At 40.5% G+C, this 284,394-nt stretch overlaps 21 protein-coding genes, 1 long non-coding RNA gene and 1 other non-coding gene across 38 annotated transcripts; 12 read left to right on the top strand and 11 right to left on the bottom strand.

Annotated features, from left to right (window-relative positions):
* The first annotated feature begins 3,361 nt into the window (after positions 1–3,361).
* Positions 3,362–34,993, top strand: abcc9 (ATP-binding cassette, sub-family C (CFTR/MRP), member 9). 5 transcript variants are annotated; one of them, XM_046872852.1, is made up of 42 exons: positions 3,362–3,505; positions 3,941–4,180; positions 6,837–7,004; positions 10,727–10,868; positions 11,071–11,192; positions 11,319–11,485; positions 11,936–12,178; positions 12,320–12,514; positions 13,889–14,059; positions 14,163–14,318; positions 15,085–15,219; positions 15,314–15,476; positions 15,550–15,590; positions 15,684–15,832; positions 16,749–16,857; positions 18,313–18,420; positions 19,254–19,326; positions 19,928–20,033; positions 20,849–20,887; positions 21,200–21,235; positions 22,084–22,185; positions 22,325–22,409; positions 22,533–22,613; positions 22,922–23,059; positions 23,183–23,308; positions 23,455–23,554; positions 23,779–24,065; positions 24,189–24,340; positions 24,442–24,511; positions 24,738–24,895; positions 24,976–25,068; positions 25,292–25,394; positions 25,499–25,609; positions 26,531–26,651; positions 27,598–27,728; positions 28,709–28,787; positions 29,761–29,869; positions 30,462–30,565; positions 32,506–32,639; positions 32,898–32,960; positions 33,679–33,858; positions 34,179–34,320. In XM_046872852.1, the coding sequence occupies exons 3-41, from the start codon at positions 6,860–6,862 to the stop codon at positions 33,814–33,816; spliced, it is 4,785 nt and encodes a 1,594-aa protein (XP_046728808.1). In that variant the 5' UTR covers positions 3,362–3,505; positions 3,941–4,180; positions 6,837–6,859; the 3' UTR covers positions 33,817–33,858; positions 34,179–34,320. The 5 variants fall into 5 exon arrangements, with proteins under 5 accessions (XP_046728808.1, XP_046728805.1, XP_046728809.1 ...); XM_046872849.1 differs by lacking the exon at positions 33,679–33,858 and having other exon boundaries at positions 34,179–34,993; XM_046872850.1 differs by lacking the exons at positions 3,362–3,505; positions 33,679–33,858 and adding an exon at positions 3,563–3,725 and having other exon boundaries at positions 34,179–34,993.
* A 1,290-nt stretch (positions 34,994–36,283) lies between these two features.
* kcnj8 (potassium inwardly rectifying channel subfamily J member 8) lies at positions 36,284–41,133 on the top strand. Of its 2 annotated transcripts, XM_046872855.1 has the most exons (3): positions 36,284–38,449; positions 38,740–39,091; positions 39,838–41,133. In XM_046872855.1, the coding sequence occupies exons 2-3, from the start codon at positions 38,742–38,744 to the stop codon at positions 40,736–40,738; spliced, it is 1,251 nt and encodes a 416-aa protein (XP_046728811.1). In that variant the 5' UTR covers positions 36,284–38,449; positions 38,740–38,741; the 3' UTR covers positions 40,739–41,133. The 2 variants fall into 2 exon arrangements, with proteins under 2 accessions (XP_046728811.1, XP_046728810.1); XM_046872854.1 differs by lacking the exon at positions 36,284–38,449 and having other exon boundaries at positions 38,459–39,091.
* Positions 41,134–44,133: 3,000 nt separating this feature from the next.
* Positions 44,134–44,274, top strand: LOC124401909. The gene has a single exon (XR_006928631.1). It is a non-coding gene; the product is annotated as a U4 spliceosomal RNA (small nuclear RNA).
* Positions 44,275–45,161: 887 nt separating this feature from the next.
* Positions 45,162–47,993, bottom strand: LOC124401666 (N-acylneuraminate cytidylyltransferase-like; the record flags this gene model as incomplete). Its single annotated transcript, XM_046874097.1, has 5 exons — positions 45,162–45,868; positions 46,116–46,307; positions 46,979–47,154; positions 47,301–47,395; positions 47,901–47,993. Coding segments are annotated over 5 exons (756 nt in total), but the record flags the coding sequence as incomplete, so codon positions are not given.
* A 14,413-nt stretch (positions 47,994–62,406) lies between these two features.
* LOC124400965 (N-acylneuraminate cytidylyltransferase-like) lies at positions 62,407–67,267 on the bottom strand. 3 transcript variants are annotated; one of them, XM_046872828.1, is made up of 9 exons: positions 67,100–67,267; positions 66,599–66,998; positions 66,356–66,498; positions 65,825–65,980; positions 65,557–65,684; positions 64,718–64,812; positions 64,453–64,624; positions 63,579–63,744; positions 62,407–63,331 (listed from the first exon to the last, which is right to left on the bottom strand). In XM_046872828.1, the coding sequence occupies exons 1-9, from the start codon at positions 67,125–67,127 to the stop codon at positions 63,132–63,134; spliced, it is 1,488 nt and encodes a 495-aa protein (XP_046728784.1). In that variant the 5' UTR covers positions 67,128–67,267; the 3' UTR covers positions 62,407–63,131. The 3 variants fall into 3 exon arrangements, with proteins under 3 accessions (XP_046728784.1, XP_046728785.1, XP_046728786.1); XM_046872829.1 differs by having other exon boundaries at positions 65,557–65,681; XM_046872830.1 differs by lacking the exon at positions 67,100–67,267 and having other exon boundaries at positions 66,599–67,070.
* Positions 67,268–71,788: 4,521 nt separating this feature from the next.
* Positions 71,789–76,857, top strand: LOC124401284 (N-acylneuraminate cytidylyltransferase-like). The gene is made up of 9 exons (XM_046873453.1): positions 71,789–72,032; positions 72,525–72,837; positions 72,938–73,080; positions 73,256–73,411; positions 73,552–73,679; positions 74,755–74,849; positions 74,961–75,132; positions 75,924–76,089; positions 76,337–76,857. The coding sequence occupies exons 2-9, from the start codon at positions 72,599–72,601 to the stop codon at positions 76,555–76,557; spliced, it is 1,320 nt and encodes a 439-aa protein (XP_046729409.1). The 5' UTR covers positions 71,789–72,032; positions 72,525–72,598; the 3' UTR covers positions 76,558–76,857.
* Positions 76,858–88,647: 11,790 nt separating this feature from the next.
* LOC124401283 (N-acylneuraminate cytidylyltransferase-like) lies at positions 88,648–99,147 on the top strand. 2 transcript variants are annotated; one of them, XM_046873452.1, is made up of 8 exons: positions 88,648–89,095; positions 91,340–91,482; positions 91,661–91,810; positions 91,961–92,085; positions 93,490–93,584; positions 93,678–93,849; positions 94,559–94,724; positions 98,421–99,147. In XM_046873452.1, exons 1-8 carry the CDS (start codon positions 88,839–88,841, stop codon positions 98,627–98,629), a joined length of 1,317 nt encoding a protein of 438 aa, XP_046729408.1. In that variant the 5' UTR covers positions 88,648–88,838; the 3' UTR covers positions 98,630–99,147. The 2 variants fall into 2 exon arrangements, with proteins under 2 accessions (XP_046729408.1, XP_046729407.1); XM_046873451.1 differs by having other exon boundaries at positions 88,650–89,095; positions 91,958–92,085.
* Positions 99,148–100,000: 853 nt separating this feature from the next.
* LOC124401285 lies at positions 100,001–105,854 on the bottom strand. The gene is made up of 3 exons (XR_006928551.1): positions 105,780–105,854; positions 105,009–105,115; positions 100,001–101,365 (listed from the first exon to the last, which is right to left on the bottom strand). It is a non-coding gene; the product is annotated as an uncharacterized LOC124401285 (long non-coding RNA).
* A 26,843-nt stretch (positions 105,855–132,697) lies between these two features.
* Positions 132,698–152,872, top strand: shisal1a (shisa like 1a). Of its 2 annotated transcripts, XM_046872458.1 has the most exons (5): positions 132,700–132,971; positions 142,733–142,906; positions 146,312–146,525; positions 148,581–148,892; positions 151,539–152,872. In XM_046872458.1, coding segments are annotated over exons 2-5 (594 nt in total). In that variant the 5' UTR covers positions 132,700–132,971; positions 142,733–142,839; the 3' UTR covers positions 151,540–152,872. The 2 variants fall into 2 exon arrangements, with proteins under 2 accessions (XP_046728413.1, XP_046728414.1); XM_046872457.1 differs by lacking the exon at positions 151,539–152,872 and having other exon boundaries at positions 132,698–132,971; positions 148,581–148,896.
* A 4,445-nt stretch (positions 152,873–157,317) lies between these two features.
* Positions 157,318–162,656, bottom strand: si:dkey-14k9.3 (C2H2-type zinc finger protein). 2 transcript variants are annotated; one of them, XM_046874337.1, is made up of 9 exons: positions 162,424–162,656; positions 161,494–161,762; positions 161,271–161,366; positions 161,063–161,158; positions 160,647–160,757; positions 160,427–160,550; positions 159,586–160,177; positions 158,849–158,904; positions 157,318–158,687 (listed from the first exon to the last, which is right to left on the bottom strand). In XM_046874337.1, the coding sequence occupies exons 2-9, from the start codon at positions 161,722–161,724 to the stop codon at positions 157,420–157,422; spliced, it is 2,574 nt and encodes an 857-aa protein (XP_046730293.1). In that variant the 5' UTR covers positions 161,725–161,762; positions 162,424–162,656; the 3' UTR covers positions 157,318–157,419. The 2 variants fall into 2 exon arrangements, with proteins under 2 accessions (XP_046730293.1, XP_046730292.1); XM_046874336.1 differs by having other exon boundaries at positions 161,494–161,693.
* Positions 162,657–163,325: 669 nt separating this feature from the next.
* Positions 163,326–169,803, bottom strand: si:zfos-932h1.3 (zinc finger protein 497). Of its 2 annotated transcripts, XM_046874457.1 has the most exons (9): positions 169,668–169,803; positions 169,262–169,464; positions 168,099–168,197; positions 167,899–167,994; positions 167,691–167,801; positions 167,377–167,518; positions 165,995–166,709; positions 165,872–165,900; positions 163,326–164,829 (listed from the first exon to the last, which is right to left on the bottom strand). In XM_046874457.1, the coding sequence occupies exons 1-9, from the start codon at positions 169,717–169,719 to the stop codon at positions 163,445–163,447; spliced, it is 2,832 nt and encodes a 943-aa protein (XP_046730413.1). In that variant the 5' UTR covers positions 169,720–169,803; the 3' UTR covers positions 163,326–163,444. The 2 variants fall into 2 exon arrangements, with proteins under 2 accessions (XP_046730413.1, XP_046730414.1); XM_046874458.1 differs by lacking the exon at positions 169,668–169,803 and having other exon boundaries at positions 169,204–169,329.
* A 3,183-nt stretch (positions 169,804–172,986) lies between these two features.
* On the bottom strand, positions 172,987–177,103 carry LOC124401904 (zinc finger protein 664-like). Of its 2 annotated transcripts, none has more exons than XM_046874461.1 (3): positions 176,973–177,103; positions 175,556–175,828; positions 172,987–174,673 (listed from the first exon to the last, which is right to left on the bottom strand). In XM_046874461.1, exons 2-3 carry the CDS (start codon positions 175,686–175,688, stop codon positions 173,571–173,573), a joined length of 1,236 nt encoding a protein of 411 aa, XP_046730417.1. In that variant the 5' UTR covers positions 175,689–175,828; positions 176,973–177,103; the 3' UTR covers positions 172,987–173,570. The 2 variants fall into 2 exon arrangements, with proteins under 2 accessions (XP_046730417.1, XP_046730418.1); XM_046874462.1 differs by lacking the exon at positions 176,973–177,103 and adding an exon at positions 175,956–176,247.
* si:ch211-214j24.10 (uncharacterized protein LOC558894 homolog) lies at positions 176,481–180,171 on the top strand. The gene is made up of 4 exons (XM_046874466.1): positions 176,481–176,637; positions 177,879–178,619; positions 178,761–178,793; positions 179,459–180,171. The coding sequence occupies exons 1-4, from the start codon at positions 176,622–176,624 to the stop codon at positions 179,494–179,496; spliced, it is 828 nt and encodes a 275-aa protein (XP_046730422.1). The 5' UTR covers positions 176,481–176,621; the 3' UTR covers positions 179,497–180,171.
* Positions 180,172–180,440: 269 nt separating this feature from the next.
* Positions 180,441–184,792, bottom strand: LOC124401906 (O-sialoglycoprotein endopeptidase). Its single transcript, XM_046874464.1, has 12 exons — positions 184,662–184,792; positions 183,588–183,707; positions 183,356–183,475; positions 183,109–183,284; positions 182,924–183,019; positions 182,510–182,559; positions 181,970–182,048; positions 181,124–181,189; positions 180,962–181,052; positions 180,812–180,887; positions 180,640–180,738; positions 180,441–180,545 (listed from the first exon to the last, which is right to left on the bottom strand). The coding sequence occupies exons 2-12, from the start codon at positions 183,700–183,702 to the stop codon at positions 180,506–180,508; spliced, it is 1,008 nt and encodes a 335-aa protein (XP_046730420.1). The 5' UTR covers positions 183,703–183,707; positions 184,662–184,792; the 3' UTR covers positions 180,441–180,505.
* A 111-nt stretch (positions 184,793–184,903) lies between these two features.
* apex1 (APEX nuclease (multifunctional DNA repair enzyme) 1) lies at positions 184,904–187,666 on the top strand. Its single transcript, XM_046874465.1, has 5 exons — positions 184,904–185,006; positions 185,317–185,418; positions 185,914–186,080; positions 186,204–186,396; positions 186,668–187,666. The coding sequence occupies exons 2-5, from the start codon at positions 185,358–185,360 to the stop codon at positions 187,180–187,182; spliced, it is 936 nt and encodes a 311-aa protein (XP_046730421.1). The 5' UTR covers positions 184,904–185,006; positions 185,317–185,357; the 3' UTR covers positions 187,183–187,666.
* A 571-nt stretch (positions 187,667–188,237) lies between these two features.
* si:dkey-14d8.1 (zinc finger protein 587) lies at positions 188,238–193,608 on the bottom strand. The gene is made up of 7 exons (XM_046874460.1): positions 193,451–193,608; positions 192,847–193,049; positions 192,309–192,398; positions 191,843–191,938; positions 191,630–191,740; positions 190,865–190,988; positions 188,238–190,274 (listed from the first exon to the last, which is right to left on the bottom strand). Exons 1-7 carry the CDS (start codon positions 193,476–193,478, stop codon positions 188,674–188,676), a joined length of 2,253 nt encoding a protein of 750 aa, XP_046730416.1. The 5' UTR covers positions 193,479–193,608; the 3' UTR covers positions 188,238–188,673.
* Positions 193,609–200,186: 6,578 nt separating this feature from the next.
* Positions 200,187–202,357, top strand: LOC124401905 (tetraspanin-7-like). The gene is made up of 2 exons (XM_046874463.1): positions 200,187–201,442; positions 201,567–202,357. The coding sequence occupies exon 1, from the start codon at positions 200,296–200,298 to the stop codon at positions 201,430–201,432; it is 1,137 nt and encodes a 378-aa protein (XP_046730419.1). The 5' UTR covers positions 200,187–200,295; the 3' UTR covers positions 201,433–201,442; positions 201,567–202,357.
* Positions 202,358–204,001: 1,644 nt separating this feature from the next.
* LOC124400795 (fibrinogen-like protein 1) lies at positions 204,002–207,311 on the top strand. Its single transcript, XM_046872556.1, has 6 exons — positions 204,002–204,241; positions 205,788–205,881; positions 205,985–206,076; positions 206,182–206,299; positions 206,629–206,814; positions 206,959–207,311. The coding sequence occupies exons 1-6, from the start codon at positions 204,239–204,241 to the stop codon at positions 207,264–207,266; spliced, it is 801 nt and encodes a 266-aa protein (XP_046728512.1). The 5' UTR covers positions 204,002–204,238; the 3' UTR covers positions 207,267–207,311.
* Positions 207,312–209,611: 2,300 nt separating this feature from the next.
* mapk11 (mitogen-activated protein kinase 11) lies at positions 209,612–223,495 on the top strand. The gene is made up of 12 exons (XM_046872628.1): positions 209,612–209,898; positions 215,392–215,521; positions 217,155–217,213; positions 217,428–217,539; positions 217,662–217,691; positions 218,545–218,592; positions 218,673–218,787; positions 219,547–219,618; positions 219,817–219,896; positions 220,069–220,147; positions 221,121–221,294; positions 221,763–223,495. The coding sequence occupies exons 1-12, from the start codon at positions 209,786–209,788 to the stop codon at positions 221,831–221,833; spliced, it is 1,083 nt and encodes a 360-aa protein (XP_046728584.1). The 5' UTR covers positions 209,612–209,785; the 3' UTR covers positions 221,834–223,495.
* An 864-nt stretch (positions 223,496–224,359) lies between these two features.
* mapk12b (mitogen-activated protein kinase 12b) lies at positions 224,360–230,255 on the top strand. The gene is made up of 12 exons (XM_046872627.1): positions 224,360–224,806; positions 225,910–226,039; positions 226,121–226,179; positions 226,268–226,379; positions 226,520–226,549; positions 227,846–227,893; positions 228,001–228,115; positions 228,796–228,867; positions 229,470–229,549; positions 229,636–229,714; positions 229,805–229,978; positions 230,066–230,255. The coding sequence occupies exons 1-12, from the start codon at positions 224,616–224,618 to the stop codon at positions 230,140–230,142; spliced, it is 1,167 nt and encodes a 388-aa protein (XP_046728583.1). The 5' UTR covers positions 224,360–224,615; the 3' UTR covers positions 230,143–230,255.
* atp23 (ATP23 metallopeptidase and ATP synthase assembly factor homolog) lies at positions 227,783–247,486 on the bottom strand. Of its 4 annotated transcripts, none has more exons than XR_006928448.1 (7): positions 245,871–246,347; positions 245,008–245,053; positions 244,849–244,930; positions 244,318–244,455; positions 244,148–244,231; positions 243,209–243,505; positions 227,783–227,800 (listed from the first exon to the last, which is right to left on the bottom strand). XR_006928448.1 is itself a non-coding variant. In XM_046872631.1 (7 exons), the coding sequence occupies exons 2-7, from the start codon at positions 246,019–246,021 to the stop codon at positions 243,302–243,304; spliced, it is 705 nt and encodes a 234-aa protein (XP_046728587.1). In that variant the 5' UTR covers positions 246,022–246,121; positions 247,452–247,486; the 3' UTR covers positions 243,081–243,301. The 4 variants fall into 4 exon arrangements, 3 of the variants coding, with proteins under 3 accessions (XP_046728587.1, XP_046728586.1, XP_046728585.1); XM_046872631.1 differs by lacking the exon at positions 227,783–227,800 and adding an exon at positions 247,452–247,486 and having other exon boundaries at positions 243,081–243,505; positions 245,871–246,121; XM_046872630.1 differs by lacking the exon at positions 227,783–227,800 and having other exon boundaries at positions 243,081–243,505; positions 244,849–244,925; positions 245,871–245,966.
* On the bottom strand, positions 234,654–242,127 carry rpap3 (RNA polymerase II associated protein 3). The gene is made up of 16 exons (XM_046872626.1): positions 241,904–242,127; positions 240,967–241,139; positions 240,476–240,622; positions 240,277–240,387; positions 239,853–239,980; positions 239,520–239,641; positions 239,322–239,392; positions 239,096–239,227; positions 238,870–238,997; positions 238,288–238,409; positions 238,001–238,149; positions 237,674–237,909; positions 237,070–237,277; positions 236,884–236,981; positions 236,683–236,783; positions 234,654–235,081 (listed from the first exon to the last, which is right to left on the bottom strand). The coding sequence occupies exons 2-16, from the start codon at positions 241,117–241,119 to the stop codon at positions 234,996–234,998; spliced, it is 1,992 nt and encodes a 663-aa protein (XP_046728582.1). The 5' UTR covers positions 241,120–241,139; positions 241,904–242,127; the 3' UTR covers positions 234,654–234,995.
* Positions 247,487–264,517: 17,031 nt separating the features above from the next.
* On the bottom strand, positions 264,518–281,353 carry lrig3 (leucine-rich repeats and immunoglobulin-like domains 3). The gene is made up of 19 exons (XM_046873963.1): positions 280,900–281,353; positions 277,265–277,339; positions 277,109–277,183; positions 272,257–272,385; positions 271,692–271,835; positions 271,466–271,609; positions 271,194–271,337; positions 270,683–270,826; positions 270,007–270,087; positions 269,851–269,922; positions 269,692–269,763; positions 269,428–269,591; positions 268,913–269,242; positions 267,560–267,841; positions 266,562–267,035; positions 266,318–266,476; positions 265,857–265,997; positions 265,562–265,756; positions 264,518–265,458 (listed from the first exon to the last, which is right to left on the bottom strand). Exons 1-19 carry the CDS (start codon positions 281,103–281,105, stop codon positions 265,202–265,204), a joined length of 3,288 nt encoding a protein of 1,095 aa, XP_046729919.1. The 5' UTR covers positions 281,106–281,353; the 3' UTR covers positions 264,518–265,201.
* Positions 281,354–284,394: the final 3,041 nt, after the last annotated feature.

Genomic DNA, 284,394 nt, shown 5'->3' with positions numbered 1-284,394 from the left:
TTGAGGAAGTATGGAGTTCAGTTAGTGTTCCAGTTCATTATAAAGGTGTTCAGATGGGGTTCTTCTTTCACTCCAACCTTCACACAGACAAATCATGTGTAAAGGAGCATCATCATGCTGGCACACTGTGCAGAATTGTAAAGCCAAAGTGTATTTAAACGTGTTATACAATTTAGTACATCAAAATGTTTTGCAGCTACAGTTTAGGAAACAACTGCATTCAAACAACTGCATGATCAGAAAAGTTCAGTCCAGATTAAACAACAGTCAGAATCAATGCCAGTAATAACGACAAGCTCTGAGATGTAACTAGTAAAAGTGTCTGAACAGACAGTCAATCTATCCAGGGAGATGTGTTTGTTTTCTCAGATAAGCCCCTCAACAGCTTACGTGTTTCATTTTCCTAAGACGATGATGACGCATGTTAGACATGTCATCTGATGAGAATCAGGAAAGTTCTCAAAGTTTCTGGGTTTGAACCCTGAACCCTGCAGCCCAGTTTGGGCCTGCATGGGTATCACCACAAGCCCCTTTGATGGGTCACACATGGTTCGCTTCCTGTTTCACTTCCTGTGTCATTGGAAAGAGGAGTTCGAACTTAAGAGGGGATGTGAATGTCTGCACACACACAAACACATGCGCAGAATCCCAGCTGACCTGTTGACCCTTTTCCCTCCTCCGACAAGCACCCTCGCTTCCTTTAATCACACACACACACACACACACACACACACACACAGAGCTTTGTGAATACACAAAACTCTGAAAGATTTCATCTTTAGTAGAAGTCCCCAGGCAATTGATGACCCCTTTGACCCCTGTCCCTGGAGGCCAATTCTCTTTGTGTATCTTCCATACTTCATTTCCATCAGTTCCACCAAACTAGACTTTTTTCAGACTTTGTGTTTGAGTAGTTATACACTACCACAGGAAGACAATGGTTTAGTTTCAGATTGTACTTACATTCCAGCCTCATCACTTTACTGTTCTCATTTCTTATAGATGATTCATCTTTTACATTGAGAACTTGTTCAGGTCAAGAACATCATCATGATCATCAGGGAATATGTGGATTCTTTTTAAATTAAGTGCGAATGAAGTGTTGAGATCTATTGACTTTAGTCTTGTTTATTGCCAACTAGTGACTCAGCTGACCGGGCATCAAGGTGTCAGGAAGAGAAGAACCGTGATGCGTACATCGAGAGAAATCAAACACCTGATCATTTATTTTCTATCCATTTTTTGTTTCTGAACAGCAGAAATTCTGATTCGAAAAATCTCACCAATCGTGGCGAGTTCTGGATCGCTGACTCGTGTCTGTTCTCATTTGATGAGATTCAGAATCTTCATGGTTTTGATTAAAGAAAATAAAAGAATCTGGATTTAAAAGGAACATTCTGTAGGTACATTAATAGCTCATTCTTGCAGTTTTTCAAATATATAAAAATAACACACAATGCCACTGATGTGAAACCAGAAAAAATAGAGCAAACTTTTGAGTAAAGTGAAAATGGAACTATAATTCCCATGTCTCGGTTATTTGGCAGGGGTCATGATGAGGGCATGGGAGCACTGGATTTCTCCCAGTGGCAGCATGTAATAAAAACTAACATGCTACAAAACAGTGTAAAAAATGTATAGGTATTTATAGAAGAGGCTTTATTATTATTATTATTATTATTATTATTATTATTATTATTATTATTATTATTAATATTTTCTGTTTATGTATAAGCCCTATAAATGTATGATCTGTTACCATTCAAACATTACCACAATTCTGCTACAGCAGTTCATCCAAATAAAACCAGATGCAGCCATTTTAGAAATCTAGAGTGTAAAAGGGAATAAAATGCTCCTGTTCTCAAATCCGTTCTTCACCTGACCAACATTGAATGTGACCCACTGGCTCCATTCTTCTACAGCACATCCTTCATCCAACTGTCGCAATCACGCGGACTGAGCACCAGAGAAAAGAGGAGGAGGGACGAGGAGAAGGAGGAGGGATGGAGGAGAAGGAGGAGGAGTGGAGGAGAAGGAGGAGGGATGGAGGAGAAGGAGAAAGAGGTGTCTGGTATGAAAAGCCTCGGGGGCCAAAGCATTTTTATTGTCCATGTGAAATAATCTTTATACATGCAATTATATATACAGTAGCAGTTAGACATTTGGACACACCTTCTCCTTCAGTTTCAGTTTCATTGTACATTAATATTGAAGAATCCAAACTATGAAAGAACACAAATGGCATTAAGTGGAAACAAAAAAAAAAAACGGAATATATTTTATACTTTTAATTATTCCAACTAACCACCTTTAGGTTTGATGGCTGCTTTGCACACACTTTGAATGTTCTCAGTCTGCATCATGAGGTTGTCACCTGGAATGGTTTTTCAACGGGCTTGAGGAGATCCCAGAGGTGTTGAGTGCTTGTTGGCTGCAGAGAAAAAAATCTCTGCATCACTGGATTTAGATCAGGTGCTTCTAGAGACCAGGTCATCAGGTTATGCTTCACGGTGGAAACCACACATTCAGAAACCATCCAATTACCATCTGTCTGTCTAACAAAGTCAAAGGACTCCAAATCTACCACTAATTTAATGTCTATTTATTGTGTTTCTTTGCCAAAGTTCTTCCCAAGTAATAGTTTTTTTTGCACAATTTGACTATGAAGATCTGATACAGTCTTCTCTGAACAAAGGATGAGGAATGAATGTCTGCCACAGGAACTCTGAGAAATATTCTTTTTAAATTGGTGGTTTTTGAGGCTGGTAATTCTAATAAACTTCTCCTCTGCAGCAGAAGAAGCTCTTGGATATGGCTTGTACAGTAATACAAAACAATAGCACTAATAGCTCACACTTTCCTCTGGTGCTCTTAAATACATGAAAGATGCAAGAAATGTCACAAATGAACTTTTGTTAAGACACCTGTGATCTGAAACCATTCCAGGTTACGACCTCGTGAAGCCGATGAGAGAACGCTCCGAGTTTGTCCAACTGGAATCAAAGATAAATGGAGCGACTTTGGACAACTGAAAATATAAAACATATTCTGGGAATGAGCAACATGTGTATATATATATATATATATATATATATATATATATATATATATATATATATATATATATATATATAATTTATTCAGCATCAATAAATCAGATCTTTGTTCATTCATGTAGTTTATTTTGTGCACAAAAGACAGTAATATTTTTTATGAACTGCTCTTCTGAACCACATCTGTACTGAACTACATGTCTGTCCAGAATCAGTCCCACTCTCAACACCAAGCCAATAGACTTTCAACATCTCCCACCGACCACATGCTCCAAATCCACACGCCAAAGCAGTCACGTGTTTAAAATAGGCGGGACGAAAGAAAAAAAATTCACCAGCCAACCAGCACCGGTTTTGACCCTAAGGGCCTTCCACAGCGTGTACCCGTGGAGGACAGGACGCATCATCTGCGCGCTGAGAGTGAGGAATACCACCGGGACCTGGTGGAGGTGAGTGTCCAGGTGTTGTAGATGGAAAGGCTAGGTGTCTGATCAGAACAGATGCAGTGTAATTTATGCGTTCCGACACACGGATCCGTTCAGGCTTCATATGAGCTGCAGCACCGTGGCTCAGGGGCAAATACAGGAGGAACCGGAGATGGTGGAGGAACCGGAGATGCTGGATAAAGATGGAAATGTTTAGATCGTTTTGTCTGTGTGTGTAGTGGAGGTGGGGATTGTGTATATGTGTAATTGTGTGCATGTGTACGTTTGCACGTGTCTGTGTGTACGTGTGTAGGTGTATATCTCATCATCTACACAATCTCCATTCTAAAGAGTGAAGTCAGGTGTCATTGTGTTGGTAGTGATGCTTCTTACCTGTGTGTGCGCGTATACCTGTTTAAACGGCGGCTCGCACGTGTGTGTGTGTGTGTGTGTGTGTAGGTGTGTGTGCCTATATGTGTGTGTATGTATGTGTGTGTGTGTGTGCAGGGGTCGTTGGTGCTTGTGAAGGTACTTGGTTGTAGTTACTTTGCCCCCACTTGGCTCAGTGCAGAAACCCAATAGGAGGCACTGCGAGCGGCTAAAAATACCCCTGTGTACTGTGGTGTGTGCGACATTCCCCTTCTGCCTCCACCAAACCCTGAGCTCTGGGAATGAAACCCTGATCACCACCATCTTTCTGTAAGTACTCATCTATCTATCTATCTGTCTGTCTGTCTGTCTGTCTGTCTGTCTGTCTGTCTATCTATCTATCTATCTATCTATCTATCTATCTATCTATCTATCTATCTATCTATCTGTCTATCTATCTATCTGTCTATCTGTCTAGCTCTTCTGAAGCTTCTCTCGAGCTCTGGTCCATCTGCTGCTGTGTGTGTGTGTGTGTGCGTGTGTGTGTGTGTGTGTGTTGTCATCCAGCAGGAGTAAACTGATTTTCTTTTCCAGTTTGATGTGAGAGATGTTTCAGTAGACGTGTCTGTACTTCAGCAGGTTTCAGGCCATTACACACCCAGGCGGTGTTCAGTGTTCAGCACTTTGGTTTTGTGTCTGAAGAAATGTTATGGTTTTCATTTACAGTCAAATAGGAATAAATGTAAATACATATAGGAATTAAAGCACATGCATTTATACTACAGACTTCTGAGACTTCCATAATGTTGCAGTACCCTGGATACAAAACAGATACTACACTATACTATACTACTCTATACTATACTATACTACTCTATACTATACTATAGTATACTATACTATACCACACTATACTACACTACACTATACTATACTATACTACTCTATACTATACTACTCTATACTATACTATACTATAGTATACTATACTATACCACACTATACTACACTATACTATACTATACTATACTATACTCTATACTATACTATACTATAATATACTACACTATACTACACTACTATACTATACTATACTACACTATACTATACTATAATATACTACACTATACTACACTATACTACACTACACTGTACTATACTATACTATACAACACTATACTATACAACACTATACTACACCATACTATACTATACTATACTATACTATACCACACCATACCACACCATACCACACTATACTATACTATACAACACTATACTTTACTATACTACACTATACTACACTATACTATACTACACTATACCATACTACACTATGCTATACTACACTATACTATATTACACTATACTATACTAAAATTTACTATACTATACTATACTACACTATACTATACTACACTATACTATACTACACTACACTATACTATACTACTACACTATACTATACTATACTACACTATACTATACTAAAATTTACTATACTATACTACACTACACTATACTTCACTATACTATACTACACTATTTTACAGTATACTATACTACTCTATACTACACTATACTACACTATACTATACTGTACTACACTACACTATACTATACTATACTATGTCTGATACAACTGTCACTGCTAATACTACTACAAATACTACTGTTAACTACTACTACAATTATCTACTACTACATATTATACTACTGTCAATACTATTACTGTCATTACTACTACTGTTATTACTACTACTGTTATTACTATTACTTTTAATACTACTGTCATTACTACTACTGTCATTACTACTACTGTTATTACTACTACTGTTACTATTACTTTGACTGTTAACACGACTGTTATTATTATTACTTTCAAAACTACTATTACTACTACTGTTATTACTGTTACTTTTAATGCTACTGTTATTACAACTGTTACTACGTCTATTGTTATTAATACTGTTATTACTACTACAGTTGTTACTACTACTTTTTCTACTACTATTATTATTACTACTGTTATTAATACTACTTTTACTACTGCTATTATTACTACTGTCATTACTTATACTGTTATTACTACTATGTTTACTACTACTGTTATTACTACTACTGTTATTACTTATACTGTTATTAATAGTACTGTTATTACTACTACTACAATTTTTACTGATATTTTACTACTTCTACTGCTACTGTTACTAGTTTCTAATATTACTACTATCACAATTACTACTACTATAATTAATATTATTTAGCATTTTTCTATAATTGCATATTCTACTGCTGAAATAAAACTAGTTATAATAATAATAATGATAAGAAGAAGCAGAAGAAGAAAAAACCCTGTATAGTGTGACATTTCTCTGTGTGAATTGTGAATTAAATTAAAATTATATGCTACATATATATATATATATATATATATATATATATATATATATATATATATATATATATATATATATATATATAAAACAAATATTATTTGTTTCTAAGATCACAGCTGGTGTGTTAGAGGACTTAATAAAACTTTCCCGTGTATGTTGTGGAATCTGTTTTTCAGTTTAGTTTTTCCCAGTGGGATATCTTAAATGGCACCATTGACTAATTTTAGGTTACGATGTAACTGGTGCTTTCACACAAAACCTGCCGACTTTATATCCTGCTGATGTGAACTTGGCTCTGGAATCGTGGTTAAAAATAAAAACAAAATCAAGCAAAAACAAATGCTACAGAATAAACAAATTAATAAACACGTAACAGCTGTAGATTCAAGAGAATAATTTCCGATACCATGAAAGCACTGTTTCTGCGACTATGGATACATCAGTACCTGACTTTACTAAACACCAACCTCCACATGTCTCTTACTGATTATTCTGATCACAGTAATTTATCTGTTTTTTGGTTCATTGTGAAGTTCAGTGACATGTTACACAGTTAATGTCTGACGGTTGTGTGTTTTCTCTTTTAGGATCTTTGCCCCAGTCCGGCAGCATGTCCTTGTCATTCTGTGGTAACGATCTCAATGACTCCTACAGCGTCACCAAGGGAGTCCTGAACAACGGCTGCTTCGTGGATGCGCTCAACCTCGTTCCCCACGTCTTCTTGCTCTTCATCACCTTCCCCATCCTCTTCATTGGTATGAAAGCATTTTACATTATTTATTAACCGACTGTGCATAAAAACACCAAGCCATTGTATTGAGAGGATTTATACTTATTTTAGTAGGAACACATAAAGTACTATCAGGATACTGCTATATCCCAGACCCTTACAGATGTACAGTACAGTATAGAGTGCACCTTAGTTTGTTCAGTTTCATAATGACGGGCAGCAGTAATGTTCCACAGAGTGTTCAGCTGCCATATGTTTCTCTGGAAGATCCCACAAAGCTGCATGTCAATGCTGATCTACTGTATAAACAATTGTTACATAAATAATGTTTCAAAACACAAAAAGAACCTCCTGCAATACATTTCCTGAAATCGACAGTATCAACATATGTTTATATCGAGCTTCTTAGCATAATACAGAGTTTACAAATTACTAAAATACAAGACCAAAAAAAAAGCATGAGCGAATGCTAAATGTAGCAGGATTTAGCAGGATCCTGTATAAGGAAAAAAAACGCTGAGGAAGATTAGTGAGCAACCTCTTTTTATCATCATGACAGAATCTCAGGCAGCCATATCTTTAGGGTTCTTATTCCCAAAATGTTCTAGTGAAACTCGAAACTGTTCAGTGAGCGACATTCAGGATGAGAGACAGAAATAGAAAAAATGCCTGTGTAAGAGCAGACGTGTGTGTGTGTGTGTGTGTGTGTGTGTGTCACTTAATGGCAAATGTTTGTGGACACACCAGACCTTCTTGCCAGAAATCAGCGTCTGATCTCAGTAATGTAGCAGAATGATCATTAAGCTCCACCACCACACCGCAGGTTCTAGTGGAGAGCTGTAGAAGAGTGGAGATCATTACATCAGGAAACACAGTGTGAATCAATGTGGAATGAGACGTCTAACATGGTCATATAACAGACATAACAGCAAATGGACATAACTTTGGGCCGTGTTGTCATTCTGAGATCCAGACACGAGACTAGCGTTAACACTCTGAGAAAGTAGCAGGGCAGATGAACACACTCGGAGGAGAACATTAATCAGTCTCGCTGATTGAATCGTGTCAGAAATAAGGCTGTGAGATTTTTTGATCGTGCAGCTTGTTTGTGGTGAAAGACAGCATGGTTTCCTCCACCCTGCTACCCATAGAGATAAAAGTGTAGAACTCAAACAATAAATGGTTTTTTATTATAATTTTTTTCTTTATTAAAAAATTATTTGTAATTTTTGGCCCCCTTATAAGTGAGAGAAACTAACACTAAAGTTAGATAGAGAATTAAGCTGATCAGACATTAGTACTATCCTAGAATACTCCGAATCTGACTTCCCCAGCAGTCTGAACAGGTCATAATGAACACATCCCAACGCCATCATGTGTGTCGATATTTTCCTTTTCGTCTGTGTCAGCACACACAGCCATCAACAACAACAGCTGCAAGCTGTGGCACCTCCATATTGGTTTGGCTATTGCAAACTCCTGGTAATGTGCCCTAACAAAGACAGCGTGGGATTTTCTGTGTGCGTGTTTAGATCGATTCAGCAACACACTGAAGTTGTGTGAGGTGCAATCTTCTGTCAACAATGTACATGAATGAGTTAGAAGGTGTGCAGCCTGCAGATGGAGCTACAGTTGCCTCCTCAGGTGCAGTTCATGCATTGGAGTTACTTTTGAGCAAACATTTTTGTATGTAGTACATTATTCATTTCAGCTCAAACTCTCATTAACTCTAAAGTGTAGATTAGATTAGATTAGATTAGATTCATCTTTATTGTCATTGCACATGTTACGGTACAAGGCAACGAAATACAGCCAGCATCTAACTGTAGATGGTCAGGTTGTAATATATGATAAATATAAATAAATAATGATAAATTAATGAATAATATATGAATTATGAATATAAGGAAACAGTCCACAGAAAAGGGGATTATATACAATCAGTACAATTATCATAGAAGCAAAATAAAGTGCAATGAAGGAGATATTGTATAGATATTGTATAGGGTTTTATATTGTATAGATATTGTTTAGGGTGTTATATTGTATATTGTATAGATATTGTATAGGGTGTTATATTGTATATTGTATAGATATTGTATAGGGTGTTATATTGTATATTGTATATATTGTATAGGGTGTTATATTGTATATTGTATAGATATTGTATAGGGTGTTATATTGTATATTGTATAGATATTGTATAGGGTGTTATATTGTATATTGTATATATATTGTATAGGGTGTTATATTGTATATTGTATAGATATTGTATAGGGTGTTATATTGTATAGATATTGTATAGGGTGTTATATTGTATATTGTATAGATATTGTATAGGGTGTTATATTGTATATTGTATAGATAATGTATAGGGTATATCCTGGTTTACCTCCAAAACTCCAACTACTCATTTACTTTCTGGTTACTAGTTTTTCATGAAGCTTCATGTATGTGTACGTTATGAGTGGTTTCATATCCAGGGAACGTTGAAATTCATCCAGTAAAACAATTTTCATTACTTTGAATTTGAAGGGAAAAGACAAAGAGCATGGTTTAACGAGAAGGTGTGTGTGTGTGTGTGTGTGTGTGTGTGTGTGTGTGTGTGTGTGTGGAGCATGGGTTCTCTCACTGTGTGTGTATAGAATCCTCTCTCCTTATAAAGGTCTGAATGGAACTCTGACCTACATACATTATTTACACAGAGTTCTCATGGATCACCACCATCCATACTGAAGCTGAGAACTTTTTGTACTTTAGTAGAAATGTAAAAGGAGGAGGTTCACTGATACTGAAGGAGTATTGAAGCAGAAAAATTAGTTAATCGTCCAGAAACATCTACTTCATTCACCACTGCTGTGATGGGATACATACAAGTGTTTTGAGCACTGATAAAAACTGATGAAGTTTGGGAACCTTCTCTCTTCTCACATGTATAATTAGTGGCACAACAAAACCTGAACATCAACAAAATGTCTGGTTTACTCAAGTATTTATGCAGAACTCTTGCACATGGACTTCAGTTCCCTAATGCACAATATCATTATTACACCCTCTCATATCCTCCTTAACCCTGTAATGGTGGACCTGCTCCTGCTCCTGCTCCTGCTCCTGCAGTGTCCTAGAGTCCTACAGGGTTTTTTACGCCCGACTCTATTTCACTAAGGTTCTAATGAAAACGTCTTCCTCGTCACTGTCCTTTTGACCTGAACGTTTTTTTTATATCTTATGATGTGAGATCTCGGAGCTTGTCCTTTCAAATCTCTGCGCAACGAATATGAATGACTTCATCCAGTTAGGGAAATGAGGTACTCGTAAATCAGATTAGGGCACGTCTGAAGATTTGTGGTAAAATGTAGATATCCAGCCAATCAAATTAGGTCTTTAATTGACAGATGTACTGATTGCATTCTCACTACCAGTGGAAAACAAAGTGACGTGAAACCGAACGATTCTTTCATTTTTTTATATGTTTATTTTTTTATAACACATGTAAAGAAGCTCTTTTTGTCCCCTCACGTAAACTCGTTCAATCAACTCTCATAAATTGTTTTATTGGATCGACGTCTATCATCTGGACACCGACTGTCTCACGGCTGTGTGTGTGTCTGATGCAGCGGTTATTAGAAACAGGAGAGGCTTTGTGTTGGGAATGTAATTGAGATCGTGTAATGTGTGTCTGAGGGTAAGTGAGTGTCTTTGTGTGTGTGTGTGTGTGTGTGTGTGTGTGTGTGTGTGTGTGTGCAGGTTGGGGCAGTCAGAGTTCGAAGGTACAAATCCACCACAACACCTGGCTGCACTTCCCTGGCCACAATCTACGATGGATTCTGACCTTCACCTTGCTTTTTGTGCACGTGTGCGAGATCGCCGAGGGAATCGTGTCCAACACGTACTTTTCACCCCCTCACACACTCACACATACATATACATATACATATACATATACATATACATACAGACACACTCTCACACACACACTCACACACACACACACACACACACACACACACACACACACACACTTGCAGTCAGATTTCCCCCGTACTAATGGAAATGGTTGTATTTGTACTATCCTGTGTTTTTCCTGACAGGGAAATGAAGTCAAATCACCTGCACCTTTTTCTACCTGCATTAATGGGCTTCATAGCAGCTACTACATCAGTGGTTTATTACCACAATATAGAAACCGCCAACTTCCCCAAACTGCTCCTCGGTAAGTCATTATTAGAGCTGTTTTAAATGACAAACAAGGAAAACTATCAAATTTGCACATGAATCGAAACAAAACACCATTATTGTGTTTGAGAATTCTATTATTATTCTATAAATCACTACACAGCACTGTTCATCTACTGGGTGCTGGCATTCAATACCAAAATCATCAAGCTGTGGAAGTTTGCGGAGGAAGGAGTGGGCATACAGCATCTCCGCTTCTGTATCACAACTCTGCTGGTGGTGCTGTACGGCCTGCTCATGGCTGTGGAGATCAACGTGATACGGGTCAGGGTAGGTACTTCCTGTATCCTGACACACACCCACACACACACACACACACATACATATATATGTGTATATATATATATATATATATATATATATATATATATATATATATATATATATATATATATATTTTACCAACTTTATTATTAGATATTGGGACACTGTATGGACAAAAGTTGTTGGGACATTTTGACATTTACATTGCCGTATAAGAAGGTTAGTTCAGTGGTTAGAGCTCTGGGTTACTGATCAGAAGGTATCTTAGGTCCAAGTTGGAATACTACAGACTGAGAGGTTAATATTTATGTAAAGTCGGATATTTTTGACTACTAAATGAAAATAAAGTGTAGTGTGGCCCAGTACCTAGGAACAGTTTGACACCACTGGAATGTGGACTGAGACTCAGTGGTTCCATAAACATTTACAGCTCATGTTTGCCTTCTTTTCCTGCAGAAGTATGTGTTCTTCACCAACCCTCAGCGAGTTAAACCACCGGAGGACCTGCAGGATCTGGGTGTACGATTCCTCCAGCCTTTTGTGAACCTGCTCTCGAAGGCCACATACTGGTGGATGAACCCACTGATAATGGGTGCTCACAAGAGGCCCATCGAGCTGAAGAAGATCGGCAAGCTGCCCATCGCCATGAGGGCTCTGACCAACTACCTGCATCTGAGGGATGCTTATGAGGAACAGAGAGTGAGCTTAGCTGGCTTAGACATGTTTTATTATATTTGCTTTTTTAGTTTTGCTTCAAATGAGAAATGAATTTCTAGCCAGATGTTCATAATCTACAATAGTTTCCATTACAGTTGTGTGTGTGTGTGTGTTTGACTACAGGAGAATGCTGAGGAGATGGAAAAGACACCATCCATCTGGAGGTCCATGTACCATGCATTTGGTCGGCCCATCCTCCTCAGCAGCAGCTTTCGCTATATGGCGGATCTCCTGGGCTTTGCTGGACCTCTCTGCATCTCTGGAATTGTAGAGAACTTGAACCAGGAAAACAAGACCGAAGTTTTCAACATGACCGAGGTGGGCTGGTTTGGTATCTTTGAGCTGTAAGTTATATATAATATATAATATATACCTACATATGTAATGATGTTATATGATGGAACATGAAAACAGAAGATTCTTTAAAAATAACGATGTGCTCAATTCCAGTTTAGCTTGTGACTATTAATATGGCTTTGTGTAGGTGTGCGTGAGAATGTCAGTGAGAAGATGCACAGCGCTGTACAGAATAACAGACATGCTACATGTGCGAGAAGAAAATAACAAGCTGTTTAAACGTGAGAGAATTGAATATACACAGAACCATAATGCAGGGGTCGAGAACATGAGCTGAGCTGAAGAGCAGATGGAAAAAGGAATCAGAGGAGTAGAAATGGTGCTTAGGATTGCGTTGGTAATGTGTAATGTGGTAATGCATGAATTTATTGTTGTACAAGCTGTAAATGGGGACATTATTGATCACAGGGGTGGAGATCAACAGGCTAAAACAGGACGGTTCTGTGACAGGACACTCCAGGTCCTGCCTCGGTCACTAGCTGTTTTTTACAGTGATATTAAATCATTATGTTTTTAAGATTTGTACACAGCGTCTGTGGAAGGCCATAAAAATACGAAAAGCCCGAATGTTCTCAGGGACACTTTGCATTCCAGTTCGTCCCTATTGTCAGTTAGGTGAGATATGATCTTAATGGAATATATAATGGGACGTAACTTGGTGTTTGTTATCGCTCAGTCAGTTCCACCCTCATTTTTAGTAATTAACATATCAGATGACCTCATCATCTCATCATATCATCAAGAGACTCGCCAGCGTCATCTGCCGTGATTTATTTCTGACATCACATCCTCGCTTTTAGCAAAGTCACATTCACACGCCAAGATCGGAATACCAGACGTGTTTTTTTAGTGTAGAAACATCTACTGTGACATTTCCTCACCACTCCAGTCAGCATAATATCAGACGACGCCTTTATTAGGTTTATTAGATATCAGAGACACAAGGCTGAGAGCGAGGCATGTGGAATGACATGAGCGATGACACAGAGACCTAATGAATATCGTAGTCATTTCATGTCTCGAGCAGATTAAAGGTGAAGAATAGGGCGACAATTTAAAAGGTAGAAGGCGTAGAGTGAGAACAGATGCGCATATCTGTGTGACCTGGACAATTCTACACTCGCGTCCCACCCGCTCGCACACACTCTGGATTCTCCCTGTGATGCCACTGACAAAACAGACGTTTACAAAGACGTGTATTTTATGGCTCTGCTCAAACGAATATCTTTCCATATTTGAAGACGACTGTCTTTGTGGAGTACAGATTTCCTGTTAGTTCCACGGTGTTTGCGTATTGTTCATGTTTTAACCTTGTGTATGTCTTGTGCCTGTAAGACAGAGGATCTACCGTTTGGCGTGTACTTCATGTCCTCTACGGAGCTGTTCAAAAAGGCGTATGTCCTGGCAGTTCTTCTCTTCCTGGCTCTGGTACTCCAGCGTACCTTTTTACAAGCCTCCTACTACGTCACTATAGAAACAGGCATCAACCTACGAGGAGCATTGCTGGTAGGTCATGCAGGGGTTCAGGAACATTTAATAGATCAATGAAAAAATAGCTTTATAGATTTTGTCACTTTCACGTTGCTCTACTGACACGCTCTGTTACTAGGCGATGATCTACAACAAGATTTTGCGCCTCTCCACCTCCAACATGTCTATGGGAGAGATGACCCTGGGACAGATCAACAACCTGGTGGCCATAGAAACCAACCAGCTGATGTGGTTCCTGTTTCTGTGTCCCAACCTGTGGGCAATGCCTGTGCAGGTAAATGAAGTGTTGGAGTCTGGAAAGTGTCTGGAAAGGATTAAATGTCTTTATTTTAAACATTATAGCCAGAGTGAAGAGTCCTTTAAACCACCACAAGCTCACAGTGCGGTATTAAATTGGTACATCACATTGTTATACCCTTCTATTGCCTTCAAATTCCGTTTTAGCAGGAATGAGTCCACTTTGAGTGAGAGAGACCTTCAGACACTTTGTTATGGGCATTATTCATTGTTTCCATGAGGAGGTTTCTTTATGTAAACCAGTTAAAGGTGAAATGTCTTTTCTCCAGGGCTGGAAATAAATCACATTTAGCTCTTACATGGCCTGGATTGTTTTAGCATAATGCTGGGCTTTCCAGACACTGTACCACATTTTCATTAGATTTATCAGCATAATTCCAAGATTGGAAATACTGTAGAAATGACTCCTTTCTTAGTGAGCTTTCAGGTCATCCATTTATCAGTGTATATGTTTGTCCATGTGTCTTTCTTTGGTCTGATGCCTCAAATGAAAGAACGAGATTGTTCATCTTCCAGTGATCATTAGGAAATATTGGCGATGCAGCTTAATCTTAAACATTGCACATGGATTATTGGAGATATCTCATAGGGGTTGATGTGTTCAGTAGATCTGGGTGTGTGAATGTTTTGCCATTAGGACACAACCAGATTTTAAACATAAAGTGTGGAAATGTCTGATCGCTGTGCAGTCATTGTCCAGCTGAGTATCAAAGCTAATAACTTACGGTCTCCTCCTTATTCAGATCATCATGGGCGTGATCCTGCTATATTACTTGTTGGGGTCCAGCGCGCTCCTTGGTGCCCTGGTCATCGTGCTGCTGACCCCCATTCAGTACCTCATTGCCACTAAGCTGGCCGACACACAGAAAAACATGCTGGTAACTCCTCCTGATTGGTCTGGTCCTGTTTGTACATGCTGATAAAACCCTGTCATATTTGAGCGTTTAAACATCTGATTTCGTTCTCTGTTAGGATTACTCAACCGACCGTCTGAAAAAAACAACAGAGATCCTGAAAGGCATTAAGCTTCTGAAACTGTATGCCTGGGAGAACATTTTCTGCGACAGTGTGCTAGAAACCAGGAACAAGGAACTCATGAGCCTCAGGATGTTTGCATTCTACACGTCTATGTCCAGTAAGCACTGTTTCATAACGAATTTATTTTGATTGTAAAATGGAGAAAAAAATGTATCATTTTTTCCTTTCAGTCTTTATGAATGCAGCCATCCCCATTGCTGCTGTGTTAGTGGTAAGACCCCCTACTAATGTGATATCCATAAAGTCTTATTATATATGTATATAATTTCAGTTTCATAAGAGGCATTCCAACATTTTCTTTCAGACCTTTGTTACTCATGCATACATCAGTGATCCTGAGAACAAGCTGAGTCCAGCCAAGGCCTTCGCCTCTCTGGCTCTCTTCAACATCCTGGTCACGCCGCTCTTCCTTCTCTCCACCGTGGTGCGATTCGCAGTGAAAGCCCTGATCAGGTATTGGGTCCTTCACACAGCAAAGTCGTTTTAGAAACTTTTGTTTTGTTGGAAAAGACATTTTAGATTTGGAGACAGATTCTCTGAAATGGAGAATGTTTTCTTTCTGTAAACAGTGTCTGATTTTATCCTAGAGCGCCACACCTGGCTGTAAAACCAATAGCTGAAGATAAGGACCTTGATATAACCCTTAAGCTATTTTAGCTCATTCTACGCCATATCACTCTGTGTTTAAAGCAGCTGAATCTTGATTTGAACTGTTCCTCAGCTGATTCAGGCCTGCTGCTAATCCGGAGAATCACCGAGAACCACAGCTCATCTGGAAGAACAATATATTCCTTAAATCGGTTTTAAACTCTGGAATATCGGTCGAGAGCACTTTAGAAACCTGAGCTGTGTGAATGTTTATAGCACCAGATGCTTACTGTGACGTCCCGACAGGAGGCAAGAGCCTGAGGGGAGTGCAGGAACAATAACAGTTTAGTGTTGTGGGTTGTTTGGACAGAAGATGTGGTGTGTATAAGTAGGACAGGAGTTTAAAGGTATGGTTATTCGTCTTTTAATTGCTTTTTCAATGTTCAGTATACAAAAAAATGACTGATATAAGGACAGGGAAGACACAGATTTGGAGGACAGTGCTGAAGAATTGGACATAATAAAGCTGCTATCATTTATATATCCAACCTGATTAACAAACAGAACAAAACTAGCTAAGCTAGGCTACGCTAAAGAAAAGAACGAGGGGTGGCACCTGTCCCGAATAGGCACATGCACATTCTGTTTCCAAGCAAAAAATAAAAGAACAGTAATCGGTTAGAAAAGCAAAAGAAGAGGCAGAAAAAGGCGCACACAAGGGCATCATTTAATCCGCTGGGTCTTTGACTTCACGGCTGGTCATTTGGCTTGTTTCCTAAAGTGTTCAGAAGCTTGGCGAGTTCCTGCAGAGTGAAGAGATCGGGGATGACAGCTGGAGAAATGGAGACATCGCAATGGCTTACGAGCCCAACAAGAAATCCACTGGGGGTGTAAGTACACACACAAACTCAGTCACAGATTCATATATGGATGGATGGATGGATTAATGGAGTGTGAGAAATTTCAGGAACAGGAATATGGGAACAACAATGAATTAATGAGATATTAGTGGTCAGCAGCTTGTACATGTCCACTTTATTTTAAAGCTGCACATTTATTTATTCACAATTATTCATTCAGCCAATCAACAAAGCAACAGAGCAATTCACAAAAACGTGAAACTCCTGATGTCCTGAGAATTTTCATGAAATAGCCAAGGAAAAAAAAACAATATCCAGTGAAATGCCTTTTTGAAGAGAAGTCAGAGGAGAACGCTTAGACTCACTCTTCACACCTGAAGAAAAGCATCTCAATCCCACTGTATATCATCTGCTCTGCTGCTCAGAAGTCAGAAAGATCTGGATCTGTCAGAGAGAGTCAGTGCTGAGTGTCTCCTGGGGACGGAGTTGTAAGGGGAGAACATCAGAGTGTGAGTTTTGGGCAGATTGAAAACCCATAAACATGCTAAAGAATTCTGGTGTTCTGACATGTGCTCCATGCAGGGTATGAAAGTGGGGCAGAGGGAGAGGTATGGGAGGGTGGGTACAAGAATAGGAATACATGAAAAATTCAACCTATCAGGAAGCTTGTGATTTCCTGAATTAAGTATTAACAGAAATATAACAGCATGAGTTTTATTTCTGAATACCTGATCGGAATTAGTGCAGAAGAATGAATCTCAGGGTCCCTGGTTCTCGCCCTGACCATGAGTGTGTTCAGGCTGGTGCTGAAATAGAATGAGGATGTGTTTTTGATTGAGGACATCACAGACATAGATCTTTTGTACAGTAGGTCTGGATAATCATCTTGATTCCATGTGCTCAAGGTTCCCAGAAGATCCATCACCAACGTATAACTGTTTTTTGAGAGTTTGTTGCTAAAAAGCTCTGTTTGTGTCTTCTCTCTTATCTGAGTGCAGAATTCTCCTGGTATCTCATTGTGTTCCTAGTGTCAAGAACCTCCAGGCACATACGTTCATGCTTGAGGTTTCTCAAGCACCTTTGAAATAGTTTGGCACAGAGCAAGTCTGTAATTGTTCATTTGGCCACTTTGTGACCTTAAAATGTTCCTTTTTCCCCTGAAGTCATGACCCTTAGGGAATATTTATCCTACATTTACATTCTTAGATGTTTACCCTGGCAGTGGATATGGGCTTTTTCAGTCATGCTGCTATTTTTACAGTCTTTAGGATGACAGAAATGCTGGAACTGAATGTAAATGCTGAAAGATCTTTCAATAAAGAGGAGTCTCTCTCCTATAGAGAAAATGTCGTGGCTTAAATCAAAGGAAAATGATTTTCAGCTCTCTAATATTCATATTTATTAGCATATTAAGCATGTTTGGTGTTTGGTGAATTCTTGTTCCATGCCTGAATTCAAAATCCTGGTTAATGTGTGTCTCTGCAGACGAAGGTGATAAATAGGAAGCAGCCGATACGTTATCAGATGGATAACTACGATCAGCCCGTGCGCAGGCAGCTGCGCCCCACCGAGACCGAGGACGTCGCCGTGAAGGTCAGGGTTCACCAGCCTCCACAGAGGTTCCATCAGCTCAGATTCTCAGGCCCTTCTCACACACTCACAGAGCACATCCTGCTACTGAATTACCAGAGCGCTCCACAGGGTCTGCTTGTTCTCATCTCAGCTGCTTTTAACCTCTGTCCCATGTATGTGTCACGTCTGACACGTACAGGGTTGAATAGGGACGTATGTTCTCACATTCAGACATTGCATAATATTACCAATGCAACTTAAACAGAGAAGCTACATACCGAAAAAAAAAGAATTCTATGACAGACTTGAACTTACTCTTCAGATGGATTGGTTTGGGTTTGGTTTCTCTTCAGAACCGCAGCCAGAAAAATGTCTAAAATTCTCGTGAGAAGAATTTAATAGTCATTTGTTTTATAGTTTGTTTTATTTTGTTGTTCTTCTGGCTTAAGGTCCCTGAAGGGCCCATTTCCTTGAAGCCTCCCTATGGGCCAAACTAGCCTCCTAACTAATGAACTCAATAACAACAAATCCAAATAATGCACTGGACCTGACTCTGTGACCCATGTCACATCCGCTCGCTCCCAATCTCTAGCGCCGCTCCCAGCTGCTTTCGATTCTCCGTATTGCCCTTTTCCCACTGACTCTGAGGCCTGCTGTGGATTTGACCCACGCATGTTTTCTTATTCTTTTTCTTTTCTTTTTTTTGATGGATAGGAACAATATTGTCATAGTAAATGAACATTTTGTTCCCAAAAGCATTGGAGGTGGTTTGAAGCGAGATACAGAAGGGTCAATTTTGCTGTGTGGTTATTTTTAAACGATCCGTTCACGTGTTGTGGTTTCGCTTTATTCAGGTGAATAATGGATACTTCACATGGGGGAGCAACCTGTCAACCCTGTCAGACATCAACATCTGCATTCCTTCAGGTGAGATGATATAAAACAAGCCTGGTTCAGAGTTTGATTCATTAGTTACGGCTTAAAATCTCTATTTTTTTATTATATTATATTATACAAAAGAATGTTTATTACATATGTTTATTATGTATTTATGTGTATATACATAATATGGACAAAAGTATTGGGACATCTGTTTTATTTGTGAGCAAAGTTCGAGTCACACAGTTGTGTCTGAGCTCTTTGGATGCTGTAGCATAAAATTGTCCCTTTACTCGAACTAGGAGTCTCAGACCTGTTCCACCATGACAGTGCTCATGTACATGAAGATCATGGTTTATAGTGGAAGATCTCCTGCTATAGAGCTGTAAACACTATTAAACACCTTTGAAATAAATGTGAACGTTGACTGCACCCCAGACCTCCTCACCTTCTCACCTACACCAGTAAATAAGACAAATATCCACATAATCTTGTGGAACTAGTCAGGTGTCTACAAACTTTTGTACATACAGTGTATGTATATTTGTATAATGTCGTTCCTTTGGCCCCTGGTCGAAGTGATCTGCAGTAACAATGGAAAAATGTGTTAATTACATCTCCTGCTGTGACCTTGGCTTGCCCTCTGCAGGTCAGCTAACCATGATTGTTGGCCAGGTGGGTTGTGGGAAATCCTCGCTGCTGTTATCAATGCTAGGCGAGATGCAGACTCTCAGTGGGAAAGTCTACTGGAGCAAGTAAGAGCATCTTCCAGTCCAATTATGTTCTGTGAATGTTATCTCCACCAATGTTCTAATACCTGATGCTAATCAAAGGTTGTTTCATAAAAACATTTCACACACTTATTTTTATCCACCGTATGCACCACAGTGTGTGTAGTGAGTGCATACTTTTGGTGTGTGTGTGTGTGTGTGTGTGTGTGTGTGTGTGTGTGTGTTTGTGCTCCATCTTCACCTTTGTGTTAATGGGGTTTTCTTGTGAATGTTTTCTGTGCCTTTGTGTAATTCCTGTGCAGTTTTTCCTTAACAATTCATCTCAGCTGTAAGTCATGGTTCGGTCTCATTTGGTGCTGATCACTAACAGTGTTGGTGTTCTCTTTTGTTTCCTGTTACTGGTAAGAACGCTCATGCCTCCATCTTTCAGTACTTCCATACTGGAGATGGTCTCTGATTAGCATTTCAACAGTCTGACACAAAGTCTGTAAGTTTGCCATGTGCTTTTTTTTTGTGCTGCATGACATCACCTAACCGCCTGCTATAGTCAGGTTATGATCTTTTATATAGTAATTCAACATTTGTTAGAACTGAGAAGTCAGGCTTTGCTTAATATCTCATGCTCTGCTCTCCTTATGAAGAATTTATGATGCGATATTTCTTTCTCTGAAGACACTGACAGCACTCTTCACACAAAGCTAAAAATATCACAGTAGTCAGAAATGAAGAAGAGACTGTTATTGTCCTTGCAGAGATTTTCCCAATGGGCTGCGACTAACTCTCTTTCCACGTGTGTTCTGTCTTTCTCTGTGTCCTCCTTCAATGCTACGCTCAATCAGTCTTCCTGATTGTGAGATACTCCATGATGGCTGCATAAGGTATTCCATAAAGATGTTTGTGCACACGTGAGCACATGCACAAACACACACACCTTGGAGCTCCTTCCCAAGGTCGCAGTCATTACTGTCACCACACAGAATGAATCCTTTAGTGTGTGTGTGTGCGTGTGTGTGTGTGTGTGTGTGTGTGTTTATGAGAATTTATGCTTGCTCTAAGAATAATCAGTAAAACAAGATCAAGCTTCTGAGGTTTTTTTCCCAATGAGAGAGCATGAGGATGTGTGAATGTGCTCTTTGAATTTCTTCTAATTTCCATGACTTACAAAACGATGTTTTGACCCCTGTCTACAGCGAGTATGAGACAGATTTTTCCCACGCAGGACGGAGGTATTTATTTTGAAAGTTGTGTAACAGCAGTGCAGTGGTCCATCCATCTATACATCCATGTATCTAACCATTCATTCTTTGATGTACTGTGTAAAATGTCCATCGATATCTGATGTGTGTTGGTGTATGTAAAATGTCGGGAGTCTTTCAGAAATTTTTTTCAGAAAAGTTTTTGTAAACGCCAGAAAATGATCACCATATTTCAGAGAAGTCTAAATAATAACCTGGATCACTTATTCTCAGGAGGGAAATATTGGTAAAGATTCTCAGGTGTTTAAACATTTTGTTGTTAATTAGGATAAGAAATTACAAATAGGTTTCTCTGTCACTTAGAACCATTCCAGAACTAGAAGGAACTCCAGGTGTAGATGGCCATAGTTGTTGCTCATTCAGTGGCCTGATTCGTGCCTCTGATGCCACTTCCTCTGGTAGTTCTGTTGATGTTCAGAGTTTGCTCAATCCACTCCTATCCATTTATATTAAAGTGTCTTTATTGTTCCAAACAAAACCTCCCTTGTGTAATGTTTTACAATTTTTAGTATTTTTCTTACTCATTTTATTGTCTTGCGAATGTTTTTTTCTCTTTTAATTAAACAGCATCTGGGACAAAAACATTTTCGACTGTTCGTAATAAACCTAAAATAAGAAATAAAACATGTAAAACAAGCAACAAACAAGCCATGGTCTAAATCCTCACTCATTACCAGTGACATGACTCCCTGCATTTTTTTTTTTAATCTTCATTAACTTGTGTATTTTGTCTTTTTTTTTTAACCCTCGTTGTGTTGTGCTTCTGATCGCTTCATATCGGCGTCATTGTTCACGTTCATCTTCGTTTCCCCTCGCAGTAAGAACAGGTACTCTGTGGCATATGCAGCTCAGAAGTCTTGGCTGCTGAATGCTACCGTCGAGGAGAACATCACGTTTGGTAGTTCCTTCAACAAGCAGAGGTGAGAGATGCCTGTTTAACGATCATGTGTAGCTGCTGACACGTTTAAATGGAATTTTACTTTGATGACCTTCTCACTGTCTTGTTGAAGAATCCTGTGCATGCGATTAGTGGAACTAGCATTATTTTTGATCGTACAGATACAAGGCTGTGATTGACGCGTGCTCGCTGCAGCCAGATATTGATCTCCTTCCGTTCGGGGACCAGACTGAAATTGGAGAAAGGGTAAGAGATGCATCTGAAAGTGACAAGTTCATTTTCACTTAATATTTCTTTGTGCTTTGTGTAAAACTGAGCATATTTAACATTAAGATAAATATTTCTTGGTTTGTGTTTGATACTGCACAGGGGATAAATCTCAGCGGAGGTCAGAGACAGCGGATCTGTGTGGCCAGAGCTTTGTATCAAAACACCAACATTGTTTTTCTGGTAAGAATTATTGATTAGCAATTGATCATTAATTTTACAATTAGAGTTTTAGTAAGACTGTATTACACATATATGTGTGCTGGTCTGGGAAAAAAAAATTAGCTGAATTTAATAAACAGATAAAACAGAAAAAGTATTCTATGCACATATTTTAATAAACTATTTAAATAATAATTTTAATATTTTAGGTTATATACATAAATATAGCATAGTATATATAGAATCTATGTTATATATCTACCAATGTGCATTCGCCTTGGTTTTCTGTCATACACGCTGAGAAGCTGTGCATCTTGTCCCCTTTGTAGGATGACCCATTTTCTGCTCTGGACATCCATCTAAGTGACCATCTCATGCAGGAGGGCATTCTGAAGTTCTTGCAGGATGATAAGCGCACTACAGTCCTGGTCACACACAAGCTGCAGTACCTCATCCATGCAGACTGGGTCAGTGTCAGTAACATGAGGAAGAGCATTTTTAAATTCACTGACTTGAAGCTACACTATTATCCAGATGATGATTTATTGAGGCAGGAGTGACGTTTAACGTTCTGACGTTCTGCTGATCAGATCATAGCAATGAAGGATGGCTCTGTGTTGAGAGAAGGTACACTGAAGGATATCCAGACACATGATGTGGAGCTCTATGAGCACTGGAAGACCCTCATGAACAGGCAGGACCAGGAACTGGAAAAGGTCAGGCTGCTTCATTCATATCCCAAAAATCCGTTTAAAATCTAACATTAAGCGTATTCATTTTGCTGCTTATGCAGTAGTGTAGACAGAAATTGCAGGTAAAATGCTTTCAGGCCAATTTTGATGTTTTTTTTGATATATTCCAGGACACTGATATTGAGAGTCAGACGACTCTCGAGAGGAAAACGCTGAGAAGAGCTTTCTATTCCAGAGAAGCCAAGAATCAAATGGATGATGAAGATGAAGGTAATTCACCCTACATTTTTTTTAAAGCCCTTTCATGACCAGAGCAGTTTCTAGCCTTTTTTGGAACCCTGGACAAGATTCCTAGTGTCACAAATCATTTAAATGAGCCAGGGTGAGGGCGGGGGGGCAGGGTTTCACTGGCGCCCCCAGCTGGTTGCACCCTATGCCTGGAAACGGTGCTATTTCATGTCATTCACGATTTCCTGATTTATTTTCTTTTACAGAAGAGCAAGAGGAGGAAGATGAGGATGACAACATGTCCACTACCACCAGCCGCCGGTCAAAAATCCCATGGAGGGTTTGCTGGTGTTATTTATCCTCTGGTGGCTTTCTCTTGGTGTTTATGATGGTCACCTCCCAGCTGGCTAAGCACTCCGTCATGGTGGCAATTGATTACTGGCTGGCAGCTTGGACCTCCTCAAGCCAAAACAATATCAGTGACTTCAGCATCAACCTGGATGGCAACGCCACCAACTACACACAAGGGTACAGCGGCATGCAAAGTCCTGAGGTGAGGTGAACAACATGAATGAAGTGATCGATTGCAGTAAGGAGAAGATATGAGCAGCTCCAGGTGTGCATGCTTGTGTGAATAATTTCCTTTTTGTATTTTTGTGTTTTTTTTCTCCCACAGCCACAAACCTACGTGCCAGTCTTTATTATACTCTGCGGAGCAGGAATCCTTCTCTGTCTCATCACTTCTCTGACTGTTGAGTTTCTGGGTCTTGCTGCTGCCAGTAATCTTCACCATGACCTACTCAATAAGATCATCCATGCACCTATAAGGTACACACACTTACATTCATACACAGAATCAGGCACTAATACATTTACATTGAAGCAGTTACAACCCTTTATTATCTTATTATTATTTCTGCTCGTGTCAGATTCTTTGACGTTACTCCACTCGGGCAAATTCTCAACCGCTTCTCTGCCGACACCAACATCATTGATCAGGTGAGAAACACAACTGTTTTAATCAGTTACTGTGAACTTCTAAACACATTGATGCTCTGGGATTTAAGGACTATCACATGGAGATGCTACTATAGGCTTTATCTCTGAGAGAGTACCTGTGTGATTCTGCTGTAACGTGTAGAAATGTAACATGCTAACGCTAATGCTCTCTCTCTCTCTCTCTCTCTCTCTCTCTCTCTCTCTCTCTCTATACTTCTCCCTGCAGCACATTCCACCTACACTGGAGTCTCTCACTCGATCCACTCTTCTCTGTCTTTCTGCTATTGGCATCATTGCTTCCGTGACACCGGGTTTCCTTTTAGCCCTGGTGCCCCTCGCAGTGGCCTTCTACTTTATCCAGAAGTACTTCCGTGTCGCATCCAAGTGAGTTCTGATCTGAAAAGTCAGAAGTCAGTGTTGAGATTTTGCACCGTTGTTTTACTCTCTTACTCTCTAAAACCCAGAGATCTGCAGGACCTGGATGACTCCACTCAGCTTCCTTTACTCTGCCATTTCTCTGAGACTGCAGAAGGTCTCACCACCATACGAGCATTCAGGTCAGTGCTCTGGGTGCTAAAAGATCTCCAGCTCCAAGAGTCCTAACTTCTGATTGGGAGATAACTGTGAGAACTTTGTGGAGGATGCTGTAATGTTTTCTCTGTCCTCCCTAAACCTCCCTATCTGATATCTGGGAAGAAAATGTGGGGAAATTCTGGCAAGTTAAATGTTTGACGGGAAATGTATGGAAAAAAATTTTCAGTGTTTCATGTATTTCATCAGACATGAAGCACGCTTCAGGCAGAGAATGCTAGAGCTGACTGACACCAACAACATAGCTTACCTCTTCCTCTCTGCTGCCAACCGGTGGCTGGAAGTCAGAACAGTAAGTAAAAAGACTTTATGAAAAACAGAAGCAGGTCTTTATTGTGTTGTGAGAATTTGATCAGAGCCCTGTGACATAATACACTCTGTTTTTTTTCTTCTCAGGATTATTTGGGTGCAGTTATAGTCCTAACTGCTGCAGTAGCTTCCATCTATATGTCTTCTTCTGGAACTCAGGCTGGTCTGGTTGGACTTGGTCTCACATATGCTCTCACAGTGAGAACAAATTTTAATTAAAACATCAGCGTTTAGAATTTTATTGATTATTTAACTGTTGAAAAACTGTCGATTATTACAGCTGCGTCTGAAACACTGGTGATCGGAAGATCGCCTCATTTTACTGACTTGGCTTTTTGAATCTCGTTCATGAAAATGAGTCCTTTGATAAGAAACAAAATAAAAGGTCAAATTTCTAATAGCAGATCCACAACACGTCTACATACACCAGCTTTAACTAGTCATGAACATCACTAATATACAGTACACATCAAACCGCACGTCAGTTAACAGCCACATACAGGCCATAAGTTACATTGTTTTTCTGTTAATTAATGAATAAATCAGTGCAAGAAACATGAAATCAGTTTACTATATAACAACTGCAACAATAATACTATATAAGTTCTCCAAAGTTTCCAAAATCATTGCATCTGTAATTGAGACTGCACAGCATGGAAGCTCATAGCACAGAAGTATGCTGTATCAACATGAGCATCTGGAACGTTTTTTCCACCATGTTCAACTCTGACCACAGTAGCATCTAAAAACAATCTCGGAATGGCCTTTGTCAGCTAGCACACTGTTAATCTGACTCTAAACTAGATGAATGGATAGGATAGTGATTAGCAACCCAAATACATTCCTTCACACACACAACACTGATCAACGGAATTAAATATACAACAATTCAATACTTGTGGAGAACAAAATGAGTGAGAGGAGTTTGGAATTAAACATTAAGCTACGCATAAAAGTGATATGCATGATATTGAAACCAAATATTTCCATGAAATGTAATATAAAATAATCTCATGTTTCCTTGCTGCTGTTTTATTGCTGCTGTTATTATATCAGTGCTGTTTAGATCAATTTATATAGCAATGCTTAATTAGTTTTTTATTTCTGTGTTGTCAACAGGTGACTAATTATTTGAACTGGGTCGTGAGGAACCTGGCTGATCTGGAGGTTCAGATGGCAGCAGTGAAGAAGGTTAATAGCTTCCTGAGCATAGAATCGGAGAACTACGAGGGCTCCATAGGTAAATCCATCTTTTATGAATAGTGTGATCAGACTCAGGTAGCACATGTTCATAAGGGGACTAGTAATAATTCATTATAAAAGGTTACTTCACGCACATCAGATAGACAAATACTGAGACATCATACTGTATGAGGAATGTTGCCTAATTCTGGATTTTAAATGAGCCATCCCGATCCCAACCTCAAAAAACCCCAGATTTCCTGTTTCCTGTTGTATTATCAGCATGTGGGAATGTATGAAAGATTCCCCAATGAGGCCCAATTTCCAAGCTGACATATGCAGTTTATTCTGCCTTTTGTGCAAATGTAAACATGTTGACTCTAGAGAGTGACGGAGGATTGAGTCGGGAGGACGAGGAGGGACAATACAGCAGGAGCATGTCTGGATCTTTACTGATTAGCCCATCAGACTGCCAGAGAAAGTCCATGTCTATCCACGTCCTCCTCCTTCTCCGTGACGCAATGGAAAAAGGAGCTCTATATCAGCGAATGAGACGAAACGCAGGAATTTGTCCCAGTGATAAAAACTAGTGATGATTTCAGCTTCTTCAAGTGCTTTCTTCTCATCTAGTGTATCTCTCTGCTGTAAGTCCACTGTGGGGTTTAATGGATCTGCTTCAAAAGTCACTGCCTCAGGAGAACAGCTGTGTCTGAGTCTGTGTTATTCCAGAAAACATAGCAAACCTTCCTGAGAGCTCACATACACCAGCTAAACAGTTCTTACGGCTTTTATCTGTGTTTAGAAAGTGTACTTAGAATTCTTTTGACCCTGTTTCGGTAAACGCACCGCATATGAATCTTTTCGTGTTCCACCAGACTGTTCAAACGAAGAGCTGTGATATCAGAGAAATATGTTAAACATTGACATGAAACATTTTAGTTCAGGATTTAAAAGAAAAATGAGACAGGTGAAGCCTCATACGACTGTCCCTTTTTCACCCATAGATGTCTCCCAGGTGGCAGAAGACTGGCCTCAGCATGGAGAAATTAAGATCCAGGATTTGTGTGTGAGATACGACCTCATGCTGAAACCTGTTCTTAAACATGTTAATGCTTTCATCAACCCTGGGCAGAAGGTACGTTTGTTTGGATTTATGATAATGATAGTTCCGAATTTATACCAAAATAGTTTTACACCAAAATATAACTGTATGTAATTCCATCTACAAATACACAACATAGCAAAAGTATTGGGACACATGACTTTTTCGGCTATATGTCGTCCTTCTCTAAACTGTTCCCATAAACTTCCCACGACACACAGTTGTATCGCACATCTTTGAACTAGGAGACTCAATCCGTGACAATGCCCCTGTGCACAAAGCCAGCTTCATGAAGATATGCTTTCCATGGGTTGGAGTGGAAGATATCCTGCTATAAAGCTATAAACCCTATTAGAATGTGACTGCAACCCTGCAGGCCTCCTCACCTTATCTACATCACTATACAAACACTCTTACAGCTGAACGACGATCTCCACAAATCTAGTCCATCTTCCCAGAAGAATGGAGGGTATTATAACAGCAAATGAGCACTTAGTTTGGAATGTGATGTTCAAAAAGCACTTTTTTTATTATCATGCCCATTTAACATATTTGTTGATTTTACAAAAAAAAATGTTTTTAATGAAAATACAAAAACCCAAATATTGTGTTAGTGTAGAAAAGGAGAAAGAGCCATGTGATGTTAATGAAATCGTCTCCACTTCATCACCCAGCTGGCGGTTTTGTCACAACAGTGTTTATTTCCTCACGTATCTGCCATGCACAGGTTCACTTTTTTGTGTGTCTCATCACTTTAATCAGTTCCATGCCTCAGTTTTACTGTGTATCTTTGAAAAGTGCATAAAACTCGTCCTCTGTTCTGATGTTTTGATGAACAGGCATATTATTTACACAAAGGCTTGTCTGGTTTATAACTGCAGTCTGGTACATGAAGGATTGTGACTGTATAAAGGTGGCACATGGGAAAATGATTCTCTCTCTCTCTCTCTCTCTCTCTCTCTCTCTCTCTCTCTCTCTCTCTCTCTCTCTGTATCACTCTCTCTTTCTCTCAGGTGGGCATTTGTGGGAGAACAGGCAGTGGAAAGTCTTCACTGTCTCTGGCCTTTTTCAATATGGTGGATGTTTTTGAAGGTGAAGCCTCCTCGTATTTCTTCTCTCAAAGGGAACTAAAGTGCGCTGCCATTCTGTGTAGAAGTGGATAAGATTTAAGGAGGATTTTTTTTGATAAATGTCTCTTCATCTCTTGCTTTAAGGAAAGAGCTCCAAAAGACTAAAGCATTCATTTAAACTTCAGACTTCTTCACACTGATTGCTTACCCAGCTCCAGAAATATTTCAGCTAGTCTTTTGCTTCCTTTGTTTATGCAGCACCACTTACGGTTTCTGTCACGTTGACAAGCGACAATGATGCCACGTCGAGGCATTAGCTTTTAGAGAACTCGGACACTTCACATTGAGCCTTGTTGATATTTCTAGACATTTTGGACATCACCTCTTTGATTTATGTATGTCTGTGAAGCAGCTGCACTTAAGACTCATTGAGATTAGTCCAGCCTAACAGAAAAGAACAGAGCACCTGCAAACATAAGACATGATATAAAACATTCAGAAATAATGGGAATGCTTTATTCAGTAATCGAGTTAGTTCATACCTTCATTCCGTAGCCTCACGGTACGTTATCTTTTGTTCTTTACGTTTGTCGATTCTTTTCAGGTCAGTGAGTTGACATTTTTGTGAACTTGCGGCCAAATCCAAAAATACACACAATCAGTTTTTGAGCATGACCAGTGCTTAATAAAATGTCTTAAACTTCAGATTGAATAAGCACACACTCACAGCGTATCCATATAAAGCTAAAATGAGACGTGCGACTGATTTCACATCACATCTTTCAAACTTTCCACTAAAAAAGTTGGAAGCAGAATAATGCAGTATTATCTCTCTCCACATTCAGTTCAGTTTAATATGAATAATAAATGGATCCTGGTTGTCTTTTTATTTCATTTTCAAACTGTACACTGACTGACTATTTACACTATGACTATCTACACACTGTATTTAAGTGTTCTTTAATTATAATGTTGTTGTTGTTGTTGTTTATCAGGAAAGATCATTATTGATGGCATTGATATCTGCAAGCTGCCTCTGCAGACTCTGAGATCCCGGTTGTCCATCATTCTTCAGGATCCAGTGCTGTTCAGTGGCTCCATCCGGTGTGAACACACACACACACACACACACACACACACACACACACACACACACACACACACACACACACACACACATATTTACCCAGCACTTAATCATTCTTATCTTCATCTAAGCAAGCACTGTGTTCCTTTGATGTTGTGTAGAGAAACCCAAACTGTTTCACTATCACTGCTTTCCATCATCGGTTCATCTGAAAAGTGCTGCTGATGGTTTACATGAAGCAGAGCTAATAGCACTGATAGCTTGTTAATCCCAGGAGGTTCTGTGTTAATATAGCATAGGCCCGGTTTGGACTGCGGCGATGAGCCCAGAATGCCACGCCAAGGCCTTTCACAAAGTGTTCAGTGGGAAATGCGGTTCAGTGATGAAGTAAGAGTAATGCATGGTAGAAAGACTTTTCCCTAGTGCTCTTGAGGAACATGAGGTCAGTGGAGTGAAGCCAGGCTCATTGCCATTGCCTCTTATGGTCATGCAGTGTGCTTCTTTACAGCACTGTACATGCAATTGGTCATTCTTTCCCCAGTATGGGTGTATAGTGTGTTTGTTTGATCATTTTGTTTTGTGTGTGTGTGTGTGTGTGTGTGTCCTCAGTTTTAACCTGGACCCAGAATGCACTTGCACCGATGACAGGCTTTGGGAGGCTCTAGAAATCGCACAGCTGAAGAACATGGTCAAAGCACTCCCAGGAGGACTGGGTATGGAGGGGTTCGAGGAGGCTTAAAAAAAAAGTCTAAAACTGCACTTGAGTTGAACTGATCCTTCTGATTATGTTTGAAGGTTTAGAATGGAATGTTATGCATGACTTGTAATAATGCTTACGATTAGCCTGTACTCGGTTTTATTCCACACACATATCAGCAGCTCTTATAGTGATAGATAAATGATATTGGCAAAAGTTCACCTGAATATGAGATTGGTATGTGATTTTTGAACATTCCACATTTATAACCATACAGGGAGTGCAGAATTATTAGGCAAATGAGTATTTTGACCACATCATCCTCGTTATGCATGTTGTCTTACTCCAAGCTGTATAGGCTGGAAAGCCTACTACCAATTAAGCATATTAGGTGATGTGCATCTCTGTAATGAGAAGGGGTGTGGTCTAATGACATCAACACCCTATATCAGGTGTGCATAATTATTAGGCAACTTCCTTTCCTTTGGCAAAATGGGTCAAAAGAAGGACTTGACAGGCTCAGAAAAGTCAAAAATAGTGAGATATATTGCAGAGGGATGCAGCAGTCTTAAAATAGCCAAGCTTCTGAAGCGTGATCATCGAACAATCAAGCGTTTCATTCAAAATAGTCGACAGGGTCGCAAGAAGCGTGTGGAAAACCAAGGCGCAAAATAACTGCCCGTGAACTGAGAAAAGTCAAGCGTGCAGCTGCCAAGATGCCACTTGCCACCAGTTTGGCCATATTTCAGAGCTGCAACATCACTGAGTGCCCAAAAGCACAAGGTGTGCAATACTCAGAGACATGGCCAAGGTAAGAAAGGCAGAAAGTCGACCACCACTGAACAAGACACACAAGCTGAAACGTCAAGACTGGGCCAAGAAATATCTCAAGACTGATTTTTCTAAGGTTTTATGGACTGATGAAATGAGAGTGAGTCTTGATGGGCCAGATGGATGGGCCCGTGGCTGGATTGGTAAAGGGCAGAGAGCTCCAGTCCGACTCAGACGCCAGCAAGGTGGAGGTGGAGTACTGGTTTGGGCTGGTATCATCAAAGATGAGCTTGTGGGGCCTTTTCGGGTTGAGGATGGAGTCAAGCTGAACTCCCAGTCCTACTGCCAGTTTCTGGAAGACACCTTCTTCAAGCAGTGGTACAGGAAGAAGTCTGCATCCTTCAAGAAAAACATGATTTTCATGCAGGACAATGCTCCATCACACCGTCCAAGTACTCCACAGCGTGACTGGCAAGAAAGGGTATAAAAGAAGAAAATCTAATGATATGGCCTCCTTGTTCACCTGATCTGAACCCCATTGAGAACCTGTGGTCCATCATCAAATGTGCGATTTACAAGGAGGAAAACAGTACACCTCTCTGAACAGTGTCTGGGAGGCTGTGGTTGCTGCTGCACGCAATGTTGATGGTGAACAGATCAAAACACTGACAGAATCCATGGATGGCAGGCTTTTGAGTGTCCTTGCAAAGAAAGGTGGCTATATTGGTCACTGATTTGTTTTTGTTTGGTTTTTGAATGTCAGAAATGTATATTTGTGAATGTTGAGATGTTATATTGGTTTCACTGGTAAAAATAAATAATTGAAATGGGTATGAATTTGTTTTTTGTTAAGTTGCCTAATAATTATGCACAGTAATAGTCACCTGCACACACAGATATCCCCCTAAAATAGCTAAAACTAAAAACTACTTCCAAAAATATTCAGCTTTGATATTAATGAGTTTTTTGTGTTCATTGAGAACATGGTTGTTGTTCAAATTAAATCCTCAAATAAAATTAATCCTCAAAAATACAACTTGCCTAATAATTCTGCACTCCCTGTATTCTTATGGAGCGCCGCGTATGGGCGGAGAAGTCGGGTGTCCAGGTAGTTTTGGTCACATTGTGTACTCTGCTTAGGAAAATAAATTGTCATGCAACAGTGGAACCTTGAACTGTCTACAGATGCGATAGTAACAGAAGGAGGAGAGAACTTCAGCGTGGGTCAGCGGCAGCTCTTCTGCCTCGCCCGAGCTTTTGTTCGTAAGAGCAGCATCCTTATCATGGACGAGGCAACTGCGTCCATCGACATGGCAACGGTAAAAAAAACCCCCTCCCTGCTCTGTTTCTTTTAATCCATTTCTCCAAATATGCAAATCTGGACATACAACAAAGTCTGTTTTGCTTATAATAGTTTTATAGATCCAATTAAAAGGATTGAATATTTATTCTAGAGCTTTGGAGTGCAGCATTTATCAGACATTTCCCACTGAGTGTTCTTCATCAAGTAGTTTACTTAGAGTCATCGCACTTTCAGCTGGCAGTCACAGACACTCTGCGTGTGCTTCCTTTCACAGGAGAACATTTTACAGAAGGTTGTGATGACAGCGTTTGCCGACCGCACCGTCGTCACCGTAGCAGTAAGTTCCCTTCATAGGAAACACTCCTATAGCTGCACTGCAGGAGCGGAGCGGGAGTCAGAAAACAACAGAGCGAGATGTTCAGTGCTCACATTTTCCATTCTGCCTTTTCCACCATAATCTGTTTTAGTGCTGAATTTAGAATGACTTAAAGGTATTTGACTGCACTTCATAATAATAGTGGGAGGTGGTAGCTCAGTGGTTAAGATGATGGACTTCTGATCAGAAGGTCATAAGTTCAAATCCCGACCACCTCCAAGCTGCTTCTGCTGGGCCCCTAAGCAAGGCCCTTGACCCTCAACTGCTCAGGATATAAATAGATCAATGTAAGTCGCTGATGTCCAGAGATACATAGGAGGACAATCCTAAGCTAGAGCCTGAGTGTGCAGAAGAGCTTGGTGATGATGTTAAATCCTAATGCCTTGATTATAGGTGTTATTTTGGACAATCCAGTATCGAGAGCGGAGATCAATTCAAGTGCAATAAAATCTGTAAGATGTAAAAGATTCTGGAAACAGTGTATTCGTAAAAACGAGTTGAAAAGAAGAACTTTCCTGATATCTCCATTACCTTCCCTGCTGCTATTTTCCTCTCCTCATCCACTTTCTTATTCTTTTTCTCCGGTTGTCTGTTTATCTGTTTCTATTTCACCTTGCTTTATTCCCCTGTTCCTTCCTGTTTCTTTCTCTTCCTTCTCTCCATCTTTTCTGTGGCGAAGCATCTGGTCTCCTCCATTGTGGAGGCGGAGCAGGTGCTGGTCTTTTCCTCTGGGATTCTGGTGGAGTGTGACAGCGCTGCGAACCTGTTAGCGCAGGAGGAAAGCCTGTTCAGAAGGCTAGTGCGCACACACAAGTAACCCCACCACCGGCAATGCCCACAGCCCTGCACCCGCACCCTGGTTGGTAATCATACGACTCTTCTGTGTGCCTTTTGAAAGCTCTGAGTATCTCCAAGCCCCTGTGGGTCAGTGTTATTCACTCATGTGGTCCAGGAGTCAAAAATGATGTGGAGTGATTAGTGTAGCATCATCATGTGATGTCCAGCTTCACTTTTTAATGAGATATTAAACTGTTCTCTCCTATAGGCATTAATGTTTTAATAACAATATGCTAATATCTAAATGTGTTTATTTGCTCATGTTTGCATCTGTATGTGTGTGTGTGTGTGTGTGTGTGTGTGTGTGTGTGTGTGTGTGTGTGTCCGTGTGTTCCCTCGCAGCACCGGGTTCACACTATCCTGACGGCTGATCTCGTGATCGTGATGAAGAGAGGGAACATACTTGAGTACGGGAAACCAGAGACGCTGATGGAGCAGGAGGACGGCATGTTTGCCTCCTTCGTCAAAGCAGACATGTAGATGCACTATCCGTCAAAACGCACCTCCACACACACTTACACACACTCACACACCCACTGCTGACGTACCAAGAAGGAACGAGTTTTTTCTTATTTTATAAACAGGCAGATTGATTTCTTATATAACTGCAGTATTTGATTCTTTTTGGTTCATTTTTCTTCCGTTTTACATTAAGTTAATGATGTATGTGTGTTAATAAAAGTAACAGCAGCTATATATATATATATATATATATATATATATATATATATATATATATATATATATATATATATATATATATATATATAGTGTATAATGTATGAACTGGTACTAACACTGTACACAGTCGTCGGCACTCCTGAGAGCCGACACAACCTGTCTGTCTAATGTGCATTGCTGAGTTTGATGAAAGATGACTTGTAACACAACAGAGGCACTAATTACTATGCAAAATATATTTTTTGTATCTGAACATTATACAAGTTGTGATAAGATTTTATTTGCAGTATGTTAGTGAGCTTCTTCTTTTTTTTTGCCTGATTGCTGAAACCAAATTCCAACCCTAATTGTAGATTTGTATTTCTGTTCATTTTTTTTCCATACAAACTCTCCAGCTTTGTATTTTCTTCCTGTTGGATGGGGAGTGTAAATGCTCATCTCTGACTTGTACTTAACAAATACAGTGCTGGCTCTGAGAAGATGCTCATTGTCCTCTTTTATATACACAAGCTCATAAATGCTTGATTAATGCGCCCCCACTGAGACGGGTCGGGACGGGATGTTTCTGCTGTTTGTCTCCTGATTATGAATCGCTGATAAAACACAGTCTCCTGAGACTGTTCTCTCTGAACAGGACTTCACTTAACACCTACTCACAATGCCATCCTAACATCTTTAGCCCAGTTGCGTCACACCAATTCACACCTCGACACTCCACGATCGGTCCTGCCACCTTAAGCCCATCATCAGGATTATTATTATTTCCCCTACACCACAGTGTTCCTGAGCTACTGTGAGTATTACTACAGTGTGGAGTTTTTGTCTGAACCCATTGACAGTGTGATGTGACAATGTGTGGGAATGTCAGAGGTTTTTCCCACCATTTGTTAAACCTGATGAGCACTGAACTTTCTCCATGATTACAAGAAGTCCAGCTGTTCCACTTGATTCCCATTAGACAACATTTTTGACTCTTTCTCCATGTTTTTGTGTTTGTCTATTCATTAGATTTGAATATCATTGCTGTTAAAGTTGATCTTAGCCAAGCGATCTACTCTACATACCATGATCCATTTGCCCACCACTGTTTTCACTGAATTCTGTTGAGGACCACGCTATACTTTTTTTGCAGTGATGGAACATTTATGGCTCTTCTCTGGATCCTTTTACAGCCAGACAGAGTTCATTTTTTATAAAGCAAATCACAGCCCCTCCTTCAGCATTTCAGTATTTACGATACAGTGGTACTCCATGATCAAATCTGACGAGACCTGGATCCCAAATCACTTCATGCGATGAATACTGCGTTCTCCGAGGACGACTGCCTTACCCATGTGTATTTATATCTATTTTTGGATGACGCAGCGTGCCGTGCAGAAACCCGCAGCGTTATATGCAATATTTCTTACAAGCATTTTAAGCTGACTCGTCTTAAATGTACATATTGTAACTACTGTTCACAGCATAAACATTTAACATTAAACTGTGCCTACTTTTTTTTTTTTTTTTTTTTTACAATTGAATAAAAGCTAAAGTGATAAACATTGTGAATTTGTGTCATTTTTTAAAAGAAATCAGTGCAAATGAACGGATTCAAAAATGAACCTCCAGTGACCAGTTTTCAGAATCATACTTTTATCCTATAAACATTACAGAATTACACATTGTTCCAAAACTTTATGCTAATCACAGTCATGTCATGTATTTCTTCCACATTGTGGAAGTGGTGTGATTCAGTGCCGAATATATTTTAAAAGACATTCAAATGAAACCAGATTGATTTTGCTCTGTTTTATTTACTGTTTTGATATATTCAAAACGAAAACCTTTTAGTTGACCCAGAGTACGTTCTGATAATGTTCCATGTTTATTCCCCATAATTACACCACTGCATTAAATCTTTTTCATAACAGCACATGGTATTTTCTCGTTTAAACAAAAAACCTTTCTGTACGTCTTTCTCCTTCAAGACTGTCGTCACTGAAATAAATATTTTAACTGCCCTCAACAGAAAAATACCTTTTTTTATTAATATTAAATTAATCCAAGTTTGCATAAATAAATATATTTGGGGGAAAAAATAGATGAGAAAAAGTCAGGATTGTCAGCTGTGCACAGGAAAAGATTTTTTTTAAAATGACAAGATATTTTAAAGATTTACATTCACATGTAGAATTTGGGTAACAGGATTATATTCACTTACTGCTCTTTTTCTCGTGGTTTATTTAGATGTAGTTATTTTAGACTTCCTGCTGAATGTGTGCTTTATAGAATAGTCTAGATCATTTTAGAGGAAAATGAATTTAGTATAAAATGCATTTATTTTAATGCAGAAAACGTGAGAAAGTAAATTCAGGCAGGATCTATAAGGCTTATATAATCTGGGTTTTTATTTTTTACTTATCCCACATCTGTCTAGAAAGATCTCCTGCTAAGTGATTAGAGGGATTAGCAGTAAATCTGTATAATGTTAATGCTACATGATATGACAGAGCTGGACCATTAAAAGCTTTACATGAGAAATAAGGCTTAGTGGGAATGTTGGTAATACACTGGTGGGTTTTGCGGGATGTTGGTTTGTTATTTTTTGTTGATTTTCAAGGAGCTGGCATTTATTTCAATGTTCAGGGAGGTGGTAGCTCAGTGGGCTTTGGATCAGAAGATCACAGGTTCAAATCCCACCACCACCAAGCTGCCACTGCTGGGCCCTTGAGCAAAAGCCCTAAAGTAAGTCGCTCTGGATAAGGGCATCTGCCAAATGCTGCAAATGTAAATTTCTTTACTCTTGGTGACCATTTTACCCTCACTGTGACTAGAGATCAACTGATTTATACATCATGCATATTAAAAAGCTCTTTTCATTTTAGGATATAGTGTGATCTTTTAATTCATCTGCTAGGAGAATGCACATCAGTTCCTTACAAAAATGGTCAAAGTTTTATCAGTTCTGTTAATTATAAATTCGGGTCTGAACATCCTATTTTATCAGGACTCATGCAGCCGTGTCCATCGGTGCTGAAAGGTTCCCACTAACGCACTTGTTATTGTACTGAACTTACAGAGATGTCAATGAACTTCATTTGCTGGCAACATTCTCAGATGCTGGGTAGAGGTTCCCTGGTGTTAAAGCAGATAAGGATCCTGCACTCTCACTGGGCAGGGAACTGATCCAGACACCTGGGGGGGTTACACAAGCCTGTTCACTCTCAGTGCCGGTCCTGGACCTGAATTAAATATCAAGGTTGCATCAAGACGGCCTGCTGAGGAGACCCCTAATGGGAGAAGCAAAATGATAACAACAACAGCATTCTCAGATGTGAGTGCAGCAGATAGTGTTGCTACCTCACAGAATCAAGATCTTTCTGAATTTGAACCTGAAGTTACTGCATTCTTTCTCTCTGGATCTCTCGTGTTCTTCCAGTTCATACCAGTAGGACGGGTGATGTTATGAGGCTGGTTTTGCTAAATTGCATGTAAAGTGTGTGTGGTGCTCTGAGATGGTCTGGGGTTCCCTCACAGCCTGGATCCATGAAAAAGCAGTTACTGGTGATCTCCAGGAACACAATTAGGAAACATGGACAAGTCTGGGAAAGTTAAGCGGGCCTTGTGTCGCCCCCTGCAGGTCACATGTAGAATTTATTCACTATTTATTTTATTTCACTTTTGTTGTAAAGAGTTTTAAGTGTTGAAGATCTGAAGCCATGACTTGTTTAATAGTATTTCGTTCTGTGCAGTTACATGAGACATGAATTAATAAGTAAAAGACGCAGGTTTGGAGAAGGTTTGGAGAAAGGCTGGAGTATTTTGCAGGACATAAACAGGGTTCCAGTCTGTAGTTGTGTTGATGTAGAAGATTGTGCACGAGGCAGTGACCGCCCCTGACATGTACGTCAGCTGGAGATGAACTTGGAGCAGCCTCTCTGGAGTGTGTGGTAAGCAGCAGAACCTTTTTTTTGTTGCACGCATCCCTTTCAGCGTCTCCCAAAAAAAAGAAACAATAGAGAAAGAAAGGATAAGTTTCTGTGCGTAACTTTCGGTCAGATGTAAACCACTGCAGCACATCTGTCGGGTTAAACAGCTGGGATGTGAGACTGCGTCTGAGTGTTGAATGGAGCTGTGCGCCGTCTGTGTGTTTGCGCTTCTGTTCTGTTTTATTTTTAACATTTCTCCTGAATTGAATGCACGGTTATCGCCTGTCCGCGGGCGGTAACGTGCTGAACAGACATGCTGGCGAGGAAAAGCATCATCCCGGAGGAGTTCGCGCTGCCCGCGCTGGCGTCGCGCGCGCCACGGAAGCCGGTGTTCAGGGACCGCGTGAACAAGGCTCGCTTCATTGCCAAAAGCGGCGCGTGCAACCTCGCGCACAAGAACATCCGCGAGCAGGGCCGCTTCCTGCAGGACGTCTTCACCACGCTAGTCGACCTCAAGTGGCGCTTCACCCTCGTCATCTTCACCATGACGTTCCTGTGCAGCTGGTTGCTCTTCGCCATGGCCTGGTGGCTCGTCGCGTTCGCGCATGGAGACCTGGATCTCGCCCGTCAGTCCGGCGTCGAGCAGTGCGTCACCAACGTCAAGTAAGTCCAAGTGCATGGAGATGCGACCTTCTGATCTGTCCTGTAGACATCAGGATGCACTTCATAGCCTACACATCAGTCCTGAGCTAAAAAAAAAACTTGCTCCAAGTCCAAAATGGCAAAAACGTGAAGCTTGTAATTGTCAGAAAATCAGCAAGAAATTAATCCTTCACATCAGTTATGAGTCTATAAGACACATCTATCAGGTCCTTCATGAGCTTCATGGGATTTTCTGGAAGGTTTTGTACACACTGACATGGTAGTTTTGTGTCTTGAATATTACGTGAATCATGTTTTTTTTTGTGTACAGGATGAATATAAGTGAATTTCCTGGTCTTCCCTCACACACACATCTCACTGCAGCACAATGAAGCTCGTAAATGAGATGCAGGAGAAGCTCAGGAGTGCTTTAGATCTCATTCCTGCTTGATTTCTATCCATGTTAAGAACATTTACATGTTTATATTTTGCCCAGAAGTTCATACAGTGACATAAAGGTTCCTCAAAAATTTCACTGCATAAGTATGATCAGAGCTCATGCTGGTTGCTCAAGGAAACATCTAGATCATAAATATACTCATAGAGTTCTTCAGGTCTGGGGAGGAAACTTTTTACAAAATTACCAACCATCAGCTCTCGGTCAACTCTTTAATAAAAAATGAGAACAGTAGTAATGTAAGGTTAAGTGAAATCTCGGATGTGTTTTGAATCTCTTGTCTAAAATATGATCATCTTTCTCCTCCCAGGTCCTTCACCTCTGCCTTCCTGTTCTCCATTGAGGTGCAGGTCACAATAGGTTTTGGTGGCCGCATGATTACAGAGCAATGTCCGATCGCCATCACGGTTCTGATCTTGCAGAACATCGCCGGGCTCATCATCAATGCCGTCATGCTGGGCTGCATCTTCATGAAGACGGCGCAGTCGCACAGACGTGCCGAGACGCTTATCTTCAGCCGCCAGGCCTGCATCGCCGTGCGCAACAGCCGTCTGTGCTTCATGATCCGAGTAGGCGACTTGCGCAAGAGCATGATCATCAACGCAGCTGTGCGCCTCCAGGTGGTGCGCAAGACCACCACGCCTGAAGGAGAGGTCATCCCTATCCACCAGATCGACATCCAGAGTGAGAGTGCCGTGGCCAGCAACAGTATTTTCCTCCTGGCACCACTGATCATCTGCCACGTCATCGATAAAGACAGTCCACTCTACGACCTGTCAGCCATGGAGCTGCAGTGCAGTGACCTGGAGATCATTGTGATCCTCGAGGGTGTTGTGGAGACCACGGGGATCACCACGCAGGCTCGCACTTCTTATGTGAGTGAGGAGATCCAGTGGGGTCACCGCTTCGTGCCTATCGTCACTGAAGAGGAGGGGGTTTACTCAGTGGACTACTCTAAGTTTGGGAACACGGTGAAGGTCGGGACGCCGGGCTGCAGCGCCCGTGAGCTTGACGAGAAGCCGTCCATCCTCATCCAGACCATGCAGAAGAGCGAGCTCTCGCATCAGAACTCTCTGCGTAAGAGGAACTCCATGCGCCGAAACAACTCCATTCGCAAGAACAACTCCATGCAGCGCAACAACCTGTCACTAGCTGTGCCCAAGGTGCAGTTCTTTACACCTGAAGGGGGGCAGAACGTCGCCGTCACATGACATGCACCAGACCAACCTCTGGATTACACGAGGTTCCACGGCTCCCCGTTCCTGTCATGGTCCAACAAACCTCTTCATGCTGATCTGTCTAACTTTTCCACTGATCTTCTAAAGGAGCAGCAACTGTGTGTCTGCTTTCTTCCTTTTCTGTTTTATACAAATCAATGTAGTAAATATGTTTTATATAAAAACATGTCTGAGAGCGAGGAAGAGGAGTTTCTCCTCTCTCACTGTTCATCACTATTTCTTTCCATTACAGCAATATTTCACAGCTCTGTATTATACTGTTGTAATATTGTCACTGACTCTGTACACACTGAGAAATTTTATTCATGTTTTGTGAATAAACAAGAATTTTTTTAATGCACAGTAATAAATAAGTGTTTTGTTCTGTTTGCTGTTTTCACTGCTTCTGATTTAACTTGATGTCAGTGTTATATTTATAAAAGAGCATGTCGATATCATTTAACACTTTTAAACACTTTAAAATTTATTTTTGTAATGTTTTATATCATATAAGTTTTTTTTTTCTTCCCAATCTCAAAAAGATTTAAAACTTTAAACAATAATAGCTTGACATATTTTATGTGGTCGCTAGATGGAGCAGTCTTAGAGAACACACACACACACACACACACACACACACACACACACACACACACACACACTCATACTACACACACACACACACACACACACACACACACTCATACTACACACACACACACACACACACACTCATACCACACACACACACACACACACACACACACACTCATACTATACACACACACACACACACACACACTCATACTATACACACACACACACACACACGCACACACACACACACACTCATACTACACACACACACACTATATACACTGTAATGGGGGTAAGATATATTTTCACCATAAAACTGCAGAACTTGTGGTCTCTTATGATACATTTTTGACCAGGCAGTGTTTATTATTATTATTATTATTATTATTATTATTATTATTATTATTATTATTATTAATATTATTCAGCTTATTCAGTTTATTATCTTTATAAATAATAAAAATTCAGTATTGTTGTTTGTGTTAAAATTCAGTGGTAGTGATGAATTTGCTCAGTGTTACACAAATGATTTATAAAAAATAATTGCATAATTGCTATATATATATATATATAAAACTATTTTTCAAATGCAGGCCGTCTCTAATCTGAAAGCTCGTCCCTGTAGTTGCTCTGTAGTGACAGCTTGTTGCTGCTGGGGTTTGAACCCATGACCTTCTGATCAGTAACCCACTGTCTTTTTGGACCACCAGCAAATGTGACATTATAATAATAATAATAATAATAATAATAATAATAATAATAATAATAATAATAATTATTATTATTATTATAATAATAATAATTATTATTATTATTATTATTATTATTATTATTATTATTATTATTCCATCCTGAAATTTTCACCTCCCACTCAGAGAAGCTTCTTTTTCTTCACGTGATTCTTTGTTGTGAAGGTTCAGAGTGCACACTGGGTCATTATAGGAAGCCCTGGAGCAAAAAAGGGAAAGAAGCAAACAAGCAATCAATCAACAGCAGCACTGAGTCAAAATTAACTTCTTTAGCATTTAAAATCACTCGATAGATTTAATTCGTCTGAAATAGTTTAAATAAAGGAAACCCAGTGAACAGCACAGGATTCTTACAGTGACCCCGGCACCATGTGAATGCACAAGAACAACAAAAAGATTCACAAATTTTATATGAAATAATTAAAGGATTGTTTTATTTATTATAAATACTCTGTTAAACATTTTTAAATATTAATATTGTAAAAAAAATGAAAAACACGATCAAAATCTTTTATATATAGCAGGAGAAGAACAGAAAGATGTCTGATGTCAGGTGGACATCAGACACCTTCATATTCCTTACAATCATCTTTTTCCAAATTCCTCTTTTACCTTCCCATTTCCCCAAAGACCGAATGTGGAATTTGAAGAGGAAATTACTAGCACTCTTTATTTCCTTTACATTATTTATAGCGTTTGAATGACAAATATGTATAAATAAACAGATAGATTATTCAACAATCAAACAGATACATAAACCAATGTAGAAATGTATCCAGTTTTTAAAAGATATCATGTATATATTTGTTTTCAGTAAATTGAAACTGAATGATTACTGCCATCTTGTGGCAAAATAGTGTAATAATCAGGTTTACATAAACTTAACACTGCCATCTTCTGGCCATAGGATATAATTACCAGGTACACCATGTAACCACAGTCTGTAATAACAGAGCCTATTGTATACTGCCATCAGGTGGTCATATGGTGTAATTACAAAGTTTAACAATGTTTTATATAACAAATTACAAAACAAAGGAACAAAAATAATAAAACGATATAAAACGGAAACAAAAAAGGCTCAGTGAAGTATAAGGTATGGTTATACAGTTTCCGTTTTATATCGTTTTATTAATTTATTATTACATAAATCAATGTAAAAATGTATCCAATTTTTTAAAAATATCATGTATATATTTGTTTTCTGTAGATTGAAACTAAATAAGTACTGCCATCTTGTGGCAAAATAGTGTAATAATTGGGTTTAAATAAACTTAGCACTGCCATCTTGTGGCCATAGGATATAATTACCAGGTACACAATGTAACCACAGTCTGTAATAACGGAGCCTATTGTATACTGCCATCAGGTGGTCATATGGTGTAATTACAAAGTTTAACAATGTTTTATATAACAAATTACAAAACAATAGAACAAAAATAATAAAACGACATAAAACGGAAAAAGGGTCAATAATGTATAAGATATCGTTTTACAGTTTCCATTTTATATCGATTTATTATTTTATTATTATTATTATTTTATTTTATTAATCGTACACCATGTAACCACAGTCTAATAACAGAGCCTATTGTATACTGCCATCAGGTGGTCATATGGTGTAACTACAAAATTAAAAAATGTTTTATATAACAAAATTCCAAAACAATGGAACAAAAATAATAAAACGATCTTAAACAGTAACAAAACGGGCTCAGTGGATGGTTTTCCGCACAATTTTCCTACTTATTCAACATTTTGAAGTGAAAAAAAACACTATACGGTAAGACGTTGATGACGTAGGTAATCCCATCGTGCTTTGCGGCATGATTCGTGTACACATTTTTAAACGCGTGTTGGTTATTCAGGTTAATAAAATAAAAGTTAAGAGTAGTGTGTGTTGTATTAAGAGCGGATGATGAATCTGTGTGTGTGTGTGTGTGTGTGTGTGTATGGAGTGTGTGTTGTCAGGTTGATGAGACTCACCGTGTGTGTGATCAGTATGCAGTACGGTGTCCTCGCTGCTCCGCACTCCTGATCTTCAGCTTTGCGCAGTGGCAGTATCGTAGCCTATGAGGTTTATCCGAGGCGCGATTATTGCTAGTTGAAAACTTTACCCAATACCCCGCCTGGACGACTTGCAATATAGTCGGCTATGGCAATTTTTGACGGTCTCTACGGAGACTGATATACTGGTGAAATAAAAGAATTTATTTAAAAGTCGTCTGCAGAAACGTTAATCTCCGAATGCACGTTTAATTCTATATTTGATTGAAAGTTATTTAAATATTCTACAGCAAAATTAACCAATCTTTATTTTGCCCATTTAGTTTGTTTCGTCCCTTTAACCAGAAATAAAAGATTGCATATACAATAAACATATTTCCAAAAGGTCTACATACACAAACCTTAACTACAGCTCCAATAATGGAAATATGACATCGCAGCTAAAGGAGCAGACATCGCAGAGAAGAGCTTCACCTCTCATGTCTTCGTGTCGTTCTTTTGTCACGTTACTCATAATTATTGCAATGTCTAGATTCAGATTGCATTGAGTAGCGTCTATGGGAGTCACGTGATAAAAGAACGACTCGGACCAGAGGATCCATGAGATAAATGACTCGATTCCGTTTTCTGTACATAACCTATTTTGTGACGCTTTGCTCACGCGACCAGTAGAAAATTAACGAATCACTTTGAGACGACTCGTTCTTTTGAGTCACATTAAAGAATCGTTTATAAACGACTCATCACTAGCTAGCTCCACTGTGTGTGATAGGAAGCACAGTAAATCCCCCATCACTGACACACAACTACCTGTCCCAGTCACAAACTCTTCAACCTCCTTCCATCCAGAATGAGATACAGAAACATACACAGCAGGTCCAGAGCCAGTGGTTTTTTTTTTTGTTTATCCATCACCTTCAATACTGTTGTACATACAATGTTCATAATCCATATTGTAAATGTATAAATATCCCACATTCTCTATATATATTTAGTTGTGTAACGGTACACAAAATGTACATTTCGGTACGTACGGTTAGGGGGAAGAAATGCAAAACATAAAATTGCTTTTTTAAATTTTTTTATTATCAACTCTGTTTGAACATTTGTGACCAACATTTGAACAGTTAAAATGTTTTATTTTATAAAATGCCTGAGTAGATCGCTTGGCTTAATCAACTTTAACAGCAATGACATTCAAATCTAATGAAAATACAAACACAAAAACATGGAGAATGAGTTTAAGTCTAAACTATATGTCTAATGCGAATAAAGTGGAATAAAGTGTAACAGCTGGACTTCTAATCATCGAGACAGTTCAGTGTTCATCTGAAAATAACTCAACATAACAACTTGAAATCATTTAAAATAGCAGCCAACAAAAGTAAGTACACCCTCAGTGACAATGTGGTGTAAATGTGTAACATTTTCACAAGGGTTCATCAAAACAGCATTAAAGATTATTCCATTTATTTTTCTTTAAGAGCAAATACAATTATAATTAAAATCTAAAACCTTAACCTTAAACCTCGAACAAAAGATCTGTGCTTTGAACCCCACATTTAGTTTAATTAATTTCTCTTCTTCTCCTCCTGAAACATGGCCCCCTTCTTCATCAGGAGAAGGTGTTCAACAAACTCCTTGAGGGCCCCGTGTCCTGCTGCACTCTGGCACTGGTATTTAGCTGCATTAAGAACCACAGTGGGGACGTCAGAGGGCACTGCGCTGAGACCGGCCAGGTTCAGGCAGTCCACATCTGGCACATCATTACCTGCAGAGAGGGAACAGCTATGAAACAGCTGGATTTCTGAATAGATCATATTTGTTTTATGATTTTTGGCTTCAGTATAAACACTTAGAGATTTACAGTAAGAGAAGTATAGAGAAGGTCAGAACGAGCTGCATTGTGTGTTTGTGAATTTAGAGAAAGCGTACAACAGGATGGAGAGACCCCCTAAAACCTACACCACAAGACATGCTTTTCACTTTCGACTTGCCCAGAGGTTCTGCACGCTCACCCATAAAGGCCACGTTCTTCCACTTGAGCCTCTTCTCTTTCAGCAGTCTCTCCAGTTCCACTTGTTTATCTTCTTTCAGATGCGTCACTTTACAACCTGTTTTCTCATACAGCTTCTCTGCAAACGCGTCTGAAACCGGATCATCACTGGATGAGATAAGGATCACCTGTGGAAAAGATTTAGAACAACTTTAGACACAAACATGTCAGATTTGAATAGAAGAAGCAGGCTTCTATATCCACCTGGTCCAAGTTTTTAATAATGTTCTTTATGTCCTAACTTTTTACACAGCAGGTCACTGGATCTTAATTACAGTAGGATTTAAGAAAAAGTGCTTACATTTCTTTTCATTACTCATTTAACAAAAATTAACTTTTTTTTAGCATGGTTCCTCCATGGTTCCTCTATGGTTCCTCCACCAAAAGCTCATGTAGTAAACCTTATCTGAGCTGATAGTAACGAAGCGGCTCAATACAGAGAGACTCGTCCAAATACTTCCATCCAAAACTCCTCTGAACTTCAGCATAATTGAGAGAATTCCTTGTGCTTTTGTGGGTCTTTTCTGTTCAGATTGGGATTTGAAGTGATTATTTTCATACATCATCATGTTTTGCTCAATAGTGCATGTTTTACTGCTATCTGCTGTACAGCATTAATACTAATTTACTGTTTCAGTTTGGAAATTGATCAACTTATTGATAAAGGTATAAATGTGATTATATTGATATTCGGTGTGTGTAATTAGAATGTACAGGAGACCCTATAAAGCTTAATGAAAAAAAGGCAGCAGTCCAACCTTAAAGAAATGAAGAATGTTTGGTTTGGTGTGGTTTCTGAGTGAACACAATGATCTCAGCTTTAACTGATCTCTATCTTCTCATTCTTCAGCATGTTGATGGCGGTCAGGTCTCTGGTGTTAAAAGAAAACATCTTCTCTCCCGTTGAAGACAGAGAGACCTGTCCATCAGTCAGGCAGCCCGATACGTTACACAGGAGCATGCGCAACTTCCCCAGATTATCTTTACCAAAGTAACCGAACCTGCATTAACAACAAAACACAAACATACACACATGCACACACACACACACACACACACACGCACACGCACACACAAATGCATATATATTTGCCAGGATGTTGATTTTCAAGGTGTTCCAAGAGAAACCGGTACAGAACTCATTTACCTGAGAACCCTCTGTTCTTCTACAGGCCAGTCGCTGTCCTCATAGATATCAACACTGTTCTCTGGGAGCATCTCAAAGTAGGCGACCTTCCCTCCCTATATAATGTACCAAAGGGAAGAATTGTTATAGAACACAACGTGTGGTCTGATTTCATAGAACTGAACAAATGTAAAGATCCTGATAGATTATAGACAGTGTATAAAGTCACACACTCTCATCTGTATCAGTGGACATTAATAATAGACAATAAGCTTCTGATGGACATGAGGCTCTGATGTGCAAGTGGTTCTTCATCTTTTGTTTACTTTTCAGACAGTAAAATGGTCAAAGGGCAGAGTTCAGAGTTAAATAAAGAATAATAAAGATTTATAACATAATGGCTTGTGTTGTTGTACGACATGTTATTATTCGTCTTGTGCACTGTAATTAAATGGTTGTTTCTCTATTATTTCTATTTCTCTTCTTTAATTCATCATTTCTAAACTGCAGGTTACAGAGGAATAATGAACAAATAAAAAACTGTCTTTTCCTGTTTCCTATTTCTCACTTAAATGCCTAAAATCACAACCCAATAGTGCAGCATTTATAGCTGTGACCCACCTGCAGCAGTCCTTTATTTATAAGATCTTTTGTGGCGAAGTAAAAGGATCCATTTTCACAGAGTTCTCCGTCTGTAAGGTGAAGCCGGTTTTCGTTTCATCCCGTTCCCTAAATTCTTTTCATTCTAATAAAAAGAGCTATTGGTTTTGAGCGAGAAACTAAAAATTCTCCATGTATAATCCTACAGTTTATTTTTTATTAGTGTTTAAAGTTGACAATAGTTCCTTCATCGCGTAATCATATTTTGACATGAGTGATTCGGCTTCGCGTCACGTGTAGGAAGCACAACCAATAAGGTGGCCGCTTTTGGAACGATGAATCCAAGATGTCTGCGCCCTTGTTGTCAATATCAAGTAGCGAAGAAGAGTAAATTACGGTCAGACCGCATTCTAAACTCCGTAAAAAGGATTATAAACAATGCTATATGCATCTCGCGTCCATTAAGAAAGAAGAATAGAAGAATTTTACAAACACGATGGGATGTATACAGAAATAGCGTCAAACGGTGGCTTTGTTTGCATGGTGAGAATCAGAGAATAGCAGAAACATACAAACATTGTCTAGAAATTGAATTTGAAAATGTTCCCGAAGACGCTTGGTTTCATTCCACTTGCTACAGGTGTTTCATTGACAAAAAGTGCCTGGATGCGGCAGAGAAACGTGTCATACAGCATCCTGAAATTCAAGATGCTCACAAAGACCAGTCTGTGTCATCGAGTAGTAGTACCTCAACAACTGAATGTCCTAAAAAGAAACTTAGGTCAATGACGGGCTGCCAGTAGCTTGTGCAGGTCCTGTGCTTCCTGCCTTGTGCATCATTTATAAGAAAACGGACAAGTACATTACTGTGGCAGGCAAACGACAGAAGGACCACCTTTTACAGGCAGAAACGTTGTGTGCAGGTGGGTACACACACACAAATTTAAACTTTAAAGTTTTATGCTGGATACCATGGCTAAATTTAAATTACAATTACATAATTTATGTAATGTTTATAAATTACTTATTGTTTTGCATACAGCTACAACCAAAATACTCTATTTTTTAACAGTTAACTGTTTTTATATAATGGTTTTTATTTACAATCTCGTTTTGTAATGTATAATATATAATATTTATTTACAGGCCAGTTGCTGAAAGCTGCTGAGCTAAAGGAAGACACTAGCATTCTTGTGCATATTCAAGACAAAGTCACGTCTCTCTGGAGGTGCGATACCACAAGTTCTGTTACAGACAGTACACCAGGTTCTTAACGAAGTCTACTGCAACAGTTACTGGGACCTCAGAAGAACAGTGACCTCAGATGGCGCTATTCTCTTTGATGGTATGGCGGTCATTCAAGCCCTTCGGTCCATACCAAGTACCTTTGGAGAGCTCGTCGACACCATACTGCAGTAGATAGTCAAGCTTGCTTTGAAGAACTGTACACGGGTAGACTTTGTTTGAGTATCCGGAAATAAGTATTAATCTACAATGTTTCATGTAGAGCTGCTGGTGGTACACAACTGGTGAAAATTTATGGATGTGATCAGAAGACACCAACACAATGGAAAATGTTTCTATCAGATGGAACAAACAAAGAGGCACTGACAGAATTCCTCTAACTTGCGTGGCGAGATGCTGATCTTACCACTGTGGGCAAGAACTTAAGCTTGTACATGGCACATGGAGACCTGTGTCACTGTGTGACTGTAATGCACCGTATACAAACTCTCAGTGCTGTTGAAGATCTGACGTGATCATGAGGAATGTGACACCAGGATGTTTTTACATGCACAACAAATTTCCAACAGAAGAACACTATAATTTTTACGGATTCTAAATCGTGCCTTCAAGCAATGGAATCTTTGGAGCATAACCATCCTTTGATTGATACTATTTTAACCAAAGTTGATCTGCAGAAGCATCTCTATAAAACAATTTTCTGTTGGATTCCAGGACATGTTGGACTTTCAGGAAATGAGTGAGCTGATGCAGCTGCTAAGAAAGCTTTAAAGCAGACTGTGACTGGATGTCAAATTCCTCCCTCGGAATATAGACCTGTTATCAATGGCTGTGTAGTAAATAATTGGCAAGAAGAATGGAATACATGGTCGAATAACAAACTGTTTGAAATACACCCTGAAATTGCTAACAGGTCTCTAAAGCCTTTTGAAATCAAGATTTGATCAAGCGATCTTAACTGGATGTAGAATCGGTCATACAAGACTAACACATGAATACTTGCTGATCGGTGAAGACCCCATTCGGTGCTTGAACTGCAGCATTCCTCTTACTGTCAAACATATTTTGTTGGACTGTCCTGCTTATAATGACCACAGAAGGTTTTTTTATTTATTTTTTTATTTTTTTATTTTTTTATTAGGGCCTGAGCACCGAGGAGCAGGCCAGAATGGCCTGAACCGAAAGGTGCGAAGCCCTATTGTTTTTGTTAGAATTTATTATTTTATTTATTTATTTATTTTTTACACACATTGGCCAATTGGGGTCCCTTAACATGCTTGAAAACTCTTGAAATTTGGCAGACAGGTCAGAGTCGTTTGTCACTAGGCCCGGGCAAAGGCTGGAATACGGGCGTGGCAGGGGGGCTCTGTAGCGCCCCTTGTAATGCAAAAACAAACATCGGTGCGCAGATCGGGCAATTATCTACGCACATGCACGAGAGTTGGTACGCATATAGATCTCATCGACCCGAACAACTTTCGCCCTCAAAAATATGAGCTCCGCCCAACAGGAAGTCGGCCATGTTGGTTTGTTTTATAAGTGCATGCGGTGAACTTTTAAATACTCCTCCTAGGGAATTTATGCGAATTCCAAACCTGGTGAACATGATGCCGAGACATTGGACTTGCTAAATTGCGAAGGGATTTTTGATATCTCGAATGGTGCTGCCATGGCGAGGCGACAAATTTATGGCGAATTCAGAGAACAGGAAGTGTTTAATATCTAAAGCAAAAAATGTCTTATTGGGATGACACGCGGTGTGTATGTTCGGCCAAGAATTCCGATCGCATCGATGTGCCCATTGTGAATCTCGGACATAGTGCCACCAACAGGTGCCAGGAAGTGTGTCAGTCACAAAAGGTGGATTTTTTTGACAGTTGCATGTGGTGAACTTTTAAATACTCCTCCTAGTATATTCATGCGATTGACACCAAAACAACATGATGCCAAGACATTGTAGATAATAAATTGCGAAGGGATTTTCGATATCTCGAACGCTGTTCACATGGCAACGCGTCAAATTTTACTTTCATTTTCAGGCGTATTTAAGCACTTGGCATGCACTTTGGGTGCCTTCACATGACGTGACATAGGAACTTTGATGCATTTGTTTTGGGACTGCAAGAACATCAACCCTTTTTGGCAGGAGGTACATGATATGGTTCAGAAGATGCTGGATAGACAATTTACTTTGCCTCCAACTATTTATTTACTAAACTGCAAAACATTGGATTTCTCTACTGACTCACAGTCTTTGTTAAATATAATTACTTATCTGGTGAAGAAATGCATACTTATTCTCTGGTCATCTCCAAAGGTACCAACTTTAAAGATGTGTTTAGCACAAATGGCTAATCTTCTCCCTATGGAAAAACTTACGTACGACTTACAGAATAAATCCGATGTATTTTGGTGGATATGGGCCATCACCCCCCGGATGCCCCTATGCATGCGAATACTTTCCGCCAAAGGCTCGATATATAAGGCAAACAAGAGTGGCGACAGGGGACAGCCCTGACGGCAACCTCTTTGGATCGAAAGTCTACCTTATAGTAAACTGTTAGTATTAACCACAGCTGACGGGCTAGAGTAAAGGAGCTTCACTAATTTGATAGTTAGAACCCAAATTGAACTTGTCCAACACTTGAAATAAAAACCTCCACTCAACCCTGTCGAAAGCTTTCTCTGCATCCAGAGATATTATAGCAGCCGGGTCACCATCTACAGACAGATGTTGTATTATGTTCAACAGACGACGAACATTGTCTGAACCATAACGGGATTTAATGAAACCAGTCTGGTCTGGTTTAATAACTTTAGGTAGATTCTTCTCCAGGCGACGAGATAAAGCTTTAGCCACAATCTTGAAGTCTACATTAAGTAAACTAATTGGGCGATACAAGGCATAGTCTAACGGGTTCTTCCCTTTTTTGAGGATCAAGCTAATAGAAGCAGTCCTCCAGGAATCTGGAGTAAGACTGTCTTCCAAAAGGTTATCAACTACTGGCATGAAAATAGAGGACAACACATGCCAAAATTTTTTGTAAAATTCCGGAGGAAAGCCATCCAACCCTGGTGCCCTCACCCTAGGCATAGACTGAATAGCGGCAAAGATTTTACCTTTTGTCAAAGGGGTATTGAGAAAAGCCTGCTCCTCGTCTGAGATTAAGAGTAGGGGTATCCTATCCAAAATGTTTTCCTGTTTTCTGCCTTCTGTTTTTTACGCCACGTGGTAAAAAAAAAAATAATGTGGCCCCTTAAGGTGGCCTTAGCCGCATCCCATTTAGTGGTGCTGTCCACTGGACAGAATTCGTTATCCTGCCAGTACTGGGATATTTTTTCTTCAAGAAACTGGCAGAACGCGTTGTCATTAAGGAGAGAACTATTAAATTTCTAGTAGGATGATTTTGGGGTTGAAAATCCTGTTAAATCTAAATACAATGGGCTATGGTCCGAAAGAACCACTGGACCGATTTCACAGGATCTCACACAATTAACAAATCTGGAAGGCAAGAATAAATAGTCTAATCTGGAATAAGAATTATGGGGAGAGGAATAAAATGTAAAATCCTTGACCCCTGGGTGCAGCTCCCTCCAAAACGTCCACTAAGCCTGAAGCGTGACACATATTTTGCAGAGTTCTTGATGAACGGGCAGATGATCTCGTGAAAGATGATCTGTCTAACCTACCATCCATGACACAGTTAAAGTCCCCAGCCATAATCCCCAGGCCATTACACTTGTGATTAAACAATAGGACCATCTTTGATATAAAGTCAGGGCTGTCCTCATTTGGGGCATACACATTTAAAACAGTAAGAGGTTTTTCTAAGAAGCGACCAGTAATCAGAGCAGATCTGCCTTCAGGATCTTTTTCAACCTGTTCTAAGATGAAAGGAAAATTTTTACGTATCAAAATGGCCACGCCCTGTTTATTCGACAAGAAAGAACTAAAATATACTTCTCCAACCCAGTCCCTTTTAAGCTTTAAATGTTCGGCGTCTGACAAATGCGTCTCCTGTAAGAGTGCGATAGTTACCCTTTCCTTCTTCAAGAATGTCAGAACTTTTTTTTCTTTTGACTACGTTACCCATGCCCTTCACGTTCCACGTGACCACCCTAGTCAGATCAGACATACATCAGTGCTGTTTAAAGTATTTAAATGCTGTGGACCGACAGAAGTAAGATTAAGACAACATAACTCCTAAACACAAACAAAAACCCCCACCAACCCTCTCCCATCTGGCCTATCCCCAAACGATAGGATTCACATATCAACTCGTCACACACACCACCCACCAACACCTCCATTGACCACCCAGAAACACGACAGACAGAAAGAACCCTTAAAACTCCTAGAGATAAACAAACAAAGTCCACCCTAAATTACCTTAACAAGAAAAAATATCAATTAAATACAACCTATAAAGAAAGAGAAGAAAAAGTTGTGGACATGTAATTAAATGACTTTTTCAACTAAAAAGAAAAATAATAATAAAATAAATAAATAAAAACTTTAGTGCAGACCGGCATAACAGTCCTAAATACAGAACCAAAGTTCGTCCAAACATACAAAATTCCACCGAATGGTCCTGCAAGAAACTGAAAAAGCCATATAATTGTGTTCAAGTTCAGTAAGGAGAAACATGAAACGCCCTCGAAGTGATTGAAGGAATGGGAAAAAACGGGAATAATCCTATTATCTACAGAAAAGCAAAAGATCACTTGGCTGTGTCCAGAAAGTTAGTAGCTGCCTCCACAGTGTCAAATAGAATGATCTTTCCATTGTGTAAACAGCGAGTCTAGCTGGATAAGCAAAGCCATGGTCTAACCTCGATCCACCATTCTTTACACACGCCTCCAAACGCTCGCCGTTTCCACACAATCTCTGCCGATAAATCTGGGAAAAAGCGTAACGTGGCACCACTATGGTTTACCGGTGTTTTCCTGGCAGCTCTCAAAACCTCCTCTCTTACTGGGAAGCGGAGGAACCGCACAATAACACTCCTCAGCGGCGCGTTCGGTGTTAATTGAGACGGAAGGGGGGCTCTGTGCGCTTTCTCGGTCTCGATAGCAGGGAAACCGGTGGGAAGCTGAAGCCAAACCGGAAACATAGACTGTAAAAAAAGTATTCAAAGATTCACTGCCTTCCGCTTTCTCAGGAAGCCCAACAATCCTCACGTTTTTACGGCGACCCCGGTTTTCCAGATCATCCACTTTAGCCTGCAGTTGCTCCACGGTAGCACGCAAATTAGCCATCTGTTTGCTATGTGCACTCCCCGTGTCTTCCACTACAGAGATCTGCTGCCCGGCTGCAGTTACACGGGTCTCGGTGTCAGTGACTCGTACAGTGAGAGCAGCGAATGCATTCTCGAGGACTGCAACAGAGGAAGCAATTTTTCCTAACTGTCTAGCCGCGTGCCCACAGCCCTTATTTCACTCAAAATAAGTGGTGTCCGATTGTAGGCCAGCACTAGCCTCTTCCCTTTCTCCATCACGTGCGCCGATGTTTTTCTTTTTCTCCTTACTTTTCTGTGACCTTGTAGATAAAAAATAGGAAAATCCTTATCCTCACCACCTTCCATTTCCTTCCACGCTATCGAAATAGCACAAATTATGTTCTAAAGTTCTAAAGCGGAGCAAGAACCCCTTAAAAACTCCTAGAGATAAACAAAGTCCACCCTAAATTACCTTAACAAGAAAAAATATCAATTAAATACAACCTATAAAGACGTGGTGTAAATGTGTAACATTTTCACAAGGGTTCATCAAAACAGCATTAAAGATTATTCCATTCATTTTTCTTTAAGAGTAAGACTGGAAGATGTTCCTGTATGTACTGATTTTTGTCGGTGCCAAAATTGTGCCAATGTTTCAAAGGAAACGGAGGAAAGGGCTAAACGGGATGATGGCTCTGATGATGATACTTATGAGTAAAGATGTGCTGTGCATTATCTTAAGCTTATTTTTAGTTGTAATGAATCTGTTGTGGAATTATTCATTTTTGGCATTATTCATAATTATGGGTGGGGGGGGTCGCATTTTGAGTGATTTCAGAAAACTTGGGACAAAGTGTGCTGCTTGTTTATGTTTCTGTGATTACACAGTGTCTACTGAAAATTTTGATGTATAATACATCACAGTTTTGCTAAAATTACAATTTGTATGTTTAATTTTGCTTGGTGCCAATCCATGAATTTAAAGCATATTTCTGACAAATTTGCCATATTTTATGGTCAACATTCACACTTGAGTGTTTAATGCAAAAATACCTTTCTTAAATGTTTAGGTCCAAAGTTGATCTGCAGAAGCATCTCTATAAAACAATTTTCTGTTGGATTCCAGGACATGTTGGACTTTCAGGAAATGAGTGAGCTGATGCAGCTGCTAAGAAAGCTTTAAAGCAGACTGTGACCGGATGTCAAATTCCTCCCTCGGAATATAGACCTGTTATCAATGGCTGTGTAGTAAATAATTGGCAAGAAGAATGAAATACATGGTCGAATAAAATACACCCTGAAATTGCTAACAGGTCTCTAAAGCCTTTCGAAATCAAGATTTGATTAAGTGATCTTAACTGTAGAATCGGGCATACAAGACTGGCACATGAATACTTGCTGATAGGTGTAGACCCCATTTGGTGCTTGTACTGCAGTATTCCTCTTACTGTCAAACATATTTTGTTGGACTGTCCTGCTTATAATGACCACAGAAGTTTTTTTTTTTTTTTTTTTATATTTTTATTTATTTTTCAGTAAAACAAAATAACAACATAGCCGATCAGTCAACACACACAGCATACACTCAAGCATATTAATAACAACAATATAATGCTAATATGGGAAAGTGACCATGGAAAGACAAAGGGCAAATCAAAACAGGATGGAAACAACTACAAATGGGTAAACAAAACAAAACACAAAAAAAGAACATAAATCAGGGCTAAGGTCTTGCCTGCAGAGTAAGTAAATCCCACTTGCTTGATCCTGACCAAAAGGTCGGCCCTCCCCGAGAACACAGCATGGATGCCCGAGAGTGCAGGGTGTGCCCTGTAGGTGCCCGAGGCAACAAGAACATCAAAAGAACTCTTTACGACACAAGTTTCCTCCAGGACTCACGGCAGGGGACCAAGACCCCACAACACCCCTCTCGAGAACCAGAACTTTATCTGGAATACAGTAGGCTCCCCGGAGAGCTGCCCTTGGTCTTCAAACACCACATCTCCATACAAATGGTAGCAGACAAATCTGCAGACAAATGTCTGACCCCTCTACCCCTCCTTTTCTTGTTACATTCTCAAACACAGGACATTCTATAGCACACCAGATGATTATGTGTAAGAAAGGTCATATCACATGTAAATAACGACGGAAAATGTTCATGTTTCATTTCTTTACAAAGGTTTATCGCGACTGGTACACAGGTCCCATTCCCACAGCAATAAAACAAATAATAAAAAAGGTTTAATAGAGTTAAGAAAACATAACTCTATGCAAGGGGCGTGTGCCCCACTACAAATGGATACAGGTGAGGTGCCTCCCACAGGTCTGTAAGAACCAATCAATGCAAACTTCCATTGCTAAATAATGTTTACATAATGCTTACTCTATCTGGGTATTTAAGGAGAACTGACCAACAATTCAGGGAATCTGTAAACAGATCTCCCGCACAATTACTGTGTGTCGTGTTTTATCAGGTATGAAAGGTTTTATATTTCCTGTTTAAACGTGAATACTATTGGTTTGTATTTGTGTTATTTTTTAATTGTATTATGAATTGGCTTTGAATTTTAATTTTTTTACCTGGTTAATAAATTATGTTTGATTTTATTCTGTGTTGCTCGGTAAATGTTGACACTGCAAGTAATAACGTTACATCCGTAGTTACCATAAGGACTGAAATCGGGCAAGGTTCGGCCTAAATCCCAGTTAGATAGTGAATAATACATCAGCTGATGATTTGAGAGATACGACTAGCACTTGGCGTTAGTTTAAGTGTACTTAGAAGCGTGGAGGCTAACAATATGTATTTCTGTTTAGAGTAACAGTTCTGATCACTCTAAATAGGGTCAGCCTCATCCTCTGATTATTTCAATATTATTCTATTCATTAACTTTGGTTAGAAATAATTATTGTTATAATTAAGTGTCACCTCTAAGGGGACTAAATAAAGTATGTTTAAAGTTGAGCACGCAGAGAGCGGCCGCTTAAGCGTATAGTCCAACCTCTGGCAGCGACCAATACCGATTCGCTTATGACCGTTGACCAGTATATTAATTATAGGGCCCATACTAGGATCATGTGCGACTATGAGAACCGAATGAACGAGTGTAATGCCAGAGCTTTATCAGAATAACTAAACAAACATCCATCCAAATTATACTATTAGTAAAGTAACAACCTATGAAAATATTAATTGTTTTATCTAATTGGAGTCAGATAAGAGGTTAATAACCAAATTGAAGAAATGCATTAATCCAAATCTTATTATCTAATGTGAAAGGAAAGACTAGAACGCGCAAGAATCCTTCGCCACGCCTCTGGAAACCGCCGTTGGACCAGTGGGTGGTTCCCCACCTTACACCACAAAGGGGCCCATATCCGCCAAAATACATCGGATTTATTCTGTAAGTCGTACGTAAGTTTTTCCAAAGGGAGAAGATTAGCCATTTGTGCTAAACACATCTTTAAAGTTGGTACCTTTGGAGATGACCAGAGAATAAGTATGCATTTCTTCGCCAGATAAGTAATTATATTTAACAAAGACTGTGAGTCAGTAGAGAAATCCAATGATGTTTTGCAGTTTAGTAAATAAATAGTTGGAGACAAAGTAAATTGTCTATCCAACATCTTCTGAACCATATCATGTACCTCCTGCCAAAAAGGTTTGATGTTCTTACAGTCCCAAAACAAATGCATCAAAGTTCCTATTTCAGATTTGCATTTAAAACACATCCGAGATACATTTGGGTACATTTTGTGGAGGTGTACTGGGGTAAGATATGTCCTGTATATAAATTTGAAGTTTTGTTCATGCACAGAGCTTGAGATTGATTTATAAAAAAACCTCCTCTCGTATGGAGAGCCATTCGGAAGAAGATTATCATCTTCAACATCAGAAAGTTCCCAGTGAATTTACCCCTCTCTCTTCAGACTGAATAAAATGATGTAATTGGAGAAATTTGAAAATAATCTGTTTTGGGGATTTGGTAATCTATCCTAAGTGTCTCAAAAGATTTAAAGACCCCTCCTGTAAATAAATCAGCCAATTTAGATATACCCCTTTCTGCCCAGGCCAGAAGGCCAATACCGGCCAATGAGTCAGGGAAGTCAAGGTTCAAAGCAATCGGGGATTGCATGGACAAATTCTTGGGGACACTGAGATATCTCCTGACATCATCCCAAGCCAAAAGAGTGTTCAAAAGCAAAAAATTCCCAGCTACTGGGCAGACCTCTCTAAAGTTATGGATAAATGGAAGGGATGTTAGCAGTCTTAGCACACATGCAAAAGATTCCATAATGACCCACAAGGAGTCTGTATCATTTAAAAACCACCTAAGCATTTGTTTAATCTGAGCAGCCCAATAGAATAGCTGCATATTGGGCAAAGAGCCACCCCCACACTCCCTCGGCTTCAAAAGAGAAGCACGTTTAATCCTAGGTTTTTATTGTCCCATACAAACCTACCAATAGCTGCATTCAGATCTTTAAAAAAGTTCTGGTCCAAGTAACAGGGTAAACATTGAAATAAATAGAGTAAACGAGGGAGCACATTCATTTTGATTGTATTAATTCTTCCAAAGAAAGAAATTGGTAAAGGGGCCCATCTATTCATATTATGCTTAAGTTTCGCTATTAAGGGAGAGTAGTTCTTAGAGAATAAATCCTTTAAATCAGAGGTTATGTGTATGCCCAAATAAAGAAACCCAGAGTCAGTGATGTGAAAGGGACAATGTAACTTAACCGGTTGTGGGGTATTTAAAAATATGGCATGGGATTTTCCAAAATTTAGTTTATATCCAGTAAACTGACCAAAACAACTAATTGTCTCCAACAGACTGGGAATAACTGTCGCTGTTATAAGTAAAGAAGAACATCATCTGCATGCGAATACTTTCCGCCAAAGGCTCGATATACAGTACAGACCAAAAGTTTTGAGTCAAAGGGGTATTGAGAAAAGCCTGGTTCTCGTCTGAGATTGAGGGTAGGGGTATCCTATCCAAAAACGTGGAAGGGTCTTGGGGTGCCCAAGAGGAGATGTACAGATTCTCACAGAAATCTTTAAAACTGGAGTTTATTACAGCAGGGTCATGTGAAACTACTCCCTCAGCGATTTCAATGGCCCTAATGGACCTTTCAGCCTGTTCACATTTAAGTTGATATACCAAGAGATGACTGGGTTTATTCCCAAACTGATAAAACCTTTGCCTGCTGAACATCACTAACTTTTTTACATGTTCCAAATAGTTTAAGTTTAGTTTAGACCTGGCACTAATTAGAAGATTCCAGTTGTTTTGCGTGGGTGAAAGTTTATGAATCAATTCCAATCTTTTAACCTCCTCCTCTAATGTTTTCCTGTTCTCTGCCTTCTGTTTTTTACGCCACGTGGTAAAATAGATAATGTGGCCCCTTAAGGTGGCCTTAGCCGCATCCCATTTAGTGGTGCTGTCCAATTCGTTATCCTGCTAGTACTGGAATATTTTTTCTTCAAGAAACTGGCAGAACGCGTTGTCATTAAGGAGAGAACTATTGAATTTCCAGTAGGATGATTTTGGGGTTAATAATCCTGTTAAATCTAAATACAATGGGCTATGGTCCGAAAGAACCACTGGACCGATTTCACAGGATCTCACACAATTAACAAATCTGGAAGGCAAGAATAAATAGTCTAATCTGGAATAAGAATTATGGGGAGAGGAATAAAATGTAAAATCCTTGACCCCTGGGTGCAGCTCCCTCCATACGTCCACTAAGCCTGAAGCGTAACACATATTTTGCAGAGTTCTTAAAGAACGGGCAGATGATCTCGTGAAAGAGGATGGATGGTAGGTTAGACACCTACCATACATGACACAGTTAAAGTCCCCAGCCATAATCCCCAGGCCATTACACTTGTGATTAAACAATAGGACCATCTTTGATATAAAGTCAGGGCTGTCCTCATTTGGGGCATACACATTTAAAACAGTACAAGGTTTTCCTAAGATGCGACCAGTAATCAGAACAAATCTGCCTTCAGGATCTTTTTCAACCTGTTCTAAAATGAAAGGAAAATTTTTATGTATCAAAATGGCCACGCCCTGTTTATTCAACGAGAAAGAACTAAAATATACTTCTCCAACCCAGTCCCTTTTAAGCTTTAAATGTTCGGCGTCTGACAAATGCTTCTCCTGTAGGAGTGCGATAGTTACCCTTTCCTTCTTCAAGAATGTCAGAACTTTCTTTCTTTTGACTACGTTACCCATGCCCTTCACGTTCCACGTGACCACCCTAGTCAGATTAGACATACATCAGTGCTGTTTAAAGTATTTAAATGCTGTGGACCGACAGAAGTAAGATTAAGATAACGATAGGACTCACATAACAACTCGTCACACACACCATCCACCAACACCTCCATTGACCACCCAGAAACACGACAGACAGAAAGAACCCCTTAAAAACTAAAAAGGAAAAATAATAATTAAATAAATAAATAACTTTAGTGCAGACCGGCATAACAGTCCTAAATATAGAACCGAAGTTCGTCCAAACAAACAAAATTCCACCGAATGGTCCTGCAAGAAACTGAAAAAGCCATATAATTGTGTTCAAGTTCAGTAAGGAGAAACATGAAACGCCCTCGAAGTGATTGAAGGAATGGGAAAAAACGGGAATAATCCTATTATCTACAGAAAAGCAAAAGATCACTTGGCTGCGTCCAGAAAGTTAGTAGCTGCCTCCACAGTGTCAAATAGAATGATCTTTCCATTGTGTAAACAGCAGAGTCTAGCTGGATAAGCAAAGCCATGGTCTAACCCTCGATCCACCATTCTTTTACACACGCCTCCAAACGCTCGCCGTTTCCACACAATCTCTGCCGATAAATCTGGGAAAAAGCGTAACGTAGCACCACTATGGTTTACCGGTGTTTTCCTGGCAGCTCTCAAAACCTCCTCTCTTACTGGGAAGCGGAGGAACCGCACAATAACACTCCTCGGCGGCGCGTTCGGTGTTAATTGAGACGGAAGGGGGGCTCTGTGCGCTTTCTCGGTCTCGATAGCAGGGAAACCGGTGGGAAGCTGAAGCCAAACCGGAAACATAGACTGTAAAAAAAAGTATTCAAAGATTCACTGCCTTCCTCTTTCTCAGAAAGCCCAACAATCCTCACGTATTTACGGCGACCCCGGTTTTCCAGATCATCCACTTTAGCCTGCAGTTGCTCCACGGTAGCACGCAAATTACCCATCTGGTTGCTATGTGCACTCCCCGTGTCTTCCACTACAGAGATCTGCTGCCCGGCTGCAGTTACACGGGTCTCGGTGTCAGTGACTCGTACAGTGAGAGCAGCGAATGCATTCTCGAGGACTGCAACAGAGGAAGCAATTTTTCCTAACTGTCCCTCAATACCGTCTAGCCGCGTGCCCATAGCCCTAATTTCTCTCAAAATCTGTAAAGTGTCCGATTGTAGGCCAGCACTAGCCTCTTCCCCTTCTCCATCATGTGCGGCGGTGTTTTTCTTTTTCTCCTTACTTTTTTGTGACCTTGTAGATAAAAAATAGGAAAATCCTTATCCTCACCACCTTCCATTTCCTTCCACGCTATCGAAATAGCACAAATTATGTTCTAAAGTTCTAAAGCGGAGCAAAACTCTTAAGCTGCCGTCTTGATCAGGGTCACGTGACCACCCCCCAGAAGGTTGTTTTGCAAAGTCTCATCAGATAAAGTTTTAGAATTTCTGTCATATATTAATGTAAACAATTTCATTTAAATTGTCTTCTGCTATATTTATTTGTTTGATTTTATGGTATTTTTGTTCTTATAAACTGTTCTTGCCATGAAGATAGCCTCAGTAGCTGGCATGGCATTAAATTATAGTACATCTGTCTATATGCACAATATGCTGCCAAGGAACATCAAACTATAGTCATCAAGAGCCCTGATACTGATGTGGCAGTGATTGCTTTATAAAAGTAAGTACAGTGGCAACATCAATGTGACAACATCAATAGATCGCTTGGCTAGATCAACTTTAACAGTGTTACGTACTAGGATAGCAGCAAATACAGGCATGGAGTCATGAATCCGTTTAAATCATTTATCTGAAACCCATTTGAAATAAATTTACAGCTCACTATATCACAGTCGTTTTTTTTTCTTTTATCTCTTAAACAAAAAGGTTCACATTCAAATCACCCCCAAAACATTTTAACATTACCAGTAGCCTGCTGATACATCTCACTGTCCTTTAGGCATGGCCATCTCGACTATCCTACCGCACATGCATGCACGTAGTGTCTCTGTCACTGTTTCAAAATGGTGACGGCACGAAAATCCTGGAAAACATCCAACAAAGTATGGTATCCACTCCCGAGAAAGTCCACGAGATCTGTGCAAAGAAAGGGATCCAAAAAGTGAGAAGACATATGGTCCAACCATGTCCCTCGCGACAACGAAGTGCATCCGAAACTTGTCCGTCATCCCACCGAAGTCGTGCTTCCAGAACGTTCTCCTCTGCGAAATCACGCTCTATCGTGTGTGATCAAGAATGAACCAATCACAAAGCATGCCGAGATGATCACTAGCCATTTGACCGTATCCGAACTCGTTGACCTGCTCATGAAATCTTTTCTGTTTTTTTTTTTTTTCCTGCTCTCCATGCAAAGCATAAGAGGATTAAACATTGATAACATCTTTACCACTGTATATTCATTATCCTTATGTTATTGCCATGTACTTAATCAGACAAATAGATGACCTTATGACAAAATAAAATACAGAATCAAATCAAAATAAAACAATACAATAATTAATTTCTCTTCTTCTCCTCCTGAAACATGGCCCCCTTATTCATCAGGAGAAGGTGTTCAACAAACTCCTTGAGGGCCCCGTGTCCTGCTGCACTCTGGCACTGGTATTTAGCTGCATTGAGAACCACAATGGGGACGTCGAAAGGCACTGCGCTGAGACCGGCCAGGTTCAGGCAGTCCACATCTGGCAAATCATTACCTGCAGAGAGGGAACAGCTATGAAACAGCTGGATTTCTGGATGGATCATATTTGTTTTATGATTATTTGCTTCAGTATAACCACTTAGAGATTTACAGTAAGAGAAGTATAGAGAAGGTCAGAACGAGCTGCATTGTGTGTTTGTGAATTTAGAGAAAGCGTACGACAGGGTGGAGAGACCCCCTAAAACCTACACCACAAGACATGCTTTTCACTTTCGAATTGCCCAGAGGTTCTGCACGCTCACCCATAAAGGCCACGTTCTTCCACTTGAGCCTCTTCTCTTTCAGCAGTCTCTCCAGTTCCACTTGTTTATCTTCTTTCAGATGCGTCACTTTACAACCTGTTTTCTCATACAGCTTCTCTGCAAACGCGTCTGAGATCGGATCATCACTGGATGAGATAAGGATCACCTGTGGAAAAGATTTAGAAGAACTTCAGACACGAACATGTCAGATTTGAATAGAAGAAGCAGGCTTTAATATCCACCTGGTCCAAGTTTTTAATAATGTTCTTTATGTCCTAACTTTTTACACAGCAGGTCACTGGATCTTAATTACAGTTGGATTTAAGAAGAAGTGCTTACATTTCTTTTCATTATTTATTAAACACAAATAAAAGCACACTTTTTTTAGCATGGTTTCTCCATGGTTCCTCTATGGTTCCTCATAGAGACTCATTCAAATACTTCCATCCAAAACTCCTCTGAACTTCAGCATAATTAAGAGAATTCCTTGTGCTTTTGTGGGTCTTTTCTGTTCAGATTGGGATTTGAAGTGATCATTTTCATACATCATCATGTTTTGCTCAATAGTGCATGGAGTTTTACTGCTATCTGCTGTACAGCATTAATACTAATTTACTGTTTCAGTTTGGAAATTGATTAAATTATTAATAAAAGAGGTTTAAATGTGATCATATTGATATTTGGTTTGTGTAATTAGAATGTACAGGAGACACTATTAAACTTGATGAAAGCAGGATAAATGAAGACGCATGAATCTACTGTACGTTTCATTTACTGCTTAAAAAAAAAGACAGCAGTCCAACCTTAAAGAAATGAAGAATGTTTGGTTTGGTGTGGTTTCTGAGTGAACACAATAATCTCAGCTTGAACTGACCTGTATCTTCTCATTCTTCAGCATGCGGATGGCGGCCAGGTCTTTGGTGTTGAAAGAAAACATCTCCTCTCCCGTTGAAGACAGATAGACCTGTCCATCAGTCAGGCAGCCCGATACATTACACAGGAGCAGGCGCAACTTCCCCAGATTATCTTTACCAAAGTAACCGAAACTGCATAAACAACAAAACACAAACATACACACATGCACACAGGATGTTGATTTTCAAGGTGTTCCAAGAGAAACCGGTACAGAACTCATTTACCTGAGAACCCTCTGTTCTGCTACAGGCCAGTCGATGTCCACATCAATATCAACACTGTTCTCTGGGGGCATCTCAAAGTAGGCGACCTTCCCTCCCTATATAATGTACCAAAGGGGAAGAATTGTTATAGAACACGTGTGGTCTGATTTCATAAAACTGAACAAATGTGAAGATCCTGATAGATTATAGACAGTGTATAAAGTCACACACTCTCATCTGTATCAGTGGACATTAATAATAGACAACAAGCTTCTGATGGGCATGAGGCTCTGATGTGCGAGTGGTTCTTCATCTTTTTTTTACTTTTAAGACAGTAAAATGGCCAAAGGGCAGAGTTCAGAGTTAAATAAAGAATAATAAAGATTTATAACATAACGGCTCGGGTTCCCTGGTGGTCTAGTGGTTAGGATGCGGCGCTCTCACCGCTGCGGCCCGGGTTCGATCCCCGGTCAGGGAACCAACCCCAGCCACTCTTAGTGCCGTTCCCAAGCCCGGATAAATGAGGAGGTTTGTGTTAGGAAGGGCATCCAGCATAAAAACATGTGCCAAATCAAACATGTGGATGATCCGCTGTGGCGACCCCTAACGGGAGAAGCCGAAAGAAAGTTATAACATAACGGCTTGTGTTGTTGTACGACATGTTATTATTCGTCTTGTGCACTGTAATTAAATGGTTGTTTCTCTATTATTTCTATTTCTCTTCTTTAATTCATCATTTCTAAACTGCAGGTTACAGATGAATAATAAACAAATAAAAAACTGTCTTTCCTGTTTCCTATTTCTCACTTAAATGCCTAAAATCACAACCCAATAGTGCAGCATTTATAGCCGTGAACCACCTGCAGCAGTCCTTTATTTATAAGATCTTTTGTGGCGAAGTAAAAGGATCCATTTTCACAGAGTTCTCCGTCCCAGTCCTGACGACGAGGTCTGCATGAAGGATTCAGGTTCAGAGGTTCAGTGGCTTCTTGTGGAAAGAAGAAAAACAGAGGTGATTACAAATAAATGAACGAGGACAGTGAACAGATTGTGTGTGAATTGTCCTCGTCCTGCTTTAATTGATTTGTAATCACCTATGAATCTTTATCAGAATAATTACGGACGAACCTCCTTTTTTTGTCTCCTTCCAGCGGAAGTGATGTCGTCGGACCACGGAGAAGACCGAATTGTAGCCTTGCTTGGTCATCATCTCCACAGCCTCTATCAGGTGGTGCGGGTGAAGGCACGGTGACGTGGCCTGGATGTTACAGATAATATCCACTTCTGCAGATCACCACCACACACACACGTTAAACACAAACACATCACTGTTTTCTCATGAATGACGTGTAGATGGATCTTTTAAATAATTAACAAACAAAGAATGAAATACAACTGCATAAGTAGTCACCCCCTTTAGAGTCTGTCCTCCAGCCTGGAGCTAAGCACTGAATTACACTTATGCAGGGGATGCATTTTATTAAGAAAGGACACTAAATGTATGTGGACACCTGACCACTCTTCCCAGAAGAGTTCCCATGATTTTGAGGAGTAGCCGTAGGGATTAGTTATCATTCAGCTATTAGTGTGATCAGACACTGAGACTGTGGAATTTGGTACAGAAGAGCACAGGAGAGGAGTGTGATGTGATGATCTTGCCTGGGTTCATTCTGGAAAACTCCTGTAGTGTCTCCAGTGATGTTGAGGTGTCTTTGGAGACTTCTGGACTCCGTCTGTGTACCTGAGCCCCCCAGTTTTTTGCCACTCGCTCAATTTCGTCATGGTCTGTGGACACCCAGATACTGTGGAAATGGAGGACAAACAGAATTCCAGGACTGAACATACAAGACAGCGAGAAAAGACAACGAGACACACAGATTCTACAGGACAGAGTGAAGGTACCTGTGGAAAACCTGGGAGTCCCGAGCAGTTCGTAAGACCCAGGCGATGAGAGGAACTCCAGCCAGGAGCTTGATGTTCTTCAGAGGGATTCCTTTACTGCCTCCGCGAGCCAAAATCACTGCAGCGATGTGTTTCTCACCACCACCATCTTCTCCACCATCATCACAACCATCACTATTATCAACATCATTATCTAAACGCATGCGCTTCTTCGAAAGATTGCTGTTCTGTTTTGCAGCTCTATCTGCACGCTTCTTCGGGAGATTGTTGTACTTTTCTCCAGCTCCATCTGCACACTTCTTCGAGAAGGCCATTTCCGCTCTCTCTTCCTCATATACACACCCACACCCACACACCCCCACCCACACAGTTATTTCGGTGTATAGCACGTGGGGAGACCCTTTAAAGAAAATGCAGTGAATCCGGTTAACTATAATTTTTATTAATTTTATTCTATAATTAAAATGTTCAGTGTGGGCTCTGAAGAAAAAAAGGAAGTACCTGCTATTTGGTAGGCGGGACCTGTCATTGATGGCAGCCAATCAGCATTGACAAACGTGTCAGCAACCAATCACATGTAACTACACCCGAAGCTAAATAATTCAGTAATGGCGGTAAATTAAGTTTGATTTTAACTTTTGTTAGTGAATGATAGTGTAAATTTGGCCTACTTTAGTTTATAATGATAATTCAATTTAATTAGTAGTACAAACGGATTAATGAGAAATACGCGAAAACTTTTAAAATGCTGATGTGTGTTTACACATTACAGGAAGTACTGTAGCACTTCCGGGTTACATATAAACGTGGGTCAGAGCAACTCCAAATGGATAACTGCGGTTAAAGAGCCGCACTTTTCTTTGTGTTGCGGGTCTAATCGTGCACTCGCGGTATGGGTGGTGGGCGTGGTCAAAATAGATGTAAAAACGCTTCCGACCGGCGTTTCCGTTATAAAAAAAAACCCAAAAAAGATCTCAGTGCTTTTTCAATCATGTTTCATTTTCAAACACTTATAAAACATTTTCCTTTATAGGTTTGGTTATTCTTTCAAATAATTATTATTTAGAGTGTCTCTGTCTTTAGAGTGAATGTGGAACATAATATAAAATGCACTGAGGTTTAGAGTGATTTTCCCTTTACTTTCTCAAAAACTCCACAGTAAAATGACTTGAAATTCAAGACTGTAATAGACAGAGACAATGTAAATAATTATTATATAAATAATACAATTATAAAAATTTATATCTATTTATGTCGTATTTTGTAGGGTTTTTTTTATAACGGAAACGCCGTTCTGAAGCGTCTTTACGTCTATTTATATACCGTAAGTGCACAGTTAGACGCGCAACCTTCTTAAAGGAGCTCCGGCCGGCATAGTGCTTATAATCACGAACAGGTTTAAGATACACAGATATGATGAAGTGAGAGGCAATGAATATAGTAAGCGCTAGTGGTAGTCGAGTTAACTGACTACAGGCACAAGTCAGGAAGACAAAAAACAATTTAGCATTATTAAAAAAGAAAAACACAAACAAATACAAACACGGAACTCGCGGCAAACCAGTCAAACACAGGAAGCTACGTCACCGGAAGCGAGGTCATGAGCGAGGTGACGTAGAAATCATACAACATCTCAGGTCTCACCCTCACCATAAAATACCTCTATATTAATTTGGGCTTTTCTTATCGCTGCTTCCAAACTAATTGCAGAGTCTATGGTATTCCTGTCTTTCCTGACACCACTTTGGGACTGGGACTTTTTCTCAATTTGTTACATTAATATAGACATTACCATTCTCTACATAAGTTTACACAAGTTAGTGCTATAGGCCTATAATTGCTTATTGGTCTTTTTCTGGTTTAGCAATTGATACTATTATTCTGTGTTTCCATTCTTTTGGCAGTTTTCCTGTTTCCCATAATTTATTACAGTTTTTCTTAACCTTGATAACACTCTCTTTAGTTTATACAGTGTTAACTCTGTTTCTGTTTCCTCACCACCATGTCCCATTTTCTTTAAGATTATTGGATTTTCTCTAATACATTGTGTCCTGTATCTTCTCATTACTTAAGAAATATTATTGACACTAATGTTTCTGCTAATACTTCTGCTTTTTCTACATCTGTAATTGTTAATTTGTCTTTATCAATTAGAGCTGGTATTTTGCCACTCATCCTTCAAACCATCTCCCATAACTTGTTAATTCCAATGTCCTCACCGATGCTTTGGCATAATTCTGGGAAGGTTTGGTATGGAAGCCCGTTTCCGCCAAATAAGAAAAAAAATGTTTACTGTGACTTTTTATCTTTATAAATCTCACTATTTCAGAATTGAGTGATACAAACTCAAAAAGCAAAAAAAGCAGTGGAGGGCTGTCAGGGCTAGCAAAGTCTTCTCTGCTGTCCTAAACGTTATTAGAAGCACTGACTTACATTCACAACCTAAATTCTAATATTTGTTCCTAGACATCGTGAGGAGGTCGGCCAACCCCGAAGCTAGCTAGCGTGTCTCAGCCCGGGAAAGGGTTTGTTCTCCACTTCCAGACCAGTAAATACGAGCGGTAACTCTGAGGAGCGGTGCACATTATGGGTATGCATCTCTGGTGAGTAGATTGTATTTTATTGACATTTTTTATGTTTTTGCCATGTTATTAGACACGTATTGATTCTGAACTGCTCCAGATGATGTAGGTGCACAGTTGCTGCCTATAAGGATTTTCTTGGGCTATGAGAGTTCTGCGGTCTGTCAATTTGTACCACTGTTAAGATGTTATAAATGTCAAAGATATGTTCATGTGGCGGCAGTTTGTGGAGGAAAGCAAAGATTTGTGCGAGATGTGGAGGGGAGCATGAAATTGGCAAATGCGAACAAGGAGTTGCAGATTACGGAGAATGCCAGGTGAGACAGAAAATGATGAAAGTACAAAGTGTAAGAATAGAAAAAGGAATATCATACGCCGAGGACCTGAAGAAAGTTGAAAAAGAAACGAGAGTCAAAGATAAAGAAAAAGCTGCAACTAAAAGTAAAGAATTGAAGTAAATTGAATCAAATTAAATTACAATAAAATGGAATAAAATTCATTTACTCTGCTTCCTCCGTCTTCAATTCTCACTGTTTCTTCTTCTATTTCCGGATCGCTTCCAGAATCGCCACACCTTCGCCTCCTTTCCACGTTGTCACCATTACTGCTGTCAAGCCAACTGCAGCTTGAAAATCCACGGTCAAGCCAGCAGCACTTTTCTGTGTGGTGCATGTCTAATCGTGCACATACAGTATGGGTGGGGGGCGTGGTCAAAATATAAAGACGCTTCAGAATGGCGTTTCCCTTATAAAAATAAAATAAAAAGACATTAAAAAAATGTATGTATTGCTATTTTTTTATCAAAACACAAATGATACAATTTCATGTTTGTGATGTAAATATATATATACACACCATATATACGGCATCACGTCCCAGGCAAGCGCTCCGAACACGACAACCAGGGGGGTGCTGGATGGACAGCGCCATATCAGCACCCGTGTTGTGGAAAGCTGCAGAGCACATGGCAGCGGGGCGGAGTGGCATAACAAGGCACGGCTGGAAGCTCATGACGAGAACGCTACCTCCCCATGCTCATCAAGGAGAAGGAGGGATATAGAAGGATCCACTAAGGAGCACACGGGGGTGGTTGGTGCCCGGTTTCTTGACAGGAAGCAGCGACAGTGGGGAGAGCAGCGCGAGCTACCGCCGCGAATACGCCGAGTCTCTTCCGACGACTGTATAAAGACCTCTACGTGCCGAGGGCACCGAGCACCCACTTTGGACGGGCCGTGGCCGCGAACAACACCCATTTGGGGCGGCGCTACATCGGAAGCTCCAGCGGGCGCGGCGTTAAGGACTAATTCGCAGTTCTATACAAAAATTTCACTTCTTTTCTTCAGCACTCCTGTAAACAACAAATAAAGACATCCTGTGAATTTATTTATTTTTTATTTTTTTTTGGGACTCTCAGCTCTCGTGTGTGTGTTCGTCCTATACTCTCACAAAAACAAGTCTGTGTCTATTATAATTATTAGGTCTATTCAATTTCAAGTCATTTTACTGTACAGTTTTTGAGAAAAGTAAACTCGTACTCACTCCAAACATCAGTGTATTTTCAGTCATGTTACATATTCAAACAGTCAAACATTTTCTTTAATTATTATTTAAAAGCTTGAGCAAACCTACAAAAGAAAATGTATTATGAGTGTTCCCATCTTGAAGAAACCTGCTCTGGATCAGACATCTATTACACAACTACAGACCGGTATCACTTCTTGCCTTTCTTTCTAAATTTCTGGAACACAGTGTTTTTAATTAACTGTTCGTCTATCTCTCACAGAACAATCTCCATGATCCAAACCAGTCTGGCTTCAAAGCAGCACATTTCACAGAGATGTCCCTTTTGGCTGTTTGAGAAACTGCATGCTGCTCGATTAGCCAAGCTGATCTACTTGTCTCTGATCTCTCTTGTCTACCCTCAGGAGCCTCGGTATCTGCGGAACAGCATGGGAATGGTTTTCTTCCTACGTGGAAGGTTGCTCATACCAGGTAACATGGAGGGGATACACTGTCCCATGCAGAATCACCACTGGTGACCCACAAGGCTTGGTACTTGGTCCCCTCCTTAAAACTCAACCCCAGTAAAGCAGAACTGCTGGTCATCCTAGGTGACTCCAGGTAAAAATTTTAGAATAGCTCTTCATGACTCTCTGCTCTCCCCTACAGCCACTGCTCATAACCTTGGAGTAACTATGGACAATCTACTGTCCTTCTCCTCACATGTTGCTAATGTGGCTCGTTCGTGTCGATTTCTTCTCTACAACATCTGATCATTTCTGTCCGCACAGGCTGCCCAGGTGCTTGTTCAGCCTCTTGTGATTTCGAGACTGGACTACTGCAGCTCTCTGCTGGCAGGTCTTCCTCTGAACACTATTCATCCACTGCAAATGATCTAAAACGCAGCTGCACGACTAGTGTTCAATCTGCCCAAGTTCTCCCACACCACCCCACTGCTGCTCCTACACTGGCTTCCAGTAGCTGCACATGTCAGATTCAAAATGCCGATGTTCACCTACAAGGCCAAAAATGATGTGTGCGTGTGATATATATGTAAGAAAGGATTCCTATTCAGTTGTATTTCCACGCTTCACCACTAGAGGCAGACATACAGTTTACCAAGCTATGACAAGCTACTTGTGACATCACAGTGCACCATTCTCCACCAAGAGTATAAAAGGCCGGAACACCGAGCAGCAGTCGTCAATGACCGGTTGCATTCTGCATCACGCAACCCACCGAACAGCAGCTAGCAGAAGACAGCAAGAATCACCTCATATACAATCAATTCTATACCTAGTAAAGTAGAGTGTTCTGAATCCTGTATCATGTTTTTACTGACACGCTGAGGTGAGTACAATCCCCTGATCAACGCATACCAGATAGTGAGAATCCTTATATGGTCCTTCGAGCTAGATAGGAAAACTTAATAACATTTGGTCCTTCGAGCTAGATAGGAAAACTTCCTAACAAAATATATATATATAATATATGAATGACTAGCACGACAAACACCACAAACATGAAATTGTATTATTTGTGTTTTGATTAAACATAGCAATACATAATTTTTTTAATGTCTTTTTATTGTTTTTTTATTAAACGGGAACGCCTTTCTAAATTGTCTTTACTATATCTTTATCTTTGTTGACCACTCTCACCACCGTAAGTGTACGATTAGATGTGCAACACAGAGAAACATGCGGCTAGTTTGACTGTGTATTTTTAAACTGGGGATGGCTTGACCGAAGTTCGCCATTTCCCCATCCAAACGCTCGGAAGAGCTGCTGCTGAGCCCAACAGAAGCACAACCACCTGGTAACCACTTCATATTTTATTTTAGGTTTTTTTTTGGAAAGTCGAAAAACTCTGAAAATTGGCTGAATCTACACTGCGCGTACAAGGAAATAACGGGGAAATGGCCTCCTTGTCAAAGCGTGCTGGAGATGCAGAGGAGTGCAATAATCGCTCGAACAAGCGCGTGCGGATATTCGATCATGGTTTTGATTATGATGGTGGTGAGAAACACATCGCTGCAGTGATTTTGGCTCGCGGAGGCAGTAAAGGAATCCCTCTGAAGAACATCAAGCTCCTGGCTGGAGTTCCTCTCATCGCCTGGGTCTTACGAGCTGCTCGGGACTCCCAGGTTTTCCACAGGTACCTTCACTCTGTCCTGTAGAATCTGTGTGTCTTGTTGTCTTTTCTCGCTGTCTTGTATGTTCAGTCCTGGAATTCTGTTTGTCCTCCATTTCCACAGTATCTGGGTGTCCACAGACCATGACGAAATTGAGCGAGTGGCAAAAAACTGGGGGGCTCAGGTACACAGACGGAGTCCAGAAGTCTCCAAAGACACCTCAACATCACTGGAGACACTACAGGAGTTTTCCAGAATGAACCCAGGCAAGATCATCACATCACACTCCTCTCCTGTGCTCTTCTGTACCAAAGTCCAGTCTCATTGTCTGATCACACTAATAGCTGAATGATCACTAATCCCTACGGCTACGCCTCAAAATCATGAGAACGTGTGTGTTTAACGTGTGTGTTTAACGTGTGTGTGTGTGGTGATCTGCAGAAGTGGATATCATCTGTAACATCCAGGCCACGTCACCGTGCCTTCACCCGGACCACCTGATAGAGGCTGTGGAGATGATGACCAAGCATGGCTACGATTCGGTCTTCTCCGTGGTCCGCCGATATCACTTCCGCTGGAAGGAGACAAAAGAAGAAGGTTCGTCCGTAATTATTCTGATAAAGATTCATAGGTGATTACAAATCAATTAAAGCAGGACGAGGACAATTCACACACAATCTGTTCACTGTCCCCGTTCATTCATTTGTAATCACCTCTGTGTTTCTTCTTTCCACAAGAAGCCACTGAACCTCTGAACCTGAATCCTTCATGCAGACCTCGTCGTCAGGACTGGGACGGAGAACTCTGTGAAAATGGATCCTTTTACTTCGCCACAAAAGATCTTATAAATAAAGGACTGCTGCAGGTGGGTCACGGCTATAAATGCTGCACTATTGGGTTGTGATTTTAGGCATTTAAGTGAGAAATAGGAAACAGGAAAAGACAGTTTTTTATTTGTTCATTATTCCTCTGTAACCTGCGGTTCAGAAATGATGAATTAAAGAAGAGAAATAGAAATAATAGAGAAACAACCAGTTAATTACAGTGCACAAGACGAATAAAAACATGTCGTACAACAACACAAGCCATTATGTTATAAATCTTTATTATTCTTTATTTAACTCTGGACTCTGTCCTTTGACCATTTTACTGTCTGAAAAGTAAACAAGAAAAAAGTTTCACAAGCGTCACACACCCAAAAACAATTAAAGAAAAAAAATGAACCACTTGCACATCAGATCCTTGTCAAGTCAAGTCAAGAGGCTTTAATTATTTTTTCTACTATACACAGTGGTACACAGTAAAAACGAGACAACGTTCCTCCTGAACCCTGGTGCTACAATAAACAACTCACAGCTACAACACAACGTAAAGCTACATAAAGTGCAGACAAGACAAGACAGTGTAAAAAACACACAACACGAGCGTGCCGAGCACTAAACCTGCTGTATACTCTGATTATACAGTACTGTGTAAAGAGAACTATAAAAGACTATGAACAATGAGTTTATGTAAACAAACACAATGCAGTGTAGAAACAGCAGCAGTCCAGATGTGCAGAAAAACAGCATGTAAACAGTGTAACATGGTTAATTATAAATAATAAATAAATGGTGGTGGAATGGATTGAGATAAGTAATTAGTGTGTGTTGAGTTCAGGTTGTACAGTTTAGTACTTTCTCAGCCTTCTCAGGAAGTAGAGATGCTGCTGGGCTCTTGGTGATGGTGATGGAGCTGGTGTTGAGTGATCATGTGAGGTTATCAGCCTCATGCCCATCAGAAGCTTTTTGTCTATTATCAATGTCCACTGATACAGATGAGAGTGTGTGACTTTATACACTGTCTATAATCTATCAGGATCTTCACATTTGTTCAGTTTTATGAAATCAGACCACACGTTGTGTTCTATAACAATTCTTCCCCTTTGGTACATTATATAGGGAGGGAAGGTTACCTACTTTGAGATGCTCCCAGAGAACAGTGTTGATATCGATGTGGACATCGACTGGCCAGTAGCAGAACAGAGGGTTCTCAGGTAAATGAGTTCTGTACCGGTTTCTCTTGAAACACCTTGAAAATCAACATCCTGTGTGCATGTGTGTGTGTGTGTGCATGTGTGTATGTTTGTGTTTTGTTGTTTATGCAGGTTCGGTTACTTTGGTAAAGATAATCTGGGGAAGTTGCGCATGCTCCTGTGTAACGTATCGGGCTGCCTGACTGATGGACAGGTCTATCTGTCTTCAACAGGAGAGGAGATGTTTTCTTTTAACACCATAGACCTGACCGCCATCAACATGCTGAAGAACAAGAAGATAGAGGTCAGTTAAAGCTGCTTTTTAAACTGACCTGAGATCATTGTTTTCGCTCAGAAACCACACCAAAACAAACATTCTTCATTTCTTTAAGGTTGGACTGCTGTTTTTTTTTTTTTTAAGCAGTAAATGAAACGTACAGTAGATTCATGCGTCTTCATTTATCCTGCTTTTATCATTCTTTATAGTGTCTCCTGTACATTCTAATTACACAAACCAAATATCAATATGATCACATTTAAAGCGTTTTTATTAATAAGTTGATCAATTTCCAAACTCAAACAGTAAATTAGTATTAATGCTGTACAGCGTATCACCAGATAGCAGTAAAACTCCATGCACTATTGAGCAAAACATGATGTATGAAAATAATCACTTCAAATCCCAATCTGAACAGAAAAGACCCACAAAAGCACAAGGAATTCTCTCAATTATGCTGAAGTTCAGAGGAGTTTTGGATGGAAGTATTTGGACGAGTCTTTCTGTATTGAGCCGCTTCGTTAATATCAGCTCAGATAAGGTTTATTACATGAGCTTTTGGTGGAGGAACTATAGAGAAACTATGGAGGAACCATGCTAAAAAAGTGTGCATTTATTTTTGTTAAATGAGTAATGAAAAGAAATGTAAGCACTTTTTCTTAAATCCTACTGTAATTAAGATCCAGTGACCTGCTGTGTAAAAAGTTAGGACATAAAGAACATTATTAAAAACTTGGACCAGGTGGATATTAAAGCCTGCTTCTTCTATTTAAATCTGACATGTTCGTGTCTGAAGTTCTTCTAAATCTTTTCCACAGGTGATCCTTATCTTATCTAGTGATGATCCGGTTTCAGACGCGTTTGCAGAGAAGCTGTATGAGAAAACAGGTTGTAAAGTGAAGCATCTGAAAGAAGATAAACAAGTGGAACTGGAGAGACTGCTGAAAGAGAAGAGGCTCAAGTGGAAGAACGTGGCCTTTATGGGTGAGCGTGCAGAACCTCTGGGCAATTCGAAATTGAAAAGCATGTCTTGTGGTGTAGGTTTTAGGGGGTCTCTCCACCCTGTTGTACGCTTTCTCTAAATTCACAAACACACAATGCAGCTCCTTCTGACCTTCTCTATACTTCTCTTACTGTAAATCTCTAAGTGGTTGTACTGAAGCAAATAATCATAAAACAAAGATGATCTATCCAGAAATCTAGCTGTTTCATAGCTGTTCCCTCTCTGCAGGTAATGATGTGCCAGATGTGGACTGCCTGAACCTGGCCGGTCTCAGCGCAGTGCCTTTCGACGTCCCCATTGTGGTTCTCAATGCAGCTAAATACCAGTGCCAGAGAGCAGCAGGACACGGGGCCCTCAAGGAGTTTGTTGAACACCTGATGAAGAAGGGGGCCATGTTTAAGGAGGAGCCCTGGTTGATTCCCGGTCAGGGAGCCAAACCCAGCTATTAGGGTTGCACAAGACACACTTCGTGCCGGTCCCAAGCCCGGATAAATTGGGAAAGGTGTATTAGGAAGGGCATCCAGCGTAAAAACGTGCCAAATCAAACATGCGGATCACAAATACGGATGATCCGCTGTGGTGACCCCTAATGAGAGAAGCCGAAAGAAAGTTATCTTATGCTTAAGGTTTAAGGTTAAGGTTTTAGATTTTAATTATAATTATAATTGTATTTGCTCTTAAAGGAAATGAATTTTGTTATAGTTATGTCGAGTTATTTTTAGATGAGCACTAAACTGTCTCGATGATTAGAAGTCCAGCTGCATTTCTTCCTCCTAACCGTATATACTGAAATGTGAATTTTGTGTATTGTTAAACAACTAAATATATATAGAGAATGTGGGATATACAGTACAGACCAAAAGTTTGGACACACCTTCTCATTCAAAGAGTTTTCTTTATTTTCATGACTATGAAAATTGTAGATTCACACTGAAGGCATCAAAACTATGAATTAACACATGTGGAATTATATACATAACAAAAAAGTGTGAAACAACTGAAAATATGTCATATTCTAGGTTCTTCAAAGTAGCCACCTTTTGCTTTGATTACTGCTTTGCACACTATTGGCATTCTCTTGATGAGCTTCAAGAGGTAGTCACCTGAAATAGTCTTCCAACAGTCTTGAAGGAGTTCCCAGAGATGCTTAGCACATGTTGGCCCTTTTGCCTTCACTCTGCGGTCCAGCTCACCCCAAACCATCTCAATTGGGTTCAGGTCCGGTGACTGTGGAGGCCAGGTCATCTGGCGCAGCACCCCATCACTCTCCTTCTTGGTGAAATAGCCCGTAAATCCCCAACAGTGTCACTGTGCTTCACGGTGGGAACCATGCTTCACGGTGGGAACCAGGCATGTAGAGTCCATCCGTTCACCTTTTCTGCGTCGCACAAAGACATGGTGGTTGGAACCAAAGATCTCAAATTTGGACTCATCAGACCAAAGCACAGATTTCCACTGGTCTAATGTCCATTCCTTGTGTTCTTTAGCCCAAACAAGTCTCTTCTGCTTGTTGCCTTTCTTTAGCAGTGGTTTCCTAGCAGATATTCTAATATGAAGGCCTGATTCACACAGTCTCCTCTTAACAGTTGTTGTAGAGATGTGTCTGCTGCTAGAACTCTGTGTGCCATTGACCTGGTCTCTAATCTGAGCTGCTGTTAACCTGTGATTTCTGAGGCTGGTGACTCAGATGAACTTATCCTCCGCAGCAGAGGTGACTCTTGGTCTTCCTTTCCTGGGGCGGTCCGCATGTGAGCCAGTTTCTTTGTAGCGCTTGATGGTTTTTGTGACTGCACTTGGGGACACTTTCAAAGTTTTCCCAATTTTTCGGACTGACTGACCTTCATTTCTTAAAGTAATGATGGTCACTCGTTTTTCTGTACTTAGCTGCTTTTTTCTTGCCATAATACAAATTCTAACAGTCTATTCAGTAGGACTATCAGCTGTGTATCCACCTGACTTCTGCACAACACAACTGATGGTCCCAACCCCATTTATAAGGCAAGAAATCACACTTATTAAACCTGACAGGGCACACCTGTGAAGTGAAAACCATTTCAGGTGACTACCTCTTGAAGCTCATCAAGAGAATGCCAAGAGTGTGCAAAGCAGTAATCAAAGCAAAAGGTGGCTACCTTGAAGAACCTACAATATGACATATTTTCAGTTGTTTCACACTTTTTTGTTATGTATATAATTCCACGTGTTAATTCATAGTTTTGATGCCTTCAGTGTGACTCTACACTTTTCATAGTCATGAAAATAAAGAAAACTCTTTGAATGAGAAGGTGTGTCCAAACTTTTGGTCTGTACTGTATATAAATGTACAAAATGGAATATGAACATTGTATGTACAACAGTATTAAAGCTGATGGAGAAACAAAACCCCCCCACTGGCTCTGGACCTGCTGTGTATGTTTCTGTATCTCATTCTGGATGGAAGGAGGTTGAAAAGTTTGTGGCTGGGATGTGAGGAGTCCCTGATGGTGTGTTCTCTGTGTAGATATCTACACTGTGTAGATATCTACACGTAGATATCTCCTGTGGTAAAGCTTAATGGCAGGTAGTTGTGTGTCAGTGATGGGGGATTTTCACCACTCTTTACGGTGCTTCCCATCACACACAGTGGAGCTAGCTAGTGATGAGTCATTTATGAACGATTCTTTAATGTGATTCAAAAGAACGAGTCGTCTCAAAGTGATTTGCTTAATGGGGCTCTGAGAAGGTACTTGGAAGATAAATGCAAGAACTGTCAAATAAATTTTAAATGTTAAATTTTGGTATAAGCCACAGTTTGATTTTATTATAAAATTCTAGTTTGGTTGAATAAAAAAAGAAGCTATGTTTAAGATTGTTGATATAATTATTGCTCAGGATTAACAGCAATTGTGACAATTGAACCTGGAATGGTGCATTGACAAACTAAACTCGTTGGAAGGGGGAACATGTTCAATAGTACAACAGATAAATGTCCAACTGATGTGGTATTAAAAATAGAAACCCAGGACACTGAAGAAACTCGAGCAGAGTAAAACAAGCTTACATCATAATTCAGGAAAAAAGCAGTTTCACCCCATCATAATGATGCAACACAGAGACATTGAGATTGAAATAATAAAAAAACATTTAAAAAAATGGTTGACTGGACAAAGGGAGTTTTGCAATGGCCAAAAAAAAGGGACATACAAAAATTTAACAAATAAATAAAAGCAGACGACAAAAAGAAAATGGAGGTTGTAGAATAAAATAAAAATGTACCTTGTGCTTGTTGCTCAAGACATCTGGAGAGAAATTTACTTAAAAGAGCTATCAGACAAGGCTAAGAACCCCAAAGAAGGAAACTTCCAACTGAACAGAAAAGTGGAATTGGAAAAAAAGAGGCAAAAAAAGGCAGAGCTGAAACCTGACCTGAGCTGAGTATTTCAGCCATGTTGTACTTCAGAATTGTCCATGATCACTTAAACTACTTCAGTCTGTGTGCACTGAATTTATTTAATACACGAGTTTCACAATTTAAGTTGAATTACTAAAATAAAGGAACTTTTCCACATTATAACTTATTGAGATGCACGTTTGTATGTATGTATCTTTTTTCGGCTGCTCCCATAAGGGGGCGCCACAGAGGCTCATCCGTCGCCATACCCCCTCCCCCTGCCCCCCATCCTCCACATCTGTCTCTTTCAAACCAACTACCTGCACATCTTCCCTCACCACATCCATAAACCTCCTCCTTGGTCTTCCTCTTTTCCTCCTTCCTGGTGTCTTCATCCTCAGCAAATATGCGGATCTTATATATATATATATATATATATATATATATATATATATATATATATATATATAGATATAGTTTAATAAAAAATACACAAACACTTTATATAAACAGATAGAAATAAAATGAATTTAATTTGCTCTTGAATTCATTAATACTTAAATGTGTTCTATTAAGTTGAATTCCCGTGCTCCTGGTGTAGGCACACTGATTCATTTCGATTAGCTGGAATACATGTGGCATGAGTAGCCCGTCTAAACGTGGTAACATTTTTAGCCATTTAAAACGACTAAACCGTAAACTTTATTGTTTTTGCAAGAGATTCATCACAAATGTAAAGATTATTACAGGCTGCAGGCTCCTATGGATACGGCATGTCTTTCATTCTAAGTTTCATTCTAAATTAAGAGGAGTTGATGTTTTAATCAATAAAAATATTCAGTTTCTACCCACTGCCGTTGTCGCTGATAAAAATGCAGTCCCATGTTCCCAGGCTCCGTAATAAGTCCTTCCATCTGCGCTTGTTGTTATCAACGTTGCATCACCTGCGCATCTGAGATTGTTGATGATTCGTTTAGCAATTGTGATTCCTTCTTTTTTCTGCAAGTCCAGCCTTTGAAGTGGAAGAGAAATGGGGACAGGATGCAGCCTTGTCTGACGCCCCGCTCCACTTTAAACCAGGGCGTGTTCCGTGTGGACTGTTGCTTCTTGTTCGAAGTAAAGGTTCCTAATGAGTCTGATCAGATGGATTGGCACACTCATATCCTTCAAGGTAGTCCAAAGTTTCTGGTGATCCACGCAGACGAAGGCTTTGCTGTATAGGATGAAGCAAAGATAGATCTCCTTCTTGTGTTCTTTAGACTTTTCTATTGTCTAATTGATGTTAGTACAGTGGTACCCCGCTTATCGACCTTAATCCGTTCCTTAAAACCGGTCGAAATGCGAAAAGGTCAAAGAGCGAATGTATACGCAATATACAATATACACGCACGACCGCTAAATAAAACTTTATTGTTCACAAACCGAAGTATATTTTACGATAGATGCTCTTTCACGAAGGCTGAGGCGATACTGGGAAGATCCTTTTCCTCGCTCCACTTGGGTCGGGGTAAAAAAAAAAGGTCGATGAGCGGGCTTTTGGTCGTTCAGCGGGCGCAAATTTCGGTCGAAAAACTGTTCGCTAAGCGAAAAGGTCGATTTGATTTGATTTGATCAGCAAAACGATTATACCGATTGTGCAAGATTCGACCTGACGCACTGCTCAAAGCATGGTTGACGTTGATCGCCTTTTTCGACTGTTTGAAATCTGCCATGCTTCATTTGCTCAACGGGGCTCTGAGAAGGTACTTGGAATATAAATGCAACAACTGTCAAATCAACCATCCAGTCGAGAGACAGCACTAGTGCTTGCTCGGTCCCCCTGACAATATCAATCAAACAGATTTTCACTGTTTGAAGGGGAAACTATAGCCCCTTTAAGTTCATCAGAGGCATCAAGTGATATCTGGAGGACTACGACCAATATATAGAGAGAGAGAACATATAATAGTAATTATTATTATAATTATAATAATTAAGATATAATGGTTTAATATTTTCATTTAATTACTAAAAGATAAATTAATGATATATGACTCTTAAACTGATCATAAAAAGAGATAAGTGTAGTGTGTGAGCAAATATTGACTAAGATGAATGAATGCGTCTGATTTGGAAGCCGGAGGTATAAGGACATATTTTGGGGTCTAGAGAACTTACAGTGAGGAAAATAAGTATTTGAACACCCTGCTATTTTGCAAGTTCTCCCACTTAGAAATCATGGAGGGGTCTGAAATTGTCATCGTAGGTGCACGTCCACTGTGAGAGATATAATTAAAAAAAAAGAAATCCAGATATCACAATATATGATTTTTAAACTATTTATTTGTACGATACAGCTGCAAATAAGTTTATGAACATCTGTCTATCAGCTAGAATTCTGACCCTCAAAGACCTGTTAGTCTGCCTTTAAAATGTCCACCTCCACTACATTTATTATCCTAAATTAGATGCACCTGTTCGAGGTCGTTAGCTGCATAAAGACACTTGTCCACCCCATACAATCAGTAAGAATCCAACTACTAACATGGCCAAGACCAAAGAGCTGTCCAAAGACACTGGAGACAAAATTGTACACCTCCACAAGGCTGGAAAGGGCTACTGGGAAATTGCCAAGCAGCTAGGTGAAAAAAGGTCCACTGTTGGAGCAATCATTAGAAAATGGAAGAAGCTAAACATGACTGTCAATCTCCCTCAGACTGGGGCTCCATGCAAGATCTCACCTCGTGGGGTCTCAATGATCCTAAAGGAAGGTGAGAAATCAGCCCAGAACTACACGGGAGGAGCTGGTCAATGACCTGAAAAGAGCTGGGACCACCGTTTCCAAGGTTACTGTTGGTAATACACTAAGACGTCATGGTTTGAAATCATGCATAACACGGAAGGTTCCCCTGCTTAAACCAGCACATGTCCAGGCACGTCTTAAGTTTGCCAATGACCATTTGGATGATCCAGAGGAGTCATGGGAGAAAGTCATGTGGTCAGATGAGACCAAAATAGAACTTTTGGGTCATAATTCCACTAAACGTGTTTGGAGGAAGAAGAATGATGAGTACCATCCCAAGAACACCATCCCTACTGTGAAGCATGGGGGTGGTAGCATCATGCTTTGGGGGTGTTTTTCTGCCCATGGGACAGGGCGACTGCACTGTATTAAGGAGAGGATGACCGGGGCCATGTATTGCGAGATTTTGGGGAACAACCTCCTTCCCTCAGTTAGAGCATTGAAGATGGGTCGAGGCTGGGTCTTCCAACATGACAATGACCCAAAGCACACAGCCAGGATAACCAAGGAGTGGCTCTGTAAGAAGCATATCAAGGTTCTGGCATGGCCTAGCCAGTCTCCAGACCTAAACCCAATAGAGAATCTTTGGAGGGAGCTCAAACTCCCTGTTTCTCAGCAACAGGCCAGAAACCTGACTGATCTAGAGAAGATCTGTGCGGAGGAGTGGGCCAAAATCCCTCCTGCAGTGTGTGCAAACCTGGTGAAAAACTACAGGAAACGTTTGACCTCTGTAATTGCAAACAAAGGAACTGTACCAAATATTAACATTGACATTTATATATATATATATATATATATATATATATATATATATATATATATATATATATATTAGAAATATTACCTCTAGGAATGGCCTACTAATATCCGATCACTGCCGTCCTCCTGCCAGACAAAGACAAACAGCATGGCAAAGATTAATATTACCCTAATAATAAGAATCAAATAATAAAATCAAATAATCACATTTCAACAAATATAAATTAAATTAAATCGAAAAACAAGAACATAACTAACATGAATGTAAAACCCACACATAACCCGATAACATCGTGAAAATATCATACAAAACATGAGATTATTCACGATTAACCAACCTAACCTAATGACATCCTCAATATATATATAGATAAAAAAGTAAAATCTCACCTTGCTGTGTGTCCACAAGTAAAAATCTTCGCTTGTTTTCTCTTTTTGCACCGTGAACTTTGTTTAAATTGATTCCCATTAAATGGGAATCAATGTGTTGCTTCTGCAGTACCGCGCTTTGGTCAACAGGTGGAGTAATATCCGCACATGCGCAGATTAAAGCAGATTCAAAGTTTGCGTACTCCATCTGTTGACCAAAGCGCGGTACTGCAGAAGCAACACAACTCTATTTCATTCGTTTTACTTAAATTAGTTGTGTTAAACTGAAATCTTACTATTTTTTAATTTTGTCAACACGACTCTGTTAATTTTAATACACAAACTTCAGTACATTATTTAATTTAAACATAGTTATATTCTTTGGGCCAACAGCAGCCACATTTAATTTTTTTGAGTGTACAACATAAACATCAGTGCATCTGTATCATGTCTCATATTCAAACACTCATAAAACAGTTTCTTTTGTAGTTTTGCAGATTCTTTTAAATAATTCTTATTTACAGTATCAATGTCTATTATTATTAAGTCATTTTACTGTAGAGTTTTTGAGAAAAGTAAAACCAAACTCACTCCAAACATCAGTGCATTTTGTAATCATGTCTCATATTCAAACACTCATAAACCTTTTTTTTGTAGGTTGTCTCAATCTTTCAAATAAAAATTGAATAAAATGTTTTATGAGTGCCGAAGGAGGAGAAGGAGAGGAGGAAGACGTCTACAGAGACAGTAGCTAAAGGAGAAGTGTAGGAGAGTGGAGGTTCGGGTTGGTACTTTAAATGTTGGTACTATGACTGGTAAAGGGAGAGAGGTAGCTGATATGATGGAGAGGAGAAAGGTAGATATGTTGTGTGTTCAGGAGACCAAGTGAAAAGGGAGTAAGAGCAGGAACATTAGAGGTGTTTAAACTGTTCTATCATGGTGTGGATGAAAAGAGAAATAGTGTATGGGGTGATTCTGAAGGAAGAGTACAGTATGAGTGTAGTGGAGGTGAAGAGAGTTTCTGATAGAGTGATGAATGTGAAGCTGGAAGTTGAAGGGTTGATGATAAATGTCATCAGTGCTTATACTCCACAAGTGGGTTGTGAGATGGAGGAGAAGGAAAGATTCTGGAATGAATTAGATGAAGTGGTAGAAAGTGAAGGTAGGAAAGAACGATTGGTGATTGGGGCAGACTTTAATGGGCATGTAGGTGAAGGGAACAGAGGTGATGGGGAGGTGATGGGTAGGTATGACCTTAAGGAGAGGAATGTGAAAGGGCAGATGGTGGTAGATTTTGCTAAAAGGATGGAAATGGCAGTGATGAACACGTATTTTAAGAAGAAGGAGGATCACAGGGTGACGTATAAGAGTGGAGAAAGGTGCACACAGGTGGACTATGTTCTATGTAGCAGATGCAACCTGAAGGAGATTGGAGACTGTAAGGTGTTGGCAGGGGACAGTGTAGCTAGACAGCATCGGATGATGGTCTGTAGGATGATTTTGGAGGTGAAGAAGAAGAGGAGGAGAGTGAAGACTGAAAGAAGAATAAGATGATGGAAACTGAAGGAGGAAGACTGTAGTGTGAGCAGCGATTAAGAGGATGAAGAGTGGAAAGTCAGTTGGACCAGATCACATACCTGTAGAAACATGGAGATGTTTAGGAGAGATGCAGTGGAGTTTTTAAAAAGATTGTTCAACAGGATTTTGGAAGGTGAGAAAATGCCTGAGGAATGGAGAAGGAGTGTGCTGGTACCAATATTTAAGCATAAAGGAGATGTGCAGACCTGCAGTAACTACAGGGGAATTAAGTTGATTAGTCACACCATGAAGTTATGGGAAAGAGTAGTGGAAGCCAGGCTGAGAGAAGAGGTGACCATCTGTGAGCAACAGTATGGTTTTATGCCAAGGAAGAGCACCACAGATGTATTATTTGCTTTGAGGATGTTGATGGAGAAGTATAGAGAAGGTCAGAAGGAGCTGCATTGTGTGTTTGTGGATTTAGAGAAAGCGTACGACAGGGTGAAGAAAGTATTTGTGGTACTGTATGAGGAAGTCTGAGAGCGATTCCACTGGATTACAGCCTCTGGGGGGCACTGCACATTATGAGTCTGCATCTCTGGTGAGTAGGTTGTATTTTCTTTACGTTTTTAATGTTTTTATCATGTAATTAGTTTCTGAACTGCTCCAGATGTTGTAGGTGCACAGTTGTGGTTGTAGTGTAAAGGTTTGGAGTGTTAACTGGGTTTGTTGTTTTAGTAAAATGGTTTTCACCCCTGTATGTGAAACGTCTCTCTCTCTGTAATGCCACGTGTTGTTATATTGTGTTTTTGTATTGTATTGATGATTTCTATAATTGGGACATGATAGTGGTGGTATCAAGAGGTGGATTAAGTCGGGTACATCCTCACTAAAGGTCCAGGTACCAAATGCACGGCCCGCCACTGTGTAAAAGACAAGCAAACGAATGAAAGCCTCTCAGTGATGATTCTGTTTGATGGGGAAAATTTGCCTGTAAGGATTTACTTGGGCTATGAGAGTTCTGCGGTCTGTCCATTTGTACCACTGTGAAGATGTTATAAATGTCAAAGATATGTTCATGTAGCGGCGGTTTGTGGAGGGAAGCAAAGATGTGCGAGATGTGGAATAAAATTCATTAACTCTGCTCCCTCTGTTTTCAATTCCCGCTGCTTCTTTCTCCACTTCCGGATCGCTTCCGGAATCTCCACACCTTCACCTTCTTTCCGGTTCGCGTCGTCGGAAGTGTTGTGCTAGTTACTTAGAAAGAGTAACTAGCTACAGTTACTAGTTACTTCATTCAAAAAGTAACTGAATTACTTTGTTGATTACTTACACCAAAAAGTAATTCATTACTGTTAAAAATAACTTTTTAGTTACTTTTTTAAAGAACGTTCTTTAATGTTCCCATTATGCGTTATGATCTATACCAGGGGTCACCAACCTTTTTGACACTGAGATCTACTTCTTGGGTACAGACTAATGTGAAGGGCTACCAGTTTGATACACAATTCTAAAATAACAAATTTGCTCAATTTACCTTTAATTATATGTTATTACTAATAATTAATGATGTCAGGCGTGGCAAACTCAATTGCACAGGAGCCAAAACTCAAAGAACACTTTAGGTCACGGGCCCAACAGGATAAACATTTCTTGAACACACTAAAACAATGTTTTTTTTTTTACCATAATTATGAAAAAATTATTATAATATATAATATATATAATATAATATGGAATGATATTATTCCAGAATAAATAAACTTAAACTTCAAATAACTTATAAAATATTTTTCTCTATATAAAAATATCTGCTGTTTAAATTATACAAGTTAGAAATATGAACATGCTGCGAAAAGAATCCTGAACAAATCAATACAAATTGTGCTTTTAAGTAAACGTTAAAATAAAAACAAATCAAAACAATCAGATTTCTTTGCTTTTATGCCATTTTATAAAAAATAATCTTAAATTTTAAATAACTTAAAATATTCGCTCCATAAACAAGAATGTGTTTGATATGTATTTGAATAAATATGTTTACCGCCAGTGTCAGTAAACATCTACTCAGAGTCAACTTTTCTCTTCACCACTGTGAGGCGCTGTTTCACAATAACTGTAAAATAGGGTTAAATACATCAACAGAAGCTCGACTTGATTGGCGCTGGAATGTTCTCAGGTAGTCTATTGTTCGGTAAGGCAGCTGAAGCGCTGCATTATGGGATCTGTAGTTTGTGTTATTAGCGCTTTTAAATCGCCGGGACATTAATAACAATAATAATAGATCTTTATAAAATCATCTCACGGGCCGGATTTGAGTTTGACACCCCTGATCTATGTGAAGACACTGATCATGTTAATGATTTCTCACAATAATTATTAACAATAATTTAACAAGGTAGGAAACAGCTATTTTTTTTAGAAAAGGCACGCAGGCGACTCATGTGGTCCTTGCAGGCGACCTGGTTGGTGACCCCTGGTCTATACAGTCACAAAACTGACTTGAACACAAAGTAACTTTTAAACACTATTTTATTTAAGACAGACCAGCACAAACTGAATATATCACAAGGATTTCTGAAATAAATAACAAAACAAGCTGAATAATATATTCAGAATCAAAAACTAAAGTGGCTTCTGCATCATAAAAGCTTTTGTGTTGAGCTCTTAAACATGTTCCTTTCACAGCTTAAGTATGAAAACTATCAACAATGTAGAACAGAACACCGGGTTAGCTTCTAGCTTCGTCCAGGCGTGAAGTTTCTGGAGGAGCTTCGACAGTTTGAAGTTGCCGTTTATCGTAGTAGATACGACCTTCGAACCAGAAACACACAGCTTACATTTGACTAAAAGGATTTCCTCTTTGTGGTCTAGTGGGTAGGATTCAGCGCTCTCACCGCCGCGACCTGGGTTTGATTCCCGGTGAGGAAAGAGGGGGATCACAAATACGGAATGATAAGCCGAAAGAATGTAGTAGTTTTTTGTCTTTATGCTCAACTAAAGCTGAAATAATGAGCATATTTCCTCTTTGAGAAACTCGTCTTGCTCTCGCCTCGACTCGCCATTACTGCCGCACAGACCTGAATAAACGGAGACACGCCCACAGTGCGTCTTCTTCGTGTTTACTGTGGTTCATACACCAATCCTACAATGCGTCTCGGCTGTAAGCAGATTAGACTGTAGGCTACACTTCAGCCCAAATTCATTCATTTAATAAAGTAACGGACAACGCACCATACGGTAACGGAGTTACTTTATTTAAAAAGTAACGCTTTACAGTATTAGTTACTGTCGAAAGTAACCAGAAAAACAAAAGTACTAGTAGCGCGTTATTGCCCAACACTGGTCGTCGCCATTACTGCGGTCAAGACAACCGCAGCTTGAAAGTCCACGGTCAAGTCAGCAGCATTTTTCTGTGTGCGCGTCTAATCGTGCACTTACGGTATGGGTGGTGGGCGTGGTCAAACTATACAGACGCTTCAAAACGGCGTTTCCGTTATAAATAAATAAATAAATATATATATATATATATATATATATATATATATATATATATAATTATTATATATATAAATACAGGGAAAGGAGAAGTGGAGGAGAGTGGAGGTTCGGGTTGGTACTTTAAATGTTGGCACTATGACTGGTAAAAGGAGAAAGATAGCTGATATGATGGAGAGGAGAAAGGTAGATATGATCAGTGCTTATACTCCACAAGTCGGCTGTGAGATGTAGGAGAAGGAAAGATTCTGGAATGAATTAGATGAAGTGGTAGAAAGTGAAAGTAGGAATGAAAGATTGGGGATTGGGGAACACCTTTCTGAACTTTACTATATCTTTATTTTATCTACGTTGGCCGCTCCCACCACCCATACCGTAAGTGTCCGATTAAATGCGCTCACCTAGATACTGTGCGTGCATGAATAGCGGGGAAAATGGCCTCCTCCTCGAAGCGTGTTGGAGCTACAGAGGAGTGCAATAATCTCTCGAAGAAGCGCGCGCGGTTAGATAATGATGTTAATAATAGTAATGGTGGTGATGGTGATGGTGGTGGTGAGAAACACATCGCTGCAGTGATTTTAGCTCGCGGAGGCAGTAAAGGAATCCCTCTGAAGAACATCAAGCTCCTGGCTGGAGTTCCTCTCATCGGCTGGGTCTTACGAGCTGCTCGGGACTCCCAGGTTTTCCACAGGTACCTTCTCTTTTCTCGCTGTCTTGTATGTTCATTTTAATTCTATTGCGCTTTTCACAACATTCTACAGTCTTTTACAGTCATTATGGTTATATAACTAGGAGCTACTGAGCAACTCATAAAATGGCTCAACATAATTTAATAATTTAATAATAATATATAATAAAAATAATAAAACAGAATTTAATAATAGAAAGTTATGAGTCATCCAGTCTTTTATTTTTTTAACACACTCAGTTATCCGAGGTAATTGAGTGTATCGCCTGGTTTTGATGAGATGTATAGCTGGGTATCATCAGCGTAACAGTGGAAGCTAATTTCCATGCCTTCTAATAATATTTCCTATGCAAAGCATGTATTTTGTGAAGAGCAGGGGTCCTAGAACTGAACCTTGTGGCATGCCATAATTTATGTGCATTAACCTGGATAGCTCTCCATTTAAATCTACGAAATAGTACCGATCGAACAGGTTAGGATTTAAACCAGCTTAATGCCTGTCCCTGAATGCTGATGTAATTTTGTAAGTGATCCAGGAGAAGATCGGGATCTAGTAAAACTAACACCGAGATGAAGTCTTGATCTGAAGCTAAAAACAGGTCATTAGTGAGGCTCACCAGCTGTATGGAACACTTCCTTCAGTAGTTTAGTTGAAATGGGATCTAACTGACATGTTGATTTAGCTTTGGTAATAACATCATACAGCTCTTTCTGTCCTGTAAATGTAAAACAGTGTAGATGTGGAGTTGTAGGTGAGATTGGATCAGGAGATGCTGTCAGAGGTTGGACCTCCACAATTGTTTTTCTAATGCTATCAATATTTTCAGTGAAGAAATTCGTTATGAATTCAAGAAAGTCCTCACTACTAAACTGTGATAAAACACATTTTTCAGATCCCTGATTTGTAGTTAATTTAGCTACTGTACTGAAAAGGAACCTGGGATTGTTTTGGTTGTTTTCTATGAGTTTGCTCAGGTGTTCAGCTCTAGCAGCTTTTAGCACCTGTCTGTAGCTGAGCATACTGTCTTTATACACAATTCTAAATACCTCCAATTTAGTTTTCCTCCATTTTCTCTCCAGATTACGGACTGTTCTCTCGAGGGCATGCGTATGACTATTATACCAAGGTGCAGGTGTTTGTTCTCAAAACCTTTTTTAACCGGATGGGGGCAACAGTGTCTAATGTGCTAGTGAGGATAAGGTCTATGTTGTTAGTCATTTCATCAAGATTATTAGCAGTTATGGGTTTAGTGAGAAATCAAGATAAATCGGGCATGTTATTTGTGAATCTGTCCTTAGCGGTCTGATCAATAGTCCTACCAAGTCGATAATGTGGCGAAACACGGCTAATCTGCTCTACCGGTAGTGTGTACAGTATGAGGTAATGGTCTGTGATGTCATCACTCTGAGGTAAAAAATCTATATCATTGACGTCTGCTCCGTGGGATATTATTAAGTCTAGTGTGTGGTTAAGACGGTGAGTTGGTCTGTTTAATAGAGCTTAATAAGTCGACAAATAATATTCCTAGAGCATCGTTTACATCATCTACATGAATATTAATATGAATGAATATGTTTATAAGGCTTATGCTTATAAACATATCCTGAAGCTGTAGACTCGTTTAGACTCGTTTAGACGTATAATCACCTGGTTTAATCCAGGTCTCAGTGAGACAGAGTGCTGAGAGATTATTATCTGTATTTACAATCAGTGCTTTGGGTGCAATCTAATGTTTAAAAAAGCAAACTTTAGAACTTTTTGGTGTTTTTCAGTTTTAACTGCAATAAGATTATTTCTGGATCTTGTGTATTTAATTCTTGATTTACTACACGAGGAATAGATATGGTTTTTATATATTGGACTGTGTGGTCACTTGTAACTATTTGGTTTGTGTTTAAATGTTCTCATAGTCATAAATTGCATGATGTCTTACCTGTCAGATGGTGTGAAGTTTCCTAGAGATGTTATCTGATAGCACTGCTGCTTCAACTCTGCGGGGGTGCAGGCCATCAGGGCAGAAGAACCTTGGACGCTCCCAGAAAAAATTCCAGTTATTAACAAAGAGAAGTTTGTGCTCTCGACACCATGACTGTAACCATTCATTTAGTGCAAAGAGTCTACTGATTGTAGCGTGTTAGAAGACTGGAGAGATACATGTAGTGTTTTTCTAAGTACGAAGCAGTAGTTTGTAGTGGATTCGAAACCTAGTTCAGTCTTGGAATTCTGTTTGTCCTCCATTTCCACAGTATCTGGGTGTCCACAGACCATGACGAAATCGAGCGAGTGGCAAAAAACTGGGGGGCTAAAGTACACAGACGGAGTCCAGAAGTCTCCAAAGACACCTCAACATCACTGGAGACACTACAGGAGTTTTCCAGAATGAACCCAGGCAAGATCATCACATCACACTCATCTCCTGTGCTCTTCTGTACCAAAGTCCACAGTCTCAGTGTCTGATCACACTAATAGCTGAATGATCACTAATCCCTACGGCTACGCCTCAAAATCATGGGAACGTGTGTGTTTAACGTGTGTGTTTAACGTGTGTGTGTGGTGGTGATCTGCAGAAGTGGATATCATCTGTAACATCCAGGCCACGTCACCGTGCCTTCACCCGGACCACCTGATAAAGGCTGTGGAGATGATGACCAAGCATGAGTCGGTCTTCTCCGTGGTCCGACGACATCACTTCCGCTGGAAGGAGAAAAAAAAAGGAGGTTTGTCCGTCATTATTCTGATAAAGATTCATAGGTGATTACAAATCAATTAAAGCAGGACGAGGACAATTTACACACAATCTGTTCACTGTCCTAGTCCTGCGTTCATTCATTTGTAATCACCTCTGTGTTTCTTCTTTCCACAAGAAGCCACTGAACCTCTGAACCTGAATCCTTCATGCAGACCTCGTCGTCAGGACTGGGATGGAGAACTCTGTGAAAATGGATCCTTTTACTTCGCCACAAAAGATCTTATAAATAAAGGACTGCTGCAGGTGGGTCACGGCTATAAATGCTGCACTATTGGGTTGTGATTTTAGGCATTTAAGTGAGAAATAGGAAACAGGAAAAGACAGTTTTTTATTTGTTCATTATTCCTCTGTAACCTGCGGTTTAGAAATGATGAATTAAAGAAGAGAAATAGAAATAATAGAGAAACAACCAGTTAATTAAAGTGTACAAGACGAATAATAACATGTCGTACAACAACACAAGCCATTATGTTATAAATCTTTATTATTCTTTATTTAACTCTGAACTCTGCCCTTTGACCATTTTACTGTCTGAAAAGTAAACAAGAAAAAAATTTCACAAGCATCACACACCCAAAATCTATCCAAGAAAAAAAATGAACCACTTGCACATCAGATCCTTTTCAAGTCAAGAGGCTTTTATTGTAATTTCTACTATACACAGTGGTACACAGTAAAAACGAGACAACGTTCCTCCTGAACCCTGGTGCTACACTAAACAACTCACAGCTACAACACAACATAAAGCTACATAAAGTGCAGACAAAAAAACAGTACAGACAGAAAGACAAGACAGTGTAGGACAAAACGCACAACACGAGCGTGCCGAGCAGTAAACCTGCTGTATACTCTGATTATACAGTACTGTGTAAAGAGAACTATAAAAGACTATGAACAATGAGTTTATGTAAACAAACACAATGCAGTGTAGAAACAGCAACAGTCCAGACGTGCAGAAAAACAGCATGTAAACAGTGTAACATGGTTAATTATAAAAAATGGAATGGATTGAGATGAGTAATGAGTGTGTTTTGAGTTCAGGTTGTACACACGAGTGTGTGTGTGAGAGAGTTCCAGTTTAGTTCTGTGTATTGAGGAGCCTGATGGCTGTTGCACAGTCTGGATGTGAGGCCCGAATGCTTGGGTACTTGGGGTGTGTATGCTGTTGGCTTTGCGGATGCAGCGTGTGGTGTAAATGTCCATGATAGAGGGGAGAGAGACTCTGATGATCTTCTCAGCGGTCCTCACTATCCTCTGTAGGGTCTTGCGATTCGAGACGGTGCAGTTCCCAAACCAGGCATTGATGCAGCTGCTCAAGATGCTCTCAATGGTCCTGCTGTAAAACATGGTCAGGATGGGAGGAGGGAGATGGGCTTTCCTCAGTCTTCTCAGGAAGTAGAGATGCTGCTGGGCTCTTGGTGATGGAGCTGGTGTTGAGTGATCATGTGTTGAGTGATCATGTGAGGTTATCAGCCTCATGCCCATCAGAAGCTTGTTGTCTATTATTAAAGTCCACTGATACAGATGAGAGTGTGTGACTTTATACACTGTCTATAATCTATCAGGATCTTCACATTGTTCAGTTTTATGAAATCAGACCACACGTTGTGTTCTATAACAATTCTTCTCCTTTGGTACATTATATAGGGAGGGAAGGTCGCCTACTTTGAGATGCCCCCAGAGAACAGTGTTGATATCGATGTGGACATCGACTGGCCTGTAGCAGAACAGAGGGTTCTCAGGTAAATGAGTTCTGTACCGGTTTCTCTTGGAACACCTTGAAAATCAACATCCTGTGTGCATGTGTGTATGTTTGTGTTTTGTTGTTAATGCAGGTTCGGTTACTTTGGTAAAGATAATCTGGGGAAGTTGCGCCTGCTCCTGTGTAACGTATCGGGCTGCCTGACTGATGGACAGGTCTATCTGTCTTCAACGGGAGAGGAGATGTTTTCTTTCAACACCAAAGACCTGGCCGCCATCCGCATGCTGAAGAAAGAGAAGATACAGGTCAGTTCAAGCTGAGATTATTGTGTTCACTCAGAAACCACACCAAACCAAACATTCTTCATTTCTTTAAGGTTGGACTGCTGTCTTTTTTTTTAAGCAGTAGATGAAACGTACAGTAGATTCATGCGTGTCTTCACTTAGGCTTGACCCAGGATCCAGTTGAACAAGCCCACATCTGAGTTACGGAACAGTGATAAAGAATGAAGATTTTCTGGAAAGTTTATTTCTCAAGAGTTTTGTACAATACAAGTAAATGTACTGTATCAGGGGAAATATGCTGTTTTTCAAGTCACCTGATTCTCATTCAAATCTGTCTTTAGTGTGTCCTGCTTTCATCAAGCTTTATAGGGTCTCCTGTACATTCGAATTACACAACCCCGATATCAATATGATCACATTTATACCTTTTTTATTAATAATCTAATCAATTTCCAAACTGAAACAGTAAATTAGTATTAATGCTGTACAGCAGATAGCAGTAAAACTCCATGCACTATTGAGCAAAACATGATGATGTATGAAAATAATCACTTCAAATCCCAATCTGAACAGAAAAGACCCACAAAAGCACAAGGAATTCTCTTAATTATGCTGAAGTTCAGAGGAGTTTTGGATGGAAGTATTTGGACGAGTCTCTCTGTATTGAGCTGCTTCTTCTATTCAAATCTGACATGTTTGTGCCTAAATGTCTTCTAAATCTTTTCCACAGGTGATCCTTATCTCATCCAGTGATGATCCGGTCTCAGACGCGTTTGCAGAGAAGCTGTATGAGAAAACAGGTTGTAAAGTGAAGCATCTGAAAGAAGATAAACAAGTGGAACTGGAGAGACTGCTGAAAGAGAAGAGGCTCAAGTGGAAGAATGTGGCCTTTATGGGTGAGCACATTTGAGGTCATAATTTTAAAGAAGTTACTGTCGAATAACAATTTACACCGATCATCCTGTTCAAAAGTTTATATCCCCTGCTCAGAGGTGGGAAGTAATGGAGTACAAGTATCAGTACTTTACTCCACTATTTATTTTTCTGACAACTTTTTACTTTTACTCATTACATTTTTACACAAATATCTGTACTTTTTAACTTCTTACATTTTCAAAACCGGCTCGTTACTTTAGTTTTAATACATTGATTTGGTGAAATATTATTTTTTATTTTCACTGCGCACCGATTTCCTGTTACTGCGCGTCTTTTTCAATCCGCTGGTGTATAAAGTCCTGACTCTCACTTTTTACGAAGCTAAGAATGAGCAGGCAGAAGGCAGTAAGAAGTTTGGGGTTAATGTGGATGAGACAGAGGGAGTCAGTGATGTAAACATGACTGAGATCAGACACATTCATGATCATCATCATATTTTCTCTGCTTGTGTTCTATATGTGGATCTTTAGCCTGGATACATTCATTCGGTAACAACATTTTTAATTCGTTTTATATATATATATATATATATATATATATATATATATATATATATATATATATATATATATATATATATATATATAATATAATTTTGGCTGTCAAAATCAAAATTATTGTAAATGGCACTAAATGTTATTAAGGCGCTATCAATTCAGCGCGCATTTCTGTTTTTACCATTTTTATAAAAAATATAAATACATAAATAAATAACTAAATATAAAAGAGGCGAAATTAAAACCTCCAGCAAAACCTACACTTATTCATGACGTCCCTTCTTTACTTAGATATAAAATAAATAAATAAACTCCACCAAAAAATAATTTTAATTAGTAAACTTTTGTTTTATTTCTTCGCCAAGTCTCAAATCAAACACCAAATCCGCCATGTTTTACACAATTAACCCTCTAGGTGGCGTTTTGTGGGTTTTTCCCTCATAATGGAGAAACGACCTTTAATTACTGTCTTTATTGATCGTACAGATAAAAACAATACATCATTCGAATCTGTATATATATATATATATATATATATATATATATATATATATATATATATATATATATATATATATATATATATATATATATATATATATATATATATATATATATATATATATATATATATATGAATATGATGTGAGGTCCAGTTAACAGCTAAAACAGGTAGAAGTAATAACTACTTTTTACTTAAGTACATGTCAGAGCCTTTTTTACTTTCACTTAAGTAAAAAGATATAATCAGTACTTCAACTTTTACCCGAGTATTTTAAAACATGAGTATCTGTACTTCTACTTAAGTAATGGATGTGTGTACTTTTGCCACCTCTGCCCCTGCTTCAGAAGATACTATTTTGCCCCTCATGATTGCTGTTCCTGAGAAGATAGATCTTAAAATGACTTTTGGAAATGGGTCAAAAATGCAGAAGTTCCTGGAAATGAATAATGCACTAGGGTTAGGGTGATCCTGGAGGATTGTTCTGAAGAAGAATTCACTTCAATTCATACACAGTGGGTATTTAGTCAGCCACCAATGGTGCAGGTTCTCCCAGTTAAAAGATGAGAGAGGCCTGTAATTTTCATCATCGGTACACTTCAACTCTAAAATCACATTGTCTGATTTTTAAAGAATTTATTTGCACATTATGGTGGAAAATAAGTATTTGGTCTCCTACAATATTTCTGTCTCTTACAGACGTGTAAGTTCTTCTTTAAGAGGCTCCTCTGTACTCCACTTGTTATCTGTATTAATGGCACCTGTTTGAACTTGTTATCAGTATAAAAGACACCTGTCCACAACCTCAAACAGTCAGACTCCAAACTCCACTATGGCCAAGACCAAAGAGCTGTCAAAGGACACCAGAAACAAAACTGTAGACCTGCACCAGTCTGGGAAGACTGAATCTGCAGTAGGTAAGCAGCTTGGTGTGAAGAAATCAACTGTGGGAGCAATTATTAGAAAATGGAAGACATACAAGACCACTGATAATCTCCCTCGATCTGGGGCTCCACGCAACATCTCACCCCGTGGGGTCAAAACGATCACAAGAACGGTGAGCAAAAATCCCAGAAATACACAGGGGGACCGAGTGTATGACCTGCAGAGAGCTGGGACCAAAGTAATAAAGGCTACCATCAGTTACACACTACACCACCAGGGACTCAAATCCTGCAGTGCCAGACGTGTCCCCCTGCTTAAGCCAGTAATGTCCCGGCCCGTCTACCAGCAACAGTGTGTACAAACCTTGTGGAGACTCACGGAACGCTTGATCTCTGTCATTGCCAACAAACAGTATATAACAAAGTATTGAGATGAACTTTTGTTATTGACCAAATACTTATTTTCCACAATAATTTGCAAATAAATCAATGTGATTTTCTGGATTTTTTTTTCTCATTTTGTCTGAGTTGAAGTGATGATGAAAATTACAGGCAGATCTCATCTTTTTAACTGGGAGAACCTGCACAATTGGTGGCTGAATAAATACTTTTTCCCCCACTGTATATTAACAATGAACATTGTCTCAAAGCAGCTTTACACAGATAATGTGGTGATTAAAAGTGAATGTTCTTTATAAGTGTAAGTTTGTCCCTGATGAGCAAGCCGGTGGAGACTGTGGTGAAGGAAAAACTCCACAAGATGGCATAAGGAAGAAACTTTGAGAGGAACCAGACTCAAGAGGGAACCTCATCCTCATCTGGGTTGCACCGAATGTCCATTTATAGCAGATATACGATGTTGCGGGGTACAGTGATGATGATCAGAAGCGAAAAGTAGTCCTGAGTCAGTGTAGCAGACTGTTGACATTAACTACAGTCCAAATCCATCCTCAAAGCGCCCGTTCTTACTCCGGAATTTCATGGAACCACCCAAGGCGTTGATGAGAAACCGTCCCAAGCTGCACAGAGTGGCCTCCAGTCGAAGAGGGGGTAAGTGACAGGAAGAGAAGGATATGGATTATTAAGTCTCTTTATTGTTGTATGAAAGTTAATGTCACTGTGCAGTTTGGACTCTGGTAAGACTCGCTGTGGCAGCAGAACTAAAAGAGAGAAGCAGAAGGAAACATAAACATGAGGATCTCTGGGATAAGAGACAACCCACCACACCACCATCAACAAACCTGAGTGAACGTGTGAGAGTGAGGAGACGACGGCAAACAAATATCCTAGTCACCAAACACTCCATATCCATGATCTCTCCAGATCTGCTACTTTACCTCACAAACACCTACTGACTAAAGACTTCACTAAATAAATGTGTTAAGCCTCAACTTGAACACTGAGACTGTGTCTGAGTCCCGACACTGATTAGAAGGTTGTTCAAGAACTTTGAACGAAGAGTCAGTTGAAGTTCTCAGGGCAAACAAGAGATTTGTGAACTATAACAAAACCCAAAACCATTTGTTGATTATCCAATTAACACACATGGTATTATTAATCAGGTGTGTGTAAACATTTAATCTGGTTTAATTGTAAGTTTACTTACTAATGTGTCTTGTGGACTTTATAAACATCTTATTTGTGTGATGGCTCTCTCAGGGCTGTAAAAATCCATTGCACTTTAATTGTACTGGTTATATAAAAAAAAAAATCATAAAACAAATATGATCTATTCAGAAATCCAGCTGTTTAATAGCTGTTCCCTCTCTGCAGGTAATGATGTGCCAGATGTGGACTGCCTGAACCTGGCCGGTCTCAGCGCAGTGCCCTCTGACGTCCCCATTGTGGTTCTCAATGCAGCTAAATACCAGTGCCAGAGAGCAGCAGGACACGGGGCCCTCAAGGAGTTTGTTGAACACCTTCTCCTGATGAAGAAGGGGGCCATGTTTCAGGAGGAGAAGAACAGAAATGAATTAAACTAAATGAAGGTTTTTAAAGAACGAAGCTTAAGTTTTAAGATTTTTGTTATAATAGTAATTGCTCTCAAAGGAAACGCGAAACGAATGTAATAATATGTGTGATTCTGATTGGTGTGGTAATAAAGTCAATCAGTTAGGGAATTGTTCAGTAAGGAGTTTAAGCAATTAATTCCACCACCACTAGAGGGCGACACTACATAGAGAAATCACGACATAGGATTGATTATTTTTTGACAATACAGTGTGTAATTTTAATTTCTTTTTTAGACCATGAAAATTGGTTATGCTTATTTTAAATGGCATTTTTCTTTTCACAATAATCTCTGTGCTTTCACATGTCATGGATTAGTAAATTATTAAATGGAAGAAATGACTGTTTTCGACTGACAATCGCAATTAACGCTACAGTTCAATAATCAGGATGCAGGCTGGATGTCGTAGAAAAATAGCGAACAATGTCTTCATCTAATTTTTTGATCAATGTGTAAATGCAGCGCAACAATAAATTGGAGTAAATCCTTTTTCTGTGTTCTCAAGAACAAAAGAACTGAAAGGGCAGAATATTTTATTCATCACAGATGAAATAATCTTGATGAATAATTAGTAATTCATCTTAATTACATGTGGTGTGGTTTTTTTTTCCTGGTTATTGGATCCCATGGAAATTAACATTTAATCAGTTTATTTAAACTGGTTTCCCCCTTAAATATAGTCAGTGTAGAGATGCAGTGATCACATGATAAAAAGTAAAAGCTGCTTATAGTAATATAGGTCTAGTAGTTTAATGAAACCCTCAGTCTTATGTCAGATAAATTCATGAAAAAGTAATGAATGTGGGACTTAATGATGCTCTTTGATAAGTGAGCATTAATGACAGTTCGTGGTGGCTGTGGGAGGGCGAGCCATCAGCCTTAATTCACTCTGTTTATGTTCCTTCATTTGCAATTCTCATGAATCTCCTCACCCTGGGTGAGAGGGCGAACCCAATTAACTCCATCAGTCTGCGCTGCAGAACATCACCAGGCGTGTAGCAGATGTCTGGAATCATGGTGGGCAAGAGAGTCTGCTTTTTAGCATGTTACACATGGCACTATCAAAAATCTTGCCTTTTTTTTTTTGTTTGTTTTTTTTATACTTTTTTGGCTATTTAGGACTGATGGAGAACCCAACCAATCACATATAACTCTTTTTTGAAAGAGTAAATAAGCAAATCAGCCTGCATAAATAATATCACCTACAGATTTATTTCACACTGATCTGCTCTCGCCTGCTTTTTAACTGAAATGTTGGGCCTCACACATCTATTGCTGACGATCTGAAATCTGAAAGGTTCATCCAATCGTACCACTGCGTTTGTTCTAGTTTTATGTTTAATTTGGTCATCCAATGATGCAAATGAGTTTATTTGGATGTCAAATAGCAGAAACTTTATTACTCATGAAATATTTTGTAGAAGACTTAAACATTAGTTTAAAGATAAAAAATGCTAAAGATCAGTATTAGTAAAATAATATAATACATAGTGTCCTATTTATAACTATTATAATGAGTGCACATGCTGTATAATGTGTGTATTATACTGAAATCTGATGTAGTAAATTTACACATTAGAATTTAAGATATTACAGTGTGAAAGTGGAGCAAGTAGAAACGCATGAGACACAGAGAAGTAAAGAATTGCATCCTGACTCTTACCCACCTTCAGTTACCAGTGGATGTGATTCAGCTTGTTGGTGATCTGTGCTCATTCTCCATTCTGGTTTATGTGTGGAGTCGGCAAGATTTTTAATTGAAATCAACTCTTGGATAAAAAAAAAAACAAAACACCCGTGAGAATTTCAGATGATCAGTATACTGGAGGAGGCTCTGTGCTCTCCTTGCTTACGTCTGCTGTTTGCTCTCCGAGAACCAATTAAAGAGGATCGATGGGAGCGTAGAAGCTCGAGCACATACAGTAGGTCACAGGTGTGCTAGCAGATTGCCATTGACTGCACCTGTACCTGCTTCAGCAGTTATCATCATTTTAGAAAGTTCTGACTAATAACAATCCCTGGACCCCTTTTTTTACAGGCCTCAGGTGGAGCGCACTGGGACCTAATTGACTTTCAGAGGATATTAGATGTTTGAATATGTAAAGCTCAGAGTCCAGGACCAAGTCCAGTCCAGGTCTCTGTAAACCTGTATGATTTTTTTTATCAGCCTTCAAATGACCATGTTATGGATATCAACAAAACTATAAACAAGCACATACATAACTTTACATTTCTTACACACACATATATGGATATATACGACTAATCACATGATGTAGACACACACCCAAGTGATCCAGAACACCTCAGCACCAAAAGGTCTTCTTTTCTAGAAATATTCACACTTCCTGATGATTGAATAATCATGTGCATGTTGATTGTAAGTAACATCTGGCTGCTAATTACTTTCTTAATGATTATGGAAATTAGAAGGGTTTCAGAATGTGGTTTGCTTTTTGGGGAAATAAAAATGACTTTCTTTGATGCTACGTGTGATTATTTATATGTTTCTAGACATTGTACAATTGTTATTTAGATCCTGTAAAAAGGACATTATTTATAATCACATATTTCTCACTTCCAAATGTTTGTGTTGTGGTTTTTATGATTTTTTAACTCACACTCTTGGTGCCACCTGAATGAGAATGAGGTTCCCCATTTAGTTCTTCTCAAGGTTTCTTCCTCATACCATCCTCGGGAGTTTTTCCTTTAACACAGAACCCCAGGTGTGTTCATTAAGGATAAAAAACATCATTCACTTATTAAAATGTACATTCTGTAAAGGTCTATTGTGAAAATCACTATCTTCTAGCTTCTATCCACTGCATTCTCAGCTGGATCTACTGCTCAAGGTTTTTTTTATGCACCATTTTTCTCCACCACTTCTGGAGAATGTGTAAAAATCAGAAGATTCAGCAGTTTGTAAAATACTCAATTATAAAACTGGACAATTTGACAGTATTAAAGTGTTTTCAACTAATTTGTTCCCAATTTAACTTCATTTACAGCATGAAATCTATGGAAACGTTTTTATGGGATGCAACTATGAATAACCCGACCGTGTCCTTCATCGAGTCATGATACTTGTCTAAAGCTTGGTTACTCATTCAGCAATGTGAACTCAGACATGTGTGGTCTGAAGATCAGAAGCTCTCTGTAGTAAATCTCATGTAATCGCTAATGAGCGTGCGGTGAAAAGGCAGAGGAGTGGCTCGTGTTATTGCTAGTGAAAGTAAAGTGTTATTTCTTGATGGAAGTGGTGCATTTGGCAGTAAAGTAAGGTGATCTGTCAATAAGCATCCTTGCTCTCTCTCAGGGCCGGAAGACGTCAGATCCTGGGGAGTTGGTAAAGTGACATGCTGACAGTGATGCCTGCACTGTCATCCAGTTACCATGAAGATCCTTCAGTCATCAATCACAAGCTTGCTCACATTCTGCTTCTGTCCTGATTGGGTTGTGTGTGAATGTGATGAGGCTGTATATTATCCATGTCATGTGGTGTGAGGTCTGGACTGAGGGATTGTAGCTTCAGGTTTGGGGGTGAAAGCAGTGTGTTGGCACATTATTTTTAAATGCACACACATGGTTCTGTAATCTATTGATATGGAAATATTCACGGTTCTCACAGAAACCTTGCTGTTTGGGTGCAGAATTGCATTTTAATTACAGAAGACGTGAAGAGCGTGAGTGTGAATAAAGTACCCAGAACTAAGAGTCCCTCGCTATCAATATCTTATTTTCTATAATCAATAATGCAATCATTTCTCCTATAGTCCTACTCCATTTATAATTATATGAGACACATTTCCACAAATTTGATATGGAAAATAAAAGATTCGGCATAATCAGAGTGAGATACACTGCATGGTCAAAAGTTTGTGGACAGCTGACAATTATACAATCTAATCATGACAGACATAGACTGTTTCTATATGCTGAAATGTTATAAGATCTTTTACTGGATCTCTTTATACTGGATTCCTAAAAAGTGTTTCAGCATGACGATGCTCCTTGAGTGTCCTCAAGAACTTGAGTGCTGACCTCCACAACATTTTCTGATGCACTGGAACACCCCAAAAAAAGCTCTTGCTGAATAAAGGTTATACTAAATATGCCTTTTAGCGATCTGTGCAATAGCTTGTGATAGCAGGAGAAAAAGCTATAATCTTTATTACTTTGTGGTTAATAAACCACATAAAACCTGTTTTTTTCCTGCTGTATCTCCTTTTTATCCATCCCATCAAAAATGCTGCACCTGTAGAACATAAAGCTGCCATGCAAATCAAGTTTTTTGGCACCTGATTCTGATACTCCTGAAGCTTATGATTGTTGCAATGACCAATTTTACCAGTGACAAACAAACAAGCAGAGTAACGCTACAGTGCTACACATGCAGCCTGAAAGGTCAGAGCTGTGTGATTTTCTTAGCTGACATGCTCATACATCATCCACATTGGAGGTTTTTTAGAGACTGACAGCAGACACGAGAGTGAGAACTGTGGCCCGGTTTCTCAGCACCACCGGGATTTAACTCTGAGTCGTATTCCCTGATAATATCCAAAGACTCTCACTTCTTTTCAATCCTCGTAGCACTGGATATTCTTATTATAGTCTTTATTGCAAAGTACTTCATGGATAGAGGTTTGAGATGATTTTTAAGATGATTGTCCTGGGGATCACTTTGGTTTTAGTCATTCCTTTTCCCAATCTTATCAAAATGATCTGATTACAGTGCAGCAATGGAGCTTCCAGAGATGCTTTAAACGTCCATAACCCAAGTATTTTAGAGAACTCCTTTTAGTTTGCATTACTTCTGAAAACCTTTCAGCCATTTCAATTGCGTTTGTTTCAGCTCCATGTCTGTTGATGCATAGAAAGAAATAAACAGGAAAAATGAATAATTCAAATAAAAAATAATAAATCCATTGCATTGCAGCCCATTGGTGGATATCTGATTTTTATTACGGTTTCCACATTGCTTTTTTTCCCCCTCCTTTTTTTGCCAAACTCTTTGAATTTATGAATCCATATACTCTGATCAGTATGTTGCCCTGTTGTCAGTTTTACTCTTCCAAGAAAAGTTCAGCAAACCCTATTAGATCAGATGCACCAAGGTGACTGGCATCAAAGAAGCTCATTTAAATTATGCATGGATACTGATCTTTCGGGTGAAATGAGGTAGTGAGGGAGCAGAACACCAGGTTCGATAATTGCCATTAGTGAGAGTCTGGGCAGCTTTCAGAAAAGAAATTCGAAGCCTGCCAAGAAATGTGGCGAGACAGAAGAAAGAGCCAGGATAGAAAAAAGGAATGATCGGAAATATGATTAATCAATTCATCACATCAGGAGAGAATGGACACGAGGGTACTTAAGGTAACATAGTGTTCTTTACAAACCAGAATGTGTAGTGCTGAAGGTGCTCGGGTCTACTTCTCCTGAAAGTAGGATACATGCACAGAAATATGGAATATAATTGCCAAATAATTTATCATAACAACAAAAATAGTAATGAATCATCCCCTTATTAAGTGTTAAACGTATTCAAGGAAAAACAAGGTGACACAAGTCTGGATTTAAGACATCGTTCTACTCCAGACAACAAGCGCTCCTCTGTCACTCTGTCATTTATTTAAAGATTTACCCATTTCCTCAGAACAGTCTGAGACGCTTTATCTTGTGCGTCATCTTCGAACCTGGAACAGCACAGCTAAGTCCATCATTTATCACTCACAATTTAAACGCATCTGCAGCGTCTCTTCCTCTCTCACTTATCATAATTTATGTCTGATATTTTGGAAAAGGCGATTTACTAAACACTCCGTTTTCTGCAACCTCCGTAACCTTTTCTTATCTCCACTTCTGTGATTGATTTAGGAATTATAAATAGGCTGGAATGAGATGAATTGAATAGAAATACACCATACGGGCAAAAGTATTGGAACACCAGACTTTTCCAGTCATATGTGGTTGTGATTCTTCCCCAGACTGTTACTATTAAGTTGAAGGCACACACCTGGATTGTCTTTGGATGCTTTAGCATGAGAATTTCCCTTCACTTGAACTAGGAGACCAATGCAACACAATGCCCCTGTGCACAAAGCCGGTTCCATGAAGATATCCTTTACATGGGTTTAAGTGGAAGATCTCTAGAGCTATAAACCCTATTGAACACCTTTGGGATGAATGTGAACATTCTAGCAAAAGATCTTCCCAGAAGAACGGAGGTCATGATAACAGGAAATTGGGACTAAGTGTGGAATATCTTATAGCACATACCAAGCGTTGATGATCTACTACATAGTAGTAGTCTTGCAGGGTTTTACTTACATGTGTATGTAAAAAACACCTACCTGCATCTGATTCCTCCCCATTTTTCTTCCCATCAAATTTCCACAAAACACTGCAATTTATCCAGGTGTCAAAAGAGGAATTCAGTGAAAGAAAAGCGTTGAACAGCCTGAGATCAGACGGAAGAAATAAACAGATCAGGAATCGAATGCATTTCAGAGAAACTAATTAAGAGGTGCTTTTTCTCCAGTGTTGCTGCAGATATACAGCTTATACAAGTACAGGCTGACATTCGCAGATATTTCAACACCTTTCCAACCATGTACTTATATCAATTCATTTTTAGCTGTTTATTATTAATAATAATATTTATATGAATAAAATATATTAAACTAGGTCAGATCTACAGTAGCTCAAGACTAAAATAAAGGTTAATAAAAGTGACATATATGCTATAATTATTAAGGTATAATGTTGATTTTGATAATTTATTTATTTGATTATGAAAAATCTGATCCGGTTGTGAGAAGATAAAACTTCGTTGTCATAGTACAGGTACACAGCAATGAAATGCAGTTCAGCATCTACCCATTTATCCAAATTAACCTCTTTAAAAAAGTGATTATATCATCTTTATTCTGCAATTGATGACCGACAAATTTCAGTTTATATCCTACTCATGTTCAACCATCAAACCAGTGTATGTGCATTAATGACAGCTTAACACAGCTGATCATTATGGCTCGATTGTCTTTTTTGTTTTGTTCATCTAAGAATAGCCCTTGATTTAATCAATCCTTATCATACTCAAAAAATCTCTAAAAAATAATCACCAGTGTAGTGTTTCTCTTTCCCCGGCTGTGTCTCTCTGGAGCTGTTGTTTCCAACATGATATGCATCACTTCCTCTAACACAAAAATCTTCCATGACTGTACAAACGAAAGCTGTTAAAATGAACAGGTCACATGGTTCAGGGATTCATGTCCTTTTATTACAGCCTTGTGAAACACAGTGACCTCTTCATGAACCTCAACACTTAGAGTCCAGCACTGTGAAAAAACACCAGATTTATTCAGATTCAATATATATATATATATATATATATATATATATATATATATATATATATATATATATATATACACAGAAGAGTGTGGAGCTTTAGGGAACTGAAAAATACTATTCTGACTTTAGGTAATGTCATGGTGGTGTTAGATTTAACCTTCACCATGTTTATCTACACTATATAACTGATCTGCATTCACGTGCCAGTCTACAATGTTAAATTGAAATAATTTCATCTCTCATGAAAATGTTAAACAAATGTTTTATCAGGAATGTGAGAACTACACGATAAGGACAATAGTATTGGGACACCTGACTATTCCATATCATGAAGGTTTCCCTTTACTTGAACTTCACTTGAACTTCACCCAAGCCTGTATGACAATCTTCCTGTACACAAAGCCATTTGGAGCGGAAGATCCTCCTCAGCTCACTTACATCTCCACAAATCTAGTGGATCATCTTCCCAAAAGAATTTGATATTCAAAAAGCACATAGCAAACTTTTGCTCAGGTGTCCACAAACGTTTGTCCATATAATGTATATTCAGTGCTAGCATTCTAATCCTAAGTGTTCCTCAGAAGCAATCAGTTCAGTTCAACCTGCAATTATATATTAACAGGTGACCCTAAAGCACAATTCATAGATTTAAAAAAAAAGTTAAATATTTTATAAACATTCATAATAAGGATTTATATACGAATTAAAGTTTGATCAGAAATAGACTGAAGCATAATCATAAAATAGCGGTCCAGTGTGAATGACACCTAATTTATAAATATAGTGTCAAACGAGGCAAATAATCCTAAACCATCAATAGACCATCAGACCAGAGATCCACACTGCAGCGAAGCATCCTGAATCCAGGATTGTATGCAATCAATGTCCACTTTATTAGGAACACCGCTACACCTGTGCAGTTATCGAGTCAATCGATCAAGTGGCAGTGGCGCAGTGTATTAAATACAGTTCCAGATCTTCTTCTAACCATAGAAGAACCTGATGTGGACTTCTGCTGTTGTAGGTTTGTCTATTCATTTTTAGACCAGAGCAGATTGATAAATATATGAGCCTCCTTTTAACGAATGCAAAAAAACAGGATGCAGTACGAAGGCAGGTGTGTGTGTGCTGCAGGACTCTGAGGTCAGCTTGTTAGCACATGAAAGGTGATTTCCTCCATGGAAAAAGTCTTTTATGGTACATCAGAGATACTCTGTGCAGATAGACCGGGCTGAAGCAAATACCGAAATTATGATTTTCGTCTGAAAAACAATGAATCCAATCTTTTTTTTTCAGCTCAGTAGGGATTCTGCTTTGTGTGTTTCCGACTGAAATCTACTACTTGTGATGGTGAAGCTGCTACAGAGGTGAGAGAGAATAATGCTGCTACGATCTGATCTGAGCTTCATCTATGATGGGTGTAAAAAACACTTGTTTTTCTGAGATATGAAATGACGCACTATTTATAGCCCAACTTTGGTTTCTAATGTTGTCGATCTTTTAAATCCTGCCACTGTCTTACTGCAAGCACTTAGAATCCGTCTGTACAGTTTCATGTTTCCTTTAGTCTCCATCAATTCATTAGAGGTCATTGAACTTGAATGATCATTAGAACATAACCTGCTGATGTAAACATAAGATCCATCCCATGTTTATTCACAATATACTGATTCTGAGTTCTGAGTGCTTACTTACTCAGTAGGGGTCTATCTCTACACCCAGGTTTCTGCAATTCTGCTTTGTGATGCAGTGTATTTTATTAAAAGTGCTGTACATACAAAATGGAACAGAGTAACATAGATCAGGTGTATCTGAAACTGTTAAATGAGGTTATTGTGGACAATGAGTCCACAGAAATATGCAGAAATCTAATTTGATTTGTATTAAAGCATTAATGCAGTGACATCTTATTTACAGAGACTTGCATGGTGCACACTTTAAATACAGTGTACAGGTGTGTTTCTGCATTTTCGAAGAGTCATGGAGTTTTCACCTGGACGAAGGATCTGACTCGTCTCAAGGACATTTCAAACACTGCAATGTGTCTTTTTTTGTTAATAAAAAATATCATCATAAACAGCAGCAATTCCCGTTGTGATTGTTTTCTTCCATAATGCATTTTGAGCTGACAAGTCATGTGGATTTGCACAAACAAGCTCCAAGAAGAAGAAGCAAAGGATTCAGTGGTTTCTTGACGCTGAAATTTGATTCCGCTCTTTCAGTGGAGCTGATCAAAGAGATGTTTGGACTCTGTCCTCTTGTTGGTGAAGTGTATTAGCTTCAAAGAAGATAAGACATGAAATCCTACACTTATAGTTATTCTCCTCACACGTGCACAAACCCACGACTGTAGAAAATGGACAGATCTTTTCCACTGCATAAATCATAAGCTGTTAAATAAAGTTCGAACTGTCTCAATTATGCAGCTACTTTTGGGAAAATATGCTAGCTCTTATTTAAATGGAATAAAGGAAACAGATATTCGCTTGTTAAGCATCATTAAGGGCATGTCTTCTACATGTCATTGTTGTTCTCCTTAATTAAGCACCAGCTGTGATCAGTGAACATCCTTGAAGAGAGACCACTGAAGATCTGGCTTTGTGCACAGGAGCAGTCATGCTGGAACAGGTTTGAGTTTCCTAGTTCAAGTGAAGGGAAAATTTCATGCTACTCCACCAAAAGGCATCCAATACAACTGTGTGCCTCCTGGATTGAGGAGCTGGATGACTGGGATAATATATATAGATATATGGGCAGGGCTTGAAGGTCACACTTCCATTCACAGGAGCATAAAGATTTAAAATATATAGAATCGAATAATTTTATAGCTTTGTGCTCCTGTGTTTAGACATGTGACCTTAAAGCCCTGGCCATTTGACTTTGAGGGCAGCCACTGGAAGAGGAAGTCAATAAATCAGTGGAATTACTTGTCTGGATCAATTTCACCTCACATGCGAGACAAGAGGAGAGTTATTTTTTTTAAGCAATAGCAGTCATTAAAAAGAAAAGGGAGCTGGTACAGAATCAATATGCATTCGGCTCTGCCTTTTCAGAGAGGCTTGATTGGACACAACCAATTTTGCTCAATGCTGAGCTGAACAATGCGAGAAACTTTCTCAAGAACTTGGAGTAAAAGTACAGAAAACCTACACCAGTAAAGTGTGCTCTAAATTTTATAAATCAGCTCTGAAGTGATGGTGATGCTGCATTCAAAAACAAAACAAACATGATTCTTTATAGCCTTTCTATGCGTTTAGATCCGAACTATGAATCTCATTCAGGTGACTATTATGTAGTCCGTCATATGGAAATGACCACATGGTGCCACCCACATGACCTGAACATAGCATGCTAACAAACATTAGCTCTTCCTGTTGTTATTATTAATCTGTTGAAATGCTTCATTTATGATTGAGATGATCATATTAAATTATGTTTTATATATATAAAGTGTCTATATAGTTCTGTTTTATTTATACAGCATGTTTCCACAGTTTTTTAGTTTTTTAATTCAATAAATACCTTCGAGATTATTCACTGATACAGTTTCAGACTTGCTTTAGTTTTCGTGTTGTTTATCAGATGAGGGATGATCATAATTTGAAGCCATGTTGTGTAAAAAACAGGGGAAAACATGTCTAGGCTTCTCAAATATGGACGAATGGGCTCATCTTGTCAAAGCTGCTAATCGTGTATTATTCAGGATTGTTTTTTTAATGATCGCTGGAATCTAGAGAGAGATATGGTGTGAAGTGAAGTATATTCGAAGGCGAATGCTCATGACTTGTTTTCTTTTCTTGTTTTTTATTGCTGTGGATTGAGATTCAGACTCTCACATTTATTCTGGCTACAAAGAGGATTTTATTTTCATAAATAAATCTCAAAAAATGGATTTCTATAAAGAAATAAGGCATGTGGGTGAAATGCACAGAAGTTACATGAACTGTGTTTGTTGCCATTAAAGCATCACATCATGTTGCTTGGTTTGTTACGAGAAGTTTATAGAGTTTTATATGCACCATTATCAGGTCCAGATGCATGATATAGTAATGTTCTGATGATAAATGCGTCTATTCCATAGAAAATCTATGAATTTTTCAGACTATGATATAGATGCATGTTTTCATTTCAACTGCAAAGAAATGACAAACCCAATTTGGAATAATAATAATAACCACATCCTTTAGGGATATTGTTGGTTGTGTTTCTGCTTTATATTCCTTATTAATTGGTGCACATGGGGTTTGTGCACCAATTAAAATGTTGTATTTATATCCATTCGAAACTCAAGGTCATGACTCCAAAGAAAGAAATGCAATAATTAAACTCCTGCGCAAAACATGGGCCAAGACTTGAACGGCAAAATATGAAGTTTCTAATTGTGTAAACAACAAAACACAGGTCAAGAGGAGCCCAGTGTTGTTCTATTCAGTGATGATGAGCTTTGAATAGTTTGTAAATGTTCTGACCCCAGACATGTGATGAATTTTACAGCAATGAAATGATGATTATGATCTTTGTGCGATTTTTTCTAGCTTTTCCCTCAAACACTTGACAACAGCAAAAGGAAATTAGCAAATGCAGACATTAAAGTCCTTCTTGGTCTTCATGTTTGTTTGTTCTTTTGGAACCTTTTTTATGGTCCACAACACATGTAGTAGTTGCATCAGAACATGAAGTTTGTTTGATCAGAATAATCAGTAAAGATTATATCTAAAGTATGATATATTTGAGTTTCTTGGTCTATTTTGGCTTTATCACCATCATCATCATCAAGTTCTGACTGGCTCCAAGGTGCTCCTCACCTTCACACACTTCATAATTTCTTTCATCTTCATCACACAATCGAGTTCCTGTTCTGATGATGATCTGATTCACATGATTTTTTTGTTGTGTCTTTTGCCCACTTTCACATGTCACAACCCTGTAGTTGTTCTGACCTGAGATAAAGGTTGGTGCACTGGGGTTCTAGAGGTAATGGCTGAGGACAGATGATAGATGAGTAGTGGAGATCCAGAGAATAGAAGTCATACAGTAGACTACAGTTAATAGATACAAATACATTATGTGGATTGAAAAGATCGTGCAGCTCAAATAAATATAAATTCAGACTTGGAAAACTGTTGTGTATTGACATGACTGGCTATGACCTGTTATAAATCGTAACAAACACAATATCTGGGAAATGAACGTTCATGAGGTTCATCTGACTCAGAATTTATTTCATAAGTTCATCGTTCCAAGAATGAGTCATTACAATCTAAACCATGGAAAAGCATTACAAATAGCTACAGGTGAGCAGTATTAAAACACCAAAGATTTAATGGACTATCACTAGCTGGCCAATGTACACACGGTTGGATGAGAAGCTGTCTTCTTTAGTAATGATGTGCTGTATTTTTGTATAAATCATGATTTTTTAAAGAGGTGCATGGTTGCCAAGCTACAGCACGGTGCACATCAAGAACATTTCAATTTCCTCTGTGTATCTTAAGCACCAACCGTGGTGGTGTAATTGAAAAGTATATTGAGAAGTCCTTACTCTTTGAAGGATGATTGAAAAGGATTTTTTCTCTGACAAAATGTCCTTCTAAAAGTAGTTCTCTTTCCACGCACTCTGCCTGAATGTTCCCTCAAAAAACCTGGAACAAATGGAAGGGTGTGTGTGTGTGTGTGTGTGTGTGTGTGTGTGTGTGTGTGTGTGTGGGGGCAATATATTAAAATATATTAAAATAGGGCAATTTGTGCCACTCTTGATCAGTTCATAGGTAACTTTCAGGAACTCCATCAGAGAAAATGTCAAGAGTCACTAAAACTCTTCTCCAGGACTGGAGGGTCTATCTTTTGAAAATTGCTTGTTAAGAGAGAAGGTCTGCTGTAATGGAAAGTGAATAATCGTTCAATTTGGCTGACTGGGATCGTCTAACGGAAGTTCTGCTGAACACTTCAAAGCAGAAGAGTTGGAACAATTTGATGTCAGAAAAATAAACACCAAACACTGAATGTAGAAGCTGTTTGGATATTTGTGTTGGCGAGTGTTTAGACTGATGTACGACTAATTACAGCAACTAATCATTTGGAGAGCTGTGATTTTTGTGATCCTTCAAATCTCCATTTTTTTCTTCAAAATGCAGTTTTCCGACTGTGTTTTGTTATTGATTTATTGGTTATTGACCAGTCTACTATTAGTTGCATTCAGAGAGAGAGCATTCAGAAAAGGGAAAGGGGGTTTATAGCTTCACATCACTGCTTCATATTTCTTTCAGCTTTTTAAGGTCACTGTAAAGAAAGTGTTGCATGGATAATGCACATGAAAATCTGCCATGTTGGTCTCAGGGGCTGCAGAGATGTTAAATGTTTTACAGCCAAGACAAGAGCACTATGTGCCTTGCCCTGGTCTGCCTCAGGGCTATGACTGACTGTAGAAAAAACCCCGGCTAGATGCTTCAAAATTTAAACACCACTACATATCTAGTGAAAGACTGCTCTATACATGAACGCATACTCTATAAATACTGCATTACTGTTTAGGTCTAAATTATTAATGCGATATAGGACAGAGTATGTTTGTGCTTTTGTCTTGCTAAACCATACAATGACATATAAACAAAAGTTTGTGTGCTATTTGTACATCTCATCCCACATTAGATGTCTCCATTCAATGTTATAATAACCTCCATTCATCTAAGTAGATTTGTGCTCATTCAGTCACATGGGTGTTAATAAAATCTGATGTAAGTGAAGTGAGGAGGCCTGAGGTGCAGTCAGTGCTTCAATTCATCCCACAAGTTGAGGTCAGAGCTCTACTGCAGGCCACTCAAGATCTTGCAAACAATGTAAGCCATATCTGAATGGAGCTGGCTTTGTGCACGAGGGCATTTTCACAGGTTTGGGTCTCCTAGTTCATGCTGTCGCATTCAAAGACCATGCCAGTTTTCACCACTGAATAAATAATACAAAAAGGTCATTGCGACTTTAAAATTCTAAATTCTTCGAAGAATTGCGATTTTATATCCCACAACTCTAAAAAAAAAAAACTTTTGGGGGAAGAACCCAATACTGGTGCCATTACTTTTATCCATAACATGTACGAAGGTCTCAGTAATGATTTATATCTCTAAACACCCTGGATATCTATTCACAGTGAGATTGAGAAAGATATGATGTTACACATTCAAACTGTGTTTCAGATTCAGTAGTTAAGTAAAACCCTTTTTTCTTGTTCTTAGATTGTGGATCTGAACATCTTCAGACTGATAAATCCCAGTGTCAAAGCATGCAAAGGTGTCAGAGCCCATGTTTGGTTCTTACCTCTGGGCTTGTATATACTGTATGCTCGACACTGGAACATTGTGCTTATCTCGATGTTTAACAAAACCTTTGTAAAACAAACCTGGCAGCAGCTGGATGCCTTAAGGTGACCCGAGCAGAGATAAAGAAAGCTCCAGACCATGATGACCAACATGCATTATAGTGTTACACAACCACAGCACAAACCTTAAAGGAGCTCTGTTTTGTAGCTTATAATGATAGCAGCCTCAATTTGGGCATTTTAGCCTATTTTCGGAGCTCTATTTTGGGTGAAAATGATGTTGAAAAAGTGCTCATTTGTTGCTCAGTATGTTTTAATCAATCATTAAAGGCTCACAAGTATGGAGATGGAGTACATTTGAACCTTTAATTGCAGCAATATCTGATTTATTCAGTTTTATAAAGACAAAAATGCACATTGTTTTGCACAATTTTTTATTATCCCGAAATGAAAACAATCCTATTTTTGGTTTGGGGAACACATTGCTACGACTGAAGAGCGCTAGCAGTCTATGATGTTCTTGGCTTTTCTGTTTACTATTATCAGCACTCTTTCCTCTTGTGACTCATCTCAAGCTTTTTCTTCTTCATATCATCTCAGGGAGTTTTTCTCTCACCACCATCACCACTGGCTCACTTATTAGGGATAACCATACAGGGACTAATTTGTGCATTGATATTTTATTCTATTAATTTCTATAGCTGCTTTGTGACAATGTTCAATGTTAAAAGCACTGTACTAATAACATTTTTATCTAATTTAATTTCCTATAGACTTTCTCCTCTGATGTCCCTCATTAACAAGGTGTTTCAGCCTGCAGATTCTGTTTTTCACACCATTCTGTGTCAACTCCAGAGATACTGTGTGTGTGTGTGTGTGTGTGTGTGTGTGTGTGTGTGTGTGTGTGTGTGTGTGTGTGAAAATCCCTGGAGATCAGCAGTTTCTGAAATACTCAAGACCATGCTGTCTGGCACCAATACCCATGCTACGATCAAAGTCACTGAGATCACACTTTTCCTTTATTCTGATGTTTGATGTGAACATTAATGGAAGCACTTTGCTATCTGCATGATTTAATGCATTGTGCTGCTGCCACATGCTAACAATCAATTAACATGATAGCACATCCGTTCTATTGTTGTTGTTTTTTTTTACTAGCTATACTTGCTAGCTCACTGCTAAAATCCCTATTCCAGTTTCTTTTAGTTTTCCTCTTAGCGATTAGCATATGCACAGTGACTAGCTTGCCAGCTTGGTATTGGGCATGGAATTGTATCACCTAACCTGTTGTGATAGTGTATATTTATATATATTATATATTATAGTTTTGATGGATGGAAAGTTTACTTTATTGTTATCCTCTTGTATTGATTTCTACAGTCGCCATTTGGTGGAAGAGCACTTATAAGTCACTCAATAAAAGTAGGATGTATTGATCCAGTCCATTTGACCATGTTAGTCAGTATCAAGTGTGCATCACAGATCATTTACACATTAATGGAGTGATAATGTTTTCCTTCACCAAAAGCATATTCATTCTCCATAAGTGTGTCGTTTAGAGAACTGGCAAGAATTCGAAGCACACAACTGTAAAGCATGTGTTTGGATACGCCAGCATGACATTTTGCCTTCACTTAAACTAGGAGATCCAAACTTGCTCCAGCATGACAATTCATGATAAATCATACTACTACCAATGCATTCTAAGAGACCAAACCATCTTTGGAGGCTCTTCTAAACCACAGATGCTATCTGCTTACTGTACAAAAAAGTACAATAAAATTTACATTATTTGATGCTTTGGTTTACTTTCTGAATGCTGGAGATGTGGGAAAGTGACATTACTGGCAGTTTGACAGGGCAAGATGTACAGTATGTATGAGAATGCTGGTGATTGTGGTGCTGAAAAGATCTCATGATGTTTTGGTTTGTAGCTGAGGTTTCTCCCAGATCAGTGTTGCTGGTATGGCTGCAGGAAGAAAAGTCATCTGCAGTTGCTCATGAATAATTTTTTAATCCCTGAGGATTCCTGTGTCCTCAGATCGAACCCAGGTGGTGTGGTGAGGCAGCGTTGCCATTCATGAATTCAGTTATTTATGTATTGATTTATTTATTTTTATTCGTGCCCTGGGAGATTTTGTGTTGCTTTCTATGGATTGTATTGTATGAAATATTCATTTATACATGCAAAAGTGACTACTAATAGAGCTATTTATCTCCATTATTCAGCATACATTTTTTTTAGCAACAGTTTATGTCATTTCCCACCCACAAGCAAGGTGAAGAACAAACTGTGCTTGTTTATGACATGTAAAGTCAACAGGCAGCTGAACTACTACCTGCAGATTTTTAAATAAATGAGCACACAGATGCCTACCACCTTTTTTTGTCCAGCAAAATCATCCCCATCCAGAGAACAGTGTCATGTATGCTTTACTGTCACATTATTCATCCTACTGATCGCTGCTTGTGTTTTTGTCCTCTTTTTCTGAGTCGGTTCTCATGATAGCCTCAGATTCCTGTTCTTAGCTGAAAGCAGCAGGACCTGATGTGGCCTTTTGCCGTTGTAGCTCATCTGCTTCAAGCTCCGATCTGTCGGCATTACAAAATGCTTTTCGGCTTTCTCTGGTTGTAAAGAGCGATTGTTTGAGTTACTATAGACTTTATGTCAGTGCACATAGCCTGGCCTTTCTCATCAACAAGACATTGCAGAACTGCTGCTGAGTCAATGTTTTTGTTTCTCACAGCATTACTCTGGAAACCTTCCAGACAGTTGTGTGTGAAAAATCAGCAGTTTCTGAAACTCCCAAATCGGCCCATCTGGCACCGACTCCAAAGTCGACCTCAAAGTCACTGAGATAACTGTAATGTCATTTCTTTTGACTCTTTATCTGTGGGATTGAGCTGATTTGACTGAATAGTGTACCAGTGTCCGTATCAAAGTAGCCTATATAGTAGCCCCTGTGTAGGGGAGAGTGGGGTAAGATGAGCCAGTGGGTAAGTTAAACCACCCCTTGTATCTCGGCAACCATATATAGTGGTACCCCGCCTATTGACCAGTTTATTATTCACTCATCCCCAGCTCCTATTTAAACCCCTCATTCATCCACACTTATTGTTGTTTATTGTTGGTATGTGAAGGTGTTTGGTGCATGGTTGTCTGTGTTTTCCCTGTCACACGTATGCCTATGCGTTTCTTCCTTTCTCCACGCACTCTCCACGGCTGCGCTTTCTTTCCAAAGCGCACCCCGGATTACCTTTTTCCTCCCGTGCGTTTGCCCGTGGACCTCGCCCCTCCAGGGCATACCACGGATATCTCTCTCTCGTTTGTCGCGATTCTATGTGTGTGTGTGTGTTTTTGTGTTAAACTCTCTGTGTTTTCATTAAACCAAAGCGAACTGTGCTCCGGCTTTGCCTCCGCTCATTACGCTGCATAACAATTATATACAGTATTATTTATGTACTTGTATTAATACTGCTAAAAACAGGGCAAAAATTGTTAATAAATGGGTATCGGTGGAGGTCGGGAACGGATTAATTGGTTTTCCATTATTTCTTATGGGATAATTACATTCGCTTTTCGACCTTTTCGCATTTCGACCGGTTTTAAGGAACGGATTAAAGTCGATAATCTATTGTCATATGACCATAGATTTTGGACCCATTATTTCTGCCAGACTGTATGCTGTTCCGCTTACAGCGGAAGCTGTAAGCATCAGTTTACTATTAAATCTAAAGCAGTTCTTTATTTAGTTTCAGACTTATATGTTTTATACAAAATAATACCTGTTTACTTTGTTTTTGGAAAGTTTGGCATTTAACAAGTTGTTTTAGAAATGCAAAAAAATTAAGTTATTTACATTTAAATGACTAATTTTAAAAGGAAATTGTCTTTAAAATTTTCACATGGATTTGATTAATATTCAGTTTGGATGTTCAGAAACCCAAACCACCAGACTGTACAACTTACTACTAATTTGGGGCAAATTGAGCCACAGGAACACTTTTGTATAAAAGCCATATCTTTAGAGCCATATTTTTTCTTATTTGCTTTCTGATCATTTCAATTGTTTGGAAACTATGAAATTAAATTTGATGCTTTCATTGTTCTTCTGCCTTTTTTCCCCTTATCCCCTTGTGTGTGTGTGTGTGTGTGTGTGTGTGTGTGTGTGTGTGTGTGTGTGTGTGTGTGTGTGTGTGTGTGTGTTTGTGTGTTTGTGTGTGTTTGTAAAGGTGAACATTCTCTCTTTGGAACCTTGCCATTAAACAATAAACCTTATAATTCACAAGGACAGGACCCTTTGGCATTGTTGTCTCGAAGACTATGTTGAGATTCAGTCCAGTTTTATCTTTTCAAAATGTTCAACAATAGAAACTGTCAAAAAGCAGCTTCACAGATTTCTTCACCAAAACACTGATTTGTCAAAATATCTCAAACACAGCATGGTACACGAGTAAAATATAACAAATCGATATGTTTATTTGTGAAGGGTCTTTTTTTTGGAAGTTCTCAAACATCTAAGGAACACATCTATTATTTTTGCACATAACTTTGATGGGCACATGACTTGATAGGTCATAGATGTTTTTGCAGGATCTACCCAAAAGAGTTGGGTGGTTTTAAAAATGTAATAATTCTTTGTCATGTTCCTCAAACTGTTCCTGAACAGTGTGTTGCATTGTGTATGTGCAGGCCATGTGATTCATCAGACAAGGAAGCCTTTTTCTATTTCTCCATGGACCAATTCGGATGCACACGTGTCCATGGAGGTGTTGTTGGTGGACAGGGATTAGCGGTTCAGTGAGCCTTGAGGGCCATGACCCTGTTAATGGTGCACTGGTGGTTCTTTCTTGGAACATTGGAATTATATGCAGCCACAGCTGCACTGACTGCATACATTATTTGTATTTTGTTATATGATTTATTTCCATGCATTACAGTTTTACCTTGAAGAATTTCAAATATAGGCAAATTGTATGTTTTTATGCCCATTCTACCGGAAAGAAAACCTAAAATGATAAACGGTTCAGGAAAAAGCTAAGCAAGTGGCTGACTTTTTATCACGATGTCCAGCTTTTTAAGAAAGCTGTCTTTTTAAGGTCATCTGCGACCAAATCAGTTTCCTCTCATCTTTCGGTCAATGTGGAATGAAAAAACAGCTACTAAATTCACATGAATATATTTGAGCTTGTGCAGGTTGCTACAGATGCGATTTGCGAGCTCTGGCTAAAGCGCTTCTCTGACCAGCCGATCGCCAACTCGAAATCCGATTGGTTAAAGCAAAAGCACTTGCACTGATTCTGAAGGCCTCACATCAGATTTCTTCGACCCTGGCAACAGGTGATGTGATGCTGAAATCTGATTCGCTAGAAACTCGTGATATAAACAGATACTGCCTGTGCACTTGAGAGGAACGCTCTCAAATGAAAAGAGGGATCGAGAATAGACTATTGGGAATAATTTTATACATATTCATGAACAAACTATATATTAAAATGTAAATCAGTGATTCTGATTGAGTTTAAGCCTAAAGAGAAGTCCTTGCTGGCTCTGGAGGGTCATTACCTTTTTATAAAACTCTCCTTGTTGTACCATTGTTCCATATCTCCCAAATCAGGCATTCAGCTCATTTTCAACCATTCCCAGGCTCGGCTTTCATAATGTCCAGATGGCTGACTGGCGCAGTGAATGAATTTAAATAAACACTCTATTGCACGTCCTCTCTTTGCCATGGGACCCTGTGTGATGTGAGCCTTCATGAAGGTGTGGTTGGCACTTGCTTGTGCTTTGCCCCGTGAATATTTGTGGCATTATCTCCCCATGCAGACCCTTCGGTGGCGTGTTTATGTTTTGTGCCAAATGCCCAATGATTTTCCCTCCAGCTTCCAGTGTCATGGCAGGTATTATGTGCACATCAAAGACAAGAAAAGAGAAGACTGGCATATTAATGGCTGTCCAAATAGCATCAAAAGGGAAGGGCAGGACTATTATTAGGACCCATTTTGGTGAACAAGAGCAAGGAAAGAGTGCTAGTGACACTCAAGGGGTGTCTTTAAATGGTTTTCAGGACCTGGCATGAAATTTTCCAAGAAGCACAGGTTTCCAGGCTGAAGACGTGTCTGCTGAATAAAGTGCCAAACTAATAAAGTTAAGCCACACAGTGATTCAGAATCGATTTTGTCTTCATTACACTTATTTCTTTTTCGTGATGGATTTGGAATATGTGCCGTTATGACATGCATTATTCGTATGTGTGCTCTATTATTCCTCGAGTCTGTTGCTCAGCAAGTCACACAGAGGGCAATTCTATATATAATGTAATGTAATGTTCCATTCAAAGAGGTTTAGATGTGAAAACAGCATCTACTTGACTTGACTGCTCTGTATTCCATCCTATTTCCCTCTTTGCCCCAAACACCAATAAGAGACGCCTTTTAAGGTTTCCATTATGTCCACCCAGAGCCATACATCACATTCACACAGAAGGACTAGCAAAATGTCAGCGCCGTGTAAACACCCATGGTTATTTTAGAAAGGGACATGCCAGTGTGGAGACTTCCCAGGACAGGATAAATGATTAATTTCTGTCAGCAGATGAAGTGTATGATTTGTGTATGACCGAGATTAGTGGAACTGTAGTGTTTACGCAGCAACAACTACCTTGCGAACATTTTTTCAACTAGCCGAACAACCATGTTCCTAATCAAGTAGCCAAATCGCAGCAGGATTCTTTCTAGAACACAGGATTTTTAAGAGTTACATGTTCGGTAAACAGTATAATTAAAAATATTTGTGGTGGGTGTTCCAGTGGGTGTTCAACCAAACTCTCTCTAGCTTGTGTCCCTTGAGTCTGAGTCACTTGATGGTCTGTTAGAATGGGATTAAAACCTTCAGCACTCAGCAAGATACCTGCTGACATCTCATTTTAATATAATAACATCAACATTCTCAGAGCTGCACTTGACCGCTCTTTTTTTTTGTATCTCATTGCTCCTTTTGTATTTGTCTCAGGAAAATCCTCTGGCATCAGAGCTGCACTGTAAAACAAAAAGTTTTCTTCTTTTCCCAAAAATGTATTCAATAGTGTGGAATAAACGAAAAAGACCTCCTCACCTTCTGACCTCCATCACTACATGTTGATGACTTCTTGATGAATAAGCATATCACTTGTTGATGAATAAGCACAAATCTTCCCAGAAGACTGGAGGTTCTTATATCAGCAAATGAGGAGTAAACGTGGAATGTGGGTGTCCACAAACTTTTGGCCGTATAGTGCATGTGCTAATTTCATAGATGATATTATCTGATGCATTATGCATGCATTGCTTTTTATGCTTATGGATTGATATAATAATAAAAGTGATTATCATTATTATTATTATTGCTGTTGAATACGATTCAGAAGATATTTTTTGCGTGATTGTTGGCTATTAGATGAGGTTTTGCTTCTTGTGTACACATGAATAAATAGACTGGACAGAGCTGGAGCCAGGGTATGGTTGCTATGGTTGCTAAAGCACACCACAGGATGGAAACAAACATAGCATGGCGCCACATTTCTACTTATCATGGACAATAACTCATATCCTCTACAAGCTGCTATGGCTAAACACACAGGAGTAATTTCACTAAGAAAAATGAGAAGAAATAATAAGAACTCAAATTCCAGCCACCTGGTTCACACTGACACTTTATAGTTCATGGTATAATGTACTTATATTTAAAACACATAAAAGTGTAGTTTGAAATCATGTCTGACTGCAGATTCATTTTTGAGCTTCTACCGGGTTCCTCAATTTCCTGGAGCTTAATATAATTCCTTCATTAAAATGCAGGAAATAGCAAGTTATATCAGACTTACAGTACACGGTATGGCCAAAAATATTGGGACACCTGACTTTTTCCAGCCAGTACAAAATTAGAGCCACACAATTGTGTAGGACGTCTTTGGATGCAGGAGCATGAAATTTTCCCTTCACTTCAATTAGGAGACCTTAATCACATATCAATCTTATGCTCAGGGGTCCATAAACGTTTGCATATTTATATTATATTTATGGAATTTGGCAGATGGTCTTATCCAGAGTGATAAAAGTGATTTCAGTTATACAGCTGAGGAATTAAGACTAAGGGCCTTGCTCAAGGGCCCAGCAGTGTCAGCTTGTTGGTCCTTGGATTTGAACCCTCAACCTTCCTTGAGCTACCACTTCCCACTTTCGTCTATATAGTTGTTTTCTACAGCATGATAATTTTGTGTAGTTCTCTTTCCTTCTGTTTACTGGATGACTGAATACTCATGAAGTATTTGTAATATTTAATGTGTGCATTTTCACCTGGACGTAAAAATTAAGACTTAACGTAGGAATCGTTCATGAAACACAGCCGAGATTCCAAAGTGGCAACTGCAATCAGGGATTTCTCCCGTGCTTCCTCTCCTGAGCCGCTTGATTACTCAAGGGTGCAATTTCTAATTGAGCTTTAATTCCTCAACAGTATCCAGAAATACATTTTGACCCAACTGCCACACGGGTCTCTCCCAATCCCTTAATGAAATCTGTTGTTGCGGTGTAGCCGTGCGCAGATCGTAATTCTCCACCGGTATTAGATTGTCATGAGGATTTGCTATCGAGCAATATGAAAAAACACATTTTTTAGGCAGAATAATATGGGTTTTTTTTCTTAAAATCTTTATTTCTAAAATCTGCTGCTTTGGAATGAAGATAGATACCAGGATGCTCTGCCATTTTCACTGGTAACATTTACTGACCCATCTACTGTCCTCTCGATCCAAAATGGCAGATGGTGACCTATCAGTTAATGCAATTTATGGGTCAATGATACAAACATGATGAGCCATAAGGGCTGATGGCACTCAGTGAGTCGAGAGGAGACGGGGGAATAAGAAATAGACTGGAAGGAAAATCTTGTTAAAAATTCGATGCACGTGTTCAGATCCTAGCTGAGTGAAAGTGCGGAAAGATCTCCGTACTGTACGCTGCATATTTATGACTCCTGTAAGAGGTTTGATTATGATTCCAAGCAGCGGCATTATGATTGTGCCCCTGTACCTGATGAGAGAGGAGAGAGCATGCATGCGTAAGTGTTTAAATCACTCACTTCATCACGGGCCAGTGATTGATGATTAAAGCGCTCCTTGTGGGTTGCTCTCCTGCCCCTCACTTCCTCGCTTTAATCACTCTGCCCTTTGTTCCAACACCCCCTCACACACCTTTAGCACAGGCATGGTTTGTTGATTATGGTGCTCAAGTATGAGTAAATAAATACGATTGCTGCTTCTTGGGGCGTATTGTTTTTCACATTACAGTTAGACACGGACCAGGCTGTGATTTCTAGATCTCTTTCTAGATTTTTCTTATTTTCGCCTCGTATTCCTTTTGGGTTAAATGTTGTGAGAGGTGAATGCTGTTGGTCCCGGCCGGAGAATGATCGCTGTCTGTTTACACAGCGGGAATGATATCATGTTGTCGATATGCAAGGAATTGTTTGCCAACAAGGTCACTGGTTCCACCCCTGGATACGCTCTGAGTTCAATATTAGTGTCCTCATCATCAGGAACCAACACACTATTATTCAGTGCTTGTTTATAATCCAATAAAACGATTTTTTACTTTTTAAATTGCAAAACAATTAAAGTTGTAAGTAAGATCATGTATGATGCACAGATACATTTGTGCACTTTCAATTAGCCAAGAAACAATTTGCGATCTTTTTTCCAGATAATGCCGATGACATCATACAGCTGAGACGACTCAATAATGAGAAGGACAATTTTAATGAAGCTTCTTCAGCTTGCAACCCCCCCTCTCTTTATCCCCCTCTCTCTATCCTCTCTCTATCCCCTCTCTATCCCTCTCTCTATCCTCTCTTTATCTCTTTCTATCCTCCTCTCTATCCCCTCTCTCTATCCCCTCTCTCTATCCCCTCTCTATCCCCTCTCTCTCTATCCCCTCTCTCTATCCCCTCTCTCTATCCCCTCTCTCTATCCCCTCTCTATCCCCTCTCTATACCTCGCTATCTCCCCTCTCTCTATCCCCTTCTCTCTATGCCCCTCTCTCTATCCCTCTTTATCCCTCCTCTCTATCCCCCTCTCCCTCTATCCCTCTCTCTCTATCCCCTCTCTTTATCCTCTCTCTATCCCCTCTCTCTATCCCTCTCTATCCCCTCTCTCTTTCTCTCTCTATCCCCTCTCTCTTTCTCTTTCTCTCCCTATCCCCATCTCTCTCTTTCTCTCTCAGTCCCCTCTCCCCCCTCTCTCTCTCTCTATCCCCTCTCTTTATCCTCTCTCTCTATCCCCTCTCTCTATCCCCTCTCTCTATCCCCTCTCTCTATCCCCTCTCTCTATCCCCTCTCTATCCCCTCTCTCTATCCCCTCTCTCTATCCCCTCTCTATACCTCGCTATCTCCCCTCTCTCTATCCCCTTCTCTCTATGCCCCTCTCTCTATCCCTCTTTATCCCTCCTCTCTATCCCCCTCTCCCTCTATCCTCTCTATCCTCTCTCTTTATCTCTTTCTATCCTCCTCTCTCTATCCCCTCTCTATCCCCTCTCTCTATCCCCTCTCTCTATCCTCTCTCTCTATCCCCTCTCTCTCTCTATCCCCTCTCTCTATCCCCTCTCTCTCTCTATCCCACCTCTCTTTATCCCTCTCTCTCTCTATCCCCTCTCTATCCCCTCTCTATCCCCTCTCTCTATCCCCTCTCTATCCCCTCTCTATCCCCTCTCTCTATCCCCTCTCTATCCCCTCTCTCTATCCCCTTCTCTCTATGCCCCTCTCTATCCCTCTTTATCCCTCCTCTCTATCCCCCTCTCCCTCTATCCCCTCTCTATCCTCTCTCTTTATCTCTTTCTATCCTCCTCTCTCTATCCCCTCTCTATCCCCTCTCTCTATCCCCTCTCTTTATCCTCTCTCTCTATCCCCTCTCTCTATCCCCTCTCTATCCCCTCTCTCTCTTTCTCTCTCTATCCTCTCTCTCTCTCTTTCTCTCCCTATCCCCATCTCTCTTTCTCTCTCGATCCCCTCTCCCCCTCTCTCTCTCTCTATCTATCCCTCTATCCTCTCTTTCTCTCTCTATCCTTTTCTCTCTCTATCTGTCTATCACTCTATCCTCTCTCTCTCTCTCTCTCTCTCTCTCTCTCTCTCTGTGTCTCCATGGTAACACACATTCTGTCCGCCTGACTGAGGAGTAAACAAAGATGTGGGCAGGTTGGAACCATCGGCTACAGACGTCCACTGATTCTCATTGCCTGTGAATTCATTTTCATTGATTTTATTAAATCATAACAACGTGGAAAAAGTTGCAACAATAACAACGAATGCAGAAGTGTGTGAAGAGTATAGACTGTAATGGTGATAAGAATTTGCTATTGTGTATTAATAACTATATTAATAGCAACTGTTCAAACGGTTTATACAATACAACAGTTACTTATATGCATGAAGTAAATATATAATGAATAGGGTTAAATCTATAAATATATATTATTTAAGCAAAACAGCTTATTTATTTAAACTCTAAAAGTATATGACATGACACAAATCTTAATCTTGTCTTGCTCTATTTTTGTCAGGTTCTTCTCTGGGACACAACCCTCTCTCTCACTGCAGAGATAAAGTACACCAGGAACATGCACAAGGCACGAGATTTTCTCATGATAACGAGAAAACAACATCTGTTATGTTATGAGATTCTGTACAAAGATGGGCATACAAATTTATTTTATAAAACGTGTTTGAGCTACAAACCAGCTTCAGTGCTCCTTGGAACAGATGTTCCTGGAATTGTATTAGACAGATGAACCTCATTCTTCCGAAAAAATATCCTCTCTGCTGCTGTTCTGATGATAGTTATGGAGAAAACTGTCTAATATTAGTTTAATTATTCAAATATTCAGGATGAGATTAGCTGGTGATTGTGAAGGCCATTATATGATTGGAGATGATGAAGGTCTCGTGGTCCTGCAAGAAACCGCTCCTATCAGAATTGGAAGTGTTCTCTATAAGATCAATCAGATTGTGAATGGATTTGCAGTGAATCTTTCCTCAAAGGGCCAAATGGACTCAGAGCATCTCAGCAAAAATGCCCTGAACCTCATTCTGTTCAACCAAAGACAAGGTAAACATTTCATATTCCAGTTATCAGAAGATACAGGGGGAAAAAACTCAGAACTTTCTTTAAGTGAAGCCAAAACAGCTGCATTTGTTTTCTTTCCTGTTCTCATTTTCCTGTCCAGCAGCTGATTAGATCAATCGAACAAAAATGGTTCTTTTTTTTTAGATTACTTTTGTATTGCTTGTATTACATTTGCCTCTATATTTCATTTTTATGTTCATATTTTGATTTTGCATTGACATTAAATCTAAAGTGGAAAGTTTTTCAAAATTGGGGTCCAGCTTTTGCAATTTATTATACAGTGGGTCAGTTACCAGATCAGATATTCACAGTATACAGTATAAAGTTCTGACCCGAATGTACTTACTGAGTCATGCCACTGAATTTCAAAGGAATTTCCTCCTTAATGAATGTCTGTAACATGAGTGTCACCTCACTTTCTCCACATTCTACAAGTTCTTCTGGTGATGTGTGGTGAGTTCCCTGATAATCTCTCAACACCTTTTATGGTGGTCCTAAGGAAAATCCTGCCTTTTTTCGGATTACATGTTATCTAACTGATTCTTTCCACCCACTAATGGTTTTATGAGATCGGAGAACTGGCCGATTCCCACAGCATTCGAAATGTTTGTTGGTTTTATAACGTAGGTGTCTGCAAACGGAGGTTCCTTGGGGTTTAAACGCCACACATGATGTTATCCAGGTCACAATGAAAATGTTGCTTGTGTGCCAGTTTCTATGTTTGATGAACGTCTATGATATTTTATTTACTAGCTCAATTTGCAATAGTCGCATGTGGAAAATAGTAAGATCGTGTTGAATAAAGCGTTTTTGTGTAACTGGGAATTAATAGAGAGATAAAAGTACAAAGCTCTCTGCAATGGGAAATAATAAAAAAAATTATTAATAATTAAATAATTAAAGCAGGACAAAATTCAGGGCACCCCATAATTAAAGCCAATTATTACAAATTAAACGGTGTGGTGGACATCAGTGGCATAAGCCAGAAGGCATCAGTTCAGGATGAATACAATGCCAATGAGAACAAATATTATGAGAGAACTCCATAATCTGGTAGGACGTATTAAAGAATAATGAGGAATCTTGGGAAAATAAAGTCATTTTCCAGCTTGCTGGAAAATCACTAGATGCTGACCATGTAAAGACTTAAACTGAGAGATCGGTGAAACTGGAATGTACAAGATGCCTTTTACAAATTGCAATACATACACTCTTTTTGATCAAACACCAATATGAGCCGGCGTAGGCGCAGTCTCGGGGGAGACGGGTTGAAAATTCGGTTTAAAAAACAACAAAAACAAATGCTTCTGAAAATGTACTCACACCTTTCCAATGTGTTTGAAAACTGTAATGGAGTGCATATACCTTGAAGATGAATGAAATACCAGTCCCAGTAATTCCAGTATATATTAATATGCCGTTATCAGACATTTCTGAATAGTTTCTATCAGCCTGGAGTTGTTCCTGGTTTTCTTTTCTAGCCTTTGAGCATCAGGTAACCAAATGTAATTGCGCCTTTATTTTACAACTTGACTGTTAGAACGTTAAATACTGCAGGTTCACCGACTCCACGTAAATCACAGGGTTTATGATGAAACGTGCTACATGCCAAAAACTTTAAAGCGATGAACACTTGGAGAGAAGATGGTCTGGGTTTGTAGCTTCTTTCGATCAAAGTCTGTGCTCCAAAAGTCAAATTTATTTGTCTGGCTGCCACTAGATTGATGTGGTATAAATATCACACACCCACCGCCCTTTTTTTTTTAAAAAAAGCTGTCTCATGAGAGGTTTCATTGAACCATGATTTACTTCTGGATTAACATTGGCTTTGAAGCTGGATCATTTCAATCTAGATTAGGATCTATCCAGGACTATTAGAGACAATGTCTGACCATGTAAATAATTTAGAGTTGTTGAGCAGTGGCTCAGATTCTTGTTCTTGGCTGAGTGAAGAGGAACCCGATGTGGTCGTCAGATGTTGTATCTTAACCACCTCACGGTTCAATGTGTTTTTCGTTTTGAGATGTTTTTCTGCTCACTATGGTTGTAAAGAGTCATTTTTGAGTGAATTTCCTGATAACTCAAACTTTTGCTCTGTTCTTATCAACAAAATGTGTTTCACTCTGCAGACTTTGCACACTGGCTGGTTTTTTTTTTTTTTTTTTTGCACCATTCTGTATAAACTGTGTTTGTAAAAATCCCAGGAGATCAGGGGTTTCTGGCATGTTCAAACAAACCCATCTGGCACCAACAACCATGGCACATGGAAAATGATCATGATCACATTTCTCCCGTAGTCTGATTGGTTAAAGATCTTGACTTGTTTCTGCGTGATTGTATGCACTGTAAATGCTTCCAAATAATTTGTTGATCTACGCTGTAAGTATTCTATTCTATTCTATTCTATTCTATTCTATTCTATTCTATTCTATTCTATTCTATTCTTGTTAGAGCCTAGACCTTGTGCTTCTCATGTGTATTACCAGTATGACCTTATAAACAATTTCAATTCTTCTCTATTTGATTACATTCATTTTTACTTTGTTTATCTTTAGAACTTTTCATTCAACCACTCATTGAACCAGTGGGTGTGAGAAATCAGCATCATCAAAGAAGGCATCAGTGACTATTTTTTTAATAACTCGGCTTTGTAAATATCAGCCTAATGAAAAAAGAATGTCTTTGGCACAGGTTTTATAGATTATTATGGTAATGGAGTTCATGAAATGATGTTTGTCTGGTATTTCAACGCTCTCAATACTTGGATGAAAATCTTCCTTTCCATTCGAGCATCTTCACGAGATGACAAACATCTAAATGTTTATTCAAACGACCCCCCCTCACCACACACAGTGACAAACCAAAACTCAGAATCAACCATGCAATGATTTTATATCTCCTCGTGGCTTCAGCATCACCATGGAGACAGATCTCAGATGATGATAACACCTGCTGTCGTCCAAAGTCCTTCCACTTTAACAATCCCATCAAAGGTTGAATTGTGCTGTAGTTTTAATTACACTTGCAGCTCCGCTTTACTGAACCCTGACCCTTACCTACATGCATTGATCTACAAAATACAGCTTGGAATTTATAATAAAAGAGCTTCTGAATAGCAGCAATTATCCTAGTTCCAGGTTAATTGGGGTCTTTCAGGAAAAACCTGGTTAGATGAATACATTTTAATGGATAGTACAGAAATTTTAAATTGGTGCTCAGGATAATATTAGCACAATATACTGTATACAGTATTTTCATGTGTTTTTAAAGTAATATTGCGTATTATATCAGAGTCTCACAGGGATTTATCTACAGCGAAGTGTTAGTGAGTCTGAGCATCACCAAGCTGCTGCTCCTGGTTTATAAATGAGATGATTGTAAGTTGCTCTGGATAAGGGCATCTACCAAATGCTAAAATGGAAAAATTATAATCAAAAAGCAGCATGCTTTAAACAAAACTACCTTCTATACACGTGGACTCCAACACACACAAGAAAATGCTAAAACTCCATACTTGAGCCGACACTATCTAACACAAATGAGTGGTGAGAACCAGTAAACAACAATAAATAAACAATAAGCAACCAACATGTGGGTTATAAACCAACAAAAGATTAATCCATTTTCTTCAATTCTTCACTCTCCAAGAAGTGTTTCACCCAATGTGCCCAGTATTCACAAACATCCAGTAAAGACTCTCATAATCTCCTAATCTGTTTCTCTAAGATTTATGTGATGTCGTGTTTTTTTTCTTGAGCATCACTATATTCTCATCTCTTCTCTGCTGGGATGGGGTCTTCTTCAGCATTTTTTGTTTTTGGGGAACAGTGCTGTTGTATTATTGTGTTTTAACTCAATAAACCTACAACCTGTTCATTGTTGAGCCTGCTAATTTGAACTGGATTTGCATTCATCTGCAGATTGGGGTCTTCTATCGACTCACCTGTGCCATATTCGACCAATAGATCATGCTATACCAAGAGGGTAGCTAAAAATATCCATGCTGCAAGACTTTCGCTCATGCAGCCGGTGCTTGAATCTTTTGGAAGTCGGAGATTGGAGCCAGCAATGTGCTCACTGACTATGTCGAAGACGTCAGGTCTGACTCAGACATCCTGTGCTCTGATGCTACACCAATACGTCTGCTGAAATGGCTTACCTGACTGCCATCATTCTTGCCCCTTATCAGAGTAGAAAAAGGATGCCTAGTCTGCACTCTTGTCTAAGAGATTTGTCCAGACTGCCAAAGCAAAGCTCCAGGCTTGAAACTAGCCATTGGTGCCATTGGAGCATTTTCTTTCTACACTATATTTTCTTAGTAGTGCTTTGTCGTGTTTCTCCCTAACACTACCAGACACTAAAGAAAACAGAATACACTTAAGTACTGATTCTTTTCACACTTTTCCTGTTTGACCCTTTTGTTAAGTGCATCAGCTGTCAATCAAAACAGCACTAGTAATTGTGGTTTATGCTTCCTGTTTATTACACCATCACATTGGCCTGATCAAATACATACACATAGGTTTAGGTTCCTACCCTTTATTCCAGTCCTGGAAAAAAAAGGGTCTGGAACTACACAGTTCGATCTCTGATGAAAGGATATTTATTACCTCACACTGATCGGATTAAATAAACATATTTCAGCATTAAAGAGAAGTTCTCCCCAAGTGCTTTTATCAGGGGGATTTTCACTAAACAAGGGGACAATAAATCCATTGAAGTTTTCGATTGAACAGAACACGGAGCTGCACTGATGATGATTAGAGATTCCAGTTTAAGATGATCACTGAACTCGAAAAAAAAAAAATAACAATGGATCCAGCTATGGCGTTCAATCCTGAAAATCCGTGCTCTTTTTTTCTGAAGTTCACATTGCTCACACATGTTGGATGTAAAATCCAGCCGAGTCCAGCCAGTCGAGCTCTCAGTGAGTGTGTACGGTGTGTAAATCAGTAAGGCCTGATCTGTATTGAAGGATTTAGTTGACAGACACAGAAAAGGGAAGTCTGGCAGTATTTTCTAGAGAGTTAAGTTATTTCTTAATGGTTTCTCGTTATGGTTCAAGGACATGCTGGACAGATTTGCTGCTTCTGAGATGACACACACACGGTCGGTATTTTAGTGAATGTTATGGTCAGGTGTCCATAAAAGTTTTTCCATGTCTTGTACTTCATAGTACTAATATAAGGAGGTGGAAGTCTAGAGGACGTCTAGGAGTACAGTATTTTTCTCGTATCATACTTTCTTGGAAAAATATGGATGGTGTGACAGTGTGATGTGATATATAGTACATGGAACATCTGAGGCACAATTACAGTCCTGTTATAATTTACAATGAAGCAGCTATAAACCTTCATTTCTCTCCCTTCCTTACTATTTATTTTCGCTCTTGAACTTAAAACAATGTCGCTTTTAAGGAAAAGTCCTTAATTTTCCTCAATGAAGTCTTTCATCCTCACACTAGAGACTCCATTTATATATATATATATATATATATATATATATATATATATATATATATATATATATATATATATATATATATGTAAATAACCATCTCCTAGCAGAACTCTTTACCATATAAGAATCGTTTCATTTTTACTTCAAATGATTCTATTATTGGATATAGTCCTGGATTATGTGGCCCAAGTGTCATATAAGTGCTTGTGAGTTAGTTGTTACTAGTGATGGAAAGATCATTTTAGTGATTTGATTCTTTGAATCTTGTTCATCAAAGTCATTTAGTTCATTTCATTCCTTTAATCCTAGAATCACCTTCTATCAGCCTCTATGGGAATGAACGACGCAGACCAGCGGACTCATGAGATGAACTACTCAATTCTGTTTCCTGTGTAATGCACTGCATAGTGTCTATGGGAGTCACGTGATGAAAGAACGAACGACTCAGACTAGAAGAGTCGAGGAGATTTTGAGATGTTTTGCTTGTGCGTGTCCAGTAGAAAATGAGCAAATCACTCTTTGAGACGACTCGCTCTTCTGAGCGTTAAAGACTCAAAATAAACAAATCGTTCAAAAACGTCTCATCACTAGTTGTTACCATAAAAATGACGACTTTCGAATTCTAGCTTGCGTTACTGTCTGAGCCGGAGTTAAAGAAAAGGAATAAACACCTTCCAACCAAACCGATTCAAGAAGTCCACAGCAACTGTGGTGCAATTGGTTTTGTAAAATTGGGTAGCATAGAGCTATTCCAGCTATATTGATTTATTTGCAATAAGGGCTGGGTTGACACACACACACACACACACACACACACACACACACACACACACACACACACACATAGGCTTACTCTAGTGCACTGTATATACAGAATGCATTGTATACAAAAAATTGTGGCTCTGAGTATAAAATTGCTATGCGTTTTTTTGAACATCCAATTCCACATTGTTTGTCATAATAACCACTAGGAAGATGTTTCACTAGATTTGTGAAGATTTGTACTCACATATAAAAACACAGACTTACTCTGGCCCCTAATACACTAGTCTAAAACTGAACCATTTGGACTGAAGTCCCCTTTGCTGTGCCTCTGACACCAACATCACACACTACACGCAAACCATACGTGATCTTTAGAACATAAGAAAACCCAGCTGGTTCAGATGAAGACGTTTGACGTTTGTCCTGCTGCTTATTATTTTATGGGCGTTTTTTTGAAAGCAAAAGTATCGATAAAAAACATAGGGGTGTATTTTTCTTTCATCTGCACTTTTTCTTTTCTTCGTTAGTTTTGTATTGCTTTTCATTTATATACATATATTTATTTATCTGACATTCCTAATAGCTAATGCCTAATCTGAGCACTCTGAAATACACACACACACACACACACACACACACACACACACACACACATAGTATTGTATTGAAATGCTTGCTACTGGAGCCGTTTATAGACAAAATTTTGTCTTTTACACACACACACACACACACACACACACACACACACACACACACACACACACACACACACACACACACACACACACACACACACACACAGTTGATCTCTCTCTCTCTCTCTCTCTCTCTCTCTCTCTCTCTCTCTATTAGTTATTCACTCAGGTTCAGCCCATACCTCTCTCAGTCTCACTCACTCTGTATTACCAGTGTGGGTGCAGGATTGAGTGCAGAGGAAGTGTGCAGCTCTCCTCCTCCTCCTCTCTCCTCCTCTCCCTCCCTCCTTCTCTCTCTCTCTCTCTCTCTCTCTCTCTCTCTCTCTCTCTCTCTCTCTCTCTCTCTCTCTCCCACTTGTTTACTCTGAATGTCCCACACACTCCTAACTGCTTTTTACTTCACAGCTGCTGCAGCAGTAGAATGTGTGTGAGTGTGTGTGTGTGTGTAGAGCAGTGGACTGTCTCTATCCAGGCTGCGTGAAGAACATGTTCAATATCCTGCAGGAGGCTGCAAACTAAAAAAAAAGAAAAAAAAGAAACAGGAGGAATACGGGCTCCAGCTTTATTCAGTCATGGGTAAGAGCACATTTCTGCTTTGGATTAAAAACAACTTTAAAAACAACTTTGCTTCACTTGAAGTTTTTTGTTCAGGATCTTGTGCATATATTATATTTTTGTACGTATATTAGAAATAGTGGTGCATTTTATATATATATATATATATATATATATATATATATATATATATATATATATATATATATATATTGTTGAAATCCTTTGCTCAGATCAGTTTGTTAAATGATTTGCTCGCTTCTGGTCCAGAGGTCAATTTCTATTAAATGTTCACAATGTGTGTGTGTGTGATTTTGCATGGGTATGTGGACATTTACATTTTGCTGTCTCTGTGTGTCTGTGTGTTTTCCTTTCTGGGCACGGATTGCGACTAGCAGTGGGAATAGTGGTAGCTCAATAATAACAAGAGCATCTAGAGACAGAGCTTTGGGTCTAGTTGGAAAAAAAAAACTAGTCACTTTAAAGTGGTTCTTTCAGGCAGAGCGGAACTTCATCCATGTGCGTCCACGCAGGAGAAACCCTCATACCAAAGAGACACCGGAGACACACGCAGACCAACTCGTCTGCCCGAAACCCTGTAATCTCTGTAGAAAAAATGCCCAAAGACCCACATTTAGTCCATTTAGTGTTCCAATGACACTTCACTCCACTCTTCTGAAAAGAGGTTCAATGCTCGGTGCTATAGCAGGAGAGCTTCCACTCCAACATATATCTTCTTGGAGCTGGTTTTGTGCAAGGGAAAATGTCATGCTTCTGCATCCAAATTGTGTGCTTTCAACTTTGTGATAACAGTTTGGGAAAAAACCACATATACCTGGAAAAGTCAGGTGTCCCAATACTTTTGTCTATATCGTGTGTAATCAGACAGACGTTCTCCTGCTCGACTTTGGAAAGTGTAAAATTAAGACACGGTGTTAGATCCGTGTCTGAACGAATCCAGTTGAATTTCTGCGTTTGATCGCAGTTTAATCGCTGCCTCTAACGAATCTCCGTGTTCAGCTATGACTAAAGAGCTGTCCTGATGAAAGAGATATTCCACATCGTCTGTTGTTTGTCCACGTTTTAATGTGCAAATGAGAAGAGAACAGCCTTCTGAACTAACGTCAGATGATGCACGACTGTAGTCTCCACCGCGCGGATCAGAAAAGGGATGGTGTTTAGGATTAAGGGATGGGGGAAGAAAACGTTCACTTGCTCTCTCAATTTGCATGTTTTTCATTGTTAGGATAATAAAGTAAGCCTTGAAGACGTAAAATGTAATTGTACGAATAAAATCATTTCATATGTTTTATATCATTGTCAGTAAAATCACTGTTATTATCCTTATGATAAAAAGTGAACTTGTTTATTATATATACAAAATACACACACACAAAAAAAAAATATATATATATATATATATATATATCAGATTTAGTTATTGAATATAATAAGTGGATCTGTGGCATGTGAGGAGATTTTCCGGTATTTTCCATTTAATTTCTGTAATTAAACTAGTTCAACATGAGCACATTGTACTAAATGTTTAAGGCTCATTCAAGTCTCTTCTGGATCTCAGAAGAGTTTGATCGGCATTTTTGTTGTCTGTTGTTACGTTTATGTGCTTGTTGAGAAAATCTGAGTGGTTCTACCATCGGCCTCGCAAAACCCACCCTGGAGCAGTCAGGGCCACTGCAGTGAAGACGAGTGCACTTTAAGATGGAGTGATGAAGAGTAGTACCTTCTCCCAGGGGCTCCATCAGCCTCTGCGAGTCAGTGTTTGATGGTCACACCGGGAGTCCCGTTTTGCTCTTTAAGACTATTTTAAATGATCCCAAGTGCTCAATTCTCCCTGGAACCCATTTTTCAAAACACATTTATTGATGTGCACAGACCCTTCGGAAGCATTATCTTGATAGAAAAGGTGAAAAAAAAGTAGGACCAGAACCTAAAATGTAGGCTTCTGCTTTTAGCCATGGAAAGTCATACATTTAGGAAGCGAACAAAAAGCATTAATAGTCATATTTCAGCCATCATATCAAAACAGCAGGGGTCGATTTGCCTCCAGGAAGAGAACACCATGACAAAAAGACTTTTATTTCAACTCTTTTTTGAAGGGTTGACATAAAAATGGCCACACTTTCCACAAACTGATGGAGTTTTTCTCAGTTGGAAACCATTTCCTGCTATTGAGGATGAGAAACCTAATGATCCATAAGGTGACTGTAGAGGGTTAAACACTGAGGATGGATTGTGATTGTGATTAGTGTGCTATAATGACACTATAGTGATCGGACATGCGGGGGTCACTCGGATGAGGAGAGTCTGGTTCCTCCTCATCTCATCTCAAGGAGTTTTTCCTTCACCATAATCACCTCTGGCTTTCTCATTAAGGATAAATATATTTAAGAGAGAAACTTATTTATGATGCTAAATCTATTTATTCTGGAGTTGAATTCATGAACTGATATCGTATAGTTACAAATACAGAACTGCAGCTCAGCAAACATGCCATTTTTGCAGAATGACCTGCTGTGGTTGGTGTAATGATCACTTTTGGGGGCCGCTGTAGTGGGAAAGCTGAGTGTTGAATATAAAGTGCACTCTGTGTGAACGTGTGGAGCATTCGGGTTACGATCCACACATTTGTCTTGCATTACTAAGAGCTGATGAGGTGAACAGTGGGTGAGTGTAAACAAATCCACTCAAGTAGGCGATAAAAAGACATTTTGATGTGTGTATATGTGTGTGTGTGTGTGTGTGTGTGTGTGTGTGTGTGTGTGTGAGAGATTACATTTTCTCAGAAGTTTACTGATCTCTTACACTTCTTACACCCACCCATGATCACACGAAACTCCTGAAGGAAACCATCAGCCTCTGCCTTCCGAATGAAACTTCTCAGACTCTTCTGGAAGAACTCATGCACTGGTAACAATAATATTTAATAAAAAGACGACAGCACCTCAAAGATGGACAACATCAAAAGCTTCTTTTTTGTCACAAAACATTCAGAGGGTTTTTCCCGTGTGATCCCTCCACCTGAAGATGCACCGTTGACGAAAACCAGAGCGCTGACATTGCTTGAGCATTTCATCTGGACGTGTTGATCAGTGTTTCCTTTTTAAGTGTAATAAGCCAGAAGATGCCAAATAATTCCACATTTTTCTAGAGCAGGAAAGAACGAATTTAAGCGAAAAACATGATGCTGGAAAAAAAGTGTTAGGTTATTATTATTATTATTATTATTATTATTATTATTATGGTCTGTCTAATAGAGTAGACATCCATCACTGTTTACTCTCATGTTTAAGATGATGGATGGATATTTATCTATTAATTCTGCTAAATGGATGAAAAAGATTTGAATTTTGGATGATTCGTGTGTTTCAGACAGACCAGATGTCCAATCCAAGCCCATTGAGGAGATCGCCTGCTCTGGACCTCATTTTGGCATAATGACACTTGTGAAGCTTTGTAGAAATCTCAGGCTTCTTGAAAGCTGCTGTGCCGTGTTTTCTCAGTGTTGCTCTTGTGCATTGTCGTTTCAAGTTTGGGGGGTAAACAGTGACTTATTCAAATTCAAAACGGGTTTGCGTGCAGCCCTGCGGATGTTTTGAATCTAGACGGGCTTCTTTGAGCTGCGAGCATGTGACAAAGCTGCGGAGGAGATGTTTAATATGAAGACACTGAGTGTGTGTGTGTGTGTGTGTGTGTGTGTGTGTGTGTGTGTGTGTGAGAGAGAGAGAGAGAGAGAGAGAGAGAGAGAGAGAGAAAGAGAGTTGCCTTGTTACAGCTTCCTGTTTAAAAATCATCATATTAAATGTTAATATAATTATGAATATCTTCTCTAAAGAGCGACTGCATGACAGATCAGGACGAAGCTCATAATGATTTCAGAGCACAGTGGATTGATTATTACCTGTCCTATTTTTGTTGGTCTGCCCCTGTCATTCTGGCTCATCCTTTTCCTAGTCTCTTTCTTTCCCTTGACCCATCTGCAATGTTCTTACTCATTCCTCTCTTTTCATTTTCTCCGTTTTCTCTGCAGCTTTCTTTCTCTCCTTAGGCATTTCTTCCTCTGTCTCTGTTTCTTGTTCACTTGTGCACACATTTCCCGCCTGGCCTTGAGAGAAAGAGCAGGCAGGGTTTTGTCCAGCATGCACACAGCTCTCTCTGTGGAACTCCCTATAGATGCAATTTTGCATCCAAGGACACAATAATGTAAGAGCAGAGTTTTGTTTTCTTTTTTTCAATTTAATCCAATTTTTCAAAGCTGTACATGTATCATGTCCAAATTTAACACAAACGTGTTTAAGAAGGTTAGAACTTTATAGCAGGAGATCTTCCACTCCAACCAAGATCTTCAAGGAGCTGGCTTTGTGCACAGGGGCACTGTCATGCTGGAACACGTCTGGGTTTTCTAGTTCATTTGAAAGAGCAAATGCAAGCATCCAGCAAACATCCTACACGTCCTGATACTTTTATCCATACAGTGTATCACCATATTGTTTTATTCTCAATGTACCAACCTGCTGTTTTTTTTTAACCACTACGCAACACTGAAAGTGTGAAAAACTCCGGCGTGATCAAAACAGAGTAAATTTTTGACCCTGCGTCTCCAGGGATGTCCACCTGAGCATCTCATGTCTTCATCACCACAAAAGAGATCATAATCACGTAGTTAAAAATAAAACACTTTGCTGTCTTTATCTCTCGGTGTGTTTCCAAGGTAACCGCGTGCTCCAGGCCCTGTGTGTGTGTGTATGGGACATTATTGTGAGCCATTTGTTTGTGTTTTCTCTTTTTTAGCATATAAAAGCAGAGTGTTGGTTCAAATCCGAGACACGCAGCAGATGTCCAAATTCGCAGCAGACCACGAGGTACTAACAGTCCAAGAACCAGAATGAAATTCTGGCAGAACTTCGTTCTTGATACGATTATGATCCTCTAAGTTACACTGTACTGTAGGGACAAAAATATAGGAACACTTGACTTTTCCAGCCATATGTGGTTCATTCCCAAACTGTTACTGAAGGCACACAATTGTATCGGACATCTTTGGACATCTCTTTTTGAACTCGGAGACCCAAACCTGTTCCAGCATGACAATGAAGATCTGCTGTGTATGATTTGGAATGGATATTCTACTATAGAGTTTTAAACCCTATTAAACACCTCTGGGACTGCACCCCAGGCATCTTCACCTCAACTCCATCTCTACCTGACTTCACTAACAACATTGTAGCTGATTGAATCTCCACAAATCTAGTGGAACATCTTCCCAAAAGAGTGGAGCTTACTATAACAGCAAATGGGACTAAATGTGGGATGGGATGTTCGAGCTAATGCTCACGTGTCCCCAAACTTGTCTATTTAGTGTATTTATTAAGGCATACCGTAACTTCAAAGCATCAATGCTCCACCAATTCCTTTTTCTTACCTTACGGTGGAAAACGATTTGAGACAATTTGTGAAGCACAACGAACTGACGTAGGTGCGAGCGCGAGATCGTTAGTGTGAGATTGCGGATTGCCTTCATGTTTATTATAACTAATGAGTTTCCTTTAGGAGCTTCGACAGGAACATGGGGGTGGTTTGGCATGGAGATGCGTTATGACAGACCGTCAACTCGAAGTGCAAGGGCTGTTAGTGTAGCGGTAAACTGAACTCAGATTTATCGATAAGAGTGAAGTTAATGGAGAGAGTGAAGGAGGTGAGAGAAATGATCGACACTTAGGCAGAGAACGAGTGAGAGAGAGAACAATAATGGACAAAAAGGATTCTGAGCTGCAGAGAAACACTACTCATTAAAACTATTGCATCATACCGCTCCCTTTTTGCCACACTTGTCTATCTCTTAAACACCCACACACACCCACACACACTCACACACACGGAAGCAGATGTCCCTTGTGGAATCCCTCCGTGTCGTAGAGTAACACGCATCTGCTTTTCTCACCAAGATGTTTTTCTTCCAGTCTTTGTGCTCCATATGTGTCAGAGAACATCTGCTCTGGCGCTTTTGTATTTACTCCGACTAGTATATCAAACGGAGAATCCCTGCCTTAGCGTGCTTGTCTGATGTTTCTTGTCTGATTACCATTAGCATGCTCTCTATGAGCTCCATGTTTTGGAGTATTCCACATTGTATTCTTTCATTGTATTAGTGGAAATCATTTTTCTGTAGGAACGCCCCTTCTGTGTCATTCGCATGGAATTATTTATACACATACTGGTCACTTTATTAGAAACACATATACACCCATACAATTATTTATTCAGCCAATCATGTGACAGCAGCATAATACATGCACACACTCACACTCACACACACACACACACACACACACACACACACATATATATATTTATTCATTTATAATGCAAAACGTCCAAAGTTTATCCGGATAAGCTGGGAACCCGGTGAGATCTTCTGCTGTTGTAGCTAATTTATTTCAAGCTTTAATGTATGTGTTATAGTCATAGGAAAGAGTTGAGAAGGTTGGGCATATTCAAATCTAAAAGGCACCTGAAACACCTGACTTTTGCATACGCCCTAAATGGCTCTTTCCTTGTGCTAGCATGAAATTTTCCCTTCCCTTGAACTAGGAGACTCAAACCTCTTCCAGCATAACAGAGATCCTGTGCACAAAACAAAATCCATGAAGGTATGCTTTACATGGTTTGGAGTGAAAGATCTCCTATAGAGCTAGAAACCCTGTTGAACAACTTTAAGGTGAATTGGATCAATGACCCATGGCCTCCTCGCCTCACTGGCTTTACTAACACCCTTATGGCACAAATATCTACAAATCTTAACCAACAAATGGGGATTGAATGTGCAATAGGATGTTTATGAAGCACATACCAATCTTCTGCTCAGGTGTCCATAAACTTTTGTCCTTATAATGCATGCTATGTGGTAGGAGTTTGAAGGAGCACCTCAGGGCATGAAGTTTTCTGTAAAAACTTAGATGTAAAAAGAAAAAATGAAGCATGTGTTTTGGGAATCATAAAAGAAAAAACGATCTCCAGTTTCTCACTCTCTGGGAGTCATGGAGCTGAAAGGTAGGAGTTGTGTTGTGACTGGAAGCATTGTTCTCTGTTTACAGTCTCTGTGTTTTTCTAGTGTACAGTATATCATCTCTGCTCAGACCTGCTTAACTGTCATGGTCATGAATGAGTAAGGGCTGCAGAGTAGAATTATAACATAGCATATAAAGTGTCATTTTTAATTTATCAAATGATCCTAATCGATATGCACAAATGATCGAAAAATGTATTTCTAGAAATGTGCTTTAAGAACAAGCTTGAGAAATAGTGTATTACTACAAGTCACCATCTCAATTTTAGTTTATTAGAATCCTATATAAAGAAATACTAGATATAGTTGACTATATTCAAAATACAATATATGATCAAAAGTTTATGGACACCTACGCATAAGATCGGTTGAAAATCTCGTTTCACATTTAGTCCTCATTTAATGTTATAATAATCTCCAATCTTCTGGAAAGATGTTCTGATAAAGAGTGAGAAGATCCTGGGGTTCAGTCTGCATACAATACTTCTCAGAAGTGTTCAATATCAAGCTGGTTTTGTGCACAGGGGATTTGTCACACTGGAACAGGTTTGGTGTCTTCTAGTTAAAAGAAAGGGAAAATCTTCTTTACCTCCAGCTTTGTGCTAACATTTTGGAGAAGAACCACATATTCCTGGGAATATCTGGTGTCCCGATACTTTTGTATATATTGTGATTTTCACTTATTTTTTTGGATAAAACTACTCTTTTCTCCCCCCAGGTCTGCTAAATTTACAATAAGTGAGAACATTTGGCTTCTCAGCAGGCCCCTACTTGTTCATGTTTTTTTTTCTGGTCTCTGTGTAAAATGCTTCTGTTGAATTCTTTTTTAATTCATATCAGTTCAATGATATCAAATTATACTCATACGTATTTCTGTCTTTTACCGAGCTGATATTTTCACACGTCTGAAGCCATTGTATTTTGTCTGACACCAATGGAAAGCAAACACAAACCTTAAAAATACACCATGCTGCTGTTGCCAAATTGTCAAGTAGCAATTAGAGACAAGTTGAAATGGTAAAAGAAGGTAAACATTCAGATCGCAGGTGTGTTGACTCCATCCACCGACTTTATCGACAGTACACAAGAGGTGATGAGGAATAAAAACACAGTTGTTCACAATAAAACACAAAAAAAGACTTTAAGACACTGATAAAAGACTGCCGATTAGCCAAATCAGCTGTATATAGTTGTATATATTTAGTTTTAGCTGGACTTAGCAAGCTAGTCAACAGGCTAACCAAAAAGCTAACCTAACTAGCTCATAGCAGTCAGGCCCTATAAATAATTAGTACAAAAAAATTGGAACAAACAACTCAACCAGTTCTTACCAAATGTGATCAATAGGGTTTATAGGTCTATACCAGGGCAAGATCTTTCAAACCAAATCTTCATGGAGCTGGCTTTGTGTCATGCTAGGACAGGTTTGGGTCATTGTGTGCTTTCAGATTTGCTGAAGGCACTTCATTGTCTCAGATGGTCTTTGGATGCAGTAGCATGACTTTTTCCCTTCTCAAAATCTAGTGGAATATCTTCCCAGAAGAGTGGAGGGAATTATAAGTGCAAATTGGGATGAAATGTGGAATGCTGTGTACTTATAACTTCTACATGTGGTAATTATACACATTGAAAATCTAGAAATGTGTGTAAAAGCAGCAGCTCTGACGAATGGATTTATTCCACTGAGAACACTTTTCCCAACTTCGGAAATGGTCACGTTTGTTATATCTATTATTGCTGTCATTGCAGTGGTCATTGCAGTGTGGTGTGTATATTAGAGAGTGTATTGATTTTAGTTCCCTTTTAGGACACCTGACACTAATAGAAAATGCTCAGACACTGCAAATGTAGGTCTTAAAAGGTAAAAAAAAATTATAGACCACCATTTCTGTCAGGTAGACATGTGGGACTGAGGGGAGTGTTTGTACTAGAGAAAGGTTTTGCTTAGTAACCTGACAAAGACATGAGTTTTACCTGTACCTGTAATCAAAGCGGTAGAATCATGAGGACTTTTTGGCAGTCAGTCGACGGAGTTTAACAGTTCAGATGAGATGCAAAAATGCGTAGAGTTCGTAGCGAATTTCAATCGCTTTGACTTACAACTCCTAGACAATTTAATGACCTGGACGACTGAGCTGGAGTGCCTTTCTTTCCTTGGCCAGTACACAGCTGAGCTAAATGTTGGCAGAAAGTAAAATACAAAATATATTCCTGGAGGAAAGCTGAGAGAGAGAGAGAGAGAGAGAGAGAGAGAGAGAGAGAGAGAGAGAGAGAGAGAGAGAGCTCATTAAATATAACAAATATAAAACACAATGTAATTGTAACTACACAGAGTTTCAATAAAGAAGGAGTGTAAAAATCTGTTTATGTTTAAAAAGTGTCTCTTATGTTTCCTCCAACAAATTACTGACCCCTTTTTAACCATATATGGGCAAAAGTATTGTGACACCTGACGTTTCCAGCCATATGTACTCAAACTGTTGGAGTTTAAAATTGGAAGATCTATCCATGAAGATCTGGGTTGGAGCAGAAGATCTCCAGCTATAGATCTTTGAACCCTATTGAACACCATTGGGATAAAATGGAATGCTGACCCCATGCAGAATAGGATGTTCAAAAAGCAGACACTAATGGAGTGAGTGATTGCTGAGAGCCACTAAGTATGTCTTAGTTTTTTTTTGTTTTGTTTTTTTAACAGTTTGCAGTATGACGAGCGTAAGCAGACTAAAGGAAGCAATGCGTGTGTGTTAGGTCACACCTCCCTTCCTTCTCCTGCGCCCTGCTTTTCTTCATGAGGACAGAGAGATGACCATGCGAGGGCACTGGTCCTCCAACACCCTGGCCGTTATCTTCCTCCTGCTCTCCACTGCAGGTGAGCTCCACTGGAGAACAGATAAGATTACAAAGATAGAGTAAAAAACTGATTTTTGTAGTTTTCTTTTGTATTCTATTATTTATTAAAAGACATGTGAGATAACTACGTTGCTAATACACCTAAATCAAGTTAGGATCTTGCAGGATTCAGCAAATATGATGTTTTAGACATATATGAAAAAATACATTCATTAAAAATATAACTGACAGAAAAAAACCAAAGTAATACGTTTGTGAGAGTTAAAAAAATAAAACAACCCCCACACACATCTTTGGTTGAGACCAATTATGAATGGTATATATAGAATTAATAAACTCAGCATTGCTGATGTGAAGGTTGGAGTGGAAGAACTTCAACCCCATTAACTGACTCCCAGACTGTCTGACCTCCTCAACATCAGTGTCTGATCCTTTTGTAGCTGAATGATCACTAATGCCCTCTGCCAGGCCTCGAAATCTAGTGGAGAGCATGAACATCTCCACTGCAGCACGTTGATCCTGGACTTCATCCTTAGATCTTGATCCTGTTGACAAGTCCGATCCACGTAGGCTCCTCCTCACAACTTACAGATCTTAAAGGATTTCCCAAAAAGGTCTTGTGAAGTCCATATTTTGATGGTTTAGTTGTTTTGGTGGCACAAGAAGGAACTACCCAATACAAGGCAGGTGGTTCTAATGTGACTGATAAGTAACATCTAACAACACGGATCTTCCAACCTTGGCCAGGATAAAGAAACTACTAAATATGAATAAATAAACAAATGATTAAAGCAGAGAAACTGCATTTGACTTCATATAGGAAACAATACATTACTTTATAGCAGATCATTTTGGGTAAAATAGCATTTCTAATTGAATTAAAGCTCGGTAACAGAAAATCCTATCGCCCCACCGCATGGAAGAAATTTATCCTTCCTGAGGAGAAACTCATTTATCAATCTGCCATCCAGCTTCATCAGTGAGAGAGACCCCTTCCAAAACTCCTGCGAAACGCCTGTGATATCACGTATCCTCCTATATTTTTCCAGAGGCAGCCATATCGTAATTGGAACAGAGACAGACACAATTATACCAAGTCATTTGAGGACAAGCAGTACTTTCCAAAAAACATCTGTAATTATTCAATATCTTTTTAAAAGAAAATCTCTCTCACAGTCAGTCAACCAGTTATTATGAGCAAAAAAAGCCTTTATTATAAAATCATAACCAGGTTGATTCACACACCCAAAGTGTCTTGCCAGCAAACACATGCTGAGTCTCCGTATTGGCCAGAACTCTCATGAGAGGATTTTAACCTCTATAAATCCAGTGAGCCAACCGTCGAGGTTTACCAGAGCACTAGACCCTTCTGAATAAAAACATATCTTCTTGATCCAAATAGAAATGAATCTACTTATCTGGTAGAATAAACATGCTGCCAAAAACACTATATACCTGGTGACTAAATGTAATGTATGAAAAATTGTATCTCTTTTTATTTCATTTTCCTGCTTTTATTGATATTAAAATGCCTCAGAGTAGCATAATAAAATTACAACTGTGGTCACTTTGGGAGTTTTGTTGCACTCCAATGTAAGCATGATGGCATTAATAAATACAGTTTGAGCAAGAACGGGGTTACAGATGGGGCATATGATTTTTCTTCTTTGTAGCTCAGAGGAGTTCAAAGAGACTCACAGCAGCTCGTGACAATTTCTACAAATTTTGTCTGCGAGTAAGTGGATTGAAGAAGCAGGATGTGCTCTGGTGGATGTGCCAAATTCAGTTTTAAATAGATGGGGGAAGGTGCAGGAGAGGGTGTAGGCAGTGTGTGTGTGTGTGTGTGTGTGTGTGTGTGTGTGTGTGTGTGTGTGTGTGTGTGTGTGTGGTGTTGTTACCTCCTAAATCACTTCAGCATGTGTCTAACTGCACTGCGAGCCAGCTCTGTGAATGAAACACACATCTGAGCAGTTACCATGGAGAGAGATATAGACAGGTATTCGAGCTGGCTGTCAGGTGTCTCTGTTCCCAGACACCCGCTTCAGAAACACTCATTTAGCATTCGCGTCTTAGTATGAGAAGTGTTGGATGCAGAAAAAAATACAAATCAACGAATACTAATAGCACCAAAAACACCGCACAGCATTAATAAATGCAGCGAATAAAAAATAAAAAAATAAAAACACATTGTTTTTGGCTGCCATCGGAGAACAAAAACAGAGCTGAACAGGTGGTTTTCATTTCATATCCCTGGCTTTCTCATTCGCTTCCTTTTTTTCCCCCCCTAAATACGAGAACCTTGTATTATGGCTTGACTTCTTACCGGGTCGGTTGATAGCTACACATCCGAGGGCCAAATAACTTCCCCTGCTATTCCCAGCTTGTAGGCAAGATGAGAAGGCCTGGGGTTACAGTCAGAGTAAAAAAAACATCTCAAAAGGTTGATATCCATATATCAGGCCATGCAAGATCTTCCACTCCATTCCAATGTATTGCATATCTTCAAGGAACTTACTTGGGTCTCAGATTAGGTTTCACTAAAGAGAAAATGTCATGCTGCCCATTCAAAAGCATCCTATATTAACCTCTAACTTTGTGGAAACAGTCTGGAGAAGAACCATATATGGTTTAAAAAGTCGGGTGTCCCAATACTTTTTGGAAACAAATCTACAACAATAGACTGTGAGGTATACCAGGAGTTTTATGTGCAGTATTATGAGAAGTGCATGTTGGGTCATGACATTGACATCATCTTGCTATTGGTTATTTCTCTGTAGCATTGTGTCCTGAAGAGTTTAGGATCCATAGATGATAAATCGCTAGACAAAGAATCACATCTTCCTTATTTCCGGACATTTTATTACAAAATTTCCTCTCTGGAAAAGGAAAAGGGCCAGAGTGAGTTGTTCTGTCTTTCTAATTTATCCGTCCGTCATTCTCTCACAGCTGTAATCTATATGCAAATGATGGCGTGGTCCGCACTCCTCCTGTTAAAAGCCAAATATGATGTTGGAGGCAAGCAGCTGAGACTCGATAGCAAACATACACATACACGCAGTATACGAAGAGCAGAATTAGGAAGCTGTTCATCTTTGCCATTCGTCAGATATTACAACTTTTGACAGATCATCAGGACATGTCAGTTCAGTGCAATTACAGGAGTCAGGACTGCTTCATGTTATTTTGGATGAGATGAGTAGGGGACAGCACAGGACAAGGATTCGATAATCATTTATAATACCCTAGGATGTAATGGAAATTTGTATAGGTGCCCTGTGAATGTGACGTTTTAAATGTGAAAGGGAAAAAAAACAGGAAGAAATTTCTCTCATGTAATTCATGCAGAGCCATCAGACACTCACTTGTATGTCTGAAATTCCAACCTTTTGTTTCTCTCCTCTTTCCATCCTTTGTCTTCGAGCAGCTCTTTCAGCCCACTTCAGGGTTTGCGAGCCCTACTCGGACCACAAAGGGCGCTATCACTTCGGCTTTCACTGCCCTCGCCTTTCCGACAACAAGACCTACATATTCTGCTGTCACCACAACAACACGGCCTTCAAGTACTGCTGCAACGAGACCGAGTTCCAGAGCGTCATGCAGCTCAACCTCAGCACCACGTCTGACGGTTTCACTCACAAGTCAGTAAGAACTTGGGATATTAATCTTTATTTCACGTGACGCAACAAAACCACGAGCAGAATTTGGAAAGAAAACTCTTCTCTGGTATAATGCTGGAAAAACATTAGGCATGGTGATGTCTCAGTATGAAATGTTCTTCAATACATCATTCAGTGTGATTTATTCAGACTCCTGCAGCACGTAAGACTAAACAACAGCTGTCTGTTACAATGCAACAAAATTAAACGTCAGCTCCATAGCCAAGATTTGACTAACGGGCATGAAAGTTGCCATGTTTCAGCAAAAATTCCACCCAATTACTTCAAAAATTTAAAAAATACAGCACTAAAGCTCCTGAATCTGACCCAAAGAGTTAATGGAAAATAGATCCTTTTTTTCATTATACTCTTTTTTTTTTAATCCCAATTTGGTGTTAAAGCTAAGTCTCTGGCGAAGTCTCCGGGTGCCTGGTGTCAATTTTAGGGAGACGTGAGAGGAGTCAGGTAGCTTTCTGGATCTTCAGTGTGTCTTGGAATCCAGTGTGTGCCGTAATACCGGGGAAGAGGGAGAGAAAGAGAGAAGGAAGGAAAACAGAGAGATGTTCTGTTTCACATGTCAATGCAGATATAGTAGTATTAGCACTGGCTTATATGCACGTATTTAAATTCTTGGAATTAATAAAGTGTATATCTATAATATGGTACATGTGGTCCACTGTCCAATAGTGGTCTTTACATACTGTACATGGCAACAGAGTGTAATAGTGCAACTCTTAAATTAACCATCCATTTTTACTGAAACTATAGAGCCGAAAGTTTGTGGACACCTGACCATAAAATGACTATGTGTTTTTTATTCCACATTTAGTCCCCATTTGGTATTATAATAACCTTCACCCATCGGGAAAGATCAGTAAGTCCGGTGTCCTAATACTTCTGTGTAACTCAGTGATGGGTTTAAGCAAATGTCATTTCACACTTTAGGCTTCACTTGAGCCTCCAGGGTCTCCATAGTCAGTACCACATTCAGTACCCAAGTCAATCCAGACAGTCATATGGTGTCTGTACTCAGACCAGATTTATTACCTGGTGTCCTTTTATTTTAGTGAAAGGTTATGGTCTCAGTTTTAATGATCTCACTTGGATATATTACTTCATTCCTGAAATTACTAAACTTTGTTTTAGAACAGATTAATTAAACTCACTGTAATTTACTGATTTACCATAATCCTTGAAAGAGATCTGAAATATAAAAATGAATGCTATCGACTTAAATAATTAAATTCTTTATATTACATTATCATAATATTGGTTTACATTACACCAGAGAGAGCATCGTCATCATCATCTATTTGCTCAGTCTATCAGGGGGCAATTTACTCCTCTCAATTTGATATTGCACTTTAGAGCTGAACTGAATGATAGAAGAGACTGTAGAAGCACTCGACTATAAAAGATTATACCCATTACAATGTGCACTACTAACGAATACCATTCTTCACATTTTGAATGTAATAATTACATGATATGGTTTCTGATAATATGGAGGTGGTCCTTTATGTTTTTATATATATACTGTATATATATATATATATATATATATATATATATATATATATATATATATATATATATATATATATATATATATATATGTGTGTGTGTGTGTGTGTGTGTGTGTGTGTGTGTGTGTGTGTGTGTGTGTGTATAAAATAATCGTAAAACCAAACATAAATAAAAATAATTGCCACCTTTAGATTGGCAAAATTCGATACTTATAGTTTTTCCAGCTTTTGGTCCGCTGTCATTATGACTGCCTCTAGTGGCAAACCACTGACACCACATGCTGATTGGTTTTACCCGTGAGAATGCGTGCTGAACGGAGAGCGCTATATTATTACTTATTCATTATATAATTATATTCATTTATTAATGTGTATCTTTATATTTATTTTATTTAGTGTATATTCATGATTTAAGTGTGTTTTTTTAATTTACATTTGCATTTATATTGCATGTACCTGAATAATTTACTCTCCTGCTTTGCCTTGTCCTGTTCTCTGCTGACCGTTGCAGTAATTACACCGCCCTCGTTGGTGTGTGGGTTTATGGTTTCTTCGTCATGGTTCTGCTGGCTTTGGACTTCTTATACTATTCAGCGATGAACTATGAGGTGTGTCGTGTCTATCTGGAGAAGTGGGGACTGGGTGGTCGGTGGCTGAAACAGGCCAGGAGCCAGTGGCACAGCACCGCCACCACGCAGGAAGGAGAACCGAGCTCAGGGACAGGTCTGAGCCACGGTCCACATCAGCAACATCATCCCAGACAGAGTTTAAGGGGAGAGGTGGAGAGTCCTACCCTCCAGACCTTCCAGACCTCCACAGCATGGTGAGTTTGCTTACTAAATTATTATCTATGTTTTGTAATAATATCCAGTTTAATAGTGCCAAATTATGTCTTCCACAAACTTCACTGTAGCATCTTGTGGAGTTGAGAACCATGTCTGCAGGTTACATATACACTATATGGTCAAATCCTATTAAACTCCTCTTGGATCATCTCACCTACATCAGTACTCAACCTGACTAAGAGTAAATTGGATTAAATGTGGAATGGAATATACAAAAAGCACATACTAATCATATGCCCAGTTATCCATATAGTGTAGATGTCCAGTATTAACTAAATAATGCTATCATGAGAACATGGTGGTCTACATAAACCTGGCTCTCTTCAATCTACATTCTTAGTAGTCCGAAATATTCTTTTTAAACACACACAACTGCTAAATCAGTCTATTTTCAATTAAGCTAATTTATAATTGGGAAGTTTAGAAAACCTGGTATTTATACGAGACCATCTGTTGCTGGGAACGATTTGTCAGATCATGTCGTCATCGTCGGTGAAAAAGAGCACCCTGCTGAACAAATGTTATTGAAGTTGTGGGCCATTCCCAGAACTGCAGTGACACCTATGTCTTGAGAATTTGCCAGTGCTGAAGGCATTCTTGGCTGCTGTTAGAAGATAAAAGGTGTTACCATCTGGGATACGCAATCTGAAAATGAAAGATCCATTCTTGTCTGCCATATGTTTCATACGTCTGACTTCACTAAGAAGGTTAACGATGTAAAAAAAAACGGACCATTCTGAAGCTAAATGAAAATTGGTTTTAAAAAGATTTGAAAAATCTTTTCCTTTAGACATTTCAATATAATCTAAATCAATGCAATGTATAACAATACAATCAATGAGATCTAAGAGTACTTGTTCCTGGAGATGAGAAATATAGTATGCGGACCCCCGAATAAAAACTCCTCATATTCATATTGTACCACTGATAAAATGTATTCTATAGACATTTAGTTTTCTATTCTAATGCTGGAGTAAATCTAACAGACAAAAAAATGAATAAATAAAATCCACAGAATATAATTTATTTCCAAAGATGGCAGCGATCCACTTGGGCTGAAACGTGATCTGAGGAAGGCAAGTGGAATCTAGCGTGAGATGTAATGATGTGTCTTGGCCTTTGAAGACGGGAAGAAGGTGCTCATGGTGCAGAGCGAGATAGATGCACTTCTGAACTGCATTTGTTAGGCTTTTCAAGAAGAAATGTGGAGCCTGTAACATTAGGATAATATTACAGACAGAGTTTATTTTATGTTAGGTTTTCTTTTTCCTTTTATGAGGACTGCATTCCTTTTTGCATTTTTGAAGGCGCAGATTGTTTTGTAGCCTCTTTATGAAGCAATCGAATCTATTAACAATATATACATCGACAATTTCGAAAAAAAATGTCTTGTCTTTTTTCCAGGCCTATGTGATTCTTATACAAACCTGAAGGCACATGTATAGGACATCTTTGGATGTGTTAGCAGGACATTTTCCCTTCACTTGAACCCAAAGGTGTCCATAAACCTTTGTCTGTAGAGTTTGTTTTAGAGCAATGTTAAGGATCAGGGTCTCCAAAGTTATTGTATTAGATAACACAGGCTCGAATGATAACCTCCAGCTGCTCATCTCAGCATGCTCAGGCAGACCTGGATTTAAGGACATGTGTTCAGTTCGCATTTAAAATGAAGCTCTTAAACCAGACGGACTCGGATATTTCAGCTTCTCATCATGGACCATGTGCAGCTCAGGGATTACTCTGAAAACGAAGCGCTCCCATATAACTAAACCCGGCTGGCCCTTATACCACTTAAAAGCTCTCCTCAATACATTAATAATGAGGCGTGTTCCAACCTGGGCCAAAGAAACACCCAGGTTGAAAATTCTATCATGTGCATGAGAGGGCAAAGACCAGCCTGCTGCACCGAACAAGACATTTATCATCGGAATAAACAAGCACAATGAAAGATTTTAATTAGGCATAAGGAGAGTCTCTGGTTCTTCCCTCCAGACTTCATTACTAATATATAATTAGACACAAGATTTACAGTTAAATACCTACAAAACTATTTCTTTCTGTTCTATAACACAAAGATTGTATTTTATATTCTTATCATGCAGAAAAATACACTAGATGGACAAAGGTTTGTGAACACCTGAACATAAGATTGGTATCTCACTCCACATTTAGTCGTCATTTCCTATTATTATAATAGCCTCCACTCTTCTGGGAAGATGTTCCTCTAGATCTAAAGAGCGCTCATTCAGCCACAAGTGTGTTGGTAAAGTGATGTAGGTGAGAAGGTAAGGAGGCCTGGGGGTGCAGTCAGCGTTCACATTCACCCTAAAGGTGATCTAGAGCTCTATAGCTGGAGATCTTCCACTCCAACCTTTGTAAAGCAGATGTTCATGGAGCTGGCTTTGTGCACAGGGGGATTCACATGCTCGAATTTTGTGGGAACAGTTTGGGGATGTGGCTGGAAAAGTGAGGTTTCTCAATAATTTGGTATATAGTGTATCACAGCACACATTCAGAGGTCATGTGAAGGTCTCCAGGACACAGAAGGTCAGAAAAAAGGCTGAAAAATTATATAGAATTTGATTCAATTGTATTGAATTTAATTTTGTGTTTTCTCTTTCCAGAAACTTGAAGCTTGATTCATTAAGATGTTCTGTGCTTAAAGGGCAGAAGAAGCCAAGAAGAAATAGCCAACAGGCAACTCACTGACTCTCCACAGAGTAACACTCCGAGTTGATCTCACTTTCTCCATGTGATGTGGGTTTTTTTGTTTTGTTTTGTTTGTTGCTTCACTCTGATGTTCAGTGAGGACCTATTCGTCCCTTTTCTGCACTACAGGACAAACACTGTCTCTGACCATTCAACTGCAAAGAGTCCTGTTGTAAAGAAGAAACGTGATCTCTAGTGTGTGTGAAACTCGCAGTGACACAGACTGCAGCAAACTCGAAATACTGAATGTTTCTTTTAGACGTCTCAGCAGGAAGATCATTTATTTATTCAACGATTGTACTGGTCCAAGGCATTTGGCTAGAAACTCAAGACCAAAAAAAAAAAAAAAGCATATTGTACTTTTTTTTTTAATACAATTATACATACTTGGCTTTGAAAAATATTGTTAGAATGTTGGTGTCTGATCCACACATTAACATTGACGATTCTCGCAATAAGGTGAAGAACATCTGAACTACTGAAGTTGACAGATAAAGCAATAGGTCATGTTAGAAAAAACATACGGTGGATTTCATGTGTGTGTGTGTGATATCGTCTCTAACAAATTATACTTGATTATGTGGTAATGTTGCCTCATAGAGTTTTGTTTTTTCTTTAGACTAGCCTCATGGTGCATTCACATTCTCGCAAAAATGGACAGTAGATTTAAAGCTTTCCAAAGTAAAAATCTGTAGCAAGAAATACTGATACATTAACTTCTCTTCATGACCTTAAAACTCTGCTTTGGCAGCAATGTGAATGCACCGTTGGTAGGAATCCTGCCGGTAGCTTTATTTCCCACGTGGAAAAACGTGCACTGATTTGAGGTGAGTTGATAGGAATAATAGTCGAAGCAAGTAGTTAGTCAACCTGCAATAAAGCACATTGTTGTGTCGCCATTACATTGTGTTAGAAGAGAAAGCGTCTTGTGATCTTGCTGTCGGTGTTACAGGTGGTGACTGAGCCCGAGACCGTACTCGAGTGGTACAGGAACAATGGGAACATGACGGCGAGAAGTTTCCTTACAGTCAAACTAGTGTACACCTCGCACCAGTCGCATTGTAGTGGCACGTGTATTTCACTACGGGGTTAGTGTGGCACCGCACCTGTTCTCAATGTGGGTTTTACAACTGTATAAAAAGTGTTTGGATGCGGTTTTGTCGTAATTGCACTTGTTCAATTTTTACTGTCACAAGCTGAAAAAAACAATTAATGAATAAAGATTTATCTTTTGCATTGTGTTCAATAACTTCTGCATCATCTTTCTTTTTACATTGATTTTACATACAAGGTGAGAAAACGTTTCGCGACTAGTTTTGTAACGCCAACAGATGACAGCACAAGACTGTACGCAAAGTCACAGGGAGCACCGAACTTCGCACTGTAAGTCAGTGTGCCAAAAGCCATTGTCCTGTGTACATAGGAAGCTTTCCGCTTTGACACCATTCAGAGACCCATTCCAGAAGTAGCAGGAATGCTGGGAGCGCTGTATTTCTGTGCAAGGAGACAATTTTGAAGGTGATGGTATGGAAAAGTAGATAAACAAAAAGTTATTTCTTGTAAACAGAGCAAGTCTTTGAACTATATCTCCTGCTATGGTGCTATATACCCTATTGGACACTTTTGGGATGCATTTTCATGCTGACCAAACCCCACCTTCATCGGTACCTGCCTTTACAAATCTCTCTTACAATCTCACAAATCTAGTGGAACATCTTTCCAGAACAGTGGAGCTTATTATAGCAGCAAATGAAGACTCAATGTGGAATGAGTTTAAAAAGAAGCACATAACTATCTTATGCGTAAGTGTCCACAAACCTTTGCTCATACAGTTTGTAAAAAATGAAAACATATTTATTATCGTCCTTGGATTCGGGATTGTGCTTCTTATTGGGGTTTTTTTCTGAGTCTCTCTGGAACATCAGAATGTACCCTGGATGCTTATTCTTGTTTTTCCTGACACCCACACAGTTGTCCAACGAGGGTTGAAGTGACCCAGCTCTCTCTCTCTCTTTCTCTCTCTCTCGTTCTCTGATTGTTAAAAGCTTCTCTCTAGCACAGTAGTGGTGTTTATTACTAGCGCAGAAGAGCAGTCACACCTGCCTCTATACTTCCCAGTAGGAGACGCCGCAGGTGGGTTGAGATGTGAAAAAAGAGTCCAGGCTCTAATTGGTACCAGAGATGGTTCTTCCTTTCTTTTCATTTTCTTTTTTTTTTCCTGCCATGAATTCACCTCCACAGCTCAAACGAGTGTGCATTAGCGTTTCTCAGCAACCGGACAGCAGTAGAACATGCTCTCAATAGGTTTTTGCAGAAACTGTGTTTCTGTGTTGCTTCTGTCACTCCGTTAAAACGGAGCAGTGCTGCTACCCGTGTTATCAGACACCCGGAGAACATCCAGCCAACAGTCAGAACAAATGATTGGTTCCTCGAAATAGGACTCGAGATCCATGTTTGTATGATAAGCTACAAGATAAAATGTCAAAACAGGACACAGCTACAGTGGAATAAATGTTCAAAAAGTCTTCAACACTCAGACAATTCATCATGGGAAACATTCACCACACCATCGCTCCACCTCCACCAGCTCTACTCTTCACCCAAATCAGGTTCGATCCATTACACTGGAAACAAATTCTGTCACGTTAATGTTCAAGATGTTAAAGATCACACCAGATCACAACCTCAGCTTTCTCAGCAACCTGATGTGGTCTTCAGCTCTTTGAATCTGAGATTCTACTGATTATCTGAGTTACTGTTCTTCTGTCATCTCAAACCAGGTTTATTATTCTCCTTCAATCTTCATATCAATAAAACGTTTCCATTCGCAGATCTGACGCTCACTGGATCTTTTGTTCTTTTTTTGCACCATTCAGTAAATGTTGTAAAATTGCTGTGTGAACATTTTCATCCTTGTGTTGTTCTTTCCCAAAACCAAAGTTAGAGGCATACAATTGTACAGGATGAACATTTATTATCAGCCATAACATTATGACCACTTGCCTAATATAGTGTTGGTCCCCTTTTTGCTGCTAAAGCAGTCGTGACCTGTCGATCATCAACAGCATGAACTTCTTTAGCAGTTTGAGCTACAGGAGCTCGTCTGTTGGATCGGACCACACAGACCAGCCTTCACTCCACACGTGCATCACTGAGCCTTGTCCCCCACGACCCTGTCGCCAGTTCAACACTGTTCCTTCCTTAGAGCACTTTTAATAGACACTGACCACTGCAGACGTCTAGACCCAGACATCTAGACATCACAATTTGTCAAACTCGCTCGAATCCTTTCCTGCAGTTTTCCTGCTTCTAACAACAACTTTGAGAACAAAATGTTGCTGCATAATAAATAAATCCACCCACTAACAGGTGCCATGATGAAGAGATCATCAGTGTTCTTCACTTCACTCAAAATGTTATACCTGATCAGTGTAAATTTTCTGCTTTGAGACTGATTTTGTGTACGAGCTGCTTTCTGACGGGTTTAAAATACAAAAAGTTTTCATTCTTTTTACTCGGCTGATAACATTATCATTCTTGCTTTGCATTGATCATAATTTGGGTGAAGCGTGTAATGCTATTACAGTAGACTGATGTCACCCAAATTAAATCTTGGTGCAGTTAGATGAAGTTAGACGTAGCCTATAGTCTTTTGTCATCTCTCTCTCTTTCGCTCTCTCGAAAGATTGTGCATCTACAGAAATTGTTGTTATTTGTCACCGCTTTGGGAAGTCTTTCTTCCAGCTGTTGTGTCTGCTTCAAAACAACAGAACAACAAATCACAGAAACCTAATTATTCTAATAGGGGCCCTATTTATATCCCCTCCCGCTGGTGTCTGCTGCCTGTGAGGAGGCACAAAGCTATTCTTTGGGTGACACAAAGTTAGCATTAAATGGATTAGCTCATTACACACGCGTGAGATCGTGACCTCACTCCGATTTCAGGAAGCATATTAAAAGCATTACGGCTTCCTCACGAGACAACCTGAAAAAGAGGTTTTTAATATTTATTCACAGATTGGTTAGATGATGAGGTTTTAATGGTGTCTCTCTAGCATTAAGCTAGCTGGCCTGAGACCTTATAATAGTAATAATCTTTTCAGAAACCACAATAAGGAACATTATTAATAAAGAAAATGCCTCAGAGAGTGGCTCTATGTGCTGTTATACGCTGACCAGAGATGAGGGATAATGCTAGACGATTTACTGTTTAATACAAAACAGATTTTAATAGTTTTTGCAGCAGTAAATATTAGCAGAAGAAAAGATCGAACGCCAGAATCCAATGATGTATGTGCCTCCAACCTCCACTCTTCTGGAAGATGTTCCAAAGAAGGAGATTTGTGTTCATTCAGAAACAAGGGCATTATTAAGGGTAAAGTTCTGATGTAGGTGATGTAAGTAGAACATATATAGGGTTGAAGCTCTATAACAGGAGATCTTACTCTCCAACCCATGTACACCAGATCTTCATCGAGCTGGATTGTCATGCTGGAACACGTTTGGGTCTCCTGGTTCGAATAAAGTGCCATTTTCGCTCATACATCCAAAGACGTCTGATACAATTGGTAAAAATTTGGCAAAGAACCACATATGGGTGGAAAAGTCAGGTATCTGAAATTATTTTGGCCATTTTGTGAATCAAAGCTCTTGTGGAGATCTCCAGAGCACAATCTGTCTGAAGGAATGTATGGCCAAAGGAAGCCTGAGTGATTTCCACCTGAATGAGGTCTTTCTGATCACCTAGTAATGAAGCTTTCAGGTCACATAAGACTTTCTGACAGGAGAATGTCTTAATTACTCTTTTTTAAATTATAAATCCATTTAACAAAAGTCATACTATCATGAATAATTATTCCCAGCCTTACTTGGCATTAAGCCTAACCATGATCTCTTGGCCTTCCAAAGGGCAATGAGGTTACCTCCTCCGAGGGGAAATACCGAGACCAAATCAACGTTAGTGCGTTCGGTTGCTGACGGTCACAGTTCCTTGTTAATTAAGAACTCTAAGCTTCGTTCGACAAAACCGTAATTAGTGCCTTCACACTGAGGTGTGAGCAGAGAAACTATATATCTTTGCAGAAGGGCAGCTTTTATCCACGGCACAATGTATATAAAAGGTCAGCGCACAGCAGCAGGGCACTACAGCCAATCTGCTCTTTCTGCTCTCACAGCTGGACTCTGAAGCTGAGAGTCAGGCAGGAGGAGCAGGAGAACTCAGTCGAGACCCCTACAGGCATCTGCCCTTTTGCGTCTTTGTGTTTTGAGGGTGTTGTATTGAATGTTCCCTTGACTGCACAGAAATACAGAAAGTAGGAAAAGCTCAATTCCCAATTAGCACGGTTTTCTCACGTTCGTTTGTGAATTTAAATTATATTGGAATATTTAGTTTTAGTGTTTAATATACACTGAGATTAATGTACCAATTTGGGCTCAATGGCAGGTGCACTATTTGTAACGAAGCAAGAGCGACATCATGTGGACAAATAAAGAATGGCATTTTTTAAGGTGTTTAGAAGGACTTGGGAGGTTAATTCATTCAGGTATATTTCAGGCTACGTGTGGAAGAACATCGAGTTCTCGTCCTCAATCCTCATGGATGCACGTATTGTGCTGTTCACATGAGGAGCTGCTGCTTCCAGCTGGACTGAACAGAACACAAGTTAATGCGAAAAACAACTCGACCTGCTGCTGTTGACCAAAAATCTTATTTATTAACCGATTCAGAAGGAAAGTGCAGGTTTTTTCGAAAAGCAAAATATAAGAAATAAAACAAACAGTGAAAATAAAAGTCCACTAAACCCTGAGTTCTTTCTCCAAATGAGTGCGGCGGTGGACTTTCAGGACGTACGCCTGTCTGAACCTCTTGCCGCACTCGGCGCACTCGAACGGCTTCTCGTCCGTGTGGATCTGCGCGTGTCGTTTGAGGCGACAGGAAGTGAAGAAGCTCTTGTTGCACTGGGGGCAGGTGTAGGGTCGCACTCCTGTGTGGTACCTGGTGTGCAGCTGCAGGTAGCAGGCCTGAGTGAAGCTCTTGTCGCAGTGTGAGCACTGGAACGGTTTGATCCCTGTGTGGTAGCGCTGGTGTTTCAGCAGCTCGCCGAACGAGAAGAACGTTTTGCCGCAGTCTGAGCAGAGGAACGGCCGTTCGCCCGTGTGCGTGAGCTCGTGCCTCGTCAGGCTCGCTTTATAGGAGAATCTTTTGTCGCATGTGGAGCATTTGAAGATTTTATCCTCGGTGTGGCCGGCTACGTGCGCTCTGAGAATCCTCTCTCTTTTAAAACTCTTTCCGCAGTGCGGGCACAGGTACGGTTTCTCGTCCGAGTGCGTCCTTTCGTGCTTCCGGAGTTCTCCGGGGTAAAGGAAGCACCTGCTGCACCGGGAACACCTGTAGCGCCGCTCGGCCGTGTGAGTGCGCTGATGAGAGACCAGAGCGCCTTTGTAGGTGAAGCCTTTCCCGCAGCTGCAGCGGTACGGACGCTCAGGCTTGTGCACCATCATGTGGCGCTTGAAACTCGTAGCGCAAACAAAGCTGGAGCTGCAGAGCAGACACCTGTGCTGGCGCTCGCCCACGTGGCCTCGCTTGTGCCGGATCAGCGCTGCCTGACAGCTCAGCCTCTTCCCGCAGTCGCTGCAGCGCTTCAGTTCATCCTCAGGATGAGTCTTGTGGTGCTCGCGGCGAGCGCTGAGCGAGCTGAAGCTCTCGCTGCAGTACAGGCAGCTGTACATCCAGTCTTCAGTCTCGTCTGCCTCTTCAGAGGTGTTTTTGTGGCCATGAACCAAACGATGGCGCCGTAGAGCTTGAACGTAGGAGAAGCGCCGGCCACAGTGGGGCGCCGTACACTGGAAGGGCTGCTCGCCCGTGTGGCTGCGCTCGTGCGCCCTCAGCATGCCCGGGTAACGGTAACCTTTACCACACACGCAACACACGTGAGGCTCTTTCTCGCCGGTCGACGGTGAAACCGGGTGAACTTTTTTCATGTGACTTTTCACGTAGCGCTCCTGAACGTGTGTAAACGGGCACTGAGGGCAGGAGAACGTCCTGGACGAGAGCTCTGCAAAAACTGTTTGGAGATCATCATCAGCATTGCTGAGTCACAATGAATTTAACTCTATGCACGTGTACAGGGGACGTCCCCTAACGCAAAATATACACGTTAATCACGTCACTGCATGTAAAAATACAAAAGCTGAAAATAACTTGTGGAGTGAAATGAGACTGGACCTGCATTTCTGTCGCTTGTGACGTGATCAGCAGATCCCGATGTCTCAGCAGCATCTCTTAAAAAAAACAATAAAAAAAGAATTATCATTAAATATTTTATTTCCAAAATATTCAAAATCTTTTCCCCGAATATTCTGATTTTATTCCTAAATAATAAAATTGTATTCCTTAAATATTCAGATTACATTCCCAAATAATATAAAAAGAAATTCCCCAAAAATATAGATTTCATTTCCAAATAATATTACAATTTCATTCCCTAATTATTCTGATTTTATTACACAAACGATACAATGTGGTCTAATATACTCTATATGGCCAAAAGTATTTGGACACCCGTCTTTTCCCACTCGTATTGTAGATCCTCCCCAAACTGTTCCTACCGACCCGGAGGCGCACAATTATATACAAAATCCAAAGTTGTATCATCATGACAATGCTCTAGTGCACAAAGCCAGAAGATGGAGTGGGAGATCTCCTGCTATAAAGCTACAAGACCTATTGAGATGAATGTGAAGGCTGACTGCACCCCCAGACCTCTTTACCTCACCCACATCACTTTGGTAAAACCCTTAAATGAGCACAAATCTCCATAAATCTTTTTTATTAGAACAACAAATGGAGAGTGAATGGAATGTGGAATGGGGTGTGGTCAGACATCCACAAACTATTGACCATATAGTGCATCTCTAACAGTAATCCATGATCTCTGACACTATAATTAAATGTGTTCTGACCCATCATCTGAAGCGACCTGCTCTCGGCGTATCTCCGTCTCATCTCTGGAGCTCCTCAATGTTTTCTCTCGCTTGTGTCGGGTTTCCGCACCATTCTTTCGTTTCTGCGTCTGAAGGTTGACTAATTTCAACTTCCACGTCTGCTTAGGTTTCCGAGCGGACCTGCGGGTCACGGTTTGGGTAGACTTCACAGGAGAAGTGATACTCGGGCTCTCCTCAGCATCGCATTGCAGTTCTTCTTCTCCTGCAGTCCTGCAACCTACAGATCCATTGCGATCTTCCAAACGCTTCTCTGTGATTTTCTCGGCTCGGATTTCACGTTCCTCTGTGTTCCCTTTAGACTCCTTGCAGTCGGCACCGAGATGCGGATCTTCTTCATCCTCGTCTTGGTTTGAACATATTTCGATCCCCGTCCAGTCGGATGTCACGACGACCGTCTCGACGTCGGTTGCGTCCATCAGACACATGGTCATTTCACTGGGAGGAGTTGGAGCATGTGGACCATCGCTTGGCTTCATCTGAGCCACTCTGGGTTTTTTTCCAGACAAAGCGCTCAGGATGCAGTCACCATCTCGCGCCAATGATGAGGAGACTGAGGAGGAAAATCAGAAAAGAACTTTGTACAGTTCGGAACACGTTCTCCACATGATGGATGTGTAAAAGGCACCAAAAAATACATTTATAGTGCATTAATGACTTATTTAGTCAGAGTCTCAGTGAAGCCAGTTGGAGCTTGTGAGAACCTGACTGGACCATTAGGTGAGAAGGTGTTCCTAATAAAAGTGTTGCTGAAATGTGCTGAATTTTATCTCCCAGAACCCTCACCCTCACAATCACCTACCACATGTGTCCAGATGTCCAAGGCACTTATGGTGATGGAGCAGCGATTTCAAGTTTTCTGGGTTCCTGATGGATTCCTCACAGTCTTTCAAAGCAGAAGACTCGGACCTGATCCAGGCCGCCGTCTGAAACCCAAAGGATCCAGAGACGTTTATCAGATCTACTCTAGGAGTACAACAAAACAACGTTTGCAGATCCTAATCCAGCTCGATGTTTAGCACCTGAAGGAGGTCTGGCACTGGCAGGAAGCGCTCCAGTCGGGACAGGAAGTCCCACAGCAATCTCTGAAGGGCGGAGTCATAGCTGGGGCCAAACACCACTGGAAACACGTTCTACAAGAGAAAGAAACACCACGAATGCTGTACACAATGTTTCTCCATAGTAGCTTCTGAAATGATCGTCTGGTAACAAATTTGTGGTGGAGATGTTTGGAGCTTTCCTAATAACAATGCTGAATGACTGCAGGAGATAAAGAGATTACACACTGTTCACATACGTTCTTCACATGTTCTTCACATGTCCTCTACATACAACTGCTCTCTATACCAAACTTTGAACTTCAGATCTATTTTGTATGTTGAAATGCAGCAGATGCAGAACATATTTATATCTCAGTGCTCATATTACACTTCCAGACCTGGAAGAAATGTTCTTTCTGCTCAGCATCTTTGATGAGCGTCTCAACCACTTCCACAAAGTGATCTCCTGCCTCTTCGAACCCCGTGCTCTCCACCTGGATGTTTACACAGCAGCCTGGTTATCAGACACACTTGTGCACTTCTCAAATAAAATTAACAGCGATGTAGCGAACGTTTTTCACGATTTGGTGAAACTTGAGGACTTGCCTGTTTGACCAGACGAAGAACCGTCTGGACGCTGTTGAGGTGAGGCTGGACACACGCGTCTGCCGGTTCATCCCTGTAGCACAGCTCCAGAATTAGCTGGTACAAAAACAAAGAAGGAAGTCCATCAAGAAAGTTATCTACTGCTTAATATACACCCAAAAGTATTGGGACACCCGACACACTAGTGGTTCGTTCCTCAAACTTGTGGTTTTGAACGCTTCACCTTTGCTCTCAGGCCCAGAACAAGCTGAACAGCGTTGGTTGGACTAAAAAGCTCCGGCACGGCTTCAGTAACCAACGTCACGAAGTCGGCGAGCATCCCGTACTGCATTACATCCTGCTGCTGCACGACCCGCCACAGGACTGCCGAGATCAGGCGCAGAGGTGGGATCAGGAGACGCAGAGAGGCCAGGAGAGGAGGATCTGGAACAACATCCACATCGATAAGCATCATGATGTCCCAAGGAGTTTTCCCTCACACCATCATCACCTCTAAATCGATCATTAGGGACAAATGTACAGAAGAATTTATTTATATCCAGCTGCTTTGTTACGATGTATACTGTAATTAATTGAATATAATTAAGACTATGAAGGTGAGATTCCTCACGTGTGTGTATTAGGCACCTACTAGTTTAATATCTGAAGCTGGTCTGAAGCCTTTTTAGTTCCCAAAATATTCTGATATTATTCTCGAAATATCTTATTTCTCTTAGTCTCATATATTGACTTTTCCCACCAATGTCATGCCTTCATTTTTTTTTATTGAACCTTTGCCCCAATAATAATAAGAAAAGAAATACAATAATAATTAGTAATAATAATAATTTAAAAATACAATACCAATAATAATAAAATACAATAATAATAATAATAATAATAATAATAATAATAATACAATACAATAATAATAATAAAAACACAACAATAATAATAATAATAATAATAATAATAATAATAATAATAATAATGCACTCCTGTATTAGTCAGATGTATGGATTTCTGTCTCCACGTTTAGTTTTAAACCCGAGTACACACACTGTAGGTGGAGTGCAAAAGTAAACGCACCCTGAGTGCAGTAACTGTAGGAGTAGGACATGAGCACCAAACATCTCAAAGTGTTCCACAGCACATTTCCCTGCTGTTGCCTTACCCTTGGTGTTCTCCTGCCCTAAAACTTCCATCCCCACAGCCTGGCTGGACTCTGGTTTCTCCACGGAATCGTGCAGCTTTCACCTCACCTTACAAATGAAACAAACTGCTTCTCCAGAACGCGTTTGTGAGCAGCAAATCTGGTGTTTAGAAGAACAATACAATTAGGCAAGAAATTCCTGGAGCTGTTGAACACATCACCGGATGTTTCAGTAGCTTCCTTAAGGTTTTTTATTTCTCACAACGCCCTCGTGCGTCCAGAGGACCAAACTGCACTCTCAATACTATCTGAATAAAATTAAAACCACCCGCCTGAGGTTGTGTAGATCCGCTTCTCCCCTTCACCTCTGAGTGTGTGTGCGCGCGCATCACTAGAAGGACTTTGGATTCCAAATCAACACCCTGAGCTTTTTGTCATGTTCCTTAAACTGTTTTTGGCTCTTCTGAAAGTCACTCAGATTCTTGTCCATTTTTCCTTTTTTCAGCACATCCGCTTCCAAAACTGCTCACTTGCTGCCTAATAAATCCCACTTTCATTCCCATGATGGTATTCTTACAGGGTTTCTGCAGGTTCCCAATTTAAGACCTTTTTAAAATCATTAATAATGAAATTTAAGACCTTTATCACAACACAAACATGTTAGCGACTGACCTAAGCAGAGCCCTAAATTCATTTATTTTAAGCCAAGTATCGCTAAACTTGCCCTTTTTTTTTAGTGTGAAGAAACAAAATTTCGAGCTACGCAGCCAAAAGCAAATGTATTATTAAACTGCACCCTGGATGTAGAAAACTACAGATGAAGAATACACCAGTACATTAGGTACTGAACAGTAATCAGGTCTGTGTGTGTGTGTGTGTGTGTCTGTGTGTGTAGAGGAGAAAAACCAAATTCGACTCAGACCGTGTGTGTAACAGTTTAATAGTCATTATAGAGTGAATCCATTATACATCATTGCAAAAACAAAATCTTAGTCTTTGTAATGTTAACTGAGAATATAATCGCATTTGCAGAGTCATGTGATCATGAGAGGCTCTCAGTAGCGTCGCCCTCTGTCAGAGTAAACTCTTGGACTTCTACTGTATGGCTAATGTCCTCAGGGCACTTTGTGTTGTCCTCCCCAGTGTGCATTCGCATGTGGTTTTTCAATTTCGATATGCCAGTGTAGATTTTGGGACAGTAGCTGCAGGAGTACGCCCTCTGCTGGCCGTGAGTGCGCCGGTGACGCGCCAACTCAGAGGAACTCCGAAACTTCCAGGGGCACTCTGGGCAGACGTAGGGCCGCTCTCCGGTGTGCACGCGCTTGTGCAAGGCCAACTCGGCCGACGTCAGGAAGGTCTTCTCGCAGTGCAAGCACGCGAAGGGTCTCTCGCCCGTGTGCATCAAATGGTGGCGGTTCAAAGCGAAAGGCTTAGAGAACGTCTTGTCGCAGTATTTGCAGGGATACGGGCGCATGCCGCTGTGGCTGAGAACGTGCTCGTGCAGAGCCCGCTTCGACTTGAATCTCTTCTGGCACTGAGTGCACACGTGCGGCCGGGCATCCGTGTGCGACTTGTCGTGCTTGAGGAGTTCTCCGAGCGACAGGAAGCGCTTGCCGCATTGCGAACACAGGAACGGGCGCTCTCCCGTGTGCATGCGCTCGTGTCGACGCATGATGGAGAGCAGGTTGAATGCCTTGGGGCAGTGAGGGCAAGGGAACGGCCTCTCACCTGTGTGAGTGAGCTGGTGTTTCTGGAGGCCGGCCCGGAGCGCGAAGCTTTTTCCACACAGGTTGCATGGATGCGGCCGCTCACCCGTGTGGCTCAGCAGGTGGCGCTTCACGTCCGCCTGTCGCGAGTACGTCTTGTCACACTGCGGACATTTAAACTTGCGGTGCATGCGGTGGCTCTGTCTGTGGACCGAGCGCTGCAGTAAAGTGTCAAAGCCTTCGCCGCATTGCTCGCAAACATACTGCTGAGTAGCGCTGTGCGTTTTCCGGTGCTGCACGAGAGCAGCCTCACTGACACTGGCCTGCCCGCAGATGGAGCAGTAATGAGGCAGCTCGCCGCCGTGGCTCTTCTTATGGTGTGCAGTCAGGGAGCGGAAATTGACGAACTGATTCGGACAGAGGCAGCAAGAGAACGTTGCTTCACCATGAAACTTACGGCAGTGCTTAGTCAGATCCCACGCGTGCTGGAACGTCTTCTCGCAGTGAGCGCAACGGAACGGCCGCTCGCCCGTGTGGGTCAGCTGATGCCGCCGGACATCCGACGTGCGAGTGAACTTGCGGCCACACGTGTTGCAAACGTACCGGGCACGGGGATTTTCGGACGTTTCAGTATTTATGGGTCTCGCCGTGTTCGGGTCACAAGACAGGACCGTGTTTTCCGTACCCTCGTGTTCAGTCTTGAACGTCTCGGACTTTCCATCTGAAAGAAGTGTAAAGATTATGACCATGTTCTTACATCACAAACATCCAAATAATACGTTCATTTATAATTAAACTTTTTTCCCTCCAAAAATATTATAGACTGAATATTATAGAAATATTTATATGTGAAAGATCTCTGGATTTTATACGTTTTCTACTATTAAAATATTTGTGTGTCACACATATGTAAAAAAAAAACAAAAAAAACCCAAGGTCATTCATTTGTCCGTTTGATGTCACAAATGTTTTATGCACATACTGAATTTGATGTCGACTGATTCATCATTTTTTGACTATAGTTGGTTGCTGGAACTATTCATACCGATAGTTTTTCCAGCTTCTTGTCCACTGTCTTTACAGGAGTGGCCTCTAGAGGTAAAACTCTGACACTACATGTTTTTTTTTTTAACAAGCGAAACTGCATGCTGCATGGAGAGTGGTATATTATACAGTATTTATTATTTATTAATGATATAATTATATCGATTAATTAATATATTCATATTTATTTACTTAATTAATTTTCATGATTTAGTACTGTTTTTTATTTTATTTTTGTAATAAAGTTCAGTAAAATAGTACTGAATTACTTTATAAAAGAATACTTTATAAAATAAAAAAAATAAAAAACCAGTACTGAATCATGAAAATTAATTATGTAAATAAGTAAATATTTCCCTTTACTTCAACTAGAAGACCCAAATGTGTTCCAGCATGGCAATGCCAACCCTGTGCGTAAAAGCCAGCTCTATGAAGATATGGTTTGGAGTGGAAGATCTCCTGCTATAAAGCTATAAACTCAATTGAACACCTTTGGGAAGAATATTTTCATGCTGACTGCACCCCAGGCCTCCTCACCACATCTACATCACTTATCAATGCCCTTATAGCTATATCTAGTGGAACATCTTCCTGAAAGAGTGAAGGTTACTATAATGGAGACTAAATGTAGAATGGGATGTTCAAAAATCTTTTATAAAAAAAAGCACATATTACTATAATCCGATGTCCACAAACTTTTGTCCATATAGTGAATTTACCATTTTTTTCTCCAATGTCTTCATTTTTCCTGTGAAATAAACAAGACAGTAAGACAACATATTTAATAAAACAATTTAGGAGAAAACACAACTAAAGATGATGTACACGCGTCTGTTCCATACTTTTTCTCTGTGTTTTTTCCCGTTTTGGGTCGTCTCCCTCGTCTCCCGTTCTGAACCAGCTTTGGTACCAGGGTGTTCTTCCTCGGTCTTCCACGCCCCCTTCGCTCCGGCACTGCCTGGTCCTTGCAGGTTAAGCCCATGCTCTTATCCTGAGCAGGATCAGGTTCTCCGACGTCCTCCTGACATACAGGAGGCTGCGGTGCATCTTTGGTTCTTTCCCTGAGCTCTTTATTGTGTCTTTCCCCGTCAGAATCATTTGAGTGATCATTCCCCGTGCTCCTGAGATCGTTCACGTCACTGATGATTTCGCATTGAGTAGATTTCTCACAAAGACTTCTCTCGTCCTCCTCACTGCTGCGGTTGCTCTCTGGATCTTTGGGAAATTTGACGTGTCGGCTCACAGTAATGATCTCCTCTTCTTCAACAGCAGCTTGGTTGCGGAGAACCTCCACCACCGAGGTGCTTCCGGCGTGCACCTCTACGCACCTGTCCACCGGTTCCTCGGCCACTTCAGTGCTGTCCAACTCAACCTCTGAGTAATCAGTCACAATGATGGCTTCGGAGCCCAACTGGCCCAGGGCGGTCTGGCTCAGGATGGTCACAGTGGTCGGCTGGATGTGGTAAACCATGGATTCAGTAGTGACAGCCATGTGTGTCGACGGAGGGACAGAAAGCGAAGAGATTATACAGTCTCCTGAGGTAGCATTCAGAGCATCTGTGGGGGCAAGAAATAAAATAATAGTCAATACCTGATATCACCGAAAGCATGAGGAAACCTGAGCATCAGACTCGGGGTGTACGATATGTATATCGATAATATCACTACTGTTGTTTTAACGATGATGATGATGTCTAAGATTCCATTTATTAAAATGCATTTAGAATGACCACAAAATTCAAAATGAAAATATCAGAAAATGTGTCCATTTATATCATTTCATATAGTATAGTTCAAAAATCTGCATTTTGATAGTTCAATAAACAAAAAGTTCATATTAAAAAGCTTACGCTTTTGAGACAGTGCCTGTTTTTCCTCGATTTCGCCAAACAAAAATCATTCCAAACAAAGCAACAGCACTGTTTTGTCCCTGAGCAACACGATGGTGTTTTGTTCTTGAATGAATCGACTCTTTAAATGATTCGTTTCAATCGCAATGACTCCCTTATTAACAGTGACTTTCTGGTGATTTTAATTTCACATTTAAATTATCTTCAATTCTTCCTCAATCTCCTCAACATCAGTGTCTGATCTCACACATGAATGAATGATCAGAGCCACGATCCAAAATCTATTGGAAAGGCTTCACCGAAGAGTGAAGGCGCTCATAACAAGCAAACAGGAATGTGATTGTTGGGTGTCCACAAACGTTTGACCACATTACCTAACGAGGAACCTTTAGCCCAGTTTTGATGGTCCATGCTGCTGACGACTTTGTGCTGCTCAAACAGAGCTTTCAGGTGTTTGGGCTCAGACTGCATGCATTCATCCATACCAGCAGGGGCAGGAGTGAGCCAAGATATAGTCTGGAACACATCACAATCAGTTCTTTTAGTTTATACTTTGTGTTCTATAAATTAGTCTTCTAATACCAACTGGTTACCCCATCCACATTACACCTCATATCGCTCCCTCAAAGGGTCGTGTCGTGTTAAAAAATGTCACGTGATTTGGTTTAGGGTTTAAATACTCCTGCACCTCTTTAAAGTCTGGAACGGGAAAGAGCCTCTCGAGACGGGAAAGCAGCTCCCACATCAGTTCCTTCAGCGCGGAGTCATAGCGTGGACCATATTCCACAGGAAACACCTCCTGCACCAGAAAAGAACACCAACAGAAAGAAGAACTCGCAAATGAATTCAGACTGAACTGTCAATCACATGAATTTAATACAAATGTCGGAACTCACCTGAAAGAAATAGACTTTTTCTGCAGGATCCTTCAACAGCGCGAGGACGAGCGCCTTAAAGTTACACACAGAGAGCTCAAAATCCGAGTCTACATCCTGAGAAAAAAATAAAAACACACCTGGATTTATTCTCCATGGTGCCTGGAGACAAAGCCAAGGACGTGTCTTCATGCATGTCGGTGAAACAGAAATCTACTCACGACAGAACATCCGGTCGGAATATCAGGAAGCCTCATTCTGTCCAAGTGCATCTGGACGAGTTTCACATCCTCCGGCTTGTGGAGCATCTCCAAGATCATCTGAATTCATCAAAAGGAACAATCGACATTAGAACAGTATAAAGATCATCTAATAAATTCTACTTTATTCCACTCAGATAATAAACTCACACTAGATATTCATTTGTCAAAGAAAGATTTTAAATTAAACTCCTGTGGCTCTGAAACATCGTATCCAAAGATCAATTTTAAGTCTAAAATAAACTGCACACATACTCAGGTATGGATTTATTACATAAGCCACATTTACATTTTGTATTCCTGAGCTTCAGTGCATGGACCCCTAAATACGAGCAATGTGATAATGAACATTTCCAAAATTGCATTCAAAAAATCGTGGAAAAGACCAAGTTGTGTTTAGGGGACCCACGTTTTTGGGAACCAAGACGAAGAAACTGGTGATTTTCTTGATATCTGGGGAATAGTTTCTAATAGAAACCCATTAGAAATGAGATGTGTTCAAACTGAAGACATATGAGACAACTGTCGAGACATTCCTACACTCAGACACCTGACAGGTCTGTTCTTAAATCCAGATCTCATATACTGCATTCTTCAGACCTAAGAATCTGAAGAAAATCTAAACATCGCTCGCTCTCAAGATTGCTCGAATGTCTCAAGAATGCTCAAACGTCTCAAGATCGCTCGCTTGAACGTCTCAAGATCGCTTGCTCGAACGTCTCAAGATCGCTCGCTCGAACGTCTCAGGATCCCATGAACGTCTCAAGATTGCTCAAACGTCTCAAGAACGCTCAAACGTCTCAAGAACGCTCAAACGTCTCAAGAACGCTCGCTCGAACGTCTCAAGATCCCATGAACGTCTCAACATCGCTCACTCAAATGTCTCAAGATCGCTCACACATCTCAACATCACTCGCTCAAACATCTCAAGATCGCTCACTCAAACGTCTCAAGATCGCTCGAAAATCTCAACATCACTCGCTCGAACATCTCAAGATCGATCGAACGTCTCAAGATCGCTCACTCAAACGTCTCAAGATCGCTCGAACATCTCAACATCACTCACTCGAACGTCTCAAGATCGCTCGAACGTCTCTTGACGTTCAGTGGATGTTCACGCTCACCCGTGCCCTCAGTCCCAGGATGAGCTGAACTCTTTGTCTGTAAGTCAGAAGGTGTGGCACGCTCTCCGTAACCATACACACAAACTCCTCCAGTTTCCCATAATGCACCAGGTTTTTCTCCTGCACCACCTGCCACATAAACGCAGACATCAGGCGCAGAGGAGGAACCAGCAGACGCACTGAGGACAGAGGAAGCCTGAGACCTGTGCAGGAAACACAATAATACATCCATCATTCAGTACAGTCTTACTGAGAACCTAATAAAAGTTTATTTCCATGAGAGAATGATCTTTTATCAGCTTATTCTCTTATAATTAAAGAACCAGAAGACTTTCCTACAGTCCTGTGAAGGTTCACACCACCTCCTGCTAGCATGAGCCAGAAAACAGGATCTAAATCTTTATACCTGAGGCTTCCAGTGTCGGTCCTTCTTGTTTATCCACAACAAATTCAGCCATTGGCGCTGGATTTACACTGCAGTTTCAACATCAGCTCACAGGCAGGTTTACTCCGTGATCGCAGTACGAGGAAAAAACTTCCGGTTGGAACAATTCAAAATAAGAGTCTGATATGGGCGTGGAAACATGGCGGCATCCCAGACTGCCTCCTCTGACACACACACACACACACAAACACACACACAAACACACACACACTACATGGGTTGCACAAACTTATTTTTTAATGCACACAAATCAATGTGAACCTTTTTTCCAAATGTCAAGAAATAACTAATAATTATATTTATTATACATCTATGTGGTGGATTTTTAATAAATATTGGAAGGTGAGAATATGCCTGAGGAATGGAGAAGGAGTGTGCTGGTACTGATCTTTAAGAATAATCGAGATGTTCAGACCTGCAGTAACTACAGGGGAATTAAGTTGATCAGTCACACCATGAAGTTATGGGAAAAGAGTAGTGGAAGCCAGGCTGAGAGAAGAGGTGACCATCTGTAGGCAGCAGTATGGTTTCATGCTGAGGAAGAGCACCACGGATGCATTATTTGCTTTGAGGATGTTGATGGAGAAGTATAGAGAAGGTCAGAAGGAGCTGCATTGTGTGTTTGTGGATTTAGAGAAAGCGTACGACAGGGTGGAGAGAGGAGTTGTGGTATTGTATGAGGAAGTCAGGTGTATCAGAGAAGTATGTGAGGGTGGTGCAGGACATGTATGAGGACAGTGTGACAGCAGTGAAGTGTGTAGTATAAACGACAGACTGGTTCAAGGTAAAGGTTGGACGGCATCAAGGATCGCCTCTGAACCCTTTCCTGTTTGCAGTGGTGATGGTCAGGTTGAGGGACGAGGTCAGACAGAAGTCTCCGTGGACTATGATGTTTGTGGATGATATTGTGTTTAGTGGTGAAAGTAGGGAGCAGGTGGAGAAGAGCCTGGAGAGGTGGAGGTACAAGCTGGAGAGAAGGGAATGAAAGTCAGTAGGAGTAAGACAGAGTACATGTGTGTGAATGAGAGGGAGAGCAGTGGAGGGTGCGGTTGCAGGAGAAGAGGTGGAGAAGGTGGAGGAGTTTAGGTACCTGGGGTCAACAGTGCAAAGTAATGGAGAGTGTTAGAGAAGTGAAGAAAAGAGTGCAGGCAGGGTGGAGTGGGTGGAGAAGAGTGATAGCAGGAGTGATTTGTGATAGAAGAGTATCTGTGAGAGTGAAAGGAAAAGTTTATAGGACTGTGGTGAGACCTGAGATGTTGTATGGTTTAGAGACAGTGGCATTGAGTAAAAGACAGGAGGTGGAGCTGGAGGTATCAGAGCTGAAGATGTTGAGATGTTCGTTGGGAGTGACGATGATGGACAGGGTTAGAAATGAGTTTATTAGAGGGACAGAGCATGTAGGACGTTTTGGAGACAAGGTGAAGAAGGCGAGATTGAGATGGTTTGGACATGTGCAGAGGAGGGACATGAGTTATATTGGTAGGAGAATGCTGAGGATGGAGCCACCAGGAAGGAGGAAAAGAGGAAGACCAAGGAGGAGGTTTATGGATGTGGTGAGGGAAGACATGCAGGTAGTTGGTGTGAAAGAGGCAAATGATCCACTGTGGCAACCCCCAGCGTGATTACAGGAAAACAAGAAAGAAAAAGGAGTTATAATGCATGACCTCTTGGAACTTCTGTAGGTTCTTCATCAAACTGTTTCACAATGTTGAAGGTACTGATTATGTTTCTAGAATTTCCTGCTCTAGAAATCCAGAGCTCTAGCATGATGATGCACTTATCCCCACACCGACACACACACATATATGCAAGCTTTATAAAGACATGGTTCCTAGTGTGAAGGTTGGACTGAAGAGTGTCCTGCTGACAACCCTGACCTCCTCAACCCCAACATCTTTGGAATGAACTGGAACACCGACTGAACTTCTCATGGTTCTAGTGTTAGAAGAACAGATTCTGTTTTTAGAATGTTCTGCTTCAGAATGACAAGAAACCCAGGGTTCCAGATCTGACATATGATGCTCAGGGGTCCACTTTTGCTCATATGGTGTAAAAGAAGAGAACGTGGTTAGTTACAGGTCATGGGTCCAGATAAATTAGTAAACAGGATTGTATGTTCATGAAGTGCAAAAAGAAGAAAATTATAACACTGCACACAAACCACATCATACATGATATAAATCACTGGTCTGCTTCAGGCTCGCTCAGAGATCTTCAGGTTAGAGATCTTTGTTAAGACTGTAGAAGATCTTGACTGTCCCTTATCTGGTTTTTAACCCAGACAACCTTTTTAACAACACTCCCAGTGTGTGTAATGAAACTAAGGTATGATGTTCTGTTCCTTCTGTCAAAAAACACTTCCAGACGGAATCCTTTTACGTTCCAGCGTCTCGTCTTAACAGATATTTCAAATGAAGCATAAATACGCAGATACGCTTTTCAGACCAGTGCGTTTAATGCAGTTAAAACAGCACTTTTTCAATATCACAATAACACAATAGAATTACACCTGGAGAGCGATTCATTTAACAGATAAATAACAATAAAAATGCTCGCCATGTAGAAGTGTATATTTGCTGCTTTAACCCAAAAATACTTTATTTCTTAAAAAGTGCTTTTTTTATAAATAATACATCAAAACATCACTTTAATGACGTGTTAGTATGAGAAAACACTCAACTCGGAGACAACAATAGTCCAGTGCAGTCATATGCTTTACACACACACACACACACACACACACACACACACACACACACATCAAAACACAGATACTGATTGGATAAAGTCAGCACCTAAATAACAAAAGAAGATCAGCGTAATGCATTCAAATAGAAACATCTACATGAGCGGAAAAACCTACATAAGGCTTCATAAGTCATTATTTTGTGGCTTCACAAATGTGGAAACGTACACAAAGATAGTACACATACACAAGATGTACACATATCATGACTCCAAAACATTATTTTAATCTTTTCTGGATTACAAATAAAACAACTTGGAGTGTGTGTGTCTTTCGCTTCAACCAGATACGATAATACACGCGTCCAGACGACGTCTTATTGGTTTCAAAACTCGTTTAAAAGTGTAATAGAAAGAATTCATCATCTACACCTACACCTGGACACTATAATCTGTGGTCAAAAGTTTGTGGACACCTAAGCATCAGATGATGTGATTTCTGAACATCTCATTCCACGTTTGTTCTATTATAATGATCTCCACTCTTCTTGGAAGATGTTCCACTAGATTTGTGGAGATTTTGCTTATTCAGCAACGTGTAGGTGAGGTGATGATGTCTGGGGTGCAGTCAATTTTTAGAGCTCTATAGCAGGAGATCTTCCACTCCAACATTGTCATGCTGGAACAGGTTGGAGTCTCCAAGTTCATGTGAAGAGGAACATTTCTACACTGATCTTTGTGGGAACAGTTTGGATTAATATTTGGGCGTGTGTGAAAATCCTAATAGTTCTTTCAAAATGATGAATATGATGTTGGGGGGGTGAATACCTCCAGATTTGGTACTGATGACAGATTTTACTAATTTTTAAAACACTTAAAATGTGTATAAGCTGCTCACATAAAGTCCATACGATTTTAAAGGTTTGTGAACCCTTTCACAACAAATGAACGGACTGACGGACGGAGGAACGAACGTCTCTTGTGGTGGAGCTGGAAGCTTAGTGTTTAAGTCATTGGACTTTGGCTCTGAAGGTTGTGAGTTCAAATCCCAGCCACACTAAGCTGGTAGTCTTGGGCTCCTGAGCAAGGAGCTTCCTAAACCCCATCGTTTCTCAGCTGTATGAATGAGATGAGTCGTTCTGGATAAGGGCGTCTGAGAAATGCCGTAAACGTACAAATTTAGCTGGAACTCATTTTCTTCTCCTCAGCGTGTATCCTCTGGTGCACTTTTAAGTACCAGGATCTGTAAAAGCTTTTGCCGCACTGCTCGCACTGATACGGCTTCTCCCCAGTATGCTTTCTTTGGTGGATCTTTAAAGACCCTGGATGAGAAAAGCACTTGGCGCAGTCAGGACACCGGTACGGTTTCTCTCCGGTGTGAATCCTCTGGTGAACCTTTAACGCGCTTGACTGCGTGAAACTCTTCGTGCACTGTGTGCAGTGGTACGGTTTCTCCCCGGTGTGGATCCTCTCGTGCCCCTTCAGCAAGCCCGCATGAGAGAAACCCTTCCCGCACTGGGAGCACTGGTAAGGTCTCTCTCCGGTGTGGACCCGGACGTGAATTTTCAGCGACGCGAGATGGGAAAAGTTCTTCCCGCACTGCGTACAGTGGTAAGGTTTCTCCCCGCTGTGTATCCTCTCGTGCACTTTTAGAGAACTCGGGTGGGAAAACTGCCTGCCGCATTCCGAACAGTTGTAGGCCTTGATTCCCGTGTGGGAGCCTTCGTGATCTTTCAGGGAGCTCGGATGGGAAAACCGTTTTCCGCACTCGAGGCAAGCGAAAGGCTTCTCTCCGGAATGCATGCGCTGATGCTTTTTTAGAAAGGCATGCCTGGAGAAGCTCTTGCCGCATTGAAGGCACCGGTATGGTTTTTCTCCGGTATGGATTCTCTCGTGCAGCTTTAACGAGCCGGACAGAGCGAAGTTCTTCCCGCACTGAAAGCACTGATACGGCTTCTCTCCCGTGTGGGTTCTCTGGTGACCAGTTAAAGAGGCCAGGTGAGAAAACCTTCTCCCGCAGTGCAAGCAGCTGTAAGGCTTCTCTCCGGTATGGACCCTCAGGTGGGTTTTTAAAAGCTGCATCTTGGCAAACGTCTTCTCACAGTGAGAGCAGCGGTGGTGCAAATGACCGTCTTTGGTCTTCTCTTTGTTTTTGTCGCTTGTCAAAACCAGGAGCGCATGAAAGCCTCGATTCGGGCTTCTTTCATTACACTGTGCGTTCTCTGCCGTGTTCTCAAACACCTTCTGGTCTTCATGTTCCTCTTTCAGCTGCACGGTGATACCTGAAATACAGGCATGGAATAAAGAATGAGAAATTCCTTATTCACACTTTAGAACACTACATCGTTAGCGTTAATTAATGCAGCGTATCATGCTGTATACAAACGATCCATTCAGGTGAATCACGTGATTCGGAATCAGTCTCATGATTCACGACTTTCAAAAAAGATCCTGAGACCTTCCTTGATGGTATTTGTTTATTTATTTTTTATAATATCTAAATTATTGGCAGCCTTTAGAAATTCTTATGGACAAAAATGAACAAAAGCCCAAAGTCAATTGATCTTGGAGTGTTTAGGAAATCAAATGACTCCTTGCCAAAAAATACAGTATGCAAAGACCTGATCAACACTCCTATTTGAGCTTTTTGGCAATCTGGATCCCAAAGCCATGGCAATAATATGGAGTTGTAACCTCTCGTTCATGGCTTTAACAGTCGCTGCTCATTTGAGATATGATTTTTATTTACAAAACTTTGGTTCTGATTCATCCCAAAGGTGTTTAAGGGGGTTAAGTGACTGTGCATTCCAGGAGAAACTTCATAGAACATGTTTCTTCAGATCCAGAGGTCAGAATTAATGTGATATAGACCATGATGATGCACATCTCTTGTACAGAACTCCAAAGGTTGCTTCCAGGGGCGGTTTGGAGCTTGATAGGAGATTTTGTACCATGGTGTGTTCGGCATCACTTGGTGATCTCGTTCTACAGCAGCGTGGTTGAGGAGAGGTGCTGAAGGTTTGTGTAAGTGGTGAAAGATTTGGACTTGGATTTTTATTTCAATTAACATTATCAGCATATAGAGTATTATTATTATTGTTATTATTATTATTTTTTATTATTATTTTTTTTTTTATTATTATTATTATTATTATTATACTCACCTTGGTTTGATGTGTTTATGCTGGTTTCATGTTCCTCGGTTTTAACTGTACTCTGAGTGAAGACATCATCATCTCCACACTCCTCTTTCACCCAGCACTGCTGTTGGACCAGATCCGAGCAAGACCGCAGCATTGCGCCCCAAACTGGTCGAGATGCACACTGTCAATCCTATGCACCCAAAGCAGAGGTTGGATACGAGGTTCACGAGAAGAATACGGTTCGTCTGCAAGATCATTGTGAACCGCCAGTATTAAGAACACTACTGCCCCCTGCTGCATGAACACAAACACACACCATGGATCATCAATCACTCGGATTTTATTCCCTTTTTTATTTTGCAGACCAAATTTATTAATGAAGATTATCCCACATCAATTAATATACATTTAAAATTCATACATTTGTCTCTATCTCAAGAACGGGAAAAACTTCCTGAGGTGTCATGAGGTGGGGTTTTAAGAGGAACCAGACTCAAAATGAAATCCATGCTCCTTTAGACTCCAGATGTTTATTCAGTATCGGTTCATCATCATCGCTCATCAGCTGTTCACTAATGGTAAAACGACCAATTCATGTAAATTACTGCCCAAATCAATCTTCATGTTTTTAGAAATCAGGAGAGAAGAAAGATCACTGAGGAGTCTCAGTGTCTGTCTGTAATAAAAGACAATTTCACAGCCATTCTGGGTTGTTGTTGTTTGCCTTGTTGTTTTTACCCCTGACTAGTAACATATTTATCACTAATTTATATATATATATATATATATATATATATATATATATATATATATATATATATATATATATATATAATGATTATTGTAATGTTTCTGCACCATGTGGAGCAACTTTTTGACACAGCTACAGTGAACTCATGTACACATGGAGACTCGCGCGACATGTGAACGCTGCATTTCCCGCCCCTCTTCGCGCCTCCAAATGCGGAAGTGACTGTGAAGTGCTTCCACCCGGTCAGAGCCGGAGTTCCTCCACGCCAACACACACACACACACACACCGCTCTTTCTCTCAGATATCTCACACACACTTCTCATCGACCGGAGACATGCACATTAAAACAGGTGAGATTTTCACGTTATTATTCACTCGAGAAGTTTGTGGTGAGTTCAATACCAAAAAAAAAAAAACACGAGTGGTAGAAAGTTTTCGAGTCAACAGCGAAACGATTCTTACAAAACTTTCTTATAAAACCGCGGGAGTAACACAAACCGTGTATATAAATATATCTGTATATATTTACACACTTATACAGTCAGTTATCCGGTTATTTCCAGTATATGTATATTGATGTGTGTCTCCGCCATGATGGCTAATCTACTGTTACCCGAACTTTGCTGACTATGCTAGCTAGCTAGTTAGCCAGTGTAAATATTAATCACTAATAACACGTATTTACCGCCGCAGCACATTCAGGACCCGGGAATCGTATTTTTATGTGAGATTTTGTGAAGAAACTCGGAATATTTTCGGCGAATTTTCGGCTGTTTCTGTCCGCCGTTTAACGCCGCTAGGAAATTTCTAGGTGAAGCCGCGCGCATGCGCAGAACTTCAGCGCGCCCTATTGCAACAAAAAAAAAACACAGGTTTATATTTAATTAAATGATTAGTTTTTTGATGCATAACGAAAAGTTGGGTTTCAAACGCAACTCTACTTCAATTGAATAGTTTTCAAAAGGTCGCTTACAATTTAATTTTATACTTTTAATTCGGTGTAATGATTGAATGCAGGTCAATGCTGCGTTCAATAACACGTCGTGTTTTGAGGTTTTAAAGGAATCAAAAAGAATTTGTAAAAAAAAATCCTTGTACCAGCACTGGTACCAGTTCAAAACAAACAGGAAACCCCCCCACACCTTCCCATCGTATAGATATGGAGTACTGGGTTTTATCATAATTGTGCATCCATAGAGCACACAATACACATACACTATTTACCAGGAGACTGTGGCTCACTTTCTCTACCAGTGATATCAATAACACCACCATACATCATGCTGGAACTTCACTTCCTGTTCATTTATAGCCTGGCCTTATATGGGCAGCCTGTCACATGCTAACTGATTAACACTCAGGAAAGACCTGAAGCAGTGTTTTGTCATTGGTTAATACAGATGTAACGTGTTGAAACTATTTTGCTGCTGATTGCACACCCGTGGGCAGTAACTGACTATTTCTTCACACACGTCAGGAAATAAAGACAGTTGAGTCACGAGTGTGTGTTTTTATGTTTGTTTGTCCTACACCGCTGAAACGGGACGCAATGCTCTAAAGCAAACAAACTAAACAAATCTTTGTTTGTTAGGTACCTGGGAGTCGAACAATGCCGTGTGCGAGTCCGAGACGCTTTGCGACCCCGTCGTCCTCGTCTCTCCGCCCCAAGCCGAGCCCCACATCCGGAACCGGCGTCTCTCCCCCGGCTCTGGCGGCTGCGGTGGTGGTGGCGGAGGTGGCTGCGCCGCCAGAGTTGACACGCTTCCCCCTCGTCCGAAGTCAAACAGCCCTCATCATGAAGGATCTTCACTTGGAACTGCTCACACACAATCTCTGAATCGGGAGCACAGGTCTCAGAACAGGGGCCGGGGCCCTCGGCGCGAAGGGGCCGGTCAGAAACTCCACAAATCGTCTCAGGCACAGAAGGAGAGGTGGATGGGAGAAGCGTTGTCGTCTCACAAACCTCCTCCCTCTTTCCCGGTGAAGGACAGCCCCGCAAAGCTGCAGCCGGCCGTCAGTTATGCCTCCAAGGTGAAGGCAGGTGGACACATTGGGGGCGTGGCCGAGGAGCCGCCTGGCATCGGGGCACTCCTGCAGAATAAGTGGGGACTCAGCTTCATCACCGACGGTCCCGCCATGGAGAACTCCGCTCCGGACGACAAAGAGCTTACAGAGCAGAGTCCAGCCGTGGCTGTTTATCACGCTGCTGGAGAAACGGTTCCTGAAAACCCTGCGGCTTTTTCGAGCCAGTGCTCGAGGGAGCCTGATGATTCTGCACAGCTTCTGCTCACCTGTCGCCATCTAATGGAAGCCGTGCAGTATCATACGCAAGGTGTGTGTGTGTGTGTTGGGGTGTGTGAGCGTTCTCGCTCGCTCAGCTGAAATCCTGCTCATCTGAAATTTAGGAATTTGTTAAATTATTAGTGTAATGATTGAAACTGGTCTCTCTCTCTTTCTCTCTCGCTTTCTTTAGAATGGAGTGCAGTCTTCAGGAAACAAAAAGAAGGTAAGAAATGTCACCCACTTGTATCGTGAGGGATCAAATAAATCTGTGGATTTTTTTCAGTAAACTAAATTGCACCAGGATTTGTGAATTAAATCTTCCACGATTTCAGCGATTATTAAAATTTTTCTGCTTTAGATTCACTGTAAAAGAACAAACACCCCACATTTTTTTCCGGAACTGAGAGAGATGTAACGATAATCAATAATAAACTCTCTTTTGGGTCCACATACATTAGTTCTGTGTTCTACAGGATTGTTTCGGATCACACTGTGAGCTACTAAAACGTGCGTATGACGTGTTTAGACCCCGTGATGACGACGCTTATCGAATTGCAGGCTGCTACATTATGTGGAATTTTAAATTGACTAGTCAGTAAACTGAGTTTTCCGACTGTCAGCAAATTCCATCTTGCAGCACAAAGTAGGACTGATTTTAGGGCCACGACCAAAAATAAATAAACCATATGGTGGTGTGTTTTTAAGAGATTTCCTCAAATTATATCCTATTCCTAAAATAGAAAATATTCCAATTCGTCTCCTTGCTTACAATATTGCAAAATATCATATCGCAACACCCCCCAATCGCGATGCGTATCGTAGCGGCAGATTCTTACCAAAACACAGCCCTTAATGATCCGTGTGCTTTTTTTTGTTTTGTTTTTTCAGATCCCGTGAAGGTCGTCTGGTATACAGACTCATCATAGCAGCTTCAGACAACACTGATCACACACACACACACACACACACCATCCTGATCACACTCACAAGTACACACAACCTACTGTTTGCACTCCCCCCCTCCCCCGCCCGCGCTCGATGTGAAGAAACGTCTCCAATGCATGGATGCCTTAAAACATTACACACATGGAGATCTTTCCACACATCCTTTTGTTTTATCATGGTGGAGAACACTGTTTACTTTTTATAGAATATCTTTATAAAGATCTGGAGATTTTATCGTATGGGGCGAAAACTTTTACTTTCAACGTAGCTTCATCCTTACCGCTTTCTCCCCCGTTATAAAGCGCTCTTTCTGTACTTACAGCAAAGATCTCCCTCCCTCTCCCATGCTTTCTTTCTCTCTCTTCATCCCTCCATCTCTCTCTCTCCACCCCTCCATCTTTTCCCCTCTGTCTTTCTTTTTGCCCCTCCATCTCTCTCCTCGTCTCTGGAAATGACATCGTGTTTTTTGTGTACCCCCCCTTCACAGGGCTCGGCCGACTCGCACAGTCAGCGCCGCTGCTCCGGTTTCCGTTCTCAGTGCTGTTTTTAACTGAATGTAAAATGTACAATAGAGAGCTTTTTTTTTTTTTTTTTTTTAAGGGGCACTGGAAGAGGTTTAAAGTGAAGTGTTGCAGAATAAAAGCAAAGTATAAACACACCGTCGTCGTCTTCCTCTTTACACCACACAGAGAAATGCACTTGAAGAACACCACCAGGTTGAAGAGTTGCTTTTGTTCCGTGTATATAAAAGTTTGTGGACACCTGAACAGGAGCTTTTATTTTTTTTTTAATCTTCATGGAGCTGGTTTTCAATAAATGTGCTCAGGGGCAGTGTCCAGAAACGTCCTACAGTTTGGGGGTAGTCAGGTGTCCCAATACTTTTTGCCGCTGTGTGTTTGTGTATATATACAACAAAAATGCAGTGTTCAGATATCATTAATAATCTTTATTTTTGACCTTTAAAAAAAAAATTCTAAATAGATTTATGGTTCAGTCTCTCCAAGTGACTTCTACTTCATCTGTCCTGTACCTGAAACACCAAAATACACCTTTACTGAACAAGTCTCTCTCACACACACACACCCTCTCAGTGAATGGAGAATACAGACAAAGCAACACTTGACCTTTGTGTGATCCAGGAGTCAGACAGCTGCGTCACCTGGCCCACGCGGAACATCTCCCAGCCTGCTTGTGCGATCATCGCTCCGTTATCGATGCAGAACCTTAGAACCAAGACCAGAGTTTGAGCTCTGCAGTGTTCACTAGGAATAATGTAGCCCCTGAATTCATTCCTACCTCTCGTCTGTGGCGAAGAGACGAGCTCCTCTCTCCTCACACATGACGCCCATCATCTCCTGCAGACGCAGGTTACCTGTGTGAGGAAGCACAAACACATCTCAGATACTCGAACGGTCGTCACTGCGATATCACTGAACTGTCACTCACAGCCGACTCCTCCCACGATTAGGACCTCCTGAGATTCACAGTGAGCCATGGCGCGTTCCGTGATCTCCACCAGCATCGAGAAGAGCGTCTCCTGCACACGACAGAGTTCTGTCTGAAATCAACATCCAGGGTCACTTCAGGAAAATGCATTTCGATCCTTACCTGAAGGGAAAAGCACAGGTCTTCTGCTGTACACTGGCCAGAGTTCAGCATCTTGTGGGCCATATCCTGCATAGTCACCAAAAAAATGTAATGAAATGATGTCATTCGGGGAAGTTAAATAGAGAGGAATCATACTGGTGACCTTTTACAGATGTTAGAAAGCGTGATTACGTGACTTGTACACGTCTGTATCCACTGAAGACGTTTTCATTTACGAGTTTTACTGAAAATATACAATTTATAGAATAAACATTGTTTTAAAGCAGCGGTTTTTAAAGTGCGGGGGGCGCCATCTAGTGAGGAATAAAGGCATGACAGGTGGGGCGCAATAAACGGCCCAATTCCTTTTTTTTTCGTTCTTCGTTAATTTATGAATTTCTACATTATAATAAAGTTCATACATTTAAGCGACCACAAACAAACAACATGGTCATTTCATGCAAGTAAATTAAAACATCAGTTAAGATATCTAACACTTATTTTCTCTATTATTGAACTTCGTGTTATTTGATTTAGAACTTGATATTTTATTAAAATAAACATTTTTTAACTTTTTAAGTTTAAAAATTTACCAATTTAGTGATGGAGGACAGGTGGGGGTTCAAAATCAACCCCCTCCCCTGTGGGGAAAGTGAGGAATGGCAGAAAAAAGTGTAAGAAACCTTTTCTGTACACTCTGCATGTTCTGTACAATCAGGAGATTACTGCTTGTGTAACAGCTTAAATCTCAAAAAAAAAAAAATTCAGGGCGTTTATTTTCCAGATGGATGGGTGGGATAAAGGTCACTGAAGCTCCTCAGTTTTAACTTTGCATTTTCATACATCATTCAGGACAGATGAAGATACCTCAATGTAGGATAATATCCCAGAGAAAGACACGTCCATCCCCTTCACCGTGTAGGGAAGCTCTATATACTGCTTTCCCCTTAGAAAGGAAATAAAAGCAGCCATAATTAACCAGATTATAATGCTATAGCAGGAACAATGTACTAGAGGTTGGCCGATAGTTGATTGCTGGAACTATTGGGCAAAAAATAGTTTTTCCGGTTTGCTGTCATTATGATAGCGGCCTCTAGAGGCGCATTTGCACGGCAGAACGCTTTATTATATATATATTATTTATTCATTCAAGTTCAGTACTATTTTACATGGAGTGTTATTTATCTATCGATTAATCGGTTATCAGCAAGTTCGATCGGGAAAATCGGTCGACCTCGACTGCATACACACTATCCTGTAATAACACACACATCATAAAGTGTTTTAGTATGAAGATTCAGTCAGAGTGTGAAAAAGAAAAATTGCAGCTTGTTTCCAAGGAGACCACAACCTTCACCCTGAAGATTTCACCATGATGGAAAAGGTACTGTATTGTTCAACACTTACTTCTTTGCCATCTGTTCGATGTTATAACCAGGACTAGGGTCATTTGATATCTGTGTATGGAAACAGGGAAAGTTATTAACTGTTAATAATACATCAAATGCATTAATAATAGGTATGTCCAAAAGTATTGGGAAATTTCTAGCCATATATGATGTGAACTAGAACCAAACCTGGAACATCTCCTGCTACAGAGCTATAAATCCTACTGAACACTTTTGGCCTCCTCACCTCACCTACATCAGTACCTGCCTCTACGCAATTCTAGTGGAACATCGTACCATAAGAGTGGAGCTCATTAAAACAGCAAATGTGGAATGGGATGTTCAGGTGTCCACAAACCTTTGGTTATACAGTGAACCTCAACCCAAAGTGTGAAGATTGTATAAAAAATAGGGTACGATGAAAAATTCTGACCTTGATGACTCGAGCAAAGCGATCCAAGCAGTTCCCCACAGCGATGTCTATTGTTTCCCCAAAAATTCTGTATCGTCTTTCAGAGTAAGCGATCACCTATGGGACACGTGGCAAGAAAGAACCTGCTGTTGTCAACTATAATTAAAAACACGATGTAAATATAAACCGTGCAGCTGAACCCCCACCTGAGTGTTACCCCCGCTGACGTACAGGACGGTGGGGTTGTTAGCGCCCGTGATCAGTCGTCCCATTTCGATGTGCCCGATGCAGTGATTCACTCCCACTAACGGTTTTCCCCAAAGCTGAGCCACTGTCCTGGCCACGAGCGCCACGGTGAGCAGAGGAGCCCCCATCCCCGGCCCTGCTCAGGGAATCACATCACACACATCAAGACAGGGTTTACACCTTAAATGCTGTAAAGATCTTTTTTACCTTTAGTGTAAGCTACACAGTCAATATCTGCAGGTTTCAACCCAGCTTCATCTAGTGCTTCTCGGAGGACGGTTAGAATAACACCACGATGGTGTTTGGCTGTTTCTCTCGGGAGGAAACCTGTAAATACACAGTATATAATGAGATCTGGTATACAGTATATTGTTATTGGTGAAGCTCAATTGCTGCCACATTAATTAGAAGTAATGTTTTATTGGAGAACATCTCCTACCTTGGCCAGGAGGAGTGATGTAGGTACGCCGAGGGTTTGACAACACTTCGCCATCCCTTACAATGCCAATGCCGATCTTATTGGCACTGCCCTCAAAACCGATCACCACCGTCATGGGTCCTGAAACAGAAAATTATAAAGATTACAAATTGTGTAGTGCTATACAGCTCGATCTCTACACACAGGGCAGATCACACAGATGAGGAGCTTAATTCATTCATTCATTTACGGATGTAATTGCATTTTTGGTCTAACAATCGCACTTAAGTCAGAATCGTAAAGACGAAGTAGAGAAACTTGAGTGTCCTGCAAAAAGCCCTGACCTCCTCCGGGATCTGATAAATGTAACGAAAGAAAATCTGGAGTCTAATAAATATAATAAAAGGAAATATAGAACTAATAAATTTAATAAAAGAAAATCTTGGATCCAAAAAAGAAATGAAAGAAATTCTGGGAACTAATAAATGTATTTAAAAAATTACAGGAACTAATAAATACCTAATAAATGCAATGGAAAATATGGGAACTAAGAAATTTAATACAAGAATATCTTGGATAAAAAAAAATGAATGAAAGAAAATCTGGGATCTAATAAATGTAATAAAAAAATTACGGTAACAAATAAATGTGATAAAAGGAAATCTTGGATCCAAAAAAAGCAATGAAAAAAAAATATTGGATCTAAAAAATGTAATAAAAAAATATGGGAACTGATACATTTAATAAAAGAAAATCTGGTATCTAATAAATAAAATAAAAAAGTAATGAAAATAAAATCTTGGATCTAATAAATGTGGAATAGAATTTTCAACAAGCACATATGAATAAAATAAACAAATGTGCACAAATTAACGATGCATTTTTCATCAAATAATTAGTGATTTTTTGATTTAAAAAAGTTATTAAAATCGCTGTTACTTAAAATTGGCCTTGAGTTTATTACATATGCAAATCCAAATATCTAATAAGCTCAAACACCCCAAAATTTAACACTTAACATGAATTAACTATATCACATTAAATAAATTTCTGTATGCAGTAAATTATTAATATAAATATATGATATTTATTTACCGATTTGTCTCCACACATCCACCAGCAGCCTCTTCAAACCGCTTCCGGTAGGACCATAACAACATTTACAGGTGTCCGTCTAGAATGCCTGATCAAAAGTTCATCATTTCACACAAGTTTAAAAATCAAAAGATCCGAATAAAAATAAACAGTCGATTTATTTTAGTTTATAAGAGATGTATTCGTCTTATGAAGGATATTCGGGTTAATAAATTGACGAGTGTGTGATATTTGTAGTCAGGCAGAGATTTGGTCAGCACTGTGTGGGGAACATGTGCAGTTCTCTGAACACAAAGCGGTGAAAACACACACGCTCACGAGCTCGAGTAACTGTGGCTGTGTTTGGTAAGAAGTTTAAAACACAGAATCATAAACATGCAAACTGGGAATTGTTCTGTTTAATAAGGGGGCGTTAATTAACAGTTGGTGTTATGGCGCTGCTTCCGTGATTATAAAGTTCATTCAGGGCCGCAGGCTGGTGTTATTGTGTTGTGCAATCGTGATTGATTTGTTTTGGCTCGTGCACGAAAAAAAGTGCACAAAAAACCCCTCTTGTGTAACGTGTTTGCGTGCTGAGGGTTTGCACAATTTTTGGGGGATATTTCCGTTTGCAGATCTGAATTCAAAACGTGCCGTGTGTGTGTGTGTTCTGCAGGTCTGCGTGTGTGCGCGCGTGCTGTGTGCAGTCTTAGAAACATGCCGAAGAGAGCCAAGAAGAACGAGGAAGCTTCTGCAGAAGCAGGTGACAATGGAACAGGTAATCACCACCATCATCACCGCCAGAAAAGTAGGCAGAAGGCGCTGAATGACGTCACGATCCTCATTTGTATATGCATATACGAATACTAACGTATTTCGGCATAATCCAGGTCACGTGGCGCTGCTATAACCGCACAATAATGAAAAATGTTGTTTTTTGTTTAAAGCTGTGTCAGGATAGAAAGTTTGTAAATAATAATAATAATAATAATAATAATAATATTTTTTTTTTTAGAAAGAAGTATCCTTTGGTCCTGGCCCTCATAAACACATTTTTATAAAATACTTTATAGAAGTTGTAAATATAACTGATGAGTTAACAGGAAAGTAGTAGTGTGAGGGTTGGGTAAAGGGAAATTAGAGATGTTTGGCCATTGTTGGAAAATGGATATCAGTGATTGGACATTATGGAAAAATAATGATCAGTGATTGGTCATTAAAAAAAAAATTTAATGCACTGACATCGTGACTGTGTTTCCACTTTTGTTTTTAGGACCAGAAACAAAGAAAGGAAAGAAGGCAAAGGAACCCGAAGCCCCAGTTTTATATGAAGATCCCCCGGATAAACTGACCAGCAAGGATGGCCGGGCAGCCAACACGAAGATAACCTCGTGGAATGTGGATGGTCTTCGTGCCTGGGTGAAGAAGAATGGGCTCGATGTAAGAGGGTTTGCATGGCTGCTGCTGCATCTCCAGTTCATACGTGTCTGCATTATGCTTGTTCTCCATTAACGTATTTTACTTTTTTTTTTTTTTTTTTTTTTTTGGGGTCTGTCCCTACAGTGGGTGCGTCAGGAGGATCCAGATGTGCTGTGTCTTCAGGAGACTAAGTGTGCTGAGAAATCTTTACCAGTCAATATCACTTCCATGCCCGAGTATCCTTATAAGTACTGGGCAGGTTCTGAGGATAAAGAGGGTTACAGTGGAGTGGCCATGCTGTGCAAGACCAAGCCTCTCAGAGTCACTTATGGCATTGGTAAGAACTGAGGGCATTTGGTTTACACATCTGTTTTGGTTGCACAAATAGAATGAAAGAAAGTAACCCTTGCTGCAGAAATCAAAGTCCAGGGGTTTGGAGTCGGACCTGATCCCAGGATCTGTGAGTTTTTTGGCTTGGTGTTGGATCAGGTTCAGCTCCACCCCCAGTGGACCGTATATCAGTAAAACTCAGTTTGTTCGATAAACCAGGTTTGATGGACTGTTAAATATTTTAAGTTTAATCACCTGGACGTTTTTTCCTCCTGCAGGAAAAGAGGAGCATGACAAAGAAGGCCGTGTGATCACTGCCGAGTTCCCGTCTTACTTCCTGGTTACCGCGTACGTTCCCAATGCCGGGCGTGGCCTGGTCCGCCTTGACTACCGCAAAACGTGGGACGTGGACTTCCGCGCGTACCTGAGCGATCTGGACAGTCGTAAACCCCTGGTCCTGTGTGGCGACCTCAACGTGGCCCACCACGAGATCGACCTAAAGAACCCTAAAGGTAACCGTAAGAACGCGGGCTTCACCCCTGAAGAGCGCGAGGGTTTCAGTCAGCTCCTGGCCGCCGGTTTCACCGACAGCTTCCGCGAGCTGTATCCAGAGCAGACCCACGCCTACACCTTCTGGACGTACATGATGAGCGCACGGGCCAAGAACGTGGGATGGCGCCTGGACTACTTCCTGCTATCTGCTGCTTTGCTCCCCAGCTTGTGTGACAGCAAGATTCGTAACACTGCCATGGGGAGTGACCACTGCCCCATCACCCTCCACCTGGCCATCTGAACACCACCACCACGCCGGGTCACTACGCTTAATATTTCTCTCACGTGTAGATCAAGGTGAAACAATTATTTTACTGAATAAAACAGGAACAGAAGCAGTTACGAGTCAGCGTTTGTTCTGTTGCTGATTCCATTGTTCCCCACAGATGTTCTTAGTTTTAATAAAATCTTCAAAACAAGCGTGACCTCAGCATACAGTGTACGGAGGAGACCATGTGTATTTTTGTGACTTGTTTAATAACTTAACATTCTGATTCATTTCATGTGAAATGAAACCCAAACTCAACATCTGGATCTAGTTTGAAAATAAAGATGTGTCTCAGTGCGTGGTGATTGATGTACATGGGGTTCGGTTCCAGATGTGAACTACTTCTGATTTGTTTCTTCACCTTCGATTGTTAACCAAATTTACTGTACTTTCTACTTTTATTGATTTTAATTTTTTTTTATGAATCTTTCCTGTTGAAATAAACAAATTTGCTGAACAAAGGCATTTCTGTTTTTATTTCATCTCCACTGAGTATCATGATGTGAGGAACACTGGGGATTGTGGCATTTAGACTCATGAATCACCACCGTTTTCTTATTTTATTAAAATATTTATTTGTAATATTTAATATCCTATATTTGGACTGTCCACCCACTTCATGACTCAGCAGGGGGAATAACGGGGTAATTAAATGTTGCATATAGGAATTCACTGAGTGACCAAAATTATTGGGACAGCTGCTATGTAAGTAATACGTGGTTCCTCCCCAAACCTTTAAAACAATGTTGGAGGCACGTGATTGTGTAGGACGCCTTCGGAATCGATTAAATCTTTTCCTTTGCCTGAACTCGGAAATTCAAACCTGTAGGAATGTGAACTCTGCTTGGACATCTGGTGCCTGGTCCTCCTCACCTTCACCAGTGCATGACTTTAAACACCTCTGTCTCACTGAGCACAAATCATCTCAAATGATGTGGAAAGAAATGCAAAAAAACCCACCTTATATTCATAAGCACAGTGTAGCTGATGTGATCATTTGAAAGAAAACAGAAATCTGCATACAGACGCATTTTTAAACCACAGGCTCTCTTTTATTCTCCGCATATCCTCAGTATCTGATTGAAAGGAAGACTTTGGACGATTCTTGTTGAATGAAGTAGAGATAATAGTACTATAGCATGAATAGCAGACGGTTTTTGGGGGTTTCGGTGGTCTGCTGGATCATTACAAAAATAGATGTAAAGTAATTATTCCATTTAAACAAACAAACAAACACAAACAAAAAGCTTTCCAGGTGTGAGATACCTGAGAAATATTCCTCCACCTCCCACTCAACACATTTGTACACTACCGGACTACAGCTGATCTTCCTCTGAAGTGAACTGACGTTTGTGACCTTCCCTACGTTCTTAGAAGCAGGTCTGACCTTCAGGATTGCCGATCCAGGTTCTGGATATTTACTATTCCACTAATATAGTGAGCGGTTTAAATGATGCTCAGCCGTCAAGGGTTTTTGGTTTCGTGTCTTCTGCGTGCGCGGGTTTGCTCGGCCCGGTGCGTTTGCTCGTGCTTCTTCAGCGGTCCCTGAAACTTAAAGCTTTTCCCGCATTGCGCACAGCGCCACGGCCGCTCGCCCGTGTGGTTCAGCATGTGGTTCTTCAGGTGCGAGGAGTGCTTGTAGGTCTTCCCGCACTCCGTACAGACGTACGGACGCTCTCCGGTGTGCACGCGCTCGTGCCGCTTCATGTTCCCGATCTGCGAGAAGGTTTTGCCGCACACCTTGCACCCGAAGGGCCGCTCTCCTGTGTGGATGCGGAGATGGCAGCGGAGCATCTCGGGCCCCGCGAAAGTCTTGTGGCACAACCTGCACGGGATGCGGACGCGCGGCTTTTCGTGGTTGCGCTGGTGCTTCTTCAGGTCGAACATGTACACGAAGGACTTGCCGCATATGGTGCAGAGGTATTTGCGCTCGCCCACGTGGTAGCCCTTGTGTCTCCGCAGCAGGCTGGCGTAGATGAAGCTCTTGCCACAAACGTTGCAGGTGTACGAGCGCGCCATCGAGTGGTAGCGGATGTGCACGGCGAGCTTGAACGCCGTAGGGAAGCATTTCTCGCAGTGCGGACACTGGTGCAGGTTTTCCGACGTGTGACACTCGCGGTGGATCTTCAGGTACGAGCCCTGAGAGAAGCTCTTGCCGCAGATGTTGCACTTGTACGGCTTCTCTCCCGTGTGCACGCGCACGTGCTTGATGAGATCGGCTTTCTTGCGGAAGGTCTTGGCGCACTGCGTGCATTTGAACGGCCGGGATAACGAGTGGGTTTTGATGTGGCTCGACAGGAAACTGAGACACCGGAAGCTTTTGCCGCAGTCTGAGCACTGGAACGGTCTTTCGCCCGTGTGTGTGCGCATGTGATTCTTCAGCTGGCACTCGTAACGGAACTCCTTCTTACACACACGACACGTGTGCTTTTTCTCGCACGCGTCTTGCTCCGCCTGGGACTCCGTGGGCACCGCGATGACCTTTCTGCTGGCTGCACCCTGAGAAGGAGAACTTTTTCTGTTGATGATAGATTTTATCGACGGTGGTCTTTTGATAACGGGGACGAACGCCGTTTCCTCTGCAAGGACGTCCATGTCAGAAGACGGCGGCATGACCGACAGAGGGAGAACTTTCCCTGCTATCTCCGAGATCCACTCCTCCATGCTGATTTCCCTGACTTCAGGAGTATCCCCTTCGTCAGACTGCTCTAGAAACTGCAGCTGAGAGCCGTCCCCTCCGCCGTTGTCCAATTCCGAGACGATAACAGTAGAGCCGTCTGCGGTGAGGTAGATCTGCTGGACTTCACACATCCCCATGCTGCTCTCTTGATAAACCGCTTCTTCTTGCAGTTCGGTCTCGACTTCCGTCTCCTCGGTGTCGCTGTTCTCGGGGCTCATTATGGTTGCAGCTGCGCGGTCAGATTCCGATTGATTTTCACCAAGTGCCTGAGCGATGATGATGGTTTCTTGTGCGACGGATGAAGGAGGCAAGATTTTCTCCTGTTCCACAGAACTGGCAGGAAACACCACCTCTTGTTGAATGCAGGGAGAAGACGAGGTCGGCTCTAGAGTTAATGGAGAGAGAAATGTGATGCGGTCAGAATTGAAAAATATACTAATATAATAAATATAAATATAATTTTTTAAAAATACGGCAATAACAGTATTAAGGCGATTGCACATTAAAACATTTGAAGAACAGGATTAAAAAAAAAAAGCTTTTGCATAAATAAAAAAAAATAGCATTAGTTTTTCAACTGAAGTCAACCACTGTATTAACTGATTTTAATGCATGAAGAAAAAACTAAACAAAACAAAGGCGCAGCTGTAGAGGTGTGTGTGTGTGTGTGTGTGTGTGTGTGTGTGTGTGTGTGTGTGTGTAAACTTACCTGTATATAAGCATGCACTCACACTATATGGACAAAACATTGAGGAAACCTGACTCATACCATACATGCTTTCTGAACATCCTACATTATAAGAACCTTCATTCTTCTTCTAAGATTTGTGACAGGTGTCCCGATACTTTTGTCCATACAGTGTTGACATGGTGTGTACAGGGAGGCGACCATATAAAAATGACTGTTCCACGGTATAACGTGATCAGATATGCAGTAAATATGTAGTAATGTTCCTCTGAGGACTAAAAGTTTACCGTTTCTGCTTTTATGCCTCTTGGATTTGAAATGCTGCAGCACGTCCTGTAGCTCCACCGGGTCTGAGAGAGGCTGGACAATGTCTTCCATGGCAGACAAACCGCCGCAGAGCCACGACGCTGTCTGAAGAAATCCATTCATTACAATACAATTTGATTTAAATACTCATTGTCCCCATAAAAAAAAAAAAAATCTCTCTCTCTCTTTTTTAATTAAAGTGCTACTATATTTTCTTTCTGGCCAATAGTACTGGGACACCGGACCTTCACGTGAACTAGGAGACACAAAACCGTCTCAGTAGGACAACGCACCTGTGCCCAAAGCCAGCTCGATGAAGATTTGCTTTTCTTACCTCACCTACATCAGTACCTGAACATTACAAAGAGCCTTATGGGTGGATGAGCACAAATCTCCACAAATCCAGTGGAACATCTTCCCAGAAGAGTGGAAATTATTATGGATTGGGATGTTTAAAGAGCTTATAATTTATAGTCAGGTGTCCACAAACTTTTGGCTATAAAACAAACATGGATGGCTGGACGGACTTCTACCTCATATCGATCCATGTTCTTAGCTTCACCCTAATTATGTTCGATAGAAATAACCCCACCCACTCGATATAACCCCGCCCACTCGACATAACCCCACCCACAGCTCAAATTCACATTGAGCTCGGATTCCTGCTCAAAGTCCTGCTAAAAGCAGGTTGTATCGTTAATTCATTTACGAGAAATAAAAAGGCGTGATGGGGTCAGATGATGCACCTCTTTGAGGTTCGGGACAGGCAGGAGTTCATCCACTCGAGTTAGGAACTCCCAGGCTAAGCTTTGCAGCACGGCATCGTATCCAGGACCGTACTCCACAGGAAGAACGTTCTGATGCAACAGAAAAGCAGAGTCGTGTGAAGGAAGACTGAATGGAAAAATGTGGACTGATTTAGGAAAGAAGAGAGACAAGAGCTGAGGGAGACGTCTGACCTGCTGAAAGCTCTCCCGCTTATCCACATCCTCCAGAATGTTATGGATCATCTTTATGAATTTGTTATTCATGACTTCGCTCTCGATGTCACTGGACTGCAGGAAATACGAACAAAAAGATTAGACCAAAAGTGAAAAGGGGGTGGGGCTAAGAGACCATTATCCAATCACATCCACAAGATCATAAAATCACATCGAACATCAACAAGATAATAAATAATTATATAATGAATTAAATGAAGCATTTTTTCCAAGCAAATTTCTCCCTCGAGTGTTTCAGAAAATGCTGAAATTCCACAGAATGGTGCACAAAACAAAAAACAAGAGCAAGGAAGGTGATAAGCATCAACATCAAACACCATTTATATCTGTAGAGAGCAGAAAAGCATCTTGTTCATGTGATGTAATAGTTATCTAATGTCTGATTGATTTCAGTGAGTGTGTGATGTAGACAGGATGCACCTACTCTGTTGGTCAGGTTGCGTAGTGTGTCCAGGTGAGCTTGGATTATCCACACATCAGGGGTTTTTTCTTTAAAGCACAACTCCAAGATCACCTGCAGGAAAACACACACACAAAGTCCAGGTCAGTGTTTGGATTGTGGGTAAAGATCCAGGTCACAGTGTTTGGGATGTGGGTGAAGATCCAGGTCACAGTGTTTGGGATGTGGGTGAAGATCCAGGTCACAGTGTTTGGGATGTGGGTGAAGATCCAGGTCACAGTGTTTGGGATGTGGGTGAAGATCCAGGTCACAGTGTTTGGGATGTGGGTGAAGATCCAGGTCACAGTGTTTGGGATGTGGGTGAAGATCCAGGTCACAGTGTTTGGGATGTGGGTGAAGATCCAGGTCACAGTGTTTGGGATGTGGGTGAAGATCCAGGTCACAGTGTTTGGGATGTGGGTGAAGATCCAGGTCACAGTGTTTGGGATGTGGGTGAAGATCCAGGTCACAGTGTTTGGGATGGAGCAGGAAGGACAGGTTTATTCAGGTGCATGTGTCTCACCTTTTTCCGTAAATGAAAGACCAGCTTGTTGAGCAGATGTTGGCTCATGATGTCTGGAACTGTCTCAGACACCAGCATGACGAACTGCTCGAGTTTGCTGTAATGGGTCACGTTGTGCCTCTGGACCACTTGCCAGAGGAAAGCAGACATGAGGCGCAGCGGCGGCACCACGAGGCGCAGGGCGGACAGGGGCAGGGCTGCAGCTATACACACACACACACACACACACACACACACACACACACACACACACACACACATTATTCATTTTCTAAATTCAGCTAAATACACGAATATTCCTCATTCTGAACCCAAACCTCACCCTCACATCACTACTAAAACACCTGTCTTCCTCCATTCCTGCTAATAACACTGTTTGCTAGCCAGCTTCACTCTGGACCGATTCCCAATTCGCCCCTCGCTCACTACACAAGCGCACTATTTAGGGTGTCAAACTAAAACCTCCTACACCCCCCGTAGCACACTAGCTTTTAGACCAGGTACGATTTGGGATTCTGTATTTAAAAAAAAAACACCCCGCCGCTTGTGGAGTTCAACTCCTCAGCTGAGCTTCTTCAGAAGGTTATTTATGTTCACGGCTTACTTCTGTGCTGGAGCTCCGAGCTGGCCATCTCCACACCGTCAGTCGGAAGGAACCAGAGCAGAACCGATCAACATGAGCGTGCATTAATAGCGAATTACTATCGGACGTGCAGCCGGAAACAACGAACACAAGAGAAAATAAACACAATTCTTCTGCGCCCTCTTCAGGCCTGGAGGTGAATTTTACAGGCGCCATTTTGGATTATTCCTACACGTCTTATTTCTCGTTTTTACACTGAAAATCTGTGCGCAAATTTTCTAAACAAAAAGTAAATACTTTATAGAATAAAATAAAATAAAAAGTAAATACTTTATAGCAGAAAATTAAATAAAAAAGTAAAAACTTTATAGCAGAAAATTAAATAAAAAAGTAAATACTTTATAGCAGAAAATTAAATAAAAATGTAAACCAGGGCTAATTGATGTTCCTGTCATTGTGTAAAAGTGTTTAAATATGAAGTTCTTGTTTCACATTTCTACACAAATAATACAACATTCGCTTCTGAACGGACACCAGTATGAAGAGTAAAAACAGTGATGTGTGAGATCTGTGTGAATCATGGATGCAGTTCCATTCTCCATCACATTAGACCATTATATAGAGAAAGAGTTCTGTACACACACACACAGTGAGAGAACACACTCTGACCAGAACCTTCTCTGACCAGAACATCAGAACCTTCTCTGACCAGAACATCAGAACACACTCTGACCAGAACCTTATCTGACCAGAACACACTCTGACCAGAACCTTCTCCGACCAGAACACCAGAACACACTCTGACCAGAACCTTCTCCGAAAAGAACAACAGAACACACTCTGACCAGAACCTTCTCCGACCAGAACACATTCTGACCAGAACCTTCTCTGACCAGAACACCAGAACCTTCTCTGACCAGAACCTTCTCTGACCAGAACACCAGAACACACTCTGACCAGAACCTTCGCCGACCAGAACACCAGAACCTTCTCTGACCAGAACATCAGAACACACTCTGACCAGAACCTTCCCTGACCAGAACACACTCTGACCAGAACCTTCACTGACCAGAACACCCAAACCTTCTCTGACCAGAACACACTCTGACCAGAACCTTCTCCGAAAAGAACAACAGAACACACTCTGACCAGAACCTTCTCCGACCAGAACACACTCTGACCAGAACCTTCTCTGACCAGAACACCAGAACACACTCTGACCAGAACCTTCACCGACCAGAACACCAGAACCTTCTCTGACCAGAACATCAGAACACACTCTGACCAGAACCTTCTCTGACCAGAACACACTCTGACCAGAACCTTCGCCCACCAGAACACCCGAACCTTCTCTGACCAGAACATCAGAACACACTCTGACCAGAACCTTCTCCGACCAGAACACCAGAACACACTCTGAACAGAACCTTCTCCGACCAGAACACACTCTGACCAAAACCTTTTCCGACAGAACACACTCTGACCAGAATACACTCTGACCAGAACCTTATCCGACCAGAACATCAGAACACACTCTGACCAGAACCTTCTCCAACCAGAACACACTCTGACCAGAACACCAGAACACACTCTGACCAAAACCTTCTCCAACCAGAACACCAGAACCTTCTCCGACCAGAACATCAGAACACACTCTGACCAGAACCTTCTCCGACCAGAACATCAGAACACACTCTGACCAGAACCCTCTCTGACCAGAACATCAGAACACACTCTGACCAGAACCTTCTCTTACCAGAACACACTCTGACCAGAAGACACTTTGACCAGAACCTTTTCTGACCAGAACACACTCTGACCAGAACACACTCTGACCAGAACACCAGAACACACTCTGACCAGAACCTTTTCCGACCAGAACACACTCTGACCAGAACCTTCTCCAACCAGAACACACTCTGACCAGAACACCAGAACACACTCAGACCAGAACCTTCTCCGACCAGAACACCAGAACCTTCTCTGACCAGAACATCAGAACACACTCTGACCAGAACCCTCTCCGACCAGAACATCAGAACACACTCTGACCAGAACCTTCTCTTACCAGAACACACTCTGACCAGAAAACACTCTGACCAGAACACACTCTGACAGAACACCAGAACACACTCTGACCAGAATCTTTTTCGACCAGAACACACTCTGACCAGAACCTTCTCTGACCAGAACACCAGAACCTTCTCTGACCAGAACTTTAGAACAAACTCTGACCAGAACCTTCTCTGACCAGAACATCAGAACACACTCTGACCAGAACCTTCTCTGACCATATCAGAACACACTCTGACCAGAACCTTTTCTGACCAGAACATCAGAACACACTCTGACCAGAACACACTCTAACCAGAACCTTCTCTGACCAGAACACACTCTAACCAGAACCTTCTCTGACCAGAACACACTCTGACCAGAACCTTCTCCGACCAGAACTTCAGAACACACTCTGACCAGAACACACTCTAACCAGAACCTTCTCTGACCAGAAAACACTCTAACCAGAACCTTCTCCAACCAGAACACACTCTGACCAAAACACACTCTGACCAGAACCCTCTCCGACCAGAACATCAGAACACTCTGACCAGAACCTTCTCTTACCAGAACACACTCTGACCAGAAAACACTCTGACCAGAACACACTCTGACCAGAACACCAGAACACACTCTGACCAGAATCTTTTTCGACCAGAACACACTCTGACCAGAACCTTCTCTGACCAGAACACCAGAACCTTCTCTGACCAGAACTTTAGAACAAACTCTGACCAGAACCTTCTCTGACCAGAACATCAGAACACACTCTGACCAGAACCTTCTCTGACCATATCAGAACACACTCTGACCAGAACCTTTTCTGACCAGAACATCAGAACACACTCTGACCAGAACACACTCTAACCAGAACCTTCTCTGACCAGAACACACTCTAACCAGAACCTTCTCTGACCAGAACACACTCTGACCAGAACCTTCTCCGACCAGAACTTCAGAACACACTCTGACCAGAACACACTCTAACCAGAACCTTCTCTGACCAGAAAACACTCTAACCAGAACCTTCTCCAACCAGAACACACTCTGACCAAAACACACTCTGACCAGAACCCTCTCCGACCAGAACATCAGAACACACTCTGACCAGAACCTTCTCTTACCAGAACACACTCTGACCAGAAAACACTCTGACCAGAACACACTCTGACCAGAACACCAGAACACACTCTGACCAGAATCTTTTCGACCAGAACACACTCTGACCAGAACCTTCTCTGACCAGAACACCAGAACCTTCTCTGACCAGAACTTTAGAACAAACTCTGACCAGAACCTTCTCTGACCAGAACATCAGAACACACTCTGACCAGAACCTTCTCTGACCATATCAGAACACACTCTGACCAGAACCTTTTCTGACCAGAACATCAGAACACACTCTGACCAGAACACACTCTAACCAGAACCTTCTCTGACCAGAACACACTCTAACCAGAACCTTCTCTGACCAGAACACACTCTGACCAGAACCTTCTCCGACCAGAACTTCAGAACACACTCTGACCAGAACACACTCTAACCAGAACCTTCTCTGACCAGAAAACACTCTAACCAGAACCTTCTCCAACCAGAACACACTCTGACCAAAACACACTCTGACCAGAACCCTCTCCGACCAATCCGTTTGGGTTACACTCATGTTCCCACCACAGCTTCTTGTTGAACACTTTTTACGTTATGAGGAACAACAAGATTTTCTGAAAGTGAAGCCTAGAGTATGACTTCACACATGCACATGGAGCGACGGAAATCTTTCCTGAACTCTTACAAAATGTACTTAAGTGTTGAGACCAAGTAAAAATACTTTACTTTACTGACATCTGGGTTTCCAGATGTGGTTTCTTACACACTTATACATGATCATTTAAAGACTTCCCGTTACACCTGAAAAACAGTCTCCTGCTGGATTTATTGTTTCAGACTAACCCACTTTTAGGGTCCTAAGCTCCAGTAAAAAAGCGCATGACTATGTATTTATAAAATATTTTTGAATATATATATTTTTGGAAAGTAATGCAATCCTCGCAGCTTGGTTCATCATGACATACCAACCTTCTACAGCCTGTTCTATCAAATAAGTACCCTTTTTTAAAAGCTGCTCAAAGTCTCATCAGAAATCATCTCAGAAAGTGCTCACTGATAAGGACATCAATCCAGAAGGTTGTGAGTTCAAATCCCAGCTCCACCAAGCTACCACTGCTGGGCCCCTGATCAAGTCCCTTAACCCTCAACTGATCAGCTGTATAATGAAACAACTGTACGTAAGCCTGGATAAGGGCGTCTGCTGAATACTGTAGATGTAAACAATGTTCTGCCTTGTCTACAGTCTCAGTGTGATTTCCAGGCCCTTATAATTCTCAGAGATCGTTTCTCACTGTCCCATGTGTATGGTCTCACATAGACTCCATCAGAGACGCCGATGTACATTTAATTACAACCTCTTTATCGCCATTGCAAGATAATTTAGGTTTGTGTACCACAGCAGTGTCTCACGTTGAAAAATACCAAACCAAGCTTTTGCTGTATAGCACAGATTTTGTTGGGCCAGATTGATTTTTAGGGCAAAATAAAGAAACACCAGACCTGTGATTTGATTAGATTAGATTAGATTAGATTAAATTAGATTAGATTAGATTAGATTAGATTAGAGTACAAGTACAGGGCCAATGGAATGCAGTTTGCATGTAACCAGAAGTGCAAATATTATATTATGGGATTGCAAAGATGCAATATATAACATGCCATGTAAGCGAATGTTTTTGTAAATTCATAGACAAATCCACGTCTCTCGTGATAAGTGCAGCAAGAGCTTTTTTTACCTGCCGCCTGTAATATTATTAGATTTCCTGCTGTACACAAAGCAAACTGATATTTTGTCAATCTAATGTTGACCATCCAGGTTTCTTGTCAGTTGAAGCCTGAAGAGAGAATGCTGGAATGAATGATAGGGGGGGCAGGAGGCAGTATCTGACCGTGGGACCCATGAGGGCAGTTGAAGGGGTAAAATAGGACAAAATGAATACTGGACAAATGCTCTTATAGATTCTTCTTCTATTTGTTTTGTTTTTAGAATAGATGAAACAACAAGCATGAACGTTCACCATGGAGCTTGAGCGAAGTACAACATATTCATACAGCATTATGAAATAAAACATTTTGTACATGTAAGCCTTATTTTATTACTAACACCTTATTATTATTATTGTTATTATTATTACTATTATTTTTATTAGTTAGTAATAATATTATATGTAATATCTTAATATCTTGGATCATTTTAATAATTTAATTGCATTAACTTTTTTTGCCATCTGTGTCACTGCTGCTACCCATTTCCTACAGTATATTTTAATAAGACTGAAAATTCATTGATTATACAGCATCTATAGTTGGGGGTCCCTGGTGGTCCAGTGGTTAGGATGCGGCGCTCTCACTGCTGCGGCCCGGGTTCGATCCCCGGTCAGGGAACCAACCCCAGCCACTCATAGTGCCGGTCCCAAGCCCGGATAAATAGGGAGGGTTGCGTTAGGAAGGGCATCCAGCGTAAAAACATGTGCCAAATCAAACATGCGGAGGATCCGCTGTGGCGACCCCTAACGGGAGAAGCTGAAAGAAAGTTTTTAGTTATACAGCATCTATATTTAATAAATAACTCAATATGTATAGTCATTAGGGTTGCACAAGTCAGTGCACTTTTAGTGCCGGTCCCAAGCCCGGATAAATGGGGAGGGTTGCATTAGGAAGGGCATCCAGCGTAAAACGTGCCAAATCAAATATGCGGATCAGAAATATTTTTTTGATTTCTTTCCCCAACAAGGTGTTTCAGACCCGCAAAGCTCCCAGACACAGGCAAAGCAGGCGATCGTGTCTCTTTACCTGCTGTGTCAGGTTTATTGATGTCTGCCCTTTTCTAATACCAGCCTCCATTTCATGTGGGCATTTAATTAATGGGAAAGACAGTAATGACTTTCCTGGGGATAAGCTGGACAGAGAGAGGGAGGGTGATAAATGAAGAGTTGAATTGATTACAAAGACAGAGAGAGAGAGGGGGCGAGGAGGAGATTTATATATGGTGTTCAGGGAGATGCCATTCCAGTGCGTATGGGATTTTTACTGACAAATGAGAAACTGCTCAAGACTGTGGACTTGGATTGGAAATGATGTACACCTAAATCTCTAATCATTGGGTATTGTCCATCTATGTCCTTAGTGTGGTGATTTCGGGTGCTATAAGGAAATCAAATCCCAATATCATGAAATCTTCACACGTGCCCTTGACTAGTATTGATTCTGAAAAACAATTCCGCCGTGTGCTTGTATACAGATATTTTGTGTAAAACATTTTGTTGATTTTTGTTGGGGGAAAACAAAACACACACTTGGAAACTCAAATCGTGAGTAATACTTTTGGCAGTGTTTTTTTTTACACACTCTGCTTCAATGACATCGGATTGATACGTCCACTAACTCCCCCGCCCCTTACGTGTGTTAAAGAGACAGACATTAGCAGCAGCTACAGCATCGAATACTTCACTTTATTCACTGCAGTGGTACTGAGTGTCTGCGTCCAAGCAAGTGAAAGAAATGTCGGATATAAACCTGGAAATGCCGCAGAGCTGCAGACAAAGATAAGCCTGCCAACTGTCGCTTCATTGTGGACAATTTACGGTGAGTGTGAGTGGAGCGCTAGCTGTTGATGACTAGCTATAAAGACTGGGCGGACGGCGGGTGACGGATCTAAGCGGAGGCTGGAAAACAAAGGAGGCAGACAGAAAAGGGAGGAGTAAATGAGAGAGAGGCAGCGAGCAGTAGATAAAGCTGCAGCCAGGACCATGAGCTGCACCCTTGTGACTGCATCTTATGATTCGCTGCCCGCTCAGCTGAGTCCTCATCGCACAAAAGATCAACACTTTGCTCGAAGACTTTCCTCTCCGCACGGTTTGGGACCCCGAAGTGGATCGGCCGTTCCTCGGCGTTCTTCCGCTCTGCCTGGATATTCGGTTCCTTCCTTACAGGAGCCAAACAACTTCCACAATCCTCATTTTCATCTTCATCATCCTCAGCGTCTCTCCCTGTCACTAGGCTCCAAAGCCTCGCTGGCGCCCCCTGTGCTTCAGGAAGACCCCGCCCCACCATGCTGCCGAGCGGTGGGCATTGTGCCACTTCTTCGCCTGGCCCTACTCATCTTCAGCTGCCTCTTCTGGTCAGCCGGGTTGGCGATCTTCACTCTAGGAGTCTGGGCACAAGCATCCCTGGCTGACTACATGCTGCTTTCTGCTAACCACTACCCCAATGCACCAATGATACTTCTCACAACAGGGGCTGCTATCACCACGTGGGGTTTCCTGGGATGTCTGGGTGTGGCGGCCAACTTACCCTGCCTTCTCCGTGTCTTTGGTCTCTTCCAGCTGGCTGTACTGATGGGGGGATTGGCTGCCGGACTTTCAGGACTTTTCTACAGGGAAGACATCGCTGGAGGTTTCCGCAGTGGGCTACAGAGAGCGGTGGAAGGCTACGGAGAAGACGACGGACGTGCTGATGCTCTCGACAGCCTTCAGCGGGCACTGGAGTGTTGCGGGGCAGAAAGCTGGCACGACTGGTACCTGTCTGACTGGGCTCTGCATGATGCTCTCTCACTGACTAGCAGCTCAGGCAACAGCACATATTATGTGTCTGTACCGGACAGCTGTTGCATACGGCGCAAAGGTTGTCATAACAGGCCTCTGCCTGAAGGAGGAAATGCTGGAATCGAAAGTGCAGGGATTCACCCACATGGCTGCTTCAAGAAAGTCTTTAGTTTTGTCAATAGTAACGTCTTTCACATCGCTGCTTCTGTCCTAGCTCTCGCTTTTACCCAGGTGGCAGGGATAACGCTGGCATGCCTGCTCGCCAGTCGCCTACCATCTCAGCCTCACCGGCGCTAAGAATTTCCAGGTCAGTATAATTTTATTTCTTTATTTTGAGGGAGTGGTGGTCACAAATCGATATCACACGTCATATAACATTATGACTTAAACCTGAATCAATCTAAATGGTGTCCAATCTGTGTGCCAACCAGGTCCTGGTGTGAAGATTCGAAAGGTGCTTTCAGCATCCAGACACAAATAATATGTTCTTTGAAAACCATTATTATCTATACAATTTTTATTACACAAATTATTTGATATTTATATTACAACAAAACTCATCTAGTCTGATTTGCATGTTGAACCATTCCAATTTTAACCGTATGCATATTATAATATTATAAATTCTTCATTGTGGAATAATATATGTAGATCAAACCTACTGTATATACGATAAAAGCTGTTTGTTGTGTAATATCACAATCTACGAAAGGAAAAAAAAAAGTAGTGTAACTATTCATAGCAAAACTGAAAGAACTGCAGGATTTATATGTACATATTTATTGGTTGTTGAGTAAAAATTGCCAGGTCAGTGTTCTGCTTCGACCTGCGAGCTCCAGGATCAGAGTTAATCCAAAAGTTATAAAACATGGAATTTCTGATATTACTTATATTACAATTTTCAACGAGTACACATCCACTCAGCTGCTGATGATCCAACTTCATCTATCATGGCCACAAAAGCACAGATTTTCCTCAGTGTGGTCTATGTCCTGCTGGATTTCATTTCCCAAAGCCACTGTTCTGATCGACTATGGAGAGGATAAGATCTGCTAATGTGCCAGCGAATATGTGAGGAGACTGTATATTATGGTGTATATTATATATTGTATTGCTGTTGATATACGAGATGTTTTTAGCCAACTAGAATCAAATCAATGCTGCTTTTCCTTATGTTTTTAGCACTTTTCTAGACCATAAATGTATGGTCATGCAACCAATAAATAAATAAGATAGCTTAACACGTGTTGTTTTTTTGTGTGCGTCTTTGTATTTCTGCTACAAACACAAGCATGAATTTTGAGCTCCAGTGAAGTTCCTTTGTCTTGCTACATGTGTATGCATGGCTAGTCAAATAAATCGTATTAGGCTCTTCTCTCTCTCATAAGCACACACACACACACACACACACACACACACACACACACTCTACATACACTATAAATTTGTAGTCTATCCCAGAACGATGGTCCATGGCCCAATCCCAGCACCTATTTTTCAAGTCACTACACCATCATTTCAATGTTCCATCAGATGATTTGCTAATTCATTCTCATGTTGCCCAATTAATCTCCCCCTGAGGTAATAGTCAATAGGTACATTGAACCTATAGCTGTAGACACAAGTGCAGCTCACACACAGTACTAGCAATCTTTTTCTCCTTCTGCTCTCCTGCACTTCCTCATTTCACCACCACATCTCTTTATCTTCCTTTCAATTTCTAGATGTCACACCAAAAACCGTTCTAACTGTCTCTCTTATCACTTCTGCAGTAGTTTCACAATCATCCAGCACCTCATCACCACCACCGAGCTACTGTCTGACCTCCTCCCTGAACTTCACACTACAGTCTTCCTCCTTCAGTTTCCACCATCTTATTCTTCTTTCAGTCCTCACTCTCCTCCTCTTCTTCACCTCCAAAATCATCCTACAGACCACCATCCGATGCTGTCTAGCTACACTGTCCCCCGCCAACACCATACAGTCTCCAATCTCCTTCAGGTTGCATCTGCTACATAGAACACAGTCCACCTGTGTGCATTTATCATCATCCCTTCAACTTCCAGCTTCACGATCATCACCAGAACTCTCTTCACCTCCACTACACTCATACTGTACTCTTCCTTCAGAATCACCCCTACACCATTTCTCTTTCCATCCACACCATGATAGAACAGTTTAAACACCTCCAATGTTCTTGCTCTTACTCCCTTTCCACTTGGTCTCCTGAACACACAACATATTTAACTTTTTCCTCTCATCATAGCAGCTCCCTCTCTCCCTTTACCAGTCATAGTACCAACATTTAAAGTACCAACCCGAACCTCCACCCTCCTCCACTTCTCCTTTCCCTGCTGTCTCTATAGATGCCTTCCTCCTCTCCTTCTCCTCCTTCAGCCAACAATAGCACAATTTTCACCCATACCTGTTGGTTAACGATACCTGTGGCGGTCGTTAACCCGGGCCTCGACCGGTCCGTTATGAAATTCTGATTCGTGATCCGCATATTTGATTTGGGACGTTTTAACTGGATGTTCTACATAACACAAACCTCCACATTTATCTGGGCTTGAGATCGACACTAAGAGTGACCCGAGTTGTGCAACACTAATGACTAGGTTTCTTTCTTACTTACTTCTTTCTTTCTTTCTTTCTTTCTTTATTTCTTTATTTATTTATTTCTCCTGGTTTATATGTTCATGAGGTTCATTGCTTGGGAAAACTCATTTTTCTTGTGTTCTGAGGTTCTGGTGCTCAGGAGTGATCATTCCATCCTGAGTTCAGCAGTTCAAAATAATTCCTATAAATGCAGAACTGTAGTGACGTGTGTATTATTAACAAACACACTCATTTCCTGAAAAAGCCACAGCTGTTATACAGCCACACTGAACACTCTTAAATAGTAGCACGCAGAAGCAGACGTATGATAGTTATAACTGGACTTTGGATCTGAACCTGACGGTGTGAACTCTGCTGCGGAATGTAGGATTGGGACCAGTTTATTTTGGCTTATAATAAGTGGGTGGGTCAAGTATTTAGATTACTCCTGCTCAAACAGTGACTTATCTTCATTTTCTTTTTAAACACAAGCCTCGGTTGAGCCATGGTGAGTAAAAAACTTTGTATTTTATATAGAACTGTGAAATTTTTTATCTAAGAACATACACTTTTGTTTTGTTTCTTGTCTTGAACAGGGTGTGGGAAAAGAGTTTTAGGGAGCATCTGTGACTTTCTCTAGACAAACAGCCTATTGCACAAGTAAAAACTAAAACTCTGTCCATTACACTTAACTAACTTTATAGACTACTGAAAAGGTACCAAAAAGAGTAAAACATGTCAGTAAGTGTTATTTACTACCAAGTCAAACAAGTGATAAACAACAACAACTGTAAAATACTTTGCATTGAGATGCTAAGGGATCGTCTACAAATTACCATTTTTTTTAGTGTTTGGAAAAGTAAACTGTATATAATGAATAATACAGTAAAGTGTAAATTAGGATACTATATTCGTGTTTATGTTAGTTTCCTCGTTTTAAACTTACACCAATATAATTTCCGCTCTAATCAGATTGATTTAGCTCGAATGCGATGCATTAGATCAGTTTTTCATCTTTAAAAAATAATAAATAAAAGCTAAGTGTTGTAAGTTGTAGTTTCTGATGGTGTGCCTTCTGTATTATATACTACACATCATGGTGGTGAATTCAACTATAGAATATAGATATAGATAGAAATATATATAGATATAGAATTGTCATTCATTTGTACAAAGTTGATGAAAATATTTGCAATACCAAAAAATTATTATTGTGTATTAAATCATTAATTTTCTTTTTTTTTAACACGAATTCTTTGAATATTATTTCCCTAGCACAATTTTCCAATTAAAACATTTTTTTATAGTATAAGCATGAAACTATATATGATTATGGGGTTTAATACTTTCTGGAGATGTTGTATATTAAACTCTTTGTTTTGGATCTCCATTTTGTAAGTGATTTAATTTTTAACGCAAATAACTACAAATCCAGGGATGTTGACAAGAACTGGACAAACTGTATGATTTGAGTTGATACTTTAATGTAAAGTGTGTATTGCGGCTTGTTTCCAGTGGCTGAGTAGATGTTACACTGAGACGCTTCTCTTTATGTCAGTTCAGGTATCTGATTAGCTGAAGAAAAAGTGTGTCCTTCTGCGTGAAAAATGTAGATTTAATATCCAAGTCAGGGGTTTCCGTGCTACTTTAACGCTAGCTCCTTTCGCTCTAAGCTTTACGACTGACTGGTTGAAGATTCAGAAACCTGACGCCCCTCTGTGCCTTTGACAAATGTGAAGGATAAAAACAGAGTGGACCATGTCCTTTCTGTAAATGTTTTCCAAACAGTTAATGCATCTGGATCGTATTAAAATGTTTAGCTACTAATTACAGAGCACAGAGCGGCCATTCAGCTTTGTAGCAGTACAATCAAGCTGGTTGTTGTAGCAGGTAAATAAAACATTTGAAAAACTTGGTGAAATTGTGCCTGTTTTTTTCATACGAAGGTTTCAGCAAAATAACCTACAACAACATTTCACGTGATGGTTCCAGAGCTAAAAAAGCAGGGTGGTGTAAACTCCACCTAAACACACTGTCTAATGTTTTCCTTGTAGATGAAGATCACAGTGAGGATGATGAATGTCTGGGTCAGACTGCTCTTTATGTCTCTGGGCGTGGCCACTTACCAGATCAATATGTTAGCGCAAGGTGAGTCACTGTGAACAACATGTTTATAAAGAGGAAAAAACAGTACTGGAATAACTCTCTCTCTCTCTCTCTCTCTCTCTCTCTCTCTCTCTCTCTCTCTCAGGGACAGACTGCACACACATTAAAATCCGTTCCAAATTGGCACCAAGTGGCATCTACAGCATTCAGCCACCTGGAGCTAAAAAACCTTTTCAGGTGCAAATTTGTTCCTGCTGCACTGTGAATGTTAACACTGATCAGTTGTACTGAGAAACGCTGGACCTTTTGTACATGCACGTTCTGAAAATGTGTGGTTTTCAGGTGTACTGTGTGATGCTGAAGGATGGAGGCTGGACCGTTATCCAGAGGAGGACCGGTGGAAAGCTTTCCTTCGACAATAAATGGAATAAATATAAGTTGGGATTTGGAAATGTTCAGAGTAAGTGCTTTCTGTGGGTAACTTTTTATCTGTGATTCCTGATAACATTTGTGAAATGGAGATTGTTGAAGTTAAATATTGTGTATGGGCTGTGATTGTCTTGGGTTGTTTTTGTCCATATAGTTTGTATATATATATATATATATATATATATATATATATATATATATATATATATATATATATATATATATATATATATATTGTATATCTCAGCTACTTCAGAAGGTGATACCTTCTGCTCATAAATGTCAATGTGTATATATATATATATATATATATATATATATATATATATATATATATATATGTTCGTAACTCCTTTTTAGAAGATCACTGGCTGGGCCTGGAGAACATCTATGCACTAACCAAAAGCAAGCAGCACAAAGCAACGCTCAGAGTAGACCTGTGGGACTTCGAAGGAGGTTCTGCCTTTGCTAAATATCAGAATTTTAACATCGGCAGCGAGAAAACGGCCTATAAACTGCATGTTGGAAAATACAAAGGCACTGCAGGTACCATATTTAGTCATGTTGTGGTCTTTTAGCAATCGATTATTTTACCATGTTGAATCACTTACTAAGGATAGAAGGGTATCTCTTTTTTTTTTTAAATGTAAGTTTCTAACCCTTTTATAAAATTGTTTTTCTCGCCCTAAGGTGATGCTATCCGGGGGGCATATGCTGGCATCGACCAGAACGGCTATGGTTTCAGCACAAATGACCGTGACAACGACGGCTGCTCCCCATGCATTTTTGGGGATATTGCGGTTAATGAATGCAACGGTGAAAGTGGTGGCGGATGGTGGTTCAGTCGCTGTGGCACAGCCAACCTGCATGGAAACTGGCATTCTAAAGGAAAAAATCGGGGATGGGCATCTGGCCTTCACTGGCTCACCTGGAGAGCACCTGAGCCCTACTCAGCTAAAGCGACTCGCATGATGGTCAAGATTACTGAGCAGTTGTAGGAAGTCTTTAACAACCAATAAAATGTTGCTTTTCAGTTTTCAGCACCCAGTTATTAATCTGTATATTTTCATTGTGTATTTGCATTGGTTTACTTCAGCTTCTCCAGTTTTCTTCTTCTGTCCAGAAACATGCACGGTTTATATGTGTATGCATTGACTGGCATTCAATCCAGGGTGAATACTTCTATCATGTGTTAAATAAAAAATAAATAAAAGTTAAATAAAAGCAGTTTAGAAATGTAATAGACATTTATACGATGGTTGGTCTTATGATAGAAAACATCCAAAACTTTTCATGATAGACCTTGCCAAATATTTCAAGTCAAATCTCAGATCGAATGGCTTTATCCTCATTACATTATCCCATGATTCTTAGGGTGCAATAAAACAAGGTTCCTCCAAAATCTCCAGGGTGCTGCATAAAACATCACAAATCTACATGAGACTACACAGAATGCCCAGGTGGTGTAAATGTTAGTGAGGAACGAGATGATCCCTTCAGCGTTTTCACTATCCTTTCCAGGAGATGCTCAGGATGGTCCTGCTATTCCCTGTGCAGAACATGGTGAAGATTAAAGGTAGGCAGCTGAGCTTTTCTCAGCCCTCTCAGAAGATTATCGGCTATGGGGCTATAAATAATTATTTTTTATAGCACACGTTAATAAAAGTGCACATCGAAATAATGATAATTTATCTTGGTCCAGCAGTACCACCTGTAACATTTTGTGTTTAGCAGTACCGATAACTGGCCACTAGATGGTGGTCTTACCTTAGAAAAGACTCAGCAGTCTACAGTACAGCAAACGAAAGGCTGTGCAGTTTAACACACCTGATCCAGCTGTGCAGAAACATCCAGATCTCACTGATGTGCACTTGGTGTAAATAAAAACTGATGTGGCTTTTACACTTTCTGACACCATTTCCATCGTCCATACATATAAAATGATCACATCACAGTCTGTAAATCAAAATGATGCTAACAATAAACAGTGCAGGAGAGCAAAATTCTTTAACATCAAATGCAATGAAATATTATGAATCCCAATAAAGATCTTTGTGGATAGAAATTTGCAGACACCTGAGCATCATATCAATATGCGTTGGAGCAGGTGGTAGCTCAGTGGTTAAATGATTAGACTCTGAATCAGAAGGTCACAAGTTCAAATCCCAGCACCACCAGGTTGCCACTACTGGGCCCTAAACTTCTCTGGATAAGGGGTTCTGCCAAGTACCATAAATGTAAATGTGTGTTCCTTCATCAACATGATGCCATTGTTAGAAGCACACAGATTACAAGACCTGAGATTCCCAAACAGTGTTCCAGCATGAACAATGCTCCTGTACACAAAGACAGCAAGCTTCATCTCCATCTGGAGTAGAAGAAATCCTGCACAGAACCCTGATCTCCTCTACTCACCTGAACACATAGAAGACCGACTTGAACCCCAGACCTCCTCACCTCCTCCTCAACATCAGTGTCTGATCTCACTAGATGAACGATCATCATCCACACAGATACGCTCCTAACATGGGAAGGAACGGATATGAATTCATTGATTTTATGGGTTTGGAATAGAAATGCTTGAGTGATGGTCAGATGTTCCACCTACTTCTTGGCTATGTATATACACTATTTATATGTTTAGGGTGGAAAATGTCCATGGGAACTTGGGAATTATTTCAAGTTGGGAAAATTACTAGCAAATTCATGTATGAGAATTGTTGGGAATGAATTCCAAATTTGAGGAAATGTATATAAATTGGATCATATACAAACATAAATATAAATATTTTGTTTAGTAAAATATGCTGGCATGCAAACTAATACAGATTTTTTTCTTTATTACATTTTTGTTTTAAACATAAATGTATATAGTATTTATCTTATTGACGTGAATTCTCACCAAGATGGAATTCTTTTGGACGTGCAGGATTTAAGAAATGGTGTGTATTATGTTTTGAAGGACCTTAATAACCCTGTGTGCTGTGTGCATGTGATTGGTGAATTTGCAGGGTAGAAATTACAATAAAATCAATAAAATAAATCTGGTTGTTTTAACCAAAATCATCCAGCAAGATTTTTTTTTAACTATACTGAAGTTTTCTGTTTTAAATTAACCTGCAATTTAGTAAATCTCAGTTTAATCACGTTAAAAGATTTTTTGCAACCGGATATATAAATAAATAAATAAATAAATATATATATATATATATATATATATATATATATATATATATATATATATATATATATATATTACAACCCAATCAGTGAGTACGCGCGAGTGTGTATGTGCGCGCGCCTGCGCGGGTGTGTATGAGGGATTCGCGTGTGCGCGCAGCGCGCCCCCACACACACGGCGCTAGACGGAGTCTCCACATTCCGGTAAAGTGCGAACGCAGACAGAGACGCAGGGAGATTTCTCCTGTGTACTGAGAAGGTGAAGGTGTGTGTTTGGTGTGTGTGTGTGTGTGTGTGTGGGTGTGTGTGTGTGTTTGTGTGTGTGTCGGTGATCATCATGTCAGCCAGACCGGGATTCTACCGTCAGGAGCTCAACAAAACAGTATGGGAGGTGCCCGAGCGCTACCAGATGCTCACGCCGGTCGGCTCGGGCGCGTACGGGTCCGTGTGGTGAGTGAGAGACAGAAGCCTCCAGCAGCATCCCATCACATCCATCATACACAATTCAGTAATAATAAATCATCAATTTCTGATTTTGCCAGTCATTAATAAATGGCCTACTAGAGACCGAGATCATTAATTTCATTGTGAGTCTCTGGTGCGTAATAATAGTGAATTAGCAGGTGAAAGACCTGTTATTATTATTACTATTATTATTATTATTATTATTATTATTGTTGTTGTTGTTGTTGTTGTTGTTGTTGTTATTATTATTATTATTACTATTATTATTATTATTATTATTGTTGTTGTTGTTATTATTATTATTATTATTATTATTATTATTATTATTATTATTATTATTATTACTACTGTTGTTATTATTTTTATTATTCTTGTTGTTGTTGTTGTTCTTGTTTTTAACTGGGGGCAGTCAATATTTGAATAAACACATTACTCCTTAGTATTAAGTGATGGAGTGTACATGGAAAGGGTGGGCAGAGGATGGAGTGTATATAGAGGGTGGGCAAAGGATGAAGTGTATAGAGAGAGGGTGGGCAGAGGATGGAGTGTAAATTGAGAGGGTGGGCAGAGGATGGAGTGTATATAGAGAGGGTGGGCAGAGGATGGAGTGTATATAGAGAGGGTGGGCAGAGAATGGAGTGTATATAGAGAGGATGGAGTGTATATAGAGAGGGTGGAGAGAGGATAGAGTGTATATAGAGAGGGTGGGCAGAGAATGGAGTGTATATAGAGAGGATGGAGAGAGGTTGGAGTGTATATAGAGAGGGTGGGCAAAGGATAAAGTGTATAGAGAGAGGGTGGGCAGAGGATGGAGTGTAAATTGAGAGGGTGGGCAGAGGATGGAGTGTATATAGAGAGGGTGGGCAGAGGATGGAGTGTATATAGAGGGTGGGCAGAGAATGGAGTGTATATAGAGAGGATGGAGTGTATATAGAGAGGGTGGAGAGAGGTTGGAGTGTATATAGAGAGGGTGGGCAAAGGATGAAGTGTATAGAGAGAGGGTGGGCAGAGGATGGAGTGTAAATTGAGAGGGTGGGCAGAGGATGGAGTGTATATAGAGAGGGTGGGCAGAGGATGGAGTGTATATAGAGAGGGTGGGCAGAGAATGGAGTGTATATAGAGAGGATGGAGTGTATATAGAGAGGGTGGAGAGAGGATGGAGTGTATATAGAGAGGGTGGGCAGAGAATGGAGTGTATATAGAGAGGATGGAGTGTATATAGAGAGGGTGGAGAGAGGATGGAGTGTATATAGAGGGTGGGCAGAGGATGGAGTGTATATAGAGAGGGTGGGCAGAGAATGAAGTGTATATAGAGGATGGAGTGTATATGGAGTGTATATGGAGAGGGTGGGCAGAGGATGGAGTGTAGATGGAGAGGGTGGGCAGAGGATGGAGTGTATATAGAGGATGGAGTGTATATAGAGAGGGTGGGCAGAGGATGGAGTGTATATAGAGAGTGGGCAGAGGATGGAGTGTATATAGAGAGGGTGGGCAGAGAATGGAGTGTATATAGAGGATGGAGTGTATATAGAGAGGGTGGGCAGAGGATGGAGTATATATAGAGAGGATGGAGTGTATAAAGAGAGGGTGGGCAGAGGATGAAGTGTATATAGAGAGGGTGGGCAGAGAATGAAGTGTATATAGGGAGGGTGGGCAGAGAATGAAGTGTATATAAAGAGGGTGGGCAGAGGATGGAGTGTATATGGAGGGTGTGCAGAGGATGGAGTGTATATAGAGGATGGAGTGTATATAGAAAGGGTGGGCAGAGGATGGAGTGTATATAGAGAGGGTGGGCAGAGGATGGAGTATATAAAGAGAGGATGGAGTGTATATAGAGAGGGTGGAGAGAGGATGGAGTGTATAGAGAGGGTGGGCAGAGGATGGAGTGTATATAGAGAGGGTGGGCAGAGGATGGAGTGTATATAGAGGGTGGAGAGAGGATGGAGTGTAAATAGAGAGGGTGGGCAGAGAATGAAGTGTATATAGAGAGGGTGGGCAGAGAATGAAGTGTATATAGAGAGGGTGGGCAGAGGATGGAGTGTATATGGAGAGGGTGGGCAGAGGATGGAGTGTATATAGAGGATGGAGTGTATATAGAGAGGGTGGGCAGAGGATGGAGTGTATATAGAGAGGGTGGGCAGAGGATGGAGTGTATAAAGAGAGCATGGAGTGTATATAGAGGGTGGGCAAAGGATGGAGTGTATATAGGAGGGTGGGCAGAGGATGGAGTGTATGTAGAGAGGGTGGGCAGAGGATAGAGTGTATATAAAGAGAGTGGGCAGAGGATGGAGTGTATATAGAAAGGGTAAAGTGAGCATGGAGTGTATATAGAGAGGGTGAGCAGAGAATGGAGTGTATATAGAGAGGGTGGAGAAAGAATGGAGTGTATATAGAGAGGGTGGAGAGAGGTTGGAGTGTATATAGAGAGGGTGGAGAGAGGATGGAGTGTATATAGAGAGGGTGAGCAGAGGATGGAGTGTATATAGAGAGAGTGGAGAGAGGATGGAGTGTATATAGAGAGAGTGGAGAGAGGATGGAGTGTATATAGAGAGTGGAGAGGTTGGAGTGTATATAGAGAGGGTGAGCAGAGGATGGAGTGTATATAGAGAGGGTGAGCAGAGGATGGAGTGTATAGAGAGGGTTGGCCGAGGATGGAGTGTATATAGAGAGAGTGGAGAGAGGTTGGAGTGTATATGGAGGGTGGAGAGAGGATGGAATGTATATGGAGAGGGTGGAGAGAGGATGGAGTGTATATAGAGAGGGTGGGCCGAGGATGGAGTGTATATAGAGAGAGTGGAGAGAGGTTGGAGTGTGTATAGAGAGGGTGGGCTGAGGATGGAGTGTATATAGAGAGGGTGGAGAGAGGATGGAGTGTATATGGAGTGTATATGGAGAGGGTGGAGAGAGGATGGAGTGTAGATAAAAAAAATTTAAATACACACAATCATCTAGGAATTGTTCTATTTAAACAAAAGGATTATCAAGCAACTCAATGTTCTTCTAACCGGGGCTTTGCATGTTGTATATAAGAATCACATGGTATTTAATTTGGCATTAAGGCGAAGACTATTGTGGGCACAAAGTCCTGCTGCTGGCTAGTACATGCAAATGCCCTGAAGCTATATAATTAGACCATCCCAGTGACTTACCCAGTATGGTTGCCATGGTGAGCTGTCATGGTGATATTGTTTCCTGCATCATCCTAAAATATCTGCCTGTTTTACTGCCTTTGAGCAACAACAATCATTTATTTTTATTATTTTTATTATTATTATTATTATTATTATTATTATTATTATTATTATTATTATTATAAAAGACCTACAATGGGAAATAAGGGTACTGTAAATAACTCCCAGTGTAAATGTTTCTCACTTCCTATCAGTCTCAAAATATGAATACGTGAAGGAAATCAGTACTTTGCTAATTAAATGTCTTGGACAACATCTTCACTAAACACACATGAGTACATCAGTAAAGTATAATTATTGAGTGTGTGTTATTGAGCTGTCAGACCCCAAGGAATAATCAGCTGGTGGAGTGACAGGAGAGAGGATCTAAACTGAGACATCTTTCCCAGAGTCTTGTGTTCTATTGGAACTCTACTGAACTGCCCCTGATACACTTGAGTATTAAACTTCCTGTTCCAAAGTTATTTGATCTATGAAGGTGTTCCACTAGACTTTTATATTTCATGAGGTGTTCAGTGGGCTTGAGGCATTTGAGTTCTTGAGTTCTTCCAACTTCAAATGTTCCACATCACACTGGAACAAGTGTGGGTCTCTGGCTTCCAGTGAAGGGAAGAGATCATCACCTCGCCTGCATCAGTACCCGACTTTACTAACATTCATGTGTTCAAAAAGCACACAAATCCTATGGTCAGGTGTCCACAAACCTTTGCCCATATAGTGTGTTTATGCCATCTGAGGAAAAGTGATACATTTCCCTAATTTATGCCCAGATTTCATGAGTTTGATTCCAGATTCACTCTGGAACATGAATCAATTTCAAGATAGCGAGAGAAGCATGTCCAGGCTGATCTGTGTGTTGTGTGGGTCCATCGTCACTCCTGCCCTTTTTTTGTCATTGCACAATGAGCTGGTGTTAATTAGAGTGGTATTTTACAGCTTTTAGAACAGATTACACCCTGCCTTCGTTAACGCCTGCGTCATTTAACAGATGAAGCCTCGTAAATATCTTCTGAAAGCTCCTCAACCTGATTTGAACTTTCATAAGTTAGAAACAGAAGAGGATGTAATGGCTTTTTAATACCTTTTTATGGAATTACCAGTCAGTTAATAATTAATACCTGCATACTAATGCACCGTAGGACTTCATCATATACAGAATGTACAGTATTTAGGCTTCGTAACTAATCTCTAATATGTAAATTTGTCCATAGGGCAAAAAATATTCACTTAGAAGGAAACAAAGTGGATTTCCGTGAACAGACAGCACCAAGTCAAGACCAAGTCCAGTGCCATCCGAAAGCTTGAATGCTGTAAATCTAATATGGACTCTGGCATTGGGAATTTTCTCTGTAATGACATTTAATGCTTCTTTGTCTCCTGCAGGCCTGTGGGTAATTGGAAATTTGGCAGATGCCTGCAGAACAGTATGTGTGTACTGGGAGCTGTAAAATAAGGCTGCGTTCACAAGGATCTAAAATAATTCACATCTAAGCTTTATATGTGTTTATAGGTGTAAGATTGGTATGTGCTTCGTGAGCATCCCATTCCACATTTAGTCTGAATTTGCTGTTCTAATAACCTCCACAAATCTGGGTAGATGTTCCACTCGATGTTTTGCTCATTTAGACACAAGAGTGTTATTAAAGTGATGTAGGTGAATAAGCCTGGGGTGCAGTTCACATTCATATGTTCAAAATGGTTTAGGTCAGAGCTCCATGTTTTTGGGGTCTCCAAGGAAAATGTTATGCTGGTGCATCCAAAATCCTCCTACACATTTGGTTGCCTCAAATTTGTTTGTTCAAAAGCTTTGAAAAGAGCCACATATAGCTGTAAAAAGTCAGGTGTCCCAAAGTCCCAAACTCAAGAATAGCAAAAGAAAGCTAATTACGTGAATATGGTCTTCTCTGCTCTTCTCTGCTCTTCTCTTCTCTTCTCTTCTCTTCTCTTCTCTTCTCTTCTCTTCTCTTCTCTTCTCTTCTCTTCTCGTCTTGTCTCTTCTCTTCTGGTCTGGTCTCTTCTCTTCTCTCTTCTCTTCTCATCTCTTCGTCTCTTCTTTTCTCGTCTGGTCTCTTCTTGTCTCTTCTTGTCTCTTCTCATCTCTTCTCGTCTGGTCTGATCTGGTCTCTTCTCTTCTCATCTGGTCTCGTCTCTTCTCATCTCATCTCTTCTCTTCTTGTCTGGTCTGGTCTCTTCTTGTCTCTTTTCGCCTGGTCTCTTCTCTTCTCGTCTCATCTTGTCTCTCCTCTTCTCGTCTCTTCTCTTCTCATCTGGTCTCTTCTCTTCTCAGCTCGGCGTATGATGTGCAGCTTCGTCAGAAGGTAGCGGTTAAGAAGCTCTCTCGGCCATTTCAGTCTCTCATTCACAGCCGGCGCACCTACAGAGAACTGCGTTTGCTCAAGCATATGAAACACGAGAATGTGAGTTCTCACTCACACACACACACACACACACACACACACACACACACACACACACACACACACACACACTTACACTCACACTAATACATAATGTAAATGACTCAGAGCACTTAATCGCATTTATGTGCTTCCAGATACTTTTGTAGAGATTTTCTAGGAATTATTCCACATGCACATTTTTTTTTATCTTTGCTGAATTATAATTGACCGACTCATGCATTCCATTCCATTAAGACATTTCCAGGGACATAATCCATATTTATGTATGCTTTATTAAGCAATATGCGAGAGATGACGTATGCAGTGGTGTTAAACAGGAAGCAGAAGATCATCGATCAGATTCCGCAGCACTTAGTTCCATGATTAAAAGTGCAATTAAAGATAAGTTATTGTGTAGAAAAAGAGAAACTCAGATGTGTTACGTTGATTATTATCTCACTAGCTTGTCTCCCAAACCTTCCCCTTTCGCTACATACGGCCATTAAACCATACCCCCACCTCCTCCATTCTCCTCCAGCCTGAGCTGCTTGGCCTGTGACTTACTCCCCCACCCTGACAATAGAGAAATTCAGCAGTACCATCTGCTTCTCTGGCGCTAGAGTTCTGGCTGTAAGCTCAATAGGATGTAATGCCATATAACTAAGAGTGATCTACGCATTGGCATTCTTCATATGAATAATTGCCAACTTAAAAGTTAGACCCTCTTTGCAATGGTGCAATATTTGGATTTTTTATGAAGAACTTATAGTTAATGTTTCTTAATTACCACCTGGGACCAATCAGCCCACAATCCTTTTGTCCAACACTCACGTATTCAATCGTAATAGAAAGAAGTCAAGCACATGAAGAAAGTCTCTGCTCTATAGTTTGGCTTGAATAATGATTCCGTGTGTCAAAACTCACTCTGTTTACTAGAAAGTATTTTATTTATCTACATTTCCACACTATCACCTTAGTTCACTCACACAGCAATACAGCTCCAAGCTTCTGGAACGTGACCTAGAAGTCTTCTTTTAGAAGTGTGTCAAGCACTTTCTGCAAATCTGGCGAGTACGGTGGGTGCGGAAGTGAGATCGTGTTGTTTTCCACGTGTGAGGAGAGCTCGGTGCGTTGTCGTGGAGCATCCAGTCCATGGTGAAATCGTAGACGTGGTAACGCACGTGGTCAGAACCAGTCGCACGGCTCTCTGATGTACACAGGACGATGTCTTTTGTCACACTGACTTATGAAGGTCGGTGCTCCCTGTGACCGTGCATGCAGCCCGTGCTACCATCTGCTGGCGTGTTACAAAAGTAGTCTTAAAGCTTTTTGTGCCACATTGTACATCCTTATAAAAGTGTTTTGAAATACAGTAAATCCATTCTGTTCCTGGTTCATTTGCAGCTGCACAATTCATTTGGGATGAACTTCCATGTGAAGTTCATTTTTCTACAATTCAGTGAAACAGCATTCACATTGAGAAAATCCACAGAGAATTGCACTAAATTGTAATACACTCGAGCTGTACCAGCGTCTGTTCGACTTCACTTCTCTTTAATCAGTCAGGATCCCAATCAATGTATATATGAAACACTACACATTAATTTCATACCCAAACTCCAGCTGCATTTGTGTTTATGCATCTCCTCAGGTCATTGGGCTACAAGATGTTTTCTCTCCTGCAGAATCATTAGAAGAATTCAATGAGGTGTAAGTATCTACCTGGAATATAACGTTTTTAGTGACTAATCACCATCCAATACAACTTGTTTACAATCCTCATGCTGATACATCATATGGGCAAAAATATCAGGACACATTTTTTCCAACCATATGCACTTTTTCCATACTAATTTTATGTTCGGGTGTCCACAAACATTTGCCAATATATGATATGTAATCTGGCACCTCTGTATCGTTTCAGATACCTTGTCACTAACCTAATGGGAGCAGACCTCAACAACATAGTCAAGTTCCAACGCCTTTCAGATGAGCATGTGCAGTTCCTCATTTATCAGTTACTTCGTGGCCTTAAGGTATTTCAGGGATTCCAGCGAGATGTATATATATTTATGTCTGGGTTTTTGATAGTTCTAACATTTTCTCTGCATTCTTTGATTCTTCTATAATCTATAATTGAATTTTTCTTCCTAAACAGTACATCCATTCAGCTGGACTAATACACAGAGTGAGTCCTTTCCTTTATTTGCTGATTATATGTTCAATGAACAAACTACTGCATGAATTATTCAGCGATTGAATGATTGAATTAGTGTGTTATTTAACGATCATGTGCCTAATCCAGTTTAATGTGTCATATGATTGCACAAACGTTTTCCATTTATTTTAATTTATGTTGCAGGATTTTTTAGGATATGTGGAAAAATAAAAGTATATTTATACAATTATTAGTGTCAAAAACATTTGTTAGAATCACATGCATTCATTCTTGTACCTTTAATGCACAAAAGTTTGTGGACACATGAGCATACGATTGGCTTTTTAGATAAAAATCCCATTCTACATTTAGTCCCCATTTCCTGTTATAATAACCGTCACTCTTCTGGGATTACGTTCCCAGTAGATTAATGGAGATTTGTGCTCATTCAGCCACAAGTGTGTTAGTAAAGTCAGGAACTAATGTAGGTGAGTTGTGTAGCATTCCAAATCCTATCAAAGGGGTTCAGTAGGGTTTATAGCTCTATAGCAGGAGATCTTGAACTCCAACCTCATATCTTCATGGAGCTGGCATTGTACACAGGTGCATTGTCATCCTAGATCAAGTAAAGGGAAAATTTCATGCTACAGCAGACTTCCTGTACAATTGTGTGCCTCCAACTTTGTGGGAACATTTTTGTGTAGCACCACATATGAAAGATGAAATGAAAGAATCAGGTGTCCCAATACTTTTGTTTATACAATGTACAAATTAATAGTGAAGTAAAACGTAAGTGAGCAAGAAAGTGGTTTGTGAAGCTGATGGAAGTTTTATATTTAATACAGCGTGTGTGTTTGTTTTAATCAAATATTTGTTTTTACAGGATCTAAAACCCAGCAATGTGGCTGTAAACGAAGACTGTGAACTCAGGGTGAGAACTGTACTGCACTACAGGGATTCCGATTCCAACACCAGAAAAATGTTATTGATAATGATTGCGTTTGTGATCAGATCCTGGATTTTGGACTGGCCAGGCAGACGGACGACGAGATGACCGGATACGTAGCAACACGCTGGTACAGGGCGCCTGAAATTATGCTAAACTGGATGCATTATAATCAGACAGGTGAGAAAGCATGACTTTATCTCCTTGCTCATGAAGCCTGTTACTTTATACTTTTTTCAAGCAAAGCAGCGTCGGAAAATAAAGCTGCCACCACCATGCTTCATAGTCGTGTGAGAAAGGATTCCCATTCAGTTGTATTTCCATGCTTCACCACTAGAGGCAGACATACAGTTTACCAATCATGATAAGTTACCGATGACATAGTGTAACAGCAATTCCTAGAGAAAATATAAATGGAATAAATCAAATTAATCAGCAACTCTTTTGACAACTCATAAGGTCACAGCACAGCTTAAATGATTAAACCAAAACTTTAATATTAATTCAGGATCCGGACAAAAGTTCCACTCGATTTTGTATATCATTTAGCTACAAGGGTGGTAGTAAAATGATGGGGGCAGCCAGTTCTCGTAGTTCAAGTGAAGAAAATATTTCATACTAGACGTCCTATACAATTGTGTGCCTCTAGATTTGTGCTAAAAACAAGATATATGGAAAATACTTTTGGCCTAAAAGCATATATACTGTATATATATATATATATATATATATATATATATATATATATATATATATATATATATATATATATATATATATATATATATATATATATTTATATATATATATATATATATATATATATATATATATATATATATAATGATTTATTATGATCTTTTTATTCTATACTTCAAAGATGTAATAGTTGTGTGACAAACGTGTAATTGCTTTGTAATGTTTTTCTTCTTATTTCAGTGGACATCTGGTCTGTGGGATGCATTATGGGTGAGCTTATCAAAGGGAAGGTCTTGTTTCCAGGAAATGACTGTATCCTTTATCTATCGGAGACTAAACGCACGTCTAAGTGCTGCTTTCTCTCCCCCTGGAATGAAAGAAAAGTGTGTTGTAGTGGTTCAATTGTTATTAGAATACAGTGAATCGGGTTATGGAGCGACAATGCTCTATGGCGGTTGTATGAACCTTCATAACACTTTATCACGATGATCTTTAATGCTGCGTCACCAGATATTGATCAGCTTAAGCGAATCATGGAGGTGGTCGGCACCCCAACTCCTGACCTTCTGAAGAAGATCTCTTCTGAGCACGTGTGTGGAGATTTTGTATAGATTGTACTTTTATTATTTTTCAGGGCCGAACTTTAGAAAACACAGACGCTAGATTAAATACTGGCATGGGATCCGGTAGATTTGTGTTTACAGTAAATGTTATGGGGAAGTCCATCATCAGATGTTTGATGTTTGAACTTTTATTGTCCAGGCCCAGAAATACATCCAGTCCCTCCCCTACATGCCCCAGCAGGATCTGGGAAAGATATTCAGAGGAGCCAATCCACAGGGTGAGACTTTAATGGACATACATACAGTTGAGGTCAAAAGTTTACAGACACCCAGGCTGAAGATATTTAAACTCAAATTTATGATTCCAAACATTTCATGTATTGATTCAGGGGATTTCATGAACCTCTTTAAAAGCTAATTTACAGACATATTGCATGTTTTATTTATTATTACTACTTCAGGTTTTCTGTGGGTCAGAATTTGTTTATGTTTATAAGCCTTTTACAATTGCTTTTGATAGAACTGGTATAATTTTGTATCAGACTCCATACTTTTTGCAAGCTAGGATCCTTCTTCTGCTGGAAGACACCTAGCATTAGCTGTCTGGCTGAGGTCTTCAGGTTCTTCATTTCTTTTAGCATTTCTAGATAATCTTCCTTCATCATGATGTCATTAACATTCTGCCACTTCAAGATGGAATTCAGATTAAAAACCTCAACCTTTTTTCCTCCTTACACTATGCTGACCATTTTGACCAAACAGTTCCTTGTTTTCCTACAGTAGGTTGGTGCTTCTTGAAAACTCCAGTCAGAGCTTCATTTTTGGCTTTGTACGTCTTACTTTCAGTGTCTGATTTTTATATTTAATTTAGATATTCGTTGTTTGGAAATTGTTTCTAAGGAGGAACCAGACTTGAGTTCCATATCTTGGAGTTCCATATCTTCCAGATTAAAGAGACACTCAATTTTGGATGTAAACTTCAGACCTGCTGGAACTCAGTCTGAAATAAATCTCGGATCATCGCTTCATTTTTTCAGAAGTCTAGACACTATAGATTTTCTCTTTCAACTTCTTATCAAATCCAGAGTGTATTTTGCGTGAGCTACAGTATATCATTTCTAAGTCTTCAGCGCTTTTAGTGTATATTTCTATCCCTGCTGATCAATATTCACCTCCTGCTACCCTACACCCCATTTAACTTCATACACTACTCACCTCCATTTCTCCTCGTTTCCCTCTGTTTTTTCCCAGCGGTGGATTTATTGAAGAGAATGTTGGTGCTGGACTGCGACAGGCGGATCTCTGCCACCGAAGCCCTGTCCCACCCGTACTTCTCTCAGTACCACGATCCTGAAGATGAGCCCGAGGCACCGCTGTATGACCAGACCCCTGAGAGCAAGGACCGCACGCTGGAGGAATGGAAGGGTAGGAACACAATGCATTGGGAGCCGTGACTTTTCCATACGCCACGTGTGCTTCTTTCTCAAACTGTTCTCACAACGTTGGAGGCTTACAATTGTATAGATCTTTAAATCTCGCCGGTTATAGTAAGATATGGATCGGACTGGAAGATCTTGAGTGGTCTGCTATAGAGTTTTAAACCCTATTGAACACCTTTGGGATGGTTTTTGTTCATGCTGACTGCACCCCAGGCCTCCTTACTTCTACATCACTACCTTTCTTTACTAACACCCTTGTGGATGAAAGCTAGTAGAACATCTCTTTAGAAGAGTGAAGCTTATTGTGAGCAAATGTGGAATTAAATGTGGAAACAAAAAGCACATCTGATGCTCAGGTGTCCACAAACTTTTGTCTGTATAGTTTTTTTTTTAATTTTGTATATATAATGGAATCCAGAATCGATGAATGTTCTTTTATCTTCTCTTTCTACAGAGCTTGTGTTTGAGGAAGTGAACAGTTTTAAAGGCCCCGTCAGCCAAACAGACATCCAGGCCGAACAGTAAAATTCACCATCCCACATTCCAGAGTTTTGACGACTCAACAAGGCTGATGAATTGTCTCATTTGACTCAAGACTGGGAATCTGAGGACCAGACAGAGAATGAGAACAATGCGTTCCATAGGTGTAAAGGCGTTTGTGCGTGCACGTGTGCACGTGTTATCTACTTATGAATGCTGAAAAGTAATATATCCCTACTTTCTGGGAAACATCCTACACTCCTACACGCACAAGCAACACACGATAATAGAGAGCATGCTGTGTTTTTATTGTACTTTTTTATTACGAGGACAATAGAAGAAGTTTGGAGCAAAACATGGATGTCAATCAAACCGCAGCAGAGAGGAGAGGAGAAGAAGTTCGGCTGAAATGTGCATGTTTACACTGAAGGACTGAGTGAAAGGAATTAAGGCTGGATGAAGAGGTGGATCAAAGATATTAATGAAGCATTGCATCTTAATGGTATTACTTTATGACGTTGGGAGTGTGTGTGTGTGTTTCAGTGTGATGCTCTTCACAGCGGTTGCGCAAGAGTAAAGGCAACCAAAATCACGTATAATATACACACATGAGTGACAGATGTAAAAACAATTCTGCATCGCTAGTTCTTCTGTCTAATCATCTTTATCTCATTCTATCTTCTGCTGGTGGTTGGTGAAGATCACAGTTGGTGGTGAAGATGATATGAATCACATGCTATGACCTGAACAGTAACCGGATCTCAGTTGAACGTCTTGAAAAGGTTTTTTTTCCTACAGCTGTTACTTTGAGGTTCTGTGCTTTTTGGCATTTCATACAACACACACCGTTCGCATAAACACGCGCGCACACACTTATTTACAGTAGTTCAGTGCAGGATTTTGCATTTCATTATTAAACAAAAACAACAAAATGTACCTCTACAGACACCTGAAGGTCTCCTATTACATTGAAGACACTGTATGGTCAAAAGTATTGGGACGTTTCTGTATCCCATATGTGATTCTTCCCCAATCCTATACACACAAATGTATAAGATGTCTTTGCATGCGTACAGAGCCATCTCCAGGAACATATGGGTATTACTGATGAAAGATCTCCTACTATATATATATATATATATATATATATATATATATATATATATATATATATATATATATATATATATATAAACCCTTTTGAACGTCTTTAAGATGAATTCTTCATGCTGACTACACCCCAGGCTTCATCACTTCGCCTCCATCAGTACCCTTTGAGCACAAATCTCCACAAAACCTAGTGGAACATCTACCCAGAAGAGTAGAAGTTAATTATAACAGCAAATGTGGAATGGGATGTTAAAAAAAAAAAATCTTACTCTCGGGTGTCCACAAACTTTTGCCCATATAGTGTACTTGTAAGTTCTCTCCATGTGCTGAAATCTAACTATTCATTAAAATCTTCACTTTATTTGAAACTATTGTTCATTATAAAACCACCCTGCTCACCTCATTCGCTTTTTTTGTGTGTGTTTGAGTGTGAAATTGAAAGTGTGTCGTGTAAATTTTTATCTTTATGTTTTTTTATATCGGTTCTTCCGCTGACTGAATGTATGATATACAGTTGGTTTGTGCTGCACCGGGCGTCAGGGTGTGGTTCTTTACACCAAACACCTTTTTGCAGAATAAATTCATTTCACCAATTCACTCGCAGCAGATTTATTTCAAATTCATTAAATTTGAAAAGTATATGAACACAAAATGTTTAAATATCTACTGTGTCAAAGTTTTATAACAACTATAATAGTTAAAAAAAATTAATAAATAAAATAAAATAAATTATATATATAAAAATGACTCACAATAATTAATAAATAAGAACTTTCATAGTTTGGACTTGTGATGTTCTTTTTATGATTATTATTATTAATAATATCCAAAAGTTTGTGGACACGTGTTTTTTAAACATCTCATATTTTAATTTATTTTATTCTAAATGTAATTATTAGTATTTCTTAACTAGATTTATTATCTGTAAATGTTGAATATCTGTGTAATTAACATTTGACATACTTTTATATTTGATTTTATAATTGGGGTTTATAATTGATCATTTCTAAGTGGGATTTAAAATGAAAGGTATGTGTCGGACAAATGCATGAATTTTACAAGGTTATATACATCTTTATGTATTGATTGATTGATTGATTGATTGATTGATTAATTAATTGATTGATTCACTCTCAGTGGTCAGTTCCAGACATCACTGTTTTACGCGCACTGGGTTGAGGGTCCCAAAGTGCCCCCTGACGATACCAGGCTGTGACAGAAACTTTGTTGTGCTGTTGGTTTCCTTTCACAACCTCTGTTTGTAAATCAATTGCTCTTCGGGGGCTTTTTAAGGACAAGAAGATTTACTGGTTCTTTGTTAGGATCCTATTCAAGTGTGAGCTCTTTCACCCTCCCCCTTCACTCCACCCAGGGGTTCCTCATGGGCTTTGTATTTTCAGGGTTAAATATATGATACATGATGTTTTGATGTGTTAAGTGTCTCTCCAGGGTTAAAAATAATACAATATACGAAAAATATACACTATTAATAAATAAAATATATAAGTTTTCACGCGCGGGTAAAAAAACCGTGAATTTGCTGAAGGGTGCACTTTTTTATGCACCCTTCTTTTGTTCTCATGAGAAAGAGGTTTATACTGTATAGATGTGAGACTGGTGAAGGGCTGAGGATGTTAAACACCCCACTGTGTTCCTGCGTGTTGGTGCCTGCGCGCTCGCTCGGGTTTGGGTGGTCTGGAGGAGTTGCAATGAACCCATGAGAGCGAACGCACACACACACAAACACACACACACACACACACGCACAATTTGTGAACTTGTTGAAGACATGTCACTGTGCATCAGGACCGGATTTTACCGCCAGGAGATCAACAAAACAGTTTGGGATGTTCCGGAAAGATACCGAGATCTCATCCAAGTGGGCACCGGCGCGTACGGAACCGTATGGTGAGTTCTCGGGTTTTACGCACAGATTCCAGAGCGTCCTTTTTCCATCTGAAGACATAAACGCTCACTGAGCTGCGATACAAAGCTCAGAGAAATCACATGGGGGTTTTGATAACTTATTTAAATAAAATAATAGTCATAAAAAAGAAATGCGCAATTTTTCCACCATGGCGCATGAGGTTTGTTTTAGTTTGCACTGCAATACGAATTCAGATACTCGCATTAGTTTGTACTGTACTCTTTCTTTAAAAAAATAAAACTTCATAAATGGTTCTATGGGTCAAGAGTCATGGTTCTGTGAAGAACTTGTAGCATCTATTGCTCTGAAAGTTCTTTAGAAAAAGGTTTTTCATACTTAATAAGTCAAACGATGATCATCTCATTAAGCAGTTCACCAAACAGGACCAAATCTGATCCTCTGACACAAATATGATTCGGTTTAAATCATTTACTGTAAGGTCTTTGGGGAAGCAAAAATGCAACCGAGAACCAGAAAACCCGTTTTTTGGTTCTTCCTGGAAAGTTTTTTTTAGAAGAGTTTGTAATTTTTATGAATTTTGACTGTGGTAGCCTTTATGTCTTAGAACATATTATTTGGCTGTTTGTAGAACATTGTAAGGATGTGTGTATTGTGATTGTGTAAAACCTTACTAAGAAATCTCCAAAAACACATTCTTAATACCCTAACAGTTGGTGATTCCATGAATCAAAGAACAAGATTTTGTGGACACCTGGAGTGACCTTGGTACCAGATTGGTGTGATTTTTGAACATCTCATTCTTTTGGGAAGATGTTCCACTATATTGGGGGGGATTTGTGCTTATTCAGTTAGTTAGGTAGGTAGTGATGTAGGTGAGGTGAGAAGGTCCGGGAGGCAGTTAGCATGAAAAATGGTGTTCAGTAGGGTTTATAGCTCTGTAGCAGAAGATCTTCCACTTCAACCTATATCTTCAAAGAGCTGGCTTTGTGCACAGGCACATTGTCATGCTGGAACAGGTCTGAGTCTCACCCTTTCATGCTTCTGCATCCAAAGACGTCCTACAAAGGAGATGGCACATGTAAGTCTATTTGTCCACATACCGTATCATCTTGTCCTTTCGCAGCTCTGCCGTCGACAGGAAGACAGGACTACGCGTTGCGATCAAGAAACTCCACCGGCCCTTCCAGTCTCGGCTCTTCGCCAAGCGAGCTTACAGAGAACTGCGACTGGTCAAACACATGAAGCATGAGAACGTAAGTTTTCAAATGATCGGTTATAAGCGTGTTATTTCTCACATGATAAATCTCAATGACAACGTTTATGTCCTGAAACAGGTCATTGGACTGTTGGACGTCTTCACAGCTGAGCTATCTCTGGACAGGTTTCACGACTTGTGAGTCAAATACTCGTTTTGGAGAACACATACTTCTAGTTTTGATGTTTGAGCATCACAAATGCTTCTCTTGTTCTCGTTCTGCTAGTTATTTAGTGATGCCATTCATGGGCACTGACCTCGGGAAGCTCATGAAGATGGAAAGGTTGTCTGAAGACAGAGTGCAGTTCCTTGTCTATCAAATGCTCAGGGGGCTGAAGGTTAGAGAAACTTGTGCACACTTTATATACACAGAGCGTTTGCACGTTTTTAATTCAGTGTCTACAGAATTAAAAAAAATATGTACCAGTTTCTCTTTGTGATCTAGATATTGACTTGTTGCCTCTCTCTTTCTCCACAGTATATTCATTCTGCTGGGATCATTCACCGAGTATGTGACCTCTGACATGTTAATTATATGCGTGGGGGGCTGGGTGGTAGGATGGCCACTCCATTCAACTCTCACATTCATCCTCTGTCTATAGATCTTCTGTCTTTTTTTTTTCCCCTCGAATGGGTCTTGAAGTCAGACGAAACTTGATAACTGTGGGGAGTGAGAGTGCAGACAGGGCAGTGTTGGAAAACAGGGCTTTTGCTGAATCTTGGATGAATTAAATATGTGATCATTTTCAAGTGATGAGTTTTCTTTTCATAAACTGTTAAAGCCAATCGAGGTCCAATATGCAAATTCAGCTCTCCTAATTTGGAATATGTGAAATAAGTATTTTTTTTTGGTGACATTTCTGTGTATCGCTCATTAAAGTTCAATACAAGGTGGTATTAAGTTTTTCGGCACATTACTAATGAAGGTTGGTGTTCCCTCTGACTGTGCGTGCAGCCTTGTGCTGCCATCTGTTGGCGTGTTACAAAACTAGTCTGGAAACTTTTTGATACCAACGTGTTTTTATATATATATATATATATATATATATATACAGTACAGACCAAAAGTTTGGACACACCTTCTCATTCAAAGAGTTTTCTTCACACTGAAGGCATCAAAACTATGAATTAACACATGTGGAATTAAATATAGAATTATATACATAACAAAAAAGTGTAAAACAACTGAAAAATGTCATATTCTAGGTTCTTCAAAGTAGCCACCTTTTGCTTTGATTACTGCTTTGCACACTCTTGGCATTTTCTTGATGAGCTTCAAGAGGTAGTCACCTGAAATGGTCTTCCAACAGTCTTGAAGGAGTTCCCCAAGAGATGCTTGGCACTTGTTGGCCGTTTTGCCTTCACTCTGCGGTCCAGCTCACCCCTAAACCATCTCGATTGGGTTCAGGTCCGGTGACTGTGGAGGCCAGGTCATCTGGCGCAGCACCCCATCACTCTCCTTCTTGGTCAAATAGCCCTTGATGCCTTCAGTGTGACTCTACAATTTTCATAGTCATGAAAATAAAGAAAACTCGAATGAGAAGGTGTGTCCAAACTTTTGGTCTGTACTGTATATATGTGTGTATATATATATATATATATATATATATATATATATATATATATATATATATATATATATATATATTTATTTTTAGCCTCTGTAAGTACAAAATATTCAGATGTTTGGAAATGTAACCACATGACCAGACAGATGAGTGTGTGTGTGTGTGTGTGTGTGTGTGTGTGTGTGTGTGTGGAATAAATCCATGGTTATGTGTCTTCTCTGGTTGCTCTTCAACAGGATCTGAAACCAGGGAACTTGGCTGTGAATCAGAACTGTGAGCTGAAGGTAATAAATTACATAACATGTGGATTCATAATGTCCTGTAATTGCTATTTATAATAAATAGTTCAACAGACTGGATCACACTGAGTCTCCGTGCTCTTGTACTTCAGATTCTGGACTTTGGCTTGGCCAGGCAGGCGGACACGGAGATGACGGGTTATGTTGTGACTCGGTGGTACAGAGCACCTGAAGTCATCCTCAACTGGATGCACTACTCACAGACGGGTAACACACACATACATACACACACACACACACACACACACACACACACACACACACACACACACACACACACACACACACAGACTTACTCCTCGTAAATGTACTGTATGGCCAAAAGTATTTGGACACCTAAGCTATATGTGAGTTCTGAAAATCGCATTCCACATTTAGACCTCATTTGTTTTTTTAATAAGATCCACAATTCTGGGAAGATGTTCTTTGTGGAGATTTGTGTTCATTCAGCAACAAGAGGTTGATTAGGAAGGTAAAGGTTTAATTGATTGTTCAATACGGTTAAGGTTCAAGAGCTCAAGATCTTCCACTCCAACTGGTGTAAAGCACCTTTTCATGGAGCCGGTTTTGTGCATGGGGGTCATGATGTCATACTGAGTCTCCTAGTTCAATTGAAAGGAAAATTCCATGCTACATCATCCAAAGACGTCTGATACAATTGTGTGCCTCCAGTGTGTAGGAATAGTTTGAAGAAGAAACACATATGAGTGAAAAAGTCAATACTTTTGTCCATATATTGTTGCTGGTTATTGATCCACCACACTGGTAGCTTAGATGTTCCTTAAAAATGTAATCTGAACACGATTGTGTTCTTCGAATGATGCTTTGGAGTATCGAAAACGTGTCTCATTAAATGTTATGCATTTACTGTTTCTTGTGTCTTGCAGTTGACATCTGGTCAGTCGGTTGTATCATGGCGGAGATGCTCCTTGGAAAACCTCTTTTCAAAGGGAATGATCGTATCCTTACTGAAACATCAGCACCAACCAACAAAATCCGTTGTTACATGATTTCTGTTGATCTATTTTTCTTGCAAGATCAGACGTAACATTATGACCACCTGCCTAATATTGTATTGGTCCCCTTTTTGCTGCTAAAGCAGTCGTGACCCGTCGATCAGCAACAGCATGAACTTTTTCAGCAGTTTGAGCTACAGGAGCTCGTCTGGTGGATCGGATCACACGGACAGCCTCCGCTCCACGTGTGCATCAATGAACCCTCGGCCGGTTTAATCAAATCAAATCAGATTTTATTTGTCACATACACATACATACAGGGTACGACATCCAGGGAAATGCTTTGTGAAGTGCTTACCACTGTTCCTTCCTTGGAGCACATAGATACTGATCACTGCAGACGTCTAGACCCAGACGTCTAGACATCACAATTTGTCAAATCCTTTCCTGTATTATTTACTACACCACTCATAATGTTATTCCTGATTGGTGTATGACTGCATTCACAAATTGGCTTCAATAGGCAGCACTTAGATCCAAAATGGCCGACTTTCAGGTTTAACTTTTATTTCCATGCGATTTAATCCTTATCTGTTGAGCTGTAGATTTGGACCAGTTGAGAGAAATTATGAAAATCACCGGGACTCCAGGACAGGACTTTATCGTCAAACTCCAGAGTCAGGATGTGAGTGGTCCGGTGAAACACGACCAAGAAAGCAATAATGCACACAATATTAGATTTTGATATTTATATCAGTGTCCATTTTTCAGGCTAAAAACTACATTCGAAGCCTGGCCAAAGTGCCAAAGAAGGACATGCACTCGATTTTCTTGAAATCCAGCTCAGATGGTAAGTAAAACAATACAGCGAATAAACTTTCCAGTAGCAGTTCCAGTTAAAGTGCATGTACTCTATGTGATATGTGTGTCTTTGTCTAAGTGGTGAGAGCCATTGACAGAATGCTTGTGTTGGACCCTGACAAGCGTGTGAGCGCATCGACGGCTCTGGAGCTGCCCATGTTCTCTGACTTCCGTGAGCCTCAAGAAGAGACGGAAGCTTTGCCCTATGATCACTCCGTGGACAATGCTGACCTGCCTCTGGAGCAGTGGAAACGTAAGAGCATAATGAAAATCAGGATATGTGTCAGTAGGAACGATCGGACGATACCATCATCTTATCCTCCTTATGTCTTCTCTACAGGTCACACATTTACAGAGATCCTGTCCTTCAAGCCACCGCTCATAGAGTTTAGAGACTCCAAAGACACCTCTCTCTAAGTGGATATACACTCACATACACTATATGGCTAAGTTTGTGGACACTTAAAACCATAAAATATGTATGTGCTTTTCTGAACACCACATTCAGTCCATTATTTGCTGTTATAATAACCTCCACTCTTCTGGGAAGATGTTCCACTAGATCTTGTGGAGGTTTGTGCTCATTCAACCACAAGACGTTAGTGAATTTAAGTAGTGATGTAGGTGAGGTGAGGAGGCCGGGAGTGCAGTCAGTGTGAACATTTAAATGTTTAAAAGGGTTGAGATCTCCACAGGAGGCCACTCAAGATCTTCCACCAAAGCCATGTAATGCATATCTTCATGAACCTGGTTTGTGTACAGGGGCATTGTCATGCTGAAACAGGTTTCTGTCTCGTAGTTTAAGTGACGGGAAAATGTCACGCTGCTGCATCCACCTGTTTTGGAGAAGTCGGGTGTCCCAATACTTTTGGCAGCATCTTGTACTGATTAAAAACCTGCCATTTGAATGGTTCCTGCTAAAAACACAAAAGATTTCCTTGTATAAAGATCGTTTGTGTGTTTCTAGTAGCTTGTATATTGTAGACCGTAAATATTTCGGAATAAAACGTGGATCAGTAAGTTTTTATGTTTATATACTGTATGTGAAAACTATGTGCTGTGGACATCTCGTGTGATTCATTACATAATAAATGACTTTCTTTTATCCACTGACTCGAAAGACAACGGAAAAGTCAACATCTGTCAACATCTGCGTTGAGTAAGAGACTTTTTCATCGAACACACCCCCAGGGATGTGCAATATTCAGGTATCCAATCAGCCACACGATGCATACAATCATGCAGATGCAGATCTACAGCTTCAAGACCAGGTGATTGTTTATTCCCAGGATGGCCTTCAGATTCCTGATCTTGGATGGCGTGATTGAGTTGAATCTTTTTGCACAGGTGCTTTTCTGCTTTATAATATAATATAATATAATATAATATCGTTTCAACCGATTTGACCATTATTTTTTTCTGACCCTCCAAAAATCCACAATGATTTAATAATCTTTAATAATAATGTAAAATCGTAATAATAAAATAATAATAATAATACAAAAAATATAGAAAATAAACACCACAAAAAAACCAACCTAAACGTTATCCTGAAAAAGTATGTTTTAAGAGCAGCTAAAAAAAAATATATATATAAGCAAAATCAGCAAAAATCAGTTTCTGAAATAATTTACATGGATTTTCCCTGTTCTGATGTTTGATGTGAGTATTAACTCGAGCTCTTCACCTGCATCTGCATCATGTATTTGATAACTGCCCGAACATATACTGCATAAAGTCTTCTGCTCTTTAGCAGGTAGATACTAAACTACAGAAACTGCATGGGAGATAAAGAGCAACAGCAACACAAAGCAAAGGAACAGATTGCTGTTTGGCTCATTTTCCTGATTAATGTGTTTGTTTTATTACTCATGCAGTGTGTACCTGGCCTCACCTATCTCAAAATCCTCCACATTTCATACTTCTCAACCATGGCTTACACACCTCTTTTATTTTCTCTGCTCCTGCTGGTTCCTTCACTCCAGTTTACAGGTATGGAGTTGTTGGTTTTTTTTTTTTATCACATATACCACTCAGGTTATGAATTATATAAAGCACAAGAGCGTAAAAATGTTTCTGGGTTATTTTCGACAAGCTCATGGTGTGGACACGTCAGGAAAGGACCCATCAAACACCCAGCTTGATGCCAGCGGACCCTGTGAGTGCTTGGTTGCATTTCTGACTTTCATACTGCATTGACTAATAAAACTAATACGATTCGAGTTCTAAATAGATGAGATTTATCTGAGTGTGCATTCGTTGGCAAGGTTTATATGTTTCCTGTTAGGAGTACAAAAAGTTGCTTTCCACTGTTTTAGATTTTATGGATGACACCTAAATACAGCTGATACATAATTTACTCACTAGATAACATATAGTGTATTATAGAATCGTACAGTATAACTTCATGTAAAATAAAATACAATATACGATTCTGTATATACAATATTATCATATCATATATAGTAGTCAGAATGAGAATCAAAATCGGAATAATTTATTGATTTCCTAGCTTAATTTTTTAGTTACTGTTGCGCATAGTAAAAAAAAAAAAAGAAGAAGGAAATAATCATATTAAATTATATATTAACTGAAATGAAATGTGTAGCCGCAGTGAAAAGAGACGAGAGAAAAATCTGACTACAATAATAATTATAAAGGTTATTGCACATGTAACTATTGTTATTATTGCACTATTATTGCTCATGATATTTACAATATATAAGTGTGGCTTGAAAATCTATCAATATAATTCCATCTATATTATCTATATCATGGATTAGCTGTTTAACACTCAGAGGAAGGAGTTGTATAGTTGGTTATTATATTGCAGTATCATAAAGTATCGTATTGTTTAGTAAAGTATAGCGTAGTGTCCAATACTATAGCGTAGCATAATGTTCATATAACTCATATATAATTCAGTGGCTTCTACCATAAGTTTTAGTTCCTCTCATTTTATTACTATGTGATAAGAAATGATTGTAAATGCAAACAATGTGCACTAAAATGCTGAAAAATGCGGCTTTATACAGGATACAGATACCAACTTCCAAACAATCGGTATATATATCATCATTTATAGAGAGAGATGTAATACCTTCTGTGTGGACTTTTGTAATAATTTAACTCTTGTTACTATACGTTAATATATTCTCACTGAGCACTTATTTTACGCTATTATTTATAATTCTCAACCCTGAGCATCTCTATTTCTGCTGAGGAAACTCCGACTGCAGGAATCCACCTTGAGTCAACAGTCCAGCCGGTGGAGTTTACGTGATGGTGTGAACGGTTTCTTGACACACATTGTGCCCAATCAATCATCGGTTTTGAAATAAAAGTACCCATCGGGTTCTGATTGTTCTGTTATGAAATGTGTTTCAAGAGAGAGAAATTAGCAAGAGAGAGATTAGCAAGAGAGAGAGAGAGAGAGAGATTAGCAAGAGAAATCAACCGGAATGTATTAAAAAGAAAAATAATGAACTATCTATTTATTTCAGATGGGCCAAGGGGTCTGTCCATTCTTGGTCCAGATTCAGTGACTGTAGGAGTCCCTTTTACATATATATGTGCCGCTGAATGCTCACCGACATGCACTTACATGATGGGTTTCGATAACCAGACTGGACAGGGCAATGAGCTGTTTGATACTTTGAGACAGTGGGTGAAAACCAAAATAGTGAACTGCACAGCAACAAACCCGGCCACCGGAATGTCCTCCACAACCAGGAAAACGCTGCGAGTTTTGGGTAGGATATCAAAATGTGGCCCAGACCACGCAATCACTCACCTCTCATCACGTACAAGTCTTTCCCTGTTCCCGAACTCACGCCTGTTACCGATTTTCTTTTCCAGAAGGACCAGTAGACGTCAAAATCAGCGGGCCAAAGACCCTGATGCCAGGAGAAACTCAGCGTTTTCTGTGCAGTGCCACGTGTAAACCCTCCTGCACTTATACCTGGACAGTGGATGGAGATCCAGCTTCTGGCTCCGGGGATGAGGTAGTGATCAGAGCACCTACGGACGCCACCTCGGGAACCATCATCTGCAAGGCCACAAACAGCGTGTCTGGGTTGTTTGTTAGTGTGGTCCAAAATCTAAATGCTACAGGTTACGCCACATTTCCAGCAGGTACATGAAAAAGTTACTTATCATTTTCTGCTCTTTGGTATTTAAAGCAAACATGAATACAAACATCTGTCTCCAGTACACTGATTAAAGAAGTCGAGACCAAACTCTACATATTTCATATGACCTTCAATACAAGTCAATTAGAGGATCAACATTAATTTCCATATCTCAAATATAATAGCCAAAATACAAATCTTTTTATTATGGATGTTTTGTAATGAATCAGTTGTAGTTTTTCAGCACAACAAAGTTTATATGGAGTTTGTCATCCTGGTGATCAAGTACCAACTTCAATCTGACTATATTTGGTGATAGACCTTCACGTTTACTTTACACCAACCCTTCAGGCCAGTGATGGATGTCCATATTCTGGTACCTGATGCCTTAAATTTTTTTTTTTCCCTTTGAAATGATGTCTGTGTGAGATATTTTATGTTTCCATGCAGTAGTTTGTTGCTCACAGTAGCTTCTGTTGTTTGGGCAGCAGTACGTGTTTTCGCTTGTAATTTAGAAGCTGCTAAAATCTTCTGGAATCTTCTATACGGGTAAAAGCGTCTGTAAAACAGTGGGACTCCCGCTGGAGTTCTGACTTACAGAATTGGAGCCATTCAATTGTTTCATGGTTTAAACCAACGCAGATGCTCCAATTGACTTTCCAAAAGAATAAAATGTGTGGACTTCAAACCCATATGAAAAATCCTCCAATAGAAAGTCCACACATCCTACTGTTTATATAACTGACCCAATAAACGGTGTGAAACCTTTCATGCAAAGAAAAGGAAAATTTATGACTGTTTTGATGGTGGGATTTTGTTTTATTTCGCAGGTCGGGCCACAGCTGAGCGAGCGGAGCTGCTGCTGCTTTTTGCAAGCATTATACAGTTTATAATAATGAATACATTATGACTCAATATCAATGTGACAAACGTTTACACTCTCACTAGTAATATATAATTATGTAACTGAATTATAATGAGCGAATTGGGTGGTTAATAGATCATTAATACAAAATCAAACCTTCCCCCCCCCCAGGAGTGAAAAAAAAAAAATCACAGCCAAACATATTTCATTATTTGAAATCTATATTTGAGGGATGAGATGCAGTTCTCCTCGTTCGTCTCTCCACAACACAGCAGCTAGACTCCATATTTCTTCTTTAAGGCTTTGACAGAATCGTCCTCCAGGCCTGCATGAGAAATGCACTGAAACAGCTCCTGTAACACTGCGGGAAGGAAAAAAACAAAAACCATTTCCTGTAATTACTAAGGAACATAAAATCTTAACACGGATATGATGGAGTTTGTGGTGGAGGGAATAATGCACACGTTCTTCGATTGTTAATATTTCATAGCGTTTCTGTAATGCATGATTATGGTGTTGTGTGAATGGAAATTGGAAACTGATAAATCCTAATGGCGTACGATTATTAGCTTCACGTCCGATATCAACACCACATGGAAAAACGTTCCATGAACGTCACGGTGATTTGCAAGTGCTTTTTGAACATCTCAGTCCAGATTTCCCCTCAGTGTATGTTATAATACGCAATCTTTGAGCTATTAGTGAGAGCAAACACTGATGTTGAGGAGGTCTGGGCTTCGGGTCAGTGTTTCAGTTGATCTTAAAAGCTCTGTGCAGGACAATAAAGATCTTCCAATCCCACCTCTAGTCTTAATGGATTTGTGCATCCTCTGTATTTCAGTTAAGGGAAATCTAATAAATCTGATGTGACAGTTCATAGTAAAACCTACATACACCAATCAGGCATAACATTATAGCATTAGAACATTCTGAGTGGTGAAGTGAAGAACACTGAGGATCTTCATAGTGGCACCTGTTAGTGGGTGGATTTATTTATTAGGCAGCAGGTGAACATTTTGTTCTCAAAGTTGATGTTAGAAGCATGAAAAATGGGCGAGTGTAAGGATTTGAGGTAATCTATCAAAAGTGCTCCAGGGAAGGAATAGTGGTGAACCGGCGTCGGGGGCCAAAATTTGGTTATATCATATGCACACAATGACCGACTGTAGCCCATTTGTATGCTGAACACAATGCATCAAACACCATGCATCAGAATATTGGGGTTCAGATGCTGGATTTCTCAGGAGAAGGTCATGAGTTTAAATCCCAGCAACACTAAACTGCCACTGCTGTGCCCTTGAGCAAGGCCCCTAACCCTCAACTGCTTAGTTGTATGAATACAATCATTAAGTCGCTCTTGTGAAGGTGTAAATGTAGAACATCCAAATGACCACCAATGCCAATAGATGAAACTCAATCTAATGGAGTGAGCTGTATGGACACAAACGAAGCATGCCAGTGCCACTGTAATGTAATAATGTGCCAGTGCCACTGTAATGTAATAATGTGCCAGTGCCACTGTAATGTAATAATCACATAGCATGCAATAAGAAACTGAGTGGAAATCCAACTCTTGGCACTTCGTCCAAATGCTTTACCTTCACGGCTAATATTCTATGGAAGAATCCGGTTGCCAGCGCTGCACTAAACCCACTCAGAAAGTGCATTAGGCTTAATGTGCACACAAATTACACACAACTGCATCGAGAACTAGAAGAACTTGCGGTAGATCTCAACCCGTCTGGGTTCCATACGCGAAAATCCCAACCTTCATACTGTAACGTTCATACTTTAAGAATTTGTAAATCCAAGTATGCAGAAAGTCATGATGAGCACGAAGACTCAAAGGATTCCTATCGGATTAATCGGAAATTAGGATGTGATCTGGTTCCCTGGTAAACAATTCATCATATATATTTATAAAGGGGAAAAAAAAAAGATAAATCTATAGAAAGAACACACCTTGTTTTTCAGGGGACAACATGAACATGACAACCATGTCAAATCTTCTCACGCTGGACAAACTTTTTAGGATGGAGAGAATGAGTGATGGGTCTTCATTTCTGGGGAGAAAAGTTCAAAATACACGAGAAGAAAGCTGAGTGGATTTTTATAATGATATAATGGGAAATTATAAAGGAGTGATAACCACTTATAACTTACTTAATGTAAAAACCTTGAAGTACGCTCAGAATCTTATTGAGCACCTCAGGACTCAGTGTGTTTTGGAAAATCGTTTGAAAATCATCAGGATGAATTTGCTGAAACAGAACAAGAACGTCGTGATGGACACCACATGATGGAATTGTACTGGGTTGGATACGAATACTAAGAAGCAGCGCCACCTACCTTTAAATACTGATACATGAGTTCAGGGTGATTACCAATCTTTCTTAGATCTGCTTCTAGCTGGAAGCTGTTTGCAGGAGGTGGAGGAGGAACTTGAAGTTGAACTTGACAAGAGGAGGACGATGATGAGGGTTTCTCCGTTTTAATGGGGACTTGTTCCTTTCTCTGCAATGCATTCTCTTTTCCGAAGGAATCCTCACATGGGACTCTGAAAGACAGATAGCAATAACCGGAATCAACAGTCGTCAAGATGAGATGGTTGAAGGCACCTGGCTGGCCTTCTTCTGGAGTCAGAGAGGGTTCTTCCACAATGACAGCGCTCCTATACACAGCTCATATAACAATCATAATGATGGTGGAAGTTATAACTGTATGTTTATGGGAGATTTTGGATCATATTTTTAGATAGCAATCACAGAGTGAAGGAACATCCTTTTGTAGATCGTTTATTTCTCCAAAACGATCCGAGAGATTTTTTAGAAGCACGGTGAAGCTGCTCTTTATGATCTACTGAACATCTGCTGGACAACATGATGAACATTCATCCCTCAGAATTCCTAATCCCTTAGCACACAGACTCGACGCATTCGACGCGAGAACTTACATAGCTGGTGATTCTGATGGAGGCTGTGATATCTCCTCTATCTTCTGGATCTTAGCCAATGGCAAAGAAGAGCACAGAGGAGCCTCACATTTCATCTCTCTCTCTGATGAAGAAGCTGATGCACTGGACATCGACCCAGACCCTGTGGAGCTCGCCTTCTCCGTGACTCTCTCCGGCTCAGCCAAGGGTGTGAGCTTTCCACCAACTTCCTCGATCTCGATTCTTCTTAACGGCTTCTGTTCGGATTCAGACAGTGCGGTTAAAACTCATACACCGATTAAAAGTATCTCTTTATCTACAAAAGATTTGAGTTTATTGGAGGTTCACTTTGGATCTGAGGTGTTCCGGTATGTCGATTGGCTGCACTGTTCTTCTCTGTGTGCCATCTGCTTGTTCCGTGGTTCCCATGTGGAGTTTTTTGAGCTCGTTCATCGCTTGCTTGTTTCCTGGTTCGAGTTTCAGAAGTTGCTCGAAATCTGCAGAAATGAATGACATCACATTATATATATATTTTGAATAAATCAGTGCTACACTTCTGAGAAGCTTTCCACTAGCTTCTGATGTGTGACTTTGAGGATTAGTGGTGAACTGAATTGTGGAGAATGAGCTCTAACCTGCTTTGGCATCAGAAAGTCTTCCCAGTGCCACCCTGGCTGTGCCACGTCGAGCGAAAGCTTTCGAGTACGTGTCGTCCAGAGCTATTGCTTTGGTGCAGTCTTCTTCTGCCTCAGCATATCTACACAAAACACACACACACAGGAAGCTCCAAGATTTACATGTCAGTCGTTCCTTTAGACATAAAACACTATAGAAGTTAAAGATTGTGGACACCTGGGCATAAGATTGATGTGTGCTTTTTTTTGAACATCCCACTCCATATTTAATCCCCATTTAAATCTTTTGAGAAGATGTCCCACTAGATATGGAGAGTGTACTGATTTGTACTAATGTATGAGGAGGTCTGGGGTGCGGTCAGTGTTCCAAATCATCCCAGTAGGGTTTAGAGCCCTACTGAAGGCCACTCCAGATCTTCCACTCAAATGTGTTCATGGAACAAGAACAAGTTTGGGTTAGTTCAAGTGAAATGGAAAAACGTCCCAGTACTCTTGCCCGTGCAGTGTGTAGGATCAAAGTAAATGTTTAAAAAAAAAAAGGATAATTTTAATATATGTGTGCCGTGTGTTTTGGATATCCACCTCTCAAGTTTGAGGTAAGCCATTGCCCTGTTGGCAGCAAGCAGAACGTTTGTGTCGTCGGCCTTCATGCCTTTAGTGTAGCAGTCCACCGCCGCCTCGTATTTGCCCTCTTTGAAGTAAGCGTTTCCCTGTGAGAACATCGCAGAGAACACAAACTGACCCTGCTGCGCTACAGACAGCGAGTCTGCTGAACGTGTGTATGGTTTTGCTCGGATGATGTTCTCACCCTGTCCTTTTGCACCGCCGCCTCTTGCTGTCTCTGTTGTTCCGGTTCCAACTGCTTCGGTTTTACGGCTTCTGCAAGCGGCACCTCGGACTCGCTCTTCTCCGCTTCTTCGCGCTTTTGGGAACCTAAAACCTGCGGGATGGAACGTTGTAAAGAAAAGAGTTCAAGACTCGAGCTTCATGACGCACACCAAAAACAACCAGGTAACGGTAAGACGGGAGCCGACCTGGTTCAGTTTCTTTATCTCGTTCTGAGCGTCGAAGTTCTCCGGCTCCATCTTCAGCACCGTTTGGTAATCTTATAATTCGAAATCAACATCGTTATGAGCACAATTTCAGATAGAACGTAAAAAAGTATTGTAATTACAGGGGCAGGAGCATGCAGGAGAACCTTCAGGAGATTGTGTAGATGTTTACTCCCTCACCTTCTAGAGCACCGTGATGGTTTTTAAGAGCAAATCGACAGGCTCCTCTTCGGCTATAAGCTTTAACGTATTTGCTGTCCAGCGCTATGGCCAGGTTACAGTCCGACTCAGCGACAGAGTATCTAAAACGAGATTCAAGAAGAAACATTCTCATGAGTTTTGCTCAGATGAGTTCATCCAAACTTCACTGCTTCATGTGCACGAGTCTTGTCCTGGTGTGGCCATACGGAGCTCATCAGCATCTTAAACAGCCCTGCTATCAATCCAGTTGAAACCAGATCTTACTACCTTTTTTTCAGAAGGAAAGCGGTATATTGGTAGCGATTCTCTCACTTTTTCAATCTGAAGAAGCAGGTTGCTCGGTTCACGGGAAGAACCGGGCTGTATGGGTCTGCACTCATGCCTCTGGTGTAGCACTCGATGGCGTCATCATACTTTCCATCTTTGAAAAAACTGTTACCCTGTAAAAAAAAAAAAACAAAAAAAAAAACAACCGTAATAAGTAATTGGTCATACCTGCAAAAACATCAACATACACGGCGTGTCCAAAAGTATTGGGACACCCGACGCACACGATTGTACAGGACTTCTTTGGGATAGTGGAAGATCTCTCGCTATAGAGCTATAAACCCTACTGAACGACTTCGAGGTGAATGTGAGCGCAAACCTCCACAAAATCTAGTGGAACATCTTCCCAAAAGAGTAGAGGTGTTATCCTAACAGTAATGTTAAAGTAATGTTCAAAAAGCACTTTTACCTTCTCCTTCTCCTTCATGGCTAGGTCTCGATCTCCTTGCGCTTCCTCAGAGTCGGAGTCATTAGAGTCAGCCGGGCTGGTGTCTTTATCCAGTGCCTCGAGGGCCTTGTCCTGAAATAAACAATTGATCGATTATCGTTTAGAAACTCCACAAAACCAAAAATGGCATGTTGTGAATTCGAAGTGATGTGAAGAGTACCACGTTGAATTTCTCCCAGGATTTATAGTCGTATGATTTTATTCTTTGGACGGGTTTCTGCTCGCCTTGAACGTTCTCATCCCGGACTTGACCTCTGACCCTGCGCTTCTTCTTGTAGTCCTTGTTTCTTACAGGTGGGAGGGGCTTCTGTGGTGGGTAGAAAACAATCAAAAGGTGTCGCAGAAGAAGACGAGAGCGGTGTGTGTTTATTACAAAACCTGTACCTTATTGGAAAAAAATCAATCGATGTATATGAATAATTGATACAACTACATGGAAATGGGTTTGTTTTTATATATTTAATTTTTTAGGAAACATTATAAAAATATCCTTTTATAAATCATTCAACCAATCAGGCGTTTTATTACAAATTCTTGTGAAAATGTAAACTGCTGATGTTTGGAAAATATTAATAATACACTGGTATGTGTGTGATATATACATTTCAGCTACATGTAAAAAAAAATATCATATCAGGGAATGTCGTTGACCTGAGGGTCCGCCAGGTTTCCTGCACGAAGCTGTTCATCCTTTTTCTTGATGTCCTCTTCCCAGCTATTGAGATCCCTCATAAAGCTCTGAAGATCCTCTGCATTTTGACGCATCTGCATTTGCAGCTCCACGGCTTTGTTTCCACTCAGCATGTTTTTTTATACCAGTCAGTCTGAAACAGAACAAAGTTCTTCACCAAACGTGCCGCCTCATAATATCGTGGGGATTTTGATGGCTTTTTACTCCCACGATGTTTCAAGTAGAACCTTTGAAAGACTTTGTTTGGACGATCAGTAGTACGAGTACACGGTAAGGCCGAAACTATGTGGACACCTGAGCATCAGATCCATGTGGACGGATGCCGGCACAGTGTTAGAAGCGCACGGTTGTGCAGAACCTGCAGCTTTACAGGTTCCTTTGAAATAAGATTAAGCACAAGAGCAAGCGAGCTGCATGAAGATAACTGCTGGTGTGAAGGTTGGAGAGGAGGAACTTCTTCACAGGGAAAACCCTGACTTTCTTAAACTCAACTGAGACAACTGTGGGATAAAACTGGGATACACAGAGCTCCACTGGAAAGCATTTTTTGGTAGAAAACAAAAAAAGGAGGAGAATAAATCTATTTAAACAGCGAATACTTTTGACCAGATATGTTTTGAATACAAACTACAAACGTATATGTTTTCCCCCTATAAACACCAGAATCTCTCAGAAATAATGATCTATAACAATACAAATGACACTTTTGTGTAATAAACACTTTAAAACACAGCCGGTTTGAAGGATGAACGACGCACGCGCAGTTCAGGGACTCCCCGCGAGGCTAACGTGATTAGCTGCTAATGCTTTCACATATAAACCGAGTGTGTAAGGTGACAATTAAACTACTTTTAACATTATAGATACAAAGATAATGTCAGAACAACATTAACATACCGCTCAAATCTCAGGATTAAGACAAAACACACGGAAGTCGCAGGTAGGTTTGAGGAACTCGAGCGCTCAGGTGCTGTGTGTGTACGTCGCCATGACAGCTGAGTCCCAGAATGCTTTGCGCATGTACGAATTGAAAAGTGACCGTATTAAAAAAAACGATGTTGTAAAATATTAGATATAATATTTTAATAATCTAATACTATTAGATATTGATGCAATGAAAATGTGTCAAAAGCCTAATACCTAATAAAAGAAAATGATGCGTATTAAAGATCTCAACTACCATTATATTGTATAAGCTCCGCCCACTTCTGCTCTCAAACTGCGGGTCTGGTGTGACGTTTTGTTTCTACATGTTCTGTAGTTTATTTATATATTAAAGTCGTTTTTTAAAAGTCTGTTTTAGTTTCCCTTTAATCTATTTTCCGTGCATCCACGAAGAAACAGGAAAAGGGCTTGTTTTCTGTAGTTTGGTTCTGGTATATTGGGGGAAAAATATTCATAACGGTCCTTTTTAATTTGTATATATTCTACAATTAAAACTGTATAACCAGAAGCTTTTCCGAACGTTTTTATAAAGAGAATAAATCGATTTGTTAAATAAATCGATTAATTTTAATAGTGCTCAATACTGGCATCTAGTGGTCAAAATAAGGAAGTGCACACAAACATCTATAGCTTCCTAATGCAAGCTGCAGTGAGGTTTTGTGATTCCATAATCCGCATTTCATATTGAAATAACGGGCAGAAAGTAGAGTGGTCATCAATAGAAGTAGAATATAGCGGAAGTATACAAGTAGAATCCATCATTATCATCATCATGGGAAGTGGGAGATCACTGGTTAAGGCTCTGGGTTACTAATCAGAAGGTTACTGGTTTAAACCCCAGAATTTCCAGGCTGCTACTACTGGGCTCTTAAGCAATTATCATGCAAAGAAAGAATTTTACTGTCTAGTAATGTACATGTAATCAATACAAAAAAAAGCCCCATCATCATATTTATATTATTATTATTATTATTATTATTAATATACACCATCCTTGTGATTATGCAGTAAACAGCAAAAAGGACACAACTCACAATCTATTATTAAAACAAAAATTAAAATATATTAACGTTGTCTTTATTCCATATACATGACCCAAATATATTAAGGAAAGCATTTCAAAAGTATGTAACAAAAGTCAGCATTTATTAAGTAAAATGCAACAAATGACAGAATGGCTTCAATATGCAACTGGTTTATATAATAAAATAGCATGCTGAATGGTTTAGGTCAAATATATCACTTTATTCACAATAGTGTGTGTGTGTGTGTGTGTGTGTGTGTCTGTGTGTGTGTGTGTGTGTGTGTGTGTGAGAGAGAGAGAGAGAGTGAGTAAGACTCTAGCACCACCTAGAGGTTTGCATAGTATCGATCTCTGTTCTCGAAATCTCTATAGGCGAACTGGGCGTCTTTTTTGCTGTGTGGGATTCGGCCGAAGGGTTCGTGGTCGCTGTAGCAGCTGTCGAACACCTGGTCCACTGTTTTCATCGCCTCGTCTCTGCTTATCTTCCGCACGGCGAGGATGGAGCGCATGGCACGATCCCGCACGCACTCCTACATCAGAGGAGGAAAGACGGCAGTTACACGACTTACAGCTAATAGAGATCTAGATGTTGTGTTCATCAGGGTTAACACATTTACTTTTCCTCTGTTCATCTACCCATCCATCAATCCTCACATTCATCCCCCTTCATTCTGCTATCAATCCACCCTTCTGTTCATCCAACTATCTATCCATTTATGCATCCATCCATCCATCCATCCATCCATTCATCTCAGCATCCACCCATTTATCTGTCTTTCTATCCATTCATCCATCCATCTAATTATCAATCTGTCCATCTATTGATCTGTCCATCCCTCTACCAATTCAGGCTGTCATTCATCCATCAATCCATCCATCCATCCATCCATCCATCCATCCATCCATCAATATTTCTATCTAATGAACCTCCACAAAAATCCAATATTATTCATATCAGCTCAGAAACGTGTTTTTTACATGTATGCGATTACAAACACGTGTAAGAACAATTCACAACGTTTTCTTGATTTTACAGAACGTGTAGGATCGTAGGAACGTGAAGAGATGAAGCTCAGCGTTTAAGACATCGGACCTTAAACCGGAAGGTTCCTGAGCGGAGCCCCTCACCCTCACCTGCTCTGTTTTAATGTAAAAGCAGGATGTTATCTTACCTGATGGTGCTTTTTGAGGCCGAAATTAAACCTGGCGAGTTCATTGCTGAAAGAACAGTCGCCACTCAGACTCGCAGCCCGGACCTGAGAGGAAAAAAAGAGGGATGACTCTTAAAAACAGAACGTAACAAAGAACTGATAACAGTGTTCCTCCTGCAGTACCATCTCACCTCTGAGCAGGCCAAGTGCTGGTAGTTATTGAACCAGTCGACGTGAGCGCGGCAGTGATCGAAGGCGTGAATCAGCTCGTGCGTGACGACTCGGTTCATATGCGCCTGCTGGTGAATGTTGTTTTGACACAACACAATCTGGAAAAGACGACACGCACGTTTTACACTCAGGGACGTTAAACTAGACGTGCTACACGTTAACGTTTATATATGCACGATATGGACAAGAGTATTGAACACCTTGGAACTAGGAGACCCAAACCCGTTCCACCAGTGCACCATGAGGATACACGAGTCGGAGTGGAAGATCTCCTGCTATAGAGCTCCATCGCTATCGAACACCTTTGGGATGAATGTGAACGTTGAATCTTCACAAATCTACTGGAACAATTTCAGAATACTGAAGCTCGTTATAACAGCGAATGGAGACCGAATGTGGAACGAGATGTTCGAAAAGCACAAGGTCAGGTGTCCACAAACTTTTGCCCACATCGTGTACGGCCGCTCAGACGCAGCTTCGGTTCCTCTCACTTGAGACGTCGTGGCGTCGAAGCCGCCGCTGACGGTTCCGTCGCAATCCTCGCACGAGAAATGCCTGTCTTTGTACACTGCACTGAGAAGACAAGAAAAGTAAAAAGTCTGAAAAACAGACGATGGAGCAGTGAGTTCAAGCGCGACGACGCCACGTACCAGCCCGAGTTCTTCATGGCTTCTAGAAGGACTTTCGCATATGGATCTGAAGGAGAAAGAAGGCGTGAATGAGCATGGAGTGGAATAAAAAGATATATGGAAATAACTTTGAATGGACAAAAAGTAACTTGAATATTTGAAATAATGACAGGGGCATGGACAAAAATAATGGCACCCCTCTACACCTGTATATTGCTGATTATATAAATGCATGAGTGAGCAGGTGTACAGGCGTTCCTAACACAAACGTGCAAAAACATACACAGTATGGCCAAATGTACTGGAACATCTGTCTTTTCCATTTGCACATCTGGTTCTTCCTTAAACTGTTCCCACAAAGTTGGACGTCTTTACTTGAACCCAGACCCAAACCTAGGAGGCACAAAGCCAGCTCCATAAACATACGGGTGGGAGTGGAAGATCTTGAGTAGCCTGCTATAGAGCTATCAACCCTATTGCCTCCTCAACTCACCTACAAACACTAAATATGGAAAGAGATGTTTTAAAAAATCGTATGGACCGGTGTCCAAATACTTTTGACCATTTAATGTATGCTGTATGTTGCAGGGATGAGTCAAGAATATACAGCCAATAGTGTTCTAAATAGTGCTCTGTTTGTGTGTGTGTATGTGTGTGTGTGTGTGTGATCACTATCAGGATCACACACACACACACACACACACACACACACACACACACACAGAGAGCACTATTTAGGAGAGATCATCACTCAGACATTGGTGATCTTTGCTCTATAATCTAATAATAATTGATCACTGTTATTAGAATAAGTGTACTGTATATATAATTGTTCATGTGAAGCAGTAGTGCGCATGCGCGCTGCAGCCCGATCAGGAGCTTACTTGTCTCCATTGCGACGTGCAGCATGATCTGACATTTGTGGCTGAAGGTGAATAAACTTTCCCCGATCGAGCCTTTCTGGTACTTGCTCTTCTTCCTTTCCGGAAACAGGTTGTAGCCAAAGTCATCATTTTGCTCTTTGGTCTGATCCATGAAGCTCCTCGAAGCGCCTGCAGCGGAATTCTTCTGTTTAATCCCCGTTACCGCCACCAGTCCGAGGTCATGGTCTGCTCTACCGGTCACGTGATCCGCCCTGTCACGTGGTCATAACATTAACATAACGCAATACAGAGTTCGTTCCTCTTTTTATTATAACTATATATATATATATATCCTTCTTGTAATCGTTTTCTTTCTTTTTCTTTCTTTCTTTCATAAAACGTGAATAATAGGTTTAAAATGTTAAACAATAATGGGAATGCTAAATGTTAAATTCAGTGTATACAATAAAAAATTAATGAAAAAGAAAGAGCGACCGCCATGTTCAGCAGACCGGGATGTGACGTCACACAACGGCGGAAGTCAAAGACCCCCATCTGACTATCTGTCTATCTATCTATTTGCCTGTCTGTCTGTTTGTTTGTGTGTTACATTTCCAAATATCATAATAATAAAATAAAACCATTACACAACAGTGTTTGTAACTGGAAAAAAGAGAAATCAACCAATTTCACCTAAAATGCCGCTTTCTCAAGCTCGTGGTTGTGAACTGATTCTCAATTAAAGGTTCCCATGTAATAAACTGTTGTAGATATCAAAGCTGTTAAAATGTATGATTGTGATCATGATTATAAAGGTTATAAAGCACCAGTGACACTGTTCTGTTTACACATTTATAGTATGGAGTAATAGCTGTAATGTGTTGATGAGCCACTAGGAGGCAGCACTTACCTGCAAAAGAGACTTAGATGGTTTGTGTTTAAATTGTTTTATACTCATTATAATGTACCTCTGAAGGTTATAAATTAATATGCTGGGGTAAATATCTGCACTAATCTGCATTCTGTACCTTATAATGTTTGGGTATCCTCATCCTCCTCATTGTCCTTCTCAATCTCCTCAAATATAGTATAATAAGAAGAAGAAGAAGAAGAAGAAAAAGAAGATGAAGTAGAAGAAGGAGAATTAGACTGAGAGGGCGAAGAAGGAGATTGAGAAGGAGATAGAGGAGAATATTTCCTTCTCAATCTCCTTCTTCTTATTCTTCGCTCTCTCAGTCTAATTCTCCTTCTTCTACTTCATCTTCTTTTTCTTCTTCTTCTTTTTCTTCTTCTTCTTATTATTATTATACTATATTTGTAGTAGTAGTTTATATATTACTGATCTTCAAATTTCTTAATACAAGTGGAACCTCGGGTTACGAATTTAATTCGTTCCGGTACTTTATTCGTAACCTGAAAAGTTCGTATCCCGATACAAATTTCCCCATAATAATGAACAGAAACTACGGTAATTCGTTCTGGACAACCAAAAATATTACTTAAATAAAAATAAAGAAAATATACACTAATATTATTTACTTTTAACATGTTATATTAAAATCATACCACATAAAAACATACAAAAGAGGAAAAGATCTTTACCGGGTACTTTCCCTTTGAGAAGACTCGCTGCAGGAGACGACGTTCGTAGAAGGGGGAGGAGGGAGAGTTATTGTTTGGAAGGAGAATCTTATTATATTATATTATTTATATATTATTATATATTATATTATAGAATATTAAAGACAGTGTTATTAACACGAACGCTGAGACAATTGTTGCATTAGAAGGAAAATGAGAGCTGTTTCTTTAAGGCTACTATCAGTTGGTATTGAAGTCCAGAGTGAAATTCATTATGGGTATTGTACTTCGGAAAAGACTGTAACGACTGTGAACTGCGATTCGTAACCTGAATTATACGTATGCCGGGGCGTTCGTTACCCGAGGTTCCACTGTATAGTAAATCTTTGACTCTGGATTACTGTGAATACCACATCCAGATACACACACACACACACACACACGTCCCATTTCATGTCTCTAAATTTCCAATGTTGACAAGAAACCAGAATTAAAAGTAATAAATGTAGGAATGTACGCTACACATAAAGAACTCAAGTTGTGCACTGGTCATCTTCAGCCCTGGGGAGACTCCTCCTGCTAGTGATACGTCCTTCTAATTAAATGCATCATCTGCAGAGCAAACGGCGTCTCCACAGGGAGAGAATCTGTTTTCTTCACGTTGTTGGCTGAATGTTAGTTAATGAATCCCCCCCCACCCCCCACCCCCACCCCCGAGATCTTTAACCCTATAAATACGTTTATAACGTTTCACGAGCGGTCTAATGATCCAGAACATGGCATTCCAGCAAACAATTTTGAATCTGCAGAAAGATAACATGAAATAGAAAAAAAATTATGTATGTTTCAAAGAGCCAATAATAAATGAATACAAAACAATGTATTTGAGAAGATTTTTGCAGGAGATATAATTTGACATGGAGGCAAATGACAGTGTAAATAGAAGGCATTGGGTCTGAAGTTTGTGAGTTTGGATCCCAGCCCCACCAAGCTGCCACTCCTGGGCCCCTAATCCTGAAAAGGCGTCTGCCAAAAAAAAAGATGCTCTTTCCTGATGTGACCTTACAGTCATTTCATTCCTATAACCGAGAGGGTGAGAGTTTAGGGGCCTTGCTCAAGGGCCCAGCAGTGGCAGCTTGGTGGGGCTGGGATTTAAACTCATGACCTTTCAAATAGACGTCATTATACAGTCATTATACAGATATACATTATATAAAACCATGTGATCCCCGATATGCTGAATGTGACTAAGTTCATATATGAATATTAATATATGGAGAAAAATGTTGGTTTAATCTGATCTCAGTACAGTTTTGCAAAGAGCATTTGTGTATATTTGCGCACTCTTGATAAATCTTCATGAACAGTTTACATGTATATTGTGGTTCTGGTTCATCAAACTAAGGACATCAGGTGGAAGTTCATTCCAAAGTCTTGGTGCCGGAACTTGGATTCCAGAAGCAGGTCTTCCTTGTACCCTGAAAGATGGAGGAAGCAGTTGATCAGTGGTTGAGGATCAGGTTGAGGAAGAGATGAGAGGAACCGAGGTGCTGGTCAGAGCTCTGTGAAGAACCTTTAACATCCGTAAAGACTTTCCATCCGTTCTTAAAGAGTGCATGCAATGTTTTTTTTAGACATGCTAAGAGGAGAACTTAAATAGGCCCTGCTCTAAGACAGAGTGGAGATCAGTGCTTGCTGATCTTTAAAGGTTATTTTCTATATATTGCAGCTCCCAGTGGTCTGTATGGCCACCGGTGCTCAGGATAAAGAGAGAATAATTGTCCCTTCAGAGCCGTATGAGGCGACCCAGTGCTCCTGCTCTGTCACGCATCACGCTCGCTTGCCTCGGGCACATCCCGGGACGTGAACCCAGAATGACTCGAGTTAAGAAATTGTTCACTTTTCAACAAGGACAGCGAACAGAACAAAGACGAACGAGCATTAAAGAGTCGGAGAACATCGAGGAGTAACGAAGCTCTCATAAAAAGTGTACGTCCAGCACTTATTCAGATCAGCGTACAGCAACATTTGACAATGAGCTCATTTATACACGAGCTGTTGAGGATCAACAGCAGGATGGATCATCAGTGCAGGGATTTGACCTCACAACCTTCTGATCAGTCGCTTAATACCTCTGACTGCTTTTCTTTTCCCAACCTGGCTTTTGATCATGAAATCACTCCACCACCAGCTCTCGTGTTGTTCTTTCTCGATCTCGTTGACACTCCGGATCGGTGATTTGCATGGTCATTAACCGGAACACGACTGAAATCCGCAGGGGGTTCATTAGTGGGGATGGTGGCCTTCTCTTGCCTCCTACAAACCAACTTTTTGACCTCTCAGTCTCATTATCTACAGAGATGTAAGGGACCGGAGACTGGCAGGCTCCAGTGCACAGGGCAGCGATCTCGCTCCTAATCAGCCCTTTGTATCAAAGTGTTTTGTTGCCAGAGGCTTTCAGCAATTAAAAGTTCCCAGTAAAAAATACACACACGATGAATACGCTAAAGATTTATATTGTGGAGGAGAAAGAAAAAGAAACACAATCTGTAATCCTCTGACATCAAAATCTGATTATTATGATTATTCGTTCATTTTATTTGCTTTTTTTTTAGTTCTTTTTTGGAGAGTAGCAGGTTTTAATTTCTGCCAATCTTATGTAATATTTGATGTCATTTCTCACTCACTCATTCACTCATTCACATATTCGTTTGTTTTTCTCACTCACTCACTTTCTTAGTCATTTTTTATTTATGTTTTCACTCTCTCACTCACTGCATATATAATAAATATATATACACTGTACCTGCCACTAGATGGCACTAAAAAGACATTTTAAAATGTTATACGCTTAACCCCAATTAAAAAATATAAGCAATTAAAAAAAAAAAAAAAAAGAAAATGAACAAAAAGCAATACAAGGAATTTTTTTTTTAATATGAAGGTTACTGAGGTGTCCAAAATGTCTGTCTAAGATCCCTGCTACATCTACATGGTGTCCCAAAGTCTTCATACAGAGGGGTGCTGGTGTGTATATTGCATGGATTTCTGGGGACATCGTGAATGGAGTACAAAAATTCATAATGCAAACCTGATAGAACAGGGTGAGGAACAAAATAGAACCAGGACATGGAAATATGAATATAGGGTATACGTCTAAATATATTTCTGTATTGTCAATTTCTTAATGCTATCATCCGATTTCCGATTAATTTCCAATGTATTTTCCAATATTGGATAACACATATGGACAAAAGTCTTTAGAGACCAGATATTTATGGTTTCTTACTAAAGTTGGAGGCAAACAATTGTATAAAATATATTTAGATGCTCCAGCACAAATCCAGCTCCATGAATATATGCTGTAAATGGGTTGGAGATTGATCTATTGATCTATTGATCTAGTAATTTTGTAAAATTTCTTCCCAGAAGATTGGAGCTTATTATCATAACAGCAAATGGACATGGAAATTGTAAGCTCAAGAGTCCAGGAACCTTTGGCTGTATAGATGAACTAAAATAAGTTTCAAATAAAACAAGAAATTGTAAAAAAAAACAGTTTGATTTTATGCAGAAATTCAAATTAATTACAATAATTTAAATATTAATTGTTTTGTATTAAAACTGTACAGTGAATGCTGGTTTATTTTACAGTCTATGATCATGGGTTGCTTTTCCTCATTATTTTTTCTCTTCTCTGTGTTTGGAATTGTTGGTGATGTTTAAATCCATATAAAGCATGAGCATGAGTCCCCCAATCCCAGAATCCCCCACCCCGGCTCTTTACACTCACAGCCTCTTTAAAAACCACTTCTGATGGAAAACGCAGATGTTTGCAAGTTTGCTGTTGTAAGCGTATGGAATTGGTTTGGATGGAATGCTCGTCAAGAGAAGAGCCGCTGGAAAGTGAAAGGCACGACGTCCTGAAAAGTGCAGCGGTTAAAAAAAAATAAAAAGAAAAAAGAAGACATGCTGGAAAGAAGAAAGACTTGAAGAGAAAGAAAAGAGTTTGGGCGTGCGAGTTTTGAATTCTGGCTCTCATTCGATCATTCGCTTTCTCACGTCTTCACGCATTCATCCTGAAATCACTGATTCTCCTGTACATGGAGTTCATGTTTACATAAATGTTTATCAGATAATGTCATGTAGACAGACAGACAGATATACAGACAGCGAGACAGACCGATAGATAGACCGATAGACCGATAGACCGATAGATAGATAGATAGATAGATAGATAGATAGATAGATAGATAGATAGATAGATAGATAGATAGATAGATAGATAGATAGATAGATAGATAGATAGATAGATAGATAGATAGATAGATAGATAGATAGATAGATAGATCAAGAGAGAGACACACAGACAGACAGACACAAACAGACAGACAGACACAGACAGACACAGAAACAGACAGACAGACAGAAAGACACAGAAACAGACAGACAGACATAGATATATAGACACAGAAACGGACAGACAGACAGACAGACAGACAGACAGACAGCTATATAGACACAGAAACAGACAGACAGACAGACAGACAGAGAGAGAGACAGACAGACAGACAGATAGATAGATATGTAGAATGTGTGTATTTCTGTGTACACTGTACATACAGAGGCAGCTTTTTGCGAAAAAGTTCTTTCATTTGTTCCACTTTACGAGAGAACGTGTTCTAAACGTGTTTCTCTCGATACTGTTGATTTAAAGCTACACTGCACGTCTTTGTGGGTGTCGGAACAATCAAACTGTGGTGCAACGATTAAAACTGGGTGTTTGACTGCTGCAATATGGCGAGCATGTGTGTGTTCGCGCCCCGGTAATTACAACACTTTGAAAGCCACGGAATCTGTCCTTTTGAAGTGCAGCTCTCCGAGGCCACTTTGAAGATTCATCTGGAACCAAAAAGCAAAAAATAGGAACTCACAGAGACGCACAACATCTCCAACACACAAACATCACAAGTGTAGCAGAAGATTAAGGATTTCACCTCCTCACATTTACACAGATTTCTTTTCTTTTCTTTCTCCCTGAGAGCAGAGAGGTGTGTTGTAGTGTAAGTGTAGAGTTGTGTAGAGTTGTGTGTTTTAGTAGAGTGGAGTTGTGTAGTGTTGTGTTTTAGTAGAGTGGAATTGTGTTGTGTAGTGTTGTGTGTTTTAGTAGAGTGGAGTTGTGTAGTGTTGTGTGTTTTAGTAGAGTGGAGTTGTGTAGTGTAGTGTTGTGTGTTTTAGTAGAGTGGAGTTGTGTAGTGTAGTGTTGTGTGTTTTAGTAGAGTGGAGTTGTGTAGTGTAGTGTAGTGTTGTGTGTTTTAGTAGAGTGGAGTTGTGTAGTGTAGTGTAGTGTTGTGTGTTTTAGTAGAGTGGAGTTGTGTAGTGTGTGTTTTAGTAGTGTGTAGTTGTGTAATGTTGTGTGTTTTAGTAGAGTGGAGTTGTGTAGTGTAGTGTGTGTTTTAGTAGAGTGGAGTTGTGTAGTGTAGTGTTGTGTGTTTTAGTAGTGGAGTTGTGTAGTGCAGTGTTGTGTGTTAGTAGAGTGGAGTGTGTGTAGTGTGTTTAGTAGAGTGGAGTTGTGTAGTGTTGTGTGTTTTATTAGAGTGGAGTTGTGTAGTGTAGTGTGTGTTTAGTAGAGTGGAGTTGTAGTGTAGTGTTGTGTGTTTTAGTAGAGTGAGTTGTGTAGTGTAGTGTAGTGTGTTTAGTAGGGTGGAGTTGTGTAGTGTTGTGTGTTTTAGTAGAGTGGAGTTGTGTAGTGTAGTGTTGTGTGTTTTAGTAGAGTGGAGTTGTGTAGTGTAGTGTGTTTTAGTAAAGTGAAGTTGTGTAGTGTAGTGTTGTGTGTTAGTAGAGTGGAGTGTAGTGTAGTGTGTGTGTTTTAGTAGTGTGGAGTTGTGTAGTGTGTTTTAGTAGAGTGGAGTGTAGTGTAGTGTGTTTAGTAGAGTAGAGTGGAGTGTGTGTAGTGTAGTGTAGTGTAGTGTGTGTTGTGTAGTGTTGTGTGTTTAGTAGAGTGGAGTTGTGTATTGTAGTGTGTTTTAGTAGAGTGGAGTTGTGTAGTGTAGTGTTGTGTGTTTTAGTAGAGTGGAGTTGTGTAGTGTAGTGTGTTTTAGTAGAGTGGAGTTGTGTAGTGTAGTGTTGTGTGTTTTAGTAGAGTGGAGTTGTGTAGTGTAGTGTTGTGTGTTTTAGTAGAGTGGAGTTGTGTAGTGTAGTGTTGTGTGTTTTAGTAGAGTGAAGTTGTGTAGTGTTGTGTGTTTTAGTAGAGTGGAGTTGTGTGTAGTGTAGTGTGTGTTTAGTAGAGTGAAGTTGTGTAGTGTAGTGTTGTGTGTTTCAGTAAAGTGAAGTTGTGTGTAGTGTAGTGTAGTGTGTTTTAGTAGAGTGGAGATGTGTAGTGTAGTGTTGTGTGTTTTAGTAGAGTGAAGTTGTGTAGTGTTGTGTTTTAGTAGAGTGGAGTTGTGTGTGTAGTGTGTGTTTAGTAGAGTGAAGTTGTGTAGTGTAGTGTTGTGTGTTTCAGTAAAGTGAAGTTGTGTGTAGTGTAGTGTAGTGTGTTTAGTAGAGTGGAGATGTGTAGTGTAGTGTTGTGTGTTTTAGCAGAGTGGAGTTGTGTAGTGTTGTGTGTTTTAGTAGAGTGGAGTTGTGTTGTGTAGTGTTGTGTGTTTTAGTAGAGTGGAGTTGTGTAGTGTTGTGTGTTTAGTAGAGTGAAGTTGTGTAGTGTAGTATGTTTTAGTAGAGTGGAGTTGTGTAGTGTTGTGTTGTGTGTTTAGTAGAGTGAAGTTGTGTAGTGTAGTGTTGTGTGTTTAGTAGAGTGGAGTTGTGCAGTGTAGTGTGTGTGTTTAGTAGAGTGGAGTTGTGCAGTGTAGTGTGTTTTAGTAGAGTGGAGCTGTGTAGTGTGTTTAGTAGAGTGGAGTTGTGTAGTGTAGTGTTGTGTGTTTAGTAGAGTGGAGTTGTGTGTGTAGTGCTGTGTGTTTTAGTAGAGTGGAGTTGTGTAGTGTTGTGTGTTTTAGTAGAGTGGAGTTGTGTAGTGTGTGTGTTTTAGTAGAGTGGAGTTGTGTAGTGTAGTGCAGTGTGTTTAGTAGAGTGGAGTTGTAGTGTAGTGTGTTTTAGTAGAGTGGAGTTGTGTAGTGTAGTGTGTGTGTTTAGTAGAGTGGAGTTGTGTAGTGTTGTGTGTTTTAGTAGAGTGGAGTTGTGTAGTGTTGTGTGTTTTAGTAGAGTGGAGTTGTGTAGTGTTGTGTGTTTAGTAGAGTGGAGTTGTGTAGTGTAGTGTTGTGTGTTTAGTAGAGTGGAGTTGTGTTGTGTAGTGTGTTTTAGTAGAGTGGAGTTGTGTAGTGTAGTGTAGTGTTGTGTGTTTTAGTAGAGTGAAGTTGTAGTGTAGTGTGTGTGTTTAGTAGAGTGGAGTTGTGTAGTGCAGTGTGTTTAGTAGAGTGGAGTTGTGTAGTGTAGTGTTGTGTGTTTAGTAGAGTGAAGTTGTGTAGTGTAGTGTTGTGTGTTTAGTAGAGTGGAGTGTGTAGTGTAGTGTGTTTTAGTAGAGTGAGTTGTGTGTAGTGTAGTGTGTGTTTAGTAGAGTGGAGTTGTGTGTGTAGTGTAGTGTTGTGTGTTTAGTAGAGTGGGTTGTGTGTAGTGTGTGTTTAGTAGAGTGAAGTGTGTAGTGTAGTGTGTTTAGTAGAGTGGAGTTGTGTAGTGTAGTGTAGTGTTGTGTGTTTAGTAGAGTGGAGTTGTGTAGTGTAGTGTTGTGTGTTTAGTAGAGTGGAGTGTGTGTAGTGTAGTGTAGTGTGTGTTTAGTAGAGTGGAGTTGTGTAGTGTAGTGTTGTGTGTTTTAGTAGAGTGAAGTTGTGTAGTGTAGTGTTGTGTGTTTAGTAGAGTGGAGTTGTGTAGTGTAGTGTGTTTTAGTAGAGTGAAGTTGTGTAGTGTAGTGTTGTGTGTTTAGTAGAGTGGAGTTGTGTAGTGTAGTGTTGTGTGTTTAGTAGAGTGGAGTTGTGTAGTGTAGTGTTGTGTGTTTTAGTAGAGTGAAGTTGTGTAGTGTAGTGTTGTGTGTTTAGTAGAGTGGAGTTGTAGTGTAGTGTGTTTTAGTAGAGTGAAGTTGTGTAGTGTGTGTGTGTGTTTAGTAGAGTGGAGTTGTGTGGTGTAGTGTAGTGTTGTGTGTTTAGTAGAGTGGAGTTGTGTAGTGTAGTGTTGTGTGTTTAGTAGAGTGGGTTGTGTAGTGTAGTGTAGTGTAGTGTTGTGTGTTTAGTAGAGTGGAGTTGTGTATTGTAGTGTGTGTTGTGTGTTTTAGTAGAGTGGAGTTGTGTAGTGTAGTGTTGTGTGTTTTAGTAGAGTGGAGTTGTGTGGTGTAGTGTGTTTTAGTAGAGTGGAGTTGTGTAGTGTAGTGTAGTGTGTTTTAGTAGAATGGAGTTGTGTAGTGTAGTGTTGTGTGTTTTAGTAGAGTGGAGTTGTGTAGTGTTGTGTAGTGTTGTGTAGAGTGAAGTTGTGTAGTGTAGTGTTGTGTGTTTTAGTAGAGTGGGTTGTGTAGTGTAGTGTTGTGTGTTTTAGTAGAGTGGAGTTGTGTTGTGTGTTTTAGTAGAGTTGTGTAGTGTTGTGTTTTAGTAGAGTGGAGTTGTGTGTTGTGTGTTTTAGTAGAGTGGAGTTGTGTAGTGTAGTGTGTTTTAGTAGAGTGGAGTTGTGTAGTGTAGTGTGGTGTGTTTTAGTAGAGTGGAGTTGTGTGTAGTGTTGTGTGTTTAGTAGAGTGGAGTTGTGTGTAGTGTAGTGTGTTTTAGTAGAGTGGAGTTGTGTAGTGTAGTGTGTTTTAGTAGAGTGGAGTTGTGTGGTGTAGTGTGTGTGTTTAGTAGAGTGGAGTTGTGTGGTGTAGTGTGTTTTAGTAGAGTGGAGTTGTGTGTGTAGTGTGTTTTAGTAGAGTGGGTTGTGTAGTGTTGTGTGTTTTAGTAGAGTGGAGTTGTGTAGTGTGTGTGTGTTTAGTAGAGTGGAGCTGTAGTGTTGTGTGTTAGTAGAGTGGAGCTGTAGTGTTGTGTGTTTTAGTAGAGTGGAGTTGTGTAGTGTTGTGTGTTTTAGTAGAGTGGAGTTGTGTAGTGTTGTGTGTTTAGTAGAGTGGAGTTGTGTAGTGTTGTGTGTTTTAGTAGAGTGGAGTTGTAGTGTGTTTTAGTAGAGTGGAGTGTGTAGTGTTGTGTGTTTTAGTAGAGTGGAGTTGTGTAGTGTTGTGTGTTTTAGTAGAGTGGAGTTGTGTAGTGTTGTGTTTTAGTAGAGTGGAGTTGTGTAGTGTTGTGTGTTTTAGTAGAGTGGAGTGTGTGTAGTGTTGTGTGCTTTAGTAGAGTGGAGTTGTGTAGTGTAGTGTTGTGTGTTTTAGTAGAGAGTTGTGTAGTGCAGTGTAGTGTTGTGTAGTGTTGTGTAGTGTTGTTTTAGTAGAGTGGAGTTGTGTAGTGTAGTGTTGTGTGTTTTAGTAGAGTGGAGTTGTGTGTGTGTGTTTTAGCAGAGTGGAGTTGTAGTGTTGTGTAGTGTTGTGTGTTTTAGTAGAGAGTGGAGTTGTGTAGTGTTGTGTGTTTTAGTAGAGTGGAGTTGTGTAGTGTGTGTGTGTGTTTTAGTAGAGAGTGGAGTTGTGTAGTGTAGTGTGTGTTTTAGTAGAGTGGAGTTGTGTAGTGTGTGTGTTTTAGTAGAGTGGAGTGTGCAGTGTAGTGTAGTGTGTTTTAGTAGAGTGGAGTTGTGCAGTGTTGTGTGTTTTAGTAGAGTGGAGTTGTGTAGTGTAGTGTGTTTTAGTAGAGTGGGTTGTGTAGTGTTGTGTGTTTTAGTAGAGTGGAGTTGTGTAGTGTTGTGTTTTAGTAGAGTGGGTTGTGTAGTGTGTGTGTTTTAGTAGAGTGGAGTGTGTGTAGTGTAGTGTAGTGTAGTGTAGTGTGTGTTTTAGTAGAGTGGAGTTGTGTGTAGTGTAGTGTAGTGTAGTGTGTGTTTTAGTAGAGTTGTGTAGTGTGTTTTAGTAGAGTGGAGTTGTGTAGTGTTGTGTTTTAGTAGAGTGGAGTTGTGTGTGTAGTGTGTGTGTTTTAGTAGAGTGGAGTTGTGTAGTGTTGTGTGTTTTAGTAGAGTGGAGTTGTGTAGTGTTGTGTGTTTTAGTAGAGTGGAGTGTAGTGTTGTGTAGTGTTGTGTGCTTTAGTAGAGTGGAGCTGTGTAGTGTTGTGTGCTTTAGTAGAGTGGAGTTGTGTGTGTAGTGTAGTGTAGTGTAGTGTGTAGTGTGTGTGTTTTAGTAGAGTGGAGTGTAGTGTTGTGTGTTTTAGTAGAGTGAGTTGTGTAGTGTTGTTTTAGTAGAGTGGAGTTGTGTTGTGTGTTTTAGTAGAGTGGAGTTGTGTAGTGTTGTGTGTTTTAGTAGAGTGGAGTTGTGTAGTGTTGTGTGCTTTAGTAGAGTGGAGTTGTGTTGTGTGTTTTAGTAGAGTGGAGTTGTGTAGTGTGTGTGTTTTAGTAGAGTGGAGTTGTGTAGTGTTGTGTGTTTTAGTAGAGTGGAGTTGTGTAGTGTTGTTTTAGTAGAGTGGAGTTGTGTTGTGTGTTTTAGTAGAGTGGAGTTGTGTAGTGTTGTGTGTTTTAGTGGCCTTTGTACAGTTAGTGTGTGACGAAAGTTACAAGACTTTGTGTTCATTTGGAGTTTATGGGGCATGCGGGTTTAATGGGGTCACTTTTTGGTCTGCGCACACGCACACACGCACACACACACGGACACGCACACACACACACACGCACGCACACACACACACGAACGCACACGCACACACACACGCGCACACACACGCACACTCAGAGAAACAGTTACTTAAAGATGATTTAGATTCTTGAATGTTTTCCTAATTTTTAATCTTTCACTTGACCACAGTCACTGGTTTTAAGCAAAAAAATCCACACCTACAATATTTACAAATTGAGATCTGATACAGGATTTATTCAAAGAATGAACCTTTTTCAAACCAGAACATATCAAACTTTCAGGATAGAATAAATTCAGACAGCTGGTGGCTTTATTGAGGTTTAATTCACATGATATGAGCAAAAGTATTGGGACAACCACCTTTTCCATATGCCATGTGGGTCCCCAAACCGTAACCATAGCGTTGGAGACACACACTCGTATAAGACGTCTTTAGGTGCAGCAGCTGAAGATTTCCACCGATCCATCTATCCATCCATCTATCTATCTACGCTCATTATGTTTGTAATAAACACTGTGCATGAGTCTGAAACTGATTCATACACACAAAATATATACACACACAAAAAAATACAACTATTTTTGTTCCAGCAGTAAATTCGATTTGGTTCCGAGCCCAAATAAATGAAGAAACTCTACAGTTTCTGACAGGCCGGCCATGTCTCTGCTTTTTCTCTGTCCAAGTGGGCTTTGAACACCGGGTTTGGTAACAATTATTGGCCCCCCGAATCCATTAGAATAATGAGAGTAATTCAGTGCAAGATTGATGTCACTCCTCTCTCTACCACACACACACACACACACACACACACACACACACACACACCATGTGTAACTAGTTCACATCTCTGGAAACTTCTGCCTGCCAACTCATTACTGTAACTGTTTCAGAGCACATTGAGTTAAAATAAGGAGCACACCTGGCAAATGGTCACCAGCTTGATCACACACACACACACACACACACACACACACACACACACACACACACACACACACACACACACACACACACAGAGAGTAGTAGACATCCTGCAAATCCCCACCGTTCATGAGAAACCCATTATCCTTCCTTAAACCTTCATATCACCGGGGCGCTCCAGAGCCGTCCGTCCTCTCAAACCTTTTGCTTTTTTTTTCTAAATGCCTGTTTATTTTTTCTGAACTCCTTCTCACCGTGCCAAGACATTATCTAACCCAGAAATGGAGCCTCTATAACTCTCGGTGTCTCTCCCGTTCCGTTTCCAAGCATCTGGAAAGCATTAGAAAGTCGGTGTTATGAAAACGAGTGCAATGGCAACCGAGATGAACAGCACACACACTGCACACCGAGACCTTCTGTGGGACGAGTAAAACATTTTCTACACGCATGCGGAATTCGGGAAAGCAGAAGGCGGCCGATGTGAAGGGTCAAGTGGTTCAGAGATATTATGTATATGAAAGTGTGTGTGTGTGTGTGTGTGTGAAAAAATACTGTGTGTGTATATATGTGTATATATATATATATATATATATATATATATATATATATATATATATATATATATATATATACATACATACATACATACACACATACACACACACACACGAGATATGGCATTACAGCTGCACCATATACATGGAGAGAAGTGTTTTCGTATGATCCTTATTAAGAACGAGCTGTAATTCTCTTCTGGGTGGCCTGGCTGCCTGGCTGCTCTTCAGATGATGCCTCCAAGGCTCAGTGTGCTTTCGGCTTACAGGAACTGCGAGATGCAGCTTAATAGGAAATCGGTTTACATTCATCAATCAGCACCAGGACAAAAGACGCAAATCCAGCTGGAGCTGGCGATCTAAATCCTCTGGGAGCTTCATCCTGGAATTCTGCGCCTCTCCACAAAGAGCGGCGAGGCGTGGGGGAATTCCCGACCCTTTCGTAATTGAAACGAGGCGTTTCGAGGCTCCAGACATCTCACTAGAGTTGTTACAGCAGGCAACCCAGTGTGTGTGCATGGAGACGGGGACGATCCACATCCTAAAGCCACTATACACCACACTAATCTCAAAACACACACACACACACACACACAACAATAGCTTTAATTAAGGAGGAAACACACACGAGAACAATAAAAGGCAGCTTTGAGAAATCCAAAATGGCGACGGTTTTAATAGCAGATTCTCACACGCCTTTTCAGCCATATGTAGCTCTTCTCCAGGATCTTCCCACAAACATGAAGGAACACAATTCACTGGATGCGATGGAAGTTTCATTGTTCCCAAAGATAAAAAAATTATTGTAGAACCCAATTTTGGACTTTTCTCTCTCTGTTCTTCTCACAACCCTGAAGGAACACAACTGTATCTAGGATGCGTTTGCATCGAATTTTCCCTTCACTGTTCCCAAAGAATTTCCAAAAGATCAAAAAAATCCGATCCAATCACCCAACTGTGCACTAGAGCGACGTGCGCCACACTGTCAAAAAGTACGTAAATCTTCTGTAGTTCTTCTCACAAACCTGAAGGATGCCTTTGGATGCATTAGCGTGAAGATTCCCAAAACATGTTGGGGTTCGAGCGGAAGATCTTCCGTTATAGAGCTCCGACTTCAACCCTACGGAACGCCTTCACACGTTCTACCTAGAATCGCGCCAGAGCTGATATTTTTGCTCTTATCTATCCATTTGTATGGATTGTCCCCCCATCTTTCTCTTTGCAACAAAATCCCTCTTGCATTCTTCCCCTTTTTCTCTTCCTTTTCCTGCTCCCCGAGGCCAAGCTTTTCCCCCGTGACGGATTCGTCCAGACCCATCGATTCCCCTACAAGCCTGAACACAGCCGACTTTACGCACTTAAGTGGCAATTTATCCGGATTATTTCATCACTGGAGTTTTGTCATCGTACACAATAAGCTCCATCACAGAAGAGAGCGGTAGAGTTTAAGATCGTAAAGAAAAATCAATCAGGGCCTTTATGAAGAGGATCATCAGCCCGGGATCATCTCAGTTCATACCTTGTTTGTTTTGCTGATTCGTAGGTTTTTTTTTCTGAAGGATTTTCCCTCCCCCACCCGTTAGCGACGTCTAACCTTTCAGCACATTAGAGCCAGATTATAGCCAAGTTTCACCGTCTTAAATGTGGTCTTCGGACGCGCTCGCATGAACGACGAGACCCAAAACCTGTTCCAGCACGACAACGTGCACAAGACCGGGGTTTAGAGCGGAAAATCCTACTATGAATAAACACCTATTAAACAGCTTTTGGGATGAATCGTGTCTGAATGAGCACAAATTTAGTCTCAACAAAATCTAGAACATCATCTAGAGATTAGAAATGTCCAAAAACGGTGTCCATACGGTGTATCGTGATTTTGTGATTTTGTAACACAGCTGCGTGCGGTACGATTTTCAGCCATACGAAGACAAAATTAAAATAAAAAGTCTAGACGAAGTCAATCCCTCGTCCCTCTCGACCGTGTCTGGAAAGTACACAATCGCCATTTCTGTGAGCAGGGACGTCTCCGATGGGAAAACGAGGACATGAGTGTCTGCCAGTCTTTTTTATACTTATCTACTCTCAGAGTTTAAGAGACAGAGAAGGTGTGGAATGTTATTGTCAGGCGGCCAGTTGCTTAGGCAGGGCCAGGACATGAGTTATTGCAACATCTGGAACGAGACGGGAAAAAGGGCTGCTTTTAATTACACCATGGCTGCAGGAGAGACAAAGGAAAGCATGAGACTGAGAAGAGGTGAAAGTATCCGACGTTGTTTGGTATAAAACACACGATTAAAGCATGAAGACTCGGGTTTCAGATTTTAGAGAAAAATAAGGTAATGCATAAAATCTATTCTTTGTCCCTAAACTTCAGGACGTCCACCATCGCCGTGGATCAGCATACACGTTCAGTGGCTCCACATCTGGCAGCAATGAGCGCAAATTAGCGATGAAATTCCAAGTGTCTAACGGTAAGATAAGGCCCCACATGCTAAATTCATTTCCTCTGCTCAGTCACAGCATCGTTCTGCTTCTCAGGGCTGCAGGGCTTCAGGTCAGGACCCTCCATGTGCATGAAAGCGGGGGGATTTTTTTTTTTCTTTTCTTGCCTTAAAATCACACAGATGTTCAATCTGCAGCCTGCACAAGATCTCATACTGGTTTTAAAGCCAGGTACATTATATGGACGAAAGTATTGGGACACCTTGAGCCAGATGAGGTTTTTCACCATACTTTTGGCCACCAATAGACTATTCCAATTACAACCATTAAAACCATTACATATTGGATACGTTTCAACAGGTTACACTATACGGACAAATTCAGTAAAAGACAGGAGGTGGAGCTGGAGGTATCAGAGCTGAAGATGTTGAGATGTTCGTTGGGAGTGATGACGATGGACAGGATTAAAAATTAGTTTATTAGAGGAACAGCGCATGTAGGACATTTTGGAGACAAGGTGAGGGAGGTGAGATTGAGATGGTTTGGACATGTGCAGAGGAGGGACATGGGGTATATCAGTAGGAGAATGCTGAGGATGGAGACACCAGGAAGGAGGAAAAGAGGAAGACCAAGGAGGAGGTTTATGGATGTGGTGAGGGAAGACATGCAGGTAGTTGGTGTGAAAGAGGCAGATGTAATGGACAGGGGGGTATGGAGCAGATGATCCGCTGTGGCGCCCCCTAATGGGAGAAGCTGAAAGAAGAAGACACTATACAGACAAAGTGATTGTTTTGTTCCACATTTAGTCATAATTTGCTCTTATAATAACCTCTGCTCCTCTGAGATCATGTTCCACTAGATTTTATGGAGAATTTTGGTGTTGTGATATAGGCAAGGTGAGGGTCTGGAGTGCAGTCCGACCCTTATCTTCATGGAGCTGGTTTAGTGCACAGGAGCATCATGCTGGAACTTCCATCCCATAACTGCTACGTCCTTAATTGTTCAAATCATACATCCAATCGACGCGACCCAATAAATCAAAGAGCGGAAACAAGTCGTTGAAGCCAAAGGATGTGCGGATCGATTTGAGATGTTTCCCAGAAGGATCCTGAGAATCCAGACGGAAAGACGTACCGGGATTTGTTTTCGAATCTCTCAGCTCATTAAGGTCTTCAATCTGTGGAGCGGAATTGAGTTTTTCTCACGACGTAAAGAATCCAAACTCCGCTACAGCGACGCCCCAGTAGACGAACCGGAGTCTGTTTGGCGTAAACAGTGACTCCGAGTGGAAGATGACGGCTGGATCAACTTTGCACCAGACACTGATGGTCCAAGGAACAGTCAGTCAATTTCCTGTCTCGTTTCACTGGAGCCAGAAATCAAAGCGCGGAATTGTTTGGAATTTAGTTTGTGGAAACATTTTTTTCTCTCAATGCATGTTGTTTTGTTTGCTTCTCAGTCGTCTGTTTTTGGCGCATTGTGACCAAAGACGTCTGTCTGTAAAACACCAAATAAAAGATTTCTGACTGCTGACAGTTGCTGCTTTTGGCTCCGGTGAACAAAAACATTCTCGTTTTTTTGGAATGAAAAATAGATCCCAGGTTTCTCGTCGATCGCTCGGACTGGCTCAGGCGCAGTACATTCTGCCTTTGTTGATCTTCATGGATGAGTTGGGGCGTTGATCATTCTTTATTTGTTCATCACTATGTCAGCGCTCCTCACCAGCTGTGCTCCAGGTGTTGGTGCGCTTTGTGTGTGGTTTCTCTTCATCGCGCTCCTCCATGGCTAAGAGCCAAAAGTATTCGGAAACTCGTCTTTTTTCATATTCCGCATCTGGTTCTTCTGCAAAATGTTCCTGTAAAACCTTCAGGCACACAATTGTGTAGGCTTGAAAATTTCAACTTGAGCCACAAGATCCCAACGTTTTCCAGCATGACGACGCTCCTGTGCACCTCTGTGAAGATACGGGTTGGAGCGGAAGATCTTGTTGGGCTGCTAAAGAGCTACAAATCCTAAAAACACCTTTGGAATGGAAAATAGCACGGGTCTCCTCGAAATCCAGCAGAACATCATCTCAGAAGAGTGGAGGTTATTAAAACAGGAAAAGGGGGAGGGTGGAATGGGATGTTCAAAATTCTCAGGTGTCCACACACTTGATAGAAACCCATGATGGAAAAAAATTGGCCTGAATGGAATGAAAATGCGACCAGGATCTAATGTCTAATACAGAAGCAGCAGAGAGGAAATGATTATTACGGTGCACATTTTAAAAGAGAATGAGTTTTAAAAAATCCACACACACACACACACACACACACACACACACACACACACACACACACACACACACACACACACACACACACACACACAATTTCACTCTTCGAAACACTGTGCGATGCTCCACGTTATTCCTTGGGAAAATCTTTCCAGGCATGCTTTTGAGGAACATCCCGGTTCTTCACGTGACCGTTCCAGGGTTTTAATACGAGACAAGGAATAAAGTCGGAGGTTCGTTGACTGTGTAGCAGCACGTTTTATTATCAGGGAGTGCAAAAGGGTGCTTGAGTTGTATAAACACACATATGCATTGGGGAACTAAACAGACTCACAAACAGAAATGGGTCAGAAATTGTATTGGTTTGCTGGAAGACGTTTTTTTTTTTTTTTTTTTTTTTGGAATAGATGTAGGCGAAAAGCAAAAAAATACAATAAATCCTAAAATGTCACTAGGCGTGTTATTATTATTAGGCGGAAAAAAAGTACCCAAGAGTCTTGCGGAAACATTGCACAGAAACACAAAGGGGTGTTTGTGTAGAATCGGTGGACCAGCCATTACTATTCCCTCGTTTGTTTCGATTTCTTTTTGTCCATGGCGACGATCTTCTTATAAAAAAATAGTATGCAACGTAATAATGGATCCTATTTACAGTTCATTTACAAAATAAAATAAGCTTTGTATAAAATGTATTTATATATACTTTCGATATCTGTTTTTTTTGTACAATGGATACACTTTTTTTTTGGACACACACACACACACACATACACACACACACACACTATTCCTCATGTTTACCTTTTACATTCGAAACCAGCGTGCACAAGAAGCGTGCGAGCCGAGGTAGAACTGAATTTTGGTCCTCCTTGTTAAATAAACGGAGTGTGGTGCGGTCTGTGTTCTCCGAACGAGGTGCTATGAACACGGTTGCGAGCTCGAACGACCCTCCGATGTCCTGCTGCCGTTGAACGACAGCTCGAACCTGCCGCTGTCCGAGTCCGCTTTCGGCGTCTGGGGAAGAGAACGGGAGCAGAAGTCGTCCTCGTGCTCCGAGTCGTAATCCAGGGCCGTGTAGAGGCTTTCGTGGAGCGTCAGTCCTCTGTGAGAAGACGAAGTGCACAGGTTGGGGTAAAGCTCCTGCTGAGGACGCCATGGGGCTTTACCAAAAGTACCTGGTGAGACAAACAGAAGCACACGAACCGTCAGAGAAGAATATTGGGTTTGTGATTCGTGGGTAACTGCGCGGAATGTTTTTTTTTTTTTTTTTTTACACACCCATGTAGGAAGCGGGGGGCAGCTGTGACTGGAGACACTCTCCCCCGTCACGCTGCACCATCACCCCAGAGCTCACGTGGTCATAAGGGTCCGAGGAAAGCGAAGGAGTGTATGTGTAATATTCTCTCTTTTTTAAACTAGGGAGTGATGGACTGTACGAATCTCTGCACGTACGCCTCTGATCTGCAGCGCAACCTGGAAGGGAAAGAGGGAAACAGGACAGGATTAACACAAACACACTGCAGCTGGAACAGGAAGTTCCTATTATAGAAGGTTCTCTACTAATATGCCTCACCCATATACGTGTCCGTGGGCTCAGGACCATACATGTTGCCTCTCCTCAGCAGTGTGCTGATTGGCCCTTGGAAATGGCAGAGCAGTGGATCAATGGCCGCCTCCATGTCCGCTTCACTTCCAGTGTCCAGCTGACACACGCCTGCAGGTATCGTTAAAAAACCGGTGTTATAAAACCATCGCTGAATTTAGTGCAATCAGAGCCAACATGCCACGATCCGAGATAGATGAGGCTTTTCTCAGAAGTGTGTCCATTAAATCTTCCTGGATTCTCTCCTGTGCATTTAGAGGACTGGTATGGCCATGGACATTGGGCTTTACAGTAACTCAATGGATGGATAAACCATGTCTTATATTTTATAAATATCTACTCTGAATTCAGTACGTCTGATCTTCATTTATTTATTTCCTTAAAGAACCGACCCACAGCCATGTGTGGCACTAATTCACCGGGTGCTTTACCTTTCATGTCCTTGTGCTGCAGGTAGAATCCTCCCATGGAAGAGCTCATGTACTGGTAATTGCTGCCGCTCTCAGAGGGCACGTAGCCGTCCTGGCGCTCTGCCAGAGTTCCCTGAGAGGACAGATAGCTGGGAATGTCTGACGGAAGATTGGTCTCGTCTGCAGAGCGGCAAAAAGGAAAGATTCGTAAAAACAGCAACAACAAAGCAACAGTATGAAGCTGCGTGCGTGAGTTAGAACTAACCGGTGTTGGTGACGCTGCAGTCCTCGTTGCGTCGGCGCGTGTGGTAGATGATGACCACCCACACGAGTGACGTGCCCACCACGCAGCACACTACAGCGATGATGACGATGCCCACAGTGGTCCAGCCGTCCTCGTCTGACCCGCTGCCGCCCGGCCCCAGCACCCCCGTGCCCGCCTGGTTGGACTCACAGTTAGGGTTTGGCAGGACAGACAGGCGCACGTTCCCCCGCTCTGTGCCCAGCGGGTTCGACATCTCACAGGTATACGTGCCCGCGTCGGCCTCTGCTGCGTCCACGATGATCAGAAGCTGGTTTCCAGCGGCGAAAAAGTGGCGCTCGGTCAGAGCTAGCGGCCCGTCGTCTTTGGTCCAGTTTAGGCGTGGTGGAGGGCTTCCTCCTGCGATGCACTGCAGCACGGCCGTCTCGCCCCTCGCCACGGTGCGGTCCGTCAAGGGGCGCAGGAACGAGGGCATTTCTGACAAACCAATAGAGCAATTTGTGATGGACATTCGTCATTGAATACAAATATATCTTCAAATATTTTATATTTTAGGGTGATGATATTAAAAAACACATCATCGGTCAGGAATGAATCTATATAGATATATAAAAATGACAAACAGTTATTGAATACTAAAAATGTACTACAGCTCATTTTGTGAGGGGGAAAAAAATATTAAATAAATTGTGCCATATTAAATCACTCATTTAAATCTGGAGCTGTGAGCTCGGCTTTGGCACAAGTTCTCGGCACGAAAGAAAGAAGGGCAGGCTCCTGTTTTTTACTGTGTTCTGAAGCCAGCGTTCAACCAGAGACATGAAATACGAGCTTAAAGAATTACACACCCGAAATCGAACATTCGTTTCTCCTCTGTGGCGAGAATGAAGGAAAAAAAATGTCCGGAAAACTGGGTAGTGAATCAGCAAATGGTTTCCTTCTTTTTGTATCGTCATTGAGACGTTCGTTTGTTTATTACAAAAAGCTTCTGCGTTTCTTACCTAGCACAGTTAATGTAGCATTAGCCGAAATGGCTCCGGCTGTATTCTGGGCGGTGCAACTGTACACCCCGATATCCTCCGTTTTCACCTTTACGATGAAGAAGACGGCGTCGCTGGGCATCACGTGCATCCGCCGCTCTCTCGCGGCAGGAAAGTCGGTGCCTCCGTCTTTCTGCCACGCAATCTGGGGGGCCGGGTGTCCGGTAGCGGCGCACTCGAGACGGGCTGTAGCTCCGACACGGACTGTCAGATCCATAGGAATTTTATTAAAGGACGGCAGCACTGGAGAGGACGGGAATATTGGGATGTCAGTCGAGGCACAAGATTCAATACTTAGAAAATTCACTTTCATCTCATCCCTGCATAAACGATATGGACAAAAGCATGCGGACACTTGAACGTAATAGTGCTTTTGAGCATCCTGTTCCCATTCCACATTTAATCTCCGTTTGCTGTTCAAAGTTCCTACACATTTTTCATTTAACATCTGAAAGTATGATTTTGAATTCCACTGTGTGTCACGATATGATCTTGGATGCATGTTGTTATATCACCAAATAATTGCCGGAAGGTTGTAGCTACAGCGGCTCACAGCGGCTCAACACCGAGCCACGTTCCATTTATACCATTTATAAATTTCGTTCTCATTCATTCATTCATTCATTTCTAACGGTAAACCTTTGATCCTACAGCAACAGATGAACTGTTCATGTGCAATTGCCAAAAAAACTACAAAACGGAACTTAACACTTTTTGGCCACGCCCACACTGATCGTTTTTAAAACGCATATTTTTTCTTTATTTTGGTCTTTCGTCCACACCGAAACGGCATTCGAGATTTGAAAACAGTGTGATCCTTGTGTGAGTCTTTCGAAAACCATGACGCGTGTTTTGTCTTTGTAGTGATGTTTCAAAGGGCCGGAAAGTAAATAAACGGCAGGCGGGAATGACGCGGGTCGAAGCGTTTTGCTCCTGTGCAGTACGGGGACGCGAACCTTTTCAGACGTTTCAGCGCGGATGAGTGTGGACACGGAGCTTTTTTCAGACGAGAACGCCGCTTTCAAATCTATCCAGAATATTGGCGATGTAGCCTTTGTTTTATAAACCGCCCCCATACTAATCCAGACCTGGCAAACATGCCAATCAAATTCAATACCTTTCCAAAATACGTAGGAGCCCTGTGTTATAATAAACTCCATTCTTCTGGGAAGATGTTCATCATGTACAATCAGGTGCCTCCAACTTTTAAGGGAATTTTTTCAGGGAATAACCAGATATGTCTGTCCTGATACAATTGTCAATATCATGTATACACACATTAGCGTTATGCACAGAAACTGCAGTATCACTTACTGTGGACCGTAAGTTTGGCCTTTAGGGAATAGGTGGAGCCGAAGTGGTTGGAGATGACGCACTGGTATTTGCCCTCGGTGGAAGATTCCACATGGCGCAGCTGCAGCGTGGTCGTGTACTCGGTAACCTGGGTCCCATCGCCCGCTTGCGCCCGGAGATGAGCCTGGTTGTGAATCTCTGCGTTGTTCAGCACCTCGTTGTCTTTCTTCCAAGCGAAGGTCATTGGCGAGTCGCTGGAGCTGGCTGCCGAGCAGACGAACGTCACGTTGGTGCCTTTGATGGCTGACTGCGTCTCGGGCTGCACCGTGATTTGCGGTTTGGGGAAATCAGCTGTTCAAAGACAAATTGAGATCGATTATGAAGAAACGGTCAACAGTTAAATAAGCTGCTTGGAGGAATTCATTACGAACATATTTCCGTTATGATTATTTTTTTTTCCTCCAAGAGAAAAAAAGACCTCATGCTCGATCAGGTAAAAACATGCGCTGGAAAATGTGCACCAGGCACCGACTCACCACACACAAATTCGTCCTGGCTGACCGCAAAGGCGCTCTTGGCCTTCAGTGGCTGTGGATGGGCACAGCTGGCATTTCCAAAGAAGAGGAAGGCGTTTTCTGCCACCCACAGCGGAAACCACTTCAGCTGGCAGTCGCAGAGCAGACTCGACGTATTCAGGTGCCTGGTGGAAAACGAGATGGAAAGAATAAACGAGTGTAAATCAGTGACACGTATCTTCTGAAATGAAGTGACTTGAAATGATATCCAGTCATCGTTCTTACAGTTCTTCCAGTTTCTTCATCTGGGAGAAAGAGTTTCCTTGAACCGACATGATGGCATTGTTGCTGAGGTCACTGAGATAAAATAAAATGATCAAGTGTTACAAAAACACAACGCAGAACAGATAGAAGTGATTCATGTAGACGGATGCGAGTACTCACAGGCGCTCCAGCACGTCTAGACCGGTGAAGGACTTCTTGGTAACTGATCGAATCTGATTCCCTTGAAGAAACCTGAAAGCACAGCGAGTCAGCGTGTCAGAAAAACAGGGAATTATTTTGACGCCGGGACGTTTGAGAACAGCACGAGGGACTCACAGACTTCGCAGACTGTTCAGGGCAGAGAACGGTCCATTCATGTCCTCGATGGTCCAGGAGATCTCGTTATATCTCAGATCCCTTTAAAACACAACACGGAATGTTACATCATTGAATGGTGACCCTCGCTGCAGGTTCACAGATACTCTCCGTCCTCATACTTTCCCGTCCATTATCCTTTATGTATTTACCTGCTGCAGGAGAAGCGACTCCTGTTTCGCCCCAAAGCCCTCCCTGAGACCGTGTTTAACTACATTTAAATAGCTAGTTTCCTCCCTTGCAAGCCTGGTTACAAATGAGTGGGTTGGGGGGGGTTGGCTGAGTGAACACACATGTGCAAGTATGCACACACTCTTCATGCTCCGTTACCATTTGGTTCTGTTTAAAAAAAGCCCAGAGAAGGGAGGAGAGGGAAGTGGGGGGAGGTATTGAGTTTTGCTAAATTGAATGAACAGCAAAGAAATGTAGTGGAGTAGCAAAGCTCATGAGATACTGCAAAGTCGGCTGGATATTTATTCCCGCCCAGAAAGTGTCCAGATTTTGGCTAAACACCTGATGAAATGTAGAAATTTCCCCTGCCAGTCCTAACGGGCCTGATGAACAGGAGTGTATGCAGATTGTGTGCAGTGTGACGGATCACAAAGAGCTGGTTCTGTTTCTAATCTCTTGTACTCACAGCGTGTGCAGACGGGTGAGGTCTCGGAACGCTCCATCGGCGATGAAGCTGACCTGGTTGTAGCCCACAGAGAGCTGCTTGAGTTCGCTCAGGCGCATGAAGCTGCCCTCCTCGAGACGCACCAGCAGATTAGAGCTGAGATCACTGAGATACACAAAAAAAACCTCAGCAAGTCACACTTTTTTGCATCTACTGAGGGATATAAAAGAATTGCACTTATTTCATCACAGTTATTATTATTAGAGTTTTATCATTTTTTTTTATTATTAATAGATAATACATTTTGAATCTGGAAAAGTGGAGTGTCCCGTATTCAGCGTATTTTGTTCGAATTTATTCTAACAGAAAGACGGATGCGTACACATGCTAACGTTGAAATTGTGTTTGACATCACAAATATTTTTCGGATGAAAGTTTCAATTTCACTGAGAAAAAAAATGCGAATTCTCCCTCTTTCCGGATGAGAGTTGAAAAAAATGTGAGCAAGAAGAGAGAGAAATATGGCACCTACAGCTCAGCGAGGTTCTGACAGGGCTCCCAGGGGTCGGCTTTGATGCGGGTGATGGCGTTGTGAGCGAGATGAAGCTGCTGCAGGGACGACAGGCCGTACAGCCAACCCTTACTGACTTCGGTCAGATTGTTGTACTCCATCTGCCTGCTCACACACAAACACAAATCAATGTGACCATCACATGACCACGCACCTTTAACCTATCCGTGTCACATGACACGACGTCCCACAGCGTTAGAGTTATTACGCAGTAATTAATCAAGTGCACTCACAGGACTTCCAATTTACTGAGGCCCCAAAACGCTCCGTCCAGCAGGCGTATGATGCCGTTCCTCTGCATGTTTAAAGAGCGCAGCGAGTGAAGGCCGTTGAAGGTCAAGCTTTTGATTCGTCTCAGCCGGTTCCTGCTCAGGTCTCTGCCAACACACAGGAAGTACAAAGTTGAGCAAAGATGCAGCCTAGATCTTTCACACGTGTAATAAGCGCTGAGCTACTTACAGGTGCTGAAGGTTGTCCAGCTGGAACGTCTTGGCAGGAATGGAGTTTAGACGGTTCCTGTTCAGTCTCAAGACCAGGAGGGTGTCTGAGAGGTTTTTGAAGCAGTCCGGCTCCAACAGGGAGATGCGGTTGTTATTCATGTACCTGAGCAAAACAAAGATAAAACTTCACTGAGCATCAGGAGTAGGACACATGTTGGAATTGCCTTATTTTTCCTTATTCCTAATTAGATCATTAATAAATTGTAAATAAAAAAAGTATAATATAGCGCTCTCCATGCATCATGCCGTCTCACGTGCAAAAACAAACGCTACATGTCATCAGTGATTCGCCTCTAGAGGCCGCTCTCGTAAAGACAGCGGACCGGAAGCCGGAATAACTAATTGTATGGATTTTTCCTGATAGCTGTAGTAAACAATATTACGAGCATGCGAATGCACAACCTACTTGACTCCATGCCATGTGGTCACATGATTAGTGTTCTGCTGCAGAATGAGTTTGGTTGATGAGAAAACTTTGTGTGCATGAACATCCGTGTGTGTGTGTGTGTGTGTAAAACACTCACAGGTTTTTCAGAGGGAGAGACGGGAATCCCTTCACGTCCACCAGGTTGTTGTTGCTGAGGTCCAGGGTCTCCAGGGCAGACAGTGGTCTGAGCTGCTCCGCTGATATGCTGGAGATCTTGTTATTAGCTCTGTTTAAAAAAAAAACCAAATAGAAAGAGCAAGAATTTCAGTAAAACGTTTTTATCAGATTGTCCCTCAGACTCTCGATCTCGTTTTACGGAGGTGGATCATACGAGCCAGATTATTATGCCCTTAGTCATGATGTGGGAGAGCTCCATGGGTTTCTCAGTGTGTGTGTGTGTGTGTTACCCCAAGTCAGAATTCCATGCAACAGGTCAAAACAGCTGAATGCTGGAGTGGCATGTTATTTTGTTTACAAGGTAATTACTTACAAAGTATTTAAAAAACTGCCAATTACTTGCTCGATGAATAGCATTCCGTCAGTGAAAGCATGCCACGGCTGAGACTGGCAATTTCCTGGCCTGCACGCCTCCTAAATTGCAGTGCAGGAGCTGCCTGTGTCCTAAACAGAGACTGTACAGTGCTGCCTTTGTCTATTAATGTGTGTTCATCCATCCATCCATCAATATATCTATCTATCTAGATCTCAATCCATATTATATATGTACAGAGTATATACACGTGTGTGTTTCTTCCCCAAAATATTACCACACACTTGTACAGAATATCTTTGGATGCAGGGACATGAGATTTGTTCCTTCACTTGACCTTGAAGACCCAAAACCTGTTCCAGACAATGCTCCTGTGCACAAAGCCAGCTCCATGAGCATCTAGCTCAAAACGGAAGATCTCATGCGAGAGGGCTATTGACCTTATTGAACATCCTTTGGGATGATTTTTCATGCTGCCTGCACCCCAGGCCTCCTCACCACACCTACATCGCTTTACTAACGCCCCCTGTGGACAAATGAGCACAAATCTCTCCACTGATCTTGTAGAAGGTTGCCCCAGAGGAGCGGAGGATCATTATCGCAGAATGTGGATGTGAATGTGAAACGAGGTGGTCAAGGAGCGATCTATATTTAGTGTAGGAGCAGGGGGTGGAATGGGATGTTCAAAAAGTCCAGGTGGCCGCAAACTTTTGCTTTAATATATATAAAGACACGGTTGAGGGAAAACATGTTTCCACCACAATTGAATTGAACACCTGTGTTGAGACTCGGTCTACCTGCCTTTACCTACACGTTTCCAGCTTCAGCTCTCTATATTCAGTACAGGCCATGACTCAGCTCTCTTTCCACTGCAGCCATCCACACCGTCTCTTCTTCTCGAAAAGAATGAAGGAAAAAAAAGAAAGAAAAAGAATCCCCTCCTGGCTGTCAGCAGCAGTAAGCCACCCAGTGAAAGAGCTACAAGCCGGCCTTTTTGTGTGCAGATTTGCACAGGGCTTTTGCATGCACCACGGTCACACCACCTGCGGCTCCGTTTTCACCATCCACACGAGCCGCTGACCAGCATCTTGAATTTCCAGTTTTTTCCTTTTCAAAGGCCAGAGAGAGGCAACAAAAGAAATAAATAAAAAAAAATGAGAGAGAGGAGGAAGAAACCAACGAGTGGTGCGGAAAACAAAACAAAAAGTCCAGGTAAATGGAATCGCCTTGTTTATGAAAAAGATCGCCAGGGAACAGATGTGATGGGGTGAAAACATCTACGGTAAGCAGGAGAAGATCTCCGGAATATGTTTACGAGGTCGATATCATGGAGCGGATTGAGTTGGGTCTTTATTTCTCTCTCGGACACCAACACGGGTGCCTACAGATGTGTGCGAGCGAATTCCAGACCGCCTTATCTCTTAATCTCCTGCCCCTTCAGGCCGGGACGTGCGCGCACACACACACACACACACACACACACACACACACACACACACACACACACACACACAAGCACCACATTGTGCCTCAGAAAACACACACTTCTAATTTGTTCGGCCAATTTTTTGCCTAATAAGCTCGTTATACATCATTACTCGAATGGTTTCAGGCTGTGGCCCGGCAGCCCGAGCTACCTCTCACACGTCAAAGGGGTTTTAAGGAGCGTTCAAACTACGCTGCGTGGCCAAAAGTATTGGGACACACGGCTTCTCCATCTGCCAGATGTGGTTCTTCCCTGAACTAGAATGTCTATGAATGTAGCAGCATAACATTTTCCCTTTACTTTAAGTAGAAAACTCAAACCTGTTCTGTGCCTCAAAAAAAAAAAAAAAAAAAACTTTTCTTAAATCACACACACACACACGAGAACCAAGTGTATTTAAAACATCTCTGTATGAAGCACAATTTCAGCATACTTTCCCAATGAAGTCAGGATCTAGTCTGCGAAAAGAAATAGCTCCCCGTGCACTTTTTCACTCTTTCTCCTAGTTTTTCACCTCCCCTTCTCCTTGTGGGTGACGGGGATGGAACGCTGGAGTATCGAATGGCACTCGACTCTTGTTTAAACAGTAAAGCAGACACGGCGGCAGCTCCCATCGACTCGACTGACCCAGAAGCCCGGAGAATAACAAACGCAGAGAACTCGGCAGCTGGGAGCAATTCCGTCGCCTGCGTTTTTTATCAAATTGAACCATTTGCGTGGAATTTTGTTTGGACGGCGTTGCTATATTCTGTTGGCGGTACTCGAATACAAATCCCGTAGCTGTAACACGGTATTTCAAAATGCAAGAACGTGATAAAAAACTTGGGATGTATTCTGTGCTCAGACGGTCAGAAACGGACCCTTCCTTATGGCTCCGCCCCTTTACAGAAAAATAAAGCAATGGCAATTTTTTGAAATAAATGAATCGGTTATAAATTCCAGTTCCAGCTGTTTATTCATGAACTCGGTGAAAAAGTTCAGAGCTGCGAGTTCCTGTTTTTCAGTTTTCAGTGTGATAAAATCTGTTCACGAGCAGGTAATCTCACCGAGATCTCACTGAGTCTCACCTGCGAAACACACACACACTTCACACAGCACAACGGCCTCACCTACGCTCACTGTAAATACTAACAACAACAACAACAATCATAATAATGTGCTGTAACATCGTCCTTATACACTCTAAACATTACTTACAGAGAGAGAGAGAGAGATAAATACAGAAAAACCAGGAAACAAAGAGAGGATAAGACAAAGAGAAAGACAGACAGAGAGAGGGATAGATACAAAAATGAGAAAGATACATACAGAAACAGAGAGATAGATGGAGAGATAGACAGACACGGAAACAGAGAGAAAGAGAGACAGTGAGAGGGATAGACAGACAGATATAGAAACAAAAAAGAGAGAAGACAGATAGAGAGATAAATATAGAAAGACACAGAAAGAGAGAGAAGAGAGGAGTGTTGATCCGACATGCCATGTTCAGGCTGAAAGTTGAAGTTTGTGGGTTATTGTTAGCTGAGACGTGTGTGTGTGTGTGTGTGTGTGTGTGTGTGTGTGTGTGTGTGTAAATGCGGAATAAACGACGCTCATTGTCGCGTGAAGAAAGTCTGAAACTGGAGTTTCATCGTGGACTTTTTTTCCCTCCTTTCATTTCTCCTTCGGCGCACAGTCGAGCGCTTACACTCGGTTTCCTCCTGCCTCACAGCAGTCACGCTTCTTATTACAGGCGCCACTGCAGACCGAGTCATCACACGCCTCTGCCAACTTCTGTTCTCCTTCCAGGAGCAAATACCACACACACACACACACACACACACCCCCACACACACACACACCTAATCGAGTGGGGAAAAGCGCAAATAGAGCCTTCAAATCAACCATGTTGATCAGACGTGTTTGGGGTGGGGGGATCTTACAACAGCTGGATGATGTCACAACACCTGGATGGAAAAAGGAAATGCTTGCGAGGTGGATTGGTTTGAAAAACCTTGAGTGTAGTAAATCCCGAGCGCGCACACATGAGCCAGCGAGGCAGTTTCCCTTCGCACTGTGTGTGTGTGTGTGTGTGTGTGTAGATATATAAAGCAGATCTGCACGAGTCTGCACATGAACGGCCCTCGGCAGCTCTTCGTGTCCCGACACGCTCACTCCGAGTGTGGGGAGGATCAGAATATCAAGCCTTTGGCTCAGTCATATCTGGTGTGTAATCTCTCACTCGATCTGCAACCCCCTGTAATCACCAGATGCATCGTGGATCGGAGTGAATGAAGATTTTCACTACATATTCAATGGTGAATTCTGGGTCACGTGATCTGGCCAAAGGTTTGTGGACACCCGAGCACAAGATTGTGCTTCTTTATAAACATCGCGTTCCACATCGGGTCCTTGTTTGCTGTGCTAACAACCTCGGCTCTTCTACGGAGATGTTCCAGATGTTCTGGGAGGTGTTCCATAGGGTCTATAGCTCTAAAGCAATACACTATATGGAAATAAGCTTATGGACACCTGAGATCCACTCTTAGAAGACGTTCCACTAGATATGTGCTTCAGCCAAAGGGTGTTAGTAAACTGGGGCACTGTAGGTCGTCAGGTGAGGTGAGGAGGTCCGGGTGTTCACGTTCATCCCAAATGTGTTCGATATGATTTAGAGCAGGCCGCTCAAGATCTTTCACTCCAACCCATAAGCTTGTAGATTTGGGTCCTAGTTTCCTTCAAGTGAAGAGAAAACTTTCATACTTTTACATCTGAAGAGATTCAACTATATGGGTGAAGAACCATTTGGAAAATCCCTGTGTCCTGATACTTTTGGAGGCTGGAGAGCCAACGTCAGGATAGATGATGCACCTGTAACGGCGTCATGGCGCACAGCACTCCGGATAGATCACACCATCATTGAACACAGATGTACAGCAGGTGAAAGGTTGGTGGACTAATAAATAAATAAATAAATAAATCAATCATACTCACAGATTGAGAGCGCTGATGTTTCCAGAATGAGGACCAAAATCCGGTACAGTCTCCAAGTCGTTGTTGTCCAGTTTTCTGCAGGTTGAGAACACAGACATGAGAACGAGGGAGAGGGAGAGGAGGAAAAAAAAGTTAGATGGAGAGTGTTTTACTTACATTTCGGCGAGGTGCTGGACTCGGGGGAGAAGCAGTGCTTCAGGAATGCTCCGTATCTTGTTATGGCTCAGATCTCTGTGAAGAAAAGGCCTTTCGTCAGAGACGCGCTCGGGGCACAGCACCAGATAATCGGAATCACGCCGAGATGAGGCGAACATTTTATATCAAAATCCGACAAACACTGCACTAAACTGTAGGACCAAAGTATCGAGAAACCGACTTCTAAGGTTTTTTTCCATAAACTGTTCCCACAAAGTTGTAGACTAGAAAAATGCATACTGGATTAAAACAACAACAACAATAAATATGAATATCAATCAATAAAGGTAATTCTATAAAATTCATAAATTTAATAAATATAGAATAGCGCTCTCCGTGCAGCACGTCGTCTCTCTGGCGCCTCTAGAGGGCGCTCTTGTAAAGACCCGAAGCCAGAAAAACTATTGGTATGGATTTTTGCTGACAGTTCAAGCAATCATTTATTAGGCCTGAATAATGAATCGGTCGTCCTCTATTTGGGACTTGCTGCGACCTGGGGGGCGGGGGGATGGGGGGGGCCGGTGTGAGGCGACGTGAGGCGAGGAGGAATCGGCACTTGGGAAAGCTGCCGTTGGAGTTTCCCCGACTTTGCGCTCAAGCTCCACTGCGGTGCCATCTGGTCTCGATCAGCGCCGGTTTAGAGCAGGGGGAAAAGTAACAGCTCCTAATCTGTTCGCAACGCCGCGAGATCGAGCGCCGCCTTCCGTTTCCATCCCAGTGTGCACGTTGTTTTTCCCACGTTCTCCTGAAGATCGTTTTTTTGTGATGAAACCAACACAGCAGGCGACTCAACGTTCTCGATTCATCAGCTGTCCTGTGCGAGTCCTGCAGCATGGTGTCCACTTGAGGCCGCTTCAGACTGAGTGCTGAAATGCACCGATAGCGTTAGATAACGCGGTGTGTTTATCGCAGCTGCACTTCCTCTGTAAATCCATGTCAGAAGTGGATCAGATAACGACCCTGCTGTGTGTACACTTCCACTTCAGACCAGTGAGTAGATGCTGCTGTGACGTGTGAAAAAGAGAAGAAAAAAAAGCCAGATATCCATCCGGGGTTTTGAAAGTGGCTGATTATTTCCCCTTCTGTGTTTTTTCTGCGCACACTTTAGGGATGTGTTTGTGCAGGGAAAATGTAATGCTACTGCATCCAAAACCAGCCACATGAAGATACGCCTTAAATAGGCTGGAGTGGAAGATCTCCTGCCATAGAGCTCTGCTTCCCTCACCTACATCAATACCAAAACCATCTACTGGAACTGAACCCCAAGCGTATCAAGACTTCACAAATCATTTACTCACCCCCAACCCTCTGCCTGTGGAAGTTACACAATCAGATCCACTTCGAGCAGCTCCTTAATAACGTCACTAGTTGGATTTAGGTGTTAATCAAGCAGAAATAATGGGCTGCAGGGGAAACAAAGGGCTCGGGCACTCGGGGGGCTTTACAACGTGCAGGAGAACCATTCAGTAATTAGCATGGAGCAGCACAAAGAACTCCATTCCCCCTACAGCTACAACTAGGGGTGTGTGTGTGTGTTTGTGTGTGTGTGTGTGTGTGTTTCCCTTTGGCACAAAAGGAGAAGGAGGTCTGTGGTGGGAGAAACTTTCCGCACTTCTTACACTGTGATGCCAAACAGTGAAAGAGTGCAAGAAAGAAAGACAGAAAAAAACGAATGAACAGAAAGAAGAAAGATAGGAAAAGAGAAAGAACCAATTAAGGAAAATACAAACAAATGGTAGGGAGAGAGGAAGAAAGAAAGAAAGAAAGAAATGGAAGGAGAGAAAGAAAGAATAAAACAAAATGGGGAAAAGAAAAAGACAAAGGAAACGAACGAACAGAAGAAAGAACAAGAAAAGACAGAAAAACAAAAATGGAAGGAAGGCAGAAAGAAAGAATTACAGACAGAACAAACGAATTAACAGAAAGAAGGCAGAAAGAAAAAATGAAGGAACCAATGAAGAAAGATACAAAAAGAAGAAAAACAAGCAAATGGTAGGGAGAGAGGAAGAAAGAAATGAAATGAAAGAACAAACTAATGGAGAAAGAAAGAAAGAATAAAACAAACGGGGAAAAGAAGAAAAAAGAATGACAAGAAACGAATGAACAGAAGGAAGGAAAAGAAAAAGACAGAAAAACAAAAATGGAAGGAAGGCAGGAAGAAAGAAAGAAAGACAAAAACAAATGGAAGGAAGGAGGGAAAAAAGAATGACAGACAAAACAAATGGATGAACAGAAGGAAGGAAGGAAGGAAGAAAGATCGTACTAAAGTGTGGGTTCTTTAGAGAAATTTGAAGGACAGTTTCCTCCTCCATCAGAGAGATTTTTTGAAACTCTGGTCTGCAGATGCAAAACCACAACAGAATCAGAAGCGGCGGGTTTTGGTTGAGCAGTGAGAAGGAGAAAGGACGGTTCCTCTGTGTGAAAGTGTCAGACATGGTGGAGGAAGTGTGATGGTCTGGTGCACAGAGTGAGTAGAACCAAAACTCCTCCTACACCACGTTACAGCACCACGCAATGCACCCTGATATCCACCAAGCTGCTCAGGGATTCAGAACATACTGTAGAAGAGAAGAACAAGACGGTAGGATTCAAAGCCTGAAACGAGAAGCACAGTCTCACACACTCGGACCTGATGAAGCAGGTTTGGAATGAACTGGACAGAAAGTAAAGGAACCTGCAAGTGAGGGAACACATCTGAGGGAACTTCTGCGACAAAGTTGGGAAAAAACTTTCCAAACTTTTTTCTTTATTTATTTTATGCTTGACTGTCAGAGAACATGGCCGTGTGTGTGTGTGTGTGTGTGTGTGTGTGTGTGAGATATATTAAAACAAAAAACACACAAGCTTTCTTCCACCAGCACAACAAACACATTCATTCCAGCTGTTCTTCACGCAGAACCAAATCCAAAGATCAAAATGACCCCTTTCATTAGGTATATATTCTTCAGGCCTGGGGGGGTATAAGGAGGGTGTCTGGGGGGTTTATGAGGGGGGAGGTTTTGTCTAGACAATGGGATCTTAGTGAGGTTTGTATATAGTGAACAGTACACTTGGAGAATATTGTTGGGGTTGTGTTGGTTTATTTACAGTGATTTTTCACCTCTGGAAACAAAAACAATGAGGTTTTTGTGCTTTTTTTTCCCCAACATTGCATATTTAAAAACGTTTTAAAGTTTTAAATTAAGTTTAAACATACAGGAGAAAAGAGTAAGTGTTAATAAGTTTCACAGAAAATTATATTTTATACTTATATTGCTGTACGTTTTTGCACTTTTAGGGAATGTTGGGGTTTGAACAGAACGGTGATGAAGGAATGCGCGTTCACGACACACGGGCGCGTTCACGACGCACAGGCGCGCTCCCCGAAAGCGTAAAAAAGTGGCGTTAAAAATATTTTATCCCCAATAGAGCGTGTGTGTGTGTTTTTTTGCGCGCGCTCTATTGAGGATGACATTTATTTCTATAATCCATTTTTTCCACACGCACGCGCGCGCGCTCTCGGTGCTCCACTGATACAATATTTCCAGAAAACCGACTTTTTGTAGCGCAGAAAAACAAAAGTGTAAAAAAAAGAACAAGAAAAAAGCGTCACTTACACGTGTGTGATCCAGGACGGGATTCTCGGGATTTTTGAGGCTTTTATGACCCGGCTACAGTCCAGTAACGTTCCCTTGCATGTACACGGACTCGGACACGGTTCCGAACTCTCCACATGCCCGGGGAGGAGCTGAGCTGCGGCCAGGAGAAGCAAAAGAACCGCAGACCTTACAGCGCCGAGCGGCTGCTCCTCCAAAGCGGACATTTTCCTCCTCAAAAAAAAGGGGGAGATCCTCCACACACAACTTTCTTCACTTCAGGAAAGTTTTAACAAAAGAACCAAACGTCCTGTTTTTCCTCCAAACTATTGAGAACTTCTTCGGCTTTATCCGGATAAAAGTGAATACGTTGCTCCTCCACTCAGATCCATGCTCGCGTCGAAAATCTCCGTGTGTGTGTGAGAGAGTACGAATGAGTTGTTTCTCCGCTGTAGCTGAAGCGCGTCGACCGACATTCCAGAGTCTCCCAGCGAGCGCGCTGATTGGTTGAGAAACAGGAAGTACGTTTGAGGAGCACTATGGGTCATGTAGTCCACGTTTCACAACCTGGAATTGTAGTCAAACACCAAAACTGAAAAATAGTACAGTCCATGTTTATAATAACAATATAATAACAATGTAAGCAACAATTAGAACACAAAATGCTGTTACTACTACTATTGTACTTGATGATGATGATGATGATGATTGTTATATGACCGGCTTGACCCCGTTGTGTAATTGTTTTGTTTAACAAAAGACACTTCTGCTATTAGCATTTAAAAGAACACACGTTAGAGCCCATTGTCTTCGGGGTTCCTGTGTGAAATGTGCATCTAAATACGTTTCCGATCGTTCCCTCCAAAAAAGTAGTACTTTTGGGAATATGTTAAAGCACACGCTTTTTTTTGTGGGGTGAAACCTTCCACTCCAACCCGTATCTTCATGGAGCTTTTGCACAGGGGTCATTGTCATGCTGGAACAGGTTTGGGTCTCGTGGTTCAAGTAAAGAAAAATCTCACCCCATCATGTATACACTCGTGTGTCTCCAGGATTGTGGAAACATTTTGAGGAAGAAACTCATAGAAGGAAAAGTGAGGTGCTTAAATTCTTTAGTGCATATAGTGTATATATGGTATGAATACCTACACTATATAGTCGTACTCATTCATGTAGTCAATCGTGTCACAACGTGTGAGTGTTTTTTTTTTTTAAAAAGAGAGTGTTTTATCAAGAATGGCGCAAAAAACAAAAAACATTTAGTTCTCCAGGTGGAAGGAAACACGTTATTGGTTAGAGTGTCTCTAAGGTGAAATATCAGACTGATCAGAGCTGACATCAACAAGCTATATATGCTTTATACTCTATATACTTTAATCACTGTATATAACCTCTGTACAATACATGTACATATTACAAAGTATATCTTTTTTACTCCTCATTACATCTGCACTATTTTTTATCTATATTTATCTTTATATCTTTATATCCTTACTGTACATTCTGCCCAACATTTCACATTTATGTATATATATGTATATAATGTGTGTGTGTGTGTATATATATATATATATATATATATATATATATATATATATATATATATATATATATATATATATATATATATGCACTTTTGCACGATTGCTACATTTTGCACTTCGGGTAGATGCCAAACTGCATTTTGTTGCTGTGTATCTGTACAATACAATGACAATAAAGTTATATCTATCTATCTATCTATCTATCTATCTATCTATCTATCTATCTATCTATCTATCTATCTATCTATCTATCTATCTATCTATATTTTCTAAAAAGCATCTCGAATCGTGAGGTGGATGAGCTTTAAGAGCAAAGTATCTTTTTTTCTTAATAACAGTCAGAATAACACTAATGACTTGTACGAGACTAAAACCTCAGTTCACCGCTGAGCCTCACAGGGTGAAGCGATCAATCAGACGTGTGTAAAATTATTTCGACGTGAGGTTTAGGAACGTGGATGTGCACGTACTTGTTCGCATGCCTGAGCGGCTCAAATAAGACATTTATTCCTTTGTTTGTTTGTTTGTTTATTTATTTTTCTCACGATCGGTCCTCAGGTTAGAGCACACATGGTTCTGGATTTTCAACCCGACATGATCCGTAGCGTAAAATGGGGGAAAAGAGCTGACTTGCTTGAAATATAGTTTTAAAAAGTTTATACATAAGCATTGTCCAGGGTTCAGTCCTTCAGTTTATATAGCGAAGATACTTGGCTTTGTGTCTCACCTCTCGTTCTTTTACGTACACAACCCGCTGTCTTCGTAATGCTTCTGAAAACTTGAAAAACTGAGATCACGCTTCTGAAGCGTTAAAAAAAAAGCCAGGTATTTTGGAGTGTGTCCCAGGATCCAGGCCTACGAGTGGCCACATGCCAGTTATTATACTTAGAATAGCAACTTTAATAAAAAAAAAGTTCTCCCAGCATGCTTTGCACCAAGGAGTGTTCCGAGCCAGTATAAACATTAGCTGTGGGGTGGTAATGGGGGATGGGGTAGAAAAAGGAGGGGTATTCTTAGCAGGTGATGGCAGGCAGGCGGTGTTTTTTTTACGCTTCAGGATTCGAGTCGAATGTGTGCTAGAAAGAGCAGTTGTGTGCTGCACAGAGCAGCGTGGTGTTGCGTCTACCACACAGACATTCCACCAGAGCAACGTTTGGCTCGAAGCCTGCACGCTGGAGGAGCATATGAAGCTCTGAGACAACCTACTGTGCGTTTTAGACCTGATGAAAGATAATAATGACAATATCACAGGTTTCATCTAATGCGCTATGCCCTGACAAATGACTGTACCATGTCGGGGTTTTTGGGGGAATTAAACAGAGAGGAACTCACTAATCTGAGGACTTGTAAACCAAAAATTTTGGGACACTCGACTTATGACACATGTGGTTCTTTCCCAACATGTCACAGATACAGTTGTATATAATGTCTATGGACACGTTGGCATGAAATTTTCCCTCCACTTGAACTAAGAGACCCTGTTCCACAAAGTTCACAAAGCAGCTCCATGAGCATATGGGTTGGAGTGGAAGTTCTTCAGTGGCCTGCTGTGATCGATTAAACTGCACTCAGGCTCCTCGCCTCACCGACATCAGGACCTGACTTTACTAACACCCTTTTGTTAAGCTAATAAACAACATTATAATGTCTTTGCACTTTACTCCAAACTGGTTCCATGTACTAGAGGTTCTGAGATACCAGTGATTCTCTCCTCTTCTGTTTTCCAGTCTGGACCTGCCTGATTTATCCTGACTGCATCTCATCAATGGGAATCTAAAATTACATTGATGCTATTTGACAGATGCCCTTATCCAGAGCGACTTACATTTATCTCATTCATCCACCTAAACAGTTGAGGGTTGAGGTCCTTGCTCAGGGGCCCAGCAGCGGCATCGTAATGGTGGTGGGATTTAAACGTATGACCTTCTGATCAGAAGATTTTAACCACTGAGCTACCCCTTCACAAATGATG

Source organism: Silurus meridionalis, chromosome 18 (assembly GCF_014805685.1).
Source record: "Silurus meridionalis isolate SWU-2019-XX chromosome 18, ASM1480568v1, whole genome shotgun sequence".
Lineage (NCBI taxonomy): Eukaryota > Metazoa > Chordata > Actinopteri > Siluriformes > Siluridae > Silurus > Silurus meridionalis.
The sequence above is the reverse complement of the archived record's forward strand: the minus strand, read 5'-3'. Positions and strand labels throughout refer to the sequence as shown.

Coding starts and splice junctions, on each gene's coding strand:
- mapk11 (XM_046872628.1), top strand. CDS start 209,786: ATGTCAGCCAGACCGGGATTCTACCGTCAGGAGCTCAACAAAACAGTA. Junction 209,899..215,391: donor GGCGCGTACGGGTCCGTGTG/GTGAGTGAGAGA, acceptor TTCTCTTCTCAG/CTCGGCGTATGATGTGCAGC. Junction 217,692..218,544: donor CAGCTGGACTAATACACAGA/GTGAGTCCTTTC, acceptor TTGTTTTTACAG/GATCTAAAACCCAGCAATGT.
- atp23 (XM_046872631.1), bottom strand. CDS start 246,021: ATGGATCAGACCAAAGAGCAAAATGATGACTTTGGCTACAACCTGTTT. Junction 244,456..244,848: donor TCGACGCCACGACGTCTCAA/GTGAGAGGAACC, acceptor CGTCTTTTCCAG/ATTGTGTTGTGTCAAAACAA. Junction 244,232..244,317: donor AGCACTTGGCCTGCTCAGAG/GTGAGATGGTAC, acceptor TTTTCCTCTCAG/GTCCGGGCTGCGAGTCTGAG.
- LOC124401284 (XM_046873453.1), top strand. CDS start 72,599: ATGGCCTCCTTGTCAAAGCGTGCTGGAGATGCAGAGGAGTGCAATAAT. Junction 72,838..72,937: donor GACTCCCAGGTTTTCCACAG/GTACCTTCACTC, acceptor CCATTTCCACAG/TATCTGGGTGTCCACAGACC. Junction 73,081..73,255: donor GTTTTCCAGAATGAACCCAG/GCAAGATCATCA, acceptor GGTGATCTGCAG/AAGTGGATATCATCTGTAAC.
- LOC124401906 (XM_046874464.1), bottom strand. CDS start 183,702: ATGACGGTGGTGATCGGTTTTGAGGGCAGTGCCAATAAGATCGGCATT. Junction 183,020..183,108: donor TCAGCGGGGGTAACACTCAG/GTGGGGGTTCAG, acceptor CGTGTCCCATAG/GTGATCGCTTACTCTGAAAG. Junction 182,560..182,923: donor GCTTTGCTCGAGTCATCAAG/GTCAGAATTTTT, acceptor TTCCATACACAG/ATATCAAATGACCCTAGTCC.
- LOC124401904 (XM_046874461.1), bottom strand. CDS start 175,688: ATGCTGCGGTCTTGCTCGGATCTGGTCCAACAGCAGTGCTGGGTGAAA. Junction 174,674..175,555: donor CATAAACACATCAAACCAAG/GTGAGTATAATA, acceptor CCTGTATTTCAG/GTATCACCGTGCAGCTGAAA.
- mapk12b (XM_046872627.1), top strand. CDS start 224,616: ATGAGAGCGAACGCACACACACACAAACACACACACACACACACACGC. Junction 224,807..225,909: donor GGCGCGTACGGAACCGTATG/GTGAGTTCTCGG, acceptor GTCCTTTCGCAG/CTCTGCCGTCGACAGGAAGA. Junction 229,715..229,804: donor CTTGAAATCCAGCTCAGATG/GTAAGTAAAACA, acceptor TCTTTGTCTAAG/TGGTGAGAGCCATTGACAGA.
- si:dkey-14d8.1 (XM_046874460.1), bottom strand. CDS start 193,478: ATGGCCAGCTCGGAGCTCCAGCACAGAA. Junction 191,939..192,308: donor TACGCAACCTGACCAACAGA/GTAGGTGCATCC, acceptor TATTTCCTGCAG/TCCAGTGACATCGAGAGCGA. Junction 190,989..191,629: donor CTGTCCCGAACCTCAAAGAG/GTGCATCATCTG, acceptor GGATTTCTTCAG/ACAGCGTCGTGGCTCTGCGG.
- rpap3 (XM_046872626.1), bottom strand. CDS start 241,119: ATGCTGAGTGGAAACAAAGCCGTGGAGCTGCAAATGCAGATGCGTCAA. Junction 239,642..239,852: donor TGCTTCTTCAGATTGAAAAA/GTGAGAGAATCG, acceptor ATCTCGTTTTAG/ATACTCTGTCGCTGAGTCGG. Junction 238,150..238,287: donor ACTTTCTGATGCCAAAGCAG/GTTAGAGCTCAT, acceptor TCATTTCTGCAG/ATTTCGAGCAACTTCTGAAA.
- kcnj8 (XM_046872855.1), top strand. CDS start 38,742: ATGCTGGCGAGGAAAAGCATCATCCCGGAGGAGTTCGCGCTGCCCGCG. Junction 39,092..39,837: donor CAGTGCGTCACCAACGTCAA/GTAAGTCCAAGT, acceptor TTCTCCTCCCAG/GTCCTTCACCTCTGCCTTCC.
- lrig3 (XM_046873963.1), bottom strand. CDS start 281,105: ATGTCCGCTTTGGAGGAGCAGCCGCTCGGCGCTGTAAGGTCTGCGGTT. Junction 271,836..272,256: donor TCTCTCCCTCTGAAAAACCT/GTGAGTGTTTTA, acceptor TGTTTTGCTCAG/GTACATGAATAACAACCGCA. Junction 270,088..270,682: donor CTCACCCGTCTGCACACGCT/GTGAGTACAAGA, acceptor TGTGTTTTAAAG/GGATCTGAGATATAACGAGA.
- si:ch211-214j24.10 (XM_046874466.1), top strand. Junction 178,620..178,760: donor CGTGCAGTATCATACGCAAG/GTGTGTGTGTGT, acceptor CGCTTTCTTTAG/AATGGAGTGCAGTCTTCAGG. Junction 178,794..179,458: donor CTTCAGGAAACAAAAAGAAG/GTAAGAAATGTC, acceptor TTGTTTTTTCAG/ATCCCGTGAAGGTCGTCTGG.
- LOC124401283 (XM_046873451.1), top strand. CDS start 88,839: ATGGCCTCCTCCTCGAAGCGTGTTGGAGCTACAGAGGAGTGCAATAAT. Junction 89,096..91,339: donor GACTCCCAGGTTTTCCACAG/GTACCTTCTCTT, acceptor CCATTTCCACAG/TATCTGGGTGTCCACAGACC. Junction 94,725..98,420: donor GAAGAATGTGGCCTTTATGG/GTGAGCACATTT, acceptor CCCTCTCTGCAG/GTAATGATGTGCCAGATGTG.
- si:dkey-14k9.3 (XM_046874337.1), bottom strand. CDS start 161,724: ATGATGCTTATCGATGTGGATGTTGTTCCAGATCCTCCTCTCCTGGCC. Junction 161,159..161,270: donor TTCTTCGTCTGGTCAAACAG/GCAAGTCCTCAA, acceptor GTAAACATCCAG/GTGGAGAGCACGGGGTTCGA. Junction 158,905..159,585: donor CAGGTCGCTTCAGATGATGG/GTCAGAACACAT, acceptor GTTTTTTTTAAG/AGATGCTGCTGAGACATCGG.
- shisal1a (XM_046872457.1), top strand. CDS start 142,840: ATGACCATGCGAGGGCACTGGTCCTCCAACACCCTGGCCGTTATCTTC. Junction 142,907..146,311: donor CCTCCTGCTCTCCACTGCAG/GTGAGCTCCACT, acceptor GTCTTCGAGCAG/CTCTTTCAGCCCACTTCAGG. Junction 146,526..148,580: donor TCTGACGGTTTCACTCACAA/GTCAGTAAGAAC, acceptor TGACCGTTGCAG/TAATTACACCGCCCTCGTTG.
- LOC124401905 (XM_046874463.1), top strand. CDS start 200,296: ATGAGAGAGAGGCAGCGAGCAGTAGATAAAGCTGCAGCCAGGACCATG.
- apex1 (XM_046874465.1), top strand. CDS start 185,358: ATGCCGAAGAGAGCCAAGAAGAACGAGGAAGCTTCTGCAGAAGCAGGT. Junction 185,419..185,913: donor AGCAGGTGACAATGGAACAG/GTAATCACCACC, acceptor TTTTGTTTTTAG/GACCAGAAACAAAGAAAGGA. Junction 186,081..186,203: donor TGAAGAAGAATGGGCTCGAT/GTAAGAGGGTTT, acceptor CTGTCCCTACAG/TGGGTGCGTCAGGAGGATCC.
- LOC124400795 (XM_046872556.1), top strand. Junction 205,882..205,984: donor GATCAATATGTTAGCGCAAG/GTGAGTCACTGT, acceptor TCTCTCTCTCAG/GGACAGACTGCACACACATT. Junction 206,815..206,958: donor AAAATACAAAGGCACTGCAG/GTACCATATTTA, acceptor TCTCGCCCTAAG/GTGATGCTATCCGGGGGGCA.
- abcc9 (XM_046872849.1), top strand. CDS start 6,860: ATGTCCTTGTCATTCTGTGGTAACGATCTCAATGACTCCTACAGCGTC. Junction 7,005..10,726: donor CTTCCCCATCCTCTTCATTG/GTATGAAAGCAT, acceptor GTGTGTGTGCAG/GTTGGGGCAGTCAGAGTTCG. Junction 25,395..25,498: donor GGTGGCTGGAAGTCAGAACA/GTAAGTAAAAAG, acceptor TTTTCTTCTCAG/GATTATTTGGGTGCAGTTAT.
- LOC124400965 (XM_046872828.1), bottom strand. CDS start 67,127: ATGACAGGTCCCGCCTACCAAATAGCAG. Junction 63,745..64,452: donor TGAAGAATGAGAAGATACAG/GTCAGTTCAAGC, acceptor TCTTTTCCACAG/GTGATCCTTATCTCATCCAG. Junction 63,332..63,578: donor GAAGAACGTGGCCTTTATGG/GTGAGCGTGCAG, acceptor CCCTCTCTGCAG/GTAATGATTTGCCAGATGTG.
- si:zfos-932h1.3 (XM_046874457.1), bottom strand. CDS start 169,719: ATGGCTGAATTTGTTGTGGATAAACAAGAAGGACCGACACTGGAAGCC. Junction 169,465..169,667: donor ACCGACACTGGAAGCCTCAG/GTATAAAGATTT, acceptor TTTCCTGCACAG/GTCTCAGGCTTCCTCTGTCC. Junction 167,995..168,098: donor TTCCGACCGGATGTTCTGTC/GTGAGTAGATTT, acceptor TTTTTTTCTCAG/GATGTAGACTCGGATTTTGA.